The 288,358-nt window shown below is 43.4% G+C and overlaps 1 protein-coding gene across 1 annotated transcript; it reads left to right on the top strand.

Annotated features, from left to right (window-relative positions):
* Positions 1–112,602: 112,602 nt before the first annotated feature.
* Positions 112,603–115,610, top strand: HTR1A (5-hydroxytryptamine receptor 1A). Its single transcript, XM_077462620.1, has 2 exons — positions 112,603–112,772; positions 114,066–115,610. Exon 2 carries the CDS (start codon positions 114,274–114,276, stop codon positions 115,507–115,509), a length of 1,236 nt encoding a protein of 411 aa, XP_077318746.1. The 5' UTR covers positions 112,603–112,772; positions 114,066–114,273; the 3' UTR covers positions 115,510–115,610.
* Positions 115,611–288,358: the final 172,748 nt, after the last annotated feature.

The raw sequence follows: 288,358 nt of genomic DNA, 5'->3' as shown, positions 1-288,358 counted from the left end.
CCCCCACTGTGTCCCACTCTGTCCCCCACCCCCCCCACAGTGTCCTCCACCCACCCCCCACGCTGTCCCTCTGTGTCCTCCACCCCCCACACTGTCCCCCTGTGTCTTCCACTCCCCATGCTGTCCCTCTGTTTCTTTCAACCCCCCATGGTGTCCTCCACCTCCCACCTCCCATTCCAGCCCTGTGTGCAATATGTGTGCAATAAAAAATCCCTGCTTTTCATTGCAAAGTTTGTTAGAAATTGAATATAGCTAAGGATGGCTGAACACCCCCCCCCCATGCGAACATTTGTGCGAACATGCGAGTGTGTTTGGAGACCCAGGTCCTGCCCCCAGGGGACATGTATCAATGCAAAAAAAAGTTTTAAAAACAGCTGTTTTTTTCAGGAGCAGTGATTTTAATAATGCTTAAAGTGAAACAATAAAAATTAAATATTTCTTTAAATATCATGCCTGGGGGTCATTTAAAACTGCTTGCGGCTCTAATGTATTGTTGGATATAGATAAAAATCATTGAAAAAAACTGCATGGGTTCTCCTCCCAGTTCATTACCAGGCCCTTTGGATCTGGTATGAATATTAAGGGGAACCCTGCGGAAAAAATACCAAAACAAAGATGGCGTGGCTGTGTCCCCCAAAATCCAAACCAGGCCCTTCAGGGCTGGTATAGATATTAAGGGGAACCCCGCACCAAAATAAAAAAATGGTGTGGGGGTCCCCCAGGCACTATATATGCTGAACAGCAGTATATATACTATACAGCCTGCCCTATATACTCTGCAGAGAAATCCAGATGTTCGTGGTGTCAGAACACTGTAGCTCCTCACAGTTACTCTTGTTGAGTGAAGAAACAGCCCCTGCTGTGAAATATTATATGGAAAATTGTAATTACATGGCCCTGTTAAACAGGGACAGAGAATTTGGGCCTTTGGTGGTGCCAGAACACTGTAACCCCTCACAGTTACTCTTGTTGGGTACAGAAATGGGCCCTGTTGTTAAATATTATATCACAATTTGTAGTTACATGGCCCTGTTAAACAGGGACAGAAAAATTGGGCCTTTGGTTTTGGTGGTGCCAAAACACTGTAAGCTCTCACAGTTACTCTTGATGGGTGCAGGAATGGGCCCTGCGTTGAAATATTATATAAAAAATTATAAATACATGCCAGTGTTAAACAGGGGTGCAAAAATTGGGCCTTGGGTGGTGGTGCCACAACACTAACCCCTCACATATACTCTTGTTGGGTGCAGGAACGGTCCCTGCTGTGAAATATTATATCACAAATTGTTATTACATGCCCGTGTTAAACAGGGGCAGAAAAATTGGGACTTGCGTGGTGGTGCCACAACACTAACCCCTCACATATACTCTTGTTGGGTGCAGGAACGGGCCCTGCTGTGAAATATTATATCACAAATTGTAATTACATGCCCGTGTTAAACAGGGGCAGAAAAATTGGGACTTTGGTTTTGGTGATGCCCTAAACCAAAAATATTGTTGGAAGCTAGCATCATCAAGATTGAGAGGAATGGGATAGCCAGCATAGGCAGTCTTCAAGGGATCCCAGATCCATATGAAATTCAATTAATTACATCAGCATCAGGTGCTTGATAGCTGCTGATTTAAGACTGATTCATTTTTATGAATGTGAGCCTATCAATGGAGTTTGTGGACATGCTCACTCTTTGACCCATTACAAACCCTCCAGCCCACTGAATGTGTGTTCAGAAAGCTTGCTGGATGCAGGACAGTACCTGTCCTGCATAGATGAGTGGGAGGACATCATACACATACAGCCCACTAGCACATAATAAGTAGCAGATGCAGGGGACATAACAGAGTCCCGCCAAAAGGTGTGACCATGCGATGCCCTGCAGTGCTGTGTACATAAAGGCCCACTCCACGAGAGAGTGGGCCTTTGTACACCGGGTGGGGAAAAAGAGAGCCTAGGAGGGAGAGGAAACAGGCCAATAGAAAAGCATATACCCAAAGGGAGAGATAGCTGTAGGGTAAATAAGAAGCAAAAATAATGATAGTTGGATCAAAATAATGGTATGGATGTGCATGCAAACACGGCTGGAATGTGCCCATGGTATGCTTAAAAATGGTGGACCTGGCAGCAGATAACAACATAAAAGATCAAACAGTATCTTGAAATCATTTGATTGTAAAAAGGATAAACAAGGAAAAGGGGGAAAGAGGGATTGGTACAGGAATGACAACAGCGCATCAATTGAATACAGAATGAAGAGTATTAACATAAAAATAAACATTAAATAAAGATAATATCTATTGTTATACCCGTGAAATAGGGCACCATTGTAATGGACATAGTTTATACAGAAGGAAAGCCTTATCTAAATATTAGCATGACTTAAATGGCAATCCACATTAACAGCATTGTAGACAGATTTAGAGAGAAAGAGTCCAGATTTATGGAAGTAACCATCAAAGAAGGAATATTTCCACAGAGGGTCTGAACATAAATCTATTCCTTTTCACATCCCCCTCCAAGAAAGGATGGTAGCTCAATTGGGTATTAAAGCCAGGGTAGCATTAAGCTCAGCACTCCACCATACTTCACGCTGGAGTTGAAGTTTGTTCCATTTGTTGTCGGGATGTACCCGATCCAAGATGGTGAAATGTACACGGGGAGATATGCCCTGATGGCAATCGCTCACGTGTCACCCAAGAAGGAGGTTGGGATTGGCGCAAGTCATACTGGTGATGTGTCTTCTCCAAAATTTGAGTTTTGTTTTGCCTACATAAAAGCATTGGCATTGGCATGTCAATAAGTACGACCCCTCCAGTTTTGCATTTTGTGTAAAGTTTTGGGTTTGTAAAGTTTTCCACTGGACAGAATCGTATTGGGTTGTATATTCATGTATCTACAATATGAACACCCTCCACAAGTGAAGGTGCCCAATATTTTACATGGATCAGATCTGACGGTACCTACAAATTCGCTTCTTACTAGTTGATCATTCAAAGAATGGGTTCTTCTACATGTAATGGCCAGGGTTGTAGATATATGTTGTTTTAAAGTGGGATCTATCTGTAGCAAATGCCATTGCTTTCTATTATTTTTTTAATATCTTTGTGTTGTTTGTTGTAAGCTGTAATTAATTGTGTAGTTTGTGTTTTGGTATTTTTTATTGGAAAAGTGCAAATCCTGTTGTAAATGTCCACGTGCTCGTCAAAAGGCCTTTTTGAGACATGTCAAGCAATAGCCTTGATCGAGAAGTCTGTCTCTGAGTGAATTTGCCTCAAGGCCAAACTCTTCATCGGTAGAACAGTTCCTGATTTAAGAGTTCCACCAGGCTGTCTGATCATCTTAATTAGATTTATAAATAATCATTTAAGACCATTCGTCACCAATCTTCCATTGTATATTAAAGACACAATCCACCTCTTACAAAATTTGTTACATCTCCCATCTGGTTCTTTATTGCTGTTTGCCATGATCTCTGGTTGCCATGATCAGCAACATCACATCCATCCACATGATGACGCCGCTGGCACGTGACATTGCGGCGCTGTTTACATAGCTTGTGACGTCACAACGCCGCTAACGTCGGGGCATCCCCTTATAACGCTCGATGGCGCATCTGCTCATTGCGGAGGCTGCTGCTGTTGGGTTTCTTGAGGACTAAGCCGGCGTACATTCTCTATCAAGGTAGAGTTCGATGTTTTCTCCTATAACATATGTAATACCTTATGGGCTTTAATAATCCTGCCCCCCACCTTCTCTCCTTCTTTTTTACTTTTTGTTTAATTCATTGTTTAAAGGACCGGACTGAGGGTTTTTTCCCCCTCTTCCTTTGTTGGTCGTATTTACAGTGAATAATTGCCATATTAATGAGCTTCCATACTCCCATATACAATATATGTATGTGTAGATCTTCTAATCAAAGAGGATATAAACCCCTTTGGTTTACTTTACATAATCTCGACAATATTTAAACTCCTCATGTACTCTCTGGTTTCGCCATGTAATCTTCAATCTTAACATTAATGGTTTTTCCCTCCCCCTTCTTTATTGATCCATATGTGCCATTATTATGTTCAAATATCTTTTCTCTCGCAGGACTAACTATCCACAGTGCCAGTCCTACGTCGGGTTCCCTGAGTTGGCTGCGGAGACCCTTTCTGGGGATCCTTGGGAGGGACTTCTTGACTTGAGCCTTTTTGCTCTGTTTATGTTTTTGAACCACATATTTTGGTTTTCTCTGTTCCAGAGTACATTCAACTACTTCTACCTTCTCTATGCCCCTAAAGAAAGGATATACGTCAAGATTCTCCAAACACGCCGGGCTATAGGAGATGTTTTTCTTTCAATGTTTCGTTAGCTCTTTTGAGCATGGTACTATATGTATATGTTGTACTGTTGTTATGTATGGTGATGTTTTGCACCACTGTGTTTTTAAATCTTTAAATAATACATTTTCTATGTTTTATTATACATTATCTACAAGAGTTTGCCCTTAAAGTCCTGCAGTACAGGGGTACTTTTCTTTTGATTTTACAAAACACTGGTATGTTGGCAACAAAAAATTGGAGCGTTTTTGCTCTACATAGTGGTTCTCCCTTTATAACCTACTCTTCCTCCTGTGTGTTTGGTGGGCCTGCAGGAATGCTATCTGGATAAAGGGGCCTTGAGAGGAAAGGAAGTCCTTCTCTTCCTCCCACTGTTCTGCCTCAAGTGCCCTATCCATGATTCCATGAAGGGTGTGCTCCAGCAGGAAGACTAGAGGGACAGTGTCACTGATGCATGTATTTTCGCTGCTCACCACCCTTGTGGCCTCTTCAAATGGTGACAGGACAGTGCATGTATCCTTGATCAGTAGCCACTGGCGTGGCGAAAAGAAACCAAGCTCCCCTGACCCTGTCCTGGTGCCATACTCAAACAGGTACTCATTGATGGCCCTCTGCTGTGTGTGCAGCCGCTGCAGCATTGCCAATATTGAGTTCCACCTGGTGGGCATATCAAAAAATGAGGGGATGGTGGGCAGGTTGCATTTGAATGTCAGCCAGCCGAGCACTGGCATTGTATGACAAGCAGAAATTACCACAGACTTTTCTGGCCTGCTTCAGGAGATATTGTAAGCCTGGGTACCTGGTCAAGAACCGCTGTACCACCAAATTCAGGACATGTGCCAAACATGGAACATGGGTCAAGTGTCTCTGTCAGATGGCGGAGAGAAGGTTGGTGCCATTGTCGTATACAACCATTCCTGGCTGATACTGGTGTGGCGTCAACCACCTCTGAGCTTGTCCCTGCAGAGCTGACAGAATCTCTGCCCCAGTGTGGCTCCTGTCCGGGCTGTCCTCTAGGCAGGCCAACTCAAGCACTGCATGGCATATTTTAGCCTGACTGCTTGCATAGCCCCTTGAATGCTTATAGAGCACTGCTGATTCAGAGGGCAAATGAAGGAAAGCTAACTTCCCTGCCCATGCCTGCTGGACCATGATTCAGCAGTAATATGAACCTTACTGATGACCGCCCTGTAAAATGATGCCAAAACATTGCCTTTCACATGCCGGTAGAGAGCTGGAATGGCCTTCCGTGAAAAGAAATGGTGTTTTGAAACCTGCCACTGAGGTACAGCACATTCCACACATTCACGAAAGGGGGCAGAGTCTACCAGCTGAAAAGGCAGCAGCTGCAGTGCTAGCAATTTGTCCAAGCTAGCATTTAAATGCTGAGTGTGTGGATGGCTGGGACCAAATTTATTTTTATGGTTCAGCAACTGGGGTAGGGAAATTTGCCTGCTAAAATCAATTGGTGGTGTACTGCTAGCAGATTGGCTGCAAGAACTTGGGACACCTATTGCTATACCTTCATTCCTCTCAGTGCAGGTTTTTTAGAGTACTGGAAGTATACTAGGGTTGGAGATTCCAGATGAGGAGCAAGGAGAAAAAAAGGTCCATCTTTTTCTATGATGTGGGTCTTTCAAGTGCTGTTACCAACAGACTGCATGGCAGTTCGTCATATGTCTGGTCAAGCATGTGGTGCCCAAACGGCTGCTGTTCTGGCCATGCTTGATCTGCTTCGGACATAGGTTGTAAATAGCAACGGTGAGATCTGCTGCACACATGCCGAAAAAGTCCCACAACAAGGAAATTTTAAAAGTCAGCAGGGATTCAGCAGCGCTCTGCACCTGCGGAGCTCTCTGGTGTGATGCAATAGGATGGCTGTTCACTAGAGGACATCCTGCCTCATTAGAGTTGTGCCTCCTCCTCCTCTCTTCTCTCAGGCTCCCAAGTACAGTCAGTGACCTCATCATCCTCTCCCTCCTCGTCACTGGACAAACTTGGCAGTATGCTGCAGCTGGGGGAACATGACTACCAGTTTCTTGTCCTTCTGTGGCACCCCCTCTCTCTAGGCTCACGTTACTCCCTTTCTCAACCTGTGAACGAACATTGGAGCCTTAAAATCGCTGCGCATCCCCCAGCAGCATATAACTGACACTGTGGTTGAATAATTCTGGGGAATCCTCTGTGTATGATGGTGGAGCTACGGAAGGAGTGACTGTGGACAAGGAGCGGGTGGAATAGGTCATTTTTGCAGCTGCATTGGAAGGCAAACTACTCTGAGCCTGGGTGACAGATGGAGCGGGTGGAATAGGTCATTTTGGCAGCTGCATTGGAAGGCAAACTACTCTGAGCCTGGGTGACAGATGATGAGGATGGCTTTGTTATTCACTCCACCAACTCTTCTGCATGCTGTGGCTCAATAACACGGGTAGCAGGAGAAAAAAAGGACAAGCGTGCCCCACGCCCACCTGCAGAGCATGCACCATGTCCACGGCCACCACTGTTGACTGTAGACATAGAGGTTGCTTGCTCTCTTTTAGTGGCCTGTGAGCGTCTGCCTCCCCTTGGTGGCCTTCCGACATTATGTATTTTTTGTTTTGCAACACCACACTACACTATATTATATGCTATGTATACCGCCTGAAGTGTATTAGAAGCTACATACCACCAAATGCACTGTATATATAGGTTACACTGAATGCAGTGTATATATATATATATATATATATATATATATATATATAAATTAGACTGTATATATATATATATATATATATATATATATATATATATATATATATATATATATTAATATCCCACCTGAAATGTATTAGAAACAGTACACCACCGAATGCACTGTAGATATAGGCTACACTGAATGCAGTATGCTTGAACAACAGTGTAAATTTGCTGTCCCCTCAAAATAACTCAACACACAATCACTAATGTCTAAACCACTGGCAACAAAAGTGAGTACACCCCTAAGTGAAAATGTCCAAACTGGGCCCAAAGTATCAATATGTTCTGTGGCCACCATTATTTTCCTGCACTGCCTTAACCCGCTTGGGCATGGAGTTCACCAGAGCTTCATAGGTTGTCACTGGAGTCCTCTTCCACTCCTCCTTGATGACATCATGGAGCTGGTGGATGTTAGAGACCCTGCACTCCATCCTTTTCCATTTGAGTATGCCCCACAGATGCTCAATAGGGTTTAGGTCTGGAGACATGCTTGTCCAGTCCATCACCTTTACCCTCAGCTTTTTTAGCAAGAAAGTGGTCCTCTTGGAGGTGTGTTTGGGGTCATTATTAGGGATGGCCGAACGGTTCGCCCAGCGGTCGTTTCGCGGCGAATTTCGGCTGTTCGCCGTCCGCCCGATCGGCGGACTATTGCCGCCGTTTGCCCGGCGGACTTCCGTGTTTTATGTGTAAAAGAACTTTGACCTATGATGACACATCCATCATGGGGTACAGGACAGCCAATTGAGACATTACAGCACATGGACACTTGGACATTCCCCCTAACTTAAAAATAGACCTGATCCGGTGGCCATTTTACATTCTTTCTACTGTCACTATAGGGAGAGGTTGCTGTGTGGAGCAGGGAGAGACTTCAGTGACCCAAATTGCTAGCTATTAGGTCCACAAAAGTTCTTTTAAGGACTGGTATCATGGTATAGGTGTTAGGTGTAGTTCAGGATATAGGTTTGAGCCAGTGCTGTGCTAGTGATTGTTGCAGCAGCCTGAGTGTCTTTTGTCAGTGTAGAGGAAGGGACAAGACTTTGTGTGCTGCAGGGACAGTCAGTTTAATCATTAGCTGTTACTATTAGGTCCACAAAAGTGCTGTTCAAGTTATTGCTCCAGCAGCCTCTGTTTTGTCAGTTTAAATAGGGACAGACAGGGAGCTGTGTGTGGCAGTGAGGGACAGTCAGTTTAATCAGTAGCTGTTACTATTAGGTCCACAAAGGTTCTTTTCAGGACTGGTATGGTAATAGGCTTGTACACGTATAATATTCTTTCTTCCAAATATAGAAAGAATATTATACTTGACTGCTGCCCTTCTGCTGCAGTAGTCCTTTATCAGTATAGGGACTGAGGTACAGTCTGCTAATAATTCACAACCTTCTTGTTCCACAAAGGTCCTTATAAGGACTGGTAAGGTCTAGGGTACTACAGTACATAGGGTTGAGTGAGGTACAGTCTGCTATTCCTTAAGGACTGGTATAGGTCCACAATATATAGGGTTGAGGTGCACTACTGCTGACTGCTGCCCTACTGCTGCAGTAGTCCTTTATCAGTATAGGGACTGAGGTACAGTCTGCTAATCATTCACAACCTACTTGTTCCACAAAGGTCCTTATAAGGACTGGTAAGGTCTAGGGTACTACAGTACATAGGGTTGAGTGAGGTACAGTCTGCTATTCCTTAAGGACTGGTATAGGTCCACAATATATAGGGTTGAGGTGCACTACTGCTGACTGCTGCCCTACTGCTGCATTAGTCCTTTATCAGTATAGGGACTGAGGTACAGTCTGCTAATCATTCACAACCTACTTGTTCCACAAAGGTCCTTATAAGGACTGGTAAGGTATAGGGTACTACAGTACATAGGGCTGAGTGAGGTACAGTCTGCTATTCCTTAAGGACTGGTATAGGTCCAAAATATATAGGGTTGAGGTGCACTACTGCTGACTGATGCCCTTCTGCTGCAGTAGTCCTTTATCAGTATAGGGACTGAGAGTTTTGTCACAGGGTCATTTAAAAAATTACAGGCAGAGGAAGAGGCAGGCCCTTCCGCAGGGGTGGTAAGGGTAGGGCAGGAGCAACAGGCTTGAGCCAAAGTGGGAAGTTGCAGAAGGTGCGTTCAATTACTTTAAAGGACGCACAAGACTTGGTTGAGTGGCTCACTCAGCCTTACTCTTCTGCACCCTCCTCATCCTCTCGATCTGCACCCTCTTCTTCACTCTCTGCTATGTGTACCCCCAAAGACACTACCACCAACAACACCACCACCACCACATACCTTCCGCTTGAGTCACAGGAATTATTTTCCGATCCATATCAAGACATTTCTGATGCGCAGCCACTCTTGGTATTGGATCAGGAAGAGGAGGTAGCAACAACCGCCACTCAGCAGTCTGACGACAGTACCCAGATCAGCCCAAGGAGGAGGTTGGCCCCCGCTGTTGCTGCCTACTCTGAGATCTCTACTTATAGTGGTGGGGAAGGTGACGTCGATGATGACGTGTCTAGTGATGTCACGTGGGTGCCCACAAGAGAGGAAGAGGAGGGGAGTTCAGAGGGAGATATGGATCAGCAGATAGGGAGGAGAAGCAGGAATAACTTACATTGCACAGGAGGGACAAAGCAGACTGCAAATGTATCAGGAACGAGTCATCAACCATGTACGGTCACATCTGGCGCTCCCAGGACACCGGCACATGGCTCCTCAGTGTGGGCTTTTTTTAACGTGTCCGCTGCTGACAATAGCGTTGCCATCTGCAATCTTTGCAGTCAATGCATTAGTCGCGGTAAGCCCAACACTCACCTAGGGACGACCGCCTTAAGAAGGCACATGAGCAGCCATCACCGAGCCCAGTGGGAGCAACGGAACACACAAAGCCACACTCCAGGCTCTCACCGTCCAGCCTCGTCTTCTGCTTCTCCTTCTCCTCTCTCCTCACAATTGTCCTCCACTCCACCTTCCATCACGCCAAGCTCACGTTTTTCTGCAAAAAGGCAGGCTTCCGTGGGCCTAATGTTCGAGCGTAAAAAAATGATGACACCGGATAACCCTCTTGCCCTCTTGTTGACAGCTGGCTTGTCAGAACTCATAGCCCGCCAACTACTGCCATATAAACTGGTGGACTCGGAGGCCTTTCGCAAATTTGTGGCCATTGGAACACCACAATGGAAGGTCCCAGGAAGGAAGTATTTCTCACAGAAGGGCATCCCAGAGCTATATGGCCATGTTCAGTGGCAAGTGAATGTATCTCTGGCACACAGTGTCGGTGCCAAGATACATCTGACCACAGACACGTGGTCTAGCAAACACGGGCAGGGAAGGTATATCACTTTTACTGCCCACTGGGTGAACCTTCTGACGGCCGTCAAGCATGTAACCCGTGGCACCCGTGTAGATTTGGTTTTACCGCCACGGATTGCATGCAGGCCTGGCTCTCCTTCTCTTCCTCCTCCTACTCCATCCTCCTCCCTCTCCTCCCCGGCTGACTCCTCCTTTTCCGCTGCGCCGCCCAAGCTCCCCAGAACCTATTCGACATGCCAGGTGAGACGTTGCCATGCCGTGCTGCATCTGTTGTGCCTGGAAGCCAAGAGCCACACTGGCCCGGCACTCCTTTCAGCTTTACGTTTACAGGCAGATCAGTGGCTAACACCGCTCAATTTGACAGTTGGTAAAGTGGTGTGTGACAACGGTGCCAATCTGCTTAGCGCATTGAAACAGGGCAAAATTACACACATGCCATGCATGGCACACGTCTTAAACTTGGTCGTGCAGCGTTTCGTTGTCAAATACCCTGGGGTCCAGGACATCTTGCGGCAGGCAAGGAAAATCTCGGCCCATTTCAGAAGATCTTACATGGCCATGGCTCGCCTTGCTGACATTCAGCGGCGACACAATCTGCCTGTCAGACGTCTTATTTGCGATTGCCCGACGCGATGGAACTCAACCTTCTATATGCTTGATAGGCTGCTCCAGCAGAAACGTGCAGTTAACGTCTACCTGTATGAACTCTGCAGCAGAACAGGTTCTGGGGAGCTGGGGTTTTTTTCACCGCGCCAGTGGCTGCTCATGCGCGACGCATGCAGACTTCTGCAGCCATTTGAGGAGATCACCAAACTGGTCAGTCGCAGCCATGGCGCCATCAGTGACATGGTACCTTATGCCTTCTTTATGGAGCATGCATTGCGTCGTGTCATTGATCAAGCTGTGGAGGAGCAGGAGCGGGAAGATGAGGAAGTCGCAATGCTGGATGAATTCCCAGGGCGGGCTACTCTATCTGAGACAAGTGAACAACAGGAGTCTGAAAAGGAGTCAGAGGAGGATGGTGCCGGGGGGGGATGAGGAGGAGCAAGAAGAGCATGCTTTAAACCTTTCTGGGATCCCTGTTGTTGTGCGTGGATGGGGAGAGGAGAATGAAGAGGACGACATTATTCTGGATGATGAGCAGGAGCCAGGCCACCACACCACTTCCAGTTTAGTGCAAATGGGGGCCTTCATACTCCAGTGTTTTAATAGGGACCCCCGTATAAAAAGCATAAGGGTCAAGGACCAGTACTGGATGGCAACGTACTTAGACCCCCGGTACAAACACAAAATGGCGGAAATGTTACCGCTGTCACAGAGGGCTGTCAGAATGGAGCACTTCCAGGCCTTGCTTCGAGAAATGCGGCATTCTGATTTTGCGTGCGCTGGCAGAGGAGCAATTCCCACTCCCAGAGAAGGAGTTGCGGGTACCAATCCAACAGCGCCTGCAAGAAGAGGCGTTTGAAGATGTGTTGGTGACTTCGGATATGAGGTCATTCTTTCAGCCGACCCATCCACAGGTGTCATCCGGATCCAGCATAAGGGAACGCCTAGACCGTCAGGTGTCCGACTACATCGGGTTAACGGCCGATGTGGACGCTCTGAGGAGTGATGAACCCCTGGACTACTGGGTGGGCAGGCTTGACCTCTGGCCAGAGCTTGCCCAATTTGCAATCGAACTGTTGGCTTGCCCCTCGTCCAGTGTCCTGTCTGAAAGGACGTTCAGCGCAGCAGGGGGGATCGTGACCGATAAGCGTACTCGCCTAGCTCATGACACTGTTAACTACCTCACATTTCTAAAAATGAATGAGGCATGGATCTCGGAGGAATTCAACACATGTGACCAGTAGACTATGTATATGTCTATAAACAATTTTTTTAATCGAGCACACAGACCTTCTTTCTTCATTTGGCTCACTTCCTTATCCAAAAAAAGCACACCGTACTATATGCCCATACCCTCCTGTTTGAAGAGGTCGAGCAGTGTCATATTTCTACTGAGGCTGCTTATTATGAGGGGCTCCCACCATCCCTGTGCTGTGCTGACTTCCTCCTGGGGCTGTACCTCTGCTGTGCATATTATGAGGGGCTCCCACCATCCCTGTGCTATGCTCATTATGAGGGGCTCCCACCATCCCTGTGCTGTGCTGACTTCCTCCTGGGGCTGCTTATTATGAGGGGCTCCCACCATCCCTGTGCTATGCTGACATCCTCCTGGGGCTGCTTATTATGAAGGGCTCCCACCATCCCTGTGCTATGCTGACATCCTCCTGGGGCTGCTTATTATGAGGGGCTCCCACCATCCCTGTGCTGTGCTGACTTCCTCCTTGGGCTGCTTATTATGAGGGGCTCCCACCATCCCTGTGCTATGCTGACATCCTTCTGGGGCTGCTTATTATGAGGAGCTCCCACCATCCCTGTGCTGTGCTGACTTCCTCCTGGGGCTGTACCTCTGCTGTGCATATTATGAGGGGCTCCCACCATCCCTGTGCTATGCTCATTATGAGGGGCTCCCACCATCCCTGTGCTATGCTCATTATGAGGGGCTCCCACCATCCCTGTGCTATGCTGACTTCCTCCTGGGGCTGCTTACGGTGTAGGTGTCAGTGCTGTATATTACGGTGCTGTTGTCAGTGCTGTATATCACGGTGCTGGTGTGAGTGCTTTATGTCACGCTGCTGATGTCAGTGCTCTCTATCACGGTGCTGGTCTCAGTGCTGTATATCACGGTGCTGGTGTCAGTGCTTTATGTCACGCTGCTGATGTCAGTACTCTCTATCACGGTGCTGGTGTCATTGCTGTATGTCGCGCTGCTGATGTCAGTGCTCTCTATCATGGTGCTGCTGTCAGTGCTGTATATCACGGTGCTGGTGTTAGTGCTTTATGTCACGCTGCTGATGTCAGTGCTCTCTATCACAGTGCTGGTGTCAGATCACTCTATCACGGTGCAGGTGTCATTGCTGTATGTCACGCTGCTGATGTCAGTGCTCTCTATCGCGGTGCTGGTGTCAGATGACTCTATCACGGTGCAGGTGTCATTGCTGTATGTCACGCTGCTGGTGATCATCTCCTGCACCCTCTTCTTTGCCTACCCTGACCTTCCCTCTCCTCCATTGCCTTCATGCGCTCCACAGTCCTGAATTGAACAATTTCACATATAAAAAAAGAATGCTTGTAGTTGTCGATCCCAGATTCACCTCATACATGTGTTATGTCATTGGCCATGTGGTGGGACTATGTTTGCACAGCTAGTAATTATTTTGTGGCTGCAAATTTGACCTGTAGGTTTGCAAAGTTCGCCTCCTATTGAAGTCAATGGGGTCCGCCGCGAACGTTACGGTTCGCAAACTATCGGCACTCCCACCACCATACTTAACGGTAAGCACACACTTGTCTTTTTACTCCTCATCTGATTGCTGCCACACATGCTTGACATCATCTGAACCAAATTCAAGTAATCCATGTCCTTAGCCTGCTTGTCTCAAACTGTGGGCTTTCTTGTGCAACATCTTTAGGATGACAGCCATGCAGACCAATTTGATGCAGTGTGCAGCGCATGGTCTGAGCACTGACAGGCTGACCCCCCACCCCTTCAGCCTCTGCAGCAATGTTGGCAGCACTCATACATATATTTCCCAAAGACAACCTCTCGATATGAAGCTGAGCACGTACACTCGACTTCTTTGGTCGACCATGGCGAGGTCTGTTCTGAGTGGAACCTGTCCTGTTAAACCACTGTATGGTCTTGGCCACTGTGCTGCAGGTCAGTTTCAGGGTCTTGGCAATTTTCTTATAGCCTAGGCCATCTTTATGTAGAGCAACAATTCTTTTTTTCAGATCCTTTCAGTGATAACACAAAATATAACACACCTGCTCCCCATTCACATCTGAGACCTAGTAACAGTGACTAGTCACATGACACCCGGGATGGAATATAGCTAATTGGGCCTAATTTGGACATTTTCGCTTAGGGGTGTACTCACTTTTGTTTCCAGTGGTTTAGACATTAATGGCTATGAGTTATTTTGAGGGGACAGCAAAATGTACACTGTTATACAAGCTGTACACTCACTACTTTACATTAAAGCAAAGTGTAATTTCTTCAGTGTTGTCACGTGAAAAGATATAATAAAATATTTCCAAAAATGTGAGGAGTGTACTAATTTTTAAGAGATACTGTGTATACGTATATTTATACTAGACTGTACGTATACATATATACACACATATATATATATATATATATATATATATATATATATATATATATATATATATATATATATATATATATATATATATATATATATATATATACACACCCTGAAGTGCATTAGAAACAGTACACCACTGAATGCACTGTAGCTATAGGCTACACTGGATGCAGAGTATATATTTACTAGCCTTCAGGCCGGTTGCGCACAAATAGACCACGTCGTGCATGCGCGAATCACGCGTTATCCGCCGCTCATCCAGTTGCCACTAGGTTCTTACGTCCAGCCCATAGGAGGACAGATGAACTCCCTCTGGTGGTCAGAGGGGCATACTCACTCCCAGTACAGTATAGATGCAGGAAGCAAAAGCAGACATAGGAGGGGAATGGAAAGTAAGACGAAAAGTGCACAAGCAGCACAGTGAACCAGGCGCTGTCCAGGGAAACCCTGAATCAGATGCCCTGGGAGTCCATATGGTCACACCAGGTGTTCAAGGGCAAGCCAAAAATAAGCAGACCATCCCATGTAAACCAAATTTATTGCATAGATCAAAGGGTAAGGAACCGATAGAGGTGGAAAGTTTATGGAGAAACCAAAAGGATATAATGAGAAAGAAAGTGCACATGTATTTAAAATTATTTACAAAGAATTACATTTCAAAATAAACTGAACAAAATAAACATAAATGAACAAAAATGAACAATAATTCATGAAGTAACATTAAAAATCATATGTTCTCACTATATAGCAAAAACAATGTTATCACAAAATTATATTCTGTTAAGGGTTTTCATGTTATCGGTAAATCACCAAACAGGTCATATTAGATGCTACCAGAACTCTATAGTGGCATTGGACCAAGCGGTCCTTTAGAGATTTAGCATGTCTGTATGTGATTTGTGGCCGTGCCTCCACATACTTACTTACTATAGGATCAGCCAATAATAATGGCCAACATTTGTTTATGACCCGTCTCAATTGTCTGTTTTTTTGTACAGGAAGTAATTATTCTCACTGACTGAGAGGTTGGTATAGTTTTTTTCAATTTTCATTTTTAGAATGCTATGGGTACAACCTCTCTCAGGTAGACGTGAGAGGCATGTAAAATAGTGTTGCCAGCTGATGGTTTCCTGAACAGTGAGCTGCCCAGCGAGTCATCAGGGTTAACAAAAAATCGTAATGTCTTGAAAACGTATGGATCTCTGATCACAAGACATTGTAAATTTGAGATTATAGTCATTGGTGTCTATGATATTCATGAATTAAGTTAGTTCCTAGTAGGTACCTGACCATATCATCAATATATTGATGAAAGGTAATTATATATTCCAGGTATTTACAAATGTCTTCCCTTGCAAAAAGGTTTCTCTCCCACCCCCCCCCAAGGTACAGGTTGGCATATGGTGGGGCAGAATGTGTCCCCATCACAACCCCCTGCACCTGGAGGTAGTGGGAGGGCCCGAACATAAAAAACATTCCTTGTAAGGATAAATCTCAGAAGGTCCAGTATGAACTTATTGTATTTATAGGCAGGTTGACCCTGTTCCCGCAGATGGTCTGCCACAACACGTAGTCCCATCTCATGTGGGATTGCGTTGTACAGGCTCTCAACGTCAACAGTGACAAACATATTCAGGAGCAGAACTACCTTCAATGATTTTAATAAGGTCAATAGTATTTTGTACATAGGAAAATAAAGATCTCACATGAGGATTCAGACAGGGCCGTCTTTAGTATAGATTGGCCCCTGGGCAAAAAATTTTTTAGGGCCCCCCCATGCAATTTCCCTCTCCACCTACTCTGAGACATACAATAAATAGCAGCTAGACTTAAAATCAGTTTTCTGTGTCAGATCAGGCAGCAATGGGTTGCCAGCAGTTACAGCATATCATTACTGCTTACTGACTAGTTGCTAGAGGTTACAGCATCACCTCCTCACAGCAGGGGAGCATGATATACATAGGAATGCTGCCTTTATTTGCATACGAATGCCGCCGGCCGTAGCTATTTACTTAGTATTGTCGCCGCTATTTACATACGAATGCCGGTTATTTACATGTAAAGATAGGATCTGCAGGTGAGTCATCTACACACAACAATAGGGCAGAGCTGGGCAGCATTAGTACCAGCACTGCACACTGAGATATTGGGACACAGCACAGGAATAAAACTTCAAGGGACAAGGGGATTTAAACCTGGATAGTTGGCAAGTATAAGGCAGCTGTTTTGGGCTCCACAACAATGACAGGGCACAGGGCAGCTGCCCCTTTTGCCCTGCCTTAAAGACGGTCCTGGATTCAGATATGTATTGATTAGACTACTCGTATTTTCAGTTAAACATCCACAGCCTGCCTGGGAAGATAGGATGACCGGGGAGGACTTAAGGACCTTAGGAAAAGCATAAAAAGTGGGGACTTTGGGTTACTGAATATTAAAAAGGGTCCATGTTTGTCAATCAGGTTTTTACAGTAAGCTTTGGTAATAAAACTTTTATATTCATTGCAGTAACAATCAATAACCGTTCGAGAAATTGGTCTGTACCATTCTTGATTTTGAAGAATATGTAACCACATCTGTTCATAACCATCCATTACCACAAGGTTTCCACCCTTATCGGCTGGTTTGATTATTAGTTTAGCATTTTTCTGTGAAGATAATAATGCCATCCTGAGGGATGGAGAGAGATAGTCAGGACACAACTTCGACCAAGTTCTCTCTCTCACCTCTTTAGTAATTTGTTGCCCCAAAGCCCAAATATTAGGGTTATTACCCAGTGTGGGAAAGTTCTTTTATTTACACCCTGTTCCAAATTATTATGCAAATTCTATTTCAGTGTCACAAAGATTAAATATTTTGTTTTTCAGTTTAACTTATGGATGGCATTGTGTCTCGGCTCTTTTCATCACTGAAAACAGTCTCGGACACCTGTGATAATTAGATTGCCAGGTGAGCCCAATTAAAGGAAAAACTACTAAAGGAGCGTGTTCTACATTATTAAGCAGAGCACCATTTTCAAGCAGTGTGGGGAAGAAAAAGGATCTCTGCTGCCGAAAAGAGTGAAATAGTTCAATGCCTTGCATGAGGTATGGAAACATTGGATATTTCACGAAAACGTAAGCGTGATCATTGCACTATTAAGAGATTTGTGGCTGATTCAGAGCACAGATGGGTTTCATGCAGATAAAGGCACATTGAGGAAGATTTCTGCCAGATCCATGTATCAGATCAAGAGAGAAGCTGTTAAAACACCATTACATAGCAGCAGGGAAGCCATCAGAAATTGTGGGGCCCCTTACACAGCTTCAGGCCTGGGCCCCACCCAAGCCTGACCACCAACATTCCCCAGGGTCCTGCCCACTGGCCGTCCCACCAAGTCCTTCAGTGCCTCAGCCCCCCTCACACCTGTATGCACTCAGCCCACCTCACACCTGTATGCTCTTAGCCCCCTCACACCTGTATGCTTTCAGCCCCCTCACACCTGTATGCTCTTAGCCCCCTCACACCTATACGCTCTTAGCCCCCTCACACCTATACGCTCTCAGCCCCCTCACACCTGTATGCTCTCAGCCCCTCACACCTGTAGGCTCTCAGCCCCCTCACACCTATACGCTCTCAGCCCCCTCACACCTGTAGGCTCTCAGCCCCCTCACACCTATACGCTCTCAGCCCCCTCACACCTGTAGGCTCTCAGCCCCCTCACACCTGTAGGCTCTCAGCCCCCCCCACACCTATACGCTCTAAGCCCCCCCACACCTGTGCACTCTCAGCCCCCCACACCTGTATGCTCTCAGCCCCCCCACACCTGTATGCTCTCAGCTCCCCTCACACCTGTACGCTCATAGCACCACTCACATGTGTATATAACGAGCACGTACACACACACACACAGGCATGTACACACACAGAGACATGTACACACACAGAGACAGGGTGCACACACAGAGACGTGTACACACACAGGCATGTATACACACAAGACATGTACACACACACACAATACATGTACACACACACACAGACATCTACACACAGACACACACAGAGACATGTACACACACAGAAATGTAGACACACAGGCATGTACACAATCACACACGCGCCCCCCCCCCCCCCCCCCCCCGCACAACAGCCCTTGCTTGTAAGGTAGTCCTAGTCCCAGCTCTTGTTTCCATATGCAGAGGGGTGTACATGCAGGAAATGGCCAGAGATGGCAGCAAAGAGCAGAATGCCAGCTCATGACAAAGCAGTAGCCTTCTGACTCACACACATACAGGAGCATCCACGGAGCTCCTCTGAACCCGACCCTGCCTTCTCATATCCCTGCTAGTCAGCCAGCCCGTCCAGATGCTGGGGCCCCTTACAAGTGTATGGGCTGTACCCCCTTGATAGCAGCCCTGCATAGCAGCAAACAGATATTTGAAGCTGCTGGTGCCTCTGGAGTCCCAGGGACATCAAGGTGTAGCATCCTCCGGAGTCTTGCAACTGTGCATAAACCTTCCATTTGGCCACCACTAACCAATGCTCACAAGCAGAAACAGCTGCATTGGGCAGAAAAATACATGAAGACACATTTTCAAACAGTCCTGTTCACTGATGAGTGCCGTGCAACCCTGGATGGTCCAGATGGATGGAGTAGTGGATGGTTGGTGGACGGCCACCCTGTTCCAATAAGGCTGTAAAGTCAGCAAGGCGGTGGTGGAGTCATGTTTTGGGCCGGAATCTTGGAAGAGAGCTGGTCAGCCCCTTTAGGGTCCCCGAAGGTGTAAAGATGACCTCTGCAAAGTATGTGGAGTTCCTGACTAACTACTTCCTTCCCGGGTACAGAAGGAAGAACTATGCTTTCCGTAATAAAATCATGCATGACAATGCACCATCTCATGCTGCAAAGCATACCTCTGTATCAATGGCTGCTATGGGGATAAAAGGAGAGAATGTCATGGTGTGACCTCCATCCTCCCATGACCTCAATCCTATTGAGAACCTTTGAAGCATTCTCAAGCAAAAGATCTATGAGGGTGGGAGGCAGTTTACATACAAACAGCAGCTCTGGGAGGCTATTCTGACATCTTGCAAACAAATTCAAACAGAAACCGTCCAAAAACTCACAAATTCAATGGATGCAAGACTTGTGAGGCTGCTATCAAATAAGGGGTCCTATGTTAAAATGTAACGTGGCCTGTTAAAATGTTTAAAAAGTTAAAATATTGTTCAAAGTTTGATTGAAATAGCTTTTGATTTCAGTAAATACACTGCAAACACAATAAATGACAATTTTCAGTTCTTTACAACCTATAACGTGTTTTGAAACTTACTGTGCATAATAATTTGGAACGGTTCATTGTAAGTTTTTTATTTTGAAAAGAAAAAAAACTGTTATCATTAGGAGGTTTGTTCAATAAAATTTGAATTGTACTCCTAATAGTTGATAACATGAGAATTATGCTGACTGTTGTTTACATCAGTTATTTAGGTAAATGAGAAAAATATAATTGGCATAATAATTTGGAACAGGGTGAAGGTTTAAATAGTTGTGAAGGGGGAAAACATTTATTCAGTGTAGCTTGATCCCGTGGCCGTGGGGGATCAAGGGGCGAATCAATAGACTCGCCACTCTCCTCCCATAATTCCATAAGTTCTTGAACAGCTTGGACCTCTTTAATTGTGAGATTACTCTCACCAGTAGAGGAGCCCAGATGATCAATATTCTGCGGCTGCGATATAGAATCTTGAACATCGAGCAAAAAGATGAATATCTTTAATAAAGTCGAATCTATGTGCATTTGCATTTGCATCAAAACTTTGTTTTGTAAGTTGATTTTTTACGTCCTCTTTTTTATTCCTTGTTGTCTGATATTTATTCCCCTTTTTTTTAGCTATAACCTGATTATATTCCCTCTATGTTATTATAGCTGGTCCTTGAAAGCCCTCTATGATCACCTGTAGTTCTTGGTTTCCGTGATGGTTGCAGACCTCCTGAACTACTTTTTGATTGTAGTATATATTATTCTAAAAAGTGCACATGTATGTTAACATTCGTATCTTTTGAAAATTTGAAAATTGATGTTTAAATAAATGTAGATTTTTTTCTTATATAATCATGAGTGTTGATATGATTATATATAATATATAATAATATATATATAATAATAATAATAATATATATATATATATATATATATATATATATATATATATATATATTTTTTTTTTTTTTTTTCTTTCCATAGAAGGCTTGTACCCTGAATGGACAGCATTCCCCGAGGCCCAGGATGTTGGCGAAACATGTTTGGAACTCCAGCTAAAGTGCTGTATCCATAAAAATTGTGTTCTATGTACTTGCCATAATTATTTTTAAACAATTTTTTATCTGTGCTTAAAAAAATATTTTTACATTACTCTTTGAGATCACTGTACCTTACTTGCACCTTAAAAATCCCACAAATTTCTTTGTATCTATTTAATTAAGGGATGTGGTGCTAATAATAGTGGTTTGATCTGGGACAAAAAAATCCACTCAGGCTGAAGAGGTGTTGCTGAAGTGAGCTCTGTGCTTAGGCCCAGAATCCAATCTGGTGCCTACAAATGCTAAGGTGGCTCTAAGGCTGTCTTTCCCAGTGTGGAAGAAGCCAAGCTAAGGTGAGAAGTCCCACAGATGACCCTTGTTGGAGAGAGCCAGGATGAAGGCTGGTCTTTCTGAAGGGCCTGGTGACTATTTAATTAAGGGATGTGGTGCTAATAATAGTGGTTGTCCGTGGACAAAAAAAATCCACTCAGGCTGAAGAGGTGTTGCTGAAGTGAGCTCTGTGCTTAGGCCCAGAAACCAATCTGGTGCCTACAAATGCTGAGGTGGCTCTAAGGCTGTCTTTCCCAGTGTGGAGGAAGCCAAGCTAAGGTGAGAAGTCCCACAGATGACCCTTGTTGAAGAGAGCCAGGATGAAGGCTGGTCTTTCTGAAGGGCCTGGTGACTCACTTGGAGGATGCACCAGAATATGAAAACATGCTTGCAGTGTTGCTGGGTCGGCGTAAAGGTACTGACACTGTGAATCTGTTCCTTGTTCTGGACTTGAAAACCTGAAAACATGCTTGCAGTGCTGCTAGGTCGGCTTAACCACTTAAGGACTGGGCCTATTTTTTACACTTGGTTTAAAGTTAAAATAATTTTTTTGCTAGAAAATTACTTAGAACCCCCAAACATTATATATTTTTATTTCAGACACCCTAGAGAATAAAATGGCGGTTATTGCAATACTTAATGTCACACCGTATTTATGCAGAGGTCTTACAAACGCATTTTTGTTGGAAAAAATACTAATAATAAAATAAGAAAACAGTAAGATTAGCCCAATTTTTTTTATATTTTGAAAGATAATGTTATCCCGAGTAAATTGATACCCAACATGTCATGCTTCAAAATTGCGCCTGTTTGTGGAATGGTGACATACTTTGACCCTTAAAAATCTCTATAAGCAAAGTTTAAAAATTTCTACAGGTTACCAGTTTTGAGTTACTGGGGAGGTCTTTTGCTATAATTATTGCTCTTGCTCTAACGATTGCAGCGATACCTCACATGTGCAATTTGAACATTGTTTACATATGCTGGCGCGACTTACATATGCATTTGCTTCTGTGCACAAGCACGGTGGGACAGGACACGTTAAAAAAAAAATTCTTATTTATTTTACTTTTTATTTTTACACTGTAAACTTCCCTTGTAATAGAAAAAAGTCTCTGCTGCTACCAACGGCCCCGGTAAGCTGCGAAAATGACCGGGACACGGCGAGAGGGGGGTGGGCACCTCTCCTGCCGCCGATAAAAGCGATCTCGCGGCGAATCCATGGCAGGGACCACTTTTAACTGAAATCGGACCACCCGCATTTAAAAAAAAATACTGGGTTATTGCAGCTATCTACTGCCATAACAATGGTATTCAACGTCAAAGTAGCAATATATAAAGACCACGGGTGGTCTGGAAGGGTTTTAAGGTTCTGACACTGTGAAGCTGTACTTTGTTCTTGATCCGAGGAGTCAGTATGTGATCTGCTGTGGTATCTGAGATCCCTAACCCTCTTTCATTCTACCTCCTTTCCAAGTTCAATATAAAAGCTTTAAAAAGACTAAAAGTGACTGGTGCCCAATTACTTTTCAAAACTCCTCACTATAGCCATAGACTCACCCCTGGGGTAAATGCTAGCTCACGCCCTGCCTCTGGAGGTGTTATGCTGCCTTTAGGAGACCCAGAGGAGCGCTGCGCTGATTTCACACATTTTAGCCCTATCTGGTGTAATGATACAGAAAGCAGGTTTATGGAAGGGACTTTTGGAAAGGCACCACTATGACAACTATATAAAAATACAAATATAATTTTAATAAATACAATCTTCAGACACTAATAAAATACATGCAACAGTAAATACAAAATGTGCACAGGATGATAGGACTTTCTTCATGCAAGAAAAAGCTCTAGATCTCATAAAATTGTGGGTACCCCTATACATTTCGACTCAAGTGTCTTCGTCTGGGGGTTCTCAAGAGCAACAGATTGAACAATTGTCTAAAAATATAAACAGTGCTAAATATGGCAGAGAACACATGCATGCAAGAGCACCAGGATCCCTCCAAAGCTTCCACAAGTAGAAAGCAATTCAAAGGATATAAACCTAATGAATAAATAGGCCTCAATAAAAAAATAGGGTAGAGTTGTAAAACACTGGAAGTACTGTGCATCCAATATATATGGGCACAAACATAGCAAAACAAGCTGAAAATACCATAACTTCACATTTGTGTGCCTGTAGTCACCTGGATAATGGAAATTACCATATGTGTGTATGCAATTGTATATACTTCATAGGGCATACTACACCCTGGCTAGGCTGAGAAAGATGGGCCTCCTAGCCAACCCCACTTGTAGTAAATGCTATAAAGACCACGGCAACTTAAAGTGGAGCTCAGGACTCCTTCAGAAAAAAAAGCTACTGTAGCTACTGTAGTTGCTGACTTTTAATATTAGGACACTTACCTCTCCACAAATCTAGCTGTGTGTTTACCTGAGCCGATTTTCTAATATTAGGACACTTACCTGTCCACAGATCCAATGGTGTCTTCACCTGAGCCCATTTTTCTGTTAGGTGCTGTCGCTGCCATCCCAACTAAGGCAAACTGGCAGTTCAGCCTTGTGGCTTCACAGCCGGTTCCCTACTGTGCATGCGAGAAGGACGCTGCACTTTGTGAATGGCCCGGTGGTGGGGGAAGGCGGAGGGGGGCTGAATTTCTGAAGTGGGAGCAGGTACCTGTCAGAACCAGGTACCTGATCCCCTTGAAAGGGGCCAAATGTAGCAGCAGAGGGAAGGGAGGAGGCAGACTAGAGGAGCTTCCCCTTTTGGGTGGAGCTTCGCTTTAATTAATTTACTATGGCATTTCCCCAAACTGCACATATGCTGGGCAGGGGTAGTAAATACTGTTTTTCAGATCTCTATTCCACTCAACCCTTAACTATGTGTATTGGGCACATTAGATGACCTCCAATTACCAGCCCTCACCAGGGAATCAGAGGCTTGAGCCCTTTTTCAAGCCCAGAGAGTTATTTTACGGCATTTGAAATCACCTGATCCCCTTTCCCATAAAGAATGGTTATAGTCTATGGGAGAACCTCCCAGGTTGGAGAAGTACATATACCAGCACAGGGGATGCCCTCGTAAATATGATAACTAAGGAAGTTGCCTCTGCTGTATAATGTCTTATTTATTGTTCCGCTGGTATGATTTATGATAAACTTGCTGGTCTCTGTTATGATATGCCTAGTCTGTATCATTGACTGTTTTTTGAATCTGTACATGGACATTTTGGCTTTGGCTATGGAAACTGATCTGTTCTGGAATTGCCGTTTTCCAAGAGACGCAAGCATTTCTTCTTTATCTGTTCTTATTACAGCTGGACATTCTGGAAATGGTGATTCTATTATTTAATCTGCAACCACATTTTTTTTTAAATCTGATGCAAAACATATGATTTGGCAGAAACAATTATGCACGTACTATACATATAACAGACACCATTTATTATAAATATAAAATATATAATGGACAGTGCAAGATAACTGTACACAAACACACACATTGCAAGCAAACCTAGCTTTCCTAATGTTCCCTTAATACAGAGAAAGATTTCTCCATTCGGTTACTTTGCCAGTAGATTGGAAATTCCTTTAAGCTGATTGAGGAGCAGATGGGTTGCAGAGCTGAAGTAATCCTGCACACATTTCTTACCTACTGTGTCTTGGAAATGCTCAGTCTTCTGAAATGTGGCTGATAAATGCTAGTTTTGATGGATGATACCTGATATTAACACAAATCATGGTGAACAATATGGTTATGAGGAAAAAATGAAGACAAGCATGTCAACTACACATTAGCATAAATCTTTTCCTACTTGTTTTGCTCAGGTTTACAAGGTAATATAGGGCTTCCTCTTCTTTGCCTTTGAAAATAAACATAAGAAATGACAGCCCTGCAGATAAAGAGATACGAGTTGAAAAACACACTTCTGGAAAGGTATTACAGTAGAGAGCTTTAGAGAGAATGTTCATTGAACATTCAATTCCTTTTTTTTTTGGCTCAGTACCATTTTATACAAAGTTTATAGCACAAAATAGGTGAACTAGACTATAAGTTCCTCAAGACAGGATATGGTTCCTTGTTCTCTGTGTAGTATTTCAGAATATGTAGGCATTATAGAATACATATGGGAATCTACACTATATTGCCAAAATTATTGGGACGCCTGCCTTTACATGCACATGAACTTTAATGACATCCCAGTATTAGTCTGTAGGGTTCAATATTTAGTTGGCCCTCCCTTTGCAGCTATAACAGCTTCAACTCTTCTGGGAAGGCTGTCTACAAGGTTTAGAGGTGTGTCTAAAACTTGTGAAGATTTACCCATTATTTACCCATCATTTTTTCAAGCGGGTTCACCTTATATGTCCATCATTTTCAGAGCAGATTAAATCAGTACATTTAGCAAGATTTGCCCATCAGCACTCACATGCAACCTAATTGGGAGACTTTATTAAACAAGATTCAACCATTGCATTTAAAATCAAGATTTGCCCATCAGCAGGAGCATGACAAATAGAGCAAGCCCTCTTTGAAATGGTGGCCAAATGCCATAAAATACAAATGAACAAAGATCCAGCAAATATTCCCTGTGCAAATTTCAGAGCAAATCCTTTATAAACAGATCCCTAGGTAATACATGCAATAAATCAGCATAACACACATATCATTATTCATTACTAGATAAAAGGGTTTTTAGTATTAACATGCTGACTAGATTATTAAATGGAATATCTTTGTGGATAAAAGCAATGTGGATGAAAAGTTAATGCAAAACTCTACAAATGAAATGGGCAATGATGATGCCCTTCTCTGAAGGCTAATAGATCTTAATTCCAAGCCAAGGGCCTCTGAATAAATACCAATGATCCTAAGGCTTTCCAGGTGCACAGACATTGATCAGAGGATATCAAAGGTGCTTGTACTTATTACAAAGCATCTACGTGTTAGAAGTATTATCTCTCAAAAGCATTTATGTACTTTCTTTTGGCCCGCATTAATATTACAACTGAAACATATCTGAAAAGTGATTAGGAGTATGTTTTATATTGATGTACAATGCCTCTTGGTCTTGAATAATAATGTGAGGAATTTATGTATTAGTCTTTTATTGCATAGTAAAATTGTCTTTTTCTGTGATGCCTGGCTCTGCTATTTTATTGTTAAATCTTTACAATTACACTTCAAGTGGCAAGGGTATTCTATATGCAATAGGGTCACTGTTGGCCAACCAAAATCCCACCCTCAACCTCTGACTCCCAAAAAGTCAAGGGTGGATATTAGTGGCCACAGTAGCCAAATATTAAATTCAAAGCCAATTAACAACAAATGTAAATTTTGAGAGAAAAAGGGGAAAAGAGAAGGATCATATGCTCATTTAAATAAATCACACACTTATAGATGAGGGGATAAATCCTAAAAGTTATAAACATCTCAACTAAGAAAGAACCAACAGCAAAAGTAAAAGATAAGGGTGAATACATAAATAGGTCCCATGAGATAGATTGAACTCAAAAAATTTTCAATAAAAATATTGAACAAGAGATAGATTGAACTCAACTGCTTAACATTAGTATACATACAAATATAGTGAGGCCCAAAATTCACATCTGTACTATTACTGCTGCTTATTTAAAGAAGCATATGATTCTAGTCTATCCTCCTTTTTTCTAGAGCATATGTGCAATCAGGGGTGTTAATGTTACTATTTTTATAGAGAGCTATGCAGTTTGATTCATGTTGTCTTATATATTTACCCCTTTTTGGGATTTTAACTTTTTAAGGCTGAAGTAATAAAGATTACTTTTTTTTATACTGTTGGTGTGATACCGTTAAAGTCCTATTTCGTTTTTCTGTTTAGGGAATGTTTTATAGTGAGGGAAGAAAAGTATTTCATTCCCTGCTGATTTTGTACGTTTGTTCACTGACAAAGAAATGATCAGTCTATAATTTTGATGGTAGGTTTATTTTAACAGTGAGAGACAGAATAACAACAAAAATATCCACAGAAAAGCATTTGCAAAAAAGTTATACATTTTAATTTTAATGAGTGAAATAAGTATTTGATGCCCTATCAATCAGCAAGATTTCTGTCTCTCAGGTGTCTTCTATACAGGTAACAAGCTGAGATTAGGAGTACTCTTTTAGGCCGGGTTCACACTGGTACGACAAATGCTCCGACATTGGAAGTTCATGTCGCATGACGTGTGAAAATCAATGTTTTCCTATGAAAGCCATCTTAACTGGTCCGTCACAAATCGGTCAGACTTTAAAAATGCTCCCTGCACTACTTTGGTCCCACTTTGATCCTACTTCAGCCCATTGAATATCACTGAAGTCCAATCAAAGTCGGATGGTAGTCTTAACTGATCCGACTTTGGCATGCAACTTGTGCTCTAATGATCTTGAAGGGGAACTCCACGCCAAATAGAAAAAAACAGCGTGAGGTCCCCCCCCAAAATCCATACCAGACTCTTATCCAAGCACGCAGCCCGGAGGGTCAGGAAAGGGGGTGGGGATGAGTGAGTGCCCCCCCCCCCCAACCATACCAGGCCGTATGCCCTAAACATGGGGGGGTGGTAGGGGTCTGCATGCAGGGGGGCTTCCAGATCACGGCCCTCCACCCTATCTGAATAAGCATCGGGTACATTGTACCCCTACCCATTCACCTAAAAAAAAGTCAAAAATAAAACACAGTAAACAGGTTTTTAAAGTAATTTAATAAAGCAGCTCTGGCATCACTTCTGATTTCTTCTCCCCTCTCCGGCTCTTCTGCCTCCTCCGCTGATGTTTTCTGCCTCTGATAGTTCTTCTCCCCTCTCCAGTTCTTCTCCGCTGATGTCTTCTGCCTCTGCCGGTTCTTCTCCCCTCTCCAGATCTTCTCCGCTGATGTCTTCTAGCCCTCTCCAGTTCTTCTCCCTCTGTTGACTGTCTTCTGCCTCTACCGGGTCTTCTCCTCTGTCTTCTCATTCTTTTGACGGGTCTTCTCCACTGCCTTCTCCCTCTGTTCTTCTTCCGATGCTGACTCAATGCTTTCTCCTGCTCTAATGCTAATTAGCATGGGGCGGGTCACCGTGTGACATCATCCAGGTGCCCCACCCCTTATGACGTCACCACCCGGGCATGATAGGGTGGTAATGGAATAAGGGGTGGGGCCTCCGGATGACATCACACGGTCAGTGACCCCCCCGCCTCATGCAAATATAAGTAGTGGCACACTGTGCACCCAGCATTAGCATGGGAGAGAGCCTTGAGTCAACATTGGAAGAAGAACAGAGGGAAAATACAGTGGAGAAGACCTGGCAAAAGAGCGAAAAGACAGTGGAGAAGACCCAGCAGAGGCAGAAGACAGAGGACAGAGAGAGAAGAACCGGAGAGGGCTAGAAGACCTGGAGAGGGGAGAAGAACCATCAGAGGCAGAAAATGTCAGCGGATGAGGCAGAAGAGGGAAGAAGAGATCGGAAGTGACACCGGAGCTGCCTTAATAAATTACTTTAAAAACATGTGTAATGTGTTTTATTTTTGACTGTTTTTTGGATAATGGGTAGAGGTACAATGTACCCAATACTCATTCACATGAGGTGGGGGGCCAGGATCTGGGGGACTCCTTGTTAACCACTTACAGACCGGACCATTTTGCTGGTCAAAGACCAGACCGCTTTTTGCGATTTGGCACTGTGTCGCTTTAACTGACAATTGCGCGGTCATGCAACGTGGCTCCCATATCCCCCAAAAATATATAAAAAAACATGTTTTTCCCTCAGTTTAGGCTGATACGTATTCTTCTACATATTTTTGGTAAAAAAAATCGCAATAAGCGATTATTGATTGGTTTGCGCAAAAGTTATAGCGTTTACAAAATAGGGATAGTTTTATGGCATTTTTATTAATAATTTTTTATCATTTTTTTTTTTACTAGTAATGACGGCGATCAGCGATTTTTATTGTGACTGCGACATTGCGGCGATTGGACTCACGGGGGGTCCCGACCGACACGCGCGTGATGGCAGGGCGGCATTGAAGATTGGACGTACCTGTACGCCAATATGCCTGCCTGTGCCATTCTGCCGATGTACATTGGCGTGTGCCAGTCGGGAACCGGTTAAAGAGAGCCTCCAGATTCCGATAAGCCCACTGCCTGCAGACCCTGACAACCACCAGCCAGGGTTGTCAGGAAGAGGCCCTTGTCCTCATCAACATGGGGACTAGGGGCTTTGGGGTCAGGATAGCAAGGATCCCTCTGCCCTAAAGCACCCACCACCCCATATATCTTGCATCCCTTATACCGTCCAGTGTACTGACTCTGGTTACTATAGTGGTGAGTAATGCCTTTTGTTGCAAAATAAATAAAAATGGTTATAATTTTTTTTTTCCTCTCTCCTGTAACTTCTTTTTTATTTATTTACATATTACTATCTAATTGTTTTCTATTGATATACAGTGCCTTGCGAAAGTATTCGGCCCCCTTGAACTTTTCAACCTTTTGCCACATTTCAGGCTTCAAACATAAAGATATAACATTTTTATTTTTTGTGAAGAATCACCAACAAGTGGGACACAATTGTGAAGTGGAACGAAATCTATTGGATATTTTAAACTTTTTTAGCAAATAAAAAACTGAAAAGTGGTGCGTGCAAAATTATTCGGCCCCTTTACTTTCAGTGCAGCAAACTCACTCCAGAAGTTCAGCAAGGATCTCTGAATGATCCATTGTTGTCCTAAATGACTGATGGTGATAAATAGAATCCACATGTGTGTAATCAAGTCTCTGTATAAATGCACCTGCTCTGTGATAGTCTCAGGGTTCTGTTGAAAGCGCAGAGAGCATCATGGAGACCAAGGAACACACCAGGCAGGTCCGTAATACTGTTGTGGAGAAGTTTAAATCCGGATTTGGATACAAAAAGATTTCCCAAGCTTTAAACATCCCAGGGAGCACTGTGCAAGTGATCATTTTGAAATGGAAGGAGTATCAGACCACTGCAAATCTACCAAGACCTGGCCGTCCCTCTAAACTTTCAGCTCAGACAAGGAGAAGACTGATCAGAGATGCAGCCAAGAGGCCCATGATCACTCTGGATGAACTGCAGAGAACTACAGCTGAGGTGGGAGAGTCTGTCCATAGGACAACAATCAGTCGTACACTGCACAAATCTGGCCTTTATGGAAGAGTGGCAAGAAGAAAGCCATTTCTCAAAGATATCCATAAAAAGTCTCATCTAAAGTTTGCCACAAGCCACCTGGGAGACACACCAAACATGTGGAAGAAGGTGCTCTGGTCAGATGAAACCAAAATTGAACGTTTTGCCCACAATGCAAAACGATATGTTTGGCGTAAAAGCAACACAGCTCATCACCCTCAACACACCATCCCCACTGTCAAACATGGTGGTGGCAGCATCATGGTTTGGGCCTGCTTTTCTTCAGCAGTGACAGGGAAGATGGTTAAAATTGATGGGAAGATGGATGCAGCCAAATACAGGACCATTCTGGATGAAAACCTGTTGGAGTCTGCAAAAGACCTGAAACTGGGACGGAGATTTATCTTCCAACAAGACAATGATCCCAAACATACAGCAAAATCTACAAAGGAATGGTTCACAAATAAACGTATTCCAGGTGTTAGAATGGCCAAGTCAAAGTCCAGACCTGAATTCAATCGAGAATCTGTGGAAAGAGCTGAAAACTGCTGTTCACAAACGCTCTCCATCCAACCTCACTGAGCTCGAGCTGTTTTGCAAAGAAGAATGGGCAAGAATTTCAGTCTCTCGATGTGAAAAACTGATAGAGACATACCCCAAGCGACTTGCAGCTGTAATCGCAGCAAAAGGTGGCTCTACAAAGTATTAACGCAAGGGGGCCGAATAATTTTGCACGCCCCACTTTTCATTTTTTTATTAGTTAAAAAAGTTTCAAAAATCCAATAGATTTCGTTCCACTTCACAATTGTGTCCCACTTGTTGGTGATTCTTCACAAAAAATAAAAATGTAATATCTTTATGTTTGAAGCCTGAAATGTGGCAAAAGGTTGAAAAGTTCAAGGGGTCCGAATACTTTCGCAAGGCACTGTAGATACCTAATGTTGTGTTATTCTGCTTTTAGATTTCCTGTTTTCTGTTTGATGCAATTTATTTATACCCCTGATGAAGAGAGTTTATCTAAGATCTCGAAACGCGTTGGGTTCGTTGCCTTCCGTCCACTGTAGGGTGTTGTTATACAGTTGTATTGAGGAAGTATACAGTGTAACAGGATATGTATTTTGTATATTTGTCATTTTATGTTTGTAAACACATGAAATTAGTATTTTATCTAATATTGTCAATTTTTTAATTATTATTATTATTAAATTACGAATTATTATTTTGATGTAATTTTGCATACTTTGTATGGCCACCTGCCCATGTTAAAGTCCTCTCCCTAGAGGAGCAAATGTTTCTTCACATTATCTAATCTCAGCTTGTTACCTGTATAAAAGACAACTTTCCCCAGAAGCAATCAATCAATCAATCAGATTCCAATCTCTCCACCATGGCCAAGACCAAAGATCTGTCTAAGGATGTTAGGGACTAGATTCTAGACCTACACAAGGCTGGAATGGGCTACAAGACCTTCCCCAACCAGCTTCGTGAGAGGGTTACAACAGTTGGTGCAATTGTTTGCAAATGGAAGAAACACCAAATAAATGTCAATCTCCTTCGGTCTGGGGCTCCATGCAAGATCTTACCTCGTGGCATTTCAATGATCATGAGAACAGTGAGGAATCATCCCAGAATTACACGGGAGAATCTTGTCAATGATGTCAAGGCAGCTGGGACCATAGTCACCATGAAAACAATTGGTAACACACTACGTCGCGAAGGACTGAAATCCTGCAGTGCCCGAAAGGCCCCCTGCTCAAGAAAGCACATGTAGGGGCCCGTCTGAAGTTTGCTAATGAATATCTGAATGATTCAGAGGAGAACTGGGAGAAAGTGTTGTAGTCAGATGAGACAAAAATCTAGCTCATTGGCAACAACTCAACTCACCGTGTTTGAAGGAGGAGGAATGCTGCCTATGGCCTCAAGAACACCATCCCAACCGTCTAATATGGAGATGGAAATATTATACTTTGGGTTTGTTTTTCTGCTACGGGGACAGGACAACTTCACCGCATCAAAGGGGTGATGGACAAGGCCAAACAGAAGTAAATCTTAGGTGAGAACCTCCTTCCCTCAACCAGAACATTGAAAATGAGTCATGGATAGATATTCCATCATGGCAATGACCCAAAACACAGCTAAGGCAACAACTGAGTGGCTAGGGAAGAAGCACATTAAGGTCCTGGAGTGGCCTAGCCAATTTTCAGACCTTAATCCCATAGAAAATATGTGGAGGGAGCTAAAGGTTGGAGAGGATCTGCAAAGAGGAGTGGGACAAAATCCCTCCTGAGATGTGCAAACCTAGTTGCCAACTACAAGAAATGTCTGACCTCTGTGATTGCCAACAAGGGTTTTGCCACCAAGTACTAAGTCATGTTTTGCGAAGGGGTCAAGTACTTATTTTGCAAATTAATATGTAAATCAATTTATAACTTTTTTGAAATGCGTTTTTATGGATATTTTTGTTGTTATTCTGTCTCTCACTGTTAAAATAAACCTGGCATTAAAATTATAGACTGATAATTTCTTTGTCAGTGGACAAACATACAAAATCAGCAGGGGATCAAATTCTTTTTTCCCCCACTGTATGTACTCAAGTGGGATTAAGGTCTCTGAATAGGGATGAGCCGAACACCCCCGGTTCGGTTCGCACCAGAACTTGCGAACGACCCCCGCGTTCGGTACGAACGTTAGAACCCCATTGAAGTCTATGGGACTCGAACGTTCGAATTGGAAAGTGCTAATTTTAACGGCTAATATGCAAGATAGTGTCCTAAAAAGGGTTTGGCGACCTGCCTCCTGCCTCAGGGGACATGGGTCACTGCAAAAAAAAGTTTTAAAAACTACCGTTTTGGCGGGAGCACTGATTTTAATGACGATTAAAGTGAAAAAAAAAAGTGAAATATTCCTTTAAATATGGTGCCTGGGGGGTGTCTGTAGTATGCCTGTGAAGTGCCACGTGTTTCCCGTGTTTAGAACAGTCCCTGCACAAAATGACATTAAACGGAAATAACACCATTTAAAACTGCTTGCGGTTTTAATGTTGTATCTGGTTCCTGCAATATGGTTGAAAATCATTCAGAAAAATGGCATGGGTAGCCCTCCCTGCCCATTACCAGCCTATTTGGGTCTTGTACACATATTAAGGGGAACCCCGTACCCATATTAAAAAAAGGAAATGCGTGTGGCCCCCAGGCCCTATATACTCAGAACAGCAGTATACAGGCGGTGCAAACAAGACAGGGACTGTGTAGGTTTGTTGTGTTAAGTTGAATCTGTTTGTCATTTTCAACCGGTACATTTTTAAAGTGTAGCTCCAGTCAAAAAAAATATCTTTAAGCTTTTTGGAAAACATAGGGAAGGGTTATCAGCCCTGTATAATTTGTTTTGTCGTCCATCTTTTTTCATCTCACTTGCTGCTGTCTCCTTGCGTTTGCAAGTAGGAGATGTTTGTAAGTTGGATGTTTGAAAGTAGGGGCCTGCCCTATATTATAGCGGTATGTACTGGGTACAGAGCACACAGACAGCACGCACTATCTCCTAACACTACTGACTGCAAGCTCTATTATTAACCACTTGTTAGCCCAATGTTTGCATAAAGTGAAAGATGAAGTTATGCTGAGTAAATAGATATCAAACATGTCACTCTTCAAAATTGCACATGCCCGTGGAATGGCGCCAAACGTCGCTACTTAAAAAATCCCCATAGGCGACGCTTTAAAAAATTTTTTACTGGTTACATGTTTTGAGTTGCAGAGGAGGTCTAGGACTAGAATTATTGCTCTCGCTCTAACATTCTCTGCGATACCTCACATGTGTGGCACATGCGAGCACATGGGGACATGGGCGCTTTAATTTTTATTTTATTTTTTTATTGTTCATTTACTATTTATTTTAGTTTGACATTTTTTTTCCCAAAAATATATTTTTGATCACTTTTATTCCTATTACAAGAAATGTAAACATCCCTTGTAATAGGAATATGGGGTGACAGGTCCTCTTTACAGTGAAATCTGGGGGGTCAATATGACCCCACATCTCACCTCTAGGCTGGGAAGCCTGAAATAAAAAATAAAAAAAAAGATTCTGGCTTTGATCGTACTGGCGAGTTGGTAGAAGCACCGGAGGGCGGTGAGGGGTGGGAGGCGTCTATGGCTGGGTACTTCAGGGTATCACCGAGTATGGCTGGGTATCTCTGAGTATGGCTGGGTATGGCAATTTATGGCAGGGTATTACAGAGTATTGGCGGGGTATTGGCGGGGTACTACAGAGTAATAGCAGGGTACTGCAGAGTATTGGCGGGTACTGCAGAGTATTGGGGGTACTGCAGAGTAATGGGGGTTACTGCAGAGTAATGGGGGGTACTGCAGAGTAATGGCGGGGTACTGCAGAGTAATGGCAGGGTACTGCAGAGTAATGGCAGGGTACTGCACTGCAGAGTAATGGCAGGGTACTGCACTGCAGAGTAATGGCAGGGTACTGCACTGCAGAGTAATGACGGGGTACTGCACTGCAGAGTAATGGCGGGGTACTGCACTGCAGAGTAATGGCGGGGTACTGCAGAGTAATGGCGGGGTAGTGCAGAGTAATGGCAGGGTACTGCACTGCAGAGTAATGGCGGGGTACTGCACTGCAGAGTAATGGCGGGGTACACTGCAGAGTAATGGCGGGGTACTGCAGAGTAATGGCAGGGTACTGCAGAGTATGCACTGGTATTGCAGAGTATTGGCAGGGAATTGAGGGGTTAAATTCGGTGAGCAGCGATGTGGGCACTGCAGATGCAGCCCACATCGCTGCTGACACCGATCTCTTTCCCCTCCGCTGTACCGATCGGTACAGAAAGGGGAGGGTGGAACAGGCGTCATAACATGACGCCGGTTTGTTTCCAAGTGATCACTCCGTCATTTGACAGAGCAATCACGTGGTAAACGGCCGCTATGAGCGGCCGTTTACCGTAATGCGCCGGGTCCTATGGACCCGGCGGTCACGGATGCTCTCGAGTGCGCACACCTCGGGGCACGCGAGAGCAGAATTCTGGGAGGCCGTTAATTAACGGCCTCTCTGAGTTAAAGCGGGATTCCACTCTTTTTTTATTTTTTTCTTACCTGTCTCACTGGTGGGTGAGTGCTACCTTCGATTGGCATCCACGTCCGGCGTTTATTTGACCCCCGGCGCCACAAATCTTTTCCTCAGGATGACTTATAAAAACCTGCCCTGGCATTTTCCATTTTAACTGTGGGCGTCTGAAGCCCACAGGCATTTACTTCCTGGTATATGATGACGTCTGGCTCCCAGCATGCTCCGCTCCATCTTGCACTTGCTCAGTGAGAGCAGTGACAAGGAAAGAAAAACTTTCATTGTCCCCCATGGATTCTTGGGAAATTTCCCAGGGACCATTGCGAGGACGATAGCCACACCTACTCCCACGGGAGGACAACCAGGAAGTCAGCTGAAACATCAGAAATAAAAGGTAAGGAAATGATATTTTTTTTTTTCAGGGTTCGTTTAGGTAAGTATGCTATCTGTTGATTTTAATAACATGAACTTTCATTTTTAGGTACCAAACCACTTTAAACAACCGCCCTGAAGCCGTTAATCGGCAATGGGCAGTTGTTAAGTGGTTAAAGCTAGATCACTAGCTATATAGGTGAGGTGAATATAGTGGTGTATACTGCAGTCAGGGCACAGACAACAACCACTACACAGCAGCAAGATAGGAAATCAGCCAAAAACGATTGGTGTGTACTGTGTTGAAGGTACACAGAACACCCACTGCTTCAGATGCAAAGTAACACACTACAGGAAGCCGCCTTAAAGGCGGCCTTATATAGTGTGGGGCGTGCACTACACAGTCTGAGCTATGATTGGCCACAGGCATCCTGCCTGTGGCCAATCATGGCTCTCCTCGCTGCCGGCGCTGCGATTGGCCAAGCATGCGGGGTCACAGTGCATGCTTGGCCAATCATCGGACAGCAATGCACTGCGCCAACGCAGTGCATTGTGGTCCGCACGCGCGTCACTCTAATTTTGACGCGAACGGCCAAAACGTTCGGAATTTGCCGAACGCACGTTCGAACGCACGTGCGTTCGACTCGAACACGAAGCTCATCCCTATCTCTGAAGGTCATATTGAAAATAATCAACTAGACCACCAGTATTGCAACACGGGGTAATTACTATCACAGGTGCAGATACCAGACAAATTATACCTTTAATATTTGACAAGGAATTGCCATACCTAAGATGGCTTTCCAATCTCAACTAGACATTATCTGTGCATACTGTCTTTCAAAGACTATAATCGCTTGCCTGGATGCACTAATGATACAAGAGCTTACATTTAAATAATAAAATGATGTGCAATAGATATTGTGGTGGCTAAAATTCAAGTTGGATGAGAGGGTTTGAATGCTTTTCAAACACTACTCACACTAAAGCTTAAACTCTCTCAACTTGATTTTCCTACTACTACAATACTCTATCTCAGGCAAGTGTAGCAGCTAGCTTGTGTTGCTGTGGGTTGGTGTTTTTGGGAAGGATTGGCTTTTTAGTACATAGAAGTTTGTAAGTTTAGGAAAAGATCTCACTTTATATCATATTATATACATTATCACCTTTACCAGGAAGATGGGACTGGTTTATCTTCTTTTCCAGCAAGGTAGCATTGTACATCCATCATTTTTAAATTCTACCAAAAAAACATAAAAACACAAACAATATGAAAATATTGAGCACGAAGTAGACAGTAAAATTAAATGTCAGAATGGAAACCAAACATGTAGACAGATATTTGCAAACAGATATCAACTGAGAGAAGTGCATGTCATAAATCAGGCTAATAGTGTTTAGTAAGAAGAATGTCAGCCTGGGTCAAACAAGGAATTTTTCAATATACAACGATGTATGTTTTTGTTACATCTACTACAAATCCTTTGGACCTCCTAATACTAAAAGACAGTAACTACTACCATATTTATATTGTTTTAATTGAGGATACATATAGCATGGGCACAGATGGATTAGCCATTTGGATAAAAGTTACACTATTGTAATCATACATTTACAGTGCATGCTTATGTTATAATACTAACTATACAGTATATAAACTTCTTCTTGCCATTTGATTAATTACACCTTCGTAATGCATGTGTTTCCCATTCTTGAATAATTCTCTTATGATTTATTTGCTAATTAAATGAAGCATCTTTGATTATTCCTGCACCCTATTCCTCTTCTGGATAGTGTCACATTTACCGTTTTTAGCCCCTCCTATCCTAATTATCGTTGCAATAAGTCAAAACTCCAGGGAGATCCTTGCTGTGTGCCTTGCCACATGCTAATCAGACTCTTCTTTATCTTGATTTAGAGGCACTTTCTTTTGTCACCTTTTGTTTCTATGTTTTTCTTAGTTTTCAAAAACGAGAGAATTTACTAAACAATAAGTAAATCAGTTTATATCACATCATCATATATCATAAAGAAATGCAAAAATAGGAATTCCCCGATGTTCACCCCCAATGCTGGCCCATTACCCAGGAATATGCTAAATATTTCCAGTAACACTGTTGCCTTTTAACATTTCTAAACCTCAGCAGAAAATATGAAGTCATTTCATATTCCCGTTGTGGGTCTTTTAAGACGCTTGCTATTATTTCATGCTCTATGAAAGTGCAGCTTTTGTAAAATTTGGATAGACCACTGTGATTTTCCATGATCTTGATATTTTGGCTGCAAGGAAAATATAAAAAATAAAAAATCAGGTATGCCAGGATCTCAGGGATATGTGCAGTTAAAGTGATTGTAAATAATCACCTTGCAAAACAAGCCATTTTGTTTAAAAAGTAAATGAAAGGGAAAACATTTTTGTATGGATATAAAAAAAACAAAAAAACATTCTAAATATATTTTTTCTCCTTTTTTATACGTGATCATTTTCCCAGCTGCATAAGAGCTGAGGGGAGGAGAAGCAGTAGTGCACTGAGCTTCCCAGTGAAGGCTGTGACAGGTTGTGCAGGGGTGGGGGGGTTGGGGGTGTCAGGACAAGTCTGATCATTGGAGGAGATCAAGCTGAGTTTCCAGCATAGCTAGAGAACTGACTACGGTGTGTCCACCTGGTTAATGTGGTCAGTTTTTAATAGGAAAGCAGAGGGGCTGGCAAGAACACCCGGGATTTCACACAAAGGAAGCAATACAAACAGAACAGGAGACTTTCCATACAAGCACATGGTACAGCAGTCACATATCAGAAATATAAAATGTTGGAGTAACAAACGCTTTTAAAAGTGCCCTATTTTGGGTTTTAATGCTGGCTTTAAAGTGAAAAGTAGACTATGTCCTTGTCCAAAATTATTTGGGCCATTTCCACCAGATATGGAATATATAGCCTTATAGCTTTCATTTCTGAAAACATTTTGAAAATGTTTCTGGGAAAATGATAACAAGACATACTAGCAACCATGTACCATCTAGAATCAACTTTACTGGCTTCAGCCTTTGATACATTTGTATTCTCCTATGCAATTTCTTAGACCATGTGTGCCAAATTACTATATCTGGATATACCTGTTTTCCAAACCCCAGGCTGTCATGAAAGGGAGCTTGTAAGATGTTAAACGTAATTGAATATAGAGTAAAGATGTAGTCCCCACTTTTTGCATACCACTGCTGGAAAGCAATACTAACAGTACAGGCACACCCCACTTTTATGTACACAATGGGGTTCATTTACTAAAGCTGGAAAGTGCAAAATCAGGCTCCCTTCTGCATAGAAACCAATGAGCTTCCAGGTTTTGATACCAAAGCTTAATTCAACAAGCTGGGGTTAGAAGCTCATTGGTTTCTATGCAGAAGTGAGCCTGATTTTGCACTTTCCAGCTTTAGTAAACAAACCCCATTGTGTACTTAAAAGTGGGGTATGCCTGTAATGTCTTGGATTGTTTTCTTTGGGTTATGAAGATTATGATCAATTTGGTTTATATAGAATATTATTTATTATCACAGGTACTTATATAGCGCCATCAATTTACAAAGCTCTTTGCATATTATATATTATTCAGTATATATTTACATCAGTCCCTGCCCTCAAGAAGCTTGCAATCTAAGGTCTCTGACTCACTCACTCACTCACTCACTCACTCATCATTCATACACATATTGGGGCCAATTTTGACAGGAGCCAATTAAACTTACCAGCATATATTTGGAGTGTGGGAGGAAACTGGAATACCCAGAGGAAAGCCATGCAAGCACAGGGAGGACATGCAAATTCAATGCTGGTAGTTCCATGGTTGGGTTTTGAATACCTTAGTACATCAGCTCCAAAACTCCTCCGCACCAGGGACCGGCCGTACAAAAGTCAAACCCTGCACAGACCGAACGGGGAAGAAACAATACAATGTATTATATGTCAGATTGCATATATACTATCAGAAAGACCATTAAGTCACATGTTAAAATTTCAGCATGTTTCAATCATATGTATAACTGTCTTTAAACACAAACCTGTAGTTTCAATTTTTATAACAGGAATAAAAAAAACAACAGAAGAAGAAGAAAAAGAAAGAGAGAGAGAAAGGGAAAGGGGAAAGGAAAAGGAAATGGAAGAAACCTGTGACAAATAGGTAAATAGAGCTAACAAAGGTTTAAAGGATAATTAAAGGGGTTGTAAACCCTCATGATTTGTATTAAGGTGAAACACACATTGGCTCCCGCTGCTGTCAATAAAATCCAGTGATGTGGTGCCAGGGGCAGGGCACTGCACAGGTGTCCACCTTACGAGAGCACTCCTCCAACGTGGACACTCGATGCGGGGAAGAGCCATCAGCACAGCTGAAGGACCCCGGAAGAGGAGGACCGGCGCAACTCTGCGCAAAATGAACTGCACAGTTGAGGTAAGTATGACATGCTTGTGTTATTTAAAAAAAAAAAAAAAAAAACTTTTACAATCCTTTTAATGTTAACTGGTATGTCATACTCTAACTCACTATACACAGGAGTATGAGATTATTTCATAATATAACATAGTAGTCTTAAATTTGAACCAGTTTGCCCATGTCTGAAGATATTTCCTGGTCAGTACTTTATTCCTACATATTAATTCTTCCATTAGACGGCGCTCATCGACCCTTTGTACCCATTGGAACATAGTAGGTATAGTTCCCTTTTCCCAGTATAATGGGATCAGAGATTTATCTGCATTTAATAAATGTGGAGTCATAGTTCTCCCATATTGACCTATTGCTTTGTACAGTGGAATAAAAATGCCAATGGTTCAGGTCTAATTGCTCCCCCCTGTATCAAAGAGATCAACTTTGCTTTTTCCTCCCAAAACGGGTGGATCTTAGGGCAAGACCACCATATAAAAGAGAATATAAAAGAGAGTATAAAATGAACACATAAAAGAGTGATATCAATGCACCTGGGGGTGTGGGCAAAAAAAAATCATCAGCTAACTACTGACTGGCTGCTAAAGACTAGTTCCTTGTCCAGGCTGGGAACCCAGTGCCTACAAACGAGAGAGGGGAAAGATAGGGACACCAGGCAGCAGTATAGTTTAGTAGTTAGTTTTATTGTGAAATAAACAGTTAAAAATACACTCACAAGCACAATGTGCAAAGACATGTCACTGTAGAGAAGATGTACAGGATCAAAGGTCTGGAGTGCGAGATGAATTGGATAGTGAACTGCTGCAGGCGTGATTCCTACAAGATGTACAGGATTCGGGGTCTGGAGTGTTGGACCCTCTTGTAACACTGCCAAGAACTGTCAGGAGTGGTCTCTGGTGGTCAGATGGTGGTAGTTCAAGATGTGCTGTCTCACGCTACCCGCTGCCAACCCCTCCACATGGCCCAGATTCCAGCAGTCCACGGACCGGAGGTTGGGGACACGTGTATGTTAGTATGCAGCAGTTGGGATTTAATTCCCATGATTAAACACCCCTTTATCTAAAAAATGTACTAGCAGATTTAGATACACTAACAAATTGAGACTGAACTGCAGCTAATACTTTATAATCAGTTACAGCAAACATTTTTTTTCTTTTTGGGATAAAGGTTTACCTAAATAAATAAAAGCTGATAATTTTAAGCACCTTGCCAGTGTTAAATAGTCTGTCTAATCTCCGTAGCTGCAAGAAAGCTTTTCTGTTAAAAAAACCAACAGACCAGATCACCAGATGAAAATAGACGAAAGAAAGCTAATACAGCCATCATATCTAAGAATTGGTAAGCTGCGATATTATAAATGTTTGCTTTTGGGTTTAATACTGCTTTAACCGCTTCAGCCTCAGAAGATTTTACCCCCTTCCTGACCAGAGCACTTTTTGCGATTCGGCACTGTGTAGCTTTAACTGACAATTGCACGGTCGTGCGACATGGCACGCAAACAAATTGGAGCCTTTTTTTTTCACCATAAATAGAGCTTTCTTTTGGTGGTATTTGATCACCTCTGCGGTTTTTAATTTTTGCGCTATAAACAAAAAAAGAGCAACAATTTTTAAAACAAGCATTATTTTTTACTTTTTGCTATAATAAATATCCCCCAAAAGTAGATAAAAAACAATTATTTTCATCAGTTTAGGCCGATATGTATCTTCTACATATTTTTGGTAAAGAAAATCGCAATAAGCGTATATTGATTGGTTTGCGTAAAAGTTATAGCGTCTATAAAATAGGGTATAGTTTTATGTCATTTTTATTTAAAAAAATTTTTTAATTGTAATGGTGGTGATCTGCGCTTTTTATCGGGACTACGACATTATGGAGGACATTGTTGACACTATTTTGGGACCATTGCCATTTATACAGCGATCTGTGTTATAAAAATGCACTGATTAATGTGTAAATGACACTGGCAATGAAGGGGTTAACCACTAGGGGGGTGATGAAGGGGTTAAGTGTGTCCTAGGGAGTGATTCTAATTGTGGGGGAATGGGCCTCAAGTGACATGACAGCGATCACCGCTCCGGATGACAGGGAATGGTGATCTCTGTCATGACACAAGACAGAACGGGGGAATACCTTATTTACATAGGCACTTCCCCTTTCTGAGGCTCCGTGACACGATCGTGAGCACGGTCATGCTGTACGCAGCGCCACGCCTGCTATCACCGACTCTTAAAAGGGATGTACAGGGGGCTTGCACTTACCGGAGTTCTCATTTGATCCAGCGCCGTACACATCTGCAGCTCTTTCCTCCACTCACTTCCTGGTCTCAATGACTTTAGTGAATTAATGAGAGCCACTGGCTCCTCCTGCTGTCAGTCAAAGCCAGTGACCAGAGAGTGGGGGGAGGCGGAACCTAGTCCTGCTGTCTGTGTCAATAAACGTAGACAGCGAGGCTTAGCCCACAAGAGTGCCCCTGTTCTATCAAAAAATGCCTTCTGTCGTATAATGCCTCCGATGGGTCTGCGTATGCATAGTAACAAATGTCACTCCAGCTGATACCGTATGTTGTTCAACAAAGCGCATGCGCAGATCGTCAGAGGCAGTATCCATCGATCTTCAAAAAGCTGAGGGAGAGCGTAATAGTCAGATTATGCCTCACTGTTGCAGGGCGTGTTTTGTGTGTGTTGCAGGGTGGGTCTTGTGTGTTTTGCAGGGTGGATTCAGTGTGTTGCAGGGCAGATTTTGTGTGTGTTGCAGGGCGGGTCCAGTGTGTTAAAGGGCGGGTTTTGTGTGTGTTGCAAGGTGGGCTCAGTGTGTTAAAGGGCGGGTTTTGTGTTTTGCAGGGCGGATTCAGTGTGTTGCAGAGCAGGTTTTGCGTGTGTTGCAGGGTGGGTTCAGTGTGTTAAAGGGCGGGTTTTGTGTGTGTTGCAGGGTGGGTTCAGTGTGTTAAAGGGCGGGTTTTGTGTGTGTTGCAGGGTGGATTCAGTGGGCTGCAGAGCAGGTTTTGTGTGTGTTGCAGGGTGGGTTCAGTGTGTTTAAGGGCGGGTTTTGTGTGTGTTGCAGGGTGGATTCAGTGTGTTAAAGGGCAGGTTTTGTGTGTGTTGCAGGGTGGATTCAGTGCGTTGCAGGGCAGGTTTTGTGTGTGTTGCAGGGCGGATTCAGTGTGTTGCAGGGCAGGTTTTGTGTGTGTTGCAGGGTGGGTTCAGTGTGTTGAAGGGCGGGTTTTGTGTGTGTTGCAGGGTGGATTCAGTGTGTTAAAGGGTGGGTTTTGTGTGTGTTGCAGGGTGGATTCAGTGTGTTGCAGGGCAGGTTTTGTGTGTGTTGCAGAGTGGGTTCAGTGTGTTGAAGGGCAGGTTCTGTGTGTGTTGCAGGGCGGGTTCAGTGTGCTGAAGGGTGGATTTTGTGTGTGTTGCAGGGTGGGTTCAGTGTGCTGAAGGGTGGATTTTGTGTGTGTTGCAGGGGACGGGTTCAGTGTGTTGAAGGGTAGGTTCTGTGTGTGTTGAAGGGCAGATTCAGTGTGCTGAAGAGCAGATTTTGTGTGTGTTGCAGGATGGGTTCAGTGTGTTAAAGGACGGGTTTTGTGTGTGTTACTGGGAAGGTTCAGTGTGTTGAAGGGTGGGTTCTGTGTGTGTGGCAGGGCGGGTTTTGTGTGTGTTGCAGGGTGGGTTCAGTTTGTTATAGGGTGGGTTTTGTGTGCCTTGCAGGGTGGGTTCAGTGTGTTGCAGGCCGGGTTTTGTGTGTGTTGCAGGGTGGGTTCAGTGTGTTGAAGCGTGGGTTTTGTGTGTGTTGCACGGTGGATTCAGTGTGTTGAAGGGCAGGTTCTGTGTGTGTTGCAGGGCGGATTCAGTGTGCTGAAGGGTGGGTTTTGTGTGTGTTGCTGGGCAGGTTCAGTGTGTTAAAGGGCGGGTTTTGTGTGTGTAGCAGGGCAGATTTTGTGTGTTGCCGGGCGGGTTTTGTGTGTGTTGCAGAGCAGGTGCAGTGTGTTGAAGGGCGAGTTCAGTGTGTTGAAGGGCGGGTTCTGTGTGTGTGGCAGGGCGGGTTTTGTGTGTGTTGCAGGGTGGGTTCAGTGTGTTATTAAAGGTTTGTAAAGGCTTTGTTAAAAAAAAAATAACAACCACTTTACTGCTGAGGAACATGTAGAAATAAAAGCTTTAAAATCGGTAGTAAACCTCATAAAAAAAAAAAACGAAAAAAAAATTGGGCCCGGGCAGTTTAAGTCATAATGTGCTAGTATGCATTGCATACTAATACATTATGACTAGGGATGCACAGAAACCGATATCGGTGCCAATACCAGGCATTTGAGCGAGTATCGTTACTCACCCAAATGCTCGCAATACTGAGACGGATACTTTGCGGTGAGATTTGCATCAATAGAAAATTAATGGGCACAAATCGCACTGCAAAGGGGTGGGTATCTGGTTTCTTTTTATAGCTCTTACCAGCAATCTCCCCAGATGGTAGCAAAGATCCCTGGGAGATGTAGTCCGAGCGTATAGTCATGCAAGGGGAAAGCCAACTGGTAGAACTACAATCCCACAATCCCTTTAATTGGGCTCACAACTATGATGTAAGTTTAACCGCTTGCCAACCGCCGCACACAGATGTACGTCGGCAGAATGGCACAGGCAGGCAAATGGACATTTCTTTAAATTTACCGCCTATCGGATGTGCGGGTCCTGGCAACTCGATGTTCGCCGGTGGCCCACGATTGCGGTGTGGAGAGGTATAATGGGGAGATGCTTATGTAAACAAAGCATTTCCCCGTTCTGCCTAGTGACATGACTGGGATCTACTGCTCCCTGTCATCGGGAGCAGTAATCACTGTCATGTCAGTGGTAGCCCCCACCACAGTTAGAATCACTCCCTAGGACACACTTAACCCCTTGATCGCCCCCTAGTGTTTAACCCCTTCCCTCCCCATGCCATTTACACAGTAGTCTGTGCATTTTTATAGCACTGATCGCTGTATAAATGACAATGGTCCCAAAATAGTGTCAAAAGCGTCCGATGTGTCCGCCATAATGTCGCAGTCACGATAAAAATCGCAGATCGCCGCCATTACTAATAAAAAAGAAATAATAATAAAAATGCCATAAATCTATCTCCTATTTTGTAGATGCATTAACTTTTGTGCAAACCAATCAATTTACACTTATTGCGCTTTGTTTTTTACCAAAAATATGTAGAAGCATACATATGGGCCTAAACTGAGAAAGAAATGTGTTTTTTTTACAGGCATTCCCCACTTTTAGGTACACAATGGGGTTTATTTAGTAAAGCTGAAAAGTGAAAAATCAGGCTCGCTTCTGCATAGAAACCAATGGACTTCTAACCCCAGCTTGTTCAATTGAGCTTTGGTAATAAAACCTGGAATCTCATTGGTTTCTATGCAGAAGTGAGCTTTATTTTGCACTTTTAAGCTTTAGTAAATAAACCCCATTGTCTACTTAAAAGTGAGGTATGCCTGTATATATTTTTTGGGGGATTTTTATTATAGCAAAAAGTAAAAACATATTGCTTTTTTTTTTTTCAAAATTGGGGTTTCTTTTCATTACTGCTGCCAGAGATCAGCTTAGCAGGCGGCAGCAGAGGTGAGTATTCAATGTTTTTTTATTTTTTTTTGCAGGAAACCCTTTTCTTTCCCTGCAGTTTTCTGTATGGCAGTGGATACATCCATTGTGGTCGCTATTTTGTCATGATTGTGTGAAAACCCAGAAGCAGTAATGATGTCATTTGAGACAAATTCATAATTGGAAAGTGAAGCAACACATAGACAATAAGTAAAAAAATTAATGACTTAATAAGAAAAAATATTTATCGATAATAAAATATCCACAGCATTTCTTCTAAATTATTATGCTGCCTTATAACTTTCTGTTTACCATATGGTCAGTGACGTAGTGTGGGTTGCCAGCAGTGTTCATTTTACGTCAAATTTCAATTTACTTTTAGTTATAGTCTTTTGACTAAAATGTAGACATGTGCACACTGAAATATTTTGTTTTGGAATTTAGTTTTCGTCTGAAAATTTAATTTATTTAGTTACTCCCAAAATTCGTTTTAATTTATTTTGTTTCGTTAAAAAATGCATCCGTCTGAAAATCTGAAATAATTAAGGTCGAATCTGTCATTAAAGGCTTATGGTGTCTGTCGAATGTTCAAAGAAGATTCGACGGAGCAGCGAAACTGTACGACACCGCAATCGTACATTTCCAGTCGAATGTTCCAACAACAAGCTATAGTAGAATTCTAATGTTGTATGACACCAGTAATAATTATATTTATTAATTATTATTACTAGTCAACCAACATTAGAATTCTTCTATAGCCTATGGGCGGAGCATTTGACCATAAATGTCCACTCGCAGCGACTGCTTCGTCAAATCTTCATGTGGAATCTTTTCTCTCTATGTCAAATAATCTTGGACTAATAGAGTTAGGTTCGGCACATTCAACCTTTTTTGCTATTGTCTCTATAATGTCGAATCTTTTCTCTCTATGTTGAATCATTTCTCTCTATGTTGAATCTTTTCTCTCTATGTCGAATAATCTTGTACTAATAGAGTTAGGTTAGGCACCTTTGATCTTTTTTGCCGTTGTCTCTATAATGTTGAATATTTTCTCTCTATGTAGAATAATCTTAGACTAATAGAGCTAAGGTTAGGCACATTCGACCACAGGTTCGATGGACACAGGTCGCTATTGTCAGCATCATGTCGAAACTCCTATCTGTATCGAACTGTTGTCACAAAGAAAACGAAAATAAAGCATTTGTTTATGTCGGATCATTCGGTTTTCGGATTCTGCACTTTCGTTATCGTGTGTTAAAACGATAACGAAAATACCCAAAATTCGGACGAAAATGCATTCGAACGAAAACAAATGCACATGTCTACTAAAATGTTATTTTAGGTTTAGTCGTATTGTAGCCATCTGAATTGTTTTAGTTTTAGTTGTATTTTAGTTGACTAAAATCTCCAGTACACTTTAATAGTCTAAAATCGAATGGGTTTAGTTCAATTTGAATGCATTATTTAAGCATTTCCTTAGAATTGCCAAACGCATTACCATATTTATCGGTGTATAACATGCACCCCAAGTTTAGGAGGCAAGTTTAAGGAAAAAAGCTTACATTTTAAATGCCCATCAACCTTGCACACTGTCCACCTGCAGCCTTCCACTGTCCACCTGCAGCCTTGCACTGTCCACCTGCAGCCTTCCACTGTTCATCTGCAGCCTTCCCCAAAATTGCAGCATGTTTTCATTTTAAATTTAGCGCCGCCTTCGTCGCTGAGATCTTAGGCTCCTCTTGCTGCTGACATAAACCGAGCCGAGTGTACTCGCGTACTGGGCTACTCGGCTCCACTTGAGGTAACGCCCCCCATCCCGCCCCTTGGCCCAGGTCCTATGACGGACACAACTCCGGTCCAATGGTGGGACGTAAAGGCTAGGAGGCGGGACTGGGCATGACTGTGAGCGGAGCCGAGTACACAGTACACTCGGCTCGGTAAATGTCGGTGGCGCTCCACAGAGCGCAGTTCAGCGGGGGATCGGAGTATAACGCGCACCCACGATTTTCCCCCGCTTTTAAGGGGAAAAAAGTGCGTGTTATACGCTGAAAAATACGGTATATACTCCTGTTGTAAAAATCTAATAACATCATTATTTATGGTATTGAGGTTTGAACATACTACAGACACAGATTTAGCCGTTGTGATATATAACGTCCTTATAAATAAAACCAAATTTCATAAACAAACACAAATATTGCTTTTGGACAAGCAGAAGTACAACTTGAAAATATAAAAAACACAAAAAAATTTAAACTCTATCAGCTGTAATTTCATTGCACACATTACCTGAATATATTACCAACATTAAATAAAAAATAAAAAGAAAAGCCTTTTTCTTATTTTTTATTTTTTTTAGCAGCTTAGTAGATGCCCCCTACATATTCTTATGTGGTAGTGCAGTGTTCATTTTGATGTCAAATTTCAATTTAGTTTTAGTCATAGTCTTTTGACAAAAATGCCATTTTAGTTTAGTCACATTTTAGTCTTTTGACTAAAATGCTATTTTAGTTTTAGTTGTATTTTAATCATCTCAATTGTTTTAGTTTTAGTCATATTTTAGTAAAATAAAATAGTATTAAAGGGATTGTAAAGGTATTTTTTTTTTTTAAATAACAAACATGTTATACTTACCTCCACTGTGCAGCTCGTTTTGCACAGAGTGGCCCAGAACCTGGGCTTCTGGGGTCCCTCGGCGGCTGTCTCTGCCTTCTCCCGCAGGTACTTCTCACATTCAGGCGAGCTCCTTCGCATGGTGAGAAGCACCTGCGGGCGCGCTCCTGTGATACAGCCAGCAGCTATAGCCGCTCGCTGTATCACATGGCCCCGCCCCCCGGTGCGCTGTGTCATTGGATGTGATTGACAGCAGCGCGAACCAATGGCTGCACTGCTTTCAATCCATCCACTCCAGCCAATCAGTGGCCAGGCTGAGTGGCGAAGAGGATGTCAGGGGCGAGCGCGGGACTTTTGAGGGGTCAGGAAAGTAAAACGGGGGGGGGGGGGGCCTGCATTGTCAGATGTTTTTTCACCTTAATGCATAGAATGCATTAAGGTGAAAAAACATTTACCTTTACAACCCCTTTAATTTAGTAGACAAAATTATTTTAGTCTACGAAATGAACACTGGTTGCCAGTGCTTGGAGGAAGGCAAGTAGTGCGCCCTCTAATACCCATTATCATGGGTAATGATTAAACGCTGATGTTAGCATGCAACGCATCTACAATCTAGTCCTTCACTATACCTGTACGATTGAGGGAGGTGTGAAGGGATTATCAGAGGTGAACTCACGTGAAGCAGCGATATAGAGTGTTAAAACCAAATAGAGCTACGTTGAAGCCCACAGGTAGGCCATATCAGGTGATATCCTCATAATCATGTCGTTTTTGTAGTCCTTGGAAATGGCAGAATGAGCTGACAGAGTTTTCCTCTGTGCGTAGAATAGTTGACGTAAAAGCTTGCCATCTTCATAGGAAACCATTTTAGAAGTGGAATTAAATAGTTCTGTAGCCCCCTCTAGGTAGGTGGCCGCTAGAGTAGTATTTTTTTGTAGGTAGGGTACATTTAGGCAGGACTGGCTTTTTTTATTTGGTCTGAGCTGGGAGGGGCTCAGGGTAGCAGCTGGGGACTCACAGGCAGCGTCACTGGGACCTCCCTCTTCTTTTAAGAAGGTTCTGGAAAGAGAAGAGGAGAGGTGGAGCTGCCTGGGGTATTCTGAGGAGCCCGACCATTCAACAACCTGGATTGGCAGGGGGCAGGCCTCTCTAAATACTCAGGGTCAGCCCAGCTGGGGGGAAGTTGGAGTTGTTCAGAGCTTGGAGATGGAATGCTAGGCTGTCGGGGCCTTTTAAGGAACCCCCCAATCTGGGCCTGGGCTCTGGTACGGACGGAGCCTTCAAGAAATCGTGAAGGTTCTTGACAGGAGGCACAGGAGGAGCAAGCGAGTGAAGCAGGAGAGAGCATTGCCAGGCAAGTCTCCAGGTAGAGGAACAACTGGTCGCAGCCAGGGGGGCTGGTGAGTGACATGCACAGTCAGGAGGACTGGGGAGGAATGGCTGAGAGGACTGAGAGCATGCAATCTGGAATGGGTGCAGAACCAGCAGAGTGGACTGGGGTGTCATGGGCAGTGGAGAAGGGCAGCTGCAGCCAGGAGGGCTGGCAGGGCCTGAAGATGGGTTACTGGGCTTAGTAACCGAATGTAGGCCAGCTAGCACCAGAGTTTTCTATCTGCTTCCCTATAGGGGCCCATGGTCCCTTGCCTGCAAAAGGCACTTGCTAAGGTGTAGCTGAGCCGGTGTCAGGCCTAACTATTTTGTGCTAGCTATACCTGGAAAATTAGAGAGGAAGCGATGTGCTGGAGGAGAGAGGAGTGAATATTAGAGAGGAAGTGATGTGCAGGAGGAGAAATGTAGTGTATATACCAGCGTGTATATAGTTGTCCCAGCAAGTTCTGCAAAATTCCATTGGGCATCCCATACTTCCTATACCCCATCCAAGTTCAAATCCCTAAATAAAACATAAAAACAAGCATGTGGACTGTTTTCTGTCTTGGAGTGTCTGAGAGGTGAATGCCGGGCTGGGCAGGGTGACAGGTGGGCCACATCACTTAGCAGCCCCTAAGGGGGTACCTCTGCAGTTCTATGTCCATTGTTTCCTGATCCAGTGAAATTTTCAATTCTCTCTTAACATCTAAAAATGGTTGGATAAGTCGAGGAGGTACATTTTTTTCAAAATGGCTCTACGTGCCACTTAAAGGCAGAAGGAAAACCAGGGTAAGCGTTTAGAGCTTGCCTGATCAGGTGTTTGAGAGGTAGGGTCCCATATCTGAAGAGCAGAAGGAGAGGATCTTTTGGAAGGCAATGAAAAGTAACTCCATGTATAAAATTGATTACTTGGTCCCAAAAAGGCAACATAGGTGGACATGACCATAGAAGATGTAAGAGCAAGGGCCCTGACAGGCTGAAAAGTGGACATAGGGCCGACTGAGGATTACACTTATCAGAGAGGGGGGGGGGGGGGATAAAAGCACAATGTATACATTTCCATTGTGTCTCTTTCTATGATTCATTAGGGATCAACTGAAGGATCTTGTTTAGCAATTTATCTGTAATTATGTATGTGGGGAAGTCTTTGCCCCTGTTAACAGCTGTAGAAGAGTTAAAGGGGGGAGCATATTGGTAATTGAGGCATTTATAGATCTCTGAGATAGAGTAGGATTGTTTGTTCACAAGACATTCAAACAAGGATGGCTGGAATCTCTTGACCTGGTCTTGGCAGTGGGCACTCGTGCAACTAAGGCATTGCCAGTAGTAGAAGAGATGGTTTGAGGGTGTAGAGCAGGGATATGCAATTAGCAGACCTCCAGCTGTTACAGAACTACAAGTCCCATGATGCATAGCAGGACTCTGACAGCCACAAGTATGACACCCTGAGGCAGAGGCATGATGGGACTTGTAGTTTTGCAACAGCTGGAGGTCCGCTAATGCATATCCCTGGTGTAGAGGATGTCGTGTCCATGTCTTTTAAAGGATAGGGAGTCCCACAGTCCAGATTAAACATAGAGGAGAGTAGGGTTAGGCTTCTTGTGTCTTTCTTGAACACACTCATTTAACATTCACAGTGCTGGAGGAAAAAGTAAGTAAACCCATAGAATAATTACTTCAACAAAAGCAAATTATAGTCAGTAGTTTTCACACCCAGAGTTCATTTGATGAAATTAGTTTGAAGGTGTGGTTTAGAGCTACAGTATATTGATTGATAAAAGACACCCAAACATTTTAAGATTGCTGTTCATAAGAAGAATCAGTTTATGTGAACCATGCCTCACAGTTGATAAGGCTGGAAAGGGATACATAGCAATCTCAAAGTGTTTAGACATCCATCAGTCGACAGTTACTGTAGACATATTGTCTATAAACAATTGAGACAGCTTAGACTTAAATGAGGTCACTGTGCCATCAAACACAGCCACTGTGCCCATCAAATATTGCCACTGTGCCCCATCAAATGCTGCCACTGTGCCCCATAAAATGCTGCCACTGTGCCCATCAAATGCTGCCACTGTGCCCATCAAATGCTACCACTGTGCCCCATCAAATGCTGCCACTGTGCCCATCAAATGCTTTCACTGTGCCCCATCAAATGCTGCCACTGTGCCCATCAAATATTGCCACTGTGCCCTATCAAATGCTGCCACTCTGACCCCCCGCCCGCTCGCCGTCTTCCTGGCACTTACCCTGTTTCAGTGGCAAGTCAGGCATGAGGGTGAAGGCAGTGAGTGGCGGGACCTTGCAGCGGATCAGACAGTGGCTCCTGTGTCCTCCATGTGTCTCCTCCCCTCTTCCTGATAGGCGTCTAATCGTAACACCTGTGCTTTTAGCCAATCAGGTGATGGTAAACAGACCTGGGTGAACTGTTCTAACACACCTGGGTGAACTGTGAGCGCAATGCTCTGCACTCGCAGTTTACCTTCTTTCAAATTTATTAGAGCCTATGGCTCTAATAAGGTGCTTCAACCCCCCCCCCCCCCACCGCTGTAATTCAGGCACCCGGGAACCGAAAAGGGGTGTATAGTGCGTATAGAATATATAGAATATAGTGCCTGGGGGGTCCCAATAGTCTACCTGTAAAGTGGCAGATCTGTACCATGTCTAGAATCTACTGTAGCAATAATTGCATTTATAAAGCCAAAAAGAAAAATGACATTGTTCCTGCAAGCTGCCTTTATTTTGCTCAGCAACATCTGGGGAGCCAGTGTGAATGATGAGGCCACAGGAGGTGTAGAGCACTTGGAACAAGATTAGAAATTTTTTGGATACATTCTGGTGTCACTTTTACTTTGGATCGAAGTAACGCGTGCGTAAAAATTGGTCTTTGGGCACCTTCCCACCATAACCCTATAGAGGTAATCTTGATGAAAGCAAGAATTGGCTGTGCTGTAAAACATTGCAATGATATGCACCTGTCAAATAGGTGAAGAAAAATTGGTCTTTGAGTGTCAGTGGTGCCTTCCCTCTGTAACCCTATAGAAGTACTCTTGATGAAAGCAAGAATTAGCCTTGCTGTAAAAAATTGCATTGATATTCACCTGTCAAACAGGTGCAGAAAAAATGCTCTTTGGGTGTCGGGGGCACTTTCCCACCATAACCCTATAAAGGTGCTCTTGATGAAGACAAAAACAACTGCAATTATATGCACCTGTCAAATAGGTGCTGAAAATTGTTCTTTGGGTGTTAATTGTGCCCATGAAATTATACCAAAACATTCTTACAGATAAAATAATTGAACACCCTCAAAACTAGGCAGCCTCAAAGTCCTGTAGAGATTCCACACCCCAAAAAGACTTAATCAGTGACATCCGAATCAGGGGCGTCATAGCTGGTAATCCAGGACTGATTTATTTTTAAAAAGGTGAAGCGGTTCATGGAGTCTGTGGACAGACGTGTTCTATGATCAGTAACCAAACCTCCTGCAGCACTGAATGCCCATTCTGAAATCACATCGGATGCAGGGCAGCCCAATAACTCAGTAGCATACTGGGAAAGTTCTTGCCAGTGGTCTATTCTCATGACCCAGTAAGTCAGTGGATCGTCAGCTGGAAAGCTCTCCATCTCTGTTTTGGCCCTGAGGTAATCGTCCACCATGTGATGCAGACACTGCCGATGGGATGTTGAAGCTGACAGCCCTGCGTGGTGAGGACTAAAAAAATTCCGAAATGCCTCATTTAGGCAGATGCCTTCTCTAACACTCCTCTCTTGACCAACAGAAGACTCAAAACAAAATTTTCCACCACGCTGTAACCTACTGGAGTCAGGAAAAATGTTCAATAAAATCCTCTTTAACGTGTCCTCAAGAGATTTTATCTTCTGCACTCTCTGTAGGGACGAGATGAGTTCTGAGACCTTCCCCTAATAATGGTGGTCAAGAAGGGTTGCCAACCAGTAGTCATCCTTCTGCTTTTTGCCACGTATTATTGGGTCTTTTCGCAGGCTTTGAGGCATGAGGTTGCCCATGCACCTCAAATTTGAAGAGGCTTGAGAAGCAGATTCCTCTGGGTCACTCAGGATGACAGCATCTGAAACTTCCTCCTCCCAGCCACATACTACTCCCAAGGGTCCTGGGTTGAAAGCTATCGCTTACAGATTTATGCATGTCTTCCTCTTCTTTGAAGCCTATAAAAGTGCCAGAATCCTCCTCCTCATCCTCCTCCCCTCTCTCCTCCTGTGTGTTCTGTGACAAAGGAATGATGGTGTCTGGATAAAGTGGGCCTTGAGAGGAAAGGAAGTCCTCCTCTTCCTTCTGCTGCTCTGCCTCCATTGTCCTGTCCATAATGTCATGTAGAGTCTGCTCCAGCAGGAACACAACAGGGATTGTATCATTGATGCATGCACTGTCACTGCTCACCATCCTTGTGGCCTCCTCAAATGGTGACAATACAGTGCAAGCATCCTTAATGATCAGCCATTGGCATGGGGAAAAAAAATCAGAGGTGGCCTGAGCCCGTCGTTGTACCATACTGGCAGAGATACTAGTTGACGGTCCTCTGCTGCATGTATAGTTGCTGCAGCATTCCTAAAGTTGAGTTTCACCTAGTGGGCATGTCACAAATCAGGCGGTTCATGGGCAGGTGGAATTCCCACTGAATTTCAGCCAACCGAGCACTGGCTGTATATGACTAAAGACTCTTATGGCCTGTTTTAGTACATCTTGCAACCCTGGGTATGTACTTAGGAAACACTGCACCACCAAACTGAGGACATGTGCCAGGCATGGCACATGTGTCCTGTCCCCTAAACACACCAGCTGAAGCACTGCATGGCACCTTTTAGCCTGGCTCTGGGAATAGCCCTTTGAGCACTTAGGGGGTACCTGATGTTCATAGGACAATTCTGCAGAGGAAGGCATGGAGGTGGCAGAGGAGGAGGAGGAGGGGGTAGAGCTCACAGGTCTGGCATCATCACCACCAGCTGTATGGAGACGTGGGGGCACAACAATCTGCAGCACCAAGCCCTGTCCTGCATTCTTTTGAGTTGCAAGCAGCATTACCCAGTGTACTGTGAATGAAATATATCGTCCCTGCCCATGCCTGCCCATGTATCAGCAGTAAGGTCGATTTTTCCAGCTGACTGCCTTGCCCAACAATGCCAGAAAATTCCCTTCCACGTAATGGTAGAGAGATGGAATGGGCTTACGTGAAAAGTAGTAAAGAACTAGCGACTGTGACCCTTCCATTGTGCACATTGTGTGAATTCACGGAAGGGGGCAGAATCCACCAGGTTGAAAGGCAGAAGTTGGAGAGCCAACAGCTTTGACAAGCTTGCATTTAAACGATGGGCATGTGGGTGGCAGGGACTGTATTTTTTTTTTGCTGCAGCAGATGGGGCAGAGAAATTTGCCAGCTACAGTCTACAGCTGGTGGTGTGCTGCTGGCTGATGTGCTGCTAGGACCTGGGACACCCTGTGCTATACCATCCTGTCAGTGGAGGCTGCTGAAAAGTAATGACTTGGTATCACGGGGCAGACTGAAGTGGGTAAGGAGGAAGAGGAGGAGGAGGGACAGATTTGTGCCAGTTTTGTGTGGCTTTTAGGTGCTCTCGCCAACGGGTTGAGTGGTTGGACGTTAAATGCCTTGTTAGGCATGTGGTACACAAATGGTTGGTTTTTGCCACGTTTGATGTGCCTGTGACACAGTTTGCAGATAGCAACAGTGTAATCTGCCACAGATATGCTGAGAAAGGCCCAGACAGCTGAGCTTTGGGGAGTGGACCGGGAGATAACAGCTGCAGAATGTGATGGAATAGGATGGCTGCTCTATACTCTTTCTTGATGTCGGCCTCCTTGGGTTTGTGCCGCCTCACCTTCAGTTTCCTCCTCTGCTCTATCTGGCATCCAAGTTGCATCAGTGACTTCATCATCATCCTCATCCTCATCATCATCATCTCCATCTCCTCCATCTTCATCATTACCACTGGAGACAACTTGGAAATACGCTGAGGCTTGGGGAACATGAATGTCAATTTGTCTACCAGTGTTCCTCCCTTTCTCTAGGCTCATGTTCCTGTCATCCTCAACCTCAGAACCAACATCTGAATCCAGTAATGGCTGGGCATCATCAAGGTGTGAGTGGCTGATGCTGTGGTCAAATAACTCAGCTGACTCCTCAATGGCTGATGTTGGGGCTATGACAGGAATAGAAGGAACAGGTTTATCCACTCTGGCAACTGCAGGGGACTGCACACTTGTCTTTACTTGCCTGACAGAGGATGAGGAAGGGTTAGTAAGCCAGTCCACCACCTCCTCTGCATGCTGTGGCTATATGGCATGGGCAAACTCCCTAAACAGGGTAAATGATGCCCTGTCTGAAGACTGACCACCACATCCACCTTTGCCTGTGGACACATTTGTTGCTGGCCCCCTTAAAGTGCCAAGGGAACATCTGCCTCTCCTTGTTGTCCTCTCAGACATTATTGGGAGGGAAGGGGTGGTGCTTATAAGCAAATATAAAGAAGAAGATTAAATCTGTACGTAGATGCACTTTAATTAATATAAAGAGGTGTTTGGTGCACTTTAATATGAGTACTCACACTACACAGACACACTCCATTGATACACTATAATATACTGCAATATAATGCACTAAACATACAGTGACGCACAAAACTATATGGCGTTAAACTGGCAGTAACACACACAGAACTATATGGCATTAAACTGGCAGTAACGCAAACAGAACTATATGGCGTTAAACTGGCAGTAATGCACACAGAATTATATGGCATTAAACTGGCAGTAATGCACAAAACTATATGGCGTTAAACTGGCAGTAACGCACGCAAAACTATATGGCGCTAAACTGCCAGTAACGCACACAGAACTATATGGCATTAAACTGGCATTAACACACGCAATACTATATGACAGCCTTTCTCAACCTTTTCAACACAGAGGAACCCTTGAAATAGTTCTCCGGTCTCAGGGAAACCCTGCTAAAAATAAGAAATCTACAACTCACGATACATTAGGGTGATGGTCAGTGGGAAGAAAGATCCTTACACTTGTGGTCATTGGGGAGAATTACCCCCTTACAGATAATTAAAAAGATCAAAGGTGTCAGTGGGAACTTATCTGAGAGGCAGAAATTGCCCGATGCTGAAGGAACCCCTAGCAGCCTCTGGAGGAACTTTAGGGTTCCACTGAACCCTGGTTGAGAATCACTGTTATATGACATTAAATGGCAGTAATACACGCAAAACGATATGGCGTTAAACTGGCAGTAACGCATGCAAAATGATATGGCGTCAAACTGGCAGTAACTCACACGAAATGATATGGCGTTAAACTAGCAGTTACGCACACAGAAGTAAATGCCGTTAAACTGTCAGTAACGCAATCAAATAGATGGTGTTCAACCGTCACTACACTGATGCTATCTGAACTGTCCCTACTCTAGCCATACACTAATGTAAATACGACACAGTGGTTAGCGGCCAAAAGTTCACGAACCGCAAAGTTTGCGGCAGGCCCCGTTGACTTTAATGGCAGGCGAACCTTAAAAACCTACAGGTCATATTTTCAGCCACAAAATACTTACTAGATGTGCACACATAGTCCCACCACATGGACACTGACATAACAAAAGTATTAAGTGAATCTGGGATCGACAACGACAAGCATTCTTTTTTTATCTGTGAAGTTTTGACAATTCAGGAGCGCATGAATGCCATGGAGGAGAGGAAAGGTCGGGGCAGGCTATGAAGATGGTGCAGGAGATGATCACACGAACCGTGATAGAGAGCACTGACACCAGCACAGTGATAGAGAGCACTGAGACCACACCAGCACCGTGATAGAGAGCATTGAGACCACACCAGCACCGTGATAGAGAGCACTGACACCAGCACCATGATAGAGAGCACTGACACCAGCACCGTGATAGAGAGCACCGACACCAGCACCGAGATAGGGAGCACTGACACCAGCACCGAGATAGAGAGCACTGACACCAGCACCAAGATAGAGAGCACTGACACCACACCAGCACCATGATAGAGAGCACTGACACCACACCAGCACCGTGATAGAGAGCACTGTCGCCAGCACCGTGATAGAGAGCACTGACACCAGCACCGTGATAGAGAGCACCGACACCAGCACCGAGATAGAGAGCACTGACAACAGCACCGAGATAGAGAGCACTGACACCAGCACCAAGATAGAGAGCACTGACACCACACCAGCACCGTGATAGAGAGCACTGACACCAGCACCAAGATAGAGAGCACTGACACCAGCACCAAGATAGAGAGCACTGACACCACACCAGCACCGGAATAGAGAGCACTGACACCAGCACCGAGATAGAGAGCACTGACACCAGCACCGATATAGAGAACACTGACACCACACCAGCACCGTGATAGAGAGCACTGACACCAGCACCGAGTCAGAGAGCACTGACACCACACCAGCACCATGATAGAGAGCACTGAGACCACACCAGAACCGAGATAGAGAGCACTGACACCACACCAGCACTGTAATAGAGAGCACTGAGACCACACCAGCACTGAGATAGAGAGCATTGAGACCACACCAGAACCAAGATAGAGAGCACTGACACCACACCAGCACCGTGATAGAGAGCACTGACACCAGCACTGTGATAGAGAGCACTGACACCAGCACCGTGATAGAGAGCACTGACACCAGCACCATCATAGAGAGCACTGACACCAGCACCGTGATAGAGAGCACTGACACCAGCACCGAGATAGAGAGCACTGAGACCACACCAGCACCAAAATCGAGAGCACTGACACCACACCAGCACTGACATAGAGAGAGAGCACTGACACCAGCACCGAGATAGAGATGGCAGATGCGTAATTTTGCCCTGTTTCAATGCGCTAAGCAGATTGGCACCATTGTCACACACCTCTTTACCAACTGTCAAATTGAGTGGTGTTAGCCACTGATCTGCCTGTGAACACAAAGCTGAAAGGAGTGCAGGGCCAGTGTGGCTCTTGGCTTCCAGGCACAACAGACGCAGCACAGCATGGCAACGTCTCACCTGGCATGTCGAATAGGTTCTGGGGAGCTTGGGGGGAAGAGATTCTAGCAGCGGAAGAGATGCTAGCAGCGGAAAAGGAGGAGTCAGCCGAGGAGGAGAGGGAGGAGGATGGATTAGGAGGAGGAGAACAAGAGCCAGGCCTGCATGCAATCCGTGGCGGTAAAACCAAATCTACATGGGTGCCACGGGTTACATGCTTGACGGCCGTCAGAAGGTTCACCCAGTGGGCAGTAAAAGTGATATACCTTCCCTGCCCATGTTTGCTATATCACGTGTCTGTGGTCAGATGTATCTTGACACCAACACTGTGTGTCAGAGATACATTCACTTGCCGCTGAACATGGCCATATAGCTCTGGGAGGCCCTTCTGTGAGAAATACTTCCTTCCTGGGACCTCCCATTGTGGTGTTCCAATGGCCACAAATTTTCGAAAAGGCCTCCGAGTCCACCAGTTTATATGGCAGTAGTTGGCGGGCTATCAGTTCTGAAAAGAGGGTTATCCGGCGTCATAATTTTTTTACACTTGAACATTAGGCCCATGGAAGCCTGCCTTTTTCCAGAAAAATGTGAGGATGGCATGATGGAAGGCGGAGTGGAGGACAATTGTGAGGAGAGAGGAGAAGGAGAAGTAGAAGACGAGGCTGGATGGTGAGAGCCTGGAGTGTGGCTTTGTGTATTCCGTTGCTCTCACTGGGCTCGGTGATGGCAGCTCATGTGCCTTCTTAAGGCGGTCATCCCTAGGTGAGTGTTGGGCTTACCGCGACTTATGCGTTGACTGCAAAGATTGCAGGTGGCAACACTATTGTCAGCAGCGGACACGTTAAAAAAAGCCCACACTGCAGAGCCATGTGCCGGCGTCCTGGGAGCACCAGATGTGACCGTACATGGTTGATGCCTCGCTCCTGATACATTAGCAGTCTGCTTTTTCCCTCCTGTGCAATCTAAGTTCCGCCTGCTTCTCCTCCCTATCTGCTGGTCCATATCTCCCTCTGAACTCCCCTCTTCTTCCTCTCTTGTGGGCACCCACGTGACATCACTAGACACGTCATCATCAACGTCACCTTCCCCACCGCTATAATTAGAGATCTCGGAGTAGGCAGCAACAGCGGCGACCAACCTCTTCCTTGTGCTGATCTGGGTACTGTTGTCAGACTGCTGAATGGCGGTTATTGTTACCTCCTCTTCCTGATCCAATGCCAAGAGTGGCTGCGCATCGGCAATGTCTTGTGATGGATCGGAAAATAATTCCTGCGACTCAAGCGGAAGGTATATAGTGATGGTGGTGTTGGTGGTAGTGTCTTTGGGGGTGCACACAGCAGAGAGTGAAGAGGGTGCAGATCGAGAGGATGAGGAGGGTGCAGAAGAGTAAGGCTGAGTGAGCCACTCAACCAAGTCTGGTGCGTCCTTTGACGTAATCGCATGCACCTTCTGCAATTTGCCACTTTGGCTCAGGTCTGTTGCTCCTGCCCTACCCCTACCAACCCTGCGGAAGGGCCTGCGTCTTCCTCTGCCTGTCATTTTTTAAATGACCCTGTGACAAAAGTCTCTCGAGAAGTGCAGTATGTATTTGGAATTTTAACACCCCGCTTCAATCTGTCATTTTTGGGGGCCACTGATCTATCACACCAGTTATAATACTTTTTTTTATTGCGTTTGTCACTCTTTGTAGTATCTCTGCAGAACCACTCAGCAGTCACAATGCTGCACAGTGCAAATGCACTATACTATGCTTTCTATATGTGCATTACGTGTATTACACACCTATATACTGCACACCAAATAGTACACCTATACAAGTCCTTAAAAGGACCTTTGTGGACCTAGTAGCTAGTAATTTGCAGACTGTCCCTCAGTCTCTACACTGATAAAAGACAGCTGCAGAATCGGGCAGCAGTCAAGTATAATATTCTTTATATATTTGAAAGAAAGTAGATTATACGTGTACAACCCTATATACTGTACACCTATACCAGTCCTTAAAAGGACATTTGTGGACCTAGTAGCTAGTGATTTGCAGATTGTCCCTCAGTCCATACACTGACAAAAGACAGCTGCAGAATTGGGCAGCAATCAGCAGCACAGCAGTCAGCAGCAGTGCACCACAATCCTAAATATTGTACACCTATACCAGTTCTTAAAAGGACCTTTGTGGACCTAGTAGCTAGTGATTTGCAGACTGTCCCTCAGGCCCTACACTGACAAAAGACAGCTGCAGAATCGGGCAGCAGTGCACTCAGCAATCACCAGCACCCTATATACTGTACACCTATACCAGTCCTTAAAAGGACCTTTGTGGACCTAATAGTAATAGCTAGTGATTAAACTGACTGTCCCTGCTCCAAACAGCATCCTGTCCCTACACTGACAATAGACAGCTGAAGAATCAGTCAGCAGTGCACTCAGCAATCACCAGCACAGCAGTGCACCAGAACCCTATATACTGTACACCTATACCAGTTAAAAGGACTTTTGTGAACCTAATAGCTAGTGATTTGTGTCACTACAGTCTCTCCCTGCTCCACGCAGCATCCTGTCCTTACACTGACATAAGACAGAATGTAAAATGGCCGCTAGATCAGGTCTATTTATAAGGTAGGGGGAATGTCCAATTGTCCATGTGCTGAAATGTCTCAATTGGCTGTCCTATACCCCATGATGGATGTGTCATCATGGGTCAAAGTTCTTTCACAATGTAAACGCATATGTCCGTCCAGCAAACAGCGGACGAAGTCTGCCGGTTTTGGCGAATCGTGAACACGCAAGATTTGCCGCGAACCGACCGCCGGGCGAACCGCAAGGCCATCTCTAATGACACAGTCTCACTACACTACACTGAAACGATATGAGCTGTTCCTAGTCCACACTAATGATTGTATGAATGACACGGTCTCACTACCCTACAGTGAAACTATCTGAGCTGTCCCGACTTTAGCTGCACACTATGCAAAGCTGAATGATGTCCTCCTCACTACACTCACACTATCCCTATACTGACACTAAATGAATATTTTACACTGACAATTGAAGCAAAATAGCACAGTATAGCACACCAATTAACTGATAGCACTGAACAGAGCCCTGTTCTATCTCTCTCCATGCCGAAATCACACTGAAAATGGCTAACACTGAAAGACTACTTTTATACCGTGTGGCGGGAATGAGCCAAGATTGGAAAAAGTCATGATGACAGTGTCCAATCATGACTCTGACAGTGCTCTGTGCCCTGATTGGCTAAAGCTTTCAGCCAATCAGGGCTTGCAATGCACTGTTCAGCACCGCAATGCATTGTGGTCGATTCAGGGGGCCAAAAAAATGGTCAAATGACCCGTTTGTTTGACTGTTCGCCAAACAACCAAAGAAAGTTTGGCCCGAACGTATGCTCGGGCCAAACCATTCACCCATCCCTATCTATCGTCCAAAAATGGAAAGAGTATGGCACAACTGGAGGGGAGGGTAGCTGCACCCAGAAGGTTTTTTACCTTAATGAATTAATGCATTAACCCCCCTGGCGGTATTCCCGAGTCTGGCTCGGGGGGGGAGATTTCGTACCAAAAGCGGTAACCCCGAGCCAGACTCGGGACCGCATCACTGAATGCAGGGAGAGGTTTACTTACCTTGTCCCCTGGATCCAGCGATGTCCCCCCGCTGTACGAGCGGCTCATCCCCCGCTCGATGTACCACAGACCTGATCTCCGTTCCCTGCGAGCGTTGCGACGCACGGGGACGGAGAACGGCGCCAAATTCAAAAAGTGAAACACACACATTACATACAGTATAATGTAATCTTACAGATTACATTGCTGTATGTAATTATTTCACATCCCCTTTGTCCCTAGTGGTCTGTCCAGTGCCCTGCATGCAGTTTTATATTATAAAAACTGTTCTTTATGCCTGGAAACTGGAGATTGTCCATAGCAACCAAAACTGCCCCTTTACATCAAAAATTATTTAGACCAGCTAAAAAACAACAATAATAAATTAGAATCACTCGCAGAATTAAGCGATAGCGATTTGTGGGGAGATCTGTCATCAAATATTGAAAAGCAATAACAGTGACAATTCTGCAACTGAGCAAATTTCAGTGTTTTTGATTTGATTACATTATTGAATAATTTTTATTATTATTATATTATTATTTTCTTATAATTATTTATAGTTATTTATTATATTATAATTTATGATTTAATTTTTCAAACTTTATCATACCCGGGATGTCTGCTAGACTTTGGTTTGGACAGATTTAAGTGAGTTATTCCTAAGAATTACAGGACTACAATATAAAACACCAAATTTTCATGCAAAATAATTGTACCGCTTTCAGCACCTAAAATCTGAAATAATCATTCCCCCAGGGAGGTTAAGGTAAAAAACCCTCTGCCTTTTAAACCACTTTGAGCTTTGACAAAAATTATGGAATCTGATTGGTTTCTATGCAGAGCTACACCAGATTTTGCACTCTCCAGTTTTAGTAAATGAACCCCAGCTTTTTTCCAGCCATTCAACTTGTTAATGCAGTATGCATATTCATTCATTCAGTGACAAAAAGTATTCAGCCAAACTAATTCCGAGAGTGGAACTGACATCTTGGATACTAGCCCACAGGTCAGGTCAAACCATATCTCTGACAGTTATGACAATGTTTAAGATCCATAGCAATATCTAGAAGTAGGGATGAGCCGAACACCCCCCGGTTCGGTTCGCACCAGAACTTGCGAACGACCCCCGCGTTCGGTACGAACGTTAGAACCCCATTGAAGTCTATGGGACTCGAACGTTCGAATTGGAAAGTGCTAATTTTAACGGCTAATATGCAAGATAGTGTCCTAAAAAGGGTTTGGCGACCTGCCTCCTGCCTCAGGGGACATGGGTCACTGCAAAAAAAAGTTTTAAAAACTACCGTTTTGGCGGGAGCACTGATTTTAATGACGATTAAAGTGAAAAAAAAAGTGAAATATTCCTTTAAATATGGTGCCTGCGGGGTGTCTGTAGTATGCCTGTGAAGTGCCACGTGTTTCCCGTGTTTAGAACAGTCCCTGCACAAAATGACATTAAACGGAAATAACACCATTTAAAACTGCTTGCGGTTTTAATGTTATATCTGGTTCCTGCAATATGGTTGAAAATCATTGAGAAACATGGCATGGGTAGCCCTCCCTGCCCATTACCAGCCTATTTGGGTCTTGTACGCATATTAAGGGGAACCCCGTACCCATATTAAAAAAAGGAAATGCGTGTGGCCCCCAGGCCCTATATACTCAGAACAGCAGTATACAGGCGGTGCAAACAAGACAGGGACTGTGTAGGTTTGTTGTGTTAAGTTGAATCTGTTTGTCATTTTCAAACGGTACATTTTTAAAGTGTAGCTCCAGTCAAAAAAACTATCTTTAAGCTTTTTGGAAAACATAGGGAAGGGTTATCACCCCTGTATAATTTGTTTTGTCGTCCATCTTTTTTCATCTCACTTGCTGCTGTCTCCTTGCGTTTGCAAGTAGGAGATGTTTGTAAGTTGGATGTTTGAAAGTAGGGGCCTGCCCTATATTATAGCGGTATGTACTGGGTACAGAGCACGCAGACAGCACGCACTATCTCCTAACACTACTGACTGCAAGCTCTATTATTAACCACTTGTTAGCCCAATGTTTGCATAAAGTGAAAGATGAAGTTATGCTGAGTAAATAGATATCAAACATGTCACTCTTCAAAATTGCACATGCCCGTGGAATGGCGCCAAACGTCGCTACTTAAAAAATCCCCATAGGCGACGCTTTAAATATTTTTTTACTGGTTACATGTTTTGAGTTGCAGAGGAGGTCTAGGACTAGAATTATTGCTCTCGCTCTAACTTTCTCGGCGATACCTCACATGTGTGGCACATGCGAGCACATGGGGACATGGGCGCTTTAATTTTTATTTTATTTTTTTATTGTTCATTCTACTTTATTTATTTTAGTTTGACATTTTTTTTCCCAAAAATATATTTTTGATCACTTTTATTCCTATTACAAGAAATGTAAACATCCCTTGTAATAGGAATATGGGGTGACAGGTCCTCTTTACAGTGAAATCTGGGGGGTCAATATGACCCCACATCTCACCTCTAGGCTGGGAAGCCTGAAATAAAAAATAAAAAAAGATTCTGGCTTTGATCGTACTGGCGAGTTGGTAGAAGCACCGGAGGGCGGTGAGGGGTGGGGGGCGTCTATGGCTGGGTATTTCAGGGTATCACCGAGTATGGCTGGGTATCTCTGAGTATGGCTGGGTATGGCAATTTATGGCAGGGTATTACAGAGTATTGGCGGGGTATTGGCGGGGTACTACAGAGTAATAGCAGGGTACTGCAGAGTATTGGGGGTACTGCAGAGTAATGGCGGGTACTGCAGAGTATTGGGGGGTACTGCAGAGTAATGGGGGTTACTGCAGAGTAATGGGGGGTACTGCAGAGTAATGGCAGGGTACTGCACTGCAGAGTAATGGCGGGGTACTGCAGAGTAATGGCGGGGTACTGCAGAGTAATGGCAGGGTACTGCACTGCAGAGTAATGGCGGGGTACTGCACTGCAGAGTAATGGCGGGGTACTGCAGAGTAATGGCGGGGTACTGCAGAGTAATGGCAGGGTACTGCACTGCAGAGTAATGGCAGGGTACTGCACTGCAGAGTAATGGCGGGGTACTGCACTGCAGAGTAATGGCGGGGTACTGCAGAGTAATGGCGGGGTACTGCAGAGTAATGGCAGGGTACTGCACTGCAGAGTAATGGCAGGGTACTGCACTGCAGAGTAATGGCGGGGTACTGCACTGCAGAGTAATGGCGGGGTACTGCAGAGTAATGGCGGGGTACTGCAGAGTAATGGCAGGGTACTGCAGAGTATGCACTGGTATTGCAGAGTATTGGCAGGGAATTGAGGGGTTAAATTCGGTGAGCAGCGATGTGGGCACTGCAGATGCAGCCCACATCGCTGCTGACACCGATCTCTTTCCCCTCCGCTGTACCGATCGGTACAGAAAGGGGAGGGAGGAACAGGCGTCATAACATGACGCCGGTTTGTTTCCAAGTGATCACTCCGTCATTTGAGCTATGAGCGGCCGTTTACCGTGATGCGCCGGGTCCATAGGATGCTCTCGAGTGCGCACACCTCGGGGCACGCGAGAGCAGAATTCTGGGAGGCCGTTAATTAACGGCCTTTCTGAGTTAAACAACCGCCCTGAAGCCGTTAATCGGCAATGGGCAGTTGTTAAGTGGTTAAAGCTAGATCACTAGCTATATAGGTGAGTTGAATATAGTGGTGTATACTGCAGTCAGGGCACAGACAACAACCACTACACAGCAGCAAGATAGGAAATCAGCAAAAAACGATTGGTGTGTACTGTGTTGAAGGTACACAGAACACCCCCTGCTTCAGATGCAAAGTAACACACTACAGGAGGCCGCCTTAAAGGCGGCCTTATATAGTATGGGGCGTGCACTACACAGCCTGAGCTATGATTGGCCACAGGCAGGATGCCTGTGGCCAATCATGGCTCTCCTCGCTGCCGGCGCTGCGATTGGCCAAGCATGCGGGGTCACAGTGCATGCTTGGCCAATCATCGGGCAGCAATGCACTGCGCCAACGCAGTGCATTGTGGTCCGCGCGCGCGTCACTCGAATTTTGACGCGAACGGCCAAGACGTTCGGAATTCGCCGAACGCACGAACAGCCAATGTTCGAGTCGAACGTACGTTCGACTCGAACACGAAGCTCATCCCTATCTAGAAGGGTATCTTTTGCAAATATTACACTATGTAATATGACAGCTTTCAAAACGAAAAAATGTACCAACTGTTCAATAAGCAAGTATTTCAATATTGTACAAGAACCCTGTGTATTCTAACATAACATATTCTAACATTGGTGTGCTTTGTGTATTTCCTCCAGAATTGTGCAGTAATCTGGTGTGAACGTTGTCTCTGTGCAGTAGGTTCCTGTAAAAAGGACCAAACACCACTGTTCTCTAATGTTGGGTGAACGGTTTGGGACGAGCAAAGGTTCAGCCCGAACATCGCCAGCTAACCCGTTTGGCAAACACCTGAATTTGCAGGGAGCTCGGCGGGATGTTCGCCCACCAAGCACCCCACAATGCACTGCGTGCTTCACAGTGCATTCTAGGGCTCCAATTGGATGAAGCTTGTCAGGTGCAAGGCTTTGCCAATAAGGGCACAGAGCACTGTCAGAGCCCTGATTGGACAAAGTGATGAGGACTTTCTCTAATCACGGGAAGCTTTTGCAATGTGTTGGCATGGAGATAGATAGAGCAGAGCTCAGTTTGCTACTAGCGAGTTAATGTGTTCACTTATTGTGACTCTGAGTGTTAAGTGTTAGTGCAGTGATAGTATAGTGTGTGAGTAGGGATGAGTCGAACACCCTCCTGTTCAGTTCGCAGCAGAACATGAGAACAGGCAAAACATTTGGCAGAACACACAAACACCATTAAAGTCTATGGGACACAAACATGAATAATCAAAAGTGATCATTTTAAAGGCTTATAAGTAAGGCCGCGTACACACGGGCGGACTGTCTGTCCAACTTAGTCCGCTGAAACACATTTCAGCGGACAGTCCGCTCGTGTGTGGGCTTCAGCGGACCTTTTCAGCGGACAGTCTGGCGGACTAAGTCTTTCGGAATTTCCGTAATACAGTCCGTCCAACTTTGGTTTCAGCGGACAGTCCGCTCGTGAGTAGGCTAGTCGGACGGACTAAGTATGACGCATGCCCAGAAAGGATTTACAGGGCAGAAGCGCTCGGTCTTGTAAAACTAGTGTTCGTATTGAAGCTAGCATATTCGTCATGCTGCTAATTTTGTGTTTTTTTAATATAGCCCATTCTTTTCTTCTTCATAATGCAAGAAAAGTGAAGTAGCTTTGCTGCTTATATTCACACAGAGTTATCCCAAATGTTTTTATTCATCCTCATCCTATGATTAATATTCCAATTTTAGAAAAATATAAAAAAAAAAAAAAAATAACAAAAAAAAAAAAAAAAAAATATATATATATATATATATATATATATATATATATATATATATAAAAATATATATATATATATATATATATATATATATATATATATATATATATATATATATATATATATATATATATATATATATAAATTTATAGAATTTATCTATTACTATATATTTTTGGAACTACTATTGTCAGTTTAAAATTATTTATTTATTTATTTATTTTTTTTGTGGGGGGGGGGGGGGGGGGTTGAAACAAGATGGACTTGCGTTTTTTTTTGGCCAAGCAGGACTATGTAAGTAGAGATAGATAGATAGATAGATAGATAGATAGATAGATAGATAGATAGATAGATAGATAGATAGATAGATACCCAAACCAGCATTTTAGCTTACACATGATTGAATGTTCAAAATCAGCAGAGCTTCCCCTCAAATGTTAAGCCTCAAATTTACAGCGACTGCACTTCCAAGTGCACTTGCAGTGCTTTAAAAATTGCACTTGAAGTTAGCATATTTACATGAACGTGTGTTTTGTAAATAACCCCCAGAGTCTTTTGACATGTACCTGCCTACTCACAAATAAACTCTGTTTTTTTAAGCCAAAATAACAAAAAAAAAAACATACAATATTTTTGGAAATAATAAATATTTATTTTTCGTCAGAACAAAACTAAATCAAGAGGGAGGCAACACTGGAGACAATTTTGAAGTTTGTGAAGCCTTTTGTCCCCCAGGCACACATCAAGTGAGTGGCCACCAAAATTCAGAACCTGTGTAACATGTAAATAGGGAGCACAACCAGGTCCTAGAATCCCACAGACCAGGAACAGCAGCAGATGAGATCTATGTCCCCAGACTGTGGTACTACAACAGCCTGCGTCTTCTGTCAGAGCAGACTGAAGCCAGGCAGTCACTTCCGACTCTTCCGTCTAGCCTTCCCTCCACGCGTCGCTGGAGGCTGTGCCTCTGGTGGTGGACTTGTGGTAGGAGGAGGAGGAGGAGGAGCAGTAGGGTCTGTGTTATACAGTCTGGTGGTCGGTGTTAGCTCACCCTTCAGACCCCGTTGAATCGCATAAAAAAAATGGCTTTGCACAAGTTGCGCTGTGCCTTCTCCATTTCTAGCAACTTGCTTGCCAAATATGTACCGTAGGCCTCCTCAGGATTGGGGGGTTTGCTCAGCACTTGGGTGGCTTGGCGTATAAGTGCCAATGACTCCTCCTCTGTACGGGTCATCCTCCTGGGCCTTTTGCTGGCTAGGCGGAGGGGAGGGACCTGACTTTCGGTCCGACTCCTTCTGGGCCCAGCTAGCTCCTGTGTGTGGCTGGTCCCGGCCTCCTCCTCCATACCACTGGTCCCGGCCTCCTCCTGGGTGAGCTCATCCTGTGTAAAAAACAAAGAAATCAATAAATAAAATATGTCTATATTTTGAAATCATCAATCACTAACAATTTTACAGTTCTCACTTGCAAATACATTTGTCTTGAAATACAAAAGGCTATAATTTTGACACCATCATCTTTCCTTCAGTTCACCAAGATTTGAGCCACATTTGTGGAAACTACTGTATCCTTATATCTAATTTAATTTGTGATGAAATCCTAGATTTGAAAGCAATTCAAACATTGAACTTTACATCATTAATATTTGAGCAATCCTAACTTTAGAAACTAAAATATACCTGGCTCCAGCTGGGCGCATCAACTTCGTCCAGCAAGGAAGGGTCTGGATCTTCCAGGGATGGCTCACCTGAGGTGGAGGGAAGGGTAGACGGAAGAGTGGAAAGTGACTGCCTGGCTTCTGACGTGTCATCCAGAAAACGCAGCCTGTCGTAATACCACAGCCTAGGTACAGAGATCTGATCTGCTGCTGCTCCTGATGTTTGGGAGTCTAGGATCTTTTTGCGCTCCCGCCTATACACGTTACGCAGGTTCTGAATTTTGGAGCTCACAAAGTCAATGTCTGCCTGGGGGAGTCGGGTTTTCACAAACGTCAAAATTGTCCCCAGTGTCTTCCTCCGGCCAGGACGGCTGGAATATTGTGGGTGCTTGGAATCCCACAGGCTCCTGTGCGACTCTAATATATCGATAAATGTGGAGAGGAAGGCCTCCTCCTTAAAGGGGTCTGGGGTATACTTTTGCATTTTGATTTCTGAAAAACAAAAAAAAACAAAAAAAAAAAACTAATGTCAGACCAAATGCACACTATTTATATTGTGACAATGTAGGCGAGACCCACACTACACCCACACACACACTACCACACACGCTACCCCCCCCACACACACACTACTCCCCCACACACCCACACTACCCCCACACACTACCCCACACACACACACACTACCCCCACACACACACACACTACCCCCACACACTACCCCCCCACACACACACACTACCCCCCCACACACACACACACACACTACCCCCACACACTACCCCCCCACACACACACTACCCCCCCATACACCCACCCCCACCCCCCCCCCACACACACACACACACACACACACTACCCCCCCATACACCCACCCCCACCCCCACACTACCACACAAAACACCAACCCCACTCAACCACCAACCCACATAAAAATCAATTAACCATCAACAAGGTGAAATCTCACTATATACATTCCTAACGCAGGCTTAAAATTAAAATAAAATAAAAAGATAACCATCTTACCGTCGCGTGTAGCACTCGCTGCTTCCGTTCGGACAAGCGTACGGCCTCGCAGTAACGCTTTATATACAGCACATGCGTTCAAGCTCCGCCTGCGTCGCCCACGTTGCCCGCCCCTGACGTTCCGTGTGACCGTATTTCCCCGCCCCTTTTACCCTCGTTCCGCTGTGGGAGATTGATAGATGAAAATGGCGGACGGAATTTCAGTGAGCAGCGCGGAGGAAAGCCCTGAACCCCATGCTTCCGGAGCAAGGAAGAGATATAAGGCCACAAACATGGCCTTTGAAAAGATGGTGGAGATGGTGGATATATTGAGAAGGGAGGATTACGATGGGGAAAATGGCCCATATCCCAAACCCAATATCCGCAAAAACGGCATCATGGATATAGTTGTCGAAACTTTGCAAAGCAAATTTGGGGTCCGAAGAGGCAAGGATCAGCTCCGGAAACGATGGTCCGACATCAAATCCAGGGAGCCGGACCAATACCATCGAATCAAAAAGGCCCTGAAAAAAAGTGAGTAAACTCCGCGTTTATCGTGACTGTCGGACATAAGCGTTCGTATAGGTATAATATATATTTTTATAAATCTGGCGAATTTGATCGTTCGTGTGGTTAATAGTTCATGTAATGAGCGAATATGCTTGTTCGTATATGTGGACGTAAATAGCATGAATTTGTATATGGTGTAAATTTATCTGGTGTTGGATTAGATTTTAATTAGTTATTCATTTTTTTGTATTGTTCATGATAAACTGAATTGTCACACTCAGTTTAGGATATAAATTTTTAATAAAGTTTCATAAATTTATTCAGTGTAATGTAGTCTCCATAAAAAAATGAGATAGATAGATAGATAGATAGATAGATAGATAGATAGATAGATAGATAGATAGATAGATAGATAAAATGCTGGTTCAACATCTGGACTGGGAATCATTTAGTGTAGTTTGGGACATCATAGAACATTTTTTGACATAATCACACACAGGTACTCCAGGGGATGATTCGAGTGTGTCCGTCTGTGAAACTTGGACAAAAGATATAAAGTATCACAGTTTGGTTAAAGGCTAGGTTCACATTGCTGCAATGTACGAGATCGAATGTGATTTGCACCGCACTGCAGTGCAAATCACATGTGATCTCTGTGTGATGCGATTTCAGCCATACATATAGTATGGCTGAATTCGCATCGCATCCGGCCCAAACTTGTACATGGCCCTTTTTTTAGTCCACAGCCGAATCGGATCACATGGGTGTTCACACCATGTGGTCCAATTCCTGTCCGAGTTTAAAGATTGCACTGTGATATGAGAAATAATTTGGAGGTGTCAATAAAACTTTACACTGATACTCCCAGCAGGTCACATAGGGCAGTGCGAACTGCCTCCGGGAGGCATGCGATGCGTGAAACCACAGTAGATTTGCAGCGTTCGCACATCGCAGCAGTCTGAACACAGCCTAACTAAACAAATGTCATTTTAATGATGTATTAAACTAGGATCTTGTAATAACCAGCTAATAATTGTACACCACTTCAAACCAATGTTTCAGATTCCAATTTCTGAAATCAAATATCACTATGCTTAAAAGTATACCTTTTTTTTTTTCTTTTTTTTCATTCTCATAGGGGAACAAAGACTCAGACAAGAGGCGGAGCAGCCCAGGACCCCCCAACCTCACCAGCCTGATTGGGCAGTTAGCCAAGCCCAGTGTCCGTGATGGAGCTGCCCAGCCCAGTGTCCGTGAGGGAGCAGCCCAGCCCATTGTCCGAGCTGGATCAGCCCAGCCCAGGGCTAGATGTGGAGGAGATACGCACCCCACAAAGTGAATGTCTGAGAACCCAGCTTAAGGTAAACAATTAATGGCTGGATATTTTAACCAATTTTTTATCTACACATGTTTTTAGGTGATGATCTGGTTGTGGAAGGACAAGCCGTGGAGCCATTTACCTCTGACAGTGCCCAGAGGCTGATTGGTGACATCATGGCCTGGAATGGGCAGATTGATCGGATGGAGAACCAAATTATCAACATCCAAAGAGAACTGGTCACTATGAGGCAGGGAATGAAGAACATGATCGATGTTTTAGGGAGAATCTAAGCCCCTTTTCCCTAAAACAAAGATCATGTTCTTCATTTCCTTGTCAAAAAGTTTTTAATGTTTTTAGAACATTGTTTTTAGAGGCCAAATTTTGAAGATGCACACGGTGTGTCAACATGTGCTATGTGCCATCAGAGGATCGCAATGTACGCATTTGGTGTTTGCAAACCCTTCCTCATTCTAGTATGTGAGAGGAAGGGATTGCACCCACCAAACACGTCCATTGATCACTCATGATGGTACATAGCACATGTTGACATTACCAATTTTTGGTGTGCATCTTCAAAATTTGGCTTTACCCCTTGTTTTCTGTAAATAGTAAAAAATTAGATTTTATGTATTTTTTTTATAAATTTATTTTATATATATATATATAGATATATCTATATATTTATATGTTTCCAAAAAAAAAAAATTACAAAAAAACAAAAAACAAAAAGAAAAATATCTAAAAAAGAGGCACTGGTTGGAATGTGCACTATTAAAAATTCCAAAAAAAAGATGTGTGTGTGTGTGTGTCTACGTCTTTCAATACTCAATACCAGTTTGGGAAGTCATTTTGTGTTTTCTGTCACAAAGGGCCTTTTTTACTATTGGCAAAAACCACTTTGCAATACAAATGCACTAGGACAGGAATATGCAATTAGTGGAAATCCAGCTGTTGCAGAACTACAAGTCCCATGAAGCATAGCAAGACTGACAGCCACAAGCATGAGACCCAGAGGCATGATTGACTTGTAGTTTTGCACCAGCTGGAGGTTGGCCAATTGCATATCCCTGAATTAGGAGAATGTAGGAGACAAGCACCGTGAAAAGCAAACAAGAACCAAACTTAAAAATTTGAACAGACAATACATATTTCAAGAAAAATAAATTTTTATTGGTCAGCTGGCATTGGAATAGCCCCCCTACCATTAAAATAGCTGACATAACGGTCACGCACCTCACGTGCTGTTTGGGGGGCTAAGCCAGGAAGGGCATGATCCAGCCCTGTGAGTTCAGGTAATATTAGTCCGGCCTCAGGCCCAATTGGTTGCAGGTACTGGTTTCCTGAAAGTTTGCGTAGAAAATTGTGCAAAATGCAGCAGCAAAGAATTACATAGTTCAGTTTATACTCTGCTAAGTTGATTGCTGTCATAAACAGACGGAACCGGCTGGCCATAATGCCAAAGGCATTCTCCACAACCCTTCTTGCTCTGGCCAGCCGGTAATTAAAAACACTCCTCTCCGGGGTGAGGGTCCTTTGGGGGAAGGGTTTCATCAGATGGTCACTCAGACCGAACGCTTCATCAGCAATAAACACAAACGGTAGACCCTCCACATTCTCGGCATCTGGTGGCAAGTCCAGGCCACCAGTGATGAGACGGTGGCAGAACTCGGTCTGCCTAAAGACTCCTCCGTCAGACATCCGGCCGTTCTTCCCCACATCCACATACAGAAAGTCACATTGTGCTGACACCACCGCCATTAGCACCACACTATGGAACCCCTTATAATTCCAATAGTAGGACCCCGAATGGGGTGGGGGCACAATCCTCACATGTTTCCCGTCGATCGCCCCTCCGCAGTTGGGAAAGTCCCAATGGGCAGCGAATTGGGAAGAGACAGTCTGCCATTCCTGTGGCGTGGAAGGAAACTGGGGAGTCAAACACAGGAAAAAAAAATAATTAGTCATTAAATCAAAACAATTCATAACAAATAAAACTCAAAAACATTTTGGAACAACAGTTAAACAGAAATATTGAAAAAAAATTTCTGATGAAATAGACGGCCCAATTCACAGATTACTCAGCCCTCTGATGGACCAGGGGACATAAGTTAGGTGGGTGAGTGGGGTGGGGGACTAATTAATGAGTAGACAATCCCTGCAACCAATTTGAGTGGGGTGGGGGACTAATTAATGAGTAGACAATCCCTGCAACCAATTTGAGTGGGGTGGGGGACTAATTAATGAGTAGACAATCCCTGCAACCAATTTGAGTGGGGTGGGGGACTAATTAATGAGTAGACAATACCTGCAACCAATTTGAGTGGGGTGGGGGACTAATTAATGAGTAGACAATCTATATATATATATATATATATATATATATATATATATATACACATACACACAAAGGGTGTATACAAAGAGTATACAAAGGGTGGGGGGGCAGTAAAATAGTACAATGGAGCTGACAATCTGAATTATAGAGAAAAACAGTCTCGGCTGTGGGTGTATAGGGGCCCAGGATTGCATGCTGAGGACGTTAGTGAAAGCAAATATGCACGTGGGACACAAAAAGGTAAAAAGCTCAAAAAAAATGACACAAAAAAAAAAAACCATAAAAAAAAAAAAAAGAGGCATGCATTCATATAAAGGGGACATTCACATCATATTCCTGTCATGGATATTAAAAGTCATGATGAAATGAATACAAACATACAATGCATATAATGCAATATTAAAAGAACAAACTTACCTTCATATATTCCTTCTGCAGGACCCGAATAATGGCAGAACAGGTCTCTGGAATAATGATCCCCAGAGCCTGGGGGGAGATGCCTGTCGAGAACTTGAGGTCCTGAAGGCTTCTCCCTGTCGCCAAGTAGCGCAACGTGGCGACGAGCCTCTGCTCCGGAGTGATGGCTTGCCGCATGCAGGTATCCTGCCTGCTGATATAAGGGGTCAGCAAAGCCAGCAGACGGTGAAAAATGGGGTCCGTCATCCTGAGATAATTCCTGAAATCATCAGGATTATTCTCACGGATCTCACGGAGTAAAGCCATATGCGAGAATTGGTCACGCTGGCGCAACCAATTCTTTGTCCATGAACTCCTTCTCACCCTGTTTACAGACTGGGCTCGGGTCAAAGTATTAACCCCAACACCAAGCCCCAATATAGCACGAACTCGTTCCCGAGTACGTCCACTCTCCATGGCTTTGAAACGGTCGGCTGGACAAACAAGCTCAACTGAACGCACTGAAGAACAGCCAGACCTATGAAGAACGACCTGAAACCCAGAAACGAGCGGACCAGAAGCGCCTAACAACAGGTACCAACTGATCCACGCGTACCGAAAGACAGATACAAACCTCACAGGTAGACTGCGCCGCAGTAAACGGACAAATTAAAACTTCTACTAACGCAAAGTCAGCAGAAGGAGCCCAAAGGGTGCTTTGCTGTGTCTTGGACTTCCTATTTCTAGTCCCGTCGTATGTGCTGTACGTCATCGCGCAAGCTTTCGGCGGACTGTCTGTTCATCGTGTGTGGTCAAGTCCGTTCATTCGAAAGTAGGACGGACTGTCCGTCGGATTGTCTGATGGACTTAGTTGGCCAGACAGTCCGCCCGTGTGTACGCGGCTTAAGCTATTGTCATAAAAAAGTGTTTGGGGACCTGGGTCCTGCCCTAGGGGACATGTATCAATGCAAAACAAATATTCAAAAATGGCAGTTTTTTTAGGAGCAGTGATTTTTTTAATGCCTAAATTTAAACAATAAAAGTTAAATATCCCTTTAAATATCTTGCCTGGGGGTGTCTAGAGTATGCCTGCAAAGGGGCACATATTTCCCATGTTTAGAACACTACCACAGAAAAATTACATTTAACCACTTGCCGACCGCCGCACGACGATATACGTCGGCAGAATGGCACGGGCAGGCATAAGGGCGTATATATAAGTCCCTGCCTTCCCGCGGGTGGGGGGCCCGATCGGTCGGCATTCGTTCGGGAGCGATCCGGGATGAGGGGGCAGCCATTCATTCATGGCCACCCCCTCGCGATCGCTCCCGACGAATAGAAATGCTCCACGACATCACTTCCTCTCCTCACAGGAGAGGAAGTGATGTAATCTCTCCTCCGTGTCGGTATTTTTCGTTCCGGCACCGAGGAGAGAGGATCGGTGAGTTGCACCAACACACCACACGTACAGTAGAACATGCCAGGCACACTCACACCCCCCCTTTACCCCCGATCACCCCCCCCCCAATTACCCCTGCCCCCCCCCCCCAGTCACAGTGACACCAATTGCATTTTTTTTTTTTGCATTGGTGTCATTTGTGACTGTAATAACTGTTAGGGCAGTTAGGGTTAGCCCCCTTTAGTTCTAATGTGCCCCCCTAACCCCCCCAATAAAGGTTTAACCCCGTGATCACCCCCCGTCGCCAGTGTCACTAAGGCTGGGTTCACATTGCAGCGGTTTATGAAAACGAATGTGATTCGCACCGCACTGCAGTGCAAATCACATCCGATCTCTGTGCGATTCGAGTTCAGCCATACAGATAGTATGGCTGAATTCCCGCCGCACCCGCCGCAAATTCGCACGGGACCCTTTTTTTGGTATGCAGCAGAATCGGATCGCATGGGTGTTCACACCATGCGATCCGAGTTTGCAGATCGCACTGCGATATGCGAACTGATCTGGGGGTATCATTAACATTTCACTGACACTCCCAGCAGTTCGCATAGGGCAGTGTGAACTGCCGCCGGGAGGCATGCGATGCGGGAACCCGCCGCAGATTCGTGGCGTTCCCGCATCGCTCCAGTGTGAACCCAGCCTAATAAGCGATCATTTTTCTGATCGCTGTATTAGTGTCACAGGTGACGCTAGTTAGGCAGGTAGGTATTTAGGTTCGCCGCAACTTTTTATAGCGTCAGGGACCCCCATATACTACCGCATAAAGCCCCCTGATTGCCCCCTAGTTAACCCTTTCACCAGTGATCACCATATAACTGTTACAGGTGACGCTGGTTGGTTAGTTATTTTTTTTATAGTTTCAGGGCACCCGCCATTTATTACCTAATAATAAAGGTTTAACCCCCTGATCACCCGGCGGGTGTCATTTGTGACTGTAATAACTGTTAGGGCAGTTAGGGTTAGCCCCCTTTAGTTCTAAGGTACCCCCCTAACCCCCCCAATAAAGGTTTAACCCCGTGATCACCCCCCGTCGCCAGTGTCACTAAGGCTGGGTTCACATTGCAGCGGTTTATGAGAACGGATGTGATTCGCACCGCACTGCAGTGCAAATCACATCCGATCTCTGTGCGATTCGAGTTCAGCCATACAGATAGTATGGCTGAATTCGCGTTGCACCCGCCGCACCCGCCGCAAACTCGCACGGGACCCTTTTTTTGGTCCGCAGCAGAATCGGATCGCATGGGTGTTCACACCATGCGATCCGAGTTTGCAGATCGCACTGCGATATGCGAACTGATCTGGGGGTGTCATTAACATTTCACTGACACTCCCAGCAGTTCGCATAGGGCAGTGTGAACTGCCGCCGGGAGGCATGTGATGCGGGAACCCGCCGCGGATTCGTGGCGTTCCCGCATCGCTCCAGTGTGAACCCAGCCTAATAAGCGATCGTTTTTCTGATCGCTGTATTAGTGTCACAGGTGACGCTAGTTAGGCAGGTAGGTATTTAGGTTGGCCGCAGCTTTTTATAGCGCCAGGGACCCCCATATACTACCGCATAAAGCCCCCTGATTGCCCCCTAGTTAACCCTTTCACCAGTGATCACCATATAACTGTTACAGATGACGCTGGTTGGTTAGTTATTTCTTTATAGTTTCAGGGCACCCGCCATTTATTACCTAGTCTCACTAGTGTACCCCTAAATTTAGGGGTGTCTACTTTCCAAAATGGGGTCATTTGGGGGGGGTTTGTGCCATCTTGGCATTTTATGGCCTTCAAAACTGTAACGCCCTTAGAAAGCCTGAAGGGGGTGCTTGGTTTTCGGGGCCCCGTACGCGGCTAGGCTCCCAAAAAGTCCCACATATGTGGTATCCCCGTACTCAGGAGAAGCAGCAGAATTTATTTTGGGGTGTCATTTCACATATGCCCATGGCATGCGTGAGCAATATATCATTTAGTGACAACTTTGTGAAAAAAAAAAAAAAAGTTTGTAATTTTCCCGCAACTTGTGGCAAAATATAAAATATTCCATGGACTCAACATGCCTCTCAGCAAATAGCTTGGGGTGTCTACTTTCTAAAATGGGGTCATTTGTGGGGGTTTTGTGCCATCTTGGCATTTTATGGCCTTCAAAACTGTAATAGGTAGTGAGGAGTGAAGTCAAATATTTACGCCCTTAGAAAACCTGAAGGCGGTTCTTGGCTTTCGGGGCCCCGTACGCGGCTAGGCTCCCAAAAAATCCCACACATGTGGTATCCCCGTACTCAGGAGAAGCAGCAGAATTAATTTGGGGTGTCATTTCACATATGCCCATGGCATGCGTGAGCAATATATCATTTAGTGACAACTTTGTGAAAAGAAAATAAAAAAAAATTAAAGTTTGTAATTTTCCCGCAACTTGTGGCAAAATATAAAATATTCCATGGACTCAACATGCCTCTCAGCAAATAGCTTGGGGTGTCTACTTTCTAAAATGGGGTCATTTGTGGGGATTTTGTGCCATCTTGGCATTTTATGGCCTTCAAAACTGTAATAGGTAGTGAGAAGTGAAATCAAAAATTTACGCCCTTAGAAAGCCTGAAGGCGGTTCTTGGCTTTCGGGGCCCCGTACGCGGCTAGGCTCCCAAAAAGTCCCACATATGTGGTATCCCCGTACTCAGGAGAAGCAGCAGAATTTATTTTGGGGTGTCATTTCACATATGCCCATAGCATGTGTGAGCAATATATCATTTAGTGACAACTTTGTGTAAAAAAAATAAAAATAAATTTTTTTTTGTCATTATTCAATCGCTTGAGGCAAAAAAATAAAATATTCAATGGGCTCAACATGCCACTTATCAATTTCCTTAGGGGGTCTACTTTCCAAAATGGGGTCATTTGGGGGGGTTTTGTACTGCCCTGCCATTTTAGCACCTCAAGAAATGAGATAGGCAGTCGTAAACTAAAAGCTGCGTAAATTCCAGAAAACTTACCTTAGTTTGTAGATGTGACAACTTTTGCGCAAACCAATAAATATACAGTTATTGACTTTTTTTTTTTACCAAAGACATGTGGCTGAATACATTTTGGCCTAAATGTGTGACTAAAATTGAGTTTATTGGATTTTTCTAATAACAAAAAGTAGAAAATATCATTTTTTTTCAAAATTTGCGGTCTTTTTACGTTTATATCGCAAAAAATAAAAATCGCAGAGTGAGTCAAATACCTTTAAAAGAAAGCTCTATTTGTGGGAAGAAAAGGACGCAAATTTCGTTTGGGTACAACATTGCATGACCGCGCAATTACCAGTTAAAGCAGCGCAGTGCCAAAGTGTAAAAAGACCTCTGGTCATTTACCAGCAAAATGGTCCGGTCTGAAAGTGGTTAAAACTGATTGCGGCCATAATAAATTGTCGAGTCTCAGCAATATAGATAAAACTCATTGAAAAAAAAATGGCATGGGAACCCCCCCCCCCCCCCCCAGTCCATTACCAGGCCCTTTGGTCAGTATAGTGTAGTGCCAGTGTAGTGTGCCAGTGTTGTACAGTGTTTAACAAAGCATTTTATAACATTTAGTGATGTATAGTATTACAGTAGTATAACCAGAGCTAAAGATAAATACTAAAACAGCGCTAAAGAGAGAACAAAAATTGATGGTAATGCAACCATAGGGCAAGGGCAAACACCACGGCTAACAGTCTTTATGTAGCAGATGGATATGTGGACAGTTCAGAATATTCATAGTCACTTTTCTCTTAGTGTGCACCTTCCACCAGAGTAAGAATGCAATTATCCACCTCGTGAAGCACACACCCCTCTGGGGTACAAACTCGCCAGCCGGCGCTAGAACGAGAGCCTTGTATCAGTGTACAAACACCGCTCTGTGCTGACACCCCACTTATCCAGAAGGTCCACTGGTATAGGTACTCCGATTGTATCATAAAACACAAGGATAGATGTAAATAGCGTAATCCTGTTTGTTATAATGCAACATACCCATACAGCAGAAACCCCCCTTAATCCTAGCTGCTTACATTTAAAATGCAATAAACAAGCATAAAGAAATACAATAGAGGGCGCTATCACCATCTTCGCTGGAAGTGTGCTGTTCCTTGCAGACACTGTATTACACTTCCGGGTAGAAGGCAGAGCGCGGTGGAGCGCATAACGTCACTTCCGGTTTCCGTGCTGGTCAGGCCCTGACCGGTTTCGTTGTTCGACTTCAACAGAGGGCCCTCTGAGACATTGACATATGATATTGAAGAGTTTAACACATCTACCTGCTACTGGCACTGTAGGATTGAGGTGGCGCTGAGTGGGTGACCCATAGGCCATAGTTATACCTCATTTATCTATTTAGTGATGTATACCTTTTTTTTTTGGTTGCTGCATGTTTTGTTTTGTCTTTTTTTGTCCCCTGCCTACCCCCCTTTTAAAAAAAAAAGTCTGTTTTCCTGACTGCGATGCTGGTGATCTCCCTTTTTTATTTTTCTAGTTTTTTTTTACAGTTTTTTCATTTCTGTCAGTATTAGTCCTCAATTTAACGTGCACTACTTTTCATTCAATAAAGCACATCCAATCACACATTTCCCCGTTTCTATTAAAATTGGATAATAAGGAGGGGCAGATGTTCCTATGCCACTATGAGGGGACCAGCATCATCTGTGTCCACAGGCAAAGGTGAACGTGGTCCATCCTAAGGCAGGACACATATGTCTCTGTTTAGTGATGTTGCCCATGATATCTGGCCTCAGCATGCAGAGGTGGTGGTGGATTGGCTTACGAAACCATCCTCAATCTCCACATCCTCTATGATCCAAGCTAACACTAGTGCACAGTCCACTGCAGCTGCCAGAGTGAAGGTATTCTGCCTCCTTTTTCCACAGCTACTCCTGCCATAGCCCAGCATCAGACATGGAGAAGTTAGCTGAATTATTTGACCACAGTATCAGCCACTTGCTTCTTGAGGATGCACGGACATTACTTGATTCTGATGTTGGTTCTGAGGTAGAGGAAGGGAGTAATATGAGCCTACAGAGAGGGGAGAACACTGATAAGCAATAAATTGGCAGTCATGTTGGCTCCAGTGATGATGAGGATGGAGGGGATGATGATGAGATCACTGATGTCAGATAGAACAGAGGAGGAAAGTGAGTGTGAGGCACAACTCAAATGAGGCAGGGTGTCCTCCAGAGGCAGCCATCATGGAAGAGTAGGGAGCAGCAAACATATTCCATCAGATTGTAGAGCTGTTATCTCCTGGCCCGCTTCCTGCAGCTCAGCTGTCTGGGCCTTTTTAAGCATGTGTGCAGCCAATAACACTGTTACAATTCACAATCTCTGCTGCAAGTAGCTCAAGTGTGGCAAAAACACCAGCCATTTGGGTACAACATACTTGACAAGGCATTTAACCTCCCACCACCACTCAGCCCCTTAGCAAGAGCAACTGAAAGCCACACACAAGGGACACAATTCTTCTCCTCCTTTGCTGGATTGTCCTATGAATCAACCCCCTAAGAATGGTGAGCCGTGACAATGCATGCATCAGCGACACAATCCCTCTTGTGTTTCTCCTGGTGCATACTCTGTGTGGAATTATGGATAGGGCACTTGAGGCAGAGCAGCAGGAAGAAGAGGAGGATTTCCTTTTCTCTCAAGGCCCGCTTTATGCAGACACCAGTCTTGCAGTGCCTGTCATGGCCACTCGGGCACTTCGGTCGTATTCAAGAGACTCACCCGTAGAGATCCGTCGTGGAGATCTCGTCGTTTCCCGTTGACGCGCGCTAAAGCCAACGAACGCGTTCGCGTCAACACGAACGCACACGCACGCGGGTCACGAACGGGTGCACGTCTACGTGCGAGGGCGCGCTGACCCGTCGTACGTCCGTTTGGCGCCCTAAGGCCTTCTTAAGTCACAGGCTCCCTTCCATCCGTGCTGTCCGGTCTACAGCGTGTCCGTGATCCGTGTTGTTTGCATCTGAACCTGTTATCTGATTCCTGACCTCCGGCTCGTTCCCTTGACTCTGATTGATTGCTGCCTGCCTACGACTTCTGCCTGTTTGACTACGTTTTCTGCCTCATCCCTTTGTACCGTGCTGATCCTCTCCTGCTGACCCGGCCTGTATCTGACTCCGCTGTTCCTGCTACCTACCTGAGTTCCTGCATTACAGAACATCTGCTTACCAGCCAGTTCCCGCACTTGTGCCTGCCAGGGACAGTCAAGCACCATCCGCTATACCAGTCTGTTATCTGTGCCCAGCTGACCTTCCGGACCAATACCATCTACCAGGCACTTGTGCCCTCTGGACTGTCGAATACCTGTCTCCACCTTCAGGGGTCCGATAGCCAGGGGATACGAGGGGCCGCTTCCTGCATTCCAGGCTCACCACCAGGTACGTGACAGTACCGGACAGCCATGTCCGAGCCTGCGCAGGGAGCCTCCTCCATGGACGAACTCTGCCATCATCTGGCCGGCCTTACTCAAGCAGTCAAGAGTCTGCAGGAGGGCTACGGAAGACTGGAAGAACAAGTCCAGGCACTATCTGCTTCAGCACCAGCCGCCCCAGGGGCCCATGCTTCGCCCTCAGTAGTTATGTTGCCACCGGAACCCAGGGTGCCAACCCCGGAGCGATTCACGGGAGTCCGAAGCAAGTTTAGGGCCTTCCGCAATTCCTGCGAGCTGTATTTTGCTTTGCAACCCCGGACCTTTTCCCGTGAAGCAACGAAGGTGGGATTCATCATCTCCTTGTTGACAGATGAACCTCAGACCTGGGCACACCGTCTGTTAGAGCGTAAAGACCCTTCTCTAGACTCTGTGGATACCTTCTTTCAGGCAATGTCCAAGCTCTATGAAGATCCCCAACTGGCTGCTACCGCAGAAGCAGCCCTACGTGCCCTGCAGCAGGGTCATAGACCAGTGGAGGACTATGTCTCTGAATTCCGGCGTTGGAGTGCGGACACAGAGTGGAACAACGCGGCTCTGCGTTTTCAGTTCCGCCTGGGCCTTTCTGAGGCCTTGAAAGACGAGTTGGCCCGTGTAGGCATCCCCGGGACATTAGAAGCTCTAATAGACACCTCCATCCAGATCGACAGGCGCTTGAGAGAACGCCGCCGGGAACGCTCTTCCACGGCTACCCGTCCAATCTGGATGCTACCACGGGTGCCTAGTCACCCTACTCCCCCTGCTCCACCTGCATCCACTCCGGACACCTCAGAGCCTATGCAGCTGGGGCTCCTGCGCCCGTCTCTGACGCCAGAAGAACGTCAACGTCGCCGGGCCAATAACCTTTGCCTGTATTGCGGAGAGCCAGGACATTTTGTTCGTGCCTGCCCAGCCAAGTTACGCAAGTGCCTTCTTGTTCCTCCTGTTCCTTCTTCTGTGCTGCCTGATAACACTTCTCATCTGGCCATTCCCGTCCTTTTGCAGCTCCCAGGAAGGACTATCCAAACCCACGCGGTTATTGATTCCGGGGCTTGCAGTGGCTTTGTCGACTCGTCCTTCGCCCGAAGAAATAGGATTCCCCTCAGACCAAGGGAGAAGGGGCTCTCTGTATACCTGGCCGACGGATCTACCTTGGGCTCAGGACCGGTGACTTTGGAGACTAGTCCTTTACCTGCTGTCATTGCCGGGACTCATCAAGAACTTCTGTGCCTGGACGTTATTCAGTCCCCGCTGTTTCCAATCATCCTTGGCATGCCCTGGTTGAGGGCACATAACCCACGGATTGATTGGACCACCGGAACCATCGAATTCCCCTCGGACTACTGCCACCGGCATTGCTGCCAGAATCCTGACGGGGACTCCTCGATTCTTCTCTGTTCCGAATCTGATGATGATACCCGACTAGCGGTACCCAAGGAATACCACGCCTTCTTAGATGTTTTTAGCAAAAAGGGTGCAGAGACCCTTCCTCCTCATAGGCCATATGACTGCCCAATAGAACTACTCCCGGGGGCAGAAATCCCCTTCGGCAGAATTTTCCCCCTTTCTGAGTCTGAGCTGAGTGCCCTGAAATCATATCTAGATGACAGTCTGGAGAAGGGGTTTATTCGGCCTTCCACCTCCCCGGCAGGCGCTGGCATCTTCTTTGTTGAAAAGAAGGATCACTCACTACGCCCTTGTGTGGACTATCGGGCCCTGAATAAGATTACCATCAAAAATCGCTATCCCCTGCCATTGGTACCTGAACTCTTCCAAAGACTAGGATCTGCTAGGTTCTTCTCAAAGTTAGATCTTCGGGGTGCTTATAACCTTGTACGCATCAGGAAGGGGGACGAATGGAAGACTGCCTTCCGTACCCGCTTTGGGCATTACGAATATTTGGTGATGCCTTTTGGACTATGCAATGCCCCGGCCACCTTCCAACATTTTGTTAATGATATTTTTAGGGACTATCTAGATCTGTTTGTAATAATTTACTTGGATGATATTCTAATTTTCTCCTCCACTCTAGCCATTCATCGGGAACACGTGAAGAAGGTACTGACCCGTCTCCGCCTCCACGGTTTGTATGCCAAACCAGACAAATGTATCTTTGAACAGCAGAGCATTCAGTTCCTCGGCTTGATCATCTCGGTAAGAGGAGTAGAGATGGACCCACAGAAGATCTCAGCCATCCAAGATTGGCCTGCTCCTTCAGATAGAAAGGGAGTCCAGCGATTCGTGGGCTTTGCTAATTTTTACCGCAAATTCATAAAAGGTTTTTCTGCTATCATCGCCCCCATCACTGAGCTGACCAGACAGAACCGAAGGTTCCAGTGGACTCCCGAAGCACAAAAGGCCTTCCAGTCTCTGAAGGACCTATTCGTCTCCGCATCGGTCTTGAAACATCCCGATCCTGCTCTACCGTATACCCTTGAGGTGGACGCCTCGGAAATAGCAGTAGGAGCAATACTCTCCCAAAGGCAGGGACCCAAGTCCGTACTCCATCCAGTCGCCTATTTCTCCCGCAAGTTATCAGAGGCTGAAAGAAACTATGACGTTGGAGACCGTGAGCTTTTAGCCATCAAGTCCGCCCTCGAAGAGTGGCGTTATTTACTAGAAGGGGCTACTCATCCAATCTTGATCTACACAGATCATAAAAACCTAGAGTACCTGAAGACAGCCAAGAGACTTAAGCCTCGTCAGGCCAGGTGGGCACTCTTCTTTTCCCGATTTGTATTCCATATAACGTACCGTCCTGGATCCAAGAACACCAAGCCGGATGCTTTGTCCCGTATGTTCAGTCAGCCGGAGAACTTACCATCTTCTGACACCATTCTCTCGGCTGGGAACTTCCTTCTTCTCCAGGGAGACGTGATCTCTCAGCTTAAGCAGGCGTCCATAGGCGCCATTCCTCCATCTGGCATTCCGTTATCCTCCAGTGATGGCCTTCTTTGGCATGAGAGCAGGATTTTCGTCCCCCAGGCAGCCCGAACTCTGGTTTTGGCCTCCTGTCATGACCATCCCTTGGCTGGCCACTTTGGATCATTCAAGACCCTGGAACTACTCAGACGCACCTTCTGGTGGCCACGGATGAAAGATGACTGTAGAAATTACGTACAAGCCTGCACCACTTGCATCCGAAGTAAGGGCGACAAATTAAAAGCCTGGGGCCTTCTGAAACCACTACCCGTCCCTGACAGACCATGGAGAATGATCTCCATGGACTTCATCGTTGAACTCCCCCCTTCAGAAAACCATTCCACGATCTTCGTTGTGGTTGACCGACTCACCAAGATGGCGCACTTCTTGCCCATGAAGGGCACCCCTTCAGCCGCGGAGACAGCTAACACTTTTATAAAGGAAATTGTGAGGCTTCACGGCATTCCTGCCAACATCACGTCCGACAGGGGGGTGCAGTTCACCTCAAGATTTTGGAGGGCGCTCTGCGAAGCATTGAAAATTGACCTTCGCCTATCCTCAGCCTACCACCCGCAGACCAACGGCCAGACCGAAAGAACAAACCAAACATTGGAACAATATCTTCGCTGCTTTTCGTCTTTCTCCCAAGACGATTGGGCTTCTCTGTTACCAATGGCGGAGTTTGCATACAATAATACTGTTCATTCGGCCACCAAGCAATCCCCGTTCTACGCAAACTTTGGTTTTCACCCGTTGTTCCTGTCTGGCGACCTTCCTGAATCTTCCGTGCCAGCGGTTCAGAAGAACCTGAATTTCTTTGAGGAGAATAACAAGCTCCTACAGGAAACCCTGGCCAGGTCACAGGAGCATAATAAGGACGTATTTGACCGTAAGAGAAGAGGGGAGCTGGACCTTAAGGTTGGGGATCGGGTCTGGCTGTCTACCCTGAACCTTAAACTCTCCTGCCCTTCTAAGAAGCTGGGCCCAAAATTCATAGGTCCTTTTCCAATTAAGAGGAAACTTAACGATGTGGCGTTTGAACTCAAGCTCCCGGAATCCTTCCGAATCCACCCAGTTTTTCATGTCTCACTCCTCAAACCCACCGTCACGGACCTCTTCACCGACAGAATCTCCAACCCTCCGGAACCCGTACTGATCAATGGGGAAATGGAGTTCGAGGTAGAGGCTATTCTGGACTGTAGGAAAAGGCAGAACCAGACTCAATTCCTAGTCAAATGGAAAGGATATGGACCTGAGGAGAACTCCTGGGAGCCGGAGACCAATATCCACGCCAAAAGACTCATCCGCGCCTTCAAGAAATCCTACCCGAATAAGTTGGCTCGATTAGGCATCCGGAGGCTGCCCCTTGGGGGGGGGCAATGTCATGGCCACTCGGGCACTTCGGTCGTATTCAAGAGACTCACCCGTAGAGATCCGTCGTGGAGATCTCGTCGTTTCCCGTTGACGCGCGCTAAAGCCAACGAACGCGTTCGCGTCAACACGAACGCACACGCACGCGGGTCACGAACGGGTGCACGTCTACGTGCGAGGGCGCGCTGACCCGTCGTACGTCCGTTTGGCGCCCTAAGGCCTTCTTAAGTCACAGGCTCCCTTCCATCCGTGCTGTCCGGTCTACAGCGTGTCCGTGATCCGTGTTGTTTGCATCTGAACCTGTTATCTGATTCCTGACCTCCGGCTCGTTCCCTTGACTCTGATTGATTGCTGCCTGCCTACGACTTCTGCCTGTTTGACTACGTTTTCTGCCTCATCCCTTTGTACCGTGCTGATCCTCTCCTGCTGACCCGGCCTGTATCTGACTCCGCTGTTCCTGCTACCTACCTGAGTTCCTGCATTACAGAACATCTGCTTACCAGCCAGTTCCCGCACTTGTGCCTGCCAGGGACAGTCAAGCACCATCCGCTATACCAGTCTGTTATCTGTGCCCAGCTGACCTTCCGGACCAATACCATCTACCAGGCACTTGTGCCCTCTGGACTGTCGAATACCTGTCTCCACCTTCAGGGGTCCGATAGCCAGGGGATACGAGGGGCCGCTTCCTGCATTCCAGGCTCACCACCAGGTACGTGACAGTGCCACAAAACACACAAGAGGAGAGGGAGGAGGGGGAGGATTATGGCACTCTTGGAGGCAAAGAAACAGAAGAATATATATGTCAAACCTTTAGGCCGCGTACACACGCGGGGACTGTTCGGCCAACTTTGTCCGCTGAACAGTGTTTCGACGGACAGTCCGCTGAACAAGGTTTTTCGGAATTTCCGAAAAACTGTCCGCTGAAACCTTGTTTCAGCGAACAGTTCCCTCGTGTGTAGGCTTGTTCGACAAACTAAGTTCCGCGCATGCTCAGAAAGGATTTACACGCCGAAAGTTATAATGCAGTGTATAGGACATCGTATTTTTCGTCCCGTCGTACGTGCCGTTCACGTCATCGCGCACAGTTTCAGCAAACTGTTCGTACGTCGTGTGTGGCCATGTCCGTCCATGCTAATTTTGAGCGGACTGTTTGCCGAAACTGTTTGACGGACAAAGTTGGGCGAACAGTCCCCGCGTGTGTACGCGGCCTAAGAGATGGTTTTCAAGAATAAGGAATTATTGGTTGGCAACCCTTCTTGACCACCGTTAAAAGAGGAAAGTCTTGGAAATCATCCTGTCCTCGCAGGGGGAGCACAGGATGAAATATCTTGAGGACAACTTAAAGAGGAGTTTATGTAATGCCTTTCCAGACTCTGGTAGGATACAGTCTCGTGGAAAAGCTAGTTTTGAGGCTTTTGTTGGTCAAAGGAGGAGCGGTGGAGAAGGGGGCCACCTCAGTGATGCATTTCAACATTTTTATAGTCCTTGGAGCCCAGGGCTGTCAGCTTCAAGGTCCCATCGGCAGCGTCTCCATTGTATGATGGAAGATTATCTATGGGCAAAAACAGACATGGAGAGTTTTCAGTAGATGATCTACTGGGTTACTGGGTCATGAGAATAGACCACTGCCCAGAACTTGCCTGGTATGTAATTGACCTGCTGGGCTGCCCTGCATCCAGCCTTCTTTCCAAACAGGCATTCAGTGCTGCCGGAGGTTTTGTGAGCGCATCTGTCCATAGACTCTGATGAGAGGCTCACATTTGTCAAAATTATTGAGTTCTGGATTAGCAGCAGCTATCAAGCTCATGATGGCATGATGTCACTAATTAAGTGTTAATGGGATCTCGTATCTCTGCAAGACTGTCTGGGCTGCCTTGCTTTGTGGGTGTTGATTTATCTTGAAGTCATTTTATGGTTCTAGGTTTCATGGGCACAATTAACACCCAAGGACCAATTTTTCTGCAACTGTTTGACAGGTGCATCAAATTTACATTTTTTACAACAAGGCCAATTCTAGCTTTCATCAAGAGTACCTCTGGAAGGTTACAGGGTGAAGGCACCACCAACACCCAAAGCCCAATTTTTCCGTAACTGTTTGACAGGGGCATCAAATAATTTTTTTTTACAGCAAGGCCAATTTTTTCTTTCATCGAGAATACCTCTAGAAAGTTACGGGGTGAAGAAATCACCAACACCCAAAGCCCAATTTTTCCACAACTGTTTGACTGGGACATCAAATTTAAATTTTTTACAATAAGGCCAATTTTTGCTTTTATCAAGAATATCTTTAGAAGTTTATGGGGGGGGGGGGCAACACCAACATCCAAAGCCCAATTTGTCTGCACCTCTTACTTCTATCCAAAGTTTGAGAAACAGACACCAAGGTCTAGCATAAATTAGTTAGAGAGGGTCGGAGGAGCAGTTGCTAATATCTTGGAGTTGGGTTTTAAATAAAAATATCCACATTCTGAAGGGCTCAGATATCAAATAATGTTCACTGAAGGGCTTCTAAAAACTTTTTTTATGAACTCTAAATTAGTTTTAACAGTAATCACTAGGAAATATTCAATACCAATGAAATGCATGCCAATTTCAGTTTTAACTTTGAGTGCATTTTCTATATCTCACATATTGCAAAATTAAAAGCATAAGCATCCGACAACTGCCTATTTAAATGTACTGTAAATATTATGCAAAGAGGAAGGTGCCATGTACATAATTTGAGGCAATAGAAATAACATGTTTAATACCATGCGGAATTGGGAGAATGTCATTGCAGATGAGTTGTGTTGATTTGCATCTGATTTGCATCTCATTGTGGGTTACTTTAAGGTTGTCTGGATGACTTTAGATATCTACCATGCTCTATACTTACTACGGTAGTTTTGCAAATATTGAGTTTGCATGAACATGAAGACATGCTGCTTAATTTTACTTGCTGAGATGCATAGATAGACAATCTGGACTTAAAGCAAACCTGCACCTTTCAAATATAGATTTTTATTGGTTTACTGAGCAGTATGTAAGTGGGCTTCTGATTGGCCGACTGCTGGCACCTATTGATCCAAGATTCCTCTCTGCTTCTTGGATAGGATGGCAACTCACTGTTTGTAAGAAAAAGTTCCTGGTCGGAGCACTCCAAACAAATCTGAAAGTCATACAGGTAAAAGCAGCCTCAGCATAGCTCCATCAAGGCCACGCCCCAACATGTTTTGCCCTGCCTCTGGGGCTTAGTCACGGAACAAAATGTGTTGGTGTGTATAGCCTGGGCAGAGCTAGGCTGAAGCTGATTTTACCTGTATGATTACTGGGTTTGATTAGAGTGCAGAGATCAGGATTTTTTACTTTCCATTTTGAACACGCCGAGCTGGGATGTGCTCCCAAGTGAGCACCCATAGTGTGAGTCCACTGGATTTGGATACAGGGACCTGAGTGGCAATCCATGTCTTTTGCTTCAAACTCACTGCTGATAGTTAGCAGCCTTTGCCATTTTGTGTCCAACTTCTTGTCAGGGTTGCCATCCGCCAGTAAATTTACTGAGAGTTTGTAAAAATCTGTGATTTTTTTACAACTGCCAGTAAATATTAGGGGCTGATAATTCATACTGTGTTGACTTTTTAAGTGTAAATCAAACAAATGACCTTGTTATAGGTATTGTCAGTGTTTCCCTATCATGTTTATACTGTTCAAATATTCACTGTGTTAGTTTTCAATAGGTGTTCTGTAATTTCTCAGGTTGCCAGTAAAAAATGTGCTCTGCAAGTAAATTTTCCATATTTTGTCAGTAAAAAATGCTGCTGGAAGTTGGCAACCCTTAGTACGCTCCCCAAATGTTATTCTCTTTTTCTCCCATGGTCATTAGTCCTCTCTCAGAAGGTTCTGACCTGTCCATTATGCTTTATGCATCCAGCTCAAGACTCCTTTCATTTTGTTTCAGAAATAGGACTGCTTCAGCTACACCTCAAGATTCTGTACACTACTCCTAGGACTTGTAGGAGTATTAGTACTCATGGCAGAGAGAACTTAGCTGGCCTAAAAAGCCTTTTGCATTACTCTCCCAGTCTACACAGGCCATCTTTCAAGTCAGTATGACAACAGCTGACCTCTCTGACTATCTCACTCTGGCCTTCTGCTCTGTGCCCTTGCAGTAGTTGACTACATCTGCTTGGCTGTGGGGGTGTTTGGCACCCATCTCACTAGGCTTCTCCCCTCATGGTATTTATATGGGCAGTAGCTTCACCTTAACATGATCAGAAAAACTTTGTCTAAAAAAGGGACTTAACTCCCAATTACATAGTTCCCTATTACAATACTATTTTGGGACAGAGCCAAATAGTGGCAGACTAGCTAACTGCACCTGCTTACAAATAGCTGTCTTACCCTATCTTCCCCACAACCCCCTGCTGGCCCAGTTTACCACCAGTACCAGGCAAAATACCCATGCAATACTCTGCATGATGATTGCCCTAGACAGGAATTCTGAATTGTAGGAATTTTGGTGGAATGTCATATGTTCCCTCATAGTGGGTATTGGGCTTTGGCAGTGGATCTGAGTGTTGGGAGAATATAAATGCCAACAAGGGCATACATTCAAAATATAAATCAATAATTCTACCCCTTTACAAAACACTGGTTAAGACGCATCTTGAATATGTAGTTCAGTTTGGGTCACCAATCCTCAGGGAAGAGTTAGGAAAAGGGCAACAAAATTAATAAGAGGGATGGAAGACGTCACCTACTGTATGAGGATCAATTACATAGATTACTCTTATTAACTCTGGGGAAAAGATGCTTAAAGCAACATTGAAGGTTCGTATTTGAAAAAATAAAACAATAATAAACTTGTTTTACTTACTTGCTCTGTGCAGTGGTTTTGCACAGAACAGCCCTGGTCCTCCTCTTCTGGGCCCCCCCATTGGTGCTCCTGGCTCCTCACCCTTGACCAGCCGCTTGCTATGGGGGCACTGGTGCGTCCATAAGACGGCCCTACCCCCCACTCTCTCTCACTGGATTTGATTGACAACAGTGGGAGCCAATGGCGCTCACTGCCGTCTCAGCCAATGAGTAAAGGGAGTCCAAGCATCTCGGGCACATGGCTGAAGCTAGATGGGGCACAGGTGAGTATTAGGAGGGGGGAAGGGGTTATTGGGGTAGCTGCACACAGGAGGTTTCTACCTTAATGCATTTAATGCATGAAGGTATTAATCCTTAAGCTTTTTCAATCACTTTAAGAGGGATATGATTACAGTGGACAAATATATCAACGGTGGCTTCAGTGACTCTAGTAAACTGTTTACTCCAAGGTCCTTGAAGACAGACATTTTTTAAGGGTAGAAGAGAGGAGGATTTCAACCTTAGATTAAGGGAAATGTTCTTTACTGTTAGAGCAGTAAAATTGTGGTACTTCCTTCTCCTGGAAATAGTACGAGCTGTGAGTGTCGACAGCTTAAAAACTAAAGGCATTTGTCCTCGTTTGTCCTGTTTACTGTTATCACCAAAAGTGAAAGTGGAAGAAAAACCCAGATTTTGTGTTGTCCCCAAAACAGTAATAGAGGGGAAATATTCCAATGGGGACAATAGTTTTGGTGACCCTGGTGACATCTAGGGATTTTCCCCCACTTTGGAGGGATTTCCCCTCACTTCCTGTTTTGGCTATGTGACAGGAAGTGAAAGGAGATCTCCCCAATGGGACACAGGTGGCAAAAATACCTTACAATGGTTATAACCCTCCCTAACTCTTCCAAAATAAAAATAAAAAAGTTTTGCCTTTAGTTCTACTTTAAAACCTTGGTGATAAAAAAGTGACGTTTAGTTCTAACAGCATATACTTTTCTTCAAGTATCCAGGTGCAATTAATGATCCACTAAATATAAGTGTTATATTACCCTGTAAGTCAGTTCAATTACCAGAGTTCTTTTTACATCATAATTACCTTTCATCAGACTTTCCATAACGCCTTTCACACACCTACCGATGCATGAAGAATCATTCTTAAAGCTGTTAAACTAAATAACTTTAAAAAACCGAGGTCTTGTAACAGCACCTGCCTGATCTATTGATATTCCCCTTCTCTGTTAATTTGTACATCAGTTACTTAAAGTAAAATGTTCTTCCTTTTCGGTAATGGCTGTGTGGAGTTTCCATTATAGTTTTGGGTGATTGACATCATTTTTGATGGCAGTGCAGAAATCTCCTAGTAACCACCACACTAAAGCTGTGTATACGCATATTAAAATCCCTGTGTAGTCCAGTCTTTTCAATAGAAGCCAATGGCTGCAATGATGATCAGTGTATTCTTAAGGTGGGGGGAGTCAGAATACACTGTCAGAATACAATAGCACAGCAGGTGGCGGGGGAGATCCCTGCATCCACAGTACTTGCCTGCACGCAGGAATCTGATCTGGATTTTTTTGTTCAACACACTAATCGAACAAAAAAAATAATAATAATATCAGTTTATACCCTAGCTTAAGTGGATCACTTTTCAGGGGACAGTGAAAGGAGGTTTGCAGGCATTCAGGAGGCAATGCTGTTTCCCCCTGATGCCTACCACATTTAGGGCAGCCTCATTCACTTACATGTTCTGGTTCTGCCTGTCAAACTCTGCATGTAGCATTGCAAGGACAAGGCCATCCAGTGCCCAGGGCAAAGATGCCAAACTTCGCCCCCCCTTCCCTTAGGGTGAGGATCAGGGTGCCCACATCCCTGCAATAAACCATTGCGCCCAGGGCAGCCTCCCCTTCTTCCACCCCTTGTCCTGGCCCTGCCAAGCGGCACAATGTTCTCCTATAAAGGGGAGGTCAGGAGTCAGAAAAACAAAGATCAGTCACCTGTTTTTACTGCTCCCTGGCTGCTCATGTCAAAGGAGCCTTACAGTGAATCTTTTTGGTTCACTTACTCTTTACCAGTATTAGATGTAAACTCTAACTGAGTGATATGTTTTACTTGTGTACTTGTATTAGTAGTATAATTTACTAAAGCATTGCATATAATAAACAATTTCCTTTTTTTCCCTATAAAACATGTGTCACCTATTTTTTCATCCTTTGTTGGACCTTCATTCTGCTAATCTCCTGTAGCCTGTTTGCAGACACTTCTTGTCTACATGCGTGCTCTCCAGTAATGGCTGCATGGCATTTTTCAGGGCTAGCGTCTTGATGGTGACAACAGAGGTCCTTGCATGCATAATGCATGTTTCAATGGTCACCTGTAGTCTCCATTGGAAGCCGGTCTGACAGGGGGACAATGCAGGAGCACATTTGGGAGACAAGCACAGAGTGTTTCACCCAATAACAGGAAATGCTTAAATAAAGACTCTTATGGCAGGATTAACAGGCATTATTTTGATGAATTCTCCAAAACAGTCAAGCCTTAGCGCTCACGTCCAACTGTACGAGAGTCGTTTCTCAGGCCTGTCTCTCGAAATGTGTCAGATTTCCCAACACAGTGATCTGGTATCCACCATGTTGGAGCTGTGATTTTAAATGCTTGTGATTTCCTCATGTTTGTAACTATGCTTTTGGCTCTCTTATAAATTCTATGGTGATAAAGTTAATGCACTAGGCATTTGCACCCTCCTTTATTTTCTTGTTGATGAAAGCTGTTTAGAAGATTCAAAGTTATAGGGGTTGATTTACTAAAAGTGGGGAGTGCAAAATCTGGTGCAGCTGTGCACAGAAACCATTTAGCTTGCAGTTTTTAGTCAAAGCCCTCCTAAACAAGCTGAGTTTAGAAGTTGATTGGCTACCATACACAGCTGCACCAGAATTGGCACTCTCCAGTTTTAGTAAATCAACCCCATTATGTCTTCTGCTGGACTGCAAAAGACTGGATTGGGGAGGCCAATCTGTTATATGTGGAACATGGCAGTGTTTTGGATCATGCTGAGTAGGGATGAGCTTCGTGTTCGAGTCGAACGTACGTTCGACTCGAACATTGGCTGTTCGGCCGTTCGGCGAATTCCGAACGTTTGGGCCGTTCGCGTCAAAATTCGAGTGGCGCGCGCGGACCACAATGCACTGCGGTGGCGCAGTGCATTGCTGGCTCATGATTGGCCAAGCATGCACTGTGACCCCGCATGCTTGGCCAATCGTAGCGCCAGCAGCGAGGAGAGCCATGATTGGCCACAGGCATCCTGCCTGTGGCCAATCATAGCTCAGGCTGTGTAGTGCACGCCCCACACTATATAAGGCCGCCTTTGAGGCGGCCTCGTGTAGTGTGTTAGCATCTGAAGCAGTGGGTGTTCTGTGTACCTTCAACACAGTACACACCAATCGTTTTTGGCTGATTTCCTATCTTGCTGCTGTGTAGTGGTTGTTGTCTGTGCCCTGACCGCAGTATACACCACTATATTCACCTCACCTATATAGCTAGTGATCTAGCTTTAACCACTTAACAACTGCCCATTGCCGATTAACGGCTTCAGGGCGGTTGTTTAACTCTGAGAGGCCGTTAATTAACGGCCTCCCAGAATTCTGCTCTCGCGCGCCCCCTGGGGAGCGCACTCGAGAGCATCGTCGCGGCCGTTTACCATGTGATCGCTCCGTCAAATGACGGAGTGATCACTTGTAAACAAACCGGCGTCATGTTATGACGCCGGTTCCTCCCTCCCCTCTCTGTACCGATCGGTACAGCGGAGGGGAAAGAGATCGGTGTCAACAGTGATGTGGGCTGCATCTGCAGTGCCCACATCGCTGCTCACCGAATTTAACCCCTCAATTCCCTGCCAATACTCTGCAATACCAGTGCATACTCTGCAGTACCCTGCCATTACTCTGCAGTACCCCGCCATTACTCTGCAGTACCCCGCCATTACTCTGCAGTACCCTGCCATTACTCTGCAGTACCCCCATTACTCTGCAGTACCCCCCAATACTCTGCAGTACCCCCCAATACTCTGCAGTACCCGCCATTACTCTGCAGTACCCCGCCATTACTCTGCAGTGCAGTACCCTGCCATTACTCTGCAGTACCCTGCCATTACTCTGCAGTACCCCCCATTACTCTGCAGTACCCCCATTACTCTGCAGTACCCTGCCATTACTCTGGAGTACCCCCCAATACTCTGCAGTACCCTGCTATTACTCTGTAGTACCCCGCCAATACCCCGCCAATACTCTGCAATACCCTGCCATAAATTGCCATACCCAGCCATACTCTGAGATACCCAGCCATACTCGGTGATACCCTGAAATACCCAGCCATAGATGCCCCCCACCCCTCACTGCCCTCCGGTGCTTCTACCAACTCGCCAGTACGATCAAAGCCAGAATCTTTTTTTTATTTTTTATTTCAGGCTTCCCAGCCTAGAGGTGAGATGTGGGGTCATATTGACCCCCAGATTTCACTGTAAAGAGGACCTGTCACCCCATATTCCTATTACAAGGGATGTTTACATTCCTTGTAATAGGAATAAAAGTGATCAAAAATATATTTTTGGGGAAAAAAATGTCAAACTAAAATAAATAAAGTAAAATGAACAATAAAAAAAAAAAAATGTTTTAAAGCGCCCATGTCCCCATGTGCTCGCATGCAGAAGCGAACGCATGCGTAAGCCCCGCCCACATATGAAAACGGTGTTCAAACCACACATGTGAGGTATCGCCGAGAACGTTAGAGCGAGAGCAATAATTCTAGTCCTAGACCTCCTCTGCAACTCAAAACATGTAACCAGTAAAAAAAAATGTAAGCGTCGCCTATGGGGATTTTTTAAGTAGCGACGTTTGCCGCCATTCCACGGGCATGTGCAATTTTGAAGAGTGACATGTTTGATATCTATTTACTCAGCATAACTTCATCTTTCACTTTATGCAAACATTGGGCTAACTTTACTGTTTTTTTTGTTTGTTTTTTAAGCACAAAACAGTTTTTTCCCCCCAAAAAACGCGTTCGAAAAATTGCTGTGCAAATACCGTGTGAGATAAAAATTTGCAACGACCACCATTGTATTCTCCAGGGTCTTTTGGTATGCATATGCTGTGTGTGTGAAATAACCTGATAATATGACAATTTTGTGGAAAAAAAAAGGAAATAGGCCGTCAGTACTTCAGGTGTGATCAATTTTCAGATATTGGCACCATAGCTTGTGGACTCTATAACTTTCACAAAGACCAAATAATATCCACCAATTTGTACTTATTTTTACCAAAGATATGTAGTAGTATGAATTTTGGCCAAAATTTATGAAGAAAAAATTACTAATCTGCTAAATTTTATAACAGAAACGAAGAAAAATTCATTTTTTCGCAGAATTTTCGGTCTTTTTTCTTTTATAGCACAAAAAATTAAAAACTGAGAGGTGATTAAGTACCACCAAAAGAAATCTCTATTTGTGTGAAAAAAAGGACAAACATTTCCTATAGGTCCAGTGTTGCATGACTGAGTAATTGTCATTCAAAATGTGAGGGCACCGAAAGCTGAAAATTGGTCTGGTTATTAAGGGTGTTTAAGTGCCCAGTGGTCAAGTGGTTAATAATAGAGCTTGCAGTCAGTAGTGTTAGGAGATAGTGCGTGCTGTCTGCGTGCTCTGTACCCAGTACATACCGCTATAATATAGGGCAGGCCCCTACTTTCAAACATCCAACTTACAAACATCTCCTACTTGCAAACGCAAGGAGACAGCAGCAAGTGAGATGAAAAAAGATGGACGACAAAACAAATTATACAGGGGTGATAACCCTTCCCTATGTTTTCCAAAAAGCTTAAAAATAGTTTTTTTGACTGGAGCTACACTTTAAAAATGTACCGGTTGAAAATTACAAACAGATTCAACTTAACACAACAAACCTACACAGTCCCTGTCTTGTTTGCACCGCCTGTATACTGCTGTTCTGAGTATATAGGGCCTGGGGGCCACACGCATTTCCTTTTTTTAATATGGGTACGGGGTTCCCCTTAATATGCGTACAAGACCCAAATAGGCTGGTAATGGGCAGGGAGGGCTACCCATGCCATTTTTCTCAATGATTTTCAACCATATTGCAGGAACCAGATATAACATTTGTTGGATTAAATTCATATAATACTTATGTTATCTGTTTATTGTTGAGGTAACCACTTAGCCTCAAATGAATGAACCACATGAAAGCTTTGTAATCAGAAGAACAATAGCTGGACTCGGACCCCCCCTGCTGTGATGTGTGTGTGGTTGCAGGCTTCAAAGGGAGTAAGAGACAATACAGCATGCTTCCTGAGGAATGGACATACATGTGAAGGAATGCCTCTTGGCGAAATCTATTGGATGGAAGGCAAATGGGGGTGGCTACGAGTGGGTGTGTACGTTTCTATGAAAAGGCTCACACACAGACAATGTTTTCCTGTTTGCTATGAGACCCTGCCATGTGGTGATCTCGGCCTATTTTGGGAGATGGCTCCGGCCTAAACCTCATGGTGAAGGCCCTGTCCTGGTCTGAGCCTAGCTGATGCAGCAAAGCCTCGCAGAGGACCGTGTGATAAGTATCTTTCATATTATTGTATTGTATGTTCTGAATGTAAGCTGCGTGATATTGTAATGTCCTTTTATTACTTTATGTTAGCTTTCCTAAATTAATGGGAAATAAATAAGATAGTGTTTTACTAGCAGCAATGTGTGTGTTTTCATAAGTAACTTTATATCAGTGTGCTTAGTAGGGTTTAATAAATTAGATAACTATGGGAAGAGACAAGGTAGTAATAGTTTGTAGAGCACATAATGTCTTTCATTTGGCACCCCAGATAACATGTGGCAATCCTAAAAGCTGCATAGAACTTACAGGACAGAAGTGCTCGGATACAAGGCAGCTGATAATGCCACATTAAGTGTGGTAAATCTGTACTATGGATAGGCAAAATTGAATGGTTTTGAATGATATCAGGTAAAAGTGGTAACGAATTAAGAATAGAGAATGCTAGAAGAGCGATTTGTTTTTGTTTTGTGTGAGTTGTAAGAGCTAACGATAATTGAGTTTGATTTAGTACTCAATGCAGTGTTGGTACGTTAGTACAAATAGAAGTGTGTATTGTGTGGATTGTATGGTTGTGAAATGGAACTTGTGTATACATATGTTAAAAAGTATGCCTCTGCCAGTTACCATTCATGTGCAGATGAAACTCTTGAAAGCCAGTATAAGACTCTATTATCTCAGTGTCAGCAACATAATAGCAAAGTATCGGGCAAACAGCTAAAAAAAGTTAAGAAAGAAAAGTTGGCTAATGAAATTGCAGTTTTGCTCAGAATTAAAGTTTTATCTGAGCAAATGGGGGGGAAGTGGGAAGTAGAGAGGAGGCATCTGAGTGAGGACATAGCGGAAGTCAGGGAAAACCTTCTAAAGATTGCAACAGCCTCCAGTGATGAGATGGATGAATTGCAGGCAAAAGCAAGAGATTTGTCAGAGAGAAACGGTGAACTACAAGAACAGCTCCACAGTTACAGGATGGACTGTAATATGAAGAGCAAAGTTGTAGAGTCATTGCGAATGAAATTGTCAGAGATGGAAGAGTTGGTTATGTCTTTAGAAAGAGAATTAGCAAATGTACGCTCCCAGCTTCTTACTACAGAGAAACTTATGGTATCGCTCAATGAGCACAAAGGAACATGCCAATTGGCCGATATCTGCACGATCAATGAGGAGAAGGGCCGTGATGAAACACAGTCTGCTATGGCACCTATAGCTTCAAGGCAGAATGAGAGTTTGATTACAATCCAAGAGAGACTTACTTTGTGCCAGATGTTGGGTGAATTTAATGCCCTGGAATCACCAATGAGTCTGTCCAATAAATTTGAAGCTCTAGTGGTTAAATTCCATTTGAGTAATGAGGATGCATGCTCTCTTCTGAAAGCATGGCTACCAGGACCTTTGGTAGGTCAGTTATCGGCACAAGTTAATGATAACGTAGCAGTTGCAGAGGTGCGGAGGAAAGAGTTGCAGCGTATTGTGGACAGTCGTGATAATGGTATGAGTGATTTGCAACGAATGAAATTTAGGAGAGGAGATGACCCAATTTTGTTCTGCAGTGAGTATCTTGCATTGTATATGAAAGTGTTCAACTGTCCTGACTTATTGGAGGACGATGCAAGTTTCATATACTCAATGGCCAATAAGTGTTATGTAAGCTATCCCACTAGAATGGCTCTGAGGAATGCTAGATCCTACCAAAATTTTGTCAATATTCTCAGAGACTTCTGTCAAGAGTCCAGGGAAAGGGAGTATGGGTCAAAGGCAGATGTGTCCGTAATAAGCAGAGGTACAGGAAGGCAGAGAAAGTTCAGACATAGTAAATGGAATAGACATAGATTTCATAAAGTCCTTAAAATTGCTAGCATTGAACAGGAAACCCCAGAAATACAAGTACCTACAATGAAAACCCCCACCCAGGGCAGGGACAGCGTAACTCAAAGGCCTGATATGAAAGATAGCAGCCAGGACAGATTACACAGTTCTGAAGGAAAGATAAGGAATGACAGTTCACACCCTAAGCACAGCCAGCAACAAGACTGGATGAACATTCCAATATTTGCGCCCTGGGCTAATCTACCATTTTGGCTTGTATGTAATTGGACACAAATGGCATTGACATTTTTCTTGGGTAATATGGCAAAGATTTCCAATACCACTGCGTAGTATAGAAAGGTATGGCAACTATATTGCATTAATGGGAAAGGCTTTGGGGACTTAAAAAGTCAATTGTCATGATAATTGTGTGTAATCACTGTCTTTGTGTTTTTTTCCACAGACCATGAAAGAAGTTAAATGGCTTTAGATACTAACATTTGCATTTGTTTGCAGGTCTGTCAAAGTGAGAACAACAGTGGTAAAATATATGAACATGGGTTAGGTTATTGTAAATGCATAATCGATTATCACATGGTACCATGAGCTCATTAGTTAGTAATTGTTTGCAAACAATGAAAAATAAATAGTACTAAAAAGAGTTACAAATGAAGCTAAAATGTTGTGATGATACATATGCTTTGTTTTGGTTTTCGTTTTCCCCATTAACTAATTGTATTTCAGATTGGAATAAGCACTCTTTGCAGGAGAAAAGTCCATGGATGTTGTCAACTAAAAGTTGAGTGTTTGTCATTGTTGTATGATGGTTGTCTTGTCGTATGATGGTTGTCTTGTCATGTTGTTTGTGTGATCATGGCCAGATTTTTTAAGTTTTTTACATTTTTTTTTTATTTTATTTTTTTTATTTTTTTTTTATTTTTTTATTTTTTTTATTCTAAATTTTTTTTTTGTTGATATTGGTTTAGTCCTCTATGTTAGTTATATTTTTATTCAGGTGGAAAAGTAGTAGGTCTAATCCACCTGAAAGGGGGGGAATTGACAATGCCCTCAGTTAGAACCAGTCACCTGAAAAGGGGTAGTGCATACATCGTAAAGATACAGATAGATGCATTGTTTTTTTTAGTTTGTAAAATTTGAAGTTTTTGAGAAGCAACACTGACGTTCAGTTTTAAACGTTTTTTGATCATACCATGGGGATCCATTTTACAGTGGGTGTAGCCTAAAGAGGTCATGGTTGTTTGGATAGTTTGGTCAGAGTTGCAGAAGCCAGGAATACTGAGGTCCTGGGCTCCAAGGAGGGAACTATAAGTAAACATGGTAAGCGAGCAGATATTGTGGATAAGAATTTGATACTGCTCTTGTTTTTCACTTCCAGAATCCAAGTGGAGCGAGAATTGGAGAGGCTTCTGGAACATGGATGACAGATGATCATCTGGTTGGCAGTTTGTCTGTGCCACACCATACCACAAATTAGTTCCAATAAACATCAGGAGAGAAGGAAAACTGAAAGATTCAGATTAATACCTGTTTTTTTTCGTATGGACAATTTGGTGCTAATGCTGAATCTGAAAGACTGTGCCTAGCAAGAGAACTTGTGAAATATTTTTGCTGAAGTCTCTCCTGATGAATGCAAACATGTTATTTATACATGTGCAATGGGTTGGAGGTTGGGGAAGAGTTATGACACATCCAATCCGTCAAAACATGAAAATTTAAAATATGTGTTTTTTTGTTGGAAGGAGGAATTGAAAGAAGAAAGGTTTTAATGTATTACATGTATTGGTGTAACGGAGTTAATATGGTGCAGGTACCCAGGAGGCATACTGGCGCTTATGCATAATAAGGTAGCTGTGGATCAGACTAAAGGGTGCCAGGTGACACATCAATGGGGGAAAACTTCCTCGTAGGGGTGGTGTCTCAATCCTAGCGGTCCTAGAGAGAAGCTTTCGGTTACAGGACATGCGGGACACCAGAACTAGACATGAGGAAGATACGCCCGGTTGGTGTCTCACCTGAGAGGTTGAAACCCTGCACAGATAATGCCAGTAAATACACACAGGAGCATGCTCCGTTAAAATAAAGGGAACAAACGCTGGCTACCAGGGTACCGTAGGACTTCACCACATGGTGCTGCAACATCTCATGGTGGTTGACAAAAACCTATCACCCTATATGTGCTGAGTATACACTGAATCAGGTGCGGTTATTGTACCAGTGACTTACTCCCAAAGATGAGAATGAGGTCCATGCAGGATGCTTATTGCTGAGGAGTAACCCGAAAGAGGAGGGTTGTATTCAGCACTATATTGGGGGGGAACAATAGCTGGGATGGGTGTTGTTAATGGAGTGGACATCAGCCTCCTGAGGAACAAACTCACAGCCATAGCTTCAGAGAAGGAGCGTGACTTTGTTACCCCGGGAGATTGGTGGTATCCTTGATAACATTCAATGAAGTCACAGAAACACTCAGGTTAGAGTGGCTCCGGATTCTGTCAACCATGTTGAGAGGTTGGTAGGGAGGACAGAAACCTGTCATTGGCTCTGGCGCGCACTCTGTGGCAGGTGGAAATATCAGCCAACATCAAGCTGATTGTACTGTCTCTGTATGAGGGGCAGTGGCCTGATGAGTTAGCGTCACCGCTCAGTAAGATTTTGCCAAAACACGTTGCTTACACTAATCCAAAATAGTGGTCGAATGCCTGTATGGGTGGTACTAAGTTGGATTGTGAAAGGTGTTATGCTGTATGTTCTCATATACAGAAGTGCAGACTTGGTCTGTATATTTGGTGGCATCAATGGACTTACTGACTGGGGACTCTATCTTGTTGCATTTGAGGCTATATCACACATGTGATCAGAGAAGATGAACGCTGGAGGCAGGTTGATATTTCCCTTTGTCGGAAGCATGACCATGATGTCCTTTGTAGGCCAGGTCAATACATGGGGATGAACGAATAATGTTGGGAGGTTATTTCTCTCTGTATTCTGGATGGAGAGGTCATTGCTGGGAAGGCACCCAGGTATTATTTAGGACATAGGCGAGTTTTTGTTTCTTTGTCCTAAAGAATACCGGTGTAGTGTTAGTCAAGGGACTAGAGGGTTCCTTGAACCTAACCGTAGGTAGAGGTGCATGGTACAATGGGCATGATCTCTGAAATCCAGGCACAGGGGTGGAATTGTGTGGGTTTGGTAATTGTTGTAAACTTATATGTGTAGTTAAGCGATATTTATCTAGAAGGGTCTCCCAGTTGTCTATGCAAGTTGAGGGACGATTTGACGGTGAGCTCTCTGTGTACAAATTGGAGACGTTGCTGCCAAGTCAGAGCCCTGCAACGCCGCTGCGAGCAAGCCTGCCTAATCCCGACCCGTATTTACAGTAAAAGGTTATAGGAGGTTGGGAGCAGGGTGCGTAATACATATATAGGTATATATATTATGGTAATAAGTTGATTTATGTTTGTGGTAGAGTGTGACCTATGGGTATTGTAGGCTAGTAATATGGGCAAGAAAGGCCCTCCTCAAGACTCGGTATTTGAAAGCTGGTTGATCTGTTACTCTGAATGTGTGCTGGTGAGTGAATGGACACCCCCTGCCCGTATTGCCGTCCTGAAGATACCGAAGATCCAGAATGGTGGCATGGAAGCTGTCGCTGAAGAATGATGATGGTGTATCACTCAGTGGCAAAGCGGCACGTGTTGGGAAGCACCACACGGTAACACAATTATGGACTGCTCCATAGAACCTGTTTCTGCACATGTTGAAAAACACAATATGGTAAGACCATTATGGACTGTTCCACGGGAGCGGTTTCTGAAGCACATGTTGAAAACCACAACACATTACACAGCTAAGGACTGTTCCATAGGTACTGGTTCACACGTTAGGACAGTTATGGACTGTTTAATAGGAACCGTGTCTGAAGAGGGGTGGTATGCGCCTTTCAGGCGCAAAGCGGCATATGTTGGATTAAATTCATATAATACTTATGTTATCTGTTTATTGTTGAGGTAACCACTTAGCCTCAAATGAATGAACCACATGAAAGCTTTGTAATCAGAAGAACAATAGCTGGACTCGGACCCCCCCTGCTGTGATGTGTGTGTGGTTGCAGGCTTCAAAGGGAGTAAGAGACAATACAGCATGCTTCCTGAGGAATGGACATACATGTGAAGGAATGCCTCTTGGCGAAATCTATTGGATGGAAGGCAAATGGGGGTGGCTACGAGTGGGTGTGTACGTTTCTATGAAAAGGCTCACACACAGACAATGTTTTCCTGTTTGCTATGAGACCCTGCCATGTGGTGATCTCGGCCTATTTTGGGAGATGGCTCCGGCCTAAACCTCATGGTGAAGGCCCTGTCCTGGTCTGAGCCTAGCTGATGCAGCAAAGCCTCGCAGAGGACCGTGTGATAAGTATCTTTCATATTATTGTATTGTATGTTCTGAATGTAAGCTGCGTGATATTGTAATGTCCTTTTATTACTTTATGTTAGCTTTCCTAAATTTATGGGAAATAAATAAGATAGTGTTTTACTAGCAGCAATGTGTGTGTTTTCATAAGTAACTTTATATCAGTGTGCTTAGTAGGGTTTAATAAATTAGATAACTATGGGAAGAGACAAGGTAGTAATAGTTTGTAGAGCACATAATGTCTTTCAACATTAAAACCGTAAGCAGTTTTAAATGGTGTTATTTCCGTTTAATGTCATTTTGTGCAGGGACTGTTCTAAACACGGGAAGCACGTGGCACTTCACAGGCATACTACAGACACCCCCCAGGCACCATATTTAAAGGAATATTTCACCTTTTTTTTTCACTTTAATCGTCATTAAAATCAGTGCTCCCGCCAAAACGGCAGTTTTTAAAACTTTTTTTTGCAGTGACCCATGTCCCCTGAGGCAGGAGGCAGGTCCCCAAACCCTTTTTAGGACACTATCTTGCATATTAGCCGTTAAAATTAGCACTTTCCATTTCGAACGTTCGAGTCCCATAGACTTCAATGGGGTTCGAATGTTCTTAACGAACGCGGGGGTCGTTCGCAAGTTCTGGTGCGAACCGAACCGGGGGGTGTTCGGCTCATCCCTAATGCTGAGATACTGCAGAAACTCATGTTACTTTTGATATTCATGCTACCAATACTTATTAATTAGCATAAATGCTATCCCCTATCATTTACACCTCCAACGTTTTTGTAGAAGAGTCAGATCTCTGCACACTGTAGAGAATTATTCAACACACTGAATCTTATATTAAATTGTACTAGCGTTCCGTGGAACATTCATATTCCTCCAGAAGCTGCTGATGATACCTTCAGCAGTGAATATTGATACCAATGAACATTTTAACTGTTAGTAAAGGAAGCATTCTTCCCACTGACCATCACTGTAATCTTCTCCCATTGAGCACCCATCTTTTTACACTAACCACCAGGTTAATAGGGCAGGGTTCTTTTCCTCTGCCCACCAGTGTAACTAGGCCATTCTTCACTGACCACCAGTGTTACAGGGCTCTTCTTCACTGTCCACCAGTGTAAAGGGGCACATCAGTGACTACTAATGTAAGGAGCGTTCTTTGCACTGACCATGAATGTAATGGAGCCCCCCCCCCCCCCCACTGACCACCCCTTCTCCCAAAGGCCACCAGGGGGTTCTTATTCCACTAGCCACCAATGTAATGGGGCCCTTCTCCACTGACCACTAGTGTAAGGGGGGCACATCATTGACCATCAATATAAGGGGGCATTTCTCCACTGACCACAAATAAGGGAAAATTGTCTGTTTTTATTTTCTGGTTATTAGGATCAGTATCTATTTAGTTGCATTATCAATACTGAAAATAATATAAAAAGCTGCATTCCTTATAGTTTCATTTATTATTATAATTCAGCTCACTCTTTGCATTTCTATACTGTAAGTTATAGATATAACAAGTAATACATTATACATCATAGACATGTGCTTTCGTTTTCGCTGTAATGCATTTTCGTCCGAATTTCAGGTATTTTTGTTATCGTTTTAACAAACGATAACGGAAGTGCAGAATCCGAAAAACGAAAGATCCGACGTAAACGAATGCTTTATTTTCGTTTTCGTTGTGACAACAGTTCGATATAGATAGGAGATTCGACATGACGCTGACAATAACAATCTGTGTCTATAGAACCTGTGGTCAAATGTGCCTAACATAAACTCTATTAGTTCAGGATTATTCTACATAGAGAGCAAATATTCGACATAGAGAGAAAATATTCAACATAGAGAGAAACGATCGCTGCTGGAATTGGCTGGAATTATTTTTACAAAATAAAAATAATGATGATGATGAATGTTATTGGCTGATTGTAACCAAATAGGAGGAGCAGTAAAATAGGTAGAACTAAGTACAGACGTACAGCCAACTTACTTTCAAAGACGATTGCTAGCAGAGAGACACACACTGAATCATTTCAGAAGACAGTCAATCTTAGCTGGTCCTTTTATCAGAGAACCTAAATTATTTAGCAATTAAGCATAAGCACAGCAGCAGAACAATAGTGAAGCAAGCTACAGTTCAACTTAACTTTTTCATAATAATCTTTTGCTATTGTGTTAGTGTTGTGAATCTGATAGTAATACTAGTGTTGCTAGTGTTGTGATAGCCTCAGAGGCTGCTCGTGTTGTGGGGGCGGGGATTTATTATTTTATTATTATAGATTCTATATTATAGATTGAGATTCTATATAGATTCTATATACCCTTTCTTGTTACCTGTCTGATCAGTGATCGCTATATCACTTCCGTATTAGACTGCCTCCACTCTGTATGAAGATGCACAGAGGCACCTTTTGACAGCAGCATTGTCAGTCTTATGCCCCGTACACACGAGCGGACTTAAGTCCGACAGACTTCCAAAGGAGTTCCGTCGGAGTTCTGCTGGAATTCCGACGGAGTTCTGACAGACTTTTCGGCCGAACGGACTTGGCCACACACAATCACACTAAACTCCGACGGATTCGAACGTGATGACGTACGACCCGACTCGAATAAGGAAGTTCATAGCCAGTAGCCAATAGCTGCCCTAGCGTCGGTTTTAGTCCGTCGGAGTAGCATACACACGAGCAGAGTTTTCGAAGGGGACCGGGTCCGGCGGAGTTCCTTCGGGAAAATTTGAAGCATGTTCCATATTCTAAAGTCCGTCAGACTTTGGTGAATCAAAAGTCCGTTGCAGCCCACACACGATCGGATAGTCTGACGGACTCGGTCCTTCGGACTTTGGATGTTGAAAAGTCCGCTCGTGTGTACGCGGCATTAGGGGAGGGGAGCATTGACTGTACTAGCAAATTTAAATACACTAACACATTAAAGCCAAACTCCAGCTAACACTTTTTTTTGGGTTACTCGGAGGGCCATGGAACATATGGATATGGCTGGCTTTGGTTGTTGCTTGTTGATGAGTTCTCTTCGAGATAGACTGTAGCAACTGGACATTTTTCACTTACTTTGATGTTCTACTACATACACCATCAGGCAGGGTTGTGGATGGTGTGAGAATCATCTCCTATGTATACAACCACCTACCTTATATATGGATCTCTCCGGTGGATGACACACAGTGCCAGGAAAACCTTCCCAGCAAACTTCCAAGCAATCTTCAGGTCAGAAGAATGCCTGTGCGCAAGAGAACTGTTTGGCGCATGCACATGCGCAATAGCGCAATTAGCGCTGCACGGGTGCATGTGAGCGCACGCACTTGTGCCGTGACAGCACTTTGCGCCAGGAGGCACCAGCAAGACAGCCTTGCTGGTGCCTCCTGGCACTAAGTGATGTCACGGCACGAGTGCGCAAGACAGCAAGACAGCCTTGCTGTCTTGCTGCCCGATCAACAGCGTTTCCTGCGACCCCTGCTATCTGTTATCTGATTTACCTGATCCGTATCCGACTCGGCTTGTTCCTGACAACTCTGCTCGCTGCCCACCCTGATCCCGGCTTGGACTTTGACTATTCTGATCTGCCCACCTGTGTTTGACCCGGACTGTCTTCTCTACCCAGTATCCTGCCTTTTGTCCATATCCTGCTGCCAGACCACAGGACACCTCCCTGCTGTCTTCTGTATCCTGCCTGCTGTCTGCAGCCTGCTGCTGGACTACAGACACCTCCTTGCTGTCCACTGTATCCTGCTTGCTGTCTGCATCCTGCTGCTGGACTACAAGACACCTCCCTGCTGTCTTCTGTATCCTGCCCGCTGTCTGCATCCTGCTGCTAGACTACAAGACACCTCCCTGCTGTCTGCTGTATCCTGCCTGCTGTCTGCATCCTGCAGTGGACTACAAGACACCTCCCTGCTGTCCACTGTATCCTGCCTGCTGTCTGCATCCTGCTGCTGCACTACAGGACACCTCCCTGCTATCTTCGGTATCCTGCCCTCTACACCAGGTGCCCAGTCAGGCACTTGTGCCCCTTTGTACTCTTGAGCCCCTGTCATCTCTACCAGGGGTTCCCAGGCTCTGCCTTAAGGTACATGGCACACAGTCAAGTGACCATTTGCTTCAGTTCCTCTCTTGGTCTATTCCATCTGTACTGAATATCTCCTTTGTCCCACAACTACTTGCCTTGCCTTCCTATAACCTATCTGACACGCCAAATTTATAAGAGACCTGATCAGATGAAAATGATCCTGAAGCCCTGCTGAAGCGCTGATGACTGCGAAACGTAAAGACATGTATATTTTAGATTATGTGTTTTTTTTTTGCTGAACCTGATATAGTGAGAGGCCTTCCTTGAAAACCCTTTCATTTTACTTACTCAGTTGATTGTCTATTATAATTATTGTGGTGAAGGCCTCTTAATATCAAGCTGGATGAGCTATTCTACGCTTTGGCTTTTCCCACCAACTAATACAACCTATGGGTTTAATTTACTAAAACTGGAGAGGGTGACATCTGGTGCATCTGTGCATGGTAACCAATCAGCTTCTAAATTCGGTTGTTCAATTAAGCTTTAACAAAAAAAACCTGGAAGGTTTCTATGCAGAGCTGCACCAGATTTTGCACTCTCCAGTTTTAGTAAATCAACCCCAGTGGGTTGTATGCATAGTTGTAAAAATCCAAGCTGGACCAATGTAACTGGATGTAAAAGTATCCATACCTGGTATTCCCCTTTTAGCCTAGTTTCACATTAATGCGGTGCGATTTTCATGTCAGTTTTCAGTGAAGTTGTCAAAGGTAGCTGTTCAGCGGTTCAGGTGTGATTCAGATATTCAGGGATACAATTGTGAATATCCTTTCATTCAATGCAAATTTAGTACTGCTGTGATTTTCAATCTGCCTTCATATGCTAGAAATGCCGTCCACCATCTTCTCTACAAAACTAGCTTCCATCCACTTCTACGTAAATCTGTCTTCTAGCCACTTCTGTGAAAAACTGCCTATGAATCGCATCCTATGCAGGGCTCAAGTCCTGTGGGAACGCATGGGAACAGAGTTCCTGTACTTTTTCCACAACAGGAACTCAGTTCCCATTAGCAGCCATGTCCTGCAAGACTTTGAAGTATGCGAGCTGTGTGGCAGGTGCTACACCAGCAGCTGCCAACACAGCTTGCAATAGTAAGTGCCGCACACCTGACCATTCAGGCATTGCCAGTAGGGGGCCCCATGACAGCATCCACTTCGATCTACCTGTCAATCACAGCTAGCTGATGGGTAGATCAGCTATTCTGCTCACAGGACATGCAGGGAGAGAGGTGAGCTGAGGGAGGAACATCAGTTTGGGGTGGTAAGCTGAGCACAATACCTGAAAAAGTTTAATGCCAGGAGGGAAGTTTATGTGAAAATATGTGAAGGGTTGGAATAGCAGCGAGTGTGTGTTGGAGCCCTGCAGAGTTTTCAGCCCCCCAAGCTAACATACATCTCCTAAGCAGGAACACATCACTATCCCCCCAAGCATTCTGCCCAGATAATGTGCAGTTAATTTATGACCTTTCCGTTTAACCCTGTGTTATCCAAACTCTGTTCAATGAAAAGTGTAAACACTCTATATACAAAATAACATTCCCCAATAAAGATCAGAACACGATGTTCACATTTGCATGGAAGCACAATTGAATGAATGCTGATTATTCAGAGAATTACCGTATTTATTTTTATTGAGGATTGTTTTTTTTTTTATGTACTAACAGTTAAGCTTCATGCACACAATACGAAAATTGGATGAAATATACCACTTTTGAAGCGGTCATGCATATGAGCGTATAATTTTTTTTTTGTGGGGGAGTGGACCTTGGGTGGGAGTTCCCACACTTTTTTCCCTGGGACTTGACCCCTGATCCTATGTAAACAGTTATCTCAGAATGCTGCTATATACTGTATGCTGTGCGAATTTGGAACACATTGCTCCAAACTCAGACAGGACACTTTTTTTAACTGGATCAAATTCACACCACATAGATGTGAACATCCTTCATAGAAAACAATGTATTTTCAGATGACATGGAAATATTTGCCTTTTGGATCTCATTTGATCCACATCAGATATGCATCAGTTTGAACCTGGACTAATGCCACATGATGAGAAAATTGGATGAAAAATAATGCTTGCGGAGAGATTAGGTTTACATCGATACCAATATTGGTATGGGTGCCGATACTAAGCATTTGCACAAGTACATTTACTCTAAATTAAATGCTCTGAAATTAAAACCACTACCTTCCAGGCCAGAGTTTGCAGTGAAATTTCGGGAGCAGTTTTATCTTCTGATAAACTGATTAGTATACAGTTTCTGAGAGCTGATCACAACAGTTTATCAGTGGCGGCTGGTGGAAACTTATTTTGGGGGGTGGCAAACAAACAACACCCCCCCAGCAGCACGGCTCGGCTCTGAAAGCAACTCCCCCCCCCCCCCGGTGGTGTGGTATGGCTCTGCTCTGATAGCACCTACCCCCCCACCCCCTTGGCATGTCTTGGCTCTGACAGCAACCCAACCGGCTCTGCGGCTTGTCTCTGACAGCACCCCCCCCCCCCCCCCGCAGGCTGTCCGGCACTTAACCACTCGTGTGGCAGGGCTGTGGTGTCCTGTCCTCCTCTCCTGGAATGTGGGCAGCGGTGGTTCCGGTGTCCGCTACTCATGTTTCCTCCCCTGTGTATCTCCTCTTCCACCAAAGCGCTAGGCATCCAACAGGATCACCTGACACTTTGGCCAATTGGGAAACAGGTTTCACAACCGGCCTCCTGATTGGCGGGGAGGAACTCTAGTATGAAAATAGTGAAAATGAAATCGCTATTGTCACACAACTGTGTGGGCGTGGAGTGCAATGCTGCGAGACCACCCTTTTTTGAAACCTATTGGAGCCTCTAGCCTCAGGTGCTTGTAGAACCCCCCCCCCCCATTGGAATCCATAGTCCAGTGTCATGATATGTAGATCAGGGGACTAGACGCGTGGATAGGGGAGGCGGCACCCTTGCTCCCTCTATGGACAGGCTGCCACTGCAGGTCATATGAAAATATCAGAAGGGACGCACGGAAATTTTTCACATACGATAACAAGAAAAAATGATTTTTGTGTAATTAGTATGGTATTTGTATGAAAAAAATTGTGTGACCAAAACCGCGTGTGCTCGTAAATGACACAATACATTACAATACAACTTTAGTGTCCTAGTGGTTTTCGATATGAGATTAGCATGCATAAAAAAAACGATCCTTTGTCTGATATTCTTTATCATGTGTACGAGGCATAAGTGTTCTTTTAAGGAAAATCGTTTTCCTTTAAATCTGCATAAGAACAGGCAATTATATTCTTTCTGTATGAAAACATTCCATGACAATTTCAATGTCTCCACCATAGAATTAGAAAATTGCAGTGCACTCAAATATTAGCGATTCCCTAACAAACACAAGCTTGGAATAACTGCAACATGAAAACACAGTACGGTGGATAGCACATCATATCTAATCCTTGGTCTAATCCGGGTAAATAATGTTATGGAACCCTCGGATCTTGCATAATCTAGTGTGCAGAGTGCGTGTGTGCGTGTCCGCCTCCGCTGACCTTATTTTACCAGACTGGCCTGTAGATGGCGCCAAACCACCTTCCACTCTGCGCTGCTGTCCAGGGTCCTGAAACTGGAGCCAGCACAAACTTTCATTCCAGCTGTTCTATATCTACTGTATGCTCTGTCTAATAATAACTGAGACTGAGCTATAGACATCAAAACGTGTCAAATCTGCATTTAGGAAGAAATATACTTGTCTGCAACAGAGAAACATTTTTCAGCAATCTTCAGCACGGAGCAGGCAGCACATTGCATTGGTAAGCAGGGGGACGTTTCCTTCTATAGGTAGGTATGCCAGGGAGCCAACAAATACTGGGAGGTGGGGGGTGGGGGGGGGGGGGGGGGTTGTGGGTCTGCAAGCTTGTACAGAGAGACATTTTCCTGCAAAGTTTTGCAATCTTCAGCACGGAAGGGGTTAATAAGGAACAGGCAGCACATTGCATTGGTTAGATGTGGGAAGTCTGATATGAGTAGCTATGTCAGGGAGCCAACAAGTAGAGGGGGGGGGGGGGGGCAGCTGTGGATCTGCAAGCTTGTACAGGGAGACATTACTCTGTAAAGTTTTGCAATCTTCAGTATGCAAGGGGTTAATAAAGAACAGGCAGCACATTGCATTGGTGAGAGGGGAAAGTTTCCTTCTATAGGCAGTTATGCCAGGGAGCAAACAAATAATGGGGGGAGGGGGGCAGCTGTGGATCTGCAAGTATGTACAGAGAGAGAATTGTCTGACAAGTTTTGCAATTTTGAGCATGGAAAGGGTTGATAAAGAAAAGGCAGCACATTGCATTGATGGAGGGGGAAGTTTCCTTCTATGGATATGTATTAAAGGGAGCCAACAAGTAGTGGGGGGACAAGCTGTGGATTTGCTAGCTTGTACAGAGAGACATTTTTCTGCAATGTTCTACAATCTTCAGCATGGAAGGGGTTGATAAGGAAAAGGCAGCACATTGCATTAGTAAGAGGGGGAAGTTTCCTTCTATGGATGGGTATGTCAGGGAGCCAACAAGTAGTGGGGGACCAGCTGTGGATTTGCAAGCTTGTACAGAGAGACATTTTTCTGCAAAGTTTTGCAACCTTCAGCAGGGAAGGGGTTGATAAGGAAAAGGCAGCACATTGCATTGGTAAGAGAGGGAAGTTTCCTTCTATGGCTAGGTATGTAAGGGAATCTGAGGGGACCAGCTGGGGATCTGCAAGATTGTAGAGAGAACGATCTTATGGGCAGAGGGAAGACAGCAGTGCCAATCTATAAAGCTCCGCCTGCTCTCCCTATGAAAGGAACTACAATACAATCCCAGCTCAGCAAGGAGGATAGACTCCCACAGCAAGCATAGTTGCAGTTCACTGAGTTCCAAGTTAGTGACTGGCTCGCCTTTCATTGCTGTCCAAGTCATCTAGAGAGGGCAGGAGGACCAAGGTGTGGGGGGAGAAGATGGATTTCATCTGGTAGACAGACTTTTTTTTTCTCCATGTCCTAGTGCTCTGCTCACACCATCAGCGCTGACGTCCTCTCTTTTTTTTCCTGCACTCTGTGGAATTCTACACTTCATCAGTCGCCAATGATTCGCAGAAGCAAGAAGCGCAGACTGGAGTGGTATCCATCACCTCTGAAACTATGCCTGATTTAAAGAAGTCCGGATCTGGAGCCTAGGCGTCCATTCACCCCTAAGTGGGCAAGGCACAGGACGTCCTGATCCCAGCTTCCCATCCCCCCACTCTCCCCCTCCTCTTCTATTACCTTTACCTTTTGGCTTCTTTGGGATGGATGCATTTAATAACACTACCTCTTCAGACTATTCTTCAGAGAAGGGGAATGGCACCAAGTTCGAAGAGGTAGCCCTCAGCTACCAAATCATCACCTCATTCTTCCTGGGCACACTGATCCTCTGTGCGATTTTTGGCAATGCCTGTGTGGTCGCAGCCATAGCCTTGGAAAGGACTCTACAGACGGTGGCCAACTATCTCATAGGTTCCTTGGCGGTCACCGACTTGATGGTCTCAGTCTTGGTGTTACCCATGGCGGCTCACAACCAAGTTCTCAACAAGTGGACTCTGGGCCAGGTAACCTGTGATATCTTTATTTCTTTAGACGTTTTGTGTTGCACCTCTTCCATTCTCCATTTGTGTGCTATAGCTTTGGACAGATACTGGGCGATCACAGACCCCATAGACTATGTGAACAAGCGGACTCCTAGGAGAGCTGCCATTCTCATTAGCATAACCTGGATAGTGGGCTTCTCAATATCCATCCCACCCATGTTGGGTTGGAGGACACCTGAAGACAGGTCTGACCCTGATGCTTGTAAAATCAGTGAAGACCCAGGTTACACTATCTACTCCACCTTTGGGGCTTTTTATATCCCGTTAATTCTAATGTTGATATTATATGGTAAGATATTTAAAGCAGCCAGGTTCAGGATTCGTAAAACTGTTAAGAAAACTGAGAAGAAAGTGGCAGACACTTCTCTGTCCATCTCCCCAGCAACCATCCAGAGGAAAAGCAATGGGGAGCCCAGCAAGAACTGGAAGAGGAGTGTGGAGCCCAAACCCAACAACGCCTGTGTCAATGGAGCAGTCAGGCACAATGAAGATGGGGCTGCTCTGGAGATCATTGAGATCCATAATTATGCCAACTCTAAAAACCACCTTACGCTGCCAAACCATTCCAGTGACAACCTATCTCCTACATGCTTCGAGAAGAAGAATGACAAGAGCACTGAATCCAAGAGGAAAGTGGCACTGGCCAGGGAGAGGAAAACGGTTAAAACGCTAGGTATCATTATGGGCACTTTCATTTTTTGCTGGTTGCCATTCTTTATTGTTGCCCTGGTGTTGCCATTCTGTGAATCCTGCCATATGCCACACTTGCTGTTCGATGTCATCAACTGGCTAGGCTACTCAAACTCTCTCCTGAACCCTATTATTTATGCTTATTTTAATAAAGATTTCCAAAGTGCTTTTAAGAAAATCATCAAGTGCAAATACTGTAGACAGTGAAGACGATCCTGTTTGCTCTTGCCTGCCTTGTGCCCATTACAAAAGCCCTTATTTTAACGTGTGTTCCCTTGAAAGCCTTGAGCAACCAAGGAGGAGGGGGGGGGGGGGGGGGATTGAAACATATAAACATAGAAAAGTGATGACAGAAAAAGACTGAGTAGTCCATGAGTTTGCCCAATTCTTTTATTTTTTATCTTTTATTTTTTATTTTTTGATGGACCCAGACTAACAAAATGCATAAATGTTGAACTATGTAAAACCTAGGTTTAATGGCTGCCATTATTTCAATGTGAATTTCTATAGACTGTATATATATATATATATATATATATTCAATATTTTTTCATAGCCACTACATGGCAGTCGGATAATTTTGAAATTGTCTTTTGAAACATATTTGCACAGACCAAGAGGCTGATGAACTGTTGCTTGTTGTTATTTCATGTTAACTAAATCAGGTGGCTTAAAGACCATTGTACTGGCACAGGGATGCCATTATGTAACAACTTTTTTTTTCCCTCTTCCCCCCCTTAGTTGCATTTGGAAGGAGTGTTGGGTATTGTAGATAGCCCCTTGTATTCACTGCAATACCCACCACTCATTTCAGTTGCATTATTATGAGAATAAATCATCCTATGCATAAACTCAACTGTCTATTTAAATGAAATAAGATTGTCTTAAAAAAAGGAAAACTCTAGAACAGTGAGTATTGTATGTAGACATGTAATTCTGGCCTGAATGTACAGTATTAAATTGCAATATTTGCTGGTGATGATACAACTTGCAAGTTTATTGCTAATAAACTTTGCCTTGCAGTGCAAACCATGTTGTCTTGTGTAATGCAATGCAATTCACCCAGTCATAATGAAAGACAATTCGCAGTCACTGAGATTTAAAAGGAGGAATCTTGGAGGTGAAAATTGTTATAACATGCTAACAGTTAGGGAAATATTTAATCACACAGGACAAGGCTGTGCTGTTACCTCTAGTAACCAATCAGAGAAAAACTGTTTATGCTGCCATCTGATGTTAACTTATGGCTGTGATTTAGATATAATAGAAAGCAAATAGCCTTCCCTTGGATAATTGAAATACCCAGACAGTTAAATTAAGGCTTTTAGTTATAGAAAATATTTTGCACATTTCTGGTTATATTACCAAACCTTGCAAACATGTCTGATGATGTACACATACATTCACAGCAGCCAATCATTTTTTTATTTTTTTTATTTGTATGAATAATACAAGCCGATTGCTGATTGGGTTAAATGCAGTCTGCACATTAATCTTTGCCATATTAATGTAAGTTCAAGAGGAGCTTATTTAATTTATAGTACAAGCATCAAGGATGTTTTGCAAACCATAGCAACTAGTTAGAACTCAGCTATCAACTATCTGGCGTAGTCAGGCTTATATATCAGGTTTCTTATTGGCTGTCATAAATGACTGCAAATCCCTATATTTTTCACTATTGTACAGAAAGCATTAGCTAGAAATCATGTTGACATTAGGTATTCATTATATACTGGTAAGTTCAACACTACTTGTCTTATAATTGTAGAAACTGTCCCTAAAGTACATTTTAGAAAACAAGCGTATCTCTAGATTCTTTAGAACTAAAATCACCAGCAAGCCTTGCCAGTCAAAGTCTAGGAGCTATAGCTCCAGGTTTGTTGAAGAGACATTGATAAGTTATTTTTGCAGACCTTGGGGGGTTATTTACGAAAGGCAAATACACTTTGCTCTACAAGTACTCTTGGAAGTGCAGTCGCTGTAAATCTGAGGGGCAGATCTAAAATGAGGGGAAGCTCTGCTGATTTTATCATCCAATCATGTGCAAGCTAAAATGCTGTTTTTTTATTTTCCTTGCATTTCCCCCTCGGATCTACAGTGACTGCACTTCCAAGTGCACTTGTAGTGCAAAGTGGATTTGCCTTTAGTAAATAACCCCCCTCGTGTCTGATTGCAACCCATTAGGGTTCATTTACTAAAGGAGAGGAGAATGTTCGCTAAGCTCAGTATAATAAATTAGCTGAGTTTGCTTCAATCATCTAATTGCATGCAGGGCAAAATCTTGTTGTTTTTTATTTTTATTTTATCTGTGCACGTGACTGGGTGGCTTTACTTTATTTAAGTGAGTCTACATTTACCACCTCTTTAGTAAATCAACTCTATACTGAATGTGTGTTTAACCACTGTTACCATTGTTATATGGTATGGTTTTATGAATACCCTAACTTTTTCTTATACAATAATTCTACTATTTCTATGATACTTGCACTATATTTGATGTTTCATGACCAACTTTAAAACTGACCTGATTAACATGAACTAGGAAATGTATTATGTTCTTAATATTCAATTTTAGTTGACAGAAATAAGTAGAAATATAATAATTCTCATTTGATATATATCTCTGATAACATCAGTGCAGTCTGAAACTGAGAGATGCAAACAAAGCGAACAAACATATCCCTGTTGAAGATACATTAAGGTTTAAGACGACCATTTTTCCACTTGTGACTAATTAGAATTTAATGTGTTGTGGTTTTGTAGAACATGCTAGATTAATTAGCCACATCTTGTAAGCAGGCTCTCCTGACTTGTTTCTGCTATTTATGTATGAATATGCAAAGTATCAAAGCATCTTCAAGCACAGTCTGTGTTGATAGGTATGTCTCAATTGCTGGTTAAGTTTGTTTTTAGAAATGGAAAATACTGTAGCCAAATAGAGTTACTGAAATATACCACTATTATACACTGTAGCAAGTATAATTGAAAGCCCCAGGCTCTGTAACATCTTACACTGTGTAGTAATGAAAGTAACATACCTGGGTTATTAATGTAGTAATATGGTAAGAAAAGAGTAGAACCCACTTAGCGTTCTTGCTGGAAGCTTTGTTAATCCCAGTTCTCTCTGTCAAACTGCTCCAATGATTTTTTGCTTTCTATAGTTTATATCTATAATTACATTTTTGACCCCCCCCCCCCCCTTCTTATTACTCTTCTTTAAAATTCTTTTTCTGTCTTAATTGCTTTCATTTCTTTTTTCTTTAGCTCTTGGTATGTTTCTCCTAAACTTTCTTGCTTTTCATCTTTCCTCCTGTCACCTGTATCTTTCCAGTGTTTCTCTTCTACTTCTCCGTGTGTCTCTCTCTCTGTCTTTTAATTCCAATTTATCCCTCATTCAATTTATTGCATATGGTGCATGTGTTGCTCAAAAAAAAAAAACAATGGGGGTTATTTACGAAAGGCAAATCTACTTTGCACTACAAGTACACTGCAAGTGCACTTGGAAGTGCAGTCGCTGTAAATCGAAGGGGTAGATCTGAAATGAGGGGAAGCTCTGCTGATTTTTATCATCCAATCATGTGGAAGCTAAAATGCTGTTTTTTTATTTTCCTTGCATGCCCCCCTCGGATTTACAGCGACTTTACTTCCAAAGTGGATTTGCCTTCATACATACCCCCAATTCAAGGTAATGACGCCTTACTAGACTCTACATATGGGATTATATTTTCGCTGTCTCCCTCCTAGAAACAAATGTTGAAGATTTTGGGTAGAGAAATTAGTGGAAATTGTTTAGCTGCCATATGTATGTGAATAGTCAATTGGCTTCACAGCACTTAGATCAACAAAAACAGTATTTTCTGGCTGTTTGACTTCAAAGGCCCTTTGATGAAAATATAAAATCCTTTGCTAGTGCTTGCACACTTTACTGTTTCCTTATGTTTCCTTTCTTCATCAAGCAAGGGGCAGAAAGAAAAGAGTAGGATTTCCAAAGAGATCATTGATTACCATGTAGCAATAGACCTCTGGTTTCTAGGTTCACCAATCAAAGATGATGACTGATAAAGACTGGATAAAAGTAATGTATTTTCTCTTTTTGTCCATTTCTTCTCCAGTATCAGTCATTCCTGTGAAAATTGAGAATGGGGTCGTTGCAGAATAGAAATCAGTGATGTCCATGTGATACATGTTCTGTCCTCTGTTTGCACCTCATGATTATGAAATTAAATTACGCAGAGAAGAGTTGGAGGAAAGGGCATTATGTGCACAAGTTTCTAACTATATACAGACAATATTTGTTCTTTTTAATGAAAATGCTCATCAGGGAAAAACGACAAATAAAAATGCAAACACGTTCATTGGAAGGAGTTACCCCTTAGCAGTGGGGGTTTTACTTGGGACAGTGTTGCTCCATCTTGAAGAACATTCAAAGCTTTTTTGAATAGTCATTGGTTTTTGTAAATCCATTAAATCGGCTCTTAAACAGATCGATGGATCTGTTTCAAGCTAAAAAGTCAAACAAAGTCAAGCAGCTTGGTCCCATCATCCGGTAAGACTTAGTATTAAACGGTAGACAATCTTGAGGTTACTTACTAGAACTTGAGAGTGCAAAATTACATAGTTACATAGATAGTCAAATTAAAAAAGACTATGAGGGTTATTTACTAAAGGCAAACCCACTTTGCACTACAAGTGCACTTGAAAGTGAAGTTGCTGTAGATCCGGGGGGGGGGGGGCATGCAAGGAAAATAAAAAACAGCATTTTAGCTTGCAAATGATTGGATGATAAAATCTGCAGACCTTCCCTCATTTGAGATCTTCCCCTCAGATTTACAGCGACTGCACTTCCAAGTACACTTGCAGTGCAAAGTGGATTTGCCTTTCATAAATAACCCCCATGTCTGAAAAAGTCCATCTAATTCAACCAATAGTAGAAACATCTGGTGCAAATCTGCATAGAAACCAATCATCTTCCAGGTTCTATTGCCAAAGCCTAATTGAACAAGATGAACTTAGAAGCTGATTAACTATCATGCACAGCTGTACCAGATTCTGAGTGCACCAGTTTTAGTAAATCCCCCCCTCTGAGACAAAGAAAGAGAGTGGTTGGGGGAACTGTTGTGGTTAGCAGTTACCTCTTTACACCACTTAACCTTTCTAATGTTTCAAGTATACACAGAATATCAAATAGAATCATAGTTATGTAGTTACATAGTTAGTCTGGTTGAAAAAAGACACAAGTCAATCTAGTTCAACCAATAAAAGGGGGGAAAAAATCAAACAATACCATATGCACAATCCTATACCCACAGTTGATCCAGAGGAAGGCAAAAACCCCAGCAAAGCATGAACCAATTTGCTCCAGCAGGGGGAAAAAATCCTTTATGATCCACCAAGAGGCAATCGGATTTTCCCTGGATGAACTTTACCTATACATGTTAGTACCCAATTATATTATAAACATTTAGAAAATAATCCAGGCCTTTTTTTAAGCAATCTACTGAGCTGGACAGAACCAGCTCTTGATGGAGTCTATTTCACAATTTCACAGCTCTTACTGTGAAGAAACTTTTCCATATTGGGAGATTAAATCACTTTTAATCTAGACGTGGAGTGCCCCCTTGTCCTCTGTGATGACCTTAAAGTGAATAACTCAACACCAAGTTTACTATATGAACCACTTATGTATTTATACATGTTGATCATATCCACCCTTTATCTCCTCTTCTCACGAGAAAATAAATTCAGTTCTAATCTTTCCTCATAGCTGAGCTCCTTCATGCCTCTTATCAGTTTGGTTGCCCTTCTCTATACTTTCTCCAGTTCTCTGATATCCTTTTTGTGAACTGGAGCCCAAAACTGAACTGCATATTCCGGATGAGGTCTAACTAATTATTTGTACAGGGACAGAATAATAGCTCTCTCTTGCTGCAGTCATTGCCTCTCTTAATACAAGTTGGCATGTTAAATTCTGAAACAATAATTTACAATAGATGTAAATCTTACCTGGATGACATCGTAATAACTGTAGTTTGCCTGTTTTTTACACTTTGTTGTATTATAGTGCTACTAACCTTCCCCAGCCTCCTTGCTGTAACTTCCTGTCTACATGCATTCACTGCAGTTGAGGCAACATGTAATTGCTTAGGGCTGGCTTCCTGATGGTCAGTATGGCTGCTTATAGTATCCAGCAGACATGCATGTTAATGCAGAAGAGCAATTGAAAGACAGGGAGCACTGTTACCTTATAAGAGGAAGTGCCTGAACAAGAGCCTTCGAGGCAAGATTATCGGGTATAATTTTAATAAAAGCAGCAGATTTATCTAACCATTTAGTAATTCTAAGAGGCCCAGCTTAGGTCTTGTGGCTGTAGGGGTTGTGGTAGCTTCTACAAAAGAACAACCTTGCACATCCTCAGACAAAGCAGTATCCTTCAAAAATGTTTCTATGTCTATGTCCTAACTGCTTATCATGTGTGTGGCATGCATTTTGCTTGTGTCAGAAATTGTAAAATTATCTGTGATGTCACCATGCTGTGAGGTAAGAGCTGATGATCTTATTTTACAGTGTGTTGCAGTTCTGTTTTGGGACTTTGGGCCTTGCACTGAAAGCCAGTCAGTAGTGTTTGTTGGCAACTGCAGCCTATGCAACTTTTTCTTGCACCAGTCTATGAGAACAACATGGGCTTACTTTGCCTATTTGTGTTTCTAAAGGATCTAGTAATCTCATTGAGGAAATTCCACTTAACTTTCAAGAAGTGAAATGAAATCACTAAAAAATTTCTTGGACAGTTGTCAGAAAAACTAGGCATCCCTCATAGGAAGACTTACCTTCACCTCCTGTCTTGATGACAGCTCTAAAATATTGGTTTTCCATTCACACTCCTTCTCTGTGATAATGGTCTTCAGAACAAAAAAAATGTAATCTGCCCATTGGGGACCCCTCACAGCTCTGTCCATTCTATCCAAAACCGTTCTATCCAAAAAAATAGTTTTGGTTATATATATATATATATATATATATATATACACTTAAAACGAGATTAAAGTCTTGTTTTTTTGTTTTTTTAATAACAGACATGTTATACTTACCTGCTCTGGGCAGGGACTTTGCACAGAGCAGCCTGCATCCTCCTATTTTGGGGCCCCTGCTGGTGCTCCAGGCCCCCCCCCCCCGCCAAGTGCCCCCAGAGCAAGCATCGCTGATTATGATTTACAGCAGCGGGCTTCCACCACTGCATTGCCAACGAAGAGTGAGAGTCTAGCTGAGGCTCTTGTGCACAATGCTGGAGATGAGGCTCAGGTAGGTATTAGGGGGGCGGGGTCTGCATACAAATTTTTTTTTTTACCTTCATGCATAGAATGCATGAAGGTAAAAAAACCTAGAGCCTTTAGAACCACTTTAAAATACCTTTTTATATTTTACTCTATCAAAGTCATTACCAGTAGTGAAATGGGATCCCTTAGCAGAGTCTAAGGAGTGTGTGGTTTTCCCTATAGCTACTGAAGTTGGAGATGGCTTGTGGAATGTTGCAAGGGCTGCACCACTGGTGACAACCTCAACTGGTGATAAATCATTTGAGAGAGTAAACAGGAGGATCTTGTCAGAGCAACATGCCCAAAGAACAATCCAAGTCACATACAGGTGAGTAGAAAACCCACTGAGGAAGCAGGTAGGAGACAGAACAAGGTCATGTATCGGGTTATGAGGTAGAACTCAGAAGGTAGTATTAAAATATCCAGTAAAAGAACAAAAGTACAAGTTGGGGTTCTGCAAAGAAAATTGTTACTGAAGCAACATACAAAGAGTGAAGAGATGCTGAGGTCCCAACAACAAACCAGAACATAATATCAGCACTCCCAGGAACACAGGTACATGGTAAGGCTGAAGCTATGCCTGCAAGGACCCATTGAGAATGTTAGCTTTTTATAAAGTGTAACTGGGCACTTGGCTCATTCTGTGAGCATTGACACATGAATGTATGCACGCACTCTCATGGTAGTGAGATCTTTACGATCTGTACACATCCTTCAGGCTACACATATGTGCAAGAGCAAACAAAGGTCCCCCCGCTAATGGTGTTGGATCCATAATACACTTCTTTCCTTCCCTACCTGTTTTTCTGGCCTGCGCTCTCCCTTGCATGATCTCATTTTTGCTTTCTCTACATGACTGATTCCTTTACTCACCCAGCTGTACGGAATTAAACTTGGGAAGATGCCTTCCCCAGGTCTTAAGAAAACGAAAATGTTTTCCCCTGCTGCTTTCCATGCTCTCGCACTAAAATGGAATCGATAGTTTTCTTGTAAGTTGAAAGAACCGGCAGATTGTATAACTCAAGTAATCAATGATTGGCTTTTTATTTCCCCCAGTTACTATGCTAGTTTATAACTCGCCCCCACAGTGGAATGAAGAGTGCAAAAGCTTTCTACACATAAAAAGCCATTTATTAAAGAGCTGGAGAAAACATCTCAACAATGGAAAGATTTGAGCAGGGAGGTTGACGTTTAAGTATGTTGAAGAGTGTCATTTTTTGAGTTGATGGGTATATTGACGTTGATCATTTTTGTTTTATTATCTGCTCAGTTGACTTAGAATGCATCATTTTTTCACAACTCTGAAATAAACCACCCACAAGTTTTGCATATATTATGTTTCATTGTAAGAATATGTTTATCATATATCCCAGTAACAAAATATTTGTAGCAGATGAATGATGTATATTTCTATATAAATAACAAGGGTCACAAGAGAGCTTTTTATGACCGTAATTTTATACTTGAAATCATGCCAAGACAAGAGGATGGCCTCTGAAAAATGCTCTGTGACAGACAGGATGAGAGAATTTGCCTCTGCCATCTCCAAGATGACGCACAATCATCGGTTCACTGAGGGAGCTTTCCGGTCAGATTTCCAAGTGAAGAAATCAATAGCAAGGATAGCGCTCGTAGGAAGTGACCAGATCATCTTTTTTTAAGTGATAACATTTACTTAGCTTATAGGTGGGCTGCCATTCCTGAAAATACCCCATTCCCTGGCTTTATCTAATGTATGTGCTTTCAAACATTTCAAGCATTCAAGCCATTGCACTCCCAGGAAGGCCCGACAACTAACATTGTTAGGAAGAAAGATCTGTAGTGGAGAGCCATGTATTTCTTCTTGCACAGGTTTCCTGTTTCGTGTTCCAGCCCAAAAATTTTTTTTTTTAAAGTCAGCAGCTGCAAACACTGTAGCTGTTGACTTTTAACAAGGACACTTACCTGTCCAGGGAGCCCGCAATTTCGCCCCCCCCGCCCCCGAGGCCGATCGATCCATCAGAGCAGGTGCAGGCGTCACCATTCCAACTAAGGGAAACCGGCAGTGGGGCCTTGCGGATTCACTTCCGGTTTCCGACTGCACATGAGCGAGTCGCGTGGCGCTTTGTGAATGGTCAGCTTTTCCTCTGGGACACACACATGTCCCAGAAGACAACGGGGGGAGGGGGCTTGCCGCTGAAGAGGATGTGACGTCCTCGGCCACAGCCCGGCTGGATCGGAAGTACTCTTAGTACTTCCAAAAAAGGAACGAGAGAAAGCAAAAAAAAAAAATGTTTTAAATATCCAAAAACAAGGGGTGGAGAGGTGGCCTTTCATTTAAGACCATCTCTCAAAATTGGGTGGAACTCCTCTTTAATAAGAAAAATATCATGCAGATTCTGGTGCTGACTGATTGAGAAGACATGAGATTGTGAGGTGTAGCTATCTAGCTGAATTTTTGACTAAATTCGGACCTGAAACGGACCAAAAGATGCAAGGACCCAGTGCAAATTGGCACCGGAGCCGCAGTGAAGATATGTGAAACGGCTTCATAGAGAGCCGGTCAGAATCTCCTGGGGAAACTGCATCCAAATCACACTGAACCCACCCTTAGTTGCCTCAGGAATTCTGATTTAGTAATAAATGAAGAAACAATAAGTTCTTAAAGTGGTTGTAAAGGCACAAGGTTTTTTACCTTGCCTCTCTGGGGACTTGCACTCCTGATTGGCCATTGGCTCCCACTGCTGTCAATCACAGCCAGTCAGCCTATCAGGAGATGGAGGTGGCAGGGTTGAGCAATGGCTCCCTGTCTGAATGGAAACACAGAGCCACAGCTCAGAAGCATGCCTGCTTGGGTGCCCTTAGAGCAAGATGCTTGCTGTGGGGGCACCTGGCAGGAGAGAGGGGCCAGGAGCGCCGGTGTGGGACCTGAGAAGAGGAGGATCCGGGCTGCTCTTTGCAAAACTGCTGCAAAGAGCATGTAAGGATGACATGTTTATTATTAAAAATAAACAAAAAAAAATGTATCTCGCTTTAAAACAGAACTTACATTTCTCAATCAATGTTGACTGTTTTTAATCCTTATACTGATAGCATTGGTAAATGGATAGGAAAGTATATCATATTTACTTGTTTTAAACAGTTTTTTTTTTTACATTTCTTCAGTAACTTTCTGGTTTCCAGGTCCAGGCAAATGATATCATGCATCCCAGGAGTCTTCAGGAGGGGATGAGGAGGAGTTTTCTCAGCTGATCACACCCTCCTGCCCGCATGCCTGAGCTAAGGGTAGATGGATTCCAGGTAGTGAATGGTACACAAAGCATCTGCCCCTATTCAAGATGGCCACGGTAGAAGTGCTAAGGGGTGATTTTCAAAGGGATTTCTCAGCTAAATAAAGCATGGAGACATAGATGGATGGGTGAGTTTGTTTTGAATATTAAAAATGCATTAAATAGTGTTTCTGGTTTGTGGTGCTCAGGTGCAGTGTAGTTCTGCTTTAAGTAAAGAACAGATACATCCAAAAATTCACCCCAACAAGATGACAATGTAGATCAGATTTGTGCATGATATAAAATAAACACCAAACAATGTAGGTATATATTTATTAAAACCTAAATGTATTTTTAAACTACTATAAGTATCTGGATGTGATTTGGTATCAGCCTGTTACTTTCCTGTACAGTGAAAGTGACTGACAGCACTTTGATTCATTAAGGTGTTCTGCATGCACATGTTAACAGGAGGAGAGAACAGAGATGACCTCATCAGTCAACTGACTGCTCTTTCACTATCCATTCACAGGCTTTGAGAAGGAAGGTTATGAGGCTGTGCTGTCTACTAGAGCTGTGAAAATCTCAGGCCTGTGCAGACAGCAAAACAAATCCTTTGCAATTAAAAAATTACTACTGTACATATGTATTTTGATTTGTTTTGTATCGGTGTGCTAATCCATGTTGCTTTCACACTTTTTCTTCAAATAAGTGTAGTACTAATTTTTTTTTTCCAAGGCAAACATGCCAAACTGCAACCCCCCCCCCCCCCAAGATGTATGAGCATTTTGTGTCAGCAAAAATCCCCCCCCCCCCAAAAAAAAAAAATTTGCAAAAATCTGCATGCTTAGGCCATAAACGCCCCTTCCTCCCAGGACGAATCCACCATCCTGCTGAAATCCCCTCTGCCAGCACAAATCTTTGCCCCCCCCCATCCTCCCAGCTCAAATTCTCTCCACATATGACCCCCCCATCCACAAAAAAACCAAAACCAAAACAAAATTCCCCTTCCTATCACAAATCCTCTACCCCTTAAATTTCCCCCCTACAATACCCCCCCCCCCCACACACACTCACACAAATTTCCCCTCATAGCACAAATGCACCTCAATCATCCCTAATAGCACAAATCCCCCTCCCAAAAAAGTCCCCTCCTAGCACAAATCTCCCCCATATTACCATTTCTAGCACAAATCCCCCAAATATCCCCTCCCAGCACAAATCCTCTTCCCCATCACTGCTCTCAACACAAACCCCCCCTCCCCCAAATAAACCAACACTCCCAGCATCTCCCAAAATTGCTGCCCCTCCTATAACAATTTTAACCTAATTTCTCCCAAATCCCCTCCCCCCAATCTCCTTGTGGTGCCTCCCCACCTCACATTATACCACAGTGCCCAGGGTAGCCACCCCTCCTACCCAAACCTTGTTCCGGTCCTGCTCATAGCTTAAAGTGGTAGTAAACTCTACTTTTTAACTTGTACCTTTAGGTGAGCTTACTATCAGGCTTACCTGTAGCCATTTTTTTTAAATGTTTGTGGCAGTTACTACTGCTTTAGTGCATTCCAATGTAAAAAATACCCCACTAATTGTTCCCCCCATGCCTAAACACTTACCTGGCTTATCTCTCCACTCTAGCACTGTCCCATCTGCAACACCACTCCTTTTCTTCCCAGTCTCGCAGGAGACACAGGCAGCAGCGGGAGCCATCGAATCCTGCTGCCGGCAGTCAAATTGTGTGAGGAGGGAGTGAGGTCATTGCCAGGCCATGCTCTGTTTGCCAATGGACTCACACAGCCTGGATCAGGAGTGCATCTGCACAGGTGCCCCCATAGCACACAGCTTGCTATTTGGAAACCCTCAGGACAAATGCTTTGGTTAGGACAATGTAATACACAACATAGCATATAAGTGCAGGGGCCAGGTCTATGCAATGTACTACAAAGCACATAGAGTGTAGCAGTCATGACATTACAATGTACAATGACTGCAGTAAGTAAGGACTGGGTATCATAGAGCCCCCCACGTTGCTGATCACTGGAAGGAAAAAGGCCTCAGCATCATTGAGTGGGGGAAGAGGGGTGGTACCCTAGAATAAGTGGTACCTTGGAAGAAAAAGAATGCTTTGCTGGAATCAGTGGGGGGGGGGGGGGAGGTAACCAATGTTGATGATCAGGGGAAAAAAACATATGAAAGGCCACTGTCACCCAACATTTGGGACATTTCATTGTTGATCTGCTTTACGCCTTTCCCTTGTAGAGAAACAAACTTGATTATGGTCCTATGCTCTTCCACATGGAATTTTTCTGGAGGTGCTGCCATGGACACTTTGGACCTGCTCGAATTGCATGTGCCTGCTCTGACTGTGTATGTGCATTCTATATGTGATGTGCCATAAGTGGGGATGACGATTCATTTCCTAGATTCTAAATACTCAGGAATTGAAAACTACCATGTAAGAATGACATTGATAAAAGATGTATCTGAGAAATCTGTGTATTCTGGGACCCTTCACTTCTTCAAGGTGAGCACCATTTTGGATTCTGTTGATGTGCTTGCTTGATTCAAAACTGACTATGAAAATACATTTCTCATAAGGAAATGCTGTATTTTATGTCCCTGCCACAAAACCTGATTCCAACAGCTAGTGATGATGCAGAAGAATCCTGGAATTTATAGCTGAGCTTATATAAAAACGCAGAAGCTTTAGAGTAATCTGTAAGTATATAAGGTTTCACATACAATCAGCACATTTCTAATGTGCCTATTAAACATGTATATTAAAAGATAATATTTCTAGAAATGTGGCTGTAGTCAAATCTTCCAGTGTGCCATTTTATTATATTTTACTTTATTCGAGGACTGGGTCCTTGCATTTTGCTTTTCTGCAAAAAGGAAATGATCTGTTGTGTCAGTTGAGTAGTGAAGAATAGGCAGAAATAATAAATCAAGCCACATCTGTTTGTTGAGTCATTATTGGAGTGAGGCTAAGAAGGGCTCTAAATACCGCATCTCTCAGCAGATAAAAGCGTAATACAATATCTAATTCTTTCAGCAAAATGTATGGTATTGGCAGATCGTTTTTAATTGTAATCTATGGTGTATTGGAGGAGAATTACGTTACTGGGGATGATTTACTAAAGGAGTAGGGACTGTTCACTTAGCAAAGTGCATGTTTACTGAGCTTAGTAATTAAAGTAAAGATGTGTGCAGTTCAATAGGCCAGTCGCGTGCTAGCAAAAATCATGTTTTTATTTATGTCTCTTATACATAATTGGGTATTCCAAATGAACACAGGTTTACTACATGTACTAAACATTTGTTAAGTGAACAGCTCCTATTTCTTCATTAACATAACCCCATAAATTCTTAGGCAAAATATTTGTTTCCCAATATGTTCTTATGAACTTTATTGAATGCACTTTATTTGTATTAGATTGGCACTTAGCACTTTAATTGGTTCCACCTTTTTTGTGTAAGGCATTATATTGCACATGTTTATGTATGAATATCAGTACAAAACTGGCATACCCCACTTTTAAGTACACAATGGGGTTTATTTACTAAAGATGAAAAGTGCAAAATCCGGCTCACTTCTGCATAGAAACCAATGAGCTTCTAACCCCAGCTCATTCAATTAAGCTTTGGTAATAAAACCTGGAATCTCATTGGTTTCTATGCAGAAGTGAGCCTGATTTTGCACTTTCATCTTTAGTAAATAAACCCCACTGTGTACTTAAAAGTGGGGTATGCCTGTAGTAGGCTATAGATGCAGCACTTGCAACGTGCACAGTCTTTTTGCCTTTAGTAAATCCACCCTAAAGTATGGAAGCTGGACAACGTTCATTTTCTCAAAGAAAAGAACAGTATCAGCTCATATATTTCTCAAAAAGATATTCTTAAAGGGATTGTAAAGGTACTTTCTTTGTTTTTTAAATAATAAGCATATCTTTACTTACCTATTCTGTGCAATATAATTGACACAGGCAGCGTGACTGGGCCCCACTCCCCCTCACTGGCTTTGATTGACAGCACTGGGAGCCAATGACTCCTGATGCCCCAGCAAAGCCAGCAAGACCTGCAAGTTAGGGGAGCAAATAGCTGCAGACATGCACAGTGATGGATCGAATGAGCGCTCAGGTAAGTAAAAGGGGGATGAGGGGGAGGGAAGCTGACACCTAAATCTTTTTTACCTTAATGAAAGGAATGCATTAATGTAAAAAATGTTTAGACTTTACAACCACTTTTAACATTTTTCCGACAGCTTTACTGTATATTAATGTCCCAAGGAGCTGCACGGTCCAGAGCTTACTGTAATTTCCAGGAGTGAGCTGTGCATTGCAATTGTGGAACTGCAGAAGAAGAGTTGGTCGCTAACCACTCTGGGAGGTTGTTAATCACATGAATACAACAATTATTCATTACAATTGGGGGTATCATTTTGGGAGTTTGAAACCATGGCCAGGCACAGTTCACACCCCTTTGGTCCTGTTCATTTGTGTAGTGTGAGTGCTCTTAACTTTGCCTGGGGGACAATTAAACCTACTGCTTGGGAACATTTGGAAGACCTGGTTCTGGGAGTGGTTCACTTATGGTCCAGATACAGTTTCTGCCAGCGTGAGTGCAAACTGTGCCTTAAATACAGAACTAGCTATTGGACTTTAAGGGTTGCCAGCTGTAAGCCCAAGTAGGGAAAAGGGAGAGTACTCACATTTATAAAAGTAAACAAAGTTTATTTGACAACGTGATTAAAATTGCATAGTAAAAACATATCAAAAAGTATGTGCAATGTTATAAAAAAAAACAATCCCCCTGATACAAAAATACATTTCTTGCCATGCATGCTCGGAGACATACTCACCCACATCCCTATCACGCTGGTCACTGCATGGTGGATATGGGGAGGAGCCATATCTTTGGCAGCCGTCTTCACCCCCTATATATAGGGGTGTGGAGAGACAAGCAGAGCGGATGCCTTACTCACCACCTTGGAGGCGATGGAGACAGCACTTGGGATTGGACTGAGAGCATTAATTTTGTAGACACTGAATGTTACTTCCAAGCATCTGTGGACATCTATAGGCAAGGAAGTTCCTCAGTGGCCTTTACTTCACCCAGTACTGTATTGCTGCTGATTTTTTTCTAGAGGTATATCAAATGGCTGGACGTTTTGTACACATTGGACTCTATATGGAGCTGGGAATTAGGAGCCCACTTCCTACTGTCTACAGCCTTGTCCTTATGCTTTTTCCTGAAGTGAGTTTCTTTTAGAATTATTTACATATAGCTACTTATACACAAAAAATGTATTTTTCGAATTAAGTTTTTAATATTTTTTTGTGACATACTACCTTGGCAATCTTTATTTATCATTTGTCTCCCTAAGGTGCTGAACCATCATTCTATACAAATTATAATTACACAATAACGTTGTTTTGTTTATTTGTTAGGTATTGGCGACATCATAGTGAAGCTCTTTTCTATCTGCACTGACCATGATGCGCTATCTACTCCCACTTTTTTGGATGTATGCTGCTCCCTCTCTCTCCCCTGCTGTTGTGGACTATATGTTTCAAGGCTCTAATTTTGGCTTATCAAATCTAAGTGAGTACTCAATCATTGGGGAAAAAAAATATTTTCTGCATACATAATTCTATTAAAATTTTTGTATTTGTGTTACATGTATATTGTACATGTGTTTTGAATTATATAAGTTTGTATATTAATTATAATACATCTCCCAGTACCACTAGGATGTCCTGAGGAAGCCTTTGGCGAAACCTGTAGCGATTCCTATTGGTGATGGTACATTGCTCCCTTGGTCTGGCCCGATATAAGGAAGAAGTCCTTCATCTGATTCTCTATTATTACATAATTATGAATTGGGCCAAACAGACAGGTCTTTTTGTATATGTACACACCATTCTAGCCATTCGGCCTATGGGGAAATGTTATATATAATAGATTGAGCATGCTTTTTGATATGTTTTTACTGTGCGATTTTAATCATGTTGTCAAATAAACTTTGTTTACTTTTATAAATTTGAGTACTCTCCTTTTTTTTCAACTTGGTATTACAAATGGCAACTGTTAAAGTCCAATACCTTTGTTTTTTGCTGTATTGTGCTCTTTATGGATGTGGTGCCACAACTATTGGGTTAGGTCTCTTGATTTTTCACCAGAACGCTACAAAGATCAATAAACATAGAAGCATGGATCACTGTTGTCTGGATGACATAAGTGTGCCTAGGAACACTTATTTATAAGCACAGCAGGAGTGTAAACTAGAGTTGGGCCAAACACCCCCTCTTTGGTTCGCCCGGAACTCCGGAGCATGTAAAAAATTTGGACACGAACCTCAAAGCCTATACCCTAAGTCTATGGGACCTGAACTTGAAAAATCAAAAGTCTCCATTTTGAAGGCTTATATGCAAGTTATTGGCTTTAAAAAGGGTATGGGGGCCCGCGTACTGCCCTGGGGGACATGTATCAATGCAAAAAATTTTTTAAAAAAGATTGCTTTTACAGGAGCAGTGATTTTAATTATGCTTAAAGTGACACGTTAAAAATGAAAAATGTAGCACCTCCAACCCTCCTGAACCATACCAGATCATCCCAAAGTACCTTGCCCCATGTTGATGAGAAGAAGGTCCTCTTCCTGACAACTTTGGGCTGTAGTTGTGGGGGTCTGCTCCCCCCCCCCCATGAATGAGTATGGGGTACATATTACCTTTCACCAAAAAAGTGTCAAAAAGAAACAAAAACACACACAGAGTTTTTGACAATTTTTATATATAAAAAGAAAATGTCTACCTATGTAGATCCATCGTCAATCTTATATAGGTAAGGGGCGGGGCCACCTTGCAACATCACCTGGTGGAAAAGCCCCCATGAAACTGCCACCACCGCACAAGGGGACGGTGCCACCAAGTGACATTGCCAGATGGACCCATCCCTTCCTTATATAAGAACTGTCAGGTCAGTGGAGTTTGCAGTCAGCGGTTAGCTTTCATCGCAGGTGGAGATTTTTAAATAATTTTTTTGGGTTCAGCTGTGGTGACCGACATCGCGATTGAAGATGGATCTACATCGGGGGACATTGTTTTTTTTATTTTCAATAAAGGAGTTGACAAAAACTGTGTCTGTGTTTTTATTTCTGTTTAACACTTTTTTTGGTGAATGGGTAGGGGGCACTCATTCACATCAGGGGGCGGGAAGAGGCCAAAAAACGTATCACATGTTTGGTAACTTGTCAGTCTAAAAATAAAAAGCAAAAAACATGTATTTCCAAACTATCAACAAATAAATGAGAACATTTCTCCCCGAACCAACAAAATATTTTACTGATCCTTCCTTCCTTCATATTTAAGCTCCACTAGTGGTCTTTAGTAATCCCCGGATGGTTTTCTCTTCTCTTATTTTGCAAAGTAAAAAAGCACCATGGCAACCGCGATTCAATAAGATCTTTTAAACACAGGTAAGATTTTAGTATTCTGTTTAAGCAACTTATAGAGACTCTATCAACACAAAAATAAAGTAAGTAAAATAAAAACATATATAAATAAAAAATGCTGTAGGTTTAATGTGTCGGAACCAAGTGGTGCTCTCACATTTTACCTGCAGCAGCCTCCAAGACTAGTTGCATCTTAATCCCATGCTGTTCTGACAGGCAGAGCTTTAACACTAATAGGTGTATTTCCACTCTTGTAGCCAACAGGGTTGGATCTTGCCTTTCTGATGTTAGGGTGCAGTAAAAAATATTAGGGGGCAGAGGATGCGAGGTCATCAGCGCAGTGATTGGGAGTCAGTAAGTTAGTGTACAGGGTATTTGCAGGGCAGAGGATAGGGTCAGCAGTTTGTAGGGTAACGTACAGAGGCCATTAGTTAGTAGGGCAGTCTACAGAGGCCATTAGTTTATATGGTAGGGAAAAGTTGGTTATTGGGGCAGTGTATAGGGCTTAGCAGGGCAATGCACCGGGGGGCAGCAGGGCAGAGTACAGGGGTCAGCTGGGTGGGGAGCAGGGGTTATCAGGGCAGAAGACAAAGGTCAGTAGGGCAGAGGACAGGCGGTCATCAGGGCAGTGTACTGGGTTCAGCAGGGTCGGCAGGGTGGAGGACAAGGGTCATAAAAGCAAAAGACAGTGATCACCGAGTCAGAGGAGACAGGTCTGCAGGGCAGTGCACAGTGGTCAGAAAGGCAGTGTATGGGGGTCAGCAAGATGGAGGACAGGGGTAAGCTTGGCAATGTACAGTGGTCAGAAGGGCAGTGTATGGGGGTCAGCAAGATGGAAAACAGGGGTCAGCAGAACAAAGAACAGGGGGTCAGTATGGTAGAGGATAGGGTTAGCAGGGCAGTGTACAGGATTCATCAGGGAGGGGTACAGGGGGTCAGCGGGCATTGTACAGGGGTCAGCAGGGCAGGGTACAGGGGTCAACGGGGCAAGTTACAGAGGGTCAAGTCCTCCAATATCCCAGCTTAGCCAAAATCCCTCCAACCCCTCCTAGCACAAATCCTCCCAATCCCCCTCCCAACATAGGTGGGTAGAGGACATGGGGTCAACAGGGCAGTGTACAGGGTTCAGCATGGCAGTGTACAGGGGTCGGCAGAGTACAGGGGTCAGCAGAGTGGAGTCACAAAAGCAGAAGACAGAGATCAGCAGGGAAGAGGAGAAGGGTCTGCAGGGCAGTGTACAGGGGACAGCAGGACGGAAGATGGGGGTCAGCTGGGCAGTGTACAGTAATCAGAGGGGCAGTGTATGGGGGTCAGCAAGATGGAGGACAGGGGTCAGTAGAACGAAGAACAGGGGGTCAGTAGGGTAAAGGATAGGGTTAGCAGGGCAGTGTACAGGGTTAAGCAGGGAAGGCTACAGGGGTCAGCAGGGCAGGGTACAGGGGTAAGCAGGAAGGAGGAGAGGGGTCAACTGAGTAGTCTACAGGGGTCATCAGGGCAGTGTACAGGGGTCAGCAGGATGAAGCACAGGGGTTAGCAGGGCAGTGTACAGGGTTCTGCAGGGCATGAAAGAGGGGTCAGCAAAGTGGAGGACAGGAGTCAGCTGGACAGAGGACAGGGGTCAGCAGGATAGAGGACAGAGGTCAGCAAGACAGTCTACAGGGTTCAGCACGGCATTGTACAGGGGTCAGCAGGGCAGGGTACAGGGGTCGGCAGGGCAGGGTACAGGGGTGAGCAGACTGGAGGACATGGGTCACAAAAGCAGAAGACAGGGATCAGCAGGGCAGAGGAGAAGGGTCTACAGGACAGTGTACAGGGGTTAGCAGGACGGAAGACGGGGGTCAGCTGGGCAATGTATGGGTGTCAGCAGGATGGAGGACAGGGGTCAGCAGAATGAAGGACAGGGCGTCAGTATGGTAGAGGATACGGTTAGCAGGGCATTGTACATTGTACAGAGGTCAGCAGGGCACTGTACAGGGGTCAGCAGGGCAGGCTACAGGGGTCAACAAGGCAAGGTACAGAGGGTCAAGTCCTCCAATATCCCAACTTAGCCAAAACCCCTCCAGCCTCTCCTAGCACAAATCCTCCCAATCCCCCCTCCTAACACAGGTGCGAAATTACTACAGAGTTCGAAAGTGGTGCGGGCTGTGCTGCGCTCTCCCCCTCCTGTCACGGCAGCTATTCTTCATGCAGCAGATGACACAAGAATGCTCTTACATTGGACTGCATACACATGGTTTGATTACTTGAAGCCCTTGGATGTCCTCCAAGGGCTGCTCATCTTCTGGCAGCAGGAAATGTGGATAGGGAGCAGGTAATCAAACTATGCACAGTCCAATGTAAAAGTGATCCTGTGTCATCTGCTGCATAGAGGAATGCTGTTATTATGACCCCTTTCACACTGTCAGCGGGCCAGGTCAGTGGTAAAGCACCGCTAGTTTTAGCAGCAATTTACCATTGTTTTAGCGGCGCTTTTCAGCCGCAAGCGTCACGCTTTTAACCCCCCGCTAGTGGACGAAGAAAGGGTAAAATGCGTCCGAATAGCACCCATTCACTTCAATGGACAGGCGCGGTGGAGGAGCCGTGTGAACATCTTCAAAGATGCTGCTTGCAGGACTTTTTCTAACGTCCTGCAAGCACACCCCTCCAGTGTGAAAGCACTCAGGCTCTCACATTGGGGCTGCAGGGGAGGCGTTTTTCAGGTGTTATTTTTAGCCCTTTAGCGTTTGAAAAATACCTCAATGTGAAATGCCCCGTACACACGAGAGGGATTAAGTCTGACAGACCTCCAAAGGAGTTCCGACGGAGTTCCGACGGAGTTCTGGCGGACTTTTCGACCGAACGGACTTGACCACACACCATCACACCAAACTCCGACGGAGTCGAACGTGATGACGTACGACTGGATTCGACGTAGGAAGTTCATAGACAGTAGCCAATAGCTGCCCTAGCGTCGGTTTTAGTCCGTCGGAGTAGCACACACACGAGCAAATTTTTCGAAGGGGACCGGGTCCGGCGGAGTTCCGTCGGGAAAATTTGAAGCATGCTTCATTTCTAAAGTCCGTCAGACTTTTGCGAAGCTAAAGTCCGTTGCAGCCCACACACGATCGGATAGTCTGACGGACTCGGTCTGACGGACTTTGGATGTTGAAAAGTCCGCTCGTGTGTACGGGGCTAAAGGGGTCTACAGGAGGGAGGGAGTGCAACACAGCCCTCATCCCAGCCCTCTCCTCTCTGCGGGGCTCACTTCTGTCTGGACTTTTTCACTTTAGTTCACTGCACCAGGCTGCTCCCCTGCCTTCTCCTGGCCCTGAGTGCAGGGATGGGGGAAGCAGTAAGGGACAATGTGCATGGGGGCCTGGGGGGAGGAACTGAAATCCCCAGCATCCGCCTAGATCTGGCCATGGTCAAAACTATTTTATATTTGTTATATATCCTCATTTACATAGCATACCATTTTAGATGCTCTTTTTCTGACAATTCCAGCACTTAAAGAATCACACTTTCATGGCGAAAACAAATATGGCAAATAAAAAATGATAGCATATACAATTTCTACACAAGCCATATTGTAGTTTTATGTTGTTAAAATGTACTTTTCCTTTAAAATTTTAGTCTCTGTAAATTTCAATATAATTCAATGCAATTTGGCAACCTGTAGGTATTTTATACACTACTGGTGTACAGAATGCTTCCAAAATGGTATTTCCTGCTTGGGTGAAGAACTCTGCACTATAATACAAGTCAGATTTTAGGCCCCTTTCACACGTGTATGACCTGAAAGTTGCAAGACATTGATGCGACTTTGCCGCAACCTTGATGCAACTTGAAGCAATGCCTGTGTAATCTTGAGGTCTGTGAATCTCAAGTCACATCAAAGTCGGACCAAAGTAGAGTCGCACAGATATGAACGTACTCATTGGAAATCATAGGGTACGACTTGCCAATGCGACTTTGCAGTCCCAAGTCGCAGGACAAGTCACACAAGTGTAAAAAGGGCCTTAGGCATCTTCTGCATTAAACATTCAACATAAAACAAGTGCAACGCTTATTAGTTGATACACTTGTCCATAAATACATGCATGTGAATAAAATACAAATAAAGTTCTGTGCTCTTTTATATATCAATAAACGTCCAAAACCATATATCTTCTTTGTGCTTGTTTTATTATCACCATGATTCTGCTCCAATATAATATATCCCACTTCTGTCAATCATGATCAATAGAGAAATGTTCCTCCACCATCCACTCAATCCACTCAATCCTCCCAAAATGTGCCTGACCCTTTAATTAGGGCTGTTGCTCTTGTATACACCAGTTGTCAATCTTCAGCAGGATACATGCCACCAAGCCACCCCCAGCAAGCTCAGCTCAAAGAAACAAAATAACTCTCATGGTGAAGTGTATTATATAATCCTTCCTATTTAATAAAAGCAATGCTAGAATCACACTTAGGGCTGGTTCACACAGGGGGCGACACGAGGCGACACTACTTGTGAAGCCAAGTCGGATACGACTTGTATCCGACTTAACAGCGCGACTTGGGGCGACTTACAAGTCGCCTCCAGGACAGGGAACTGTACAAGTGAGCTTTCACCCCTTGTGACATCATTCCTGTTCCTGTCTTCTTCCTTGTTCCTGTTTTTGCCAGTTGTTCTGTGTCCAAAATGCTCTCTGTGCGTTACCTTATGTCAGCTGTCCTAACAGCTGGTTTGGCAGTACTGATGGAAGAGGAAGAAGAAGAAATGAAGCGGAGGAGGAGGATGGGAAGAAGACGTCGCTACTGGATCCATCCAATCATTGCCAATCGACATAACAGAGGGCAGTTCTGGGCTATGTATGAGAACTTGCGTAGTTTTGATGACAAGTTTTTCAAGTATACACGGATGTCGATCACAAGGCAAGTACATATGCTGTATGTCATTGTCCACTTTCCACGTCACTTTCCATACAGTCTTGGCATACAGACACCTTCTCTCCCGAACAAAGCGTATGAGGGACTCATTGTCCACTGGTTCTCTCCTGTTCATAGCAGACATTTTGCAGGACTGAGCTCTTGGTCTGTGTGAGTTCAAGATAACCAGGAAAACGAAACTAATGTGTATGGAAAGGAGGGGCTGCCTGCAGTGGGGGCTGGGTGACTTCCTGTCAAGTAGCCTGCAAGTAGCCTACAGATGAACAGGAGAGGCGACTTACATTGACATGAATGGGTACAAGTCGCCTAGAAGTCGTTTCCAAGTAGTACAGGAACCTTTTTTAAAAGTCGGAGCTACTGCAGTAGTGTATATTAAGACAGCTCCATTGACTATCATTGTTTTTAATGCAGCGCGACCTGGAGGCGACTTGAGGCAACCTAGACCGACCTGAAGTCGGATCGCAGTCGCCCGCAGTGTGAACCGGCCCTTACAAATACAGTGCACCAATTAGCTGTGCACAAAAGATTAATGCCTCTTTAATGTATGCTTTACCCCTTGAGATAAAACATCTGCAGTAGTTACATGTATATGGAGCTCACTCTTTCAGTTCCGCCTTGTGTGAAGATGTGACGTGGCCATTGCTCTGACGTGTTTCGTCACCCAATCGCAACTTTTTCACAGGGAATGAATGACATTCACATAAGAGGGGTTTATAGGGGAAAAAAGAAGTTGCCCTATACGTGATGAAAAGAGTCATATGGGGGGGTGGTATATATATTTATTTATTTTTTAAACAGAACACTTATATTTTAACGTGAACCTGTGCTGTTGTAATGCCATGCCATGCAGTACTCCTACCTAGTATTCTTACTTTTCCATTGCATTCTTGCTGTTTTGTTCATCTGTGAAATTGAAGAAAATAAGTCCTATGTAAGTCCTATATAAGCTTACACACAGCTAGGGACTTTCTCTACATCCCTAGGGGACAGGGCATGTGCCTGGTAATTGATTGTTCAGCACCCATCGCTGCTGTCCACCCCCCACAGTACCTTGTATTTCTCTTCCCCTGGTGGTCAGAGAGGCAGGGGAGTGAAGGAGAAATTGGCATAAGCAGCTGAAAGTGGCAGTTAAGTGAACCTGTTGCTTTGTTTTCCTTTGTTTTCCTTACGTGGGCAAAACTCAGATTCACTTAAAATAACATGTATTTTTATCATTTACATTTTTAGAGTTTACACCAGGGTTCCTCCAAAGGTTGCTAATGGTTCCTTGAACAATGACAAATTTTTACCTCTCCGATAAATTCCCACTGACACCAATTATCTTTTTAGCTATTTACAAGGGGGAAGTTCTTCCCAATGAGCGCAACTGTAAAGAGCACACTTCACACTGACCATCACACTAATGTATCATGAATTATAGATCTAGTCATTTTTAGCAGGGGTTCTCTGAGACCAGAAAAATATTTCATGGGTTCCTCTGTGCTGAAAAGGTTGGGAAAGGCTGGTTTACACCCATAAGTAAGTCCATTCATGGCTAAAACAACAGGTTTGCCCCTCCCAGTAGCACATACCCATTTTTCTTCTTTCCCTGCTGCTCTTTTAACCACTTCCGGACAAGCCGCTGCAGTTATACTGCGACAGGTTGGCTCCTCTGTGAGAGCCGTCGTAGCTGTACATCAGCTCTTTAAGCAGTGGATCTGAGGGGGAAATGCAAGGAAAATAAAAAACTGCATTTTAGCTTGCACATGATTGGATAATGAAATCAACAGAGCTTCCCCTCATTTCAGATCTACCCCTCAGATTTACAGCGACTGCACTTCCAGGTGCACTTTCAGTGCAATTTTACATGCACTTTGCACTTGTAGTTTACACTTGTGGTGCAAAGTGGATTTGCCTTTCGTAAATAACCCCCATCGAGTTTTTCTTAAAAATTCTCGCTCTTCTTTATAGCGCAAAAAATAAAAAATGCAGAGGTGATCAAATACCACCAAAAAGAAAGCTCTATTTGTGGGGAAAAAAGGATGTCAAATTTGTTTGAGTACAACGTGTCATGACCACTCAATTGTCAGTTAAAGCGACACAGTGCCGTATCGCAAAAAATGGCCTGGTCATTGAGCAGCCAAATCTTCCGGGGCTGAAGTGGTTAAAGCTGCTATTTTCTCTAATTGGTTGGTATCACCGACACATTCATTTTCCTTTTTACATCATCACTCCCCTTCCAGAATTTTTCAGAGTGACTTCAACTGACCTATAGTTTAGATGTAACTATCATGATTTTGGAAGGAGAATAAAATGTAAGTGATTCATATCATTCTGAGTCAGATCCTTTAGTCTACATTGCTATTAAATTGCACTGCTGGGATTTCCATTACAGCAACCAGGATCTGTTATCAGCTGACTTTCCCCATCCCGCACTTAGACACATGATGTATGTGGGCCATGGGACCTTCTGAAGGATGGAAAGGTACTGCCTTCTCTGAAACTGGTAAGATTTCCTTTGAGTATTTCTTAATGCCTAACACACAAGAGCCATTCAGTGTGTGATGACTTGTGATGTCCCACTGAGTGTTGTCATGCGTCATCAAACAGCCAACACTATGAAGCTGAATGACTGCTGGCTGCATGCACAATCAGACAGTCAAGCTGCCTGAAGAGATAACGCTCCTGCTGCCAGGAAACGTATATGTGACAGGCAATAGGAAAGTAATAAAAAATAATACTAATAAGAAGAAGTATAATAATATTATTATTCTACATATGACATATGAAGCAGCACTGGAAATTATGCAATAAAATAGGTACAAATTACAGACTCCAGATTATAAGAAATACAGAGAATGGAGGTGGTTATGGTTATATGGTGATCAGTAGTTGAATTCAAGCAAAATGTCAGCTAAACAAGAAAAATTAAAAGCAGATTAAAAATAATGTAGCGCTACCCCCGTAAGGGCCGCTGGTGAATGTGGTCATCCCCCACTCTGCACAGCCAGGCACACATTTTTTTTTTAAATCACTACAAGTCAATCAATAAACATTCCTTGCAGCTTTTTTTTTTTTTAGGAGAATTTAACGTGTATAGAGAAAAGGATGATATGGGATGCCCATTAGATCATCAGAACTTGTGAGGGACTAGAACTATATACACTCTTTTCCTCTTCTACACTCCTGCACCATCTTGATTGCAGCCCAACAACTCCAAGGACAAGTTAGCACAGATTTTAGATCCAACACAGCCTCAGCTGGATCTTAGTAGAATGCCATTTGCAGGCATGGACTGTGGGCCCCTATGGTGTAGCAAACAAAATAGAAGGACGTGGTGCTAGCTGTCCTATCTGTGGCTACTGCTCCCAGTACCACCTCTTCAGTTGCTGCCAGCCCTCCTGGTTGCAGCTGCCCCTTTCCACTGAAAGTACCACCACAGTCCTCCTAACTGTCTCTGCACCCGTCCTAGACTGCTCCATCCCATTCCTTTCAGGCATGCCTTCCAGTCCTCCTGACTAGTGATGGACGAACTTCCGACGGGACGTTTCGCGAACGCGAAACGCGAACGGACACAAACGTTCGCGAAAACGACCGTTCGCCGCGGGCTCCATTGACTTCAATGGGAGGCGAATTTCGCAAACCTTTAGGTCGAATTTGCGGCCACGGGGTAATTATTAGGGGGTAGCACGTAGTCCCACCACCTGGACAATAGCATAATACATGTATGAGGTGAATTTGGGATCGATAACTACAAGCATTTTTTTTTTATTTGGGAAATTGTTCTGACAATTCAGGACTATGGAGCTAATGAAGGCAATGGAGGAGAGGGAAGGTCAGGGACCAGGGTAGGCAAACAAGAGGGTGCAGGAGATACAGAGCACTGACAGCAGCACCGTAATACAGAGCACTGACATCAGCACCGTGACATACAGCGCTGACAGCAGCTCCGTGACATACAGCGCTGACAGCAGCTCCGTGACATACAGCGCTGACAGCAGCTCCGTGACATACAGCGCTGACAGCAGCTCCGTGACATACAGCGCTGACAGCAGCTCCGTGACATACAGCGCTGACAGCAGCACCGTGACATACAGCGCTGACAGCAGCTCCGTGACATACAGCGCTGACAGCAGCTCCGTGACATACAGCGCTGACAGCAGCTCCGTGACATACAGCACTGACAGCAGCTCCGTGACATACAGCGCTGACAGCAGCTCCGTGACATACAGCGCTGACAGCAGCACCGTGACATACAGCGCTGACAGCAGCTCCGTGACATACAGCGCTGACAGCAGCTCCGTGACATACAGCGCTGACAGCAGCTCCGTGACATACAGCACTGACAGCAGCTCCGTGACATACAGCGCTGACAGCAGCTCCGTGACATACAGCGCTGACAGCAGCACCGTGACATACAGCGCTGACAGCAGCTCCGTGACATACAGCGCTGACAGCAGCTCCGTGACATACAGCGCTGACAGCAGCTCCGTGACATACAGCGCTGACAGCAGCTCCGTGACATACAGCGCTGACAGCAGCTCCGTGACATACAGCGCTGACAGCAGCTCCGTGACATACAGCGCTGACAGCAGCTCCGTGACATACAGCGCTGACAGCAGCTCCGTGACATACAGCGCTGACAGCAGCACCGTAAGCAGCCCCAGGAGGAAGTCAGCACAGCACAGGGATGGTGTGATCCCCTCATAATAAGAACCCCCAGGAGGAAGTCAGCACAGCACAGGGATGGTGGGAGCCCCTCATAATAAGAACCCCCAGGAGGAAGTCAGCACAGCACAGGGATGGTGGGAGCCCCTCATAATAAGAACACCCAGGAGGAAGTCAGCACAGCACAGGGATGGTGGGAACCCCTCATAATAAGCAGCCCCAGTAGAAATATGACACCGCTCAACCTCTTCAAAGAGGAGGGTAGGGGCATATAGTACGGTGTGCTTTTTTGGGTCAGGGAAGTGAGCCAAATGAATTAAGAAGGTCTGTGTGCTTGATTCCAAAAATTGTTTATAGACATATACATGGTCTACTGATCACATGTGTTGAATTCCTCCGAGATCCATGCCTCATTCATTTTTAGAAATGTGAGGTAGTTAACACTGTCGTGAGCTAGGCGAGTACGCTTATCGGTCACAATCCCCCCTGCTGCGCTGAACGTCCTTTCGGACAGGACACTGGATGAGGGGCAAGCCAACAGTTCGATTGCAAATTGGGCAAGCTCTGGCCAGAGGTCAAGCCTGCCCACCCAGTAGTCTAGGGGTTCATCACTCCTCAGAGCGTCCACATCGGCCGTTAACCCAATGTAGTCGGACACCTGACGGTCTAGGCGTTCCCTGATGCTGGATCCGGATGACACCTGTCGATGGGTCGGCTGAAAGAATGACCTCATATCCGAAGTCACCAACACATCTTCAAACCGGCCTCTTCTTGCAGGCGCTGTTGGATTGGTACCCGCAAATCCTTCTCTGGGAGTGGGAATTGCTCCTCTGCCAGCGCACGCAAAAGCAGAATGCAGCATTTCTCGAAGCAAGGCCTGGAAGTGCTGCATTCTGACAGCCCTCTGCGACGGCGGTAACATTTCCGCCATTTTGTGTTTGTACCGGGGATCTAAGTACGTTGCCACCCAGTACTGGTCCTTGACCCTCATGCTTTTTATACGGGGGTCCCTATTAAAACACTGGAGCATGAAGGCCCCCATTTGCACTCAAGCGGAAGGTATGTGGTGGTGGTGGTGTTGTTGGTGGTAGTGTCTTTGGGGGTGCACATAGCAGAGAGTGAAGAAGAGGGTGCAGATCGAGAGGATGAGGAGGGTGCAGAAGAATAAGGCTGAGTGAGCCACTCAACCAAGTCTGGTGCGTCCTTTAAAGTAATTGAACGCACCTTCTGCAACTTCCCACTTTGGCTCAAGGCTGTTGCTCCTGCCCTACCCCTACCACCCCTGCGGAAGGGCCTGCCTCTTCCTCTGCCTGTCATTTTTTAAATCACCCTGTGACAAAACTCTTAGTCCCTATACCGCTGAAGGACTGCTGCAGTATAGGGCAGCGGTCAGCAGTAGTGCACGTCAACCCTATGTATTGTGGACCGATAGCGGTCCTTACAGAACAGCAGACTGTACTGCACTCAGGCCTATGTACCGTAGCACCCTATACCAAGTTACCAGTCCTTATAAAAACTTTTGTGGACCAAGCAGGTTGTGTGTTAGTGATTAGCAGACTGTACGTCAGTCCCTATACCAATGAAGGACTGCTGCAGTATAGGGCAGCGGTCAGCAGTAGTGCACGGCAACCCTATGTATTGTGGACCGATAGCGGTCCTTACAGAACAGCAGACTGTACTGCACTCAGGCCTATGTACCGTAGCACCCTATACCAAGTTACCAGTCCTTATAAGAACTTTTGTGGACCAAGCAGGTTGTGTGTTAGTGATTAGCAGACTGTACGTCAGTCCCTATACCAATGAAGGACTGCTGCAGTATAGGGCAGCGGTCAGCAGTAGTGCACGGCAACCCTATGTATTGTGGACCGATAGCGGTCCTTACAGAACAGCAGACTGTACTGCACTCAGGCCTATGTACCGTAGCACCCTATACCAAGTTACCAGTCCTTATAAAAACTTTTGTGGACCAAGCAGGTTGTGTGTTAGTGATTAGCAGACTGTACGTCAGTCCCTATACCAATGAAGGACTGCTGCAGTATAGGGCAGCGGTCAGCAGTAGTGCACGGCAACCCTATGTATTGTGGACCGATAGCGGTCCTTACAGAACAGCAGACTGTACTGCACTCAGGCCTATGTACCGTAGCACCCTATACCAAGTTACCAGTCCTTATAAGAACTTTTGTGGACCAAGCAGGTTGTGTGTTAGTGATTAGCAGACTGTACGTCAGTCCCTATACCAATGAAGGACTGCTGCAGTATAGGGCAGCGGTCAGCAGTAGTGCACGGCAACCCTATGTATTGTGGACCGATAGCGGTCCTTACAGAACAGCAGACTGTACTGCACTCAGGCCTATGTACCGTAGCACCCTATACCAAGTTACCAGTCCTTATAAGAACTTTTGTGGACCAAGCAGGTTGTGTGTTAGTGTTTAGCAGACTGTGCGTCAGTCCCTATACCGCTGAAGGACTGCTGCAGTATAGGGCAGCGGTCAGCAGTAGTGCACGGCAACCCTATGTATTGTGGACCGATAGCGGTCCTTACAGAACAGCAGACTGTAACGCACTCAGGCCTATGTACCGTAGCACCCTATACCAAGTTACCAGTCCTTATAAGAACTTTTGTGGACCAAGCAGGTTGTGTGTTAGTGATTAGCAGACTGTACGTCAGTCCCTATACCAATGAAGGACTGCTGCAGTATAGGGCAGCGGTCAGCAGTAGTGCACGTCAACCCTATGTATTGTGGACCGATAGCGGTCCTTACAGAACAGCAGACTGTACTGCACTCAGGCCTATGTACCGTAGCACCCTATACCAAGTTACCAGTCCTTATAAAAACTTTTGTGGACCAAGCAGGTTGTGTGTTAGTGATTAGCAGACTGTACGTCAGTCCCTATACCAATGAAGGACTGCTGCAGTATAGGGCAGCGGTCAGCAGTAGTGCACGGCAACCCTATGTATTGTGGACCGATAGCGGTCCTTACAGAACAGCAGACTGTACTGCACTCAGGCCTATGTACCGTAGCACCCTATACCAAGTTACCAGTCCTTATAAGAACTTTTGTGGACCAAGCAGGTTGTGTGTTAGTGATTAGCAGACTGTACGTCAGTCCCTATACCAATGAAGGACTGCTGCAGTATAGGGCAGCGGTCAGCAGTAGTGCACGGCAACCCTATGTATTGTGGACCGATAGCGGTCCTTACAGAACAGCAGACTGTACTGCACTCAGGCCTATGTACCGTAGCACCCTATACCAAGTTACCAGTCCTTATAAAAACTTTTGTGGACCAAGCAGGTTGTGTGTTAGTGATTAGCAGACTGTACGTCAGTCCCTATACCAATGAAGGACTGCTGCAGTATAGGGCAGCGGTCAGCAGTAGTGCACGGCAACCCTATGTATTGTGGACCGATAGCGGTCCTTACAGAACAGCAGACTGTACTGCACTCAGGCCTATGTACCGTAGCACCCTATACCAAGTTACCAGTCCTTATAAGAACTTTTGTGGACCAAGCAGGTTGTGTGTTAGTGATTAGCAGACTGTACGTCAGTCCCTATACCAATGAAGGACTGCTGCAGTATAGGGCAGCGGTCAGCAGTAGTGCACGGCAACCCTATGTATTGTGGACCGATAGCGGTCCTTACAGAACAGCAGACTGTACTGCACTCAGGCCTATGTACCGTAGCACCCTATACCAAGTTACCAGTCCTTATAAGAACTTTTGTGGACCAAGCAGGTTGTGTGTTAGTGTTTAGCAGACTGTGCGTCAGTCCCTATACCGCTGAAGGACTGCTGCAGTATAGGGCAGCGGTCAGCAGTAGTGCACGGCAACCCTATGTATTGTGGACCGATAGCGGTCCTTACAGAACAGCAGACTGTAACGCACTCAGGCCTATGTACCGTAGCACCCTATACCAAGTTACCAGTCCTTATAAGAACTTTTGTGGACCAAGCAGGTTGTGTGTTAGTGATTAGCAGACTGTACGTCAGTCCCTATACCAATGAAGGACTGCTGCAGTATAGGGCAGCGGTCAGCAGTAGTGCACGGCAACCCTATGTATTGTGGACCGATAGCGGTCCTTACAGAACAGCAGACTGTAACGCACTCAGGCCTATGTACCGTAGCACCCTATACCAAGTTACCAGTCCTTATAAGAACTTTTGTGGACCAAGCAGGTTGTGTATTAGTGTTTAGCAGACTGTGCGTCAGTCCCTATACCGCTGAAGGACTGCTGCAGTATAGGGCAGCGGTCAGCAGTAGTGCACGGCAACCCTATCTATTGTGGACCGATAGCGGTCCTTACAGAACAGCAGACTGTACCGCACCCAAGCCTATGTACCGTAGCACCCTAGACAGACCAAGTTACCAGTCCTGATAAAGAGCTTTGTGGAACAAGTGAGTTGTGAATGATTAGCAGACTGCAGCAGAAGGGCAGCAGTCAAGTATAATATTCTTTCTATATTTGGAAGAAAGAATATTATACGTGTACAAGCCTATTACCGTACCACTGATACCAGTCCTGAAAAGAACCTTTGTGGAACTAATAGTAACAGCAAGTCTTTAAAATTATCCTCACTGCCTGACACACTGCTTCCTGCCTGTCCCTATACAAATTGGCAAAAAAGAGTAGGCTGGAACGATTAGCTGGAACAGCTCTTTTGTGGACCTGATAGTAACAGCTAATGATGATGATGATGATGATGATGAAGAAAGACTAATCTGGCTGAGCTGTCCCTAAAATAGCAGCATACAGCGCTCTGTCCCTTTATCTAAACTGACAAAAGAAACTCAGGCTGCTGACCTAACACCTATACCAGTCCTGAAAAGAACTTTTGTGTACCAAATAGCTAGCGTTTTCTCTGTCCCTACTCCACACAGGATCCTTTCCCTACAGTGACAGAAGAAAGAATGTAAAATGGCCACCGGATCGGGTGTATTTATAGGTTAGGGGGAATGTCCAAGTGTCCATGAGCTGTCATGTCTCAATTGGTTGTCCTGTAACACATGATAAACGTGTCACGAAAGGTTAAAGTTCTTGTATACATTAAACACGTAAGTCCGCCGGGGCGAACGACGGAAAAAGGCGTTCGAACCCGCGGACGGCGAAAGTCGGAAATTCGCCGCGAAACGACCGCCGGGCGAACCGTTCGGCCATCACTACTCCTGACTGTGTGTCACCCACCAGCCCTCTTGGCTGTTCCTGTTCCTCCTGGAGAGTTGCCCGGCAGTGTTCTCCCGCTGTCCTCTCCGTGCTCCCATGCCTCCTGGCCAGGACACCTCTGTGTGTTTTGAGAGGGTTCAGTCCACACCCGAGCCCAAGCCTATGGTCACCCCCCCAGACTGCAGAGCCCCCTTTAAAGGCCACGACAGTCTAACACTCAATCTCCAGCTTCCACTTGAACTCTCCTCCCCAGCTGGGATGACCCAGAGTTTTTTAGGGGGCCTGCTCCCTGCCAACTCAAGTTAGGGATTGGTCAGGGCCTTCAGAATACTCCAGGTAGCTCCACCTTACTTCCCCTCCCATTTTTCTAGAAGGTTACAGTATATTCTAGAAATAGGGAGGAGGTCTCAGTGATGCTGCCTGTGAGTCATCCAGTTATCCCTGGATCTCTGCCCAACCCAGGAAAAAACACAGACAGTCTTGACTGCCAGCCAAGCCTGCATACATTGTAAAGGAAAAGACACATATATGAGAGATATAGGACTGCACACCCCAACTAAAATGTAAATGAGAGTGTTCCCCTGAGGGGTTTTTAAGCAGCAAAGTATCACAACTGATCAATATGTAAAATATGTTATTATTAAGAAAACTTGATTCAAATCACGTTGAACATTAAAATCTGAGCTCTGGTCATGGGGCATAGTACATATGCCAGAATGCAACATAGATACATAGCATTACATTACAATGATTTCCACATCAAAAACAATGACGTGCTTTGACCTATTCATTCATGGTCTTCTTCTGAGGGATAGCTTGCTCTAAAACAGATGCATTCAATATTTCAAAAAACATTTGTCATCATGCACCACATTATGTGTGCATAACAGTGCTATATTTACCACTGAAAACTGGGATGAATAGCCTCATAACCAGTCATTTAAAATCAGTTGAATGATCTGGTGGACTCCATGGCCATCTCCACCCCACCCAGGGGAAAGAGTTCACCACAAAAGCCTGAACCCCCAAAAAGTGTGAGTTAAAATTATATTACATGGTGGTACTTTGTAATATCATTTTTACTCACACTGTGTATAATATCAATAATTTGTTTAATTTGGTATTCTTTGGATAATAAAATATACAGAATACGCCAGACATGTGCTTAATTTTTAATCCATTATACTAAACTGACTCTCCCTTGATATATTATCAACAGTTGGGAGATCTTTTGCTGGTGCCATCAGTCTCTTTTTTCCTTGAGGTGGCATAGAGCGTGGCTTCTTGCAAGCCTTTTGAGCTGAACTCTTTCCCCTGGGGGGGTGGGGTGGAGATGGCCATGGAGTCCGCCGGATCATTCAACTGATGGTTATAAGGCTATTCATCCAATTTTTCAGCGGTAAATATAGCATTGTTATGTACGTGTAATTTTTTGAAAGTTTAAATATTGAATGCATCTGTTTTAGAGCAAACTATCCCCCAGAAGAAGTTTTTTTGACAATCATTGTAATGTAATGCTATGTATCTATATGTTTGTATTGCTGTATTCTGGCACATGTACTATGCCTCGTGACCAGAGCTCATATTTTAAGTTCAACATGTGAGTTGAATCAACATTTCTTAATAAAGATTTGTTACATATTGATCAATTGTCTTACTTTGCTGCTAAAAAAAACCCTTGCATGCTTTTACCTACACTAGAAAAAAAAAATCTATTTACAATTCTGGCACACTAGAGGGTGCTACAATAACAAAAGCAGCTTTTTCTGCAATATTCTGCAATATTTACCTTCAATCCAGAGGTGAAAATGCATTCATTTTTTCTTGCACTATGTGTTCTCAGTCTGATGGGCAGCATCATTTAACCTACTTCCTCTGGGACCAGGTCATCCTAGACCTGCCTCCGCCTGTGACTGGACAGTGAAAGAAGGGGCAGCACAGAAACAAGCTCATCCATCTGTCAATCTGCTGTCTCCTTCTATGAACATCCTTGAAAGCACAAAAACTGGCTTCTTCTACCACTTCTTTCTCGCACACTTTAGATCTCCTATATAGGGTTTGCAAAAGCCTGATAACAGGTCAAATTCAAGTACTTGCACTGCTTGCCTTTAAAAAATACAGTCATTGGTGTAATTATGATTACTGAGCTACATGTACATAGTATGTCCGATGCATTCAAGCTTGCTGTAAATAGTCATTTCAACAGGAGTTCATCTTTTAAACAACATGATTATATGTACAAAATTTTACTTACATATGCAAATGGGGCCAGGCTTGTGTGCTTGTTATTAATGCAGGCTCTGCTTCCTTCTTTGTAGTCCTACACAATCATTTTGCTTTACTACTCCTAAAATCACATCTTTCAGCTGGCTGACATATTGAAACAACCCCTGTGTGGCTGATGACTTATCTCAAGAATTGTTAAGTAGGAAGCTAAATAATAGCACATAGCCATTGATAAGTCCTTCTAATGGCTAATCTACAATAATAAAAAGTAAAAAAGAAAAACAACAAGCATGTAAAATGTGAAAGTGATAAACAAACGCAGAAACAATAACTCATAATATATACTCAGAATAAATTAGTGGGTTTTGTATTGTATTGTATTGTATTGTATTGTTTTTTTTTATGTCACATGGTTTTGCGCAGCGTTTTTTCTTGAATTTTATTGGAAAAAAAACACAATATATAACCCATTTTTTTTTGTAAAATATAAAAGATGATGTTAAGCTGAGTAAATAGAAACCAGACATGTCACACTTTAAAAATTGCGCAAACCCGTGCAACAGCGACAAACTATGTAAATTTTACTATCCATAGGTGCCGCTTTAAATTCCGTTGCAGGTTACCACTTTAGATTTACTGGTAGTAGACTTACTGCCCATGATCTGACGTTTGCAGTGATACCTCACATGTGAAAAAATACAATTATAATAACGTGCTACGTCCTTAAATAAAACACAACAGCTAACAGACAATTGCAATAATAGTGATAAAGGTAAAAGTGCAACGCAAAAAAACTTCAAGTGAACAAAGACCATTGGATGAGTCTCACAATGATCAATACAAACAATGTGGTACTCTAATTGAATGAATACACAGTTATTTTGCACAAAAAAGAATAAAAGGAAAAAAATTTAAACATTGGGGGTTATTTACGAAACGCAAATCCACTTTGCACTACATGTGCAAACTACAAGAGCAAAGTGCACGTGAAAGGTCGTTCTCACACCAATCACAGCTATTTGTAGGTTAGTTGCTGAGGAATTTATTTTCTACAGTGGGTGAAACTAGTTACGGAATGTCCAGCCTCAGTCACATTAGCAATTTGTAAGCATTAGGGTTGTTTCACACTGAGGCAGCACGACTTGCAGCACAACTGCCTCAGGCGACCTGCATCTGACTTCAGCGGCGGCTTGCAAAAGGACTTCTGTATAGAAGTCAATGCAAGTCGCCTGAATTCGCCCCCAAAAGTAGTACAGGAACCTTTTTCTAAGTTGGAGTGAATTGTGTCGCTCCTATTGACTTGGCAGGCGGCTAAGTCGCCTGACAAGTCACCCCAGTATGAACCGAGGCTTAATGTCATGATCACTTAGTGCCCTTGTTCCTCATTCCAGCACCCAGGTGTTGGCTGTTGCTTTTCCCCTGTCTGTGTTTACCTGAAAGATAATTGGTCTGATCAGTCACCTGATATAAGCAAACCAAACACTCTATCCCTTGCTTGTGATAGAGACAGTTGCCTGCATTGTTCCTGTTCCAGCCTCCCATTTGTCTGCCTTCCTTTGCTGTTGGATTTCCCTGTGTATGATCCAGATCAAATATCGGACTATTCCCTGAACTCAGCCTGCCTTATTACCTGGACCATCTTAGAACCACGCTATCTGTCTGCTAAACTGCAAGTAGTCTGTTGTTTGCTCTTTTCGTGTCTGCCCTAGTGTGGTGGCCAGGCACTATAGCATTGTGTCTAAGTCCTGGGGGCAACAAAGTACCGGTAGGGCTGCTTGTCTTAAGGGAAAGAGGGCTGCTATAGGTGAAACACACAGTAGCTAGCCATAGTGTCTGGCCACTTGCATTGAGGTAGACGTGACACTCATCACATTATAGACACACAATGTAACCAGCTAAATCAGCAACTATGTATCACCAGAAAATAGATCATTGCACATCCCTGGAAGAACTTGTAGCCGGGGTAGGGCTGAAGATAAACCTTTCCTCCATGTTTTCCCATTAACTCATTGGGCACCAAATTTGGGTCACATGAAAGGACTACCCCCAGGGTGGGATCTTCTGGGCTATGCTAGGCACTTGTATTAGGGTCACTCTGCTCTACACATGGGGTACTTTTGCTCTGTGTCATTTCCATCAATGCCCTGGGACCAGGCTAAAGCCTCTGTGGGGGGAATGCTCAACCTTAAGGTGGGCCTCTGCTTTTAGAGATGAACGTACACCATGTACAATTGCACCACAACTGTTCTCCAGTTAACTCTTGTCCCTGTTGCAATATATACCTTCACTGTAACTTGCACTTAGGAGGGACACACTGAGCCTTGTCCACCTCCACCCGTCAAGCTTATCACCGCTACCTCACTCCCAGTAACAGTATAAGGTTCTGGCATGCACCCAATGCAGACTTTATGCATGCACTAAACTTAAAGCGGAGGTCCACCCTAAAGTGGACCTCCGCTCATCGGAACCCCCCCCCCCTCCGGCGCCACAATTGGTACCTTTCAGGGGGGAGGGGGGTGCAGATACCTGTACAGTACAGGTATTCTGCACCCACTTCCGGGATAGCTCTCTGCGGAAAGGAGCGTAGATTACGCCCCTTTCCGCAAGTGCCCGCCCCTTTACGCAAGTGCCCCGCTGCCTGCTGGGAAACACACAGATCCCAGAGGCAGCGGGGACCATCCTTATTGCGCAGCACGATTCGCGCATGCGCAGTAGGGAACCGGGAAATGAAGCAGAAAGGCTCCATTTTCTGATTCCCATACCCAAGATGGCGGTGGCAGCACCCGACAAGACGATCTAGAGATCGGCTTCGGGTGCCGACATCGCGGGCGCGCTGGACAGGTAAGTGTCACTATTTTAAAAGTCAGCAGCTGCAGTATTTGTAGCTGCTGACTTAAAAAAAAAAAAAAAAAAAACGTGGAGTCCCCGCTTTAATTTGACTCTTTCATACAGGTGTACAGGCTAGGGACCTCTGTGGCAAGAGTCCGCTCCCATTGCTATGGGAGACAGACCACTCACAAAAAGAATGCCGACAACAACTCTCTCCTGCAAGTGGCCATCCCACTTGCCTTAGGCACACACTTAATGACAGATTGCACTAACTTTGGTTCTGACATCTTCATACCCCAGTGTGTCTAGTGACCCAAACTACAGACCATGAGTGTTGGCTACTTGTGTTACACCCCTTGACTAGAAAAGTTTCAGAGATTTGCTCAGAAAAGTGCAAAATGAACATCTCAAAGTCCAGCATGCCAGAACAAGATTTTTGCTACATCCCTTCTCCTAACTCAGACTTTGTGCTGCCCTAGCATACCTACAAAGGCAGAGTTCATGTACAATGAATAGGTTCTACTAGTGGAATGTCCCAGTGCTGGAATCCTCAAGAATGTACCCCAGGTCTTGATGACCTTCTACAACACGTCAGTAGGTAGCGACATTCCTTTGCTCTTCCCAGGTGCAGCATTCCGATCTTCTCTCTTACTGGATTCTCTTATGGGCACTGGGTTCTCTGTTTTGGACCACTGTCCCTCTTTTATATCACGGTACCAGTGGTCTGGACCCAAAGATAACCCTCCAAAACCAAAGGACAGGGAAAGGCATTAATTCTTACCCTCCCACCCGGGGGAACATCTAACTAGCGTAACTTCAACCCGGTTACATGCTGGTATGACATAAAATCTTGTGTTAGAGTAGGTGTGAGCTATGTAACACACCATCAGTAAAAATTTTTATATGTGTAAATAAAAAAAAGATGAAGGCCCTTCCCTGTTTGCGCTCACCAAATTATATTTCAATCGTTACTCAGACCTCTCCATCACAATTATTATACCCAAATGGTGCATATAGTCACATGTAGTTATTTCCCTCCAAGATTTTATTTTGATTTATCTCATTATTACACACGGGTAAGGGTGACTGTGGAACAACTATAACCCTACATATGTACCATCCCAAAGAAGATACAGAATCAAGGGTAAAGGTGAGATGGGGTGGGACTTTGTATGTACCTCTGTAGGGTTTGAAAAAAGATAAATACCGCAGGTTTAAAATATGTAAATAAACTTTATTTTTCATCAATTAATTAAGAGCATGTTAAGCCCCATACACACTATCAGTTTTTCTGCTGAGTTTTTCGTTCAGATTTACCAAAACCATATAACATGAGGTCAAACCTTAGGAGTTTCCATTTGTATGCAATCAGGCAGGCCCTTGTACTACATGGTTTTGGTAAACCTGATGGGAAAACTGATAGTGTGTATGGGGCATGTCAGTTGTAAAAATACAGTTACTGTTATTTTGGTTCAGGACGTGCTGATCTTGGTGCGATAGATTGAGTATGTTGCCTACGCATTTTGAAGGAAACTTCACTTCGTCAGGGCCTTAGAATAGCACGAATAAAATAAAAGTATTGTAGTAACCTTCAAACTGTAAAGCTTGGAGTGTTGATCCAATGGGGGAGGAAGCCTGGGGGGCCTGTGGAGATAACCTCCCAGTTCTCACTGGGGAAGCAGAGAAGACTCCTATGTTAGCAGGGAAACCCAGGTATGATTAAGAATGTTTCAAAGGAATAAATGCAAGTATTGTGGATGGGAAAAGTACTAGGTAGCTAAAGATGTAATGTAGGCCAGTCTATCTTTAAATCCCAATGTGTATAAGAAAGCTTGGATGTGATCTGTTTCCCTGTGCCACTGCAAAAAGGATTGAATCGCTGAATCAGCACGTCCTGGACCAAGATAACAGTAACTGTATTTTTACAACTGTAACATGCTCTTAATTAATAGATGAAAAATAAAGTTTAATTACATATATACTAAACTTGTGGTATTTATCTTACCGTAATTCAAACCCTGCAGAGGTACAAACAAAATCCCACCCCATCTCACCTTTACCCTTGATTTTTTTTATCTCATTATTAACTTTCCATAGTTTCATTTATATTCTCAACTGTTTTCTCAAGCAGATTGGAGACTATCCACCAATGCCAAATTTTCTGATTTTTTTTAGGACACCTCCTATGTTTATATGTTAATTCCTCTCGTCTTAAGTTGAGATTAATTGCTTTGATCCATTGATCTATCATTGGTGAGTAGTTTGATATCCATTTTTGTAGTATAAGTTTATGAGCCATATACATAGTTCTCAATCACATCACATGCATTTCAACTGGGAGGGTATCTTCCGGTATAATCCCCAGCAATGCTATTTTTGGGTCAAGCTGTACTTGTGTAGAACACAAGGAATTCAAAATATTAAATACAGACTTCCAGTAGTGATGCAGTTTGGGACATCGCCACAGCATATGTAAGTGTACCTGTACCAGTAGTGCATCTTGGACAATTTGATGTAGTTGCTTTACCCCAGGAATACAGTTTTAAAGGATTGTAATAGCCTCTATGAATGATAAATAATTGAGTCAAACACTGTGTGGAGGATAAGGATACCTTAAATATATTTCTCAAAATTTGCCCCCATTCCTCATCACTAAGTGTCTCTAAATTTCTACGCCACCGTCCAAAACTACCCTCCTGTGAGTTAATTCTAGCTATCATTTGTATAGAAGAATATATGTTTCCTATGAGTCCCTGTTTAACACATCTTGTAGTTACTGCCACAGCTAGAATTAATGAAGGATTATATCTTAATAAAAAGGCCTTTGTTTGGCTCTGCAAGGCATGCCATAATTGTAAATATTGAAAACATTATTTATTGGACAAATTATATTTCACTGCCAGTTTATCAAATGGGTGGAAAACATCATTATCATAAAGTTTTCTCAGAAGAGAAATGCCAGACTTTTACTATAAATCAAAATTTTCAAGCGTTGCCACTTCAGGCTATTGTAAATGTATTCCATATGGCCATATTTTGAGTATATCCTTCATAGTGAGTATCTTATTGAACAGTGGTCCAAATCATATGTATCAAATAAAATGTAGGATATCTATGTTTATTATAAAAATGGTAAGCTACTATTGACTGCACTAATGGATCTAGCTGCAGTTGAGAAAAAAAAAAATTGTTGTATGGGATCCTCACAAACTATAGTATTCCATCCATACAGATGTTGGGGTTGGGATGCCAGATAATACGACCTGGCATTAGGAATAACCAAGCCTCCTTCATCCTTAGGCAACTGCAGGGTTTCCAGTCTAATCTGGGGATGTTTATATCTCCAAATAATATCTCTAAACAGGGTATCTATTTGTTTAAAAAATATCCGTGGTAGCCATATGGGGAAATTATGTAACAAATATAATAATTAGGGCATCCATGCTATCTTTATCAGATTAGCTCTACCTATTATTGTTATAGGCAACTTACTCAAGATTTTTCCCACTTGCCCAAACTGCTTAAATAATGGGGCCAAATTTCTCTTCACTTATGTATTCACTTGTGATGTAACTTGCATCCCTAAATATTTACATTTAGAGACTACAGCAATTTGAGAAGCAGAAGTTGGCAGATTGATCACCAGAGGGTCCACAAGTAGAAGAACTGACTTGTCCCAATTTATTGTAAAGCCTGAAAAAGAGCCATATGTATCTCCAGTGTTAAAAGAAGAAGTCTAATTTATTTTCCTTCCCCCACAGCTGTCTGACAACACAGCACACGCTTATCTCCGACTTTAATCACTTTCCGACAAGCAGCAACAAAAATAATTCGGAGGTGGGAGGGTCTCCCATCCCTCTGTATTCCCCTTGTTGGCACTTGTCTCAGGCAACCTCTGGGGACCTAAGTTAAGTGCCAGCTATCAATGCAACCATCTCCTTGCTACCTGCATTGTCGGATGGTTGTGGGGGCGTCCTGTCGCACCATGTAGTTAGCCTTCCACAGCACGCAGGAAAATGGGACAATATGCTACATGTACTTTTGTGTCCTAGGAGCAGATCACTAATAAAAAAAGAAATGCAACTTTTTCTTTAAAGTTGAACTCCAGCTGGTTATAAAATAGACAAATAAATGTAGCTTGATTTTCAGTAATATATCACCTCAGTTTCACCTCAGTTTCACTTAGTATCAGCCTCTTGCACTCCCTGTACAGCACAGCTCAGCCTGGGAGAGCAGAATGACAGAAAAGGTCATCATTACGCTGCTTCTCCATTCCCTGTCCAGTCACAGCCCGGGGGAAGGACCTATAAGTTTTACTGAACCGCAGCAGAGAAAAACCAGGTCCCCTACCCTTCCAGACAAGACTGTTTTGAGGTAGAAAGCAGTGATTTCTTGGAGTTTACTTTTACAAAATGGTGAGCATAAAGAGCAAGGTACAGCAAATAAAATTAACCCAATGAGGTTGATTTACTATAACTGGAGAGTGCAAAATCTGGTGCAGCTGTGCATGGTAGCCAAACAGCTTCTAACTTTAGTATGTATTCAAAATAAACAATCAAAACCGAAATGAAGTGAGTGTTAGATAACAATATAGTAGCTGGCACAAAAAATTTGACTATACAACCTCCAACTAATAATAAAAGAAAGACTGTACAGCGCTTGGATATAATTGACAAAGCAATAGTCCTGTTGTGTAATAAGTGAAAAGTCCAATTGTTAAAGTGAGATAAAGAGCAGAAGAAAATGCTTCAGTGTATACAGAAGATTACTCCAATAATTAGTGTGTGGTGCCAGAACGCTCACCAGACATGAAACAAATAGCAACACAAAGTAAGCACACTTCACCCAAGGTGCATCAAAAGATCCTCCACCAATCTAAATGCTGGTGTCATGCTCTGGTGCGTTGACTGCATGGTGGGCTCCAGTGGGATCAGGTGCTGTATAAATGACCAGTGGGAGCCCAAGTAGTGCTCAAATAGTGTTGTGTTTTTGAAGTAAAAACAAGTACCTGTACTATAGCATAAAAACGAATATGACCAAAACAAACTTACATAGAAAGCCACCGCTCCTGCCACAAGGACGTGGTGGCGATGATGTCAGCTTAGGGAGGGTATTCTTCATGTGAGGAAATGTCAGTTTACATCCTTGCCCCCTCACTAAAGACTAACCATGAGTATCGAATTTAAGAATAACATGCACCTTACACATTTTACAACCCCCCTTCCCTCACCAAGCCAAATCTACAGGCAGTTTTTTATTAACACACATAAATGAGGCCCATCGCTACTGTTGTAGTATATTTTTATAGCCCTGTTAAAGTGGCCAAGACTTTTTGATGCATGCAAAAGCAATTGTTTAGGGTTATCATTAATCTGGTTTAATTTCTCTTTACTTTGTGCTGCTTATGTATAAATTATTAGCAAATACATTCCTCTTTGTCAAAAACACCCATTACTGTGCTCCATCATTTAATGTGATGTGTGTAATACGTGTCATTTGGGAGTTTTATGGCACATAGTACCAGATCCCAAGACAATAATTCCTACACTCTCAAGAGGTTAATGATACGTGTCAGTTGTCACTTGTCTGACAGCATGAGGTTAGCTGGCTGGATGCATCAAGTGTTAGACACAACGGGAGACATGATTGGGGAAGGGGAAACAATCGGCATTAGTCACATTGAAATATGCTAGCTGAAAATGAATGCTTAGCAGATGCTCTGCTAAAATATTCTAATAACTACATGAAGACTTCATTATCTGAAATTTTAGTTATGTGGGATTTATATTTTTACATTAAGGGGAATTCTAGCTTATACTTTGTTGGTTTCACATAGTACAGACATGACAAATCTGCTGCACTGTGATGTAAATAAACAAGAAGAAGGAAGATGAACCAGTTTAATTTGCTCTGTCTAGGCACTCCTGTGTCTTGAACCACATACTGTAAGTCAGCCCATGCAGTAATCATTTTATTTTCTTTCAACCAGCGGGATCCGTGTATGGCCAGCTATACTATATATCTGCAGTGTCAGATAACTGCAAAAATGTAAAGTGAAGTTCATTGTCACCACTGTGCTGCTAGTTCTTCTAGAAGCCTGCTGGATAAGACGTGGTACATGAAAACCTACACTGCAAGGATCTCCCTGGTTCTGCTTCATTCATTATGTGGGTCCTGCATCTCTCTTGATGCTTCTTGATCATTCTCAATCAGTGGTGCCATGATCTTCCACCAAGATGGATGCTTCCACACAGAGACACAGTGCAAAGTGAACAGAACAAAAATATTACAGCGCACACATGCAAAACTGACATTTACCTCCAGCAAGGCTCTTTTAAAACACCTAAACATTTTCAAAAAATATGGGGATTTGGTCACACCATATTGCTATATGGTGCTTAAAGAGGAAGTAAACCCTGATGGGTTTACTTCCTCTTTGTTTCCCTGCAAAGGTAAAGCATAATGGGCTACTATGCATCGTGGAGCTCTTTCACGGAGCGTCCATCTTCTTTCCGGGCATCATGGCTCCGGCACTGTGATTGGCTGGAGCTGCAATGACGTCACGCCTGTGCATGCGCACGGGTGTCGTTAGCAGCGGCATTCTCAGTGTGCCTGTGCGCCACTGTCTACGGCGCATGTGCCGTAGATAGCCATGCCTGTCTTTTTTTCAAATATCTCCTAAACCATGTAGGTTTAGGAGATATTTCTTGGACCTACAGGTAAGCCTAGATAAAGGCAAAGTGGTCTGTAAGGGTTTACAACCACTTTTAGCACCATATAGAAATATGGTGTGACCAAATCCCCATATTTTTTGATAATGTTTTTTGAAAATGTCTAAGGTGTTTTAAAAAAGCCTTGCTGGAGGTAAATGTCACATTTGCATGTGTGCACTGTAATATTTTTGCTCTGTTGTATGGTCTTATGGCAGCACCATCTTTATGCATTTTTTAGGGCATGCCCCCCAAATATCTTGTTTGTCTACAGTGCAAAGTGAGACATGCTATGTTGGTCATGGGGAAAAGATCAGCTTTAAAGAGCCAACAGGCAATACTGAGGACTAATTCTTTGAACCCCACTTGAAATGTCTTCAAGAATCCTAGGTCCTCTTTAAAGTTCTGCTCAACTCTCATTTTATTTGCTCAGCTCCTATGTTTTTTTTCCCTTCTTACCTGTAGTGCTATATTCTCTTCAAAACACATACTCAGTGAATTCAGAGTTGTCCAACCACGGTTTGGATGCCATACAGCAGGACCCACACCACCATCTTAGTCTTGTTCAGCTGGCTTCCCCCTCTGGTGTGGGCAGCTAGCTCCAATGACGCATTGGACCTGCCCCTCAGCCCACCATCTAGCCACACTGTGTGCCAATCCTGCAGCCTCCTGGAAGATGTAATGTAAGTAAGTATCCCAGGAGGCCTCCGAACCAGGTACCTGCTCAGGCTATCAAGGTACGATGAGTTGGATGCCGCTGGCTAGTGAGGTTGCATACTGAGCAGAGGTCCATCCAGACCCAATGCACTCTGCAGGAATAGAAAGAAATAGACCAGCTGCCGCACACCTTACCCTGCTTGAGTGGATAGCAGGTAAAAGCAGCCTCAGCGAAATTCATCCAGGCCAATATGTTTTAGGGTTTTATATATCTATATATATATATATATATATACATATATGACAAATATATATAACATAGTAACACATTTTAACTGCAGTCTGGTGGTCTCTGATGGTGACCCACATTCCACCACAAATACCGCCAATGCACTGCGGAACCATTTATCCTGATAGGCCTCCAGCTGTAGCCGCTCGGAGACGACCCCCTTCCCACAGTGCAACCATTACCATCTTCCAGCAATCTTTGCTGAAATACACAGGAGGGGCATATACTACACTACTATTAGCCCCCACCACTTTTTATCACCTCCGTTTACTGCTACTGTTAAAGACCACCAGCAAAACACAGCCACAAAACACAGCCGAAATTTCCCAGCTCCGCTGTTATGACGACCTTCTTTGCTTCCTGAAAAAGAAGAACACAAACACACAACAAATACACACCAACAACATATAGGGAGGGAGGGTGGGAAAACGGACTCCTCCTTCGTCTTCCTTCTCATACTGACCCCACTTTAGCTCTGCCCCTTCATAAATATGGCCACTCCCCCCCTTGAACTGGCTTGATCAGTGCCTCCCCTTCTCTCCACTTCCTTTCACCATCCAAAACGAACCTCTTAATGTGTCTCAAAAGACACACTGTCATGCCTGGCCCTATGCTACCCTTCCTTGCAGTCTCTTTCACTTCCGGCCTCACTTGGCCTGGATGAATTGAACTGAGGCTGCTTTTACCTGCTATCCCCTCGGGCTGGGTGAGGTGTGCGTTGACCAGGCTATCTCTACCTATTTCTACATGTCATTCTGGCCTAGGCTGAAATGATGCCAGGGACGGGGCCAAAAATATAAAGAAAAATTTTGCTTGGTGTGGGAGAGAGCGTTAAATGGAACTAGTTCCCCTTTGGGAGTTAAGTTCTGTTTTAAAATATTAAATATTTTATCCTGAACACAATAAAGAAAAAGATAGGTACAACAACATGCGGTCCTTTAAAGTGGTTGTAATGCCTCACATATACCCCAGTGCAGTGTCTAACCTCAGATGATAGACAGAGATGAAACAAATCCTCCTACATAGGTTGTACCTGTTTTTCTGCGGTCTTCTCTTCTTTAAATCCATTTATAGTGCAGAATGTAGACAGCTTGTCTGAGATTCCAGAAAGGAAGGGGCAGGGATCTGAAGTTACACTCAGCAGACCTCAATGAGTTCAGAGAGCTGATTGGAAGGAACACCATCCTTCACACAGCACGCAGGAACAGAGCTGAGGCTGTCAATCAGCTGGCATTCCCTCCCCTGTCACCTTTTTTCTCTTGGTGTCAGGAAAAGTCAGAACTGATTCATGCTGACAGCAGAAGTAAACAAAGCAGCAGACAGAAATTAAACTTAGTGCTCTTAATTGAGACAAGTACATAATATAGAGGGATATGCTTTGTCTGAGGTTTACATCCACTTTAAGCCCAGGTTCACACTGAGCTGTGGGAATGAAGCCGTGCGAGTTTAACTGATTTCACTCCCACATGTCAGTCACGATTTTGGAGGCAGATTCACAGACATATGTGCGGGTTTCTGCACAGATGTCAATGGAAATCGCAAGCTGAAAGTTCAAAAAGTAGTACAGAAAAGAATATTTGAAATCAGCGTTGCGGCGCAAGTGCACCAATTAGGACAGTGCCATTGCCAGCAATTGCTGACGATTTTACATGTCACCAGTATGAACCAGGGCTAAAGGAGACAATACCATAATGGATCAGCTGTTCTTTCTTTTCTCCCTCTTTTTGTTTTTCCAGCAGGGGCACTTAATCTGTTATATAGGTCCCTGTAATGGTCCATTGTTTGTTTAAAAGTTTGGGGGGAGTGGCTACAACTTCAGCAATCCACCCTTTCTTTCTGTCCCACCTTTACTGAGAGATGTGGCCTTGCTTACTGACCAGCGGCGGCCTGTCCATAGAGGGCACATGGCCAACGCATCCCCTATCCGTGTGTCCGGCCTCCTGATCTACACATCAGTGGCACTGAGCTATGGATTTCAATGCAGGATGGGCATTTTTTTTGAAGCACCTGATTAGAGCCAGAGGCTTTATTAGGCTTCAAAAAAGGGTGGCCTCGGAGCACAGAGTATTGCACTCTGAGGCCACCCAGTTATGTTACCATAGCAAATACATTTTTGCTTTTTTCACACTAAAGTTCCTTCCTGCCAATCAGGAGTCAGGTCTGTGAGACCTGTTTACTGATTGGCCAAAGCACCATTCTATTGGATGCCTATCGCTTTGGTGGAAGAGGAGACATGTGGCGGATGAAGCATGAGGAGCGGACACCGGCGATTCCACGGCTGCTGCCCTCACTCCAGGAGAGGACACCACAACCCTGCGGGTAAGTGCCGGAATGCACCCGGGGGGTTTTAGTACCATGCCCCGCTGCTGGGGGGTGTTCTTTGTTTGCCGCCTCCCCAAAAGAAGAACCCAACAGCCGCCACTGTTACTGACCAGGCTAACTCCTGAACAGTAAACAAGTACAGGCACAGTGCTATTCCTCTGCATAGTGGAAAATACATAAGTGGTATAGACATGGCTGGATCTAGGGGAAGGTGTTGGGGAGGGCTCCTTCTCACATCCCCATACTGCACACAGTCTGAGCACAAGCAGGACAGCTCCTCACCCCTTCCCCCTCTCACACAGCACATAGTTCAGATCGATTCTCTTACAGACAGCCTCTATTTGCACATTGCTATGCTGCACAGCTTTTTTTTCTGGGAACTTCACAGGTCAGAACTGCAGCATAGCAGGCAGCTACACAGTGTGCAGATAGGGGTTGTGTGTAATACAATTGATGTGAGCTGTGTGCCATAAGAGAGGAGGAGGGAGGAGAAGAAGGGAGAGAGAAGACAGCACAGATCTGACATCCATCTAAGGGAGAAAAACTAAAAGGGGGTGGATCAAGACAAGATTGTCAGCATAAGAACCCAGAAAAGACTGTAGACCCTCCCACAGGTATTTACTTTCATTTGAAAAGAAAGGGAGCACTTCTCAGTGGGCAGGATAGCTTTGTATGTATAAGCAGCTCACAGGGAATAGGATGAAGCTAAAAAAAAAAGGAAACCTATACTTCTCTTTTAACCCACAACTTTCAACATCACATTATATGTAATATACAGTTATGCCCCATACACACGATCGGAAATTCGGCCAGCAAAAGATCGATGAGAGCCTTTGGTCTGAAAATGCAACAGTGTGTATGCGCCATCAGACTTTTGCTGGCGGAATTCCTGCTAGCAAAAGACTGAGAGCAAGTTCTCTATTTTTTTGGTCGGAAAAACTTCCAATCAGAAATTGTGATCATCTATAGCAATTCCGACGCACAAAATTCCTATGCGTGCTCGGAAACAATTGGACGCATGCTTGGAAGCATTGAACTTAATTTTCTCGGCTCGTCCTAGTGTTGTACGTCACTGCATTCTTGACGGTCGAAAGTTCACAGAACTTTTGTGTGACCGTGTGTATGCAAGCCAAGCTTGAGCGCAATTCCGTTGGAAAAACCATCCAAGATTTTTCGGATGGAAATTCCGCTCGTGTGTACGGGGCATACCTGTTGCAACATTTGAACTTTGATCTGGTGCAAAGGGGGATTAAGGTGCTGCAGCCTAATAAACAACTCTCAGGTAAAGGTTTAAACGTCACCGTCCCAGACCAGCAGTCTCCATCTGCTTGTGTATAGACATCCAAATCACAACATGTTGGCAAGAAGGTGAGTATAAAAGCTTCTTCCTTATTAATTCCAAGGAGTAAAATCTTCCATGAAGCAGCCAATGTTAACGTATTTCCATCAAAAGATGACCTTACTCATAACTTACTTACAGTTATGTGTAAGGTCATCTTTTGACATAATTGCGTTAGCGCCGGCTGTTTTATGAAACATTTTACTCCTTGGAATTAATAAAGAAGAAGCTTTTATACTCACCTTGTTACTGACATATAGTGATGTGATCTGGTGCATTTTTAAATTTTTTAATTGAATTGGGTTTTACTATTTCTTTTTATGGGAAAGAGAAAGGCTGGTAATGATTTTCAGAAAATATAGAGGGCAAATGTACAAAAAACAATCAGATCCCCTATGTTTAGCTGACCTTAGTATATACAAGAAAATAGGCGAGATCCTATAATTTTTCTAACGCTATAATGCAGAAAATCAAATCCAGGAAACAGTAATTGTAAACAAGGATGTAACAGAATGATTATGCTGTTTAGCTGAAGTATGTGTATCACAAATAGGGATAAGCGGTGTAAAGAATATTTGTTTTACTATAATTTTACTAAAATTACACTTTGGCACATATCACCTAAGCAAGCCACCTGGGCGAAATTTCTGGCTAATTTTGCAACAAAATTAATTTTGTCAACAGCCTAACTCTAGTCCTCCCCCACCCTCCTGTTTCCTAGCACCCAATATTAGAAGATGGAGGAACAGCAGCTCAATGATAAGGTCATTCCTGTGCTCACCCTCCAATCAGAAAGCCCAATGTTTCGAACTACAGCCTTGTTGCATAGCTTCATATGTCCAACCACTGTTGAATCACATGAGACAAAATGCAGCCAACTGTATGTCCACCAACAAAACACGTGTCACCGGGTGTCTTTCCGAGTTGAAGGGTTAGGGCTGGTCAAGCATACATTATTGTCTTAATCTTGTTACTAAAACGTTTTGCATGCAATTTTAAGCTTTATTTGTACCTCACTGTTTTTTTTTTCCATGTAACAACACAAAGTAACACCGCTCTGAACTACGATATCCTGATAGCAGATAATTGGTAACTTCGGCACACACAAAATTCAGGTGCTCTGAGGCTCAGGATGTCCTTCTTACATCCAAACAGGAAAACTTGAAGATAACTGAAGAAAACCCGGCACTCTGGATATATCATCTATGGTTTTTATTGTATCATGATAAGTGGCCTGCTATAGAAGAAATTCTCCTATAGATCCTGAATTGGAGAAGAAGGTTACTCACTCAATAATTGCTCATTTATTAAATTATTAAATTATATGTTGATATTTCCCATATACATAAACACAATGGGGGAATTTATCAAAACTGGAGCAGAAAAATCTGAAGTAGCCGTGTATGCAACCAATTAGCTTCTGTCTACAGCTTTTTAAATTAAGCTTTGAAAATGAAAGATACAAGCTGATTGGTTGCCATGAACAGCTACTCTAGCTAGGATCTAGGATTCTAGCTGATCTTGTTATAGCAATTTTTCCTTTAATGAAATTAATTCTCACACTAAACAATAACCTGCAGTAACATTAAAGGGCAGTTGTTCTCCTAGGAAATATGAAAAAAAATCCCTCTTGTATCCCCTGTGTAACCATGTATTCAAACAGGAAAGGCTATCACAGATAAATAACCTTTCATGGAACTTCCTGTTATGGGCATGATGTACATATATTTAAGAACATAAATTATATCCCTTACTTCCCAACAAAAGAACCGACCACACACGTTACTCTAGGTTGGGAGAGTATTTAGACATATTTCTCCAACCTATGGTTATGCAAGGTAGGTCTTTTCTAAAACATAGTCGAGAACTGATCTAACTACCTTCCAAGTTAGAAACTAATGAAAACACCATTTTTGTAACAGTGGATGTGGAATCCCTGTATACCAACATAAAACAAAAAGATGGGCTTCTAGCAGTTAAATGGGCTTTAAAAAAACAATCTCAGTTGAAGAATACACAAATCAATCACCTATTGGAAGGACTTAAGATGGCCATGAGAAAAAAATATTTTTGGTTCAAAGGGAATATTATAATCAGATCAAGGGAGTCACTATGGGGGCTCGTTATGCCCCTATGGTAGCAAACTTGCTGCTTAACAAATGGAAACAAGAAAGCATATATGGACAAGAATGAAAAGGCCTTAAACTTTATAAAAGGTATATTGACATAACATAACAACCCAGACCCCCCTAAAAGAACCACCCTCTTCTTAGATAGGGAAGGTTTACACTATTGCACTAGGTACAAAGTGTGTAAAACCTCAAAAAGATCTAAAAGAAATATGTATAGTTTTCAGTCAGTTGTCACAAAACAAAAATTTTAAATAAAACCATTAATAACTTGTGACTCTGATCATCTCACTTATGTATTAGAATGCCTGTGTCCAAAACAATATGTGGGTATAACCAGGCGTAAATTACGCACCAGAATCAATGAACATATAGTTAACATAAAAAATGGATTCATCAAACATAATGTGTCAAAGCACTTCAGACAGTTTCATAACAGAGACCCAACATTACTTAGGTTCTATGGAATACATAAAGTGAGAAAACAATGGAGAGGGACCCATTTAAAAAGATCAGTGTCACAGAATGAAACTAAATGGCTGTATAAAGTAGACACTTTGCAGCCTACAGGTATGAATATAGATTATTTGGATCTAAAAATTTTTTTTAACTAATGACTAAATTCTTTCTCTGAAGGTTATTTTCTGACCCATAAAATTATGGGGTGTCTCTAGGGTACCATATGATTTTAAATATGACCAATTTTATGTTTTATATATACTTGGTTATCTTATTCAAAACTTTCATTAATTTGTATAACACAATCAGTTTTAGGAATGTATGTGTTATTTAGCATATGATTAATTGTACAAGTGTCTTTTGCATATCTGGTTTCACTGAATCTGGGTTTGTAGTCACACACATGGGAAATATGTAATTTTCCATTGAATGACGAGGGAGGCAGTTTTTGACATGCTCTGCCAATCACGTCACACTTTGGAGGTATTTAATCTAATCTGCCTAGTGACTGGGACGCTTCCTGATGACGTTGTAAAACGAAATGTACGTCGAGGCTCATCCCGTCGCGTCCGGTCATCGACTTCCAGGTTAATAATACCACGGCGGTGGAACACACGACAGTTACGGAGTGGAGGCTGGGCGCCTGCGGACCTTCTACCTGGTGTTAGAAGCTGTCATCCCTAGTGCCAGGAAAAGGCACCTTAAAATGTGAATCACAACACTAAGAATATATATGGACTTTGAATTGATTGATTATTTGATTCATGAATTTATCACCAATAGTATCAATTGTTAATTTTTGTATTATTTTATTTGAGCCATCAAATAACACTATGCGCTATGTTTGTTTAATCTTAAATGTATATTTTTAACAGGATTTTTGCATAGCATTTTCACCAGCACCCCCTACCACTTATCACTTTTACACAAAAGTTAGCATACTGCACTTTAAGGGGAGCAGCTTTAACAATATTACATTTGCACATCTTATTTATGTAGCGCGAGGTTCCTACCATTACCACACACTGAAAACCTTGACATTTCAATAAAGCTTTGACGCATTTCAACTAAAAAATGATTAATCTTTTAATGAATGTTTAATGAAATTATTATTTATTTATTTTTTTAAACCAGGAAACAGTTTGTTGAAGAACTGCAAACTTTTCCAAAGAGTAAATATAGAATCACTTAATACATCTAAATATGGTATAATCAACCATCATACACAATCAAAATGATCATAATCCAAAACCCACATTTTTAACCTGGTTGTGACAGCATGACAATAGGTGTAAATTAAAAAAGAAAGTAAAAATTAACCGCTTCAGCCCCAGAAGATTTTACCCCCTTCCTGACCAAAGCACTTTTTGCGATACGGCACTGTGTCTCTTTAACTGACAATTGCGCGGTCATGCGACTTTACACCCAAACACAATTGACGTCCTTTTTTCCCCATAAATAGAGCTTTCTTTTGGTGCTATTTGATCACCTCTGCAGTTTTTATTTTTTGCGCTATAAACAAAAAAAAGCGTCAATTTTGAAAAAAAAACATTATTTTTTTACTTTTTATTATTTATAATAAATATCCCCCAAAAATATATAAAAAAAAACATTTTTTTTCCTCAGTTTAGGCTGATATGTATTCTTCTACATATTTTTGTTAAAAAAAATTGCGATAAGCGTATATTGATTGGTTTGCACAAAAGTTATAGTGTCTACAAAATAGGGGATAGTTTTATGGCATTTTTATTTAAAAACATTTTTTATTAGTAATGGTGGCAATCTGCGATTTTTATCGGGACTGTGACATTATGGCAGACACATCGAACACTTTTGTGGACTTTTGGGACTATTGTCATTTATACAGCGATCAGTGCTATAAAAATGCACTGCTTACTGTGTAAATTACACTGGCAGGGAAAGGGTTAACCACTAGGGGGCAATGAAGGGGTTAAGTGTGTCCTAGGAAGTGATTCTAACTGTGGAGGGTGGGCTGCAAGTCACATGACAGCGATCACTGCTCCCGATGACAGGGAGCAGTGAGCTCTGTCATGACACAAGGCAGAACGGGGAAATGTCTTGTTTTCATAGGCACGTCCCTGTTCTGAGGCTCTGTGATATGATTGCTGGGAGACTGATGGATATCGAGTCCACCGGTCCTGCCAGCACGGTCGCATGCTGTAAGCGGCATACACGTGCTCACCGCCTGCTATTCCCAGCTCATAAAGGGGATGTACAGGTATGCCCATTTGCCCACCACTGCCCTTATGCCAATGTATATCGGCGTGCAGTGGTTGGCAAGTGGTTATAAGTTAAAGGGGTGGTAAACCCTCATGGTTTTTCACTTTAATGCATTCTATGCATTAAGGTGAAAAACCTTCTGTAGTGCTGCAGCCCCCCCATTTTACTTACCTGAACACTGTGATCATCTGTCCAGAAACTAGTACACCATCTCTAGCTGGTGTCTCGTGTCCCGATTGGATAGATTGATAGCAGTGCAGCCATTGGCTCCCACTGCTGTCAATTAAATCCAATGACGTGGCGCCGAGTCCTGCATTCTGTGTGAATGGACACAGATGGGGGACTCAGGAGCACGCCTGCACAGGCGTTCACCAAGGAGAGCACTTCTCTAATGTGGACACTCGATGCGGGGAGGAGCTAAGGGACCTCAGAAGAGGAGGACCGGGGCCACTCCGTGCAAAACTAACCGCACAATGGAGGTAAGTATTACATGTTTGTCTTTTTTTTTTTTTTTAAACAAGGGTTTACAACCCCTTTAAAGACACAGATCATATCTATAGTATATTTATGTGCATCATAAGCAAGCCCAAAGACAAATCCCAAATGAAACAGTACTGCAATAGTGCCTGCTATATAGCAATATCCATAGAAAAAGGATGGAATAAATCCCTGGGCCCTTCCACTCAAAATAAATGTCTTCAATAAATAATTGATGGGTATAAGGTATAAGGTTATTATATATAATAACCACCAATGAGGCCAATGAAAACAGGGCAAAAGACAGGAAAACCCATGCGCTGGCCCGCATACGCTGGGCGGATTCCCCCGGCAATCCCACAAGGACATGTGGTGCCCCTAATGGACAAAGAGGAGAAGGCAGGTATTAATACGTATGTATATACAACATTAAATATATGGCAAAGTGTGGTACACATTTACAAATTCCAAGGAGTATTTGACAATATTGATACATCAGATTTGTAAAACCTAAAAACTAGGCAGATACAGGGAAGGAAAACATGGACAACACATATAATTAAATAATTAAATACACAGGATAGATATAGCTTTCTCTTTAAACTTATTAACTTCATAGGTCATATTACACTGCTAGTGCCAAACAAAACAATGATATAATAACAAACATGCTTAGAATACTTATAGTAGAATCTACATAGAAAAGTTCCATATATGCCTGCTTTTATTTTTCCATGCCTAAAGATACAAACCCATCGAGAAAAGGCCTTACATTAGTTCTGAGAGGTGAAGTGGCATTTAACTAGAAAATCCACTGCAACTCCAGTTGGAGCAGGGACTTGTTCCAGTCACCTTCCTGGGGTTAGGGTCCATTCAGTCCGACATCAAAAATTGAATTGAGAGGAAGCAACTATTCTGCATGTCTTGTCATCTAATATACCTAGAATGCACCATTTGGGCTCTAGATCAATAATGACCTGAAAGGCCTCATTAATCATGTTAATCGCTGTGGTCCAATTTTTATGGCGCTTGGAAGAACGTCAAAACATATGCAATAAATCAACATGGTCCCTGTGGCATCTGCAGCAAATTGGATCCTGTATCAAATCAATGATATGCAGTTTAGCTGGAGTAAGGTGGGCACACAATAGAATACAAAGCTGGGAAAGTCTCTGTGAGACATCTAGGCAACTATAATGGACCGTTTCCAGTGTATTTCCCCAGTGCTCTCCCTCCATGGGCCCTACATCTTCCTCCCATCGTTTCCTAGCTTTCCTAGACCTGCATGGGAATCCTTGCAAATGTGAAGAAAGGAGCATGGCATAACAGTAGGATATAAATTCCTTCATTGTGTTTGTTTGTTGCATAAAATTGAAAATTAGAGTAGGAGAGATACTCCAATCACAAGGGGCTGTCAGGAATCAGCAACTGGGAGACCAGATATATGTAGTTACACCAAGAAACTGGGACCAGACCATCTATGTATATACGTCATATGACATCCTCCAGTGATCGCACCCATCGTGTCGACTGCTGATCACAGATTAAGGTGAGCGATCCAATCACAGCTAATCGCGATGTAAACAGAAGTCAGTTATCGACATTCCTTTCTTCATGCTGATGGCATGAGGAGAGGAGAAGAGAGCTGATAACTGGCTTGTGTAAAAGGGACAAGTAAACTGATAATCAAGGCACTGATTGTGCAGTCCCAACAGTACCTACCTGTGCTGCCAAACAGTGGTGTCAATCAGTGCCCATCAGTGCCTCCCCATTAGTGGCACCTATCAGTGCCACCTACCAGTGCCCATCAGTGCCACTTATCAGTGCCCATCAGTGCAACCTCATCAGTGCTGACTTCTCAGTGCCCACCAGTTCTGCCTTCTCAGTGCCCATTAGTGCAGCCTTTTAGGGCCCATCAATGCCGATCAGTGCTGCCTCATCAGTGCCCATCAATGTAGCCTCATCAGTGCACATCAGTGCACATCAGTGAAGGAGAACAATTACCTGTTTGTAAAATATATAACAAACTATAAAAAAGTTTTAGTTTTTTTCAAAATTATCAGTCTTTTTTAGCTTATTTATCAAAAAAAAAAAAAAAATCCAGTGGTAAATACCACCAAAAGAAAGCTCTATTTGTGTAAAAAAGTTAAAAAAATGTTTTTGTATTTGAAAATTGTGTTTGGGTAGTGTTGGATAACCACGCAATTGTCATTCAAAGTGCGACAGCACTGAAAGCTGAAATTTGGCCTGGGCAGGAAGGGGGTAAAAGTGTGCAATAGGCAAGTGGTTAAAGTGAGATTTATTTAGAGTGAATGTAAGATAATCACACACCAGCAAGCAATAAACATGATAATGCATGAAAAGTAAAACTAAATAACAAAATGCCTTACCAGCATTCCTAATCAAACGTAACTATATACTGTATACCTGTATATACAAATGTACAAATGAGATACACACAAGGCAGGGGAGAGCAGGTAGCAAATGGGAAGGGGGGAGGCAAAACTGGAAAGGGAGCAAGGTAGCAGGACACTGGATACAGGGCGAGGGCAAGATCAAGAGTAAATGGCAACAATTAGACCGCAGCACAATAAACAGGGTACAAAGCAGGAGCAGCCAAAACACTGAGGTGCCATGTGCTAGTGGGAGCAGTCTTATATAGCTACCTAGCAGCTGAAACCAGGTGGAGCTAATGAAACCCGCTGGCTTCTGGGAGGTACCTGCTGGTGGATATTGGAACTGCAGCTATCAGCCCTGAGAACCACAGCGCCATCAGAAGATGAACCAAGTCCTGATATGGATATTTTGGGCCATCATTCCATGTTGAAGTTGTAAATAATCAAAGTGCATACTGTTGGGGAAGCCAGATTGGGTTTGCTATTCTGTGAAGTAGATTAGGAGTCCCTCACAAAAAAGTCTCAACAACAGAATAGAATAGATCAGAATCAATATAACAATCTTTTTTATTCTATTCAAATTTGAATTGATTATATTTGAATTTTGGGAAATTGACATATTCTTTCTATTCTTTTATTCCCGTATTTTTTCTATTCAAATCTATTCTACTGTTATTTTTAATTATACTCTTTTTATAAAATGTGTTTATTCTATTCTATTTTTTTATTTCATTATTTTCTTTTCTATTTTATTCTTTTCTTTTCTATTCTATTCTATTCAAATTAAAATGTATTCTATTTGAAATTTGAATTTCAGGAGATAGTTATATTCTTTCTATGTTATTCTATTCTATTCTATTTGTTTCCATTATATTCTAGTCTATTCTGTTCTTTTATGTTCTATTCTATTTTGTTTTAGTTTACGCTATTATCTTCTGTTCTTTCATTCTATCCCACACCCACCCAACAACTGTCGCCGAGCCACCCCATCAAATCATTCCCTGCATCTATTACCTTTTGTACCACCACCCCCTCCCTTTAGAATGTAAGCTCTACGAGCAGGGCCCCCTCTACATTTTAAAGCGCTGTGTAAAATGTTGACGCTATATAAATCGTGAATAATAATAATAATAATATATTATTTTCTAGTCTATACTTTTTTCTATTCCATTCCTTTATTTTCTATTCTATTTTATTCTCTTTGGAAATTGAAAGATTATTTGAATTCAAAAACTATTTGAATTTGAAAACTATTCGTATTCGAAAACTATTTGAATTTAAAAACTTTACGAATTCAAAAACTAATCGAAAATGATTCAAATTTAAATTTCGTCTGAATTTTTTTTCGTTACTTCGGAATTGTTTAAATTTAGTACTATTGTAATTCAGAAATTCAGATACATCCGAATTTCCGAAAAAGGAAAATTTGTCCGAATTTTAATTCAGAAAGGAAAGAACCGCACATGTCTACAAACCGGTTGTCCGCTTACACACAACTGCCCTGCAATCCGACCGGCTAAATGAAGGGGAACAGACCCTTTTCCATTTTGTTTAGGGACTTGGAGGTAGGCGGATGCAAATGGACACAAGTACATTCACATCTATCACTGTATAGAAGTGAATGAAGGGTCAGATCAGGTCCACCTATAAATATTAACCACTTGCTTACTGGGCACTTAAACCCCCCTCAGTCCCAGACCAATTTTCAGCTTTCAGCGCTGATGCACTTTGAGTGACAATTACGCGGGCATACAACACTGTACCCAAATGAAATTTTTATCATTTTTTTCCCACAAATAGAGCTTTCTTTTGGTGGTATTTAGTTACAGCTCGGAGTTTTATTTTTTGCTAAACAAACAAAAAAAGATGCAAAAAAAAAAAAAAAAAAAATCATGTTTTAATAGTTTGTTATAAAATTTTGCAAACGGGTCATTTTTCTCCTTCATTGAAGTGCGCTGATTAGGCGGCACTGATAGGCTGCATTGGTGGGCACTGATGGGCTGCATTGGTGGGCACTGATGGGCTGCATTGGTGGGCACTGATAGGCTGCACCGGTGGGCACTGATAGGCATAGTTAAGGCGGCACTAATAGGCACAGATAAGGCGGCACCGATGGGCACAGATAAGGCGGCACTGATGGGCAAAGATGGGCACAGATAAGATGGCACGGATGGGTGGCACGGATAAGTGGCACGGATGGGTGGCACGGATGGGCACTGATAGGTACCACAGATAGATGGGACTGATGGGCACTGATAGGTGGCACTGATAGGTGGCTCTGATAGGTGGCACTGCTGGGCACTGATGGGCGGCACTGCTGGGCACTGATGGGCGGCACTGCTGGGCACTGATGGGCGGCACTGGGGTGCAGCACCTTTGAGCAGATTGGGTGGCACTGTGGGTGGCACTGTGGGTGGCACTGTGGGGTGGCACTGTGGGTGGCACTGTGGGTGGCACTGTGGGCACTATGGGCACTGACGGGGGGCACTGACGGGGGGCACTTACTTTTGCTTTTATTTAATTTCAGGATGGCACTGCGGGAGGCAGGTGGGCACAGGCAGGTGGCAGGTGGTCCCTTGTATTGATGGCCGTGATCGGGACTGATGTCCCGATCACGGCCGCCGGTGATCGGCTTTTTTTTTCTCTCCTCGCGCTGTCAGCGCGAGGAGGAATAATAGCCGATTACCGGCTCCGTTCTATCACATGATCAGCTGTCATTGGCTGACAGCTGATCACGTGATAAGGGGTCGGGATCGACCCCTTACACGGATCGGTGATCAGGCGAGTCTCACGGACTCGCCGATCACAGAGCGCGCCGCGCGCGCCCCTCAGGGGGCGCGCAGGCCGCTCGTAACCGGGACTACGTCAATAGACATAGTCCCGGAAATGTAGGTCCGCGCTAATGCCGTCATTTGGCAATAGCGCGGATCTGAAGTGGTTAAAGAGGTCTGCTCTCATCTGAAAACAATATTCATTTTGGATAATCAACTTTTTAACAGGCTGGAGAAAGATACACTAAATATTACTTGAAGACAAACCTGCACTTTGTTTCAAAGTGGGATCTGGGGCGAGGCCAGGGGTGAGGTTGAGGCAGAGGTTGAAGGGGGCCCCATCGGGTAGGCTGTACGGGGCCCCATGATTTCTATCAGTGGCCCTGTCCCTAGAACTTGTTGGTGCATAAAATAATCCCAAGAGATGAATCCCCTGGAGAGTCTGTTTCATTGGTGGGATGGCAGGGATCTCCTACTAGTTGTTGGACTTGTGCAGCTAGGTAGCCATTGCCATTGATTTGGTAGGGCTACTCCCCCACTATCCTTCAGGTGCTGTAAATGCTCTAACTTACAGTAAGTCTGAGAGTGAGTGGCCTCTCAACAAGAACACCTAAAAAATTGAGTTTATAATATGAAAGGTTTTGAGAGTAACGACTACTGGGGTGTTATGAAATGTCTTGGTTGGAGTTGAGCCTTACAGTTTCCGGTAGTAGGTCATTCACCTGCAGTAAAAAAGCTCTGCATGTGCTACCTACCCTCTGTTCTAGTGCGGCAGCCTCCATCTGTCCCTTTAGCACTGTATGCTTCTGGGAGTTTTGGATGATGTTTTTTATTTTCCTGGTCCTACTGTACTGCAGAGCACAACAGTGATGAAGGAGTAATTAACTCTGCTGCGTGGTGGGAAATACAAACAAGCAAACTCCCGGAAATATTAAAACAAAAATATAAAAAGCTGCGCCAACCCTCTAACCAAAAAAAGAGAAGAAATAAAATTATATGTATAAATAATTAATATATAAATAATTATAATTAAATAAAACACCTCAAGTGCGTATAAATCAGAAAATGCATAAAAAATGACAATGCAAAAAAATCCGTTCATAGAAAGTTCATAAATGTGTCCATATGATCAGCAATTGTTTTCTTAAATGGAGACACCACAGTGATTCAACACACTCAGAATGCGCACAAGTGCCCGTCACCATATAGTGAGTGCGCTTACCAGAGGGTATATAGGTTGGAGCGTTGTAATTAGATGGTAGATCACACCAAAATAATCCTCCTTATGATGGGTCCGCTCTCCTCATCACAACAGCACTCCCAAGAGAATATTCTATTCCATGGTGCCAAAAATGGTACTCAGTGGCCCCCAGGGAAAAGAAGGAACTAACATAGCGTAATATGTTGAGACAATTTATTATAGATAAAAAGTAGCGCACTTACATGTAAGTCGAATGTATACAGCATGTGTAAAAATGTAAAAAGCCGGCCGGCAAACAGGAGCCTGTCCTCCTCTCCTACAACGTGGTGGCGTCACTGCGTGCCTTCCCAGACGCGTTTCGTCATACCTGACGTTGTCAATGGGGAACGGGCAGCGCAGTGACGCTCCACCTAATATAGCTAATACTACACCCAAGCCTCGTTCTGAGATGCAAGACTTAGTCTCGAGACGCCATTTTGACTGATGGCAAATAGCCCTAAAACATGTGCGGACTGTCTCATACTAACATATGCAGCGAACCCACATATGATATGAACCAATATGGCGCATGGGCAATAACTTTATCCCACAAAACGTTCCAAATGGTAAAATCCAGGATAAGGGTAAAAAAATAAAATAAAAATCAAAAAAATATATGTGTGTATTAATACCCTAATAGTATGGGATGGGCAGTGTACCCTCCATACGTTGCCTAGCATAGCACACAGAAAACAAAAAGATTCAACGCGAGTGCGGTATAAACAGCATCTAATCCTAAAAATAATTAATGTAAAAAAAAATTTTTTTATTTAAAAATTTTTTTTTATCCATATTTAATGTCACATAAATATAATGTGTGCATTAAGGATGATTCAAAATGTATACCTGAAAAGTTTTTTTGAGATTGTGTACTTAACCTGAAACTTTAATAATAACCCTTCACTAGTATGTAAAAGGAAACATGGGGAGTGAAAAATATTCTATGCATATAAATCTAACAAATAGCCCAATCTAATGGTCGCATAAAACTAATATCTTTATCTATGCCAAATTAGAATACAAGCTATGTAAATATATATATAACTAGAAAATATATATATATTCTATAGACCAGTCCAGCATCTCAAAACCAGCAGGGCCAAAGAAAATTAATATACATATAAAAAACAAATCTGTCCCACAGACCTCAACCTCAACAAGTAATATTGAGACTTGCATATATTAGGTAATGTTCAGGGATTTGAAAAATTAAGAGTTATCAATAAAAGCATTGACATCGGTATCAATATTGAGCCCAAACGGGGCATAGGTTTTTAGGCAATGGATCCAGGACATCTCAAGTTTTGAAATTTCTCTCACTAAAGAACTACCCCGCCAGTGAGGTTTATATTTATCAATTCCTAAGAAAAGAGTCTTAGAGGGGTCTTTATTGTGGAACCTCAAGTAGTGCTTAGACACTGAGTGGTTAGGGAAACCAGTAATAATATTAGTTATGTGTTCATTAAGTCTCACTTGTAAAGGGCGTTTTGTGCGTCCCACATATTGCAGCCCGCAAGGGCACTGCAACATGTAGACCACTCCAGTGGTGGCACATGTAATACATGGCTTAATACTAAAGTCCAATCCTGTGGCCGTACTCTGAAAGGTGGTAGTCCGTCTCTGAAGACAAGAATTCAAAGAGCAGACCCTACACTTTCTGCATTTATAAAACCCAGTAAGTTGATGAAAAAAACCCCTACCTCTGGCCGGAGGGTCAATGACATTCGGTGCTAGACGGTTTCGTACTGATGGTGCACCTCTAAACACTACTTGAGGTTTCTCACTCACCACATTTTTCAATGTGGCATCGCTACCAACGATGTGCCAGTGTTTATTTATCAGTCTTTTTACACTCTTCTGTTGAAGTGAATAGGTAGTTATGAAGGGGACTTTTCCCTGCATGTCGTTTACACGTGGGCCCCTCTCCACCAACAGATCACCACGATCGATATTAGTCACCTCATTAAGGGTCTTAGTTAGAAAATCTTGTTGATACCCCTTTTCTAAAAATCTCAAAGTGAGAACCTCAGCCTGTGCCAAGAACTCATCAGCCTTTGAGCAGTTACGCCTCAGTCTGATGTATTGACTCTTGGGGACTGCTCTAAGCCAGGGAGTGTGATGGCAACTATCGATAGGGATGAAAGAGTTCCTATCAGTGTCTTTAAAGAACATTGAGGTGACAAAACGGTCCTCCATCACAGAGATGGTCAAATCTAGAAAATTTATTCTCACCTGGCTTATCTCGTAGCTAAGATGTATGCCCCTTTCATTTTCATTCAAAGACTCTAAAAAGTTCCTCCCGGAAATATTGAATGCCAAACACATTGATGGAGGCAGACATTCTGGAATGGAGTAAACTAGAACAGGTATAGAGGCGTGCCAGGTGTAGACATATGGCACAACTGTGGTTGGGTTTTTTGGAGTTTATTGGAGAACTTGGTTCACAGGTAAAACGTCAATGCGTTTTTGGCTAGTGTACAGAAAAAACATTGAAGACCTCCAATAAATATCACAGGATTGAAGTGTACAAATCAAAATTAGAATATTTGTTCTGGAATGGAGGGAAGATATGGACATGGGTTGTCACAGAGGTGAGTATAATGCCTCTTCTATTGCACCACACCAAGCTTTAGAATTCTATTGTACTTTGGCAGGGCCACTTTAAAATATTCACTTTCTCTGAAATATCAATTCAATAATGTACTGTAAGTGCAATTAAAAGGAGTTATTAAATTTAATGTGTGTGCATTAAGTCTTATTTATTAATACAAATGGTTTTAATCACAGTAGAAAAAAACAGATGTGGTTAAAAATTATTTATGAGCGTGTCATACTTGGAAATTCTGCTTATAAAATGAGAAATGACACATGTAATTTTATAATAATGTAAAGTTAAATAATACATTTCTTTTGATTATTTTTCCTTTTTTCACATAAAATTAATTAGTTTATTCAGTTTTCTGAGGCATAACTGATCAAAGAACACAAAAATAAAGCATTAAATTAGTACAATAACATGAGAAGCAGTGAGGTAAAAAAATAAAAACATGTATCATAGCAACATCGTAGAGCTAAAAATGACAAAAACACATCAAGTTCAGACTATAAAAAACTGACACCGTTGATCCAGAGGCAATGCAAAACTCCAGTGAAGTGGCCTCCTCCAATCAGAATGGTGGAAATAATATTCACCACTTGTCATCGGTAGTCAAATGAATTCCTTCAATCAATTACTCCTCTCATGAGTCGCACTAATTGTCATTTTGATAGCAGTCTGGTTAGAAGAGCATCTAATTTACATTAAAATGAGACAACTATAAAAGACACAAATTAACAAAGGTATGTTATCATTAAAAGAGAAGAGCTGGGTTTTAAAAAAAAAACATTCATACTCGTTTAGTCCGAAGCTGTATCTGACCCCCAGCGGCCCTAAGACCGAGAACTGAGCGATCAAACACAGCTGATCTCTCAGTTCTCGGGCTTCTGTAAGCAGAAAGTGGTGACCATCAGTCACCAGCTCTCTGCTATGCCCCTTCAGCACTCAATGGAGGACAGGGCTGTGCAGGGGGCAGGAACTACTGGCTCAGGCCCCCAGCATCGAGCTAAGAGACTGAGCCAGCTGCTGTTCAGGCATCTGTGTGGTTCCATCCTGATATTATTGCCAGGATCTCTCCATAGTCTGAACCAGCTGATCATTGTCAACAGACAGGGGACTTGGGTCACAGAAGTGCAGAACTAAGTCTTTGGCTTTGTTTAAGGCTTTAGCCCTACTTCTCCTTTAATACAGTACTAAATGTTTTTTAAATGCAAGCAGTGTAGGACCCTGAATTGGACCTGATATAAATCTCTTGCAGTTCCTGTACAGCATTGCTGATGCATGTGAAGAAGTAGCAATAAAAGAGGGCAATAGGTTCCTGTGCTGACAAGAAGCATAGGAGGAGAGAGCAGGGTGATAGAATGTGACAGCTCATCACTGCGCTGTTCCATCTTTCATGGTCCATTTACAGGCTGGGATAGGTCCAGGGCGACCTAGGATTAGAGGAATTAGGCTGATAGATGCTGGATATCAATCTGAAGACATCTAGTTACAGAAAAAAGTACTGCAGGTGAAATGTTTGGATTAAAATGTTTGAATATTGCATTTATAACAGCAACAGATCACTCAGAGCTGCGGCTCTCTGTGTGTCTGTCAGGCTGCTTGTACACATACTGTACATAGCCTGGCATATACCCAGATTGTGTGGATGGAGGGTCTTCTGTGCGCCGTGTCGCCACCAGGAAGCAGGAACCACAACCAATTAGGGATGGAAGTATGCGTGTTGGGCTGTTTAATGTAATACCATGCATTTTCAAAAAATGAATGGCACATGATATATATACAGGAACCTCTCCACTTCTTACAAGTCTACTCCTTACTTTCTGTTCCAGCTAGGCCACTACGGGGGCTCCTTCACTTACTTTGCCCTCTTCTGATTCTGATGCCCTCTTCTGATTTGATGTTTGGTTTACTTCATACACTCTCATGCACTGTTTTTCCTATTTTCCCAATAAGGGATCTCCTGTACTTTGGTCTAGCACTAATATCACTTTTATTTTATGTTTTATTTTTCACAGCCCCAGTTTGTTTTTTGTCATTTCACATGTCCACCCATCTATTATAGACTGATGCATGACCATCCTCTGGGGGGTTGACTGTTGGGTTGTCTGTTGCTTAACATACCATCTCAGCTCCCAGAAAAGATGTTCCCCATGTGGGGATACTCATGACCCACAGTATCCTATTATCTGCATATAGATACCCTGTGAACATCATATAGGGACTTTTACCCTTTTGATATTTTTTTACACTTGTGACTATATTAGACCAACCAGAAATGCATAATATGTCATTACAGAGATACTTTACATGCTTTATCCTGATGAGTGACACCAAGTCACGAAACGCGTTGAGCCAAAAGATGTCATGTTTAAATCTTATATTGTATCCTACCATTTCATTGTGGATTCTGTTTGTGCATTATGCATTTGACTATACCTCTATTATGTGCTATCAAATCTTAGGTTGTTGTATATATATATCATGTGACATTCAATTTTTGGATTATTTATGAATTATATATCTATGTATTAAATATTTTTTTATCTAATATTCTACTCTATGCAGGTAGCTAATCATGTGTGTAGTATATTAATTTTCTATTGAATATGAATTACTATTATGAGACAATGTCCTACTTATTTTTACATGTATTACAGATATGTCAATTATAACTCTACACAACATTTGACCCGCCGCATACTTCATTTAAAGTCCCACTTCCTTGCTCTCCTCTGTATAACTGATAGTGATGGAGGCTAATGACTATGTCATCCCCTCATATAAAGTCCCATAGACCCCCCTTTTAGAATTTATTCATATAAGATGTATGCATCTTAAACTTTTATATGTATATTTATTTCTATATATATTTGGATTATCTTGTATATATGCTCTTTTTAAGTGCTTTCTGAATTTCCAGGCTGGCACCTGTAGTTCCATGCCTGCCAGTGACCCATATATAGCTCTGGAGGATCACTTCTTCCTCAGGCCTGTAGAAGGAGCTGGAGCTCCGAGTGCATAGCCTATTCTCTGCCCATGCTCTGCCTGCCTAGCCCGGCTGTATGCAGTTCCAGTGACGCCATTTCCGTCCTCTCCAGCCACGTTCCACGCTGGCTGTGGTTCCTGCTTCCTGCTTCCTGGTGGTCACAGGGCACACAGAAGACCCCCTCATCCATCCACACAGCCTGGGAAAATGACAGGGAACTTGGGAGGACGCTAAAAGGCTTCAATACCTCCTTCTCCCTTGTTTTTCTTGCACTAATAAAGCATGTTTTAATCTCTACACTTAGGTGGCATTTCCCTTTTCTCCTCCTGCTGTTCAGAAATGAAGAGGCAGATTTGAAAAAATAAATAAAAACAAAAAACAAAAAACAAGAAAAACACATATAATGACAGACCTTCTCTAATTAGTTTTATCTTTTATTGGGCTACTATTGTTACTTTTGACTTTTTAGGAAAAATGGAAAAAGCGCAAAATGGAAAAAAATGTATATATGTTTGTATAAATCGGGCAAAGCAATAGGTATTTTTCTACACTTGCAGTGTTTTTAAAGACACAAAACATGGGAAAATTAGCATATTTTGCACAGATGTACCTTATATGTACATATCTGCATATATGCTTCTTCCTAATGAGAGGAGCAGGAGTAAAGCTTGCTATTTTACAGAAACATTAAGACAAAATAGTCTTATCATATTCCACTGGTCTCTTCGGGTAAGCAATGCAACTTATGGATCCTCACATTACAGGCTAATATTATGTTATGTATAAATTATATGTATTTCCTTTTTCTTCATGTTTTGTTATATTACAGAGTACTTGTTATGACCATTTGATTATGAGATTATACCTATTTTGTATATGACAATGATTGACTCCAACTGAGGAAGCGCCCAAAGCCGCAAAACTGTGTCAAGGAATGTGTCAAGATCTACATTTCAGTGCCCCCTATGAGGTTCATCAACTTTTTGAAACCTCTTGTATGAACAATGCACGGTTGTAATGTTTGATTGTGTAGCACTGACCCCCGAAGGAGCGGCTGATTTTATTGGGCTTACCGTTACCTTCTTCACCTTGTGTGCGTCTAGGGGTTTCTTGAGGTAGATGGCCCAATAACTGTAGAGACTGACGCCAGATCCACTTAAAGGGATTTTTATTTGCGAAAAATAGTTAACAACACAGTCTCTAAACATAGGGTTAGAGGGTTAGGCAGGAAAATCCCAGGTACTCTTAGTGCTAATATGAAAATGTCTCTCATATCAGTAAATCCAGAGAATAGCCATTCACAGCTGGATTTTCACCCTTATGGACAGTTCTTCTCTCACCAGGCCTAGCAACCAACAGGGTGTTCAGATCAAGAACAAGTCTCTGCCACAGACTTTATGTAGATCACTTTGGTAAACTGAAAATTTGTAGAGCCCTCGTATGGTACCAGTATTTTGTAGCCGGTCCGGCGATACCACACGAGATCGGATTCACTTGGGTCTTTCAACTTGTCCAGGCTCTTGTTGAGAAGCCAACCTTTGCGTGGCCTTCTCCCGAAGAGTCCTCCCCTGGTTACCTTCACAGTTGCTGGGCCTCTCCAATAACCGAGACGGCACCGGACCAGCTCCGAATCCTTCCTTCAGTTTCCTCGCCTCGGGCTAGCCAGCCTGAGACATAAAATCGGGTGGATCCGCACCCCAGGCCATGGAAGTCCTGGGGGCTGGTCAGGAGGACCAGGACCATCAGCCAGAAACCACTTCTGGACCGGAACCCCGAAACATGTGACATCCGCATCTTAAGTACCCTCTCCCAGAAGGGTGACACTCCCACTGGGCTGGTTCCGAGAGAGAATAATCTTAATGCACCCAACTAGACTGTGTTTCAATACCTGCCTAAAGTGACAGTGCCACCTATGGCCAGGCAGAACACCCTGCAGTCCAGTCAGACTGGTGCTGAGATCAAAATTTAGAACAATTAAACCCAAAACCAAACTGCGGTTTAAGGGTAAAGTTAAATGACAAAAACACATAGCGCGTGCTCTTCAGGAGCCGGTGCTACAATTGTATATAGTGTCTTTTGTAAAATTGTTTAATAATAATTACGTTACTCTATTAATAAAATGTCATTTTAATTACAATTCCGGCCTAATCCATGGGTACAGAGATAGTCCTAATTCCTCTATTCTACCAAGGGCATGTTTGGGGCAGCCCCAGGTATTTTATCTCAATATTAAACCATTATGGATGATGGTAACCGCCCATATTTTTAGATTAATTAAACTGAGGCATTCCTTCATATTATATTTTACAGAAACAAGTACGGTACTTAAAAAAAATTAGTTTTCTTTTAAATAATCAATAAATATTTAGCACTTTGCTGTCTTGACTAAATCATACTTTCGGTAATTGTCTGTTAATTGTATAGCTTCCATACAAAAGGGGCAAAATTAAAGTTTTCAGTTTTGAATAATTATAATAATCAGAGAGAAACATTATTGTCAGTTTTATGCTGAAAGAATCTTAAATTGCAGCATTAAGCTGCTCTAAATCAGCGTTCAGTTAATTCAGATGAATTCATTCTCAAGTGACGTCCATGCTGTGATTGTACCAACATGCTAAAACTGCTTTCCAGCCCACCAGACAACTTGTAATTGCATATGAATTGTGAAAGGATGGTATAATTTGGATGTGGAGGACTTGCTTCAGTAGAATAATTAGTAATACTTAGCAATAAGCTACATAAAAAACTGTTGCATCGTTAATATTTATATCTCTTATTTTTTATATGTTATTGAATCTCTTTCTTTTAGTTGCCTTAAAGTAAACCAGCAGCAACTGCTAAATAATATTAAAGTGTATCTAATGGTAAAAACAAAAATGTTATATGTTGCAAATTTCCATTAATTAGATGTGGTGGCTGCATTACATTTTATTAAACTTTTTTTAATCTTTATTTACACCTGGTTGTCATGCAAATAATATAATTTCTGTTCCCAGTTGTCTATTGTATGCTTACTAGACATGTGGGCCGTCAATCAATTTGTTTTGTTTCATTCCGTATTAGCCGTTAATTCGTATTTCGTAATTCGTGTCCGAAATTCAATTTGGATTCGTACGAAATACGAGTTTTCGTTAGGTTCGTTAACTTTTCGTAAAAATTAGGAACGTTCGTTATGATAAATTTAAAAAGCAAAAAATACCTTTCTCATACCGTAAAGTCTATGAGACATGAACATGAAAAATCAAAAGTGCTCATGTTATTGTCATAAAAAGTGTTTGAGGACCTGGATCCTGCCCCAGGGGACATGTATCAATGCAAAAACAAGTTTTAAAAGATTTAAAAACAACCTCGCCCCCCTCTGACGCATGGGGACTTCACGGGCACTTTCCTATGGCTTTCCCCGTGATGTCAGAGTGAAGTGCCCGTGCGTGAGCAGGGGCGTGGTCACTGGGTGGCCCCGCCCTCAGTTATATAAGAACTGTCAGAAGAACAGAAGCGCCACACAGCGGAAACCTCCCATGGATGCGGATCATCCCAAAAACGATGCGGGGAAGAGGAACCCAGAGGAAGATATGGATGAGAAGACTGAAGGAAGAAGCAGAGAATCGGAGGAAGAGGCAGAGGAAGAAGTGGGGGAAGAACAAGATGGAGGAAGAAAACCGAATGAAGACCAGAAAAAGATGGAAGAAGCGGGGAAAGAAGAAGACATTAATAAAGGTATTGTCAAAAACTGGCTATCGTCTTTTGTAACATTTTTGCCACTTTTTTTGTGAAATGGTAGGGGTACATTTGTACCCCATTACCATTTCACACGGGGGGTGGGATCTGGGGATCCCCTTGTTAAAGGGAGCTTCCAGATTCCGATAAGCCCCCCGGCAAGGGTTGTGGGGATGAGGCCCTTGTCCCCATCAGGATATTCTCCCCATGTTGAGGGCATGTGACCTGGTACGGTTCAGGAGGGGGGCACTCTCTCATCCTCACCTCTTTCCCTGCGGCTTGCCATGTTACGTGCTCAGATAAGGGTCTGGTATGGATTTTTAGGGGGACCCCCTCACCATTTTTTTTACATTTTGGTGCGGGTTTCCCCTTAAAATCCATTCCAAAAAAAATTGGCGTGAGGTTTCCCTCAATATCCATACCTGACCTGAAGGGCCCCACACATTTGTATTTTTATTTTGGTTCAGGGTTCCCCTTAATATTTGTACCAGACCCAAAGGGCCTGTTAACGCACTGTGGGGGAATCCCAGGCTGTTTTTTTCAATTACTTTTATGTGTATTGCCAAGACCCAATAATTCCTTAATAGCCGCGAGTAGTTTTAAATGACTTTTTTCCTTTAGAAATTTCATTTTGCTCTCGGACTGTTGTAAACACAGGAAACATGTGCCACTTTACAGGCATACTATAGACAACCCCAGGTATGAAATTTAAAGGAATATTTCACTTTTATTGTTTCACTTTAAGCATCATTAAAATCACTGCTCCCGAAAAAACAGACATTTTTAAAACTTATTTTTGCATTGATACATGTCCCCTGGGGCAGGACCTGGGTCCCCAAACACTTTTTATGACAATAACTTGCATATAAGCCTTTAAAATTAGCACTTTTAATTTTTCATGTTAATGTCCCATAGACTTTAACAGTGTACCGGCGGTTTTCGAATTTGCCCCGAACACTGCATATTTTTCGGTGTTCTGCAGAACATCCAAACAACCAATGTTCAGCCCAAACTTATGCTCGGGCTGAACTGTTTGCCCATCCCTACTCAGCAGCAGAAGAAAACCTCTGATTGCACTCTATGCATTACGGTAAAAACATTATGTGCTTCAGGAGCCCCCAGCCCCCCCCCCCCCATGCTTACCTTAGTCCGTTCCAACATTGTGTGTGACAGCAATGGCTCTCGCCACTGTCTCTCTCCTCCTTCAGCAGATAGATAGCAGTGGCAGCCATTGACTCCTGCTGTTGTCAAGCAAAAGCTGTAATGAGGGGGGGGAGGCGGAGTCCTCTGTGTCAATAGATGCAGACTCGGCAGCTTGGAAGCGTGCATGGGTGCTCCAAGGAAAGGATGCTTTCCATGGGGGGGCTCATCAAAGAGGAGGGGCCTGGAGTGCTGGCGGGAGACCCCAGAAAAGGAGGATCGGGGCTGCTATATGCAAAACCATTGCACAGAGCAAGTATGTATCACATGCTTGTTACTTTAATTTAAAAAAACCTGAAGGTTTAATATCGCTTTAAGGCTCCATGCACACTAGCTAATTTATAAGCTCCTAGCAGCTCCTACAAACTACTTTGAGCTTTTTTCTGCCCCTAGAAGCAAATAGCATTCTCCATACACACCATTGTAGGCTTGAAGCATTTTTTTCTAGCTTCAGCTTCTAGGAGCAGAAAAAAAAATGCATAGTGTTTAGCTGGTGTATAGCTGGTAAGAAGCGGACCAGCAAGCTGGCAACCGGTCCCCCCCCCCCCCCCCCCCAATCCAAGCCATTTCAGGTGTTTAATATATAAAGATAAATATAATGACTGCATTATAGGGCCTCAAGACATAAAACATCAGTCAGAACCTCACGACTGATCAATTTTCAAATATATTGTGTATATACCATAGTTTGTAGACTCTATAACTTTACCACACATCTATTAATATACATCTATCGTTTTTTTTTTTTTTTTTTTTTTTTCACTAAAGGAATGTAGCAGAATTCATTTTGGCTTATAGCAACAAATAAAAAACCCAGTCATGCTTACATAACACTAAAAGAATATTCTATCGGTCTCAAATATCTATATAAAATGTAGTGATGGACGGAATTGCGGATGGGACGTTTCGCGAACGCGGCCGATAGTTCGCGAACCGGAACGTTCGCGGCGGGCCCCATTGACTTCAATGGGAGGCGAACTTCGCAAACCTACAGGTCAAATTTGCAGCCACAAAATAATTAATAGCTGTGCAAACATAGTCCCACCACATGGCCAATGACATAACACATGTATGAGGTGAATCTGGGTTCGACAACTACAAGCATTCTTTTTTATATGGGAAATTGTTGTGACAATTCAGGACTGTGGAGCGCATGAAGGCAATGGAGGAGAGGGAAGGTCAGGGACCAGGGTAGGCAAAGAAGAGGGTGCAGGAGATGATCACAAGCAGCTGGACATACAGCAATGACACCTGCACCGTGATAGAGTCATCTGACACCAGCACTGTGATAGAGAGCACTGACATCAGCAGCGTGACATAAAGCACTAACACCAGCACCGTGATATACAGCACTGACAGCAGCACCATGATAGAGAGCACTGACATCAGCAGCGTGACATAAAGCACTAACACCAGCACCGTGATATACAGCACGGACAGCAGCACCGTGATAGAGAGCACTGACATCAGCAGCGTGACATAAAGCACTAACACCAGCACCGTGATATACAGCACTGACAGCAGCACCGTGATAGAGAGCACTGACATCAGCAGCGTGACATAAAGCACTAACACCAGCACCGTGATATACAGCACTGACAGCAGCACTGTGATAGAGAGTACTGACATCAGCACTGTGATATACAGCACTGACACCTGCACCTTATAAGGACCTTTGTGGAACAAGTAGGTTGTGTGTGAGTGATTAGCAGACTGTACGTCAGTCCCTATACCGATGAAGGACTGCTGCAGTATAGGTCAGCGGTCAGCAGTAGTGCACTTCAACTCTATGTATTGTGGACCTATACCAGTCCTTATAGAATGGCAGACTGTACCTCACTCAACCCTATGTACTATAGCACCCTACACCAGGTTATTACCAGTCCTTATAAAGGACCTTTGTGGAACAAGTAGGTTGTGAATGATTAGCAGACTGCAGCAGAAGGGCAGCAGTCAAGTATAATATTCTTTCTATATTTGGAAGAAAGAATATTATACGTGTACAAGCCTATTACCATACCACTGATACCAGTCCTGAAAAGAACCTTTGTGGACCTAATATAGTAACAGCTACTGATTAAACTGACCCTCACTGCCTCACACACTGCTTCCTGCCTGTCCCTATATAAACTGACAAAACAGAGGCTACTGGAACAATAACTGGAATAGCACTTTTGTGGACCTGATAGTAACAGCTAATGACTAAACTGACTCTCCCTGCAGCACACACCGTCCTGTCCCTTTCTCTAAACTGACAAAAGACACTCAGGCTGCTGCAACAATCAGTAGCACAGCAAACCTATATACACCTAACACCTATACCAGTCCTGAAAATAACTTTTGTGTACCAAATAGCTAGCGATTTGGGTCACTGCAATCTCTCCCTGCTCCACACAGCAACCTCTCCCTATAGTGACAGAAGAAAGAATGTAAAATGGCCGCCGGATCGGGTGTATTTATAAGTTAGGGGGAATGTCCAAGTGTCCATGTGCTGTAATGTCTCAATTGGCTGTCCTGTACCCCATGATGGATGTGTCATCATAGGTCAAAGTTCTTACAGAGTAAACACGGAAGTCCGCCGGGCGAACGGCGCCAATAGTCCGCCGAACGGGCGGACCGCGAACAGCTGAAATTCGCCGCGAAACGAAAGCCGGGCGAACCGTTCGGCCATCACTAATAAAATTTATTTGTGTATAGTGTTGCATGACTGAGCAATTATCATTCAAAGTGTGACAGCACTAAAACCTAATAAATGGCCAGGCCTGGAAAAAGCTTTTAACATGCCGGTCTTCAAGTGGTTAAAGGAGTATTTCATGACAACAGTTTTAAAGAAAAGAACCATTATCATTCATTTATCAAATACCTACTAATGCACTTCTCCAAATGGCCCACTGATTAGAACAGAGTGACCACCCTGCACAAGTGGTTTAATACAAACAGTGTAGATGGTTAACACCAATGGTATACATTCTATACTTTGAGAACACAGGTGCAGGGTTTTCCTTGTGCTACCATAACATTACAGTGACATAATATTTTTGTTAAACTAAAATGTATACGAACTAGACATGTGCATTCGCTTTCATCCGAATGCATTTTCATCTGAATTTCGGGTATTTTCGTTATCGTTTTAAGAAACGATAACGAACGTGCAGAATCCAAAAACCAAAAGGTCCGACATAAACAAATGCTTTATTTTCGTTTTCATTGTGACAACAGTTCAATATAGATAGGAGATTCGACATGACACTGACAATAGCAATCTGTGTCCATTGATCCTGTGGTTGAATAACCTTAGCTCTATTAGTACAAGATTATTCTACATAGAGAGAAAAGATTCAACATAGAGAGAAAAATATCGACATAGAGAGAAAAGATTCAACATTATAGAGACAATAGCAAAAAAGGTTGAATGTGCCTAACCCAACTCTATTAGTCCAAGATTATTCGACATAGAGAGAAAAGATTAGACATGAAGATTCAACGAAGCAGTCACTGCGAGTGGACATTTATGGTCAAATTCTCAAATGGCCCACTGATTAGAACAGAGTGACCACCCTGCACAAGTGGTTTAATACAAACAGTGTAGATGGTTAACACCAATGGTATACATTCTATACTTTGAGAACACAGGTGCAGGGTTTTCCTTGTGCTACCATAACATTACAGTGACATAATATTTTTGTTAAACTAAAATGTATACGAACTAGACATGTGCATTCGCTTTCATCCGAATGCATTTTCATCTGAATTTCGGGTATTTTCGTTATCGTTTTAAGAAACGATAACGAACGTGCAGAATCCAAAAACCAAAAGGTCCGACATAAACAAATGCTTTATTTTCGTTTTCATTGTGACAACAGTTCAATATAGATAGGAGATTCGACATGACACTGACAATAGCAATCTGTGTCCATTGATCCTGTGGTTGAATAACCTTAGCTCTATTAGTACAAGATTATTCTACATAGAGAGAAAAGATTCAACATAGAGAGAAAAATATCGACATAGAGAGAAAAGATTCAACATTATAGAGACAATAGCAAAAAAGGTTGAATGTGCCTAACCCAACTCTATTAGTCCAAGATTATTCGACATAGAGAGAAAAGATTAGACATGAAGATTCAACGAAGCAGTCACTGCGAGTGGACATTTATGGTCAAATTCTCATAGGCTATAGAAGAATTCTAATGTTGATTGACTAGTAATAATAATTAATAAATATAATTAATACTAGTGTCATACAACCTTAGAATTCTAATATTGCTTGTAGGCGGAGCATTTAGCCGGAAATGTATGATTGCGGTGTCGTACAGTTTTGCTGCTCCGTCAAATCTTCTTAGAACATTCTACAGACACCATGAGCCTTCAATGACAGATTCGACCTTAACTGTTTAGGATTTTCGGACAAATGCATTTTTTAACGAAACTAAATAAATAAAAAGGAATTTTGGGAGTAACTAAATAAATGTATTTTTCGGACGAAAACAAAATTCCAAAACAAAATATTTCAGTGTGCACATGTCTAATCCGAACTGAAAATTCACAAAGTTGGCATGCACTGTATTGAAATCATACATTGATTAGTATCTTCAAAATCCAGAGCATGGAAAAATCACTTTTATGCCCTGTACACACGACCAGAGTTTCCGGTAGAAAAGGTCAGATGGAATCATTCTGTCGGACATTCCGATCGTATGTGGGCTTCATCTGACTTTTTCTTTCTAAAATTATGATGGACCTAGAAATAGAACATGTTTCAAATCTTTCAGCCGGAACTCCGCCGGAACCAGTTCCTATCGAGAAAACCACTCGTCTGTATGCTGTTCTGACAGACCAAAAACAACGCAAGGGCAGCTATTGGCTACTGGCTATTGAACTTCCTTTTTCTAGTCCCGTCGTACGTCATCACGTTCTAAACGATCAGACTTTGGTGTGATCGCATGTAGGCAAGTCCGTTTCTCTGGAACTCTGTGGGAACTCTGTCGAAAAGTCCTTCAGAGTTCAGTCCGACGAGAAGTCCACTCATGTGTACGTGGCATTAGATTTCACTTCAGCATCATCTGTTGTGCAGTTTGATTATTTAAATTTAGTTTTGCTTAGTGAGCAGCGTTATATCTAATAGGACAGAGCACAGTTCACCAGGCGAGGCATAAGACACCAATTTGAGGGTTATGCTTTTATTTTGAAGGAGGCTATGGAGTGGACCTATGTACAACATATGATGCTAAGATGCAGATTTCTGGCTAATCAGAAAATACCCTTTAAATTAGAGAAATGTTGCATTTTGTAGCAGAATGATATGTCAGTTATTTTAATAGCTGAAAAGGACCATGCTGGACGACCTAAATATAAATCTCACAGCATTACGGTAACATGTGAGATAATGTGTGTACTTGATTAACATGTAGCACAGCTGGATGGATCCTCAAAGCACTTCATTTGGCAAATATCCTAGAAATGTGTTATAGAATATACTGGATAGAGAGAAGTGATAAAACATTGTTCACACATTCTCCTATTTTTTTTGTTCACTTCACTTGTTTATTAGAATGTAGAGACTCCCACACACTGCATCTACCACGGGTTTCCTAGGCTGGCCCAATATTCACACGGATGCTGTTTGTGTGTTCCTCTGTTACAGAAGGGCAATGCAGTATTAGGAATTAAAGGTACCTATATACTGTACAAGGGCTTCTTTAGATGCCCCCAGGATTGTTCCATGACTATCCACATATGATCAGGCGAGTTGTGTCATTAGGCACCATTTCCTTTGAATGCACCAGCTTCTGAGTACATAGAGAGGAACATGTTTTAGTGCAGCAGTGCTACCCAGAGCCTTCATCACTTTTAAGTTTATAGTATATAGTGGGAGATTAGTGCCAAGTGAGTATATAAAAAGACAAGGATCTTAAAAAAAAAACAGTATACAGTGCAGTATAACAATACAGATTTCCAGAGCACTTAGTTACAGTTATGTGGACATGAAATTGTTTGATCTCTTACTAACATTCATTCTTCATAGCGCATAGCATAGAGTCCCCTCTACTAAGGTACAGCCCTGACCAAAAGTTTTGAGAATGACAAAAAATATAAAATTTTCACAAAGTCTGCTGCTTCAGTGTTTTTAGGTCTTTTTGTCAGATGTCACTATGATATACTGGAATACTGGAGTATAATTACAAGCATTTCATAAATGTCAAAGGCCTTTATTGACAATTACATTACGTTCATGCAAAGAGTCAGTCTTTGCAGTGTTGACCCTTCTTTTTCAAGACCTCTGAAATTCACCCTGGCATGTTGTCAATCTTCTGGGCCACATCCTGACTGATGGCTGCCTATTCTTGCATAATCAATGTATGGAGTTTGTCAGAAATTGTGAGGTTTTTTTTTGTTCACCTTGAGGATTGACCACAAGTTCTCAATGGGATTAAGGTCTTGGGAGTTTCCTGGCCATAGACCCAAAACATTTTGATGCTTTGTTCCCCAAGCCACTTAGTTATCACTTTTGCCTTATGGCAAGGTGCTCCATCATGCAGGAAAAGGCATTGTTTTTCACAAACTGTTCTTGGATGGTTGGGAGAAGTTGCTCCTGGAGGATGTTTTTGTACCGTTCTTTATTCATGGCTGTGTTCTTAGGCAAAATTGTGCGTGAGCCCACTCCCTTGACTGAGAAGCAACCACACACATCAATAGTTTCATGATGCTTTACTGTTGGCATGACACAGGACTAAGGAGAGCGCTCACCTTTTCCTCTCTGGACAAGGTTTGTTCCAGATGCCCCAAACAATTGGAAAGGGGATTAATCAGAGAAAATTACTTTACCCCAGTCAAATCCCTGTGCCTTTTGCAGAAAATCAGTCTGTACCTAATGTTTTTCCTGGAGAGAATTGGCTTCTTTGCTGCCCTTCTTGACACCAGGCCATCTTCTAAACTTCTTTGCCTCGCTGTGCGTGCAGATGCGCTCACACCTGCCTGCTGCCATTCCCGAGAAAGCTCTGCACAGGTGATTCCCCGATTCCGCAGCTGAATCAACTGTAGAAGACCGTCCTGGCACTTGCTGGACTTTCTTGGGTGACCTGAAGTCTTCTTCACAAAAGCAATGATGACTGCACGTGTTACCTTGCAGGTAACCATGGTTAACAGTGGAAGAACAATGATTTCAAGCTCCACCCTCCTTGAAAAGCTTCCAGTCTGTTATTCTAAGTCAATTAACGTTACCGAGTGATATTCAGCCTTGTTCTCGTCAACACTGACACCTGTGATTACCAGAGAATTGCTGACATGATGTCAGCTGGTCCTTTTGTGGCAGGGCTGAAATGCAGTGAAATGCAGAAATTTTGGGGGGGGGAATTACTTTAATTTTCATTGCAAAGAGAGACTTTGCAATTAATTACAATTCATCTGATCTCTCTTCATAACATTCTGGATTATATGCAAATTGCCATCATAAAAACGGATGCAGCAGACTTTGTAAAAATTTATATTTGTGTCATTTTCAAAGCATTTGGGCAGGGCTGTACATTTAAACACTACTCATTTTTTTTTACCCTCCTGGCCAAGAGATCAAAATGTTTGTAGGCTGACACAACCGTTCAGCTTTGTGTTGAATTTTTCCCCAGCCTGACTCCCCCTCTCGCTATCAAAGCTCCGCTTCTATTTTAGCACCCCTATCATTACCCCCATCCCATTTACAGAGTCCCACCTTTATTACTGCAACCTCCTTCTGCCTGAATAACCTTCAAATGGAGCTCAATTTTCATTATAGCACCACTGTCTCACTTACAGAGCCTCGCCTTTATTCCAGCATTGTAGCAACCCCAACCTGACAACCCCTCTCATTTATAGAACCCCACCTTTTATAGCTCTTGGCTAAGCAGCAAAATCTGGATTTTTTTTCTATCTAAAAACACAGCCTACACCCATGGTCATCTTGTGTGTACCAAATTATGTAGGAAATCTAATATTGGTACTATATACAGTATATATATAGATATATATATATTGAAAAAAAGTATTTGTACGCCTGCCTTTACACACACATGATCTTTAACCACTTGCTTACTGGCCACTTAAACCCCCCTCCTGCCCAGACCAATTTTCAGCTTTCAGCGCTGATGCACTTTGAATGACAATTGCGCGGGCATACAACACTGTACCCAAATGACATTTTTATCATTTTTTCCCACAAATAGAGCTTTCTTTTGGTGGTATTTAATTACAGCTGGGAGTTTTATTTTTTGCTAAACAAACAAAAAAAGATGCAAAATAAAATCAAAATAAAAAATCATGTTTAATAGTTTGTTATAAAATTTTGCAAACAGGTCATTTTTCTCCTTCATTGAAGTGCGCTGATGAGACGGCACTGGTGGGCACTGATAGGCTACACAGGTGGGCACTGATAGGCTGCACTGGTGGGCACTGATAGGCATAGTTAAGGCGGCACTAATAGGCACAGATAAGGTGGCACCGATAGGCACAGATAAGGCAGTACTGATGGGCACAGATAAGGCGGCACTGATGGGCAAAGATGGGCACAGATAAGATGGCACGGATGGGTGGCACGGATGGGTGGCACTAAGGGGCACTGATAGGTACCACTGATAGATGGGACTGATGGGCACTGATAGGTGGCACTGATAGGTGGCTCTGATAGGTGGCACTGCTGGGCACTGATGGGCGGCACTGATGGGCACTGGTAGATGACACTGATGGGCACGGATAAGTGGCACTGGGGTGCAGCACCGTTGTTGAGGCAGATTGTGGGCACTGATGGGTGGCATTGTGGGCACTGATGGGTGGCACTGTGGGCACTGATGTGTGGCACTGTGGGCACTAATGTGTGGCACTGTGGGCACTGCTGGGTGGCACTATGGGCACTGATGGGGGCACTTTTTTATTACTGAGGTGGCACTGGAAGCGGGCAGGTGGGCACTGGAAAGCTGGCCGTGATCGGGACTGATGTCCCGATCACGGCCGCCGGTCATCGGCTCTTTTTTTTTCTCATCGCGCTGTCAGCGCGAAGAGGAAAAATAGCCGATTACCGGCTCCGTTGTATCACATGATCAGCTGTCATTGGCTGACAGCTGATCACGTGGTAAGGGGTCGGGATCGACCCCTTGCTCGGATCCGTGATCAAGTGAGTCTTATGGACTCGCCGAATCACAGAGCGCGCCGCGCGTGCCCCTCAGGGGGCGCGCAGGCCGCTTGTGCACGGGACGACGTCAATAGACGTAGTCCCGGCAAAGGAGGTCCGCGCTGTAGCCGTCATTTGGCTATAGCGCGGATCTCTAGGGGTTAATGACATCCCAGTCTTAGTCCGTAGGGTTCAATATTGAGTTGGCCCACCCTGTGCACCTATAACAACTTCAACTCTTTTGGGAAGGCTGTCCACAAAGTTTAGGAGTGTGTCTAATAGAATGTTTGACCTTTCTTCCAATAGAGCATTTGTGAGGTCAGGTACTGATGTTGGTCAAGAAGGCCTGGCTCGCAGTCTCTGCTCTAATTAATCCCAAAGGTGTTTTATTGGGTTGTGGTCAGGACTCTGTGCAGGCCAGTTAAGTTCCCACACCCCAAACTCATTCACCTATGGACCTTGCTTTGTGCACTGGTCCAAATCATTTGATGGAGGAGGGATTATGGTATGGGGTTGTTTTTCAGGTGTTGGGCTTGGCCCCTTAGTTCCAGTGAAGGGAACTCTTAAAGAGGAAGTAAACCCTGATGGGTTTACTTCCTCTTTTTTTCCCTGCAAAGGTAAAGCATAATGGACTACTATGCATCGCATAGTAGCTCATTATGTGTCACTTACCTGACACAGGAGCCAGCGAAGTCGCCGCTGTCACCTGTAGTCCGCCGCATCCATCTTGGTTGTGGCGTCTCTCGCAGCTCCGACGAATGACAGCGGAGAAGCCGCGATGACGTCACTCCCGCGCATGCGCACGGGAGTCGCGTCTCGGAGCTCCGACGCTGCCATTCGCCGGAGCCGCGATGACGTCACTCCCGCGCATGCGCACGGGAGTAGACAAATTTGGCAAATCCATTCTTGGACTTGCCGCATTTAGTGCGCCTGCGCGCCGCTGTCTACGGCGCATGCGCCGTAGACAGCGGTGCCCATTTTCGGGCAAATATCTCCTAAACCATATAGGTTTAGGAGATATTACTTGGACCTACAGGTAAGCCTTAATCTAGGCTTACCTGTAGGTCAAAGTTGTTTGGAAGGGTTTACTTCCATTTTAAGGCGTCAGCATACTGAGACATTTTGGACAATTTCATGCTTCCAACTTTGTGAGACGAGTTTGGGGATGACCCTTTCCTGTTCCAACATGACTGTGCATCAGTGCTTAACCACTTAAGCCCTGGACCATTTTGCAGCTAAAGGACCAAGCCCCTTTTTGCGATTCGGCACTGCGTCGCTTTAACTGACAATAGAGCGGTAGCACAACGTGGCTCCCAAACAGAATTGGCGTCTTTTTTTCCCACAAATAGAGCTTTCTTTGGTGGTATTTGATCACCTCTGCGGTTTTTATTGTTTGCGCTATAAACAAAAATAGAGCGACAATTTTGAAAACAATGTAATATTTTTTACTTTTTGCTATCATAAATATCCCCCAAAAATATATATAAAAACAAATTTTCCCTCAGTTTAGGCCAATATGTATTCTTCTACAACAATAAGCATTTATTGATCGGTTTGCACAAAAGTTACAGCGTTTACAAAATAGGGGATCGTTTTATGGCATTTTTATTAATGTATATATATATATATTATGTTTTACTAGTAATGGTGGCGATCAGCGATTTTTATTGTGACTGCGACATTATAGCAGACACATCGGACAATTTTGACACGTTTTTGGGACCATTGGCATTAATACAGTGATCAGTGCAAATAAAAATGCACTGATTACTGTAAAAATGTCACTGACAGTGAAGGGGTTAACCACTAGAGGGCGGTGTAGGGGTTAAGTGTGAGTGTGTTTTATTTTTTTTTTACTGTAGGGGGGCGTGGCTTGGTGTGTGATGTCAATGATCGTCTTTCCCTACGACAGGGAACAGACGATCAGTGACAGGCTCACTAGGAAGCACAGGGAGAGGTTTGTTTACACTTACCTCTCCCTGTTCTTCAGTTCTGTGATCCGATCATGGGACACTGGAGGCGATCGGGTCCGCAGGTCCCGCGGCCACGGTCACGGAGCTCAGGACCGGGTCGCGAGTGCGCTGCCGACCTGCGTGCGGCTGGGCACTTAAAGGGCAACATATCTGTACGTGCTTGTGCCCAGCCGTGCCATTCTGCCAACGTATATCGGCGTGAGGCGGTCCTGAAGTGGTTCAACAAGGTCCAAGAAAACATGGATGAGCGGATTTCATGTGCGTGTAAGGGCAGGCATTCCAATACTTAATAAATATAATAATACGTAATATAGTGTGTATATATATTTAAAAAATAAAAAAATAAATGTGATGAGAAATAATTTTAGTTTTTTGTTTTGAATTGGCTATACTACACATATCCTCTTCTTCTTTTTTACAAATGTTCTCTCACACCCATTAGACTTGACAGCTCTGATCCACATTTGCATATAACGATAAGAGGATAAGAGTTACCACTCTCTCTTCATTCGGTAAACTCAATGATCACAAAGATTTATTTACTGTTATCACATTTCCAGCTTATAAAACAGTGGGCCGCTGCTCTGTAATTGGGAGATGTACTATGGTATTCTTCTTGTTCTTGTTTATACATGTTTCTAATAAAACTTTTAAAATGTAAATATAACTAAGTAAATGAGAAATACACAGCAAATACAGTATGTTACAGGTAGTTAATGAACCTGATATAATAAAGGACTTCTTACTGTAAATTATCCAATCAAGTGAAAATACAAATTCCTGTTTACTTAGGCCACCCAAGGCCATCATCAAGAAAAAAAATGATTTAGCTTACTCCAGATACATCTATTTTTTGCATGTGTAGGAATCTGTCGCCCTCTACTGTTAGCTGATAACATCACAGTGTTATGTAAAGTTATGTATTAGCACTTCCCATATCTTGGAGGTTGGCTTTGAAACGCGGAGAAGAAGTGAAAAAAAAGAGAAAGCCTTAGCCCTTGTACACATGGTCGGAGATTCCGTCGGAATGTGTCTGATCGGATCGTTTTGTCGGATATTCCGACTGTGTGTGGTCTGCATCGGACTGTTTCCGTCGGAATATCCGTCGGACCAACTTTTCCAACTTGCCGGAAATATTTTCCAACAAAATGCTCCGATCGGACATACTCCGATCATGTGTAGAGAATTCCGATCGGACAAAGTGCCACGCATGCTCAGATCAAATTCCTACACCAAAGCTATTGGCTACTAGCGTGAACATAGTCCCGTCATAACGAAATAACGTCATCACGTCAGATTTTCCGACAACTTTGTCCGACCATGTGTATACAACAGTTTCGGACAAAATCCGACGGATTTGGTTGTCGGAATCTCCGTCCGTGTGTGCAAGGGCTAAGTCACATGCCCTGTCCTTGCTGCTAAATTCAAACCAGAAGAGGCTATTATGCAAGTATTCCTATGTTTCAATAGTTTAACCGCAGCTGCCCATTGCTTCTTTGTGTGTTTCAGAATCCTTGTGACAAACATAGTATCTCTGCCTTGTTGTTATTATCTCACATGCACAGTGCCAGATAGCTAGGTCTGTGCTACTGTAAGTATGTAATGGTCATCTTCCAGTATATCAGTATGTGAACCCTATATAGTATATATTTACACAGCTCCTGTTATTTTAGTTATCCCTGTCTCTTTTGGTCTGGTATTCTATAGCTAGTGGTAGCTTAGGATTCAATAACCAGCATTGGCTAGAGCCAGGTTAAGCATCCAATGGCCACCTCTGGCAGTTAGAGGTCCGGTTGCATGTCAGATTAGAAACTAAAGCCCGGAGTAGATAGGCTGACTGAGTTCAAGGGCCACACCACAGTTTATGCTGGTAAAAAACTGTGTCCCAGGCTAGTTGGGCAACAGTTGGAGGATTTCTCTATCACTGCTGATTTGTCTTTGTGGCCTCTGCAACTAGACTTTGCTGCAACATGCTAGAGGTATCCCTATCAATAACTATAATATATCTGTGTATATGTGCACAATTCTACCAGGACTCTTGTTGGCCTTTTGCTGATCATACCTGTTTGCAAATTGAATGCATGTACTATTATTCATCTTTTTTATATAAAGCTTGTATTATTCTCATAATGACGTGCATCTACAGTATTTACTTATGGTTAATGTTATATGATGGTTGCAGTATTTGCTCTGCTCCCAATTACTTTGACTAGATTACTGATTCAAGCGGTATTAAACTTAAAAATGTATTATATTGCAGCTTACCTATCATTAGATGTAGTGGCTGCATCAGTTTTCTTTTCTTTAGCTTCCCCCCTCTGTTTTTACCTGGTGATTTGGCCAGTAACAGACTTCCCGTATTAGTGAGACATGACTCTGGAGGAAAGAGAGGTAGAGGCACAGCAGACAGCAGCATTGTCTGTCTGGAGGGGAGGGTAGTGTTTAATGTATTAGCAGATTTAGAACTACTAACAAATTGAAGCCAAACTCCAGATCACACTTTATAAATAGTTACAGCAGTTATTTTTCCTTTTGGGAAGGTTTTATGAGAATAAATGAAATTCTTGTATGATCATAAATGATCAATAGAAGCGCACCTGCCAGTTTTAAGTGGTTTGTCTAATCCATGTCTAATCCATGTAAACTGTTATGCCGTGTACACACGTCCAGACTTTTCAACATCAAAAGTCCGACGGAATGATTCCGGCAGACCATTCGATCGTGTGTGGGCTGCAGCGGACTTTTGATTTGCAAAAGTCTGACAGACTTTAGAAATGGAACATGTTTCAAATTTTTCCGCCAGAACTCCGCTGGACCCAGTTCCTACCGAGAAATCTGCTCGTGTGTGTGCTAGTCCGACGGACAAAAACCGATGCGAGGGCAGCTATTGGCTACTGGCTATGAACTTCCTTATTCTAGTCTGGTCGTACCTCATCACATTCGAATCCGTCTGACTTTGGTGTGATTGTGTGTGGCCAAGTCCGTTCATTCGGAAAGTCCGTCAGAACTCTGTCAGAACTCCGTCAGAACTCCGTCAGAACTCCGTCGAAAGTCTGTCGGACCTAAGTCCGGTCGTGTGTACGCGGCATCACATTCTGCTGGAGAGTCTGCACTGTGAAAAATGATAGACTTGCTGGCTGGATTACCAGATGCAAATGATAGAACAAAGCCTTAAAAAGGAAACAAATGCAGCCATCACACCTAAGAAGCAGTAAGCTGTAAAACAATAAATGCTTGCTTATTGGGTTTAATACTACTTTAATTTCCCAGGAAAGGAATCCTCTCTGTTCTGTCCTGGGTGGAGGCACTGCCAACTTTATTATCAAACCCACTTTTCCACTTAGCGAAGGTTCTGGTTCTCTTGCCTACGTACAGGCAGGTGTAGCACAATATTCTGATTAGGAAGTGCCATTTCTCATAACCCCCCCCCCCCCAAAACAAAGGTCTATACAATTCTATTTTTTTTTATGTTGAAGATTTAGCACTCTCCCTGACCCCCAGAGGCTTGGAGGTGACCCCCAGAGTCAGGGAGGACTGACATTTCTCCTCAGGGTGAAGGTTAGTAGACATGGTGGGTGTAGTGCAAGGTGGAAAGATGGGCGTCAGTCGCTTAATAATGAACAAAGAGGTTTTTTTTTCTCTTAACAAGAACAGTGGTACAGGACACCCTTAGGCAAATGCAATAGAAACTTATAAGACTCCTTGGACAAAAATAGAACTGGGCAGACAGCAATACAGAAAAGGGGCCTTTACGCTGAATGTAGTAATCTTTATTTCATAGCAACTGCTGTCTCCTATAGTAACAAGTTTACTCACAGTATCCTACTGTAGATCCTCAAGTTTAGTTCACAGCTACCCGCTGGATTCCTTAAGCTTTCCTCACAGCTACCCACTGGATTCCTTAAGCTTTCCTCAGAGCTACTCGCTGTACTTCTCTTCAAGCTTTACTTACAGCTACCCACTGTACTCCTTCAAGCTTTACTCACAGAAGTTCTCTTGGAAGCTTTCCCAGCTACTTCACAGTCCCCGGCTGATGAAGAGTCTCCTCTAATACTCCTTCAGAACTCCATCCCTTTACACCTGCCTCCAGCAACAAGAGTGGTTGATCCTCTGGCAACTTATTCTCCCTTGCCTCCTGGCAATGATCACGCTCCCCTCAGACCGAGCCCCTTTACATGTAGTTAGGCCCCAGGCTTCAGGCCTACAATGCAGCTGCTACTCCACACACACCCATCCAGGCTGCAGTCTGGGTGGAAAAAACCCTGATTACCTCACTCCCTGAAAAAATAGACAATCCCAGCAGCCTCAGCAGCTGTAGAAACTCCTACTGATTGGCAGAGAAAAGCATATTCACTCTTAATCTGAATTCACTGTAATCTATCATACTAATGCCAAAGGTAACAGTGCCACTTATTGACAAAAGAGATAAATCACAGTTCAACCCAAGCTTAGGAGAAACCCATTTGATCAAATACTACAAATTAGCCAGGCTAGTTATCACCTATCACAACTAAATTTACTAGCAAAGAAAATAGCCATAAGTGACAAAAGTATCAAGAAAAGAACAGACTTAAACAGACTTCATCCATTTGCATGTCCTCAAAATGGAAAACTTGTGTGGCTGCCGTCAATGGCACTGGTCTTCATCAAGCCTAAATACAGGTCCCTTGTGCAATCTGTTGTGATTTCATTAAGCTTCTGCTCAAGCCCTGTAAGCTTTTTTACCTACTTTTTGTTGCTTTCAGAGAGGTAGCAGCCTAGGACCAGGACATGGTCCACCCACACAGTGCTGGGACAAGGTCATCTAGTTCCCAGGGTACAGATGCCAAAAGGGCCCCCCCAAAATGTATGAACATTATGTGTCAGCAAAATTCACTCCCTTGCCCCCAAAAACATTTGAGCACTAATTGTCATACTTACTCCATAAATTCCCTTTGCAAGCCAAAATACTCCCCAAGCAAAAGTTTCCCCTCTTTTAGTACAAATCTTACCTCCCTGCTCAAATCCCCTCTTCTAACAAAAATCCTCTACCCCTTAAAATTCCCATCTAAGAATAAATCCTACCTTAAAGAGAGTGCTCCTAATCTCAGCTTGTTACCTGTATAAAAGACACCTGTCCTCAGAAGCAATCAATAAATCAAATTCCAAATTTCTCCACCAAGACCAAGATCAAAGAGATGTCCAAGACTGTAGACCTACACAAGGCTGGAATGGGCTACAAGACCATCACCAACCAGCTTGGTGAGAGGGTGACAACAGTTGATGAGATTATTCGCAAAATAGAAGAAGCACAAAATAATTGTCACCCTCCCACTGTCTGGGGCTCTATGCAAGTTCTCACCTTGTGGAGTTTCAATGATCATGAGAATGGTGAGGAATCAGCCTAGAACTACACAGGAGAATCTTGTCAATGATCTCAAGGCAGCTGGGACCATAGTCACCAAGAAAACAATTGGTAACATACTACAATGTGAAGGACTGAAATCCTAAAGCAAAGTCCCCCTGCTCAAAAAAGCACATGTACAGGCTCGTCTGAAGATTAATAATGAATATCTGAGTGATTCAGAGGAGAACTGGGTGAAAGTGTTGTGGTCAGATGAGACCAAAATCGAGTTTATTGACATCAACTCAACTCACCGTGTTTGGAGGAGGAGGAAGATGCCTATGACCCCAAGAACATCATTCCCACCATCAAACATGGAGGTGGAAACATTATGCTTTGGAGGTGTCTTTCTGCTAAGATGACAGAACAACTTCACTGCATCAAAGGGACAATGGACGGGGCAGTCAAATCTTGGGCAGAGAACTTCCTTCCCTCAGCCAGAGCATTGCAAATAGGTCATGGATGGGCATTCCAGCAGGAAGAAGAAGAAGACTCAAAACACGGTCGAGGCAACAAAGGAGTAGTTTAAGAAGAAGCACATTAAGGTCCTGGAGTGGCCTAGCCAGCCTCCAGACCTTAATCCCATAGAAAATATGTGGAGGGAGTTGAAGGTTCGAGTTACCAAACGTCAGCCTCAAAACCTTAATGACTTGGAGAGGATCTACAAAAAGGAATGGGATAAAATCCCTCCTGAGATGTGTGCAAACCTGGTGGCCAACTACAAGAAACGTCTGACCTCTGTGATTGCCAACACGGGTTTTGCCACCAAGTACTAGGTCATGTTTTGCGAAGGGGTCAATTACTTATTTCACTCATTAAAATGCAAATCAATTTATAACTTTTTTGAAATGTGTTTTTCTGGATTTTTTGTTGTTATTCTGTCTCTCACTGTTAAAATAAACCTACCATTAATATTATAGACTGATCATTTCTTTGTCAGTGGGCAAATGTACAAAATAAGCAGGGGATCAAACACTCTTTTCCCTCACCATAAATTGGGGTTCAGTCTGGAACCGTTGGAAAAGCCGAAAGACACATTCAGACTGAACACTCGTGTAAAATGGCCCTCATTTCACCTGCACATGATTGAATATTCACTTAGCGAGAATTTTCTTTTCAAATAACTGGTCATTAAAAGTACTTGTTTTTCATGTTTTTTGGGCCCTATTTTGCTTTACTGTCAGGCCAGTAGGAGATTCACTCTGACCAGTTGCACAGCTTGGATCACTCCACGTATTATTTTTGCTTTTTCTATTAGCTTGTTAAATAAACCAAATTTTCTGTTCTTGCTGTTTAACGCATCCTTCTAAAAATCATTTATGGATAGTTTTCAAGCATATTTTATTTTTATCCAACATTTATACAATGCCGTCTTGATTATTCCTGAAGGGTTTAAGAAATAGGCAGCAAACTAGCAATAACCACTCCAGAAATATACTTCTGATTTTATGGTGTCTTATGCTTAGATGAGGTGACCATGCAGAGATATCTGAAAAGATCTAAATGTAAGATGACACGTATAATGTTCTAGCTGACGTACAATAATGCATGCAATGAAAAGCAATTGCACAGACAATCATTTTTGATCTTTCCTCCTGCTGATAACCTGTAATTGCCATTTGATTGGAAATAACAATCTTCCTTTTCCGGTTCTTTATTGCCTGACCCAAGAGCTCTAGTCATCCTTCCCATAGGTATAAAAGAGCTACCTCAATCAACAATGTGTGCACTGCCAGCTAAGAGCTCTTCATAATCATTGAAATCTGCCACTAATGGAGCTGCCCGCATTTTAATAGACTTTTTTCAAATGCACTTTGTTCTGGTTTAAAGTATTATTTTCCTCTTTTGGTCAATATATTTAGCAACATTTTATTGCCTTTGATTGGCTAAAACTGTAAGTTTTTAAGACCCAGGTCTCCTTTGCTACATGGTGTCTGGATATGATACTCACGCTGCCAAGAAATGTACTAATCTAATCTACCCAGCCAATAAAAGATATCAATGAACTTTATACTTTCCTGCTTGTATCAGTGTACAATGCTCAGCCAATGCCAGAACTTTTATTGCTTAAAGCACATGTAAATCCTAACCAAATGGCATTTAGTTCACTAAAGCACTGTGTATATCATAAAAATGTGTTGTTTTTTCTTTAACATTTGCTTCCTGTCCATATGCATGCGCTGCAGCCAGGGCAGGACTTACCATTGGGCTTGACTGGGCTCAAGCCCACGGGCCCCGCCGAGAAACATAGCCGAGTGTACTCGGCTCAGCTCCGCTTACAGTCACGCCCTATGATGGACATAACACAGGAACTGGGCGTGACTGTGAGCTGAGCCGAGTAACTCGGCTACTCTCGGCTCCGCTCGGGACTGTGAGAGGACCCATTTGGTGACTCATCGCAGTTTGTTACGGAAGTGACATTCTGTCTCCGCCATCTTGCTACACCCCACACTCGTCCACATTAAGGTTTCACCAAGAAGGGGTAAAGCGGACATGTTGTTACACCCACCGGAGTTTTGCATTTTAGGCGTATTTATAACATTAAAGTTAGTATATAGTGAAATACAGGACTTACAACTCCGTCTGCCTACTTAGATGTTGAATTTTAAAAGCAGCGAACTTCTGTCAGATTAGCAAACCTGTGAGATGGGCAGGGTTGCCGCTGCTTTTAAAATTCAAGATCTAAGTAGTCAGACGGAGTTGTAAGTCCTGTATTTCACTATATAAACTGACTTTACTATTATAAATACATGTAAAATGCAAAACTCCGGTGGGTGTAACAACATGTCCGTTTCACCCCTTCTTAGTGTATCCTTACTGTGGACAAGCATGGGGTGTAGCAAGATGGCGGCAATGGAACACCACTGCCGTAGCAAACTACGATGGGTTGCCAAATATGTCGTTACACCACTGAGAGGAGCCGACAGTCGCCAAGATACACAGGACTCTGTATCTTGGCGGTGCTATTTTTAAACTTCAAGACTGCAATGACAAGGCTGCAAATGACACTGGACAAGGCTGCAGATGGATGGGAAAGGCTGCAGATAGACACTGATAAGGCTGATAAGGCTGCATTAATGGGCATTTAAATGTAAGTTTTTTCCTTAAACTTCCCTCCTAAAAGTTTTTTTCCTGAAAATTCCCTCCTAAACTTGGGGTGCATGTTATACACCGTTACATATTATACACCGATAAATACTGTAATGTATTGAAGGTAGGGCCGAAAGTGACTCAAGCCCAGGGGCCTCCACCACCCTAAGTCCTGCCCTGGCTGCAGCTATGGCTGTATGGCATTTTGTAGAGCAGGTTTCCTGGTGGTGACATACTTGCTCAAAAGCTGCTTCATTGCAAGAGCACAGTTAGAAGAAAGGGACAACAGTATGCTACCCTTTAACCACTCCAGATGTTTTTTTCCCCCGTTCATGACTAGGCCAACTTTTGCAATACGGCACTGTGTTACTAATTGCACGGTCATGCAATGCTGTACCCAAATAAAATTTACGTTCTTTTTTTCCCCCACAAATATAGATTTCTTTTGGTGGTATTTGATCACAACTGAGTTTTTTTTTTGCTCTATAAATGAAAAAAGACCGACAATTTAAAAAACAAAAATGGAATTTTCTACTTTCTGCTATAAAACATATCCAATAACATTTTTTTAAATCTAATTTCTTCATAAGTTTAGGCCAATATGTATTCTGCTACATATTTTTGGTAAAAAAAAAGCACCCAACAAGAGTATATTGATTGGTTTGTGCAAAAGTTATAGCATCTACAAACTATGGGATATATACTGGATTTTTTTTTGTTTTATATACTGGTAATGGTGGCGATCATCAACTTATAGTGAGACTGTGATATTGTGGCAGACATTCAGACACTAACTGACACTTTTGGGGCATCAGTTACAATTAAAAATATATAAAAATATGTCACTGTACTAATAACACTGGCTGGGAAGAGGTTAAACATCTAGGACAATGAAAGAGTTGAATGTGTACCTAACCATTGTTTGTGTGTACTATGTGTGCTGCCTTTGCTAAGGGATGTGCTGGATTTTCTTTCCCTGCTCTGCAGAGAACGAAAATCCATCACTTCCCCCTTGTAAGGACTGAGCTCTGCCTTGGAATACATAGGAAGAGCTCAGTTCTCTGTGTTCTTCTGACGATCGGTGGGTGCCAGTAGACATCCACTGGCCGACACCCGCTGATCAGCTTCTGCTGTAATAAATCACAACAGAAGCAGTGTGCCATTCTGTAACTTAATTTGGGAATGAGAGAAAGAGTTTATGAGGTAATTACCACCATGAGCCAAACCTTTGTTTGCTTTGTTTTTCTGTTGCATAGAAGTATAAGATAATTTGTTGTAATTGTGTGTAATATGGGTCAAGAACATGGTAAAGAGGCTTCTCCTCCCCCTAACCCTGGGAAACCCTGTAAGGATTGTGTTGCTAGGGTTTGTAGTACTGATTATGAATTAATAAATCCTTGGGAGTAAAATTTAGCAGGGTGGACTGAAACTATGCATAGTAGTGATCCCTTCCCTGGAGATGGAGATAATGATGAATTTCATATGAATATGGTGAAAGTCTTGGTGACATGAAGGCTTTCCTATGGTTTAGACCCTCAGTGGGATATGAAATCCATCACAGCTTTAGGATTATACCAAATTGTCCAGTGAATCCATTTGGTAGGGACTTGCTGGGAAAATTGGGGATGAAGATAATAATGTCCCCATGTGGCGGTCTTACTGTCTATTCAAAAAAGGTCCCCATCGTGCCCATTTTGGCCCTAAGTAATGAAGTACTAACAGAAGAATTCCCAAAAGATTTACAAAATACCTGGTCAGATGGGTCTTTGGATGTGGTTCTCATCTCCTGTACCCCATACAAAGCCACCCTCAAACCTTGGGCAGAACCTATATACCACAAACAATACCCTTTGTAAAAGGAAAAGGAGGACGGAATTGCTCCCATGGTGGAACATTTCCTTAAACAAGGAATTTTAAAAGAAACAATTTCAAATTCACTCCCATAAATTCCATTCAAAAGCCAGATGGCAGTTATAGGTTTGTTAAAGGCCTTAGGGCCATAAATAATCTCGTAGTGCCCATAGCACCTATAGTACCTTAAGTGCCATCACTCCTGCCTTCCATACCATCTGATGCATAGTATTTCATAGTAATTGATTTGCCAAATGCATTTTTTAGCATCCTGGTGGACGAAGAGACACAGCCTATTTTTGCATTTTGTTTTAGAAATCGCCAGATGACCTGGTGCAGAATGCCCCATGGGTATGTAGATTCCCCTGTAGTCTATTCAGTTGTACTCCAAGCAACCATGCGGTCCTGGACTCCCCGCCATGGTTCAGTCCTATTACAGTATGTTGATGATTTGTTGTTATGCAGTCCAACCCAGGTTGCCAGCAGAGAGGATGGTAAAGATTTATTGTACTGGTTAGCAGAAAATGGTCACAAAGTCTCTAAAAAGAAATGGCAATGGTGTCAAGAGACTGTTGAATACCTTGCTTTTAGCCTTACAAAAGGAGAAAGAAGAGTCAGTTACAAGAGAGCTGCAGCTCTCGTGGGTCTACCCCACCCACTGAGAAAGAAAGATGATTGGTTACTGCTGCCAATGAATACCTGACTACTCTTTCTATGATAACCTCAGGCTCAGACATGCCAGATTGTGTAAAATGGACAGATGAAATGTGTGATGCATTTGTATACCTTAAAACAGCAATGGTAACGCCCCCTGGCTTCGGATTGCCTAATTATGGCATGATATTTCACTTGTTTGCGGAAGTCCTGACGCAGGAACTCAGAGGAAAACTCTGCCCTATTGAATTTTTTATAGTGCCAATGCTGGTACAGGGCATACCGGTGTGTCTCAGAGCTTTGGCATCCTGTGCTATGGTAGTAGTAGGCTACTTCTTTTACTCTAGGACATCCAACCACCTTACATACTACTCATAATATATCCATTTTGTTGAAAAATATTCATACTTAACATATGTCAGCCCAAAGATTGAGTGGATATAAGGTTATTCTCCTCTCAAATCCAAATCTCGAAATAAAATATACTTCACCCACTTCAGGCCCTGCCCTGATCCTAAATGCATTACTAGGTTTAAAAGAAGAAGAGTATGAGGTCGTTTCTCATCATGAGTGCATTGAAATAATCCACCAGGACACATCTCCATGTGCAGATATGTCTTCCACTGCAATCCCTGGGTCACAAAATGTTTTTGTTGATGGTTTTTGTTCTAGACCAAATTACAACACATATCATGCAGGATATGCTGTAGTCCAGTTGCCTGATGTAGTGCTCGAAGCAAATCCAGTCCCATTTCAATCAGGACAGGCTGCAGAACTGATTGCCCTTACAAGAGCATGCCAGCTCTTTGAAGGACAAGATGTGAACATTTATACTGATTTTAAATACGCATTGGGTGTATGCCACTATTTTGGTATTATCTAGTTAAGAAGAGGGTACATAGCAGCAGATGGTAAATCAATTTCACACTCAACATTGTTTTTTTTTTTCCAACTTTTGGAAGCGATAAAATTGCCTCGCTCTATAGCTATCCTCCACTGCAAGGCACATACCACAAACCAAGATGATGTTTCAAAAGGAAATGCCTTAGCTGATAAAACAGCAAATGAAGCAGCTTCTAAACAAGAAGGTACCATACAAATGCCATCACTTACACATGAATTGTCCCTGTTAGACCAAACCTTGTAAGATCTTCAGACATATGCTACAGATACAGATATTAAACAATGGAATATTGCAGGAGTGCAGAAAGGTCCAGATACTGGACTTGTCTGTCAAGAGGGGAGACCATGTATACCTGCAGCTAGTGTACCTTTATTTCTCAGTATCATGGGCTAGGGCACAGAGGCTGGCAGGTCACATGTGAATTATTGGACAATGTTTTATTTATCCCTGGTCTTCCCTCTTTGGTTAAATCATATGCTGCCAGATTGCATCACATGCATCCAGAAAAACCCAAGAAATCCACACAAGGCAAAACATGAACACCTTACATTTCTATCCACACCTTTTATACCTTTACAGATTGACTTCACCCATATGCGTAAATTAGCTAAAAGATAGGAATATTTACTTGTGATAGTAGACATGATCTCAAGATGGACAGTAGCATTTGTAACCACAAAAGAAGTTGCACAAACAGTTGTAAAAATCCTCATGCAGGAAATTATCCCTAGATGGGGATGCCGGCTCCAAACAAATTCTGACAAAGGTCCTACCTTTATTTCAAAAGTGTGCCAAGATTTAGTGAAAGCACTTAAAATTGATTGGAAATGTCATATACCTTACCACCCTCAAAGTTCAGGTATTGTTGAGAGAATTAACAGAACCATTAAAGATAAAATAAGAAAAGCAACAGGAGGCACATAAAATAAATGGCATAAAGTCCTACCAGCAGTCTTGGCCGAAATAAGAATGACCCCCTCTAAGAAAACAGGATACTCTCCATTTGAGGTCCTTATGGGTAGGCTATTTCCCACCTTGTGGGCCAGACAACCACTTATGTTACAAAGAGGGGACCTAGAAGTACTACAGGGAGAGTATATTAGGTAACTCATGGAAACTCTGGACAGAGTTGAAAGAAATGTTGCTCACACCTCTCCTTTCTCTTCACAGGAACCTACATACCCTTTCCAGGTAGGAGACGTAGTGGTGGTCCAACAGCTGAATCATACTAAGAAGCAAGAGTACCCGTTCGGACCCCCGACCACTGTGATCACAGTCACACGTACCGCAATCCTTACTGAGGGACAACAGTCCTGTATTCATGCCAGCCGTGTAAGAAGGTGAACCAAACACCTAAGAAGGAAGCCAAGTATAAAGGAGGTGAAATAAATCCTTGAAAATAGAGTGAAGCAGGTGAAAGAGTCTCTGAACAAGATGACCTCGCTTATTGCACCACAGACTTCTAGGAAGGCATTTTGCCTCTTGTTCCTAATCTCTCTGATAGTGTTCCTACCTACATGGATCTTAACTAATTGTATTTATCATCTTGGGATCCCTTAAAGGCATATGTGGGTCACCCAATAACACCATTGATAATACATATACCAGACACAAGAGAGATACACAATCAGATAATGAAGGAGTTAAAACCGATAATTTAACAGGCAAAATGTTGCTACTGAAAGTCAAATATAATTATGCCCAGAAAACAGGGTGTGAGAAATGTTGGATATGAATCCTGCATCCTAGTACAGCCCGTATTCCACTTATGGCTGTACCTTTAACGACTTCCCGCCCGCCATATGCAGAATGACGTCCAGAAAGTGGCTGTGTTATCCTGACTGGGCGTCATATGATGTCCAGCAGGATAACATGCCGACGCGCACCCGCAGGGGCGCTCAGCGCTGCGTTCGCGAGTGCAGCGTGTCAGTCTGACACCCCGCATCTCCGATCGTGTAATGATTTTTTAAGGAATAAGCACACTTGTTAGTGTGTGAAACGCGTCTACCATTTGAATTATCTGTAACACTTGATGTTCGTTATTAAATTAATATTTTGATGGATCTTGGAGTGCAGCCATTTCTTCAGTGTTGATCTCCGATCATGATAAGAAGCCTCTGACAGAGGCTTCTTATCACGTTATCAGCTGTGACCAATCACAGCTGATCATCGCGAGAACCAGAAAGTGTCAGTAAACGGCATTTCTCCGTTGGGGCTGGCAGAGAGAGCCGATCTGCAGTCAGTGCCCCAATTAAAACACAGCTTACAGTGCCCATCAAAGTGCCAATCAGTGCCCATATCAGTGCTAATCAGTGCCCACCACAGTGCCAGTCAGTGCCCATCTCAGTGCCTAGACTGGTGTTTTAAGTAAGTCATGTTCATGACTTAAGAGGGGATTGTAAGAGCATGTGACTCCATCTTAGATTCCCCTCCATTTTACATAAAGTAGAAGTGATCTTTTTGTGTGTGTAAGTTTTGTCGTGGTCAGCTTGACTAGCAGTTTGCATAGAACCACACCCTATGAAATATTGTGGTTAAGCCAAATCTGTGTCAGCAAGGCATCAGCTATTTCTTAGTTATTTAGTCAAGCAGTCTAACTCTTGATATGAAAGTACCAAATGCAAGTTTTGTAAAACCCTTAGGCCCATATTTTTACTTGTATATAAACCATTGTCTTCCTCGTTAAACTCAGAGAACACACTTAAGCCTGTTTCCCGTGTCTCATTTAGTCTCTCACGGATCCAAAGGTCCCAGTGGTCTGCTTGCATAAACCAGGGTGGTGGTCAAGGTGTATAATTCCTTCCAGTCCCCAAGGATTGCCTGGTGTCTGGAAAAACTGTCAGAAGTGACTTATAGAGTTAGCAAAGAAAGAAGAGAGCAGACATGATGCACACTATTTGCACTTTTGCAAATGCAGTTGCTTCAGAATTTAGTAAATGAGGTAAAGCTTCACTTTACAAAGAAAACTCAATCATGTGCAAGGAAAAAAAAAACAGCATTTATGCTTGCACATTAATGGATGATGGAAGTCAGCATAGATCCTCCTCATTTACTAAACTCTGGAGCAACTGCGCCTGTAAGTGCACAGTCTATTTGCTTTTAGTATATCAATCCCTGAATGTTCAGTACATATAATGCTGTATTCTTGAGCATAGAGCTGTATTCATTTGTGTCTCTTATATGTTCCTAGACTGTAGCTTTAAGTGCAATTTCCTTGCAACAAACATTTCCACACCCCCATTAAATACTAAGTGATTTTTTATTCTCTATCCACATACCCAAAAGAGTGATGGTTACTTTGAATTATCTCCAATCTCTGCTGGAAGTTGGTAAGATGAAGAAATCAGAATGGGTATACCATGATTTGATGCATTTTGACAAGACATGACTATCTCCCCTGTGGGAAAATGTACTTCCGGTTGATACAAGCTGACACAAAATCTTACAGGGCTTTGTGTAGCACATCACATCAGCGCTTAAAGTTTATATGCGTCACAGGACCAAATTAAGGACATACCACACACATACATATGAATACAGTTAAAGAAAAACATTCAAGGAAAACTGCAGGCAAAACACAAATTTTCCTTATCAAAGCTTATTTTTCCTTTGCAGAAAAAAGGCAGACCATCAATATTAAATGCTTATGTTTTTGCACACATCCACAATAGTCAGTTCAGCAAAAATAGTCTAATACATCAAACACAGTAAGTAAAGATTAGTTCCCATAGCAGCCAAATACAATATGATTTTTTTTTAAACTTAGTAAAATGCAATAAGTAAAATCTATTCCATATCATTGTATGTATATAACAGTTACAAGACACAGTGACATATTTGTAATAGAATGTGCATTTGTTCACAGTAAGCACAGTGCAGCCAACCATTTTCATTGGATGTATTCTTCCCTATCACACAACTAAGGCCGGCCATAGATGATTCAAATCTCGGCCAGTTCAGCAGAAACTGGACGAGATTCAAACTCTGTATGGGCAGGCTGAATGTACCCAAGTTGATCGACCAATCAACTTGGGTACAACCAGCCTGCCAGATTTTACATGCTAGTATAGCCACTGGCAATAATCACTGTGTTCTCCCAGTGGGGACATCTTCCCCCTGCCCCACCCTGCTGGGAAAAGACAATGGCTCCATGGATGGGATTCCCTTGTCATCATTGTCTGTGTTGATGAGGGGATCAAGCACATTTTTTTCCTGCAACCTGTAGTTGCAAGGAAGAAATTTGCTTCATCTATGACCGGCTTTAGTTATTTTAATTTCTCCTTGTAGTGTATAATCTTCCTGGCTAAAGACTGGCTGGTCACAACTGTCATATAACATGAGCCAAGATAACCAATATGTTCCACTTTATCTCTAGCCACATGCTGACTAAGGACTGAGTCTTCATAATTTGTTTGGACATTTATTTGTGCAAATACATGTTTATTGGAGACACGCTGGGTGGAAGGTTTCTTTTCCCATGTAGCGCTGCTAATGCTATAGGATATATTTTTTTTTTTATTTTAAGATATTTTAAGGCATACGAGTTTTAAACTGGTAACCTATAAACACTTTTAAAGCATTGCCTAAGGGGATTTTTAATTATCATAGTTTATTGCCATTCCACGAGCGTGCCCAATTTTAAAGCAAGACATGTTAGTTATCTACTTACTCGGCGTAACATCATCTTTTATATTTTACCAAAAAAATGGGTTATATATTGGGATTTTTTTTTCACAAATACCATGTGACATAAACAAATTGGAAAAATCCCCATTTTTATTTTTACATGTAAACGAAAAGTGTCAGAATATGCCTGGTCTTCAAGTGGTTAAAATAGATGTTTTTATGTATGTGCTAGTTGTTTACAGCTAACAATGGTTTGCATTGGTAAGGAAAGGGTCAGTACCCTGCTGACCCAAGAAATGCAAAAAAGAGCACAGAACAAAACCAGATAAGAGTCCAAAAACGATTTTATTTGTTGACAAAAAAGTAATATAAAAACAGTCGAGCCCTGATGGAGTGTCGTTGCCCCAGAAACCTGTTGGCGTTTAATATATGACTTTTTTCAACAATTGAATTCTCTTGGACTCTTTTATTCGATTCGGTCTGGCACTCATTTCCAGTGGTGTATTTAGGTTTTGTGTAGGCCGAGGCCTGACTAAACTCATGCACCCACTAATTTAAATTTGACCCACCCCGTCCTGACAAGGCCACTCCCCTATCTGTTTAAGACCCACCCTGATATCTGCAAATTACTGTGTTCTCCCGACAGGGTCATCTCTCCACACCCTCCAGCCTGGTGAACATGATAGCTCCACAGTCAGTGTTGATGGAGGAATCAAGCTATTTTATTTCCTGCAACCCTTCTGAATATACAGTACCCCTAATTCACTTTGGGCCAGCAGATAGGGTTGGACTAAATCCATATTCGTGGGTTATTGGACATACAATGCTGATCTGACCACATAGGTACCACTCTTGGCTGTCGGTGCCACTTAACCTAGGAGGAACACCAGGGATGGGGACCTAACTAATGTTCCATTTGATGGTGGTCATGTGACATTCACAAACCAGTTTCATAGTCATAGAATTAGGACTCAATCAGGCCAAACATTACCCCAAAGTATGTCAACACACAGACGGAAAGATCTTTAATCTGTGTATGTTTAATAACAATACATTTGCTATACATGCTAAATAAAACAGGATTAACTGGCATAAAGATGTTCCTATAGAAAAAAACCTAAGACAAATCAGCAGGTTGCAAAAACCATAAGCAAAAAAAGGCCAGTATTTTCACCAACACCTGAGCTCTCAAGATTTAACCCTATCAATTCCAGGTAAGATTCATAAGCACTCAAAGTATGACAAGAAAATAATCCTGTAATCACTTTATATATCATCAAGTCATCAAGCAGGAAGGAAACCACCTAAATGCCCTCTTCAGAGTTGTCAGTGAGAATGCAAAGAAAAAATCCTGCCACCAGCTGTACTAAATGCAGCCGCCGGTCTTTCCGAACGTCAGGACAGTCAATGGCTATTCTCATTCCGGCAGCAGTGTGGTCACTTTATGGGGGCGCCAAACTGATTTGCCTCCTGGACCCTGCCCCCCAGCCCAGGCCACCCCATAAGACTGGCGCTACACTAAATGCCGATGGAGACTCTTTTTGTGCGAGAGCTGGAAAGAGGATTGCTTTTGTGTGGGGAAGCGGATTTTTTGCCGCCCCCCTGCAACGTGCCGCCCTAAGCCTTGGCCTTGTCGGCCTAGGCCAAGATACAGCATTGCTCCTTTCTGTATTTACATGGTTAGAGCTCCTGTTAGGTGCTCATCAAGGGAAGGCTTGCTGTGTGGAAGCTGGCTTTTTATATATGACTTTTTTTCCAACAATTAAATTAGCTTGCTATGTGGGAGCTGCCTTGCCAGGGCTATTGCGCCTGGTTGAAGTTTGACTACGCATGCCAGTCTAAAAGTTCCCAGTGCCTCTTTGAATATGTTATTCCTCAGTCCATTTAGACGCTCTGCACACTTACTACCCTACTTAACATTAACAATTAAAAACATTTACTTTTATCGGAACGTGCAATGTAGAATACGTTATAATTACTTGTAGCGCTATTTGTTTTTCAAAGTTAAATCTCCTGAAACCACAGTTGGGTTTTGGGGCTAATTTTACTAAATTTATGGTTTCAGTACCAGTCTGGCTGGGTTGCATTGGGTTCTCCTTGGCCGTAGGTGTCGCTGTCACCGCCGGTAAGGTTGAGAACGCAGTCTAGCTGGGTTTATTGAATGCCACGTTTATTTTGGAACCGGCCCAGTGGGAGTGTTCTCCTGCTGTGCATTCTGGGAGGTGGTATCTTCTTTTTGTTCAGGAGAATATTTTCTGTCTGCTTGGTTCTGATCCTCCTGACCAGCCCCCGTGGCCTGGGGTGCGGAACCATGCATTTCCAAGTCTCGGGGCTGGCGAGCCCGAGGCGACGCAACTGCAGGGACAGGCCTGAATGGATATTGGGTCCTATTGATTCAAAGGTGGTCTGGTGTCGTCTCATCTAAGGGAGAGGCCCAGCAACTGCAGGAACCCCAGGGGAGGACTCTTCAGGAGAAGGCTGTGTGCAAGGCTGGCTTCTCTGAAGGAGCCTGGAGGCTCAGTTGAAGGACACTTCATGGATCTTCACTCATACGGTATCGCCGGATCGGCTGAGAGATACTGGTACTGTATGATAGCTCTTTAAATTTGTCTACGTCCCTCAGTTACACTCAAGTCTGTGGCAGAGACTTTTACTCAAGTATTTTACAATCAAGTCTGTGGCAGAGACTTTTACTCAAGTATTTTACACTCAAGTCTGTGGCAGAGACTTTCCTTGGCACCCTGCCGGCTGCTAGGCCTAATAAGAGGAGGTCTATCCGGGGATTGTGAAATCCAGCTGTGAAACGGTTATTCTCTGGATTTTTCTTCTAAAAGACTCTGGAGGTTATTTATGAAAGGCAAATCCACTTTGCACTACAAGTGCACTGCAAGTACACTTGGAAGTGCAGTCAATGTAAATCTGTGGGGTAGATCTGAAATGAGGGGAAGCTCTGCTGATTTTGTCATCCAATCATGTACAAGCGAAAATGCTGTTTTTTATTTTCCTCGCATGTCCCCCTTGGATCTACAGCGACTGCACTTCCAAGTGCACTGCAAGTGTGCTTGAAGTGCACTTGTAGTGCAAAGGGGATTTGCCTTACGTAAATCACCCCCTCTGTGTCTACTTTAAATAAATAACCCAAAAGAAGATTCAGTGTGAGTTTCCACATTTCTTTGGGCCATCTACCACGGGAAACCCTAGACGGAGAAGCGGTCAAGAAGGTAACGGTAAACCCAATAAAACCAGCAGCTCCTCCGGGGGTCAGTGCTACATACTCATTTGATGAAGCCAGTTCTTTCTCACTCAGGACCTAAATTTATAGAAAGTATACCATTGTATCCAAAAGTTAATCTAAACTAGGGATGAGCTTCGTGTTCGAGTCGAATCGGCTGTTCGCCCGTTCGGCGAATTCCGAACGTTATGGGCCGTTCGCACCAAATTCGTGTGGCGCTCACGGCCCACAATGCACTGCGATGGCGCAGTGCATTGCTGGCTCATGATTGGCCAAGCATGCACTGTGACCCCGCATGCTTGGCCAATCACAGCGCCGGCAGCGAGGAGAGCCATGATTGGCCACAGGCAGGATGCCTGTGGCCAATCATAGCTCAGGCTGTGTAGTACACGCCCCACACTATATAAGGCCGCCAGCGCGGCGGCCTTGTGTAGTGTGTTGGCATCTGCAGCAGTTAATGGGTGTTCTGTGTACCTTCAACATAGTATACAACGATCGTTATCGGCCGATTTTTCGTTCTTCCTCTTCTGTAGTGGTTGTTGTCTGCGTGCCCTGACCGCAGTATACACCGCTATATTCACCTATATATCTAGCGATATATCTATCTTTTATAATAGAGCTGTCAGTCAGTGTTAGGAGATTGTGCTGTCTGCGTGCTCTGAACGCAGTATACACCGCTATATCCACCGCTATATCCACCTATCTAGCTAAATATCTTGCTCGTTTTAAATAGAGCTCTCAGTCAGTGTTAGGAGATTGTGCATGCTGTCTGCGTGCTCTGAACGCAGTATACACCGCTATATCCACCTATATAGCTAAATATCTTGCTCGTTTTAAATAGAGCTCTCAGTCAGTGTTAGGAGATTGTGCATGCTGTCTGCGTGCTCTGAACGCAGTATACACCGCTATATCCACTTATATAGCTAAATATCTTGCTCGTTTTAAATAGAGCTTTCAGTCAGTGTTAGGAGATTGTGCGTGCTGTCTGCGTGCTCTGAACGCAGTATACACCGCTATATCCACCTATATAGCTAAATATCTTGCTCGTTTTAAATAGAGCTATCAGTCAGTGTTAGGAGATTGTGCGTGCTGTCTGCGTGCTCTGAAAAAGACGGACGGCAAAACAAATTATACAGGGGTGATAACCCTTCCCTATGTTTTCCAAAAAGCTTAAAAATATTTTTTTTGACTGGAGCTACACTTTAAAAATGTACCAGTTGAAAATTACAAACCGATTCAACTTAACACAACAAACCTACACAGTCCCTGTCTTGTTTGCACCGCCTGTATACTGCTGTTCTGAGTATATAGGGCCTGGGGGCCACATGTATTTCCTTTTTTTAATATGGGTACGGGGTTCCCCTTAATATGCGTACAAGACCCAAAGGGGCTGGTAATGGGCAGGGAGGGCTACCCATGCCATTTTTCTCAATGATTTTCAACCATATTGCAGGAACCAGATATAACATTAAAACCGCAAGCAGCTGTAAATGACGTTATTTCCGTTAAATGTCATTTTGTGCAGGGACTGTTCTAAACACCGGAAACACGTGGCACTTCACAGGCATACTACAGACACCCCCCAGGCACCATATTTAAAGGAATATTTCACTTTTTTTTTTCATTTTAATCGTCATTAACCACTTCCCACCCGGCCAATGCGTATATACGGCCGGGTGGGAGCCGCCTGCTCCTGATAGGACGTTTGGGAACGTCATTCAGGAGCAGCGGGATCGCGCGCGCGCGCGCCCGCGCAGCGGCGCGATCCCGATGTGCTCGTGTCACCCGGACACGGCACATCTCAGATCGGCAGGAGGGCTCTGTGATTGGCCCTCCTGATCACATGACGGCCGTGTCCAATCACGGCCGTCATGTGATGTAAACAAACAGCCGGTTGCTAGGCAATCGGCTCTCCTCTCCTCACACGGAAGTCACCGCTGAGGAGAAGAGAGCAGATCGCTGCAGCCGGCTGATGATCAGTGAGTATGGGCTGCTTTTTACAGCTTTTTACTCACTGATCATCAGTGTAGTGTACACACACAACACACCACACAGTACAAACACAGTCCCCACATATGTCCCCAAAACACACATGTCCCCAAAACATACATGTCCCCAAATAATAAAAACACATGTCCCTAATAATAAAAACATGTCCCCCACATATGTCCCACTAAAATCACATGTCCCAATGATTATCTGCACACATATGTACGTGATCACCTGCACACATATGTACATGATCATTTGCGTACATATGTCCGTGATCACACAAACCAATTATTATACACTTAACGGAATTTTTTTTACCAAAAACATGTAGCAGAATAAATTTTGGCTTAAATTTATGACAAAATTTGATTTTATTGGATTTCTTTTCAAATAGAAAAAAGAAAATATAGTTTTTTTTCCAAATTTCCGCTATTTTTGCGCTTATATCGCAAAAAAAAAAAAAAAAACGGAGTCGTGAATAAATAACACCAAAATAAAGCTCTATTTGTGCGAAAAAAATGATAACAATTTCATTTGGGTACAGTGTAGCATGACCGCGCAATTGTCACTGAAAGAGCGAGAGCGCTGAAAGCTGAAAATTGGGCTGGGAAGGAAGGGGGTGAAAGTGCCCTGTATTGTAGTGGTTAAAATCAGTGCTCCCGCCAAAACGTCCGTTTTTAAAAGTTTTATTTGCAGTGACCCATGTCCCCTGGGGCAGGAGCCAGGTCCCCAAACCCTTTTTAGGACAGTATCTTGCATATTAGCCGTTAAAATTAACACTTTTAATTTCGAACGGTCGAGTCCCATAGACTTCAATGGGGTTCTAACGTTCGTACGAATTTGGGGTCCGTTCGAAAGTTCTGGTGCGAACCGAACCGGGGGGTGTTCGGCTCATCCCTAATCTAAACTGCTCATTCATGCTGGTGTCCAAAATTCTGTGTTTGGATGTAAACAGTGTATATTTTCTACACATCTAAATAACAGGAATAAATGGGTCCACACACACACACACACACACACTTGTGTATACAAACAAAAATGTGCTATATTTAGTGGTATTTAAAAAAAATATATTTACCGTATATACTCGAGTATAAGCCGAGATTTTCAGCCTCTTTTTTGAGGCTGAAAGTGCCCTCCTCGGCTTATACTCGAGTCACCGCTGTCTGACTGCCCGAACAGCGTGTCGAGCAGACAGACAGCGGCCATTCTACCTTTCAAAAGCCGCGCCTCCGCCTCCGCCTCCGCCTGTGATAGGCGGAACACTCAATTTCCCAGCAGTCAGTGTTCCGCCTATCACGGACATCGGCTCATCCTCGGATGAGCCGATGTCCGTGATAGGCGGAACACTGACTGCTGGGAAATTGAGTGTTCCGCCTATCACAGGCGGAGGCGCGGCTTTTGAACAGGGGAATGGCCGCCAGGGCGCCGACGAAGAGCGGCGATCCTGGCATGGGACGACACGGAGGCTCGGGACGGGACGACACGGAGGCTCGGGACGGGACGACACGGAGGCTCGGGACGGGACGACACGGAGGCTCGGGACACAGGTAGGCTGGACACACAAGGCTGCACGGACACACACACACACACACACACACACACACACACACACACACACACACACACACACACAGGGATGGATGGATGGACACACACACACACACAGGGATGGATGGATGGATGGACACACACACACACACAGGGATGGATGGATGGATGGACACACACACACACACACACACACACACAGGGATGGATGGATGGATGGACGCACACACACACAGGGATGGATGGATGGACACACACACAGGGATGGATGGATGGACACACACACAGGGATGGATGGATGGACACACACACAGGGATGGACGGACACACAGGGATGGACGGACACAGAGGGATGGACGGACACACACAGGGATGGACAGGCATATCTCACCCTCGGCTTATACACGAGTCAATAGGTTTCCCAGTTTTTTGGGGGTAAATTGGGGGCCTCGGCTTATACTCGGGTCGGCCTATACTCGAGTATATACGGTATATTTAGTGGTATTTAAAAAAAAGAAGGACACAGCTGCATCCAGGGGCCATACAAATCTGCAGATTTTATGCGTGTACAATGTAAATGCATGTAACCGAGTGTAATCATATGCGCACATACATGCATAAAGCCATTAAAAGAATTGCACATGCCTACACATGTCTAAATATGAGTTCTTTGGGTGTATTTTTTTTTACACAGGCTTTTATGCTTGTTTTGCCAACAAGAACTTGAATGACATTCAGAAAATACTCATCTGCCTGTGTGAATGAAACCTAAAATACCAGTACCTTTACAAAAGTGTATATACAGGCATACCCACTTTTAAGTACACAATGGGGTTTATTTACTAAAGCTGAAAAGTGCAAAATCAGGGTCACGTCTGCATAGAAACCAATGAGCTTCCAGGTTTTATTACCAAAGCTTAAAGGGGTTGTAAAGGTACATTTTTTTCACCTTAATGCATTCCATGCATTAAGGTGAAAAAACATCAGACAATGCCGGCCCCCCAGCCCCCCCATTTTACTTACCTGACCCCTCGAAAGTTCTGTGCTCGCACCCGACATCCTCTTTGCCGATCAGCCTGGCCACTGATTGGTTACAGTGAATAGATTGAAAGAAGTGCAGTCATTGGCTTGTGCTGCTGTCAATCACATAAAATGACGCGGTGGCCAGGGGATGGGGCCGAGTGATACAGTGAGCGGCTGTATCATGGAAGCGCACCCGCAAGCACTCCTCACCATGCGAGGGAGCTCCCATGAACATGAGAAGTACTTGCGGGGGGAAGCCGAGACTGCCACCCGAGGGACCCCAGAAGACCAGTTTTGGGGCCACTCTGTGCAAAACGAACTGCACAGTGGAGGTAAGTATAACATGTTTGTTATTTAAAAAAAAAATCCCTTTACAATACCTTTAATTGAACAAGCTGAGGTTAGAAGCTCATTGGTTTCTATGCAGAAGTGAGCCTGATTTTGCAATTTCCAGCTTTAGTAAATAAACCCCATTGTGTACTTAAAAGTGGGTTATGCCTGTACTTACCTCTTCAGCTGGCCATGGTGCTAAACATCACTGAAGAATTGGAATTGTTTGCTAAGGTTTCTTCAGAAACAGACGGAGTGTCTATCTCCTGTATCATCTGCTTCCCTTGGTGGTTCTGCTGACCTTTATGTCATTGCTGGTCTTAGGGTTTGGAGGAAGGACCCACTAAGCTTAGCAGGATACACAGGAGATATACACTTCCGGGAAAGAGCCCATTTCTTAACCGCTTGCCATCCGCATTATAGCCGAAAGACAGCTACAGAGCAGGCTTCCAAAGCCAGGGGGGTGTACATAGACGTCCTCCCATGATCGTGCTGCCTGCGCACCCTCTCCTTTGGACTCAGCTGATCACAGATTGGGGTAAAAGGCCAATCCCAACGTGCCTTTACCAGGTGATGACAGCTGATCACAAGATGTAAACACAAGCCACTTATCAGCTGCTCTTTCCTCATGCTGACAGCGTGAGGAGAGAAGAAGAGAGCTGAAGACTGGCTTGCATTAGGGACATGTGCACTAAAAATCAGTGCAGTCCCAATAGTGCCCACCAGTGCTGCCAATCAGTGCCCACCAGTGCTGCTAATCAGTGCCCAACAGTGCCACCTATCAGTGCCCATCAGTGCTGCCAATCAGTGCATATCATTGCCTCCTTATCAGTGTCACCTATCAGTGCTGTCTGCCAGTGCCCAGCAGTGCTGCTTACAAGTGCCTTTTCATCAGTGCCACCTATCAAAGCCCATCAGTGCCACCTATCAGTGCCCATCAGTGCCACCTGTCAGTGCCCATCAGTCCTGCCTATCAGTGCCCATCAGTGCCACCTATCAGTGGCCATCAATACCACCTCATCAGTGCCCATCAGTGCAGCCTATCAATGCCCATCAGTGCAGCATAATCAGCACACATCAGTGAAGGAGAAACATTACCTGTTTGCAAAATGTTATAAAAAAAACTATGAAAAAACATTTTAAAATTTTCAAACCTTTTTTCATTTTTTTAGGAGAAAATAAGAAACCTGATGGTGATTAAATACCACCAAACGAAAGCTCTATTTGTGTGAGACACAATTATCATTCAAATGACGCACAATTGTCATTAAAAGTGTGACAGCACTGAAAGCTGAAGGGGGTAAAAGTGGCCAGTAGGCAAGTGGTTAAAGAAAGCCAGCAGATGATTCTTCTGCAGTGCAGCAGTTTTGTAAGCACAGGAAGTGGGAGAGGCATTAACTCTCCTATTTATCGGTACAGTATAACTAACTGTTATTACAAGTTTAATTTCAAGTTTATTTTTTTGCAATGGAGTAACTTTAATGTGGTGATAGGGTTACTTTGTGTACTGTATATATCTGCATAAGATGACACAATGCATTAGCAAAATGATCAAATGTTTGCATCTAATTACACTTTTCTTGAATATGTATTTCCAGCATGTTAGTTTCCACTAGGTTGTCTGTACTATTGAGTATATCCTAATTAAGTTACAGACCAGTTTTGAATAATTTTTGCAATCTCATATCTGTCTGTTATGAATGTCTACTGTTTTATTTGGATTTATTTTTTCTAAAATAAAAGTGCATTCACTTACCTTAGTGATCATGGAGGGGCAGAGCGATTTGGGCTAAACTGATTTTGCCACATAACGACTGTTGCACCATGCAAGGGCAAACTTTCACTTTCGCTCCGGAGGATAAAATGTAACTAAAGGCAAAACTTTTTTTTTAGTCTTGGATAAAATGGAGAGGGATTAAAACACCTGTCAGTTTTTATTGCTGTCTGTGCCCCTGTTAAGGAGATTCACCCTCTCTATTTGTCCTGTTTACCATTATCATCGAAACTGAAAGTAAAATCCCAAATATTGGGCTGTCCCCAGAAAAGTAATAGAGGGAAATATTCCAATGGGGACACTAATTCTGGTGACTTAGGGGTCTCCAAGGAATTCCCTTAATTTTCACAGATTTTCTCTCACTTCTTGTTTGGCTACCAGACAGGAAGTGAAGGGAAATCTCCAAAATAGGACACTGATGGGACTCGAAATCTGACAGGGGTTATAACCCTCTCTTGCTTTATTCAAAATGGAAAAAAAGTTTTGCCCATAGTTCTGCTTTAATATTGCTTGGAAAAAAAGATTTACAGATTTACAGATTGGTTTATGTTTTTTTTTTCTCTGGTGTATATTTAGTGTAGTGTCATCTATTTCACTTTCTTTTTTGTCTGCCATTTGTGTACTATTGCTTTAATATTTTATTTGACTTTTTTATTGCCTACTTTTTTCCTTTCTATGAAGAAAAGTTACATAAGCAGAAAAATGGTGGACTGATTTTTAGTACATGAAGAAGTCTGGAGTGGTTAAAAGTAGTTTCACTAAGTCCAGGGACCATTTAAACCCACTAAAGTCTCGTACACACGATCGGATTTTCCCCAGACAAAGCCTTTTGTCCGAAGGACGTTGGCCCCAACCTTGTCTTGCATACAAATGACACACAATTGTTGGCCAACAAATATGAATGTAGTGACGAACTGTGTGTTTTTTTTAGCTCTTTAGTGCCACCCTTTGGGCTCTTTCTGCTAATTTCGTGTTAGTAGTAGTTTGGTGAGTGTTGATTCACGCTTTTCATTTCATCCTTTTCATTTAGTACTTTTCAGTTAGTTTCTGAATGGCCATTCGTCAACCAGCCATGTTGCAGAATCAGAGGAGATAATGTGTTATTTATTATTGGCCTTGGAGTTATTGCTTTGACCCAAGTCCAGTCCAGGAACAGGAGAAGGAGGATTTCTTGGACCAAAAATTGGTTGTTTTATTAATCATGACAAATTATGTCATATGCCTTTGCTGCGGGAGCTCCAGGAGAATAAGCCAGATGTTTTTCTGAATTATCTCCGGATGATGGACCCCTGCTTTCACCAACTCTTGGCATTGTTGACCCCCTATATTAACCTCCCTGGCGGTATGATTCAGTCTGGAATTAGGTGCTGAAAGCGGTACAATTATTTTTTATTTTGTAGTCCTGTAATTCTTAGGAATAACGCTCTTAAATCTGTTCAAACCGGGGCGCATGCGCGGCGCTGAGCGAGATGGCAGCCTAGTGTGAGAGCTCCGCACGGACCGGGAGTTTATCAGCGCCCTGGGGGCTATATATCACCCTTCTGGCTTTGATTTTGCTACCCCCCAGGTCCCCTCAACCCGGTGCATGTCTGCCAGAAAGAAGAAAGCCCGTAAATCGAGCCAACATACTTTAACCCACTATCTTCTCCGGACAAGGGACAGTGGTGCGATGTCTCAAGATGGCGCCGGCCAGGGCGGCCTCTCCACCTCTCCGTCCTCCACGCCTAGGGCTTCCCCGGACCCTTTCCCTCCGCTGACCGGACTCGGTGAGTCTAATTCCCTCTCTAAAGCCTATCTGGATGCCAGCCTCGAGGCCATGTACGATAAAATGGCGGCTAAATTTCAGTCGGAGCTGCACAAGACGTCCCACGTGCTATCGCAGGAGATTGCCGCTTTGGGCTCCAGAACCGAGAAACTTGAGAGTAAGCACGACGAACTTGCTTTAGCCCACAACGAATTGAGCAGGGAACATGACAATCTGTCCTCTGCATTCACTACCATTCAAATGCAACTCGAGGACTTAGACAATAGAAACAGACGTAACAACCTTCGTCTGCGGGGAATCCCGGAAACAGAAGTGGACTTGGTCCCGACGGTTATCCGCTTGTTTAAATCGCTTCTACCCGAACACGAAGCCGTCGCATTTAAATGCGATCGTATTCACCGAGCCCTTCGTCCGAAGCCACCGGCCGACAAACCACCAAGGGATATCATTCTATGCCTCAAAGATTTCCTAGTAAAGGAGGAAATTCTTCGTGCAGCAAGGAACCAACCGCGCATTCTTTTGGATGATGTCCAAATCCAAATCTTCCCAGATGTTTCTCCCGCCACCCTGGAAAGGCGTCGTTCACTGAGAGAGGTCACTTCTGCCTTACAATCCGTGCGGATTCGATACAGGTGGGGCTTCCCGTTCAGGCTGATCGTTCCACATAATGGCAGCACTTATTCGGTGTCTACGCCTCATGAAGGACAAGACCTCCTAGTCAAACTGGGACTTCTGGAAGCCATGGAAGTTCGTAGACCCCCGCTGACACCTAGACCGGCCCCCATCTGGCAAACACCACCATCACGGAGAGGTGGACGGCGGATTCGTTATGGAGCTGGAGAACTGGGCGGCAGAAGCCCTCGTTGAGACCCACTTATCTTCTACACACCCTCTTGTCTACACTTTTTTGCTGGCAACGGTTGCAGACATGCCCTCCTAATTTTTTTGTTTTTTTTTTCTTGTTCTCCCGGAACAGCGGCAGGTTGCTACTGTCGCTTGGTGCAGTGACATGCTTCTCCCCCCCAGCAGTTTTCTTATACATTTTTGTTTTACCTACTTCATTTTGCAGACTCACGCTGGGACTGAGACCTTGGTGTCTCGTGGTTACCTTTGGGTTTTCTTTTGTTTCTCCGGTTGTAAGTCTCCTAGTGGGACTTGGGCCCCGATGCTCGTTTTTTTAAAGGTCATCGGTCCCCCTGCCAACCTGACCCCCTGGTTAAATGTTCCTGTACTTGGACTCTATGTGCTCTGGACTTGGTTGATGCTCCGGAGTACTGGTTTCCTGGGAAAATTTTTCCCCCTGCTCTTTATGCCTTCTCTATATCTTCTTTTTTCCCTCTTTTTTCCCTCATCTTCCTCTTCTACTCTGTTTGGCTTAGCACTTTTTCTACATGCTCTATCTATATTGTGTTATATTTATCGCTGTAAATTTTTTTTTGTGCTTAATATGGCTTTAATGTATGAATATGTATTCAGTTTCGGGTTGATGGCTGTGCCCTTATCTGACCCCCCTCAGATTGGTCCCCCCTACTCTGCATTCCCCGACTATTTGAGGATGGTTGGGGCTTTTCATGTGCATATCCCCCACATTTTTAGTCATGTCAATTACGTGTATGTCACATAATGTTAAGGGGTTTAACTCCCCCATCAAGAGACGCAAGGCGTTTGATTTTTACAAGGGAGTAAATGTTAAAGTCCTCCTCCTTCAGGAAACCCATTTCTCCCATAACTCCCACCCTAAATTCTTTCATAGGGACTTCCCGCAAGCGTTCTACTCTTTGCACCATTCTAAGTCTAGGGGCGCAGCCATCTTCCTGCATTCCTCCTTTCCTATGGAGGTGAAACGTATCTACAAGGATGTTGATAGTAGATATGTTATTATCAAAGGTTTGATACATAACAGGGAACTGACTATCGCAAGTGTTTATGCCCCCAATGATGCCCCGGCTGCCTTTTTTAAATCCTTTTTTGATAAGCTAGCCTCGTTTCACTCATCACACCTGATTGTTGGAGGGGATCTTAACCTGGTTGCTAATCCAAACTTGGACCGCTCTTCTCACACTCCCCTCTCTAGGGCCTTCCCCAAATCACTTACCCACGGTTTGTTAGAATATCAACTGGTTGATACATGGCGTGCGCATAATGTGGGGGTCCGGGAGTTTACATTCTACTCCCACCCACATAATAGCTCAGCCCGGTTGGATTATATTTTTGCCTCCCCTGTTATTCTGGCCAACTCTACTCGGAGCTGCATCTATCCCTGTGCCTGGTCGGATCACCACGCTACTGCCTTCACCACGACTTTCATTAGATTATCCCCCACATCTCACACTTGGCGACTTAATGAGTCCCTTTTGACGGAATCTGATATAGTTTCAACTGTGACGGAGGCGATTGAGGATTACTTTTCACTTAATGACTTACCAGAGATGTCCCCCTCCACAGTTTGGGTAGCGCATAAGGCTGTTATGAGGGGTAAGCTGATTGCGATTTCAGTGGCCCGCAAAAAATTGTTAAATGGTAGAATTCTAACCTTGACACAGGAACTGGATAGCCTATATAAGAACTCCTCCACCTTACACTTAGATTCCACTAGACAAGAGATTGACCGTAAGCGTTTGGAATTGGACTCTCTTTTGACTAACAATACCGAAAAAGCTCTTAGATTTGCGAAAGCGAAACATATCCTATCTGAGAGTGCGGCTTCCTCAAGATTCGCACGTAAGCTGCAACATTCCCAAAGACCTACACACGTTTACAAACTGACATCCAGGGACGGTCATCTCACTTCACACCCAAAGGAGGTTTTAGCGATCTTTGAAAAATTTTACGCCACCCTGTTGGCACCGGACCCGACGGTTAGGACCTCGGAGATTGATTCATGGCTAGATGAAGTGCCTCTGCCGTCCCTGTCTGAGTCACAATTATCGAGTCTAAACGCCCCTATCACGACGGTGGAGGTCTTGAATGTAATCAAATCTCTAAAAAGGGGTTCTGCTCCGGGCCCGGACGGCTTTGCATCTGTCTACTATAAGAAATTTGCCACGGTTCTGGCCCCCAGGCTTGCCTACTTCTTTAACTGGGTAATGAAGGGTGGTAGCTTCCCGGAGGAAATGTTACTTGCCACGATGTCCATGATCCCCAAACCACATAAAAATCATACGCTTCCCCAAAATTATAGACCAATTTCGGTCATGAATAATGATTTAAAAATATTTAGTAGGATCCTTGCAGATAGACTGGCCCTTCAAATTCCCCGCCTTATCTCCCCATTCCAATCTGGTTTTATCCCCCACAGGTTAATCACAGATAATATTAGATTGGCCACTAACATAATTCAGGATGCTAATATACACTCTCGTAGCCTTCTGCTTCTCAGTTTGGATATCCAGAAGGCCTTCGACAGTGTCTCTTGGTCTTACCTTACTAGGGTGTTGCAGAGGTTAGGCTTCCACGGCGGGTTTTTGCACTCTTTCCACTCCCTGTACAAAGACCCCAAAACTAGGATAAAAATTCCGGGCTGCTGCTCAGCCTTCTTTGAGGTGGGTAGGGGATCTAGGCAGGGGTGCCCTTTATCCCCCCTTCTGTTCGCCCTGGCTCTCGAACCCCTAGCTATAGCCATTTTGAACAACCCAGATATCTCGGGATATTCGACTGGAGCCATGACTAGCAAATTCTGTATGTATGCAGACGACGTCCTGATGTTTCTGACTAACCCTTTAGTATCCCTTCCCAATCTGTTTGAGTCCTTGTCGAAATTTGCTACTGTTTCGGGATTGTCCATCAATATATCCAAATCTGAAGCCCTTCCCATAGGTATCCCCCCACGGGAACTGTCTCACCTCAAACAGACATTTTCCTTTCGTTGGCCCCCCTCCCACCTCTCTTACTTAGGTATAGCCCTCTCTAGTGATTATAAACTCCTCTTCTCCTCTAATTATCCTCAGTTGCTCACTAAAATTAGGTCTACCTTGAAGTCTTGGTCTAGCCTTCACATCTCCTTCCTAGGGCGCATAACAGCTGTTAAGATGGTTATACTCCCCCGTTTACTATATGCTTTTCGGTCCCTTCCAATTAGGATCTCAAAATCCTATATAGACCGCATTCAATCAATTCTTAATAGATTTATTTGGCAGGATAAGCCCCCCAGATTTGGGAGAACGGTCCTTTACCGCTCTGCCTCCAGGGGCGGACTGGGTGTCCCACAAATTTGGCTTTATTACTTGGCGAGCAGATTCTCCCAGCAGGCCCAATGGTCAATCAGGAACTCCAGGGTACCGTGGGTACAGTTTGAACAGGAATCCATACGTCCCTTGCTTCTATCGAATGTCATGTGGTCCCCATATATACCGCATTGCCCTTACATCCATAAAAACCTTTGTGTTTTGGATGCCACGCGCCTCTGGCATTTGTATGGTAGTAAATACGGCTTAGCACCCCGGTCTCCGGTTGGGGTCTCTTTTTTAGGTGACCCTAGATTCATATCGGCTCATAATTCTAGTGACGCATTCCGTATCTGGATTGAATTTGGCCTGCTCACATTGAAGGATTTCCTGGTGGGTGCCCGTTTTGCCTCATTTCAGGAAATACAATCCCTTCATCCCATCCCGAATTCAGAATTCTTTCATTATCTGCAGATACGCCATTTTTTCTCACAACATTACCCTGGCCCCTACTCCCGTCCCCAAGGGTTTTCCTTTGAGAATATTTGCCTCACGGCTCCTAGACAGAAGGGCCTTATCTCTGATCTCTACATGTCCCTGTCCTCTATGGTTGAGACTGTAGAGTTACCATACCGAGCCAAATGGGAAAGTGAATTTGTATTGGATCAGGACACCCTGGATTGGGACCGAGCCTGGAGGAACATGCGCCAATGCTCTAAATCTCTCTCCCTTAGAGAAACTGCTATTAAGTTGCTCACCAGATGGTATTATACGCCCCAAAGGTTACATCGCATGTTTCCCCAGGCCTCCCCCACCTGTTTTAGGGGTTGCCCCTGTCCGGGTTCATTTCAACACATTTTTTGGGACTGTGCCCGTATTCAACCGTTCTGGGGTTTGCTTTTTGATATGATCAATAAGGTAGCTGGTTATACCATAGACTTGGATGTATCTCATGCCTTATTGTTTGTTGCTCCACCAGATGTCCCTAAACACTTAAGATGTTTGATCCACTCGATCTGCCTGGCCATGTTATGGTCTATAGCACTTAATTGGAAATCTCCCTCTCTGTCATTTTCCCAGATTATCTCCCGTATAGACCTCATGATGCATGTTGAAAAAATTCACCACACTTTGTATGACTCTATCCCTTTATATGATGCTAAATGGAAACCCTGGTCTACCTTTAGACTTCTCTATTAACTGTGCTAGTCTCTCCTTCGTTTTGCTCTGCTATTCTGTCACCCTCTCTTCTTTTCCTTATATTCCTTTCTTTTGTCTTTTCTGATTTTTCACCAATATTCTTCTCACTTGGATTCATGTGGTATTACTTGTCTCAAAAGTTGCTTCTCAGGTTATCCATGTTGTTTTAGTCGTATCACTATTTTACCTATCAGCGATGTTCATTCATTGTTTAACATATACGATATGTGCTATATAATTTGCATCTTTTGCTTTGTATAACTATTTATGCTTCACCACAGTGTATGCTATATTTTGTTTGTTATCTTCCAATAAACTCCTTTGAAAACAAAAAAAAAATCTGTTCAAACCAGAGTCTATCAGACATCCCGGGTATGATAAAGTTTATAATATAATAAAGAATAATAAAAATTATTCAATAATGTAATCAAATCCAAAAACACTGAAAAATTTACACTTTTTGGTTGCTATGGACAATCTCCAAATTCCAGGCAGTAAAAAACAGTATTTATAATATAAAAGTGCATGCAGGGCACTGCACAGACCACTAGGGACAAAGGGGGTGTGTATTTTTTAATACAGCACTGTAATCTGTAAGATTACAGTGCTGTGTGTGTTTTGTGTGTTTTGTGTGTTTTTACTTTTTTGAATTTGCCGCCGTTCTCTGCTCCCGTGCGCCGTAACGCCGCAGGGAACGGAGCTCGGCGGCATTCGGCACTGTGAATCGAGCGGAGGACGGCTCGATCACACAGCGCGGCGGACATCGCTGGATCCAGGGGACAAGGTAAGTAACTCTCCCTGTGTCCTTCCCTGCATCGAGCGAAGCCATCCCGAGTCTGGCTCGGGGTTACCGCTCCTATCAGTATATTCCTACCCCGAGCCAGACTCGGGATTACCGCTAAGGGGGTTAAGAAGCAGGACACATGCATGAGGCTATTTTATTTTTTGGTTGAATAATGATTTTATTTGGTATATTTTCTATATTTTTGGATGCATAGAATGCACTTTTTAGTTAAGTTCTATTGGCAGATATCATGTCTAATTTTATTTGTTTTCTATTTTTTTAATGCACATTAAAAAGGCAGTTACATTTAAAAAAACACAATGTAAAATTAACAAGGGACACCAACATAGTTGTTTCTTTGATCTGAAAAACTATGGGATAATGGTGTTGTGGTAACTTGCACCAAAAAAAATAAAAAATAAATAACAAGCACAATAATATTATTTTTGATATCACTAGAAAAAAAAGCCTTTGGAAATTTGTTTGCAATAACTCCATCAGTATCACCAGCAAAGCAGCTTCATTATTAATCCATTAAAGAAGAGAATGTGGGCTGTACGTTGAGATTTCATAATTTGCCACGTCACAAATGTTAATTCTTTATTACGAGCTCTACTTTACAAGACCGTGTTCTTCTGTCTTGTCCTTGCTTTCCGAACACGGGTGTTTGTAGTTTGGACTTTTGTCCAACGGACTTGTGTACACTAGCTCGGAAAATCCGACAACAGACATTTGTCTGCAGAAAATTTTAAAGGCTGCCATCCAACATTTGACCACGGAAAATCCGACAACATTTGTCCGATGAAGCGTACAAGCGGTCAGATTTTCCACCAACAGCCTGTCATCACACATTTCCCATTGGAAAATCCAGTCGTGTGTATGAGGCTATACACTCTCTGGATGAAGACAAGTTTTGTAATAAGTGACCACTCCCCATCTCGTTAGAAGTTGCTGTTAGGACAAATCGAATATACATCCTTTCTTTTAAACAGTGGTGAGATACTGACTATATAAATATTGATCAAATTTTTCTTCCCAAAATTATAAGAATCGTATTTTACTGTTTATATTTTAATCTTATCAAGCACTGTGTGAAGGGTAGTTTAGTATTTAATAATTGCCCCACGTTATTGGTCTTGTGTGTTGAAGCCATGTATGGGTGAAATGAAGATCAACCTGTATTGCTATTGTATCAGCCTGTAGTTTGGCTATTGTGGTCCCAGGGAAATGTATCACCCAATCCAATCTGGTAGCCCTGTTAAATTAAGACTTCTTTCAAATTGATAATATCTATCTGTTGTCTTCGCAAGACATATTTTGACTTCCTTCTGACTGGAGAAATTCAGAAAATTGTCTTCCAATCTGTAAGAGATCTGGGGGGTATTTACAAAAGGAAAATCCACTTTGCATTCCAAGTGCACTTGAAAGTGCAGTCGCTCTAAATCTAAGGGGTAGAGCTGAAATGAGTGTAAGCTCTGCTGACTTTATCATCCAATCATGTGCAAGCTAAAATGCTGTTTTATATTTTCCTTGCATGTCCCCCTCGGATCTACAGTGACTTTACTTCCAAGTGCACTTGTAGTGCAAAGTGGATTTTCTGTTTGTAAATAACCCCCATTGGGTGTTTGAATTTAAGACGCAGTTAACCACGCCCTTTTTAACATAGTTGATATTGGTTAGGGTTATTTGTCAAATATTAAGGAAAATAGTTTTATTGTTGCGTTGATGTCTTTGGCAATGTGTATAAAATATTAACCCCCCTGACGGTATTCCCGAGTCTGACTCGGGGTGGATTTTTTATACCAAAAGCGGTATCCCCGAGTCAGACTCGGGACAGCGTCGCTGGATCCAGGAGGAGGTTTACTTACCTTCTCCTTCGGATCCAGCGATGTCCCCGCGCTGTACGAGCGAGCCGTGTCTCGCTCGATGCATCACACCGCCGATCTCCGTGCCCTGCGAGCGTTGCGACGCACGGGCACGGAGATCGGCGCCAAATTCAAAAAGTGAAAGAAACAGTATACATACAGTATAATGTAATCTTACAGATTACATTGCTGTATGTAAATATTTCACATCCCCGTTGTCCCTAGTGGTCTGCCCAGTGTCCTGCATGCAGTTTTATATAATAAAAACTGTTCTTTATGCCTGGAAACTGGAGATTGTCCATAGCAACCAAACTGTCATTGTACATCAAAAATGATTTTAGACCAGCTAGAAAACAGCGATAATAAATTAGAATCACTCGCAGAATTGAGCGATAGTGATTTGTGGGGAGATCCGTCATCAAATACTGAAAAGTAATGACAGCGACAATTCTGCAACTGAGCAAATTTCAGTGTTTTTGATTTGATTACATTATTGAATAATTTTTATTATTGTTATATTATTATTTGGTACAATTATTTATAATTATTTATTATATTATAATTTATGATTTAATTTTTCAAACTTTATCATACCCAGGATGTCTGCTAGACTCTGGTTTGGACAGATTTAAGAGAGTTATTCCTAAGAATTGCAGGACTACAATATAAAACGCCAAATTTTCATGCAAAATAATGGTACCGCTTTTAGCACCTAAAATCCGAAATAATCGTACCGCCAGGGAGGTTAATCTCCAGAAAGTCCGGTTTTATATGAAGTTGCATAATTATAATTGTATATTAATAAAATTAATTTACTTATTAGTTTAATTGGGAGACATTTATACATTGGTAAGAATTCCCCATAAATTAACAAACTCAGGATATTATTGTGGCATATTACTGATTGTCTGAGCAATGGGGGTTATTTGCAAAAGGCAAATCCACTTTGGAAGTGCAGTCACTCTAAATCTAAGGGGTAGATCTGAAATGAGGGGAAGCTCTGCTGATTTTATCATCCAATCATGTGTCAGCTAAATGCTGTTTTTTATTTTCCTTGCATGTCCCCCTAGGATATACAGCGACTGCACTTCCAAGTGCACTTTCAGTGTACTTTCAAGTGCACTGGCAGTGCACTTGTAGTGCAAAGTGGATTTCCTTTAGTAAATAACCCCCAATGAGTTCACATTTTTTTTAACTGCTATAAGTGGCTGGAGGCACTTCAATTTATTATATGTAGATTCAGACATTACCCTTTTATTTACCACATAACGCTCGTCAAAACACTGAATTAATTTATTTAAAATTCCCCATACTTATTATTATTAAATTTACATACCCCACTCACAACACACCTAAAACGTGATGTGATTTGCGGCAGTTGCCACACAACAATTGCGACAAATCGCATTGCATAAAGCCTGTCGCCCAAAAAGAACTCCTGTTCCTTTTTTGGCGACAAGCTTCATGCAAAGTGATTTGCTGCGATTGCCGAGCAATATATCGCGCGTCAATCACAGCAATTTGCATCGTGTTTTAGGTGCCATTGAAAATAATGACACCCAAATCTGCCTTTTGCAATTGTAGTGCGTTTTGAGATCATGGGCACAATCCCAAAAAAAGCAATAAGGTTTATTTTACTTTCAATTTCTCTTTTATGTACAATGCAGTACATAAAAAAAATAAAATAATCTGCAATCTTACGGTGCATTACAGCCAATTGGTTTTGAATGGGCTGCCCAACCTGATGCAGTGAACCTCAATGCATAAAAACATGCTGCTATTGTAAGGCTCTTAAGTGATTGTAAAGTCTTGTTTTTTTTCTATAAAAATAACAAACATGTTATACTTACCTGCTCTGTTGCAGTGGTTTTGCACTGAGCAGCTCTAATCCTACTCTTTGGTGCTCCTGTCCCTTCAATTCTGTTGAGTGCCCCCACACCAAGCAGCTTTCTATGGGAGCACTCGAGCTGAGTCACAGCTCCCTGTGTTCATTCAGACATGGACGCACGGTTCAGCCCTGCCCCCCTCCCCGCGCTCCTTATTGGCTTACTGACTTTGATTGCCAGCAGCAGGAGCCAATCAAGAGGGACAGCCGAGGCACTCATGGACATCGCTGGATCTAGATGGGGCTCAGGCAAGTATTAGGGGGGCTGCTGCACACAGATGGCTTTTTATCTTAATGCATAGAGTGCATTGAGATAAAAAATCTTCTGCCTTTACAATCACTTTAAGGAGTGCCTAAACCATACCCTGCCTATACCCTGTGTACTATTCAACCGCAACGCATTTCTGTTGCTTTCACATGTGATTCAGTGTGTTTTGATTTGAGTCTTTTCAATTTTAATGGACTCAAATCATACTGAAAGACATCAAGACTTGCATGCAGCAATTTTGGAACCTCATCGCAAACAGATTGCATGGGCGTTTTGTACCATGAGATCCAGTGCGACCAGGTGCTGGCAAACGCACTGTGTTTGCGACCTGCATTTGCAGTGTCATTAAGATTGCACTGACACCTACTGCTGATATCAATGGTAGTGCGATTTGAATGTGGTGTGGGAAATGCATCAAACAGATCACCTTTTGTTAAGCTTGGTTCACACCTATGCATTTTTTAGTGCGTTATGTAGCCTGTCTGATTTTGAGCTTGTATCTTGTTATATGTAGGTGATATTTTGATTTTAAAAAAAATTGTGATCTAAAAAAAATATACATTTCATTCTGTAGTCCCTTCATTTTTATCTGTTACAACGGAGGCGCAGGGATCCTCTTAAGAAGATCATCCATATGAAATTATTGTTTTTATTTCCTAATGTGATGATATCAGAGTTGTGTGATTGTTCCATGCTGCGTTCTATAAAGCAATCAGCTTTATTGCACTCTGATGAGGGGATTTCTGTCTTGTTGTTTTATCAAACAGGAGGTAATTGCTTTTGATGCAATTGATTTATTTTCACATTTTAAAGTCACCTACCATTCTGCATATACTATATATATATATATATATATATATATATATATATATATTCGTTTTCTACTTTCTCAGTGTAATCAAGGAAAACATAAACATTCTCCCTGCTTACCATAAAATAGATATTTCCAAACACTGAAACCATCTAACTATAAAGATATATGACCCCATAGTTATTTCACTAGCAAAAGGCAGAACCTTAAAGTGGTTGTAAACCCTTACACTTTGACCTACAGGTAAGCCTATATTAAGGCTTACCTGTAGGTCCAAGAAATATCTCCTAAACCTACACAGTTTAGGAGATATTTACAAAAAGACAGGCACGGCTGTCTACTGCGCATGTGATATGCCATTAGTGGCGGCTCCCATGCGCATGCGCGGGAGTGATGTCATCACTGCTCTCCTCCTCCCTCTCCTCCTCCCCCACACTCCTCATCCCTCCTCCTCCCCCCTGTCCACCCCGACCCTCTCCTCCTCCTCCATCTCCTGGAACAGCAACCACAAGGGATACCCACCAGTAGCACCAGCCAGCAGTACCTACCCACAGAACAGCCATCTGCAGCCACCAGCCATAGCCGCTGCAGGGCAAAGGGGTGGGGTTGGGGGTTGAGCCAGGGGGCGGAAAAATTAGGATTTGCCTAGGGTGTCAAAAATCCTTGCACCAGTCCTATGCGTTGTGCAAAAAAAAAAAAAAAACACGGGGTGTGAATGAACCACATATGATTCACACAGAAACTGCAGAGCATTCATGTGCATTTTGTCTGGGTCTGTATATGACAGCAATCACCTGGCAGGATGGGCAGGACAGTTCCCCTGACACTTGTGTACTCCTTGTCAGGCTGGTGATCAGGGATGGTAAATCAGTGATTTAAAAAATCAAGGAGGATTTTCCCCTCCCCCTCCTCCCTGCAGCTGGGTTCCTCCTCTTGCACCCCTGTGTGTCCCTTCCATCTCCCCAGGTACAGTCCTGCCATCTCATCTGCCAGTCCTGGATGACCCTCTGTCTGTCAGTAGCTCGTCTGTGTGTGCTTCAGATCCCTGGCTGCCCCCTGTGTTATGTTCCCGGCTCAGGCTCCGCACACAAGGTATTACCTATTTGCGGGACAGCTTTGGCAGGACAATCTGCAGCACAGAGTGCTACATGCTTACTTGTCCTCTATTACTTATCTTTTATTATGCAAGCCAGTGGCAGGAGCTGAGGAGATTGGCAGCGATGGCCTGAGGGAAGGAGGAGGGACAGGGGAGTTATTGTTATAGAGAAGACCACTGCTACAGCTGCCATTTTTCACTGTTGAAGAGATTACAGGCTTGCCTTGCACTGCCGACAGCCCCTTTCTTTCTGTCCAGGCGTGGAATTGTCCACTGATGGCACCACCGCTCTACTCTTTTCTGGGGACTGGGGTTACAGATTTTACCACCCTCTCCATCGTGGCGCTCTGAGCTGCCTAAGCCGCCACGATGGTGCCAGCCCTGCTCCTGAACAAGCAAGTGATGTTTTTTTTTTCTGTCTGTAAACTCCCCTGCCACTAAACTCCTGTAAAAGCTTATAGCGTGCATGGACACATAGGCTAACATGAAGGAGAATTTACAGGTAGAGGAAAAAAAAAAAAAGCTCAAATGCCTGAAGAAGTAGCTTTTTGTAGCTGCAATGTGCATGAGGCCCTAGGAGGTGACATAGGGGTGATGCAGAGAAGACTGTTAGGCGTGAGCAATTTTTTTTTCTCTAACATTTTAGAAAAAAATTTAAAGATTTCGGAAAAATTTCACGACTTTAGCAAAATGCATTGAAGTTAATATGGAAGGGGAAAGCAACAAGTAAAACAATTTACAAATACATTTATACATTTGAAAGGATGGTACATGATACAAAAAATAAAAAACAATTAATATTAACCAACTCACCCTTAACACCCCCCCCCCCAAAAAAAAACCTCTAAATAAAGGAGGACAATCAGACAAATTCTTGTCTTCCTCCTAAGGATCAGACTGGTTGAAGTCTTACCTTGGATAAAGTGTCCACGATCGAGGCCTGGTTGTTCGACAAGCTGTGCCCCGTAATAAACTGATTATTGTATAAATGTCACTGGTAGGGAAGGGATTAACACTAGGGGGCAATCAAGGGGTTAAATAGATGTGGCTGCCTAGAGGAGGAGAGAGATCGTTGTTCCTACTTAGTAGGAACACATGATCCGTCTCTTCTCCCTTGACAGAGGAAGACAGATCCCATTTCTCGTTCTGTCACGAGTGATCGCGGGTGCCCGGTGGTCATTGTGTCCGTCAGGCATGCGCGTCGGCTCTGGGTGCGCGCTGCCATGTGCGTGCGCCTGCTACAGCATCTTAAAGAGCCAACGTACAGCTATGACGGCTCACGCAGCAGTGACATCCTGCCGCAGTATAACTGCAGAAGGCTGGTCGGGAAGGGGTTAATAGCCTTTCTTGCAGCAACAAATTTTAGAAGTATGCAATACTTTAAATATTTAGGTCGATCTTTATTCAATGTGACAACTCACTTTAAAATTCAGTCTGTTTTCACAGAATAAAAGAAAAAAGACGTAAAATGCACTTGCATTTAGTATGGTATTGTTATGTTACAATTTATAATTATGTATGTGTAGATAGATAGATAGATAGATAGATAGATAGATAGATAGATAGATAGATAGATAGATAGATAGATAGATAGATAGATAGATAGATAGATAGATAGATAGATACAGTGCCTTAAATAAGTATTCATACCCCTTGAAATTTTCCACATTTTGTCATGTTACAACCAAAAACGTAAATGTATCTTATTGGGATTTTATGTGATAGACCAACGCAAAGTGACATAATTGTAAAGTAGAAGGAAAATGATAAATGGTTTTCAACATTTTTTTCAAATAAATATGTGAAAAGTGTGGCGTGCATTTGTATTCAGCTCTTCTGAGTCAATACTTTGTAGAACCACCTTTCACTGCAATTAAAGCTGCAAGTCTTTTTTGGTATGTCTCTACCAGCTTTGCACATCTAGCGAGTGGAATGTTTGCTCATACTTTTTAAAGGCACTGTAGATAGATGGATATTGTTTATACAGTATATATACAGTATATGAACATAAAGTATTTATTATTTGAATAAAGTTGATCCAATTTTTCTACCTAGGGAATTTATTTCTGCTAGTACTGAGGGAATGTATCAGTGAGAGGAGGCAGTTGCAGGTCATATGTGTCAGCATTGGGTGGCTGAATGACTACTAGAGAAACGTGTAGATGAAAAGTGCTCAGAATTCTGCCCTTTTGCCCTTTTAACTGGGAATTCAGTTATTATACACAATTCAGTTATTATACACATTTCTAGTGCAATCGACACCCCATACATTATCCAATTGTGATATTCTATTTTTATTGCTACTAGCACAAGTGTGCTTGTCCCAAATTAGAAAGATTTGGGATATTACAAACAATGATAGATAAATATCTTAGCGGGCAGTATACCGTTTACTGAACAATAGTATAAATGGTATGACAGCAGGCAGTGTGTGCAGGAGAGAAGTGCAGAGAGTATGACAGTGAACAGTATATTTAGGAGGGTATGGCAGTAAGCAGTATGTACAGGAAAGAAGTTTAGAGGGTATAATAGTGTGTGTGGGAGAGGAGTGCAGAAGAGGAGATGACTACAGGAGAAACTGTAGTCCACAAGGGATGGCAGTGGATTGTAAGTACAGGTAAAGAGTGCAGATGGTATGACAGAGAGAGGTATGTGCAGGAGAGGAGTGTAGAGGTTATACCAGTGGGCAATATACTGTATGAACTGTAATAGAGAAGTGTAGAGGATATGGTGGGGGATATATGTACAGGAAAGGAATGCAGAGAGAATGACTGTGGGCACTAGGAAAGTGTGCTAGAGGTGGGATATCACTAGGAAAAGACCAATCTGTGTGCTGGAGGTGGGATCACACTAGGAAAAGACCAATATGTGTGCTAGTGGTGGGATATCACTAGCAAAAGATCAATCTGTGTGCTGGAGGTGGGATATCACTAGCAAAAGATCAATCTGTGTGCTGGAGGTGGGATATCTCTAGGAAAGGACCAATCTGTGTGCTGGAGGTGGGATCTCACTAGGAACATAATCTGTGTACTGGATGTGTAATGTCACCAGGGAAGGTCCTGGAAGAGACTAATTTGCACAGTGAAAATGTGAAAGTAAAATAAAATAAAAAAGTAAAACGGAATATAATAATATAAAAAAAGGATATATGATAACAAGATTGAGATCACAATAACATGTTGAAGATTATATGAGATTTTAGCACTCAGGTTTAGATCTACTTTAATTTAAAAAACGTAAACTGACATTTTATTCTCTTGATTTATTAATGCCAACACTGAACTAGAAACTTACCGCATAAGCAACTGTCTCTGATATACCACCAAAGTGGAAATTCAGGCTAAACCCTTAAAAATGTCCCCCCCTCCCTTCTAACACCTATGTTGACTAACCTAAAGAAAGATATACTTACCTATTTTCAGGCTGCTCCAGTCCAGTCATGTGGTCTCCCCTGTATCAGTCGGCAGAGAAGAGAGAGTGCTCAACAGTGGCTACTGAAGCCTGACTTGAGGGCATTACCCATAGGCTCCCATTGCTCATCCATTGTTGGTGCTCCTTTCTCTCCCCTGCAGCCACAGGGGTGTCAAATCACATAACCGGACTGGAGTTGCCAAAAAATTAGGCATATACATCTTTCTCACACAGGTTAGTTAGCATAGATGTTAGAAGGGTGAAGAGAGCATTGTTAAGATTTGTTACTTTTATCCCAGATTTCCACTTTAAAGTAATACTAAAGTTTTTTTCTTTAAAAATAACTAACATGTTATACTTGCACAGAGCAGCCCAGATCCTCCTCTTTTTGGGTCCTCCTCTGGAGCTTCTGGCCCCTCCCTCCACTGAGTGCCCCCACAGCAAGCAGCTTGCTATGGGGACACCCAAGCTGAGTGGCTGCTCTGTGTGTCCATTCAGAAACCAATGGTGTGTCCATTCAGAAACCAATGGTGTGTCTCAGCCAATGAGGAGGGAGAGTCCCAGGCAGCGGAGACACTCCTGCAGCATTGCTGGATCGAGATGGGCTCAGGTAAGTATTAGGGGGCCTGCACACAGAACCTTCTGCTTTTACAACCACTTAGGCTGTGTTCACATGATCTGCTCACAGCAGGGATCCGGTGCATACCTGTTCACCATTTCAGGTCTAATTTCAGTCCAAATTTTTGGCTGAATTCAGACCTGAAACAGACCAATAGACGCTCAGGGCTCCTGTGCAAATTTGCACCGGAGCCTCAACGGAGATATGTGAACCAGCTTCATAGAGAGCTGGTCAAAAGCTCCTGCTATTGCGAATTGGATGCAGGGAACCCGCATCCAATTCACAATAGTGTGAACCCAGCCTTAAAGCAGTTGTATACCCCTTTAGCACATTTTTACCTACAAGTAAGCCTATAAAATAGCTAAAATTGTAGGTAAAATTGTAGGTAAAATTAATATCTCCTTAAACCTGTTAGGGTTTAGGAGATATTCACCTTGCAGGCGGCCGCTGATGTCAGTGGTGCATGCGCTTTGAAGATCCGGCGGATGCTGCTGGAAAATCAGAGCTCCTTGCCGGAAAGAGGACTCCCACACGCATGCACAGGAGTGACGTGAGCGGACCTACAGACACTCACAGCACCAGAGCCACAAACCTGGAAGAGATGCCAAGGGGAAAATGTCTGCTCCCTCGGCGGTGACAGGGATGTGATGCCAACGCTTTGTTCTAAGGTAAGTATTTGTTAATGAGCTAGCATGCAGTGTACACTAGCTCATTATGCCTTTGACTCACAAATTGTGTTTTTTGTTGTGGGTATACAACCGCTTTAAAGAGCTGAAACCCTTGTTTGTGATGTGTTTAGTCAGGGAAGGAGCTGCATGGGCTTACATCAATTATAAGTGATGGACCTGATGACATTTCTTGCATTCTAGTGGTGCACGGCACAAAATGGAACCATTTCGTTCTTCGTTCATATACAAGTTTTTTACTCAACAGCAGCTTATTTGGTTAAAGGCAACTTAACTAAGTTCCATATCCTGTTGAATAAGCTCTATACAGTAGACTAAGCATACAGCATTCAATGTGAACTAACAGCATGATATCTACATTTCATTCTACTTTCACTGTGAATTCTCTATGAATCCCCAAGTTCTTAGCGTTCTTTCTTCCTAAAATGTTTTTTTTTTTTTTTTTTTTGCTTTTGTGTGGGTATTCAATTACTGTATAAATGCTTTTTAAGTACAGTACAAGTGTTATAGGTATTTAGTCTTCCTACTGCTGACCTTTTTCTTCCCATTCTAATTTTACATCTTTCCAATTTTTCAGTAAAGAAAAATATTCTTTTAAATAAAAAATATTTTTTTTATTTTGAGATCTGTAAAATATATATATGAACACACTTCCTTTGTATCTGTTTCCCTTTGTAATATGGCATTATTTGTATCATGTCATAGACTGCACACATTTTACAGTTGTTGAAGCAATAAATCTAGAGACTTTGTGTTAATCTGATAGTCAGATAAAAGTGACCAGATGGAATATTATAAAACTCTAGACACCATGTGATGTCTACAAGTATCATTTCTTTAACTGATTTTTATTGAAGTGTCCCAACATTTGTTTTACTTTTATAATATATTGGTTCGCTAAGAGAAATTCTATTGCCCATTGGAACTCTCATTTTGAAGTATGGAAGAAGGAAAATGGAGCTTAGCAAGTGGTGGGTTAGATTATAAAAGAAGTCTATACTCAGGAGCCCCCCCGGGTGCACAAAAATGCTCAAACAGTTAAATAAACATATTGAATACAGCTTTAAAAATAAAGTATTCTGTTTGACAGTATCACTTTTATCCAACTAAAGATACCAACTTTAATATTAACTTTGATCTCTAGCGGCCTATGATACAGTATATAAGAAAAGGTAGCAGGATATCTGCAGTTGGCCAAAATCTTAAAAAGTCTTGAAAAGACTTGGAAGCTGATTATAAGAAATATGGTTCAAAGTAAAGTGTTCCCTATAATTCAATACAACTAGAAGTTACTGTCAATTGAGAACAGAACAATGTATTCATGAACGTTAACTCTTTATTGTTCAGTTCAAAATTGGAGAGGAGGCAACTTAAACCTGTCAGTATACAGACTGGGTTATATTCTTTGAATAAACTTTGAATCTGTCTATTCCAAAGGCCATATACAGTATTTGCCCATCTGCTCCTGGGGCATAGTGTTGTCTTTAACTTGGTTGTATACATGACACTTATTTGTATTACCTGTGCCATGAGTGGTCATTCTTCTATAGTTGCATATTTGTATGAGTTTGTAGGTGGAGCATTGTGGGGAAATACCACTTCACATGTAGTACCCCCCTGACCCCTCTAGGGAGTTGGAATACTCCCAGATACAGGGTGGGCAAGCATTTTCCCAGGGCTCTATGGCTACAAGGTAGGGATGTGTAACAAATAGGCGCCAGTCACTTTAAAGACGTTTTTAAAATTATTTTAGTTATCATAGCAACACATAGGAGAGAGGGTTAGGGAACTCAGAACACTTTTACTGACTTGCAAACTCAGACTCTAGCCATAGATCTCAGTACAGGCAAAAGGGGCCTTTAAGCTGAAACCAGCAACCTGTATCTTTTTGCAGAAGAAGCACCAGTATCTTCAGTAGCAGCAGCATCCACAGTGATCCTCCTAATGTTTGCCAGACTGTGCATAAGTTCCCCCCCCCCCCTATAAGTTCCCCAGCAGCAGAGAAACCTCCGGTACTTCATCCCAGGCATAACCTTGCCTACTAGATCAGTGTCCTCTGCAGGGCTCACTGTGCCCAGGGCCTCAAGCAGCAGGACCACACTGGACCAGCAGGATTCTTCTACTTTCAGGCATTTGCACCGAGCACATGCAAAGGCCTCCTCAATAGCTCAACATGCACCCTCCTAAGGCTGCAGCCCAGGGGGAAAAGAGAACTCACAAGGTCCACACTAAATATTAATGGTCTCCTCCAGTATGTACCAGTGGCAATAAACCTTCTGCTGGTTGGCTAGAGAAAACATAAAAATTCATAGTTCACTATTGCTTTGGTATCTTACACTATGGCCAGAGGTACCTGTAACACTTGGTAGCAGAGAAAAACCACAGCTACACTGAATTAGGGAGAAGTCCAAATGAACAAATAGAGTATAAATCTGCTTGGGCTAACTACCACCCAGCACATCTAAATTTAGTTACTCATCCCCTGACAGGGTGGAGACACACCTCTAACAAAGAAGTTCCATATTTACAAACTACAAAAAATATAGCCTAAAAGTACCTAAAAAAAAAAGAAAATAGTAAAAAATTAACTCTTATATATGTATATAGAACATACGATATAAAGGGAATATGTTTTGTTCCTAATGAAGCAAACAAAAAAATATAACTTCCCAATGTAAGGGCTTTTGCGCATGGGTGGCTGAGCCTATTCAGCATTAATGCCAGCAACTTTCCCCTGCCCAGGTGCAGGGTACCGCCTCCTATAGATTTCAATGGCAGTGCATGTCTTTACTCTGGTTTTTGACAAGCATTGTAAACATATAACTGTCCACTATACTTGTGTTTACAATAGTACAATAGTGTATCTGAGTACAACAGCACATTGTCATTCCTGTCCATGGGAGGCTGTATTCTACACCTGGGCTTCCCTGGCGATAAAGGATACAAGCATTTACGTTTAATGGGCTCAGCCACCCATGTGCAAGAGCTCTAATAGGTTAATAAAGATTTTGCATTATAAATTAAATGTCTAATTAGGTATTCTAGGGTGATTTGCATTAACATCACAGCTTTTCATAAATAAAACAACACGTTCTTGTCTTGTCCATTAGGGTTGTAATGTCCTAATCACATAATCATTATATTGCATGAAGATGATTGTGGTCATCTTTGAAGGTCAGGAAAAAACAAACTGAAGTTGGCCTTTAAATTTAGTTGGCTTTATTCAGTTTCATGTATCAGTAACTTAAAGTTACAATTTATAATTTCCGACAGTGCCTTGCAAAAGTATTCACCCCCCTTGGGGCTTTTTATCTATTTTGTTGCATTACAGCCTTTAGTTCAATATTTTTTTAATCTGAATTATATGTGATGGATCAGAACACAATAGTCTAAGTCAGTGATGGCGAACCTTGGCACTCCAGATGTTTTGGAACTACATTTCCCATGATGCTCAACCACACTGCAGAGTCCTTGAGCATCATGGGAAATGTAGTTCCAAAACATCAGGGGTGCCAAGGTTCGCCATCACTGGTCTAAGTTGATGAAGTAAAATTAGAAAAATATATACATAAAACTATTTTTCAGAAATAAAAAATGTATAATTGGCACGTGCGTATGTATTCACAGCCTTTGTTATGAAGCCCATAAAAAGCTCTGGTGCAACCAATTACCTTCAGAAGTCACATAATTAGTGAAATGATATCCACCTGTGTGCAATCTAAGTGTCACATGATCTGTCATTACATATCTACACCATTTTGAAAAGCCCCAGAGGCTGCAACTCCTAAGCAAGAGGCACCACTAACCAAACACTAAACAAACACTGCCATGAAGACCAAGGAACTCTCCAAAAAAGGGACAATGTTGTTGAGAAGTACAAGTCAGGGGTAGGTTATAAAAAAATATCCAAATCTTTGATGATCCCTAGGAGCACCATCAAATCTATAATAAACAAATGGAAAGAACATGGCACAACAGCAAACATGTCAAGAGACGACTGCACACCAAAACTCACGGACCGGGCAAGGAGGGCATTAATCAGAGAGGCAGCACAGAGACCTACGGTAACCCTGAAGGAGCTGCAGAGTTCCACAGCAGAGACTGGAGTATCTGTACATAGGGCGACAATAAGCAATACGCTCCATAGAGTTGGGCTTTATGGCAGAGTGGCCAGAAGAAAGCCATTACTTTCAGAAAAAAACAAAATGGCACGTTTTGAGTTTGCAAAAAGGAATGTGGGAGACTCCCAAAATGTATGGAGGAAGGTGCTCTGGTCTGATGAGACTAAAATTGAACTCTTTGGTCATCAAAGAAAATGCTATGTCTGGCGCAACCCCAACACATCACATCACCCAAAGAACACCATCCCCAAAGTGAAACATGGTGGTGGCAGCATCATGCTATGGGGATGTTTTTCAGCAGTCAGGACTGGGAAACTGGTCAGAGTTGAGGGAAAGGTGGATGGTGCTAAATACAGGGATATTCTTGAGCAAAACCTGTACCACTCTGTGTGTGATTTGAGGCTAGGATGGAGGTTCACCTTCCAGCAGGACAATGACCACAAACACATTGCTAAAGCAACACTTGAGTGGTTTAAGGAGAAACATGTAAATGTGTTGGAATGGCCTAATCAAAGCCCAGACCTCAATCCCATAGAAAATCTGTGGTCAGACTTAAAGATTGTTGCTCACAAGCGCAAACCATCTAACTTGAAGGAGCTGGAGCAGTTTTTCTCAGGAGGAATGGGCAAAAATCCCAGTCATAAAATGTGGCAAGTTCATAGAGACTTATCCAAAGCGACTTGAAGCTGTGATAGCTGCAAAAGCTGGCTCTACAAAGTATTGACTTGGGGGGGGGGGGGGGGTGAATAGTTATGCACATTTACTTTTTCTGTAATTTTTTCTCTGTTTGCTTCATAATACATTTAAAAAAAAAGCAAAGTTGTTGGCATGTTCTGTGAATTAAATGATGCAAATCCTCACATAATCCATGTTAATTCCAGGTCGTGAGGCAAAACACGAAAAATGCCAAGGGGGTGAATACTTTTGCAAGGCATTGTCAATCATTTTCTAACAAATTAAAATGACCCTCATAATAATATCTTCTAATGACACAAAAATTATAAGCATGAATAAATATTGTTGCTATGCTGCTATTACAAATCTGTTTTGTTGCTTGCCATCATGGGAAGAGCAAAGGATAAGATATCTACTACAATAAAAAAAGTTAACTCAAAAGTAATCACTTAAACAAACAGTGCATCAACAACACCTTCCTCTGTGGCAGGGCTATGAGAAAACGCTTCCCATACATTAACTGTCATTTCAGAATGACTGCACAATGCAATCCCTTAAGCCTCCAATGATATCTTTCTGACAGACTCCTAATCTCTACGAATTGTTAGTAAGAGCTTCATTAAATCAGCCTGTCAGCAATCCTGGCTCTCATCACTGTAATTCAGAGACATTCACCCATAGTGTGTGATCCCATGGAAAATGAAAGAGTCCACAATGATGAAACAAATTAATAGCTTTTATATACATTGCAGGAAGCATCTGATTTGCAGAAACAGCTTCAGCTTTCAGGTTATCAAGCTGGATTTTCTTGTCGATCGCTGGCACGATAAAGCAGAGATCGGCATCAATGAAAAGGTGGAGGTCTACGGGAATAACATGCAAGAGGTCAAAGATCACTGAGGTGCAGCACTTTGTTTTATTGTGATAACTTAGCAAGGACACTTTAAAAAGTTAGAAAGATTTTAAGTGAACTTAGAAAAATATGCCAATACAAATCTTACTGTATACAGTACATACTGTATAAACATATATTACCTTCTTAGATTCAGTGAGCGACTTGGCAGTCACTTTCTTTCACTATTATTTTTCATGTCTGTAGAGTAATTTGTCACCCCAAGTCTGGTGCAGGGTTTGAGTGCAGGGGTCAGGAGTATGTAACATACTGAATGAAGGGGTCAGGGATGTGTTATGTACAGAGTGCAGAGGTCATGCGTATGTAACATACTGAATGAAGGGGTCAGGGGTGTGTTATGTACAGAGTGCAGAGGTCATGCGTATGTAACATACTGAATGAAGGGGTCAGGGATGTGTTATGTACAGAGTGCAGGGGCCAGAAGTATGTAACATACTGAATGAAGGGGTCAGGGGTGTGTTATGTACAGAGTGCAGGTCTCAGGAGTATGTAACATACTGAATGAAGGGGCAGGGGTGTGTTATGTACCGAGTGCAGAGGTCAGGAGCATGTAACATACTGAATGAAGAGGTCAGGTGTGTGTTATGTACAGAGCGCAGGGGTCAGGAGCATGTAACACACTGAATGAAGTAGTCAGGTGTGTTATGTACAGAGTGCAGGGGTCAGGAGCATGTAACATACTGAATGAATGGGTCAGGTGTGTGTTATGTACAGAGTGCAGAGGTCAGGATTATGTAACATACTGAATGAAGGGGCAGGGGTGCGTTATGTACCGAGTGCAGAGGTCAGGAGCATGTAACATACCGAATGAAGAGGTTAGGGGTGTGTTATGTACAGAGCGCAGGGATCAGGAGCATGTAACACACTGAATGAAGTGTTCATGTATGTGTTTTGTACAGTGTGCAGAGGTCAGGAGCATGTACCATATTGAATGAAGGGGTTAGGAATGTGTTATGTACAGAGTGCAGAGGTCAGGAGCATGTAACATACTGAATGAAGAGGTCAGGGGTGTGTTATGTACAGATCACAGGGATCAGGAGCATGTAACACGCTGAATGAAGTGGTCAGGTGTGTGTTATGTACAGTGTGCAGAGGTCAGAAGCATGTAACATACTGAATGAAGGGGTCAGGAATGTGTTATGTACAGAGTGCAGGGGTCAGGAGCATGTAACATACTGAATGAATGGGTCAGGTGTGTGTTATGTACAGAGTGCAGAGGTCAAGATTATGTAGCATACTTAATGATGGGGTCAGGTGCATGTGTGAGGCATACAGAGTGCAAGGGTATAATGTACAGAGTGCAGGGACTAAGAGTGGGTAATGAATAGAGTGCAGGGGTCAGGAGTGAAAGCAGCTTACACTTTAGCTAACAGAATGCAGAAGTCAAAAGTATGTAAGGTAGATGCAGGAGCCAGGAGTATACACACCCTAGTTCATCTTGCCCCCTATGATCTACCTGTCATGTGCTTGAAATTCACTGGTAGGTCACAATTAACCTATTTCTAACCCCCACTTTAAAGCAACAGCTTTGCTTCTTATTACCACCCTTTCACAATTGCCAGTGTAAATGAGATCTTATAAAGGGGTAACTAGAGATTCCGGTACATAACTGCAACAGTCTACAAAACTGCCATTATGGCCAACTGCTCTGCTATTCCTACCGGCATTGCTCCTCCTCTTCCTGATAATGCCAAAGCTTGCCAGTCCCCTTGTGCCTTCTCCACATTTAAAGTGAGGCAGCCCACCATACTGATGTGTCATAGGACTGTCTGGGTGGGAGGTAGAGAATACTCTAGAACTACATTGAAGTGTCAGAATGACTTGTGTTTTCGTTGTAATAACAAGGTTTTAACTCAAGTCTGGCTTGGTAGGCTTTAGTCATTAACCTTATAGCTCTTTCAGTTCAGCAAGATTCACACATGTAAGCAGAGTGGCTTAGGGGTTAGCACTTTTGCATTACAACATTGGGGTCTCTGGTTCAAATCCCAGTTGGGACAAAATCTGCATGAAGTTTTCATATGCTTCTCATGCTGGGTTTCTTCCCACACACCAAAGACATGTTAGGCCGCGTACACACGGGCGGACTGTTCGCCCAACTTTGTCCGCTGAACAGTGTTTGGGCGGACAGTCCGCTCGTGTGTGTGTGTGTGTGTGGGTGTCACATGGTATATGTCACATGGGTTGGTCACATGGGTTGATGTCACATGGGGACTATGACATCGTAAGGGGGCGGGGTCACCATGTGACATCAACCCATGTGACCAACCCATGTGACATATACCATGTGACACCGCCCCATTGGCACTATATAAGTGGCAGCGCAGGGCGGCTCTGGCATTCCGGCCGGAGAGAGCGACGTGTCAACATCTCCTGGAGAAGAAGAAGAACAAGAAGAAGAAGAAGAACGGAAGGCGGCGACGGCGACAGCGGCGACAGAAGACCGGGCCACCGCCTGCAAAAGAGCTATAAGAAGGCGCGGTGGCCCGGCAGAAGAACGGAAGGCGGCGGCGACAGAAGACCGGGCCACCACCTGTAAAAGAGCTACAAGAAGGCGCGGTGGCCCGGCAGAAGAACCGAAGAGGGGGACAAGACCCCCGAAGTCGGGAGAAGAGGCCGGCGGCGGGGAGGAAGAAAGCCGGACTCCTCCGCTAGTAAAAGAGCTACACGAAGATAGCGGAGGAGTCCGGCGAGAAGACCCCCGAAGACGGAAGACCCCCGGAGCTGTGCAATAAAATATTTTTTCTCGTGTGTTGTGTTTTTTTTTTGGGTACTTTTATTTTACAGGTGAATGGGTAGGGGTACATTGTACCCCATACTCATTCACATAGGGTGGGGGGCCGGTATCCGGGGGCCCCCTTCTTAAAGGGGGCTCCCGGATTCCGATAAGCCCCCCGCCCGCAGACCCCGACAACCAAACGGCCAGGGTTGTCGGGAAGAGGCCCTTGTCCTCATCAACATGGGGACAAGGTGCTTTGGGGTGGGGGGGCCGCGCGGCCCCCCCTTCCCCAAGGCACCCCCCATGTTGAGGGCACGCGGCCTGGTACGGCTCAGGAGGGGGGGGCGCGCTCGCTCGCCCCCCCTTTCCTGGCCGGCCGGGTAGCGTGCTCGGACAAGGGTCTGTTGTGGACTTTGGGGGGACCCCCACGCCAATTTTTTTCGGCGTTGGGGTTCCCCTTTAAGTCCATTCCAGGCGGCGGAGCCCGCGACGTCTCCGTCGCGGGCCCCGCCTACCTGCACACGCGCTCGAAATGGGCGGACTTGCCTCCGCCTTACGTGGGCGAGTCCGTTCATTTCAAAAGTTGAGCGAACTGTTTGGCAAACAGTTCGCTGAAACAGTCCGCTCGTGTGTGGGCAAGTCCGCTCATGCAAATTTTGAGCGGACTGTTTGCCGAAACTGTTTGACGAACAAGGTTGGGCGAACAGTCCGCGCGTGTGTACGCGGCCTTAGTGGACTAAATGGTCATAGTATGTGTATATAGGCATTTGTGAGCTAAGGACCTTAGACTGTAAGTTCTTGAAGGCAAGGACTGATATGAATATACAATATGTATAATAATAATAATATAATCTTTTAAACAAGTATATTTATGAAGTTGAGTGGGGGCTTGGTAGAAGTGGACGGGGCTAACCACTTGAAGACCAAGTTTTTCTGGCACCATTTGTTTATACGTTTAAGTCAGTATTTTTTTCTTATAACTAGGGATGAGCCGAACACTGTCCTGTTCGGTTTGCAGCAGAACATGCGAACAGACAAAAAATTTGGCAGAACATACAAACACCGTTAAAGTATATGGGAAACAAACATGAATAATCAAAAGTGCTCATTTTAAAGGCTTATATGCAAGTTATTATCATAAAAAGTGTTTGGGGACCTGGGTCCTGCACCAGGGGACATGGATCAATGCAAAAAAATGTTTTAAAAACTGCCTTTTTTGGAGCAGTGATTTTTTTAATGCTTAACCACTAGGCATCCGCGCTACAGCCGAATGACGGCTACAGCGCGGACCTGCTTTGCTGGGACAACGTCTATTGACGTCGTCCCGTGCACAAGTGGCCTGCGCGCCCCCATGATCAGCGAGTCTATGAGACTTGCCTGATCACGGATCGAAGCAAGGGGTCGATCCCGACCCTTACCACATGATCAGCTGTCAGCCAATGACAGCTGATCATGTGATCACAACAGAGTCGGTAATCGGCTATTTTTCTACTCGCGCTGTTAGCGCGAGGAGAAAAAAAAAAGCCGATCACCGGAGGCCGTGAGAGGGACTTCAGTCCCGATCACGGCCAAGTCATCAATGCCCACCTGCCCCCTGCCAGTGCAACATATATAGTAAAAGTGCCACCCATCAGTACCACCCCTTAGTGCCCATAGTGCCACCCATTAGTGCCCATAGTGCCACCCATCAGTGCCCATAGTGCCACCTATCAGTGCCCACAGTGCCACCTATCAGTGCCCACAATCTGCCTCAACAACAGTGCTGCACCTCATATGCCACATATCCGTGCCCATCAGTGTCATCTACCAGTGCCCATCAGTGCCCAGCAGTGCCGCCCAGCAGTGCCCAGCAGTGCCACCTATCACGGCCACCTATCAGTGCCACCTATCAGTGCCCATCAGTCCCATCTATCAGTGGTACCTATCCGTGCCCATCCGTGCCTATCCGTGCCACCCATCAATGCCACCCATCCGTGCCATCTTATCTGTGCCCATCTTTGCCCATCAGTGCCGCCTTATCTGTGCCCATCAGTACCGTCTTATCTGTGCCTATCGGTGCCACCTTAACTGTGCCTATCGGTGCCACCTTAACTGTGCCTATCAGTGCCAACCAGTGCAGCCTATCAGTGCCCACCAGTGCAGCCTATCAGTGCCCACCAGTGCCACCTCATCAGCGCATTTCAATGAAGGAGAAAAATGACCTGTTTGCAAAATTTTATAACAAACTATTAAACATGATTTATTTATTTTGCATCTTTTTTTTGTTTGTTTAGCAAAAAATAAAACTCCCAGCTGTAATAAAATACCACCAAAAGAAAGCTCTATTTGTGGGAAAAAAATGATAAAAATGTAATTTGGGTACGGTGTTGTATGACCGCGCAATTGTCATTCAAAGTGCATCAGCGCTGAAAGCTAAAAATTGGTCTGGGCAGGAGGGGGGTTTAAGTGCCCAGTAAGCAAGTGGTTAAAGTGAAACAATAAAAATGAAATATTCCTTTAAATATTGTGCCTGGGGGTGTCCATAGTATGTCTGTAAAGTGGCGCATTTTTCCCATGTTTCGAACAGTACCGCAGCAAAATGACATTTCTAAAGGAAAAAAAAAACCCTTCAGGTCTGGTATGGATTTTAAGGGGAACCCTGTGCTAAAATGTAAAAAAAATGGCGCAGAGGTCCCCCCAAAATCCATACCAGACCCTTATCTGAGCATGCAACTTGGCAGGCCGCAGGAAAAGGGGGTAACGAAAGAACACCCCCCCAACCGTACCAGGCTACATGCCCTCAACATGGGGAGGGTGCTTTGGGGTAGCCCCCCAAAACACCTTGTTCCCATGTTGATGGGGGCAAGGGCTTCATCCCCACAACCCTTGCTCGTGGTTGTGGGGGTCCGCGAGCAGGGGGCTTATCAGAATCTGAAGGGTTTGGTATGGATGTAGGGGGGACCCCCACACAATATTTTTTTTACATTTTGGTTTGGGGTTCCCCTTAATATTCATACAGGACCCAAAGGGCCTGGTAATGGACTGGGAGGGGGGATCCCATGCTATTTTTTCAATGAGTTTTATCTATATTGCCGAGACCCGACAATTCATTACAGCCACGATCATGGAAGATGAACCTTCACCCCGCCCCCAGTCTAGAAGTCCAGAGTGCTCTGGGGTAGGTTTTCATCAAAGATGTCTCTGTACATTACTGCATTCATCTTTCCCTTGATCCTGACTAGTCTCGCAGTTCCTGCCACTGAAAAACATCTCCACAGCATGATGCTGCCATCACCAATCATTCACTGTAGGGATGGTATGATGAGGTGATGAGCAGTTCCTGATTTCCTTCAAACATGATGCTTGCCATTCAGGCCAAAGAGTTCTAACTTTGTTTCATCAAACCAGAGAATTTTGTTTCTCATGGTCTGAGAGGCCTTCAGGTGCCTTTTGGCAAACACCAGGCAGGCTGTCATGTGCCTTTTACTGAGGAGTGGTTTCCGTCTGGCCACTCTACCATACAGGCCTGATTGGTGGAGTGCTGCAGAGATGGTTGTTCTTCTAGAAGGTTCTCCTCTCTCCACAGGGAAATGCTGGAGTTCTGTCAGAGTGATAATCGGGTTCTTGGTCATCTCCCTGATTAAGGCCCTTCTCCCCTGATTGCCCAGTTTGGTCGGGTGGCCCGCTCTAGGAAGAGTCCTGAGGCCACTGTGCTCACTGGGACCTTCTATGCTGCAGAAATGTTTCTGTTCCCCTTACTGTGCCTTGATACAATCCTGTCTTAGAGGTCTACAGACAATTCCTTGGAGTCATGGCTTGGTTTGTGCTCTGACATGCACTGTTATCTGTGGGACCTTATAAAAACAGGTGTGTGCCTTTCCAAATCATGTCCCATCAACTGAATTTACCACAGGTGGACAATCAAGTTGTAGAAACATCTCAAGGATGATCAGTGGAAACGGGATGCACCTGAGCTCAATTTTGTGTGTCATGGCAAAGGCTGTGAATACTTATGTACATGTGATTTTCTTCATTTTTAATTTTTTAATACATTTGCAAAGATTTCAAACAAACTTCTATCATGTTGTCATTATGGGGTGCTGTTTGTAGAATCTTGAGGAAAATAATGAATTTAATAATTTTGGAATAAGGCCGCGTACACACGGGCGGATTGTCTGGCCAACTAAGTTCGTCAGACAATCCGACAGACAGTCCGTTCAAAATTTGCATGAACGGACTTGACCACACACGATGAGCAGACAGTCCGCTGAAAGCGTGCGCGATGACGTGTACAGCACATACGACGGGACTAGAAAAACGACGTCCTATACACTGCAATGCAACCTTCGGCCGTGTAAATCCTTTCTGAGCATGCGCCATATTTAGTTCGTCCAACTTGCCTACACACGAGCGGACTGTCCGCTGAAACCAAGTTTGGACGGACAAAACCAAGTTTGAACGGACAAAATTTCGGAAATTCCGTAAGACTTTGTTCGTCAGACAGTCCGCTGAAAAAGTCCGCTGAAGCCCACACACGAGCGGATTGTCCGCTGAAACACGGTTCAGCGGACTAAGTTGGACAGACAATCCGCCCGTGTGTACGCGGCCTGAGGCTGTAACATAACAAAATGTGGAAAAAATTAACTGCTGCTAATACTTTCAAGAACGCACTGTATGGCTGAGTGCTTCAGCCTAAACCCTGGTAAAACACTTGCAAACCACAACGTGTATATATATATTGTGGTTGGCAAATGCAGAGTTTAGAAATAAATATGTAAATTTCCTCTCCTATATACATGTAGAGACTAAATCACGGTATACATTTGTCTGACAGTCAAACCAAAACTGTATATACAAGAGGAAAATCTCTTTACCTGTTGCAGATTTTTTTTTCGCCGTTAGTGTAGAGCTATTAAAGCTTCCCCAAAAAAAAGAAACAGTAAACTTACATAACATGATTATTATGTAAGTGTGCAGGGGATATTTATCTGGATTGAAGCACTGCTTTAAATTCCAGGATGCAGAAAGTATAAAGGAAAGACTGGGAAGAAATTGATCGTCATATGTCTGGATGGGAGCAGTGCTGCACCCTCCCACACAGCCAAGTGTTAATATGTAAATACTCAAAACTGAACACATATTGTGCCAGTCAGTTGGCAGAGAACATGACGCTAAGGAAAAAAAATTGACAGCCAAAAAGAAAAACATCTAGTTTTATAGACTTGTACAATTTGTCTAAAATATTTATTGCTTTATCATTTTGATATCCAAGTGGGGAAAACTTAATCATCTTCCCTTCGCATGGGTGAAAATAGGATCAATTATATCATGGCCTGCAAGAAATTAGAAGCTATTGTTATGGATATCAGCAACCTATTTGAATGGATCCGGACTGCCTACACTGGCTTATTGAATATCCTAGACTCTTGATTATATCATTGATACTTGCAACAAAGAGCTAATGGAAAACTTGTTTTGCATCCTTCTATAAAGCTAGCTTTTATGTGCATAGTATTGGCTTTCCTGTACTGTAATCATTCTTTGCTCTGTAGTCAGGTAAAAGGGATAGCAATTGTAACTGACCAGCAGGTTCTTAAAGTCTGCATTGCATAAAAACATATGAATTAAAGTGGCCCAGTTTCATAAAAAAAATATAAAAAAAATTCTGCAATGGTACCTTTAAATATTTAAAGTAGAATTCTGGTCAAAACCTAACTACTCTTAAAACTGTCCCCTCCCTCCTCCTTTTTTTATTTTTATTTGCCACCTCGGTGATTCCTTTTGGGGGACTTAAAGAGGAAGTAAACCCTTCCAAACAACTTGGACCTATAGGTAAGCCTAGATTAAGGCTTACCTGTAGGTCCAAGCAATATCTCCTAAACCTATATGGTTTAGGAGATATTTGCCCGAAAATGGGCACCGCTGTCTACGGCACATGCGCCGTAGACAGCGGCGCGCAGGCGCACTAAATGCGGCAAATCCAAGAATGGATTTGCCTAATTTGTCGACTCCCGTGCGCATGCGCGGGAGTGACGTCATCGCGGCTTCGCCGTATGGCAGCGGCGGAGCTGCGAGACGCGACTCCCGTGCGCATGCGCGGGAGTGACGTCATCGCGGCTGCGCCGCTGTGATTCGTCGGAGCTGCGAGACGCCACCTGCAACATGGATGCGGCGGACTACAGGGGACAGCGGCGACTTCGCTGGCTCCTGTGTCAGGTAAGTGACACATAATGAGCTACTATGCGATGCATAGTAGTCCATTATGCTTTACCTTTGCAGGGAAAAAAAGAGGAAGTAAACCCATCAGGGTTTACTTCCTCTTTAAATCAACTCTTACGTTCATCTTAGTCTCAACCCGTTTCAACATCATCGTAGCAAAAATATATCCCTTGAGTGTGGTATTTTCTCTTTTTTTTTGCCGCTTGGGCAACAGAATAAACATTTCATACAGAAGCGGGGGACATGCAAGGAAAATAAAAAACAGCATTTTAGCTTGCACGTAATTGGATGATAAAATCAGCAGAGCTTCTACTCATTTCAGATCTACCTCTTAGATTTAGAGCGACTGCACTTTCAAGTGCACTTGCAGTGCAAAGTGGATTTGCCTTTCGTAAATAACCCCCATAGTGTAACAGTCGCCATTGGGGCCATTTGCTCACAGGACACTCAGCAGAGATCCATGAGAATAGGTGTTGGCGGGAAGCTCTATTGAAAGCAATGGGAGCCTAACACCATACAGTGAATGTTTCTTGATCTTCTTCTTGGGAATGAGTTTTATAAATGCAATAAATTATCATTGAGTATGTGGTGAATGTCACATTCTCTGCTTTACAAATATGCCCCAAATGGTCCTACTTTAGAGCAGTTCTCTGGGCTGCAACCTCCCTCCTTTCTTCTGTCTCCAGCCAGCTGGAGATCCCCCAATTTCCCCCAGCCCCCCCCCCCCAACTCCCATAGTATCTTGCAGTGCTCTTCTATAGTGTTCGGCCTGAGCATCAGTTCAGCTGAACATTGGCCGTTCAGCCCGTACAGGGAACACCCGATTTTGCAGAGTGTTTAGCAGGTGTTTGCCACATGAACACCCTGCAATGCACTGCGTGCTGCACAGTGCATTCTACGCCCTTATTGGGAAAAGCTGTGCCCAATCAGGGAACAATAAAAGCTGGTTGTTAAGAAACAGTGGAGGTTATTTACTAAAGGAAAATCCACGTTGCACAGCAAGTGCTCTTGGAAGTAAAGTCGCTGTAGATCCGAGGGGGACATTCAAGGAAAATAAAAAAACAGCATTTTAGCTTGCACATGATTGGATGAAAAAATCAGCAGAGCTTCCACTCATTTCAGATCCTTAGATTTAGAGTGACTGCACTTCCGAGTGCACTGAAGTGCATTTGGTAGTGCACTTGCAGTGCAAAGTGGATTTGCCTTTTGTAAATAACCCCCAATGTCCTTAAAAAATAATTTACCAGTAAAAAAATTGTAAAAAAATAAAAATAAAAAATAAAAAGTGGGGGGTTTCCTTTGGTATTAGTATGGATTTTCAGAGCCCCCCCCCCCCCAAAAAAATCCATACCAGACCTTTATCCAAGCATGTATATGGGAGAAAAACCACGCTTCCAAAATAAGATTAATGAATGAAAATTCAAGTAAGATTAAAATAAACAGCAGCAACTCAATGTGTAATATTACAAAAAACAACATAAGCTAGAACAGAGTCGCACTCAACTAATATGCATAAACAAGATATTTGGGGGGCACACCCTAAAAAAATGCATAAAGATGGTGCTGCCATAAGACTATACAACAGAACAAAAATATTGCAGCGCACACATGCAAAACTAACATTTACCTCCAGCAAGGCTTTTTAAAAACACCTAGACATTTTCAAAAAACATTATCAAAAAATATGGGGATTTGGTCACACCATATTGCTATACGGTGCTTAAGCCCACTTACTGCGACATCCTGATCTCCTAGTCTATGGATAGTGTAGGACCCACTAATCATGGGGTACTTTGTCGCAGTTCTGCCGCGGCTCTGCCTTTCCCCTCCCCCTCTGTGAAGTCTGTGCAGTGAAGGAGCCGTGTGGGTGGGAAACACCGGCAGATAGAAGGTGAACAGGATATCTCTGAGTGATGAGCCTCCAGGGACCGTCCACATGTGAGCTCAGTGACTGGTTTCTTATATCCCTTTCCCTCGTTTTTAACTTTTTTCACCAGCAGTAGCTGTTATAACTGCAGCCAAAGTGTTTAGAATTGTGTCATCAGCCTGTGGCAGTGCTTGGTGGTCCCTTGTGCTTTTAGGTGGTTCACACTGATTTGCTGTGTTTTGGCCCATTGCTGGTGTATCCACAGTTTTCCTGCGTTTTACCCCCAGTCCTATAGATTTCTATTAGGTTGTTTGTTTTTTCTGCATTTTCTGAAAGCGCACCAAAATTCCTGCATGCTGCATCTTTGGCGCACTGTCAGAAAATGCAGCAAAAACCTGCAACCTGATATAAATCAATAGGACTGCAGCTAAAACTGCAGATACATGAGCAGTGCAGCCAACTGCAGCACACCAGTGTGAGCCCAAAAGCTTGCACACACAACCCTGTACAACTTGGTCTAAACAAAACTCCTGGCATACATACATACAGCCATACCATCCCAGCTCAGGAGGGGTGGGGGCTCCAGGGATTTGATTGACTATGCAGGCCCTGTCTCTTCTATCCATCTAGGCAGAGTCTTGGAGGCAGTGGCAGGCTGCTGGTGGTAAGTGGCACACTGTATCTGGTGACCGGCTGTGGGTGGCGAGTGGCACACTGTATCTGGTTGCATGCTGGTGGCAAGTGGCACACTGTATCTGGTGGCAGGCTGCTGATGGCAAGTAGCACACTATCTTGTGGAAGGCTGCTGGTGGCAAGTAGCACACTATCTGGTGGAAGGCTGCTGATGGCACACTGCTGGTGGGGTGGCAAGTGGCACACTGTATCTGGTGGCACACTGCTGGTGGCAAGTGGCACACTGTATCTGGTGACAGGCTGCTGGTGGTAAGTGGCACACTGTATCTGGTGACATTCTGCTGGTGGCAAGTGGCACATTGTATCTGGCATGCTTCTTGTGGCAAGTGGCACACTGTATCTGGTGGCATGTTGCTTGTGTCAAGTGGAACACTGTATCTGGCATGCTGCTTGTAGCAAGTGGCACACTGTATCTGGTGGTACACTGCTACTGGTGGCAGGCTGCTGATGGCAAGTAGAACACTGTATCTGGTGGCAGGCTGCTTGTGGCAAGTGGCACACTGTATCTGGTGGAAGGCAGCTTGTGGCAAGTGGCACACTGTATCTGGTGGAAGGCTGCTTGTGACAAGTGGCACACTGTATCTGGTGACATGCTGCTGGTGGCAAGTGTCACACTGTATCTGGCATGCTGCTTGTGGCAAGTGGCACACTATATCTGGCATGCTGCTTGTGGCAAGTGGCACACTGTAACTGGTGGCAGGCTGCTTGTGGCAAGTGGCACACTGTAACTGGTGGCAGGCTGCTTGTGGCAAGTGGCACACTGTAACTGGTGGCAGGCTGCTGTTGGCAAGTGGCACACTGTATCTGGTGGCATGCTGCTGGTAGCAAGTGGCACACTATCTGGCATGCTGCTTGTGACAAGTGGCACACTGTAACTGGTGGCAGGCTGCTTGTGGCAAGTGGCACACTGTAACTGGTGGCAGGCTGCTTGTGGCAAGTGGCACACTGTAACTGGTGGCAGGCTGCTGTTGGCAAGTGGCACACTGTATCTGGTGGCATGCTGCTGGTAGCAAGTGGCACACTATCTGGCATGCTGCTTGTGACAAGTGGCACACTGTAACTGGTGGCAGGCTGCTTGTGGCAAGTGGCACACTGTAACTGGTGGCAGGCTGCTTGTGGCAAGTGGCACACTGTAACTGGTGGCAGGCTGCTTGTGGCAAGTGGCACACTGTATCTGGTGGCATGCTGCTGGTGGTAAGTGGCACACTGTATCTGGTGACATTCTGCTGGTGGCAAGTGGCACACTATCTGGCATGCTGCTTGTGACAAGTGGCACACCGTATCTGGTGGCAGGTTGCTGGTGGCAAGTGGCATGCTGCTGGTGGCAGGCTGCTGGTGGCAAGTGGCACACTATCTAGCATGCTGCTTGTGACATGTGGCACACCGTATCTGGTGTCAGGTTTCTGGTGGCAAGTGGCACACTGTATCTGGTGGCAAGTGGCACACTGTATCTGGTGGCAGGCTGCTAGTGGCACTGTATCTGGTGGCACACTGTATCTGGTGGCAAGTGGCACACTGTATCTGGTGGCAGGCTGCCAGTGGCACACTGTATCTGGTGACAGGCTGCTGGTGGCAAGTGGCACACTGTATCTGGTGGCATGCTGATGGCAAGTGGCACATTGTATCTGGTGGCAAGTGGCACACTGTATCTGGTGGCAGGCTGCGGGTGGCATCTGGCAGCAGGCAATGGTGGCAAGCGACACACTGTATCTGGTGGGAAGTGACAAGCTCAGGTTCCCACTGATAATGCATCATGGTGAGTTGAACTATTTCACTATATATTACAATGTAGTAATAGAAATAATGGAATTTGATCATCCCGACGCCATATCAAGCATAGCGTCAGGATGATTTTAAGTGCTAAGTGCCATTTGCCTGAAAAATCACCCCCCGACACCTATTTCCCCATCAACCCGAGACTACATCCCCCCTCTTTTTTTTTTTGGGAAGGGGGGGATCTCCCTGAATGGCAGTTTGGAAATGTGGTCTCCTATGTTGCTGCTGTTGAGAGACCGCATAGCAGGTGGTATTGGGGGTGTTGCTGCTGCTCAAAGGCTGCACGGCTGATATTACTGTTGAGAGTATATTTAATTTGTTTTAGCAAAACATTTTTGCATTTTTATTTTGTTTCCGTAAAAAGGCCCACCAAAATCCTCAGCACCAGGCCCATGATTCTGTTAATCTGGCCCTGCTCACACAGCATATGCATACCACAAATTACACCCCAAAACACATTCTGCTATTACTCCCGAGTACGGTGATACCACATGTGTGAGACTTTTACACAGTGTGGCCACATACAGAGGCCCAACATGCATGGAGCGCCATCAGGCGTTCTGGAGCACCCAGAACAATTCTGACATTTCTCTCCTACATGTAAAAATCATCATTTATTTGCTAGAAAATTACATAGAATCCCAAAACATTATATATGTTTTTTTAGCAAACACCCTGGAGAATACAATGGTGGTCGTTGCAACTTTTTATCTCGCACGGTATTTGCGCAGCAATTTTTCAAATGCTTTTTTTTGGAAAAAAAACAGTTTTGTGCTTAAAAAAAAAAAAAACACAGTAAAGTTAGCCCAATTTTTGCATAATGTGAAAGATGAAGTTACACCGAGTAAATCAATACCTAACATGTCACTCTTCAAAATTGCACAGGCTCGTGGAATGGCGCCAAACGTCGCTACTTAAAAATCCCCATAGGCGACGATTTTTTTTTTTTTTTTACTGGTTATTTGTTTTGAGTTACAGAGGAGGTCTAGGGCTAGAATTATTGCTCTCGCTCCAACGTTCGCAGCGATACCTCACATGTGTGGTTTGAACACCGTTTTCATATGTGGGCGGGACTTACGTATGCGTTCGCTTCTGCATGCGAGCACATGGGGACAGGGGCGCTTTAAAAAAATAAAAAAATGTTATTGTTCATTTTACTTTATTTATTTTAGTTTGACATTTTTTTCTCCAAAAATAAATTTTTTGATCACTTTTATTCCTATTACAAGGAATGTAAACATCCCTTGTAATAGGAATATGGCATGACAGGTCCTCTTTACAGTGAGATATGGGGTCAATAAGACCCCGCATCTCATCTCTAAGCTGGGAAGCCTAAAAAAAAAAAAAAAAAGATTCTGGATTTGATCGTATTGGCGTGTCGGTAGAAGCACCGGAGGGCGGCGGGAGGGGGGGTGTCTATGGCTGGGTATTGCAGGGTATCACCGACTATGGCTGGGTATCTCAGAGTATGGCGTTGCAGAGCATTGCAGGATATTGGAGGGTGTTGCAGAGCATTGCAGAGTGTTGCACGGTATTGGCGGGTGTTGCAGAGCATTGCAGAGTGTTGCAGGGTATTGGTGGGTGTTGCAGAGCATTGCAGAGTGTTGCAGAGCATTGCAGAGTGTTGCAGGGTATTGGCGGGTGTTGCAGAGCGTTGCAGGGTATTGCAGAGTGTTGCAGAGTGTTGCAGAGTATTGCAGAGTATTGCAGGGTATTGCAGGGTATTGCAGAGTAATGCAGAGTAATGCAGAGTATTGCAAAGTATTGCAGTGTAATGCAGAGTATTGCAGTGTAATGCAGAGTAATGCAGAGTATTGCAGAGTAATGCAGGGTATTGCAGAGTATTGCAGGGTATTGCAGAGTAATGCAGAGTAATGGCAGGGTATTGCAGAGTGTTTGCAGGGAATTGAGGGGTTAATTTTCGGTGAGCAGCGATGTGGGCACTGCAGATGCAGCCCACACTGCTGCTGACACCGATCTCTTCCCCCTCCGCTGTTCCGATCGGTACAGAGAGGGGGAGGGAGGAACCGGCGTCATAACATGACGCTGGTTTGTTTACAAGTGATCACTCCGTCATTTGACGGAGCGATCACGTGGTAAACGGCCGCTATGAGCGGCCATTTACCATGATCCGTGATGAGCCGGGTCCTGTGGACCCGGCGGTCACGGATGCTCTCGAGTGCGCGCCCCGGGGGCGCGCGAGAGCGGAATTCTGGGAGGACATCATATGACGGCCTCCCATAGTTAAGAAACTGCCCTGTAGCCGTCATTCGGCTATAGGGCGGTTATTAAGTGGTTAAAAAATAAAAAACAATGTCCCCCAATGTAGATCCATCCTCAATCATGCCATTTGCCGCACCACCGGACCCCAAAAAAGAAAAAACCTCTGGCCTTGTCAAAGGCTGCCCACCGACTGCCTGTGCCTTTGTCTGACACAGTGGACCCATTTCTTAAATAGGTAAGGTGCGGAGTCACCCGATGAGGTCAGCGGATGACCCTGCCCCCTTGTGACATCACCAAAAGGGGCATGCTGGGTTGATGACATCACAAGGGTAAGGGGTTGGCCGCTGATGTAATTGCAGACCCCCTCAACCACCACCCAGGGTTGTGTGGAAGAGGCACTTGTCCCTATCAAGATGGGGACAGGGGGCTTTGAGGTGGGAGAGGGGACAGAGCTGAAGGGCCTAGTATGGATTGGGGGGGACCCCATGCTGTTTTTTTCTGATTTTCCTATTGCCGGAATCCTTTTGTTTATATTTCATCTCTCAGCAGGGAAGCTCACTGACAGCTGATGAGTCATCGGTTGTTAAGGACACAGCGGCCGGCTTCCCAGCCCGCTACTAAACAACTAGCTATTCTTCACACAGGATTCAAATAAGTCAATAATTTCTAAATCCGAATTTGAATCGTTCCGAAAATTTGGAATTTGTTAGATAACCGCATAAACAAAACAAATTTCAACAAATTTCAACAAAATGTATTACTAAAGCCCCGTACACACGAGAGGACTTATGTCCGACAGACTTCCGAAGGAGTCTTGCCGGAGTTCTGCCGGAGTTCCGACAGAGTTCTGACGGACTTTTCGACTGAGCGGACTTGGCCACACACAATCACACCAAACTCCGACGGATTCGAACGTGATGACGTACGACTGGACTCGAATAAGGAAGTTCATAGCCAGTAGCCAATAGCTGCCCTAGCGTCGGTTTTAGTCCGTCGGAATAGCATAAACACAAGCAAATTTTTCGAAGGGACCGGGTCCGGTGGAGTTCCGTCGGAAAAATTTGAAGCATGTTCCATTTTCTAAAGTCCGTCAGACTTTTGCGAATCAAAAGTCCGTTGCAGCCCACACACGATCGAATAGTCTGACGGAATCATTCCGTCGGACTTTGGATGTTGAAAAGTCCGCTCGTGTGTACGCGGCATAATTCATTCGGATACACCCAAATCTCCAAATAACCAAAAATTTGTCAGAATTTACATTCGAACAGAAACAAGTTGCACATGTCTAACTGGCACTGATGGGGCTGCACTGATGATCAGGGCACTGATGATCCCTGCCCTGCTTTTCAGCTTAAACAATCTACTGACAGGCTTGCCACTTACTAGCAATCCTTTCCTCACACAGACTCAGTGTGTGAGGAAAAGGCTGACGATAACCAAAAGTTTGTTTACATGGGATCAGCTGTGATAAGATCACATGGTAAAGGGCCTTTTACTTCAATCTGTAATTAGCTGTGTCCACAGGACAATCTCAGAGTGAGCCAGATAGGATACCCTAACACAACAAAAGAGTGGAGCTGTACCTGTCTTTTGGCTATAGTGTGGTATTAAATGGTTTGATAATGCTGGACATGGTTGTCAATGGAACTTAGAAAATGACGTAGCGCCTGTAGTTAGGAAGGAATAGTGCCTTGTATCAGTGGGAGGAATATTGTCCCAGGAGGTGGAGAAGGCAAGCAGATGGCCATATCTGGCTCTTAGTTAGGAGACCACAGCTTTAGAGGGACATTGTATTGGTATGATACTTAATTTCATCAGCAGGTGGTGATCCAGATAACAACTACAAATGCAACCGCTGATCCCTGTATAAATTCAGGAGTTGAAGAAAGGGGTCTCTTTCTATGTGACTACATGGAGTGGATGCAAACATCAAAATCTGACAGATTAAATGACACGTCTGTTTTCTACTGCCTTCCCTGCATCCTAGAATGTTCTTGTCACATATCTTTCAATCACTTTGCTGGAACTGCTCCACTTGTCTTTCTGTGCTCTGTCTCCTGTGACTGATGGTGAAGGGTCATCCCTGTCTGCTGATTCATTCACATTTACCAGCTGCCTTTGATAGTGTGAGCCACAGGCCATTACCACAGTGCTGTCTGAGAGAGTAATGCACAGAGACCGATTTTTTTTTTCTCCTTTAATCTCTTTAAATACATGTGGTTTGACATACAGAACAATAAAAAGAAGCAATATGAAGCTGAGGGAACACGGCACTTTAATACTGCACAGGTCTACAAGCAACAGCAGTGACAAGTAAATGTCTGTGCATTGCCTTGTCTCGCAGAAAAACCATACTAGATTAATAGATTAAATAGAATAAACAACCTCGGGAAGATGTTTTGCAGTCAGAAGGCAATATGTGATGCTTTCAAGGAAAACAGTGGCTTTTGATGCCATGATTTGTAATGTAACGATGCTAATGAACACATCCTTCAATTTATGCAGACCCAGTTTAAGCCTTTTGATATAGTGCTAGTGAATAAACATAACACATAAATACACACTAATATAAAAGAAATAAAAACCAAAACTTTTTGCTGTTGGGGTAGAGTGGGGAGGCTGGAGAACTTTTTGCCAAGTTTTATTGCTCTCTATGTTCCCATTGGTGAGATTTTCTGTAATTTCCTATCCTAGTGACAATACATCAGATGGACAGGAAGTTATGATAACCCTCTACAATTGGGGAAATGGCCAGAAAAACACCACTCATCTAGTGGAGTGGAGAAGCAATAGAACCTCTGAGAAGTTTTTATTTTTTTTATTTTTATGTCTGTGCTTTCCTGTCCCAGAGATCCCTGTTCTCCTCCTTTTATGTCCTGGTATCACAGGGATAAAAGGTGAGTTTTAATCTCTCCAGCAGAATCAAAAACATCAATAAAATAAACTACAGTTTGTAAGTGCACCCCACAAAACACAGAAGCCAGAAAGGATAAACTATAAAGCTGGCCATATAGTAAGTTTTCCAACAAACGTTCATAAAGATATTCTCAGTATATTGTTTGAAAATATTGAAACATGTATTTACTTTTAATATCATTCGATTTGAAATGTTATTTCTCCAAAACCATATACAGTGCATCTGGAAAGTATTCACAGCACTTCACTTTTTCCACATGGCGCCCCCTTCCCCAAAGCACCAACCCCCCCATGTTGAGGGCATGCGGCCTGGTACGGTTCAGGAGGGGGGGTGCTCGCTCGTCCCCACCACCTTTCCTGACCGGCCAGGCTGTGCGGTCGGATAAGGGTCTGGTATGGATTTTGAGGGGACCCCATGTCATTTTTTCGGCATAGGGGGGCTTCCCCTTAAAATCCATACCAGACCTAAGGGCCTGGTATGCTCCCGGAGGGGGAACCCATGCCGGTTTTTTATTTAAAATTTGGCGTGGAGTTCCCTCTCGAGAGCTGATTATTCTGTGAGAGGTGACATTGTCGCCTCAATATAGATGGAGATCCGACTTGGAGGCGACTTCCATTGAAATCAATGGGTACCAGTCGCCTAGAAATCGGATAGAAGTAGTACAGGACAGCTCTCATTCACTTACATTGTTTTTACATGTAGCGTGACTTGAGGCGACTAGGGGCGACCTGAAGTCGGATCCTGAGTTGCCCCTGTGTGAACCGGCTCTAAAGATGTCAGGAAAAGAAAGAAAGCAGTTGAAAAGAAGGGCAAAGAGAAAGGGGAGAGAGAGAAAAAAAAGGAGGGTAAAGGGGGGGGAGAATAAAGGGGCTGTCCTGTCACCCACCCCCTACACTACTGCAAGCAAACTTCTGCCAGATCACCATTGGTTGCCAGAGGGTAGATAATAATGAGCTCTCCAGCTGGCCAAAATCATTGTTTTTGCTGCTGTGATCTGACTTCCTGTTAGAGGATGGTTATATTAAAAAAAAAAAATATATATATATATATATATATATATATATATATATATATATATATATATAATTTTATATCTTCTATATCTGCCCGGAGTTTGGCTTTAAAAGCTTTGTCGCCTACAGGTCTCTAGCAGCATAACATGCTGGGACTTGTAGCACCTAAATATCCAGATTCATGCATTTCCACCATTAGAGTGACATGTGAATATAAAAATATGACTGATCCCATGTCACATTAGTGATGGTGCATTCGCTGCAGCATGGCTCCTCCTATGTTACTGCACATTTAACTGTTGCCCTACTAAGACAAAAGCAGCAGAGCGCAAGTAACTGCTTGCAGTCAGCTGTAAATGAATTAAAATCACATCTGGCATGTTAGATACCACACATCAGTTTGTGTTTATCTGCCAAGATGCTGCTTCTGCAGCTGGTTTGCTTAAGCTTGCTGCAAAGACATTTTTTTTTTCATATTGTCCTCTTCTCTGAAAAACATTATTTCACATAGGGTTGCATCCATGATTAAATATTAAACGTAAGTTCTAGTAGGTTTTCTGAGCCTGCCAGCTCCTAATTTGAGGATAAGTTGTTACACACTGCATATCTTGTGTTACAAATATGTAAAAAAAATAAAAATGATAATAAAAATAATAATAGTAGAAATGCATTACAAGTAAGAAACTAAAAGAGAGTCCAGCTAACAAGAGATTACATCTATTAGGCAAGGTTAGATTAATTAAGAGGTTAAATGGCATATATACAGTATGTTCAAGCCCCACAAAGGCAGGGGGTCTACCAGAAAAAGGTCCTCTGGTGTCCCTAGAGGGCAAGAATCTCCTTTTTCCAAACAGCTTCATCTGCAAGTGCTCTAATCTGTGGTATTAAATTATTATTATTTTTATTTTATTTATTTTTTTAATAAAATGCACTACCTTCCTTTTTATGTAAAATTAGATTTCAGCTCAAAGCTTACAGAAGTTAATTGGTTCTCTCCAAATGATTCTTATCCCAAATGCGAGCACAGAAATAGCACACAGAGTCTACCAATTCAGCTACAACAAGCAAATGCATACCTCCATAGTTCCAAGTCACCCAAAGGCGGTATTTCTCTTATCTATGGGACTATACAAGATAAGAAACTCTTACTTAAATCTAAGCCGTTTCTTGCTTGGGAAAAATAATTAGGGCAAAACTTTAGCCCCTACCAATAGGAACAGGCCATATCCTCTATCTAAAAGTCCACCAAAAGTTCCAACTTGTGGGAACTAATGCATAAAATTATTTTACACTGGTACCTGACCCCACACAACCTCATACATCCAATCTTTGGACAGGTTGGTACACTTTACCACACTTTATGGGCCTGTAAAATACTAGCAACATTTTGGCTCTCCATCTTTAGAACCATCTCAGAAAGCATTGTTACCCCCAAACAATTATCCCCTAGCCTAGTGTTATTGAACCTAGGCATAGATACTTTTCCCCACCATACTAGAGTGGTTGTGACAAATATCTTCCTGGCCATGAGGCTAGCACTAATGCAACACTGGAAATCCTCAATATCTTCCTCTCTCTGAGGTAATTGCAGTGGTGCACTCTCACTATACTTATGACTTATGAGACCATGTTTGCATTGTTGACTGGGTCTCACATTCAAGTTTGTGATAACTGACAACAATGGCAAGTTTGGTTGCAGTGGTATGATAAATCTGGGCAATCTCAAATTACAAGTGACACAAGTTCTGCTTGATGACAACTTTATAAAGCAAACTTAAAGCGCAGTTCCACCCAAAAGTGGAAATCTGCCTATCTGCTCCCCCCCCCCCCGCCCCAGTGCCACATTTGGCACCTTTTAGGGGGCAGGGGGAACAGGTACCTGTTTTTGTTAGGTACCCTTCCCCACTTCCAGGAGATGGCGTCGCTGCTCTATCCCTCGGAAATACGCCCCCCTCCTCCTTCCTCTGCCACTGGGCCAATTAGAAAGTGCAGCGCGCTTTGCGCCTGCGAAGTGGAGAACTGGCTGTTAAGCTGAAGAACTTCACTTCCGGTTTACTCTATATCATAAGGAGCTGCGCTAAATACAGTGAACAAAACTTTTTACAAAAATTCATACAAAAATCGCATATAATAAATATTGTGTAAAAAATTTTTACGTGCTACCACCCACAAGTGAACAAACTCATGATGTGAATGAATTAAATTAATTAATTGATGTGAAATGAATAAATAAATTATAACTTATTAATGTAAATAAATTATATATGCAATATAAATAAATAAATAAATATATAATTTAAATATATAATAAATTCATACATAGAATGTGAACCACATTAATACACGCTGTTAAGTAACTTATAATCCATATATCCAGTGCACAACACATAATAAACAAAAATATAAAATAGTCCAAAAAAATCCCAATAGATTTAGCATGCAAAGGATCATATGAAGTCCAGTGTTGAATGGAAACTAGCACCAACGGGAATACGTGTTGAAAAAATCCAAAGGAGTACCGCCACCAATAGCTGATTATAGCCGCTTACCAGAACAATAGATCCCAGGTTTAAGTGAGATCAGAAATCGCATATGTATATGATCGGGGTAAACCATCAAAGGAAGCCAAGCAGGAACCTCTCTCTCCCAGTCCTCAGTGTGTTCAAACCACAATGACTCAATCCATATGCAAAACAAGGGGACACTCGCATAGCATAAAACCCTTTTAAATTTTATTAGATAAAAGTAGCAAGTAAACTCACATGTCCAACCATTACACAGAGCAATTATAAAATTCAAGCCGGCCGGCTCTCGACTACTGCCCGTAATTCCGTGTCTGGCGTAGAACGCGGTGACGCCAGCACGCCGTTCCTCCCTACACGTTTCGTCGCTACAAGGACGTGATCAATTAATTAATTAAATTCATTCATATCATGAGTTTGTTCACTTGTGGGTGGTAGCACATAAATATTTTTTACACAATATTTATTATATGCGATTTTTGTATGAATTTTGGAAAAAGTTTTTTTTTACTGTATTAAGCGCAGCTCCTTATGATATTGGTTTAGAGTGTCATAGTATAACGATTTGAGCTGCTGCTCATATGGTGGTTTTTTAAATAGCGCAGTTTTTCTTCTTTACTATCCTTGATTCACTTCCGGTTTCCCCAACCATGAATGGTGGCAGCAGCACCTGAGGGCTGATCTGAAACTCAGCTGGGGTGCCGACATCCTGAGATTCCTGGACAGGTAAGTGTACTAATATTAAGAGCCCTTTCACACTAACAGCGTGGCCTTGTTAGTGGTAAAGCGGCACTAGTTTTAGCGGTGCTTTACTGTTGCTTTAGCAGTGATTTTTGGCCACTAGTGAGGTGCTTTTAACCCCGCTAGTGGCCGAAGAAAGAGTTACATGTGCCAGAAAGGTGCCCATTCATTTCAATGGGTAGAGGTGGTGGAGGAGGGGTGTATACACTGCACCTAAACCACTCCAACAATGCTGTTTGCAGGACTTTTTTTAACGTCTTGAAAGTGCACCGCTCCAGTGTGAAAGCACTTGGGCTTTCACACTGGGGCTGCAGGGGAGGTGCTTTTCAGGCACTTTACAGGTGCTATTTTTAGCCCTTTAGCGCCTGAAAAACACTTCAGTGTGAAAGGGGTCTTAGTATTTTCAGCTGTTGACTTTTAATTTTTTTGTGGGGAGGGGGGCAGAACTCCTCTTCAACTGTCTTTTTCTATCTAGATACTCTGACACTTTTTTAACCATGTTAGTGGCTTATGTGACTCATACACCTTTTTGTTTGCCTTCCATTGTTCATTTGTGCTTATTTTTTGACCTATTGTCTCAACTTTGTAACTGCATGTATACCATTAATACATGCTCCTTTTATAAATCTGTATACATGTACAGTATGTACTTATTCTTGAAATCCATATAATTTATTGGAAAAGTGAGACGACTCATGTGACTAGGTATGTAATTGCCATCATCCCTATGGTAACAGAAAATTGTGAAAAACCTCTAAATTGGGATTTGTAATGCAATGAAAAAAATATTTTAGAAAGAAATTCTATATATATATATTTTATTTGGGCATTTAAAAATTACAAATTGAATAGAAGAATTCAACATGTTGCATAAATTGAACAAAAATTAAATACAATGCACAATGTATTAAATGAAGTTGGAAGTGGTATTTCCCAACTACTTGCTATGTAGCCACCAGTAGAAACCAGATGGTAATGAGTAGAGGGATATCCAACGCGTTTTGAATAATAATTGCATAAGCAGAATCTTCATCAGGGATTTATACCACTTCTGAAAACAAAGTGTAGCATTTTAGAATTCATAGGTGTACTATATAAGGTACGCATTTAAAATAGCAGCTGCAAAACATATGTTTCAAGATTTTAAATAATATCAAATGCTATCACAACATTTCCTCATCCTTGGTCGATAGATTCAATCAGGAATTTTATTCTCTCGTGGATGAATCCATTAATGAGGGATTCATCATGAGAGACATGTGAGAGTTTATTTGAATTAGATATCCCCGCTTACCTACACTATATGCACTACCCAAAGTGCATAAGGATATACATAATCCACCCGGAGGACCAATCAATTTGGGCAATGGCAATCTCAGAGGGAATTAGCCAGATCATAGACCAACATCTTAGGCCACACATTATGAAACTGCCATCTTACACTAAAGATACCATTTTATTACAGCAGATCCTAGAAAATGTGGAAATCCCCAATTCAGCCATATTAGTAACAATTGACATTGAATCATTATATAATAGCATTCTACAGGATTTAGGTGTTGCAGCTGTGGGACGAATACTCTGACAGAGGGCAACACAAGAATGGAAGTTCAACCAATTTGTTTTACAAATGTTGGAATTCATCTGGGGACATAATGTTTTCTTTTTAAGGGCTCCCACTACCTCCATGTACAGGGTGTGGCTATGGGTACCTGTTGTGCCCCCTCATATGCCAATCTTTACCTGGGGGAGTGGGAGAAATATTTTCTGTCAGGAGAACAATCGTCTATGTATACTCACCACATTTTAATTTGGTAGAGGTACATAGACAATGTATTGATTATTTGGGATGGTCCAGAAAGTGGGTTAAGAGATCAATTTGATGAACCAGAACAATTTCAATTTATTCTACACAATGACTTATGATTCATGCAAAGTTGACTTTTTGTATATCAGCATCCTCAAGGACCAAAGTGGTGGGCTCACTAGTAAACTTTTTAGAAAAGAAACTGCAGGCAATACATTATTGCATGCAGATAGTTTACATCCCGAACCTCTCAAGAAGTCGATACCTTTTAGTAAATTTCTACGTACAAAACAAAATTGTACTACGGTTGAGGATTTTCAGTGGGAATCTGATGAGCTCACCGCTAGATTATTGGCAAGAGGATACACCAAGTCTGCTCTAAGAAAGGCCTTCAACCACATTAAGGACACCAAGAGAGATTATCTTATCTTTAAGTCAAAAGGCCAGAAAAAGGAGGACAATATTTCTAGGATCATTTTGAGATATTCTAACGAACATCAAGTGAGGACAATCCTCACAAAGTATTGGTCTATTTTGACTAAGGATCCAATCCTGGGAAATTTAGGGACCAAAAATCCAAAAACATACAAGAAAGCAGGATCCATTGGTGGAATGCTGACACAAAGTGAATACAAAGGTAACTCGGGGATGGGCCCTTGTAAAACTTGTAGTACTTAATCTTGCGAATCCTGTTTGCAATGTGCAGTTATTGGCAAGAGGACCTCATTGACACTGCCCAATGGGGAATTGTCAGGGAAGAGTTCCATTCGCTGATGACACTGCCTGATATTTGGTGTGCAGTATTGTGGTCCACCAGCAGGTGTCTTCTGTCAGTCTGGAACTGCCAGGGGAGCTTTCCCCTGTTGGTAGTATTATGTTATCTTTGGGCCGCAGTACTGGTGTCCACAAGCAGGTGGTTCCTGGCAGTGTGGGGCCAACATCATCTCCTGCAATCAGGCATCACCTGAGTCTGATTGAGATGAGTATACATACCCGGCAAGTGCATACACACTTTGCCCTGGTATTGTCCTTGTGCCCTGACCTGTAGCCTGTTTATCTGTTATCCTGATCCTGAACCCTGATTCCTGTATCCTGTATCCTGAACCTGTTTGTATCTGTTCCTGCATCCCTCGATCCTTACCCTGCAGCCTGGTCCCTTCCATTCTGTTCCCTGTCTGTTTACTCCTGGCCCCCCCATCTGCTGATCTCCTGTCTATGACACTGGCCTGGCATGACTACAATACTGGTACTCCCTTTTGCTATATATGCTGGTTGGTTTATTAGTACTGTTTGGTTTGTTCACTCTGTTTGTATTGGTGGTGTGTTCACATTTATATGCATTTACTTTAATAAACTTACGTACTTTCATCTATTTATGTCTGGTTCACTCTGTCGCAGTCACACAGTTCTGGCCACATCTGGTTTATGACATTAATGTTTCTGCCTTAGGAATTTTGCGAATTGAAGAACGCAGGGTGTGATTTACCTCATGCAGTGTCAATGTGGGGCCTTCTTTGTGGGCAAGACACGGCAGGAATTGGGCAAACACATTGAGAAACACATGGCAATCTGTACTTACCCCTGGGCAGACACATTGCCAGGAGACATAACTACAGACTGCCTCATATAAATTTTAAGGTTTTGGGCAGAGTATATATTCCCACTAGTGGAATTTCCCATTCCCATTATTATTATTATTATTATTATTATTATTATTATAATAGAGGATTTATATAGCACCAACAGTTTGTGCAGTGCTTTACAACATGAGGGCAGACAGTACACTTATAATACAAATCAATACAGGAGGAACCGGGGGCCCTTACAGCTTACAATCTAGAAGGGAGGGTCAAGTGGAAACAAAAGGGAATAACCGTGGGGGTGAGCTGATGGAGAAAATGAAAATACAGTTGTTATGTGTGGGTAGGGTAGGCTTCTCTGAAGAGAAGGGTTTTCAGGGATCGTCTAAAAGCTAACAGAGTAGGAGATAAGCGGACAGATTGGAGTAAATGCATTCCATAGGATTGGAGAGGCTTTGGAAAAGTCCTGGAGGCTAGCATGGGAGGAGGGGGTGAGGGAGCTAGAGACCGGGAAGTCTTGAGAGGAATGAAGAGAGCGAGTAGGTTGGGATTTAGGGACTAGGCTAGTGAAGTAGCTGGGGGCTAAATTGTAGTTCTTAGTATTTTAAATTTAATTCTTTGGCCAACCGGAAGCCAGTGGAGGGATTAGCAGACACAGAGCGATTGGTAAGGTGGATGAGTCTGGCAGCAGCATTAATGATGGATTGAAGAGGTGATAGACTATGTAGAGGTAAGCCAATGAGAAGGGAGTTGCAGTAGTCGAGGCGAGAGATGACCAGCAAGTGAATTAAGAGCTTTGTTATGTCATTGGTTAGAAAGGGGCGCATTTTGGAGATGTTGTGTAGATTGAGGCAGCAGGATTTGGACAGTGATTGGATGTGGTGCTTAAAGCAGAGTTCAGAGTCCAGGACTACACCTAGAACCTTGGCATGTGGGGATGGGCTTATAGTTGTGCCATTGATTTTGAGATCAGGGGAAGGGGCATACAGGGGAGGAAAAATTATAAGTTTAGTTTTGGATAGATTGAGTTTGAGGAAGTGGTGTGACATCCAGATATATCTGATAGTAAATTAGTGATATGTGTGGAGACAGAGGGAGTGAGTTGAGGGGTAGAGAAATAGATTTGGGTGTCATCAGCGTAGAGGTGTTATTGGAAGCCACGGGAAGCTATCAGCTGACCCAGGGAGGAGGTGTAGATTGAGCATAGGAGAGGTCCGAGAACAGAACCTTGGGGGACCGCAACCAAGAAAGCAATAGGAAAGGAAGAAGTAAAGTTGTAAGAAACGCTAAAGGTGCAGTTGGATAAGTAGGAAGAGAACCAGCGAAGAGTAGAGTCATGAAGCATCATGAAGACCAAAGGCATGGAGTTTTTTTTTTTTGAGGAGGGGGTGGTCAACCGTATCAAAGGCAGCAGAGAGGTCCAGGAGTAGGAGTACAAAATGCTGTTGATTGGTTTTGGCCGTTAGAAGATTGTTTGTTAGTTTTTGGAGAGCAGTTTCTGTGGAGTGTTGAGGACAAAATCCAGACTGAAGGGGATCAAGAAAGCTATTATCAGCGAGGCGGACACTCAGTCAGTTGTAGACCAGACGTTCAAGGAGTTTGGTTAAGAAGGGGAGCAAGGAGATGGGGCATAGGTTGTTAAGATTGGATGGGTCCAGTGAGGGCTTTTTAAATATGGGTCTGACAAGTGCATGTTTTAGAGAGTTGGGGAAGATGCCAGAAGAGAGGGAGAGATTGAAGATGTGGGTTAGAGAGTGTAGCATAGAGTCAGAGGGTGAGCGGGTGAGCGTAGCATTTGCGAGGGAACAAGATCCAGAGGGCAGGTGGTAAGGTAGACATTACCAAATAGTTTAGCACTGAATCAAGTACAAGATGGAAGCGCTCGGTCTGGTAAAACTAGTGTTTGTAATGGAGATAGCACATTCATCACGCTGCAAATTTTTTTATCTTTTAATGCAGTGCATTCTCTTCTTCTTTATAATGCTAAAATAATGATGTTGTTTTGCTGCTGACATTCACACAGAGTTCTGACAAACTGATTTCTTTATTATTTCTTGTGATATCCTGAATAATCTTTATTTTTATTTTTTGCCAGATCTCCAGAATAATGTTTCAAATTTTTTTTCTAGTGATCTCCTTTTTTTTTATCAAGATCTGAATTTTTTTTTTTTTTTTTTCTAGTGATCTCCATAATATTTCTTGTCATTTTGTGTGTCAAGTTACCACAACACTATTATTATTATATATTTTTTAACCTCAAGGAGATTGGTTGGTGTTGGTGTCCCTTGTTAACCTGACATTGTATTTTTGAAATGTACCTGCCTACTCCCAACAAACTGTCTTTTTTTAAGTAAAGTACATAGCCAAGGATTTGTGAAAAAAATAGACATTTATTAGGGGTCATAACAAAATAAAGAGGAAGGCAACGCTGGATAAACTGAAATTGGCGAAACCTTTGTACCCCAGGGCAGACATCAATTATTTTACAGGCAAAAATTGGCCCACCTCCATTACCTGCATTTTGCTGGCTGCCATGCCGGCATAGGCCTCTTGAAGATTGGAGGTGGTTCTGAGGGCTGCAGTAGCCTGCCAAATCAAAGAAAGCTCTGACTCCTCCACGTTCCTCCCCTACGTGGGCCTTTTTTGTTGGAAGGTGGAGGGAAGGAACCTGGGATTCGGTCAGGCTACTGGGCATGACCACCTCCTGGCTGCCACTTTCCACAGGCCTCCTCCTGACTGAGACTTTCCTGTGTATGAAAATGGTACATAGTTTTCGTTTTTTGGTCATCAATCACACAAATAGGACTTTTGCACATAACATGTGCAAGCAGATTAGACACAAACATTCTTCGACAACCACATCAGTATAACATTTATTTTAAGGAGTATTTAAAGACAAAAGTATAAGGTCCACTTATCAGATTCCTCACATCCTCTGATGGCCCATTGTAAAAATATTAGGGGGAAGGGGAGATGTTTTGGACAGGTAACCCTCTCCACTTCATTGAGAGCTGAATGCATAAATAATGTGTGTTACTTTGGCCAGCTCCTCCTTATTTACACTATTGGCAGCCCACTGGACAGGTAAGAAGTGTCATAGTACAAAATACGAATACACACTGTACAAATTGAAGCACATTTTTACATTCTGCAATTACCTATCAAGATAATAGGAGAATAAAACTTGAAACAGTACCATTTGAAAGTATTCAGGCAGGCCCTTGCACTACATGCTTTGGTGAATTCATCCATAAATATAAACACAAAAGAGGTAGGTATAGTGTGTATGGTTTGGCAAAGTCAGCAGAGGATTGGTATCGGTTGACTTAGCATGAATTTAATGACCAAATAACATTTGTACATATTTTAGGGGGTGTTTAGGGTAAGCACCAAAATGGAGCTGACAAAATACATTGTTAAGTGACTAGGCTAGGTGTGTATGGGCCCAGGATAGCATGCTGGGGAGGTTAGTGAAGGCAAATATGCATGAAGGACAAAAAGAAACTTTAAAAACTTTCAGCATGCATGAAGACAAAGGGGACATTCACAGCATATAACAATCATGGTAATTAGGGAATGATGAAAGAAATACAATACATTAGAAAACATTAAATACATATAATGTGATGTTAAAGGATAAAACTTACCCTTATATAGTCCTTCTGCAGGACCTGAATGATGGCAGAACAGGTCTCTGGAATAATGATCCCCAGAGCCTGGGGGGAGATGCCAGTCGAGAATTTGATGTCCTGCAGACTTCTCCCCGTCGACAAGTACCACAAGGTGGCGACTAGCCTTTGTTCCGGAGTGATGGCTTGCCACATGCAGATGTCCTGCTTCGTAATATAGGGGGATGGCAAAGCTAAAAAATAGTGAAAAACAGGGTCCATCATCTGGAGATAATTCCTGAAATCATCAGAATTATTCTCCTGGATCTCCCTCAACAAAGGCATGTGAGAGAATTGGTCATACCTGAGTAACCAATTCTTCATCCATGAACTCCTCCCCAACACACAGCCCCTGCACAGCACGAACTCTACAATGAGTAAGTACTCGCAACAGGGCTAGAAAATGGTCGGCTGGTCAGAACAAACTAACAGAATGCAGTGAAAATCAGAAAGGCCTGAGAAGAGCGAGCTGAAAATCAGAAAATCAGAAATGAGTGGACAAGAACGCACTGAAAAACAGTTACGAACCCACAAGCACAATCTGAAGAGCAGTAACAAACTGAAAAGCATGAGGCTGAAAAGCTCAAATTGTCTCTCACCACACTTCTACTAACACAAGATTAACAGAAGGAGCCCAAAGGGTGGTACACTTGGTATTGAAGTTCCTTTTTATAGTGTTGTACGTCATCGCTTTCTCGGCGATCTGAATTTTTGACATTTGTGCGACTGTGTGTATGCAAGACAAGTTTGAGCCAACATCCGTCGGAAATAAATACACGGTTTTGTTGTTGGAATGTCCGATCGTGTGTTCGAGGCATTAGTCTTATGCCACAGGCTCTCATGAGCACGAATATGTTTTTCAGACTTCTAGTATCATCTGTTTGCAAGGTTGAAGGGGTCGGGGTCTGATTCTGTGTGTAGTGAGGGGGGCCAGTGAGTCCGGTGAGGCTAGAAGGTTGGTGCAGGATAGGGGTGAGATTTTGTCGTAGAGGTTGTCGATAGCAGAGTAGAGAAGAGAGCGGTTGAGATGACATAGGTTCCTGCGGTTAACTTTTAGGCTGTTAGAGGGAGAGGAGGTGGAGGAGAGGGAGAGAGTGAAACTAATAAGGTGCTGATCAGAATGAAGGAATGGATAGTTAGAGAGGTTGCATGGAGTGCAAAGGTGCGAGAAAACAAGGTCAAGGGTATTGCCTTCGGAGTGAGAAGGAGCCTGTATCTACTGCTTCAGGTCAAAGGAGATGGTTAGGCTGAGAAGTTTGGAAGTGGCAGGAGTGTTAGTATTAATAGGGATGTTGAAGTGCAGGGATTTCAGAAGAAAGAAAGTACGGTAGCCAGCCAGAGAAGTCATCAAGAAAGGTTGATACTGGACCAGGGGGCCTGTAGATCACAGCTATCCTTAGAGAAACTGGAGTGAAAAGATGAATGCAGTGTGTTTCGAAAGAGGAGAGTGACAGAGAGGGAGGTGGTTGAAGTAACTGAAAGGTGCTATGTGGGGCTAGAAGTATTCCAACACCTCCTCTCTTACGTCCACTGGATCTGGGGGAGTGAGTCCAGAGAAGACAACCATGGGATAGGGCAGCAGAATACGCAGTGTTGGATTCGTGGAGCCAGGTTTCGGTAATGGCAAGTTGGTTAAATGAGTTGGCAATAAAGAGGTCATGCAAAGAGGTGAGTTTGGTGCAGACAGAGTGGGAGTTCCAAAGGGCACAAGAGAAAGGGAGTCTGGTCTTGGGAAAAATAGAAATGGGCACTAAATTTTGTTGATTGTGGCTGCTGCCAGAGGGTGCAGGGTGATGGGTGCATGGGGTACAGTTAAATGATGGAGGCCCGGGTTTTGGGGATATATCTCCAGAGGTTAGGAGAAGCAGGAGGGTGAGTGAGATAATATGGGAGTGGGATTTATATGAAGGGACATGCCCAAGGGTCCTGGAGATTTTTAGTGTGTGTGGATTTAGAATTAGCAGGAGTTGGTGGGTGCAGTAATAAGGAGAGGACAGAAGTGAGGGTGATATATATATATATATATATATATATATATATATATATATATGCTGTGGGTGGGAGCAGAGGGGTGAGGGAGAGATAGTTTAACCACTTAAGGACCGCCGCATGGCACTGACAGGCACAAGCACGTACATGTACGCGCTCGCCTTCCAGCGGGTGGGGGGTCCGATCGGACCCCCTCCCGCTGGATGCGGCGGTCCGTTTCGCTGCAGGAGCGATCCGGGATGAGGGGATGGCCGTTGGTTTCTGGCCATCCCCTCTCGATCGCTCCTGGCGAATGAGAAGCTTCCTCTCACTGTGTATAGTAAACACAGGCAGGGAGGAAGTGATGTCATTCTCCTCGGGGCGGTCTTATTGACCGGACTACGAGGAGAGGACACAGTAAGTCTGCACCAAACACTACACTAACACATAGGCACACACAGGCATACAACCCCCCCCCCCGATCACCCCCCCGATCGCCCCCCGATCTCCCCCCCCCAGTCACAGTGTCACTGATTGCAGTGATCATTTATTTACTGATCACTGCATTCAGTGTCAGTTGTGACAGTAAAAACTGTCAGGGCAGTTAGTGTTAGGTCCAGGGTAGCCCCCTACCACCCCCCAATAAAGGTTTAACCCCCTGATTGCCCCTAGAGTTAACCCTTTCACCCCCTTTTGCCAGTGTCACTAAGCGATCATTTTTCTGATCGCTGCATTAGTGTCGCTAGTGTCGCTAGGTAGCTAGTTATTTTTTTAGGTTCACCGCCAGGTTTTTATAGCGCTAGGTACCCCGATATACTACCCAATAATGGTTTTAACCCCCTGATTGCCCCTAGTTAACCCTTTCACCCCCTTTTGCCAGTATCACTAAGCGATCGTTTTTCTGATCGCTGCATTAGTGTCACTGATGCCACTAGTTAGCTAGTTATTTTTTTAGGTTCACCGCCAGGTTTTTATAGTGCTAGGTACCCCGATATACTACCCAATAATGGTTTTAACCCCCTGATTGCCCCTAGTTAACCCTTTCTCCCCCTTTTGCCAGTGTCACTAAGCGATCATTTTTCTGATCGCTGCATTAGTGTCACTAGTGTCGCTAGGTAGCTAGTTATTTTTTTAGGTTCACCGTCAGGTTTTTATAGCGCTAGGTACCCCCATATACTACCCAATAATGGTTTTAACCCCCTGATTGCCCCTAGTTAACCCTTTCACCAGCGATCACCGTATAAGTGTCACTGGTGACGCTGGTTAGCCAGTTAGACATTTAGGTTCCCCGTCAGGTTTTTATATAGCGCCAGGGACCCCCATATACTACCTAATAAAAATTTGAACCCCCTGATTGCCCCTAGTTAACCCTTTCACCAGTGATCATCGTATAAGTGTTACGGGTGACTCTGGTTAGTTTGCTTTTTATAGCATCAGGGCACCCGCCATTTATTACCCAATAAAGGTTTAACCCCCTGATCACCCGGCGGGTGATATCAATTAGGTTTTAGGGTCAGGGTCTGCGTCGCCCCAGGCAGCGCTAGGTTAGTGCCAGTACCGCTAACACCCACGCGCAAAGCATAAACCTCCCGTAGTGGTATAGAATCTGAACAGATCAATATCTATATCAATATCAGATCAATATCTAGAGCTATACTAGCGTCCCCAGCAGTTTAGGGTTCCAAAAAAACCGCATTGTTAGTGGGATCAGCCCAGATACCTGCTAGCACCTGCGTTTTGCCCCTCCGCCCAGCCCACCCAAGTGCAGTATCGATCGATCACTATCACTTACAAAACACTAAACACATAACTGCAGCGATCGCAGAGTCAGGCCTGATCCCTGCGATCACTAACAGTTTTTTTTGGTAGCGTTTTATATTTAAATCCGGAAGGCAGTGCTTGGTTTTCGGGGTCCGATACGTGGCTAGGCTCTCAAAAAGTCCCCCACATGTGGTATCCCCGTACTCGGGAGAAGCAGCAGAATTTATTTTGGGGTGTAATTTGACTTATGCCCATAGCATGTGTGGGCAATATATCATTTAGTGACAACTTTGTGCAAAAAAAAATAAAAAATTGTAATATTCCTGCAACGTGTGGCAAAATATAAAATATTTCATGGACTCAGCATGCCTCTCAGTAAATAGCTTGGGGTGTCTACTTTCCAAAATGGGGTAATTTGGGGGGGTTTTGTGCTATTTTGGCATTTTATGGCCTTCGAAACTGTGATAGGTAGTGAGGAGTGAAATCAAAAATGTGCACCCTTAGAAACCCTGAAGGCAGTGATTTGTTTTTCGGGGTGCCGTACGCGGCTAGACTCCCAAAAAGTACCACATATGTGGTATCCCCGTACTCAGGAGAAGCAGCAGAATGTATTTTGGGGTGCAATTCCACATATACAGTGGTGTGAAAAAGTGTTTGCCCCCTTCCTCATTTCCTGTTCCTTTGCATGTTTGTCACACTTAAGTGTTTCGGAACATCAAACCAATTTAAACAATAGTCAAGGACAACACAAGTAAACACAAAATGCAATTTGTAAATGAAGGTGTTTATTATTAAAGGTGAAAAAAAATCCAAACCATCATGGCCCTGTGTGAAAAAGTGATTGCCCCCCTTGTTAAAACATACTATAACTGTGGTTGTCCACACCTGAGTTCAATTTCTCTAGCCACACCCAGGCCTGATTATTGCCACACCTGTTCACAATCAAGGCATCACTTAAATAGGAGCTGCTTGACACAGTAAGGTCCACCAGAAGATCCTTAAAAGCTACACATCATGCCGAGACCCAAAGAAATTCAGGAACAATTGAGAAAGAAAGTAATTGAGATCTATCAGTCTGGAAAGGGTTATAAAGCCATTTCCAAAGCTTTGGGAATCCAGCGAACCACAGTGAGAGCCATTATCCACAAATGGCGAAGACATGGAACAGTGGTGAACCTTCCCCGGAGTGGCCGGCCGCCCAAAATTACCCCAAGAGCGCAGCGACGACTCATCCAAGAGGTCACAAAAGACCCCACAACAACGTCCAAGGAACTGCAGGCCTCACTTGCCTCAGTTAAGGTCAGCGTTTATGCCTCCACCATCAGGAAAAGACTGGGCAAAAATGGCCTGCATGGCAGAGTTCCAAGGAGAAAACCACTGCTGAGCAAAAAGAACATCAAAGCTCGTCTCAATTTCTCCACAACACATCTTGATGATCCCCAAGACTTTTGGGACAACATTCTGTGGACCGATGAGACAAAAGTGGAACTCTTTGGAAGGTGTGTGTCCAAGTATATCTGGCATAGAAGGAACACTGCATTTCATAAAAAGAACATTATACCAACAGTAAAATATGGTGGTGGTAGTGTGATGGTCTGGGGCTGTTTTGCTGCTTCAGGACCTGGAAGACTTGCCGTGATAAAAGGAACTATGAATTCTGCTGTCTACCAAGAGATCCTGAAGGAGAATGTCCGACCATCTGTTCGTGTACTCAAGCTGAAACGAACTTGGGTTCTGCAGCAGGACAATGATCCTAAACACACCAGCAAGTCCACCACCGAATGGCTGAAGAAAAACAAAATGAAGACTTTGGAGTGGCCTAGCCAAAGTCCTGACCTGAATCCTATTGAGATGTTGTGGTATGACTTTAAAAAGGCTGTTCATGCTCGAAAACCCTCTAATGTAACTGAATTAGGACAATTCTGCAAAGATGAGTGGGCCAAAATTCCTCCAGGACACTGTAAAAGCCTCATTGCACGTTATCGCAAACGCTTGGTTGCAGTTGTTGCTGCTAAGGGTGGCCCAACCAGTTATTAGGTTTAGGGGGCAATCACTTTTTCACACAGGGCCATGATGGTTTGGATTTTTTTTCACCTTTAATAATAAACACCTTCATTTACAAATTGCATTTTGTGTTTACTTGTGTTGTCCTTGACTATTGTTTAAATTGGTTTGATGTTCCGAAACACTTAAGTGTGACAAACATGCAAAGGAACAGGAAATGAGGAAGGGGGCAAACACTTTTTCACACCACTGTAACTATGGCATGTGTGAGCAATATATCATTTAGTGACAACTTTTTGTAAACTTTTTTTTTTGTGTCATTATTCAATCACTTGGGACAAAAAAAAAAATTCAATGGGCTCAACATGCCCTTCAGCAATTTCCTTGGGGTGTCTACTTTCCAAAATGGGGTAATTTGGGGGGGGGGGGTTTGTACTGCCCTGCCATTTTAGCACCTCAAGAAATAAGATAGGCAGTCGTAAATTAAAAGCTGTGTAAATTCCAGAAAATGTACTCTAGTTTGTAGACGCTATAACTTTTGCGCAAACCAATAAATATACGCTTATTGAATTTTTTTTTACTAAAGACATGTGGCTGAATAAATTTTGCCCTAAATGTATGACTAAAATTGAGTTTATTTGATTTTTCTTATAACAAAAAGTAGAAAATATATTTTTTTCTCAAAATTTTCGGTCTTTTTCCATTTATATCGCAAAAAATAAAAATCGCAGAGACAATCAAATACCATCAGAAGAAAGCTCTATTTGTGGGAAGAAAAGGACACAAATTTCGTTTGGGTACAACATTGCATGACCGCGCAATTACCAGTTAAAGCAGTGCAGTGCGAAATTGTAAAAAGACCTCTGGTCCTTAGGCTGAAAATTGGTCCGGGCTGAAGTGGTTAAGGATAGAGGACAGAGCTCTCAAAAGGAGTGGTAGAGAGTGTATGTTACAAGGACAAAGAGCTGAAGGGGTAAACAAGGTCACCTAATGTCTGTGTTGTGTTTTTCAGAGTATTTCTTGTGTTCATTTGCTTTGTGCATTCGCTGAAGCACAGAGTCAAAAGTGCTCTCAATTATAGAAATAGCCCCACTTTGAGAAAGAGCCCCAGTTGCAAATGTGCCCCCTGCAAATGCTTGCCCCAAAAGAAGCTTATATTTATACTAGGGCTGTTACTGATTAAAATTTTCATGTTCGATTAATCGATTTTTTTTTAGTAGATTCATCAACTAATTTCTATTAATTATAACGCACATACAGATCCAATTACTTTTAGCTGATCTCCTTCCATTGCAACTCTGCATTAGTCAGTGGTAAATGTGGTATACACTATATACAATCACCTGACACATTAGTTTCCACAATCTATGACTTAACTTCACAGTTCACACAAAAACTGTAGCACTGATGTAAGTAATTTTTTTTCCACAGTAGCGTGACAATCCCTCCACCTCCGGTCTAACTAATCACTCTCACCTTATGGCATGGACCCCTGTGCAAACAGGTGGTCATGCAAGTGGGTATCAAAAGGGTTAACACGGACCATAAACTTCTCTCACGTCTCCTTAGATCTCAGCAAGGATGCCAGGTTATGAATAGAAAGAAGATCTAAGTGCTCACTGCTTAAGTATAAGATTACATTTTTGTGTTCAAACACAAACTACTCACATAAAGATGATAAAAACACAGCATGTAAAGCTGACAATCGTATTAGTTTCATAGGGCAGCAGCGGGTGACGTCATGCGTAGCTCCTGCCACGTATGAGTTACGTTCAATCAGAACTTCAATGTCACTGGACTCCTCCTCCCTTCCCTTCGTTAGCAGACAGAGGCACTTGGGGAAGGGGGGAAGAGTCCAGTGACGTTGATGTCCGTGATGTCACCGGATCTCCAACGGAACTCCCTGAAGACCCAGAAGATGGCGGAGAGGTGAGTACCATCAAAAGAATTTTGATTGATCAAAAAAATTAATTGATTAATCGAGGAATTAATCTTTAATTTCCACAGCCCTAACTTATACTGATAGAGGTGGGGGGTGGGTCGATTTAATTTAGCAATCAGGAGGTAATAAAGGTTGGTTGATAAACAGGGCAAAATTCCTACTTCAGAAGCAGACTAGCAAGAGGGCACTAAAGTTAACGAGCCATCATTTTTGGGTAAGATAAGGGAGATAATAAAACATTGTAATGTGGACAGTTCTACAGATGGTTAATCATAAATTGTCTATTTAATAACTGGTTGCACTGGGAATCCAATCACTAGAGGTTTCTTTGTGTCGGCAGCGTTTGTCTCCAATATGGCCGATAATCCTGTCTCTGGATGTTGATATCCGATAGAAGTGATGCGGCAATGCAGGATGCACCGGCAGTACGTCTTATGTCATCGCGGTTCACCTGCTCAATATATGGAGATGCTGGGGACTGCAGCTGGCACCATTCCTCTCCTCCACAGGATAGCAGGAGGGGTCAAAATCCGATGGAGCCGCGCCAACATAGGCGGCGCAAGTTCTACTGCTCTGGAACTTTTGGATTCCATAAGCAAACAGTCCTCAATAGTAAGTACCCCTTTTTACGTTTAGGGCTTGCAAATATGCTCCTTTTAGGGATGTCTTTATACTCTAATAGATTGATTCAGGGTGTGGGTAATATGTGTATATAGATATTACCCATTGGACTTATTTCTTTTTATCTTTTTTCAAGTAGCCTACGGTGTTTCTTTCGATTTTGAGTGCCATATGTTTGGATAAAATCCAGCAGTCCTGTACAGGGTGAATCAGGGAGCAGTCCTGTACAATCTGTGCAGATCTTGGCCTTTTTTTCACCAAGATATGAAGAATGCTTCTGCCAAAAGTTATTCAAATATGTATTTAGAACGTAAATGTTCATGCTATATGTTTTGCAGCTATTGTAAATTTGTACTTTATATGGTACTCGTATGAATTGTAAAATGCTACACTTTGTATTTTCAGAAGTGGTATAAATCCCTGATGAAGATTCTGCTTATGCAATTATTATTCGAAATGCGTTGGATATCCTCTACTCGTTACCAACTGGTTTCTACTGATGGCTACAAAGCAAATAGTTGGGAAATACTACTTCCAAATTCATTGAATACATTATGCATTGTTTTTTTACAATTTATGCAACATGTTGAATTCTTCTACTCAATTTGTCTTTTTTATATGTCCAAATAAATTTCTTATATATAGAATTTCTTTCTAAACTATTTATTTCATTGCCTTAAAAATCCCAAACTAGAGGTTTTTCACAATTTTCAATAACAATTTATTGACCTTAAGGCTACTTTCACACTGCGGGGGTTTGTTAGCTGCAAAGCGCCGCTAGTTTTAGTGCCACTTTTTGGCTGCTAGCGGGGAGCTTTTAACCACTTAACAACCGCCCATTGCCGATTAACGGCTTCAGGGCGGTTGTTTAACTCTGAGAGGCCGTTAATTAACGGCCTCCCAGAATTCTGCTCTCGCGTGCCCCCTGGGGCGCGCACACGAGATCATCCGTGACCGCCGGGTCCAGCTGTTTACCACGTGATCGCTCTGTCAAATGACGGAGTGATCACTTGTAAACAAACCGGCGTCATAACACAATCGGTACAGCGGAGGGGAAAGAGATCGGTGTTAGCAGCGCTGTGGGCTGCATCTGCAATGCCCACATCGCTGCTCACCGAATTTAACCCCTCAATTCTCTGCCAATACTCTGCAATACCCTGCAATACTCTGCAGTACCCTGCCATTACTCTGCAGTACCCCCCCCATTACTCTGCAATACCCTGACATTACACTGCAGTACCCCCCATTACTCTGCAGTACCCTGCCATTACTCTGCAGTACCCCCCAATACTCTGCAGTACCCGCCATTACTCTGCAGTACCCGCCATTACTCTGCAGTACCCCCCCATTACTCTGCAGTACCCCCCAATACTCTGCAGTACCCTGCCATTACTCTGAAGTATCCCCCAATACTCTGCAGTACCCTGCCATTACTCTGCAGTACCCCCCATTACTCTGCAGTACCCCCCAATACTCTTCAGTACCCTGCCATTACTCTGCAGTACCCCTCAATACTCTGCAATACCCCCAATACTCTGCAATACCCGCCAATACCCCGCCAATACCCCGCCAATACTCCGCCAATACTCTGCAATACCCTGCCATAAATTGCCATACCCAGCCATACTCGGAGATACCCAGCCATACTCGGTGATACCCTGCAATACCCAGCCATAGACGCCCCCCCCCCACCCCTCACTGCCCTCCGGTGCTTCTACCAACTCGCCAGTACGATCAAAGCCAGAATCTTTTTTTATTTTTTTATTTCAGGCTTCCCAGCCTAGAGGTGAGAAATGGGGTCATATTGACCCCCAGATTTCATTGTAAAGAGGACCTATGACCCCATATTCCTATTACAAGGGATGTTTACATTCCTTGTAATAGGAATAAAAGTGATCAAAAATTTATTTTTGGGGAAAAAAATGTCAAACTAAAA

This window comes from Lithobates pipiens, unplaced genomic scaffold (assembly GCF_037356315.1).
Source record: "Lithobates pipiens isolate NorthernLeopardFrog02 unplaced genomic scaffold, aLitPip1_a1.2 Scaffold_3, whole genome shotgun sequence".
Classification (NCBI taxonomy): domain Eukaryota; kingdom Metazoa; phylum Chordata; class Amphibia; order Anura; family Ranidae; genus Lithobates; species Lithobates pipiens.
The sequence above is the reverse complement of the archived record's forward strand: the minus strand, read 5'-3'. Positions and strand labels throughout refer to the sequence as shown.

Excerpts from the sequence above, each read along its gene's own strand:
- HTR1A (XM_077462620.1), top strand. The coding sequence starts at position 114,274 with ATGGATGCATTTAATAACACTACCTCTTCAGACTATTCTTCAGAGAAG.